General features: G+C 39.7%; 3 protein-coding genes across 3 annotated transcripts in view; 1 reads left to right on the top strand and 2 right to left on the bottom strand.

The window, feature by feature from the left end:
- Positions 1–3,841: 3,841 nt before the first annotated feature.
- Positions 3,842–82,832, bottom strand: GRAP2 (GRB2 related adaptor protein 2). The gene is made up of 8 exons (XM_070754807.1): positions 82,652–82,832; positions 33,238–33,323; positions 28,985–29,076; positions 27,986–28,105; positions 22,175–22,361; positions 11,328–11,450; positions 7,988–8,095; positions 3,842–5,383 (listed from the first exon to the last, which is right to left on the bottom strand). The coding sequence occupies exons 2-8, from the start codon at positions 33,313–33,315 to the stop codon at positions 5,207–5,209; spliced, it is 885 nt and encodes a 294-aa protein (XP_070610908.1). The 5' UTR covers positions 33,316–33,323; positions 82,652–82,832; the 3' UTR covers positions 3,842–5,206.
- A 12,411-nt stretch (positions 82,833–95,243) lies between these two features.
- Positions 95,244–153,348, top strand: ENTHD1 (ENTH domain containing 1). Its single transcript, XM_070754964.1, is given in 9 exon segments — positions 95,244–95,435; positions 95,558–95,680; positions 95,683–95,725; positions 100,739–100,941; positions 106,681–106,789; positions 132,415–132,428; positions 147,433–147,491; positions 147,493–147,554; positions 153,308–153,348. Coding segments are annotated over 9 exon segments (846 nt in total).
- A 61,408-nt stretch (positions 153,349–214,756) lies between these two features.
- CACNA1I (calcium voltage-gated channel subunit alpha1 I) overlaps positions 214,757–288,358 on the bottom strand; it is a 495,583-nt gene continuing 421,981 nt past the window's right edge. Inside the window, exons 18-37 of the mRNA XM_070754808.1 lie at positions 285,876–285,976; positions 283,983–284,106; positions 282,343–282,411; positions 281,301–281,485; positions 275,814–275,940; positions 273,340–273,465; positions 270,714–270,803; positions 261,984–262,176; positions 259,950–260,101; positions 249,539–249,648; positions 247,836–247,969; positions 244,968–245,038; positions 239,954–240,032; positions 234,751–234,872; positions 230,795–231,115; positions 230,074–230,220; positions 223,322–223,432; positions 220,310–220,466; positions 216,912–217,060; positions 214,757–215,464 (exon numbers count right to left, since the gene is read on the bottom strand). Of these exons, the coding sequence (XP_070610909.1) occupies positions 214,757–215,464; positions 216,912–217,060; positions 220,310–220,466; positions 223,322–223,432; positions 230,074–230,220; positions 230,795–231,115; positions 234,751–234,872; positions 239,954–240,032; positions 244,968–245,038; positions 247,836–247,969; positions 249,539–249,648; positions 259,950–260,101; positions 261,984–262,176; positions 270,714–270,803; positions 273,340–273,465; positions 275,814–275,940; positions 281,301–281,485; positions 282,343–282,411; positions 283,983–284,106; positions 285,876–285,976 (3,276 nt within the window). The remainder of the gene's footprint in view (positions 215,465–216,911; positions 217,061–220,309; positions 220,467–223,321; positions 223,433–230,073; positions 230,221–230,794; positions 231,116–234,750; positions 234,873–239,953; positions 240,033–244,967; positions 245,039–247,835; positions 247,970–249,538; positions 249,649–259,949; positions 260,102–261,983; positions 262,177–270,713; positions 270,804–273,339; positions 273,466–275,813; positions 275,941–281,300; positions 281,486–282,342; positions 282,412–283,982; positions 284,107–285,875; positions 285,977–288,358) is intronic.

A 288,358-nucleotide genomic window follows, 5' to 3' on the forward strand; every position in this document is an offset into this window, starting at 1 on the left:
TGCCCGCATGAGATTTGGCTTCTGCGCATGCGCAGGAAGCAAAATCTCATACAAGGATGCTTACACGTGAGAGATTTCATCCGTTTTCGACATTTTTTTGCTTCTGTGCATGTGCAGAAGCAAGGAAATCACCGAAAATCAGTAAAATCTCACACATGTGAGCTTCCCCACATGAGTGTTCACTTCCTGAGCATGCACAGAAATAAAAACTTGCATGGGTGTGTGCCGGTCACATGCAGTCACGTGCGCAGCTCCATTTTCGCTAGCACACTACAGAGTGGCCCGTACTGGTAGGAACCCATTACTGATCGTATTCCCTTTGAAATACTCAACAAAATATTTCTGGTTTTAAATTTATATCTTGTTTTACCGTTGCTTCTAACCATTATAGCACTAACTCTTGAATAGCTACTTGGACTGACCTAAGTACCGAATCTAATTCATATATTCCTGTTTTTTTAACTGAATAATTAATTTCAGTAAAGGAAATCTATATTGGTCTGTGAATATACCTATGACATTCATTTTTCTTGATCTAACTTCTTCGATGAAAAACTATGAAGAAGAGTAGTAAGTGCACAAAATAATTTCCCTTTTAAAAATATCTTCTTTTTTGTAAGTCATTCATTGGGGCAAAGAATTCAGTGACATTGACTTGGCCACTCCCACCCAGTCACATGACTATCAAGCCACACCCACCCAGTAAGCTACTCATACCCGGTCACATGACCAGCAAGCCACTCCTACAAAATAGGCCACACCCACAGAGTGGTAGTAAAACATTTTGGAACCCACACCTGGACCATACGTATTTGTAAACTGCAATAGGATATACAGTAGTACCTCATGATACGAACCGTGTTTTCGGCTGGGGGGGAGCAGGAGGACCTTTCTAACTCCCTCCCCCCAACACTTTGCCCAGGACAACAGGCAGGGCAAAGCAGCGTGGAGCAAAGGGAGGCTCAAACCGCCGGCGGCTTCAGCTTCCCATTGCTCCACGCCGCTTCTCCCTGCCTGTCATCCTGGCTCAAGCGGGCGGCGGCAGACCACCTTTGTGTTTTTGGCTGGGGGGAGCAGGAGGACCTTCCTAACTCCCTCCCCCCAGCACTTCGCCCAGGACAACAGGCAGGACGAAGCAACGTGGGGCAAAGGGAGGCTCAAACCGGCGGCGGCTTCAGCTTCCCATTGCTCCGCGGGCGGTGGCAGACCGCCTTTGTGTTTTTGGCTGGGGGGGGAGCAGGAGGACCTTCCTAACTCCCTTCCCCCAATGCTTTGCCCAGGACAACAGGCAGGGTGAAGTGGCGTGGAGCAAAGGGAGGCTCAAGCCACTGGCAGCCGCAGACCTCCGTTGTGTTTTCAGCTGGGGGGATGGAGCAGGAGGACCTTCCTGACTCCCTCCCCCCAGTGCTTCACCCAGGATGACATGCATGGCAAAGGGGCGGGGAGGATCGGGAGACTCAAGCCTCCTTAGGTGGTGGCGGCCGGCTTCCGGGTTTCTGAGTTTTGGGCTTGCACACATTAATCGCTTTTCCATTGATTCCTATGGGAAACAATGTTTTGTCTTACAAACTTTTCACCTTACGAACCTCCTCCCGGCACCAATTAAGTTCGTAAGATGAGGTATTACTGTATAATACATTTTTGTATGAGGATTTACACTCACTTGCAGAACAGGCTATTGATATTCAGTAATAGTTTGGGGATGACGGGACATATTGTAGATAGAATGCATTAGACATATTTATTCAGTCAAAAAACAATGAGGAAGCTGAACTGGAGCTAACGTTCCTTATCATATAGTGGGACATTTAGGTAAGGTATTCTACATTTCTTTAATTGGCTATTTATAAAGATTTAATGAGTGGAAAGTTGCCTTTTGCCTTTTGCAGTAACTTACACATTATCCTTTGTAACATTTTGGAGCATTATTTCTTCTTAATGCATGCAATATTTTGACTCTATATTTTGCATTTAAATTCATTGTGAGTATTATACATTGTGTGTAAAGTAGCTGGTATCTACATTTACAGTTCTTTCCAGTTGCTGCTTCTATTAATGTAAATGGAATCTTTTATGTTTCATGCAAATGAGGCCACTTCAAAAAGCTTTTACTTACATTAAAGTCTCCTATGACACTGAAAGGAATAGACAGTGGTTTGTCAGCACTGATAAATATTGTTTACCTCGATGATATTATATTTATATTTTTTAAGTGATTTTTTTTGTTATCAGGATATTTTGGCCAACAAAAGTCATTCAGAATGTCCAGTTATCATTCACAAAGATTACTAGTTATCTATTTCTGCAGAATTATTTTTAAATTCAGTTAAATCAGTCATCAGAATTACAGTTACAGAATTACATATACATAATGCTTTTGTAAAGTTGAGTTACAAGGTTTACTCTTAAGTTCTTTTTGAGGAAGTGGAAGGTTTTAACAATACCAGAAAATGTTCCCCCCAGATTTTCTATAGTAGTGGTAAATATATTTCTTTGCATACAAATAAACCGCTTATAATGAGCTGTAAATCACTATAAAGCTGTATATAAGTCTAAGTGCGATTGCTGTCATATCCAAACAAGACTAATGTGAACAAGGGTGGTATATTTTGGGAATCTAGATTGCTAAAAATATTATTTATTTTTATTGTATACTGTTTTTATACAAAGCACTCCATTCTTCATACACTTTCCACTGGAGCATCTTTTAGCAGCCTAGGAAAACCTGTTCAGGTACTACAACAAATATTAATAAGTATACAATGGTAAAAAAATCGACATTAACAGTTTATGTAAATATTACTAATAAATATTTTTCTTGTCATATGCGCTTGATTTCACTTGGGAGGAGACAGGACAAACCTCGAATTAATAGTTTACGAACCAACAGCATATTTATCGTAATCGAACTTCCAATAATCTTTGAAGGAAGTTATTACTATTAGGTATAAAGCTGAGACTTGTTTTCTGTGTGGATTTGCTTTGTGAATCAGCTATGGAGCTATGTGATATTAAGTAGGAGGCATTATTAGCATTGTGGCCACAATTCAAATTCCTCAACTGGTTGCTTGTTCTATTCATGTAGAAATTTACTCTAAAATGAAACATTTGCTCCACTTGCAGAGCAAAATGTTATATTCTCAGGCATTTATTCAGTGAAATAAGCATATACAGTGGTACCTCGGTACTCAAATGCTTTGGTTCTCGTACATTTCGGATAACGAACAAAATTTTCGGCAAAAATTTGCTTCGGTATCTGAACAAAAATTCAGATACCGAACAGCCACAGAAAATTTTGTTCATTATCCAAAATGTTACCGCCGGGGGCTGCTGCAATCCTGGCAGCTTCGGGGGGCTCCTTTCCTCATTGCTTCCTCTTATTACCTGTAAGCAGCTGCAAAAACTTTCTCCTTCCCGGCGGCGGCTTCCCTTCAAGTAGCAACATTGCTGGGAATGTCACGTGAGGACGGGAAGCTGCCGGAGCCATCTCAGCAGTTGCCGCCGCTCCAGCAGCTTCCCTTCATTACGTGACGTTCCCGGTGCTGTTGCTCCTCGAAGGGAAGCCGCCGCCGTTGCTGCCGCTGGGAAGGAGAAAGTTTTTGCAGCTGCTTACAGGTAATAATACGAAGCATTGAGGAAAGGAGCCCCCCAAAGCTGCCGGGATTGCAGCCGCCCCCACCCTTCCTGCAGCTTGGAGTGCCGAATTTATTTATCCCATAGGAAATAAAGAAAATAGATTTAATTGGTTCCCAGCGAGTTGGGAGTTGAAAGAACAATCAGAGGAATTTTGCAAGCTTTCTTACTAGAAATTTATATCCACTAAAACAGTAGTACCTTTAGAAAATAACCTTGCCTTTTCTACTTCATTTACAAACAATAGGGAATCAGAGTACAGAATGTCAGCTCAAACCAAGATAGAAAGGGCACTGTATCTTTCTCAACTGGACTGGATCAAATTTCTCCAGAAAACTGAATGCAAATGATAAGTTGTACAGATCAACAAATTGAATACTATTTAAATAATTTTCTTGGATTTTGTTTTCCTTTTTAAAAAAGTTAAAAGTTCTGCATGTACACTTGTACAATTAAACATAGATGTCTCTTGACTTACAACAGTTCATTTGGTGACTGTTTGAAGTTACAATGGCATTGAAAAAAGGGATATGATTGTTTTTCACATTTATGACCATTACTAGCATCCCCACAGTCACATGATCAAAATCCAGGTGCTTGGGAATCGGTTCATATTTATTTATTTATTGGATTTGTATGCCGCCCCTCTCCGTAGACTTGGGGCGGCTAACAACAGTAACAAAAAACAGCATGTAAATCCAATACTAAAACAACTAAAAACCCTTATTGTAAAACCAAACATACATACATACAAACATACCATACATGAATTGTAAAGGCCTAGGGGGAAAGAATATCTCAGTTCCCCCATGCCTGAGAGTGGGGGCAATTCTAATCTCTGGGAGGAGTTGGTTCCAGAGGGCCGGGGCCGCCACAAAGAAGGCTTTGGCCCCGCCAAATGACATTGTTTTGTTGACGGGACCCGGAGGAGGCCCACTCTGTGGGAACTAACCGGGCGCTGGGATTCGTGTGGCAGAAGGCGGTCTCGTAGATACCCTGGTCCGGTGCCATGAAGGGCTTTATAGGTGATGACCAACACTTTGAATTGTGACCGGAAACTGATCGACAACCAATGGTTATGATGGTTGCCAGGATTATATGATCAGCTTTGGGACCTTCTGGCAACCAAAGTCAATGGAGAAACCAGATTTACTTAACCACCATTTTACTAATTTAACAACCGCACTGATTGACAATGACTGTTTAAAATGGAGCAAAACCCACTTAACTGTGTTGTTAGCAATAGAAATTTTTGGGATCAGTTATGGTTGTAAATTGAGGACTACCTACATATTTTAATCTACTTTCTACATTTTAAAAGTACTAAATGAATTTAAGAATTGAAACAGTGCTGCAAAAAGGACTTTTCTGCTATAGTGTTTCAAACCAATCACAGCTGTCCATAGCTCAGTGCTTCCTAAACAGGTGAGCTGCGAAGGAGGTGGTGTGTTTGAACAATAATTGATAGTAGTTAAGACTGTGGCGCTAGGAACTTTAACCAGACATTTTAAGAGTATCGCCTAGTTGCATGGCACATTCTTATTAAACCCCCATAAGAAACAATGACAATTTACTAGTTAATTTGCTGCACATAGTTGGCCGGAAAGAGACCAAGTGTTCCACGTAAACAGCCTTTCCACCAATGTTCATCAGAGCTGTCGAGGACTTCTATCATGTCTCCAGCACAGAATCCTAGCTCATCACCCTCTGCTGCCTCGAAATCATACAAGGCCTGGACCCATTTTGACCTCTAGCAAAAAAGAGAAAGAAATGCATTAGCCACAAATACAAATCTGAGAGATTATAGTGAAATTTGCTATCACCAAACCATAATGACCTTACTTCTTGCAATGTACAGATGTTGTACTTTATCAACCTCATAAATTGTTCGTTTTGCCACTCCTTCAATGCTTTCATGGCATTGGACCAGAATACCTCAGGAACCGCCTTCTACCACACGAAATCCCAGCGGCCGATAAGGTTCCAAAGAGTTGGCCTTCTCCGGGTCCCATCAACCAAACAATGTCGTTTGGCGGGCCCCAAGGGAAGAGCCTTCTCTGTGGTGGCCCCAGCCCTCTGGAATCAACTCCCCCCGGAGATTAGAACGGCCCCCACCCTCCTTGTCTTTCGCAAGTTACTCAAGACCCACCTATATCACCAGGCATGGGGGAATTAAGACATCTCCCCCAGGCTTTCTTATGTTTTATGTTTGGTATGTATGTGTTGTATGGTTTTTAATTGTTAGGGTTTTTATATAATTTTTATTATTAGATTTGTTCCACTGTTATACTGTTTTTTATTGCTGTTGTGAGCCGCCCTGAGTCTTCGGAGAGGGACGGCATACAAATCTAATAAATTGAATTGAATTGAATTAAATTTCCCTTTAAAAAAACAAACCTGTGGATCTCAGATTATTTTCATACCTAGCTGCCTGCTTTGTGTTCCATATTTCTAATTTCTTTAATTTCTGATGATTCTGCCAAGATGCCCTTGTAATTTTGAGAACACAGCAGTTACAGGGGTAAAAAAAAGTCTGAACCTTTTAGAATTACCTCTATGCTAGCATGTAGTTTTTGAAGGAAAAAGTATAGAAAAATACAGAGCAAATAAATTGAGGTGGAATGAGACAGTATAGTTCTGATGCTGGGAAAGTGTGGGTTACGGAGAAAAAAAGTAGATTGTGATAAAGCAAGAGTCAGGCTAGGCAATAAAAAAATCTTGGGCTATGCTATAGTAAAACAAGTTTGGAGAGAAAGAAAAAAATAGCAGTTCAGAAAAGACAGCATAAGAAGTTTCAATAATTTATATCTATTTGTATAGCTTTAATGCATGTATATAGATGCTTGGTTACTATGTACATAAACATTTAGTCACTAGAATAGTTGTAATTATATTTTACACTAGGTTGTCATAATAATAAATAGTACTGCATTTTATTTCTTAGCTTTCTGTGTGTCTGGCTTTATACCTATCCATACTCACACTCTGATACTTCTAAAGATTATAAGACATTGACATTTTGCTTTATAGTATGTCAATTGCAAAGCTTCTCCTAGCAAGAGTGTTGGTTATGACCTATAAAGCCCTTCATGGCATCAGACCAGAATATCTCTGGGACCGCTTTCTGCCGCACGAATCCCAGCAACCGATTAGGTCCCACAGAGTTGGCCTTCTCCGGGTCCCATCGACTAAACAATGTTGTCTGGCGGGTCCCAGGGGAAGAGCCTTCTCTGTGGCAGCCCCGACCCTCTGGAACCAGCTCCCCCCGGAGATTAGAACTGCCCCCACCCTCCTTGCCTTCCGTAAACTCCTTAAAACTCACCTCTGCCGTCAGGCATGGGGGAATTGAGGCATTCCCCCTCCCTCCCCCGGGCCTATATAATTTATGTATCGTGTGACTGTGTGTATGACTGGTTTAATAATGGGTTTTTTAAATGTTTTTTAAATTTATTAGATTTGTTGTGAATTATCTTATTGTATGCTGTGAGCCGCCCCGAGTCTATGGAGAGGGGTGGCATACAAATCTAATGAATGAATGAATGAATAAATAAATAAATAAATAAATAAAGGTGGACAAGCACTTAAAGATACAAAATCTACTGATATGTAGATTTGTTGTAAAAATAAAAACTAAGAAGACTTTCCCAAAGAATTCCAGCAGAGGGATCCACAGATTGTGGTAAAAGAAATCACAGGACACTTAAAAAATAGGTAGAGCTTCAATCACACCGTTATGTCTGCCAGAATGATGTTTTCCATCCTTTTTGGACAAGGAAGGAGAGTAACTGATAACATTTATTATCAGACTGCTTATGACTATAGGTCAGTGTTTCCCAACCTTGGCAACGTGAAGATATTTGGACTTCAACTCCCAGAATTCCCCAGCCAGCAAAATTCTTTTCTCTATCACACAATACTAGGACAAGGGGGCACTTCCTAAAGCTCATAGGTAAGAAGGTGAGGACAAATCAAGGGAAATATTTCTTCACCCAGAGGGTCGTTGGTTTATGGAATTCACTTCCAGAAGAGGTCGTGACAGCTGTCAGCCTTGACAGCTTCAAGGCAGGATTAGACAGATTCATGGATGCCAAGCATATAGATGGTTATTGAAATGGATGTCCAAGGGCTGCCTCTATGTTGGCAGAGGCAGGTAGGATTCCCTTGAGAACCACTTGTTGGGGGTCAAGGGAAAGGGAGGGTCTTGCCTTCTCTTTCTGCTCAAGATCCCCATGGACAATTGGTGCGCCACTGTGTGACACAGAATGCTGGATTCGATGGGCTTTGGCCTGATTCAGCCTGGCTCTTCTTATGTTCTTATATTCTCTCTCTGAAAAAAAGGATGAGTGTACAATACCTGTACTTGTTGCGCTGGATCAGTGTGTCTCCGGGATATAGATATTGCACTTGTTTCCCTACAATCCTTAGGCCGATCTTGAATCTCCAAGCTTCTGCCAAGTCTATTCTACGAAGTAAAAAAATATAACATTAGCACTATGAATATGATCCAACATGGACTTCAAATTTTCATGAATAGTACTGTATTAGGTACTGCAGTAAACATATAGTGATTTTTATATATTGTAGTTACATTCTATTTATTGTTATAATTATTAATAACAATATTGAGTGACAGGTATTCAAGGATAGGAGAACAATGTAACTTCAATTATACCAATTTTATTTTTTAAACCAAATTGTTTAAAATGTCATATGGGTTAATATTAGGCTCAAAGAACCTAGTCCATATGCAGAGGGTTCAAAATTACTGATTTATTGCTCAAGCATATGCACACAATTTTTTTATCAAACTAACATTTGCACCTGGGTTAAACTAGAGAAAGTTCAACAGCATTCAAGGAGAATTGGACTTTACTATCTTGTAAGTGCGTGGAAACTAAATTGATTTCTTTCTTGACTCCTCCCCCTGGTTCTGTGCATCTTCTCTTATAGCGGGGGAGGGCAAAGGGGAAAATGAAAGTAAAAGCTGTATCTCTTCAAGAGGCTGCTTCAAGGTCATCCAGCATACCAGCTGCATACCAACTTGTGCTTGGACTGTTTATTATGAAAACATGCTGCTGGAACATGATTGGTTGCACGGGGCTGGGTAAAGGGATGTGGTCAAGGGAGGAAAATGTTGAACTTTTGAATTTTGACCCATGTTTATCAGATCTGGCTTAATGTCAGACCTGCCACAGTTTAAACTCCTAAATCGAAACAAACCTTTGCTCCATTTGTTGAGAAAGGTATAGTTTTATTAGAAGTCAAGTGTAATGCAGTAATAAGAAAAAAAAAAAAAAGAGCCGGGGTGGCACAGCAGGAAGAGTGCTGAACTGCAGGCCACTGAAGCTGACTGTAAATCTGTAGGTCAGCGGTTCAAATCTCATCACCCGCTCAAGGTTGACTCAGCCTTCCATCCTTCTGAGGTGGGTAAAATGAGGACCTGGATTGTGGGGGCAATATGCTGGCTCTGTTTTTTAAAAAAGTGCTATTGCTAACATGTTGTAAGCCCTGAGTCTAAGGAGAAGGGCAGCATAAAAATCAATCAATCAATATATATATGTCACATGTTTTTTTGCCCAATTTGAAAATTAAGGGAGACTATAGATAGATAGATAGATAGATAGATAGATAGATAGATAGATAGATAGATTATAGATAGATAGGTAGGTAGGTAGGTAGGTAGATAGATAGATAGATAGATAGAATAATAATAATAATAATAATAATAATAATAATAATAATAATAATTTATTGGATTTGTATGCCGCCCCTCTCCGCAGACTCGGGGCGGCTAACAACAATAATAAACATAACATGTACAATCCAATAATAAAAACGACTAAAAACCCCTATTATAAAACCAAACATACACACAAACATACCATGCATAACTTGTAATGGCCTAGATAGATAGATAGGTAGGTAGGTAGGTAGGTAGGTAGGTAGGGAGGGAGGGAGGTAGATAGATAGATAGATAGATAGATAGATAGATAGATAGATGATAGATAGGTAGATAGATAGATAGATAGATGATAGATAGGTAGGTAGATGATAGATAGATGATAGATAGGTAGATAGATAGATAGATAGATAGATAGATGATAGATAGGTAGATCGATAGATAGATATAGATAGATGATAGATAGATAGATAGATAGACTGATTGATTGATTGATTGATTGGTAGGTAGGTAGGTAGATAGATAGATAGATGATAGGTAGATAGATAGATAGATGATAGGTAGGTAGGTAGGTAGGTAGATAGATGATAGGTAGGTAGATAGATAGATAGATAGATGATAGGTAGATAGGTAGGTAGGTAGATAGGTAGGTAGGTAGGTAGGTAGGTAGATAGATAGATAGATAGATAGATAGATAGATAGATAGATAGATAGATAGCCAGAACTGAGGCCTCTCAATGTGTGGAACACCTAGGAAAAGAAGGAGCTCCTGAAGGTGAATAAGGAAGGGTCCAGCTCAAAGGATGCCCAGGGGGATGTTTCTGTTATGATAGAAGGGTCACTGAGCAGCCAACTACTTGAACACCTAACCGAGGCCATGACATGTTCCACCTAAGGGAGGAGAAGCTACGACCAAACTCAAGACTGTGGCAAATGAAGGAGATTAAATGAAGGTTCTTTTTATGCTTCAGCAAGGATGAAAATGCCCCAATGAAAATCCAAAGAAGGAGTATGGCAGTAGGATAACAAGCCAGGACACTCAGAATTTTATTTATATCAGGGGTGTTACACTCGCACTGTCACATCATGTGACATATTGCAACTTTAAGATTTTAAGTAGGCATATATATTAAGGTCACCTCACATCATAGGAACCTATAGATTATCCTTTTTTTGCTAGCTAATACTGACTGGAGCTAACCATGAAAGAAGGATGAGAATAATCGTAAAATGGTGTTCCTGCAGATGGTTCATATGGATACTGTGGTCAGTGGTGTCAAAACTGCTGAGAGATTTTTTTTTTAAACCCACCTCTATCCTGTCTCTGCAGCAGCTCATCAGTAAAGGTAACCAAGGCTATCTCGGTGCCAAATCCCAATTGAAAACTGATTTGAAATGTATCTAAATAAGTTTGTGATGGGTAATCATTTTTATTCTTATTACTGTTAAAATTCTGAACTGGGTCTCTTTTCTACCTACTACGGATTTATTTTATTATTTATTATTTGGATTTGTATGCCGCCCCTCTCCGAAAACTCGGGGCGGCTCACAACAAGTGAAAAGACAATCCAATACATTAATCCAATTAATTAAAATATTATAAATTTAAGAAAAACCCCTATACTAACATACACACACACACAAGCATACCATATATAAATTCAACGTGCCCAGGGGAAGATGTTTAGTTTCCCCATGCCTGACGGCAAAGGTGGGTTTTGAGGAGTTTACGGAAGGCAGGAAGAGTAGGGGCAGTCCTGATCTCCGGGGGGAGTTGGTTCCAGAGAGCCGGTGCCGCCACAGAGAAGGCTCTCCCCCTGGGGCCCGCCAACCGGCATTGTTTAGTTGACGGGACCCGGAGGAGGCCCACTCTGTGGGACCTAATCGGTCGCTGGGATTCGTGCGGCAGAAGGCGGTCTCGGAGATATTCTGGTCCAGTGCCATGAAGGGCTTTAAAGGTCATAACCAACACTTTGAATTGTGACCGGAAACTGATCGGCAGCCATTGTATTACCTGCTTATGATGCCAAGATGCAAAAGGATCCTCATATTTATTGTGCTCTGATGGTCCTGCATCTTTTATTGATGGATGGAGTGCTTCCTGCTCCTTTTTATATTGGTTCTTATTGCATGCTTCCTGGAAAGAAACAAGTTTTCCCTGTTACACTGCATATTTATTCATAAGTAATCCTTCCCATAAATGATGTCCTTTGTTTTTCAAATTAGATTTGTTGTACATTTTTCCAGAGTCACCAACCCATAAATCGACAAAGAGTAAGGCCATGTTTAGAAACTGGTTTGCTACATCATATATTTTTGTGGACTAGAAAAGCTTTTAAGAAAGCTGTATTCATGTGACTAGTCCCATTTATCAGTAATGCAACCTGTTGAGAAGTCATGCTATTTCTAGCATTTCAAGAGGTTTTCTGCGTTTTCCCTTGCAAACAAAAATCTGAGCTACAGTTCTTCATTACTTTTTTTTACTTTCTAAGACATTTTGGGGACTTTGGAGTCCATTCTTGGAAATAAAATATTATATTTGAGAGCAGAATTCTCCTCTTTGTAGCATGTTACTTTCCCAAAGGAAAAATTCAGGGCTGCAAAAATATATACACTCTTACATATCGTTTACGTGGAATGTCAGAACTATGAATCAAGGCAACTTGATGGTGTCCAAGTAAAAATGTCAAGATTGAACATTGACTTTCCGAGAATCAGTCAATTTAAATGGACTGGAATGGGTCACTTCTCATCAGAGGAACAATACATCCACTGCAAGCGAGAAAAATGAGAGTGGCACTGAAGTAGCTGTCATTATTATTGATATTTGTTTAGGTTACAATAAAAAATGATAGCAAAATCTCAGTGTGAGTCAAAGGCAAGAAAATCAAAATGACAGTGATCCACGTATAGGGAAGGGGAGGGCCCCGGCATCTGGACTTGGCCCACCCACCCTAAGGAAGGGGAGGGTTAGGGAAAGGGAGGGTTAGGGTTCATAGGGAAGGGGAGGGTTAGGGTTAGGGTTATTAGGGAAGGGGAGGGTTAGGGAAGGGGATGGTTAGGGTTAGGGTTATTAGAGAAGGGGAGGGTTAGGGAAGGGGATGGTTAGGGTTAGGGTTATTAGGGAAGGGGAGGGTTAGGGAAGGGGATGGTTAGGGTTAGGGTTATTAGGGAAGGGGAGGGTTAGGGAAGGGGATGGTTAGGGTTAGGGTTATTAGGGAAGGGGAGGGTTAGGGAAGGGGATGGTTAGGGAAGGGGAGGGTTAGGGAAGGGGAGGGTTAGGGAAGGGGAGGGTTAGGGTTCATAGGGAAGGGGAGGGGCCCGGCATCTGGACTTGGCCCACCCACCCTAAGGAAGGGGAGGGTTAGGGAAGGGAAGTGTTAGGGTTCATAGGGAAGGGGAGGGTTAGGGTAAGGGTTATTAGGGAAGGGGAGGGTTAGGGAAAGGGAGGGTTAGGGTTCATAGGGAACCAAGCCAAGGGAATAGAAATTAATTCTGGGATGACATGCAAACCTTGCCCACAAGCATTTAAATAAAGAGTCACACTAACTCCTGGCAACTAGAATGCTAAGGGTGGAAATAAAATCGCATCTGGAAATGATGGGAACATTTGGCTTCAGAGTACAGTGGTACCTCTACTTAAGAACTTAATTCGTTCTGTGATCAGGTTCTTAAGTAGAAAAGTTTGTAAGTAGAAGCAATTTTTCCCCATAGGAATCAATGTAAAAGCAAATAATGCATGCAAACCCATTAGGAAAGAAATAAAAGCTTGGAATTTGGGTGGGAGGAGGATGAGGAGGAAGAAGAAGAGGAGATGAGGGGAATCAAAAAAATCCCAAACTTTAAGGCTTTTTTTTAAAAAAGAGGGACTCTCAGGCGGCAAGGAGGAGCATGTGCCTCCCTTACACCCGGTGCGAGGCTGTCTCCCATACACTGCGCCAGAGAGAGAAACCCAGGGGGAATGACAGGAAACTGTCCGGGCCTTCGTGCCACTCTCAAATTTCCTGGGAAATTTTTCTGGGCTCAGGTTCTTAAGTAGAAAATAGTTCTTAAGAAGAGGCAAAAAAAATCTTGAACACCCGGTTCTTATCTAGAAATGTTCTTAACTAGAGGTGTTCTTAAGTAGAGGTACCACTGTACTAAGGAAAGCTGAAGATGAATAAGATTCTGAAGAAAATGCAATATTTACAGCAAATATTGGATGGCAGTACTTGCACTTGAATTTATCCCAGTCTTGGAGGACAGCATTTGATCTTTCCCCCTCTTTAATGTTATTCTTCTACTCCATTTCCTGTCTTACATTATTACTTGCTGAATTGTTCTTTAACTGTTGGTAGCTTTCTTGGTTCATTTAAGAACTTTGTTGTTTATACTTTGCTAAAAAAAAATAAACCTCCCTGGATTCTTCTTTGTGCTCAAATGACTAACTTCTGCCCTTTTTAATAAATACAATAAATATATGTATATAATACTTATATATAATATTTTCATTTGCAAGGATTACACACAGACACAGAGGGATCATTTTTTAAAAAACCTCTGCTTCACATAAGGATGAAAAGTTACTTAAATACTAATTGACCAGAATCTTTATTCATATTACATATAACAATAATAGAGAATATACTCAAGTCATTTGAAGCCTACCATACAAATATTTTGGAAATCTGGTTTAGGAAATCACCAGACTGAGCCATGGAAGAAGGAAGGGTGAAATGTATCGTCGGTCTTTAGTCCCGTCGCATCGCACCCACAAGAGATCTATGTCCAACCAACCTTGAATTCTGTTGACTTTTTATCTACCCCCAATTTGCTTTGACTGTTAGTAGTTCAGATTCTTGTAGAGAGTTTAAGGTTGCAATAAAACTATACATTTGAATTGCCTGGACTCCTGATTTCCGATACTTGTGAAATACTGTGAATTAATTTGTTAAAACTTCATTATCTAGGCTGCAAGAATTGAAATGGTTTTGCCATTAATTTTGGCAGCAGAAAGGTTGTTTATCTTTGTTTCCATCTAGAGGTCATCTGGAGTTTTGCAACTCAAATAGGGTAACCCTACATTACTACCATCTGAAATTGATAGCAAGCAGTGAGGCTTACCAAAGTAGCAATAACAATTTTCAGTTCCAACTGAACTGCATATATTACAAAAAAAATATATCTGCTTATAGAGTTGCATAACTATTTTATCTTTAAATCAAATATTTGTTTTTAGGGTACTCACAGCACTTATATTTATGAATTGCTTTTTTAATTAAAAAGGAACTACTAATTATTTCAAGTAGCAACTTGCTGCAATGTCCATATGAAAGGGAAACATATGTCTCAAAATACATTGAGTAATGGTTGCGTTATTTTTCTTTTAAATCATGTTCTTTCCAGAAAAATCCCAGAAGCTGTTTTCCCCTCCTAAGCTCATGCACTTTATGTTTAATCTTACAAACTCAACTTTTTGAGAGTGTGGCTTTACAAATTCCTACATTTTATGCCATTCGCCAATGGAATTGAAGATCCCAACTTTTTGTTGATTGGATTCATTTAGCTTTACATGATTTTCAGTCATGTTTTATGCCTGATTTCACTTTGGTGGGTAGATCTGTTGGCACCCATTTATACGAACATAAGTTCATTGCTAATTAGTAAAAAAAAAGGACTTTTATAATGCTTGTAAATAATTCAAAACCATAGAGATTTTATGCCTAAAACATTGAAAAATTTCTTTTCTTTGTAATAAAAAGGTACTTAGAAAGAGAACAAAACACTAAAGTAGAATTGCATTTCTAATTTATACTGGACTGTCTCCTAGGATTTTCCTTTTAAAAAATACACAAATTGTGTTCTGAATAAACTTATTTGCTTCATTGAATGACTGGAACCAGTCTTTCTAGCATGAGTTGAAATAATAGTCTGGAATCTCTCCAAAATAACATATTTTCTTTTTTGAATTATGCTTTAATTATATTACTATACTGAAAAATATGCCTTTGTTGCAAACCTCATATCCTTCTTTGTATATTTAGGTGGATTGCTTTGTGAATGGCGTGAATGACAAATGACATGTTCCATAATTATTTCCCCCCAGGTGGAAGTATACTTTGTATGTTAAGTTAAAGAGCAGAAATCCTTTCTCTAGAGGTCAATTGCAGCATTCTACAATTTTTAAAATGTATTTATGAATCACTGAGTTCCTTTACTCTCTTCTGTCATATAGTATAAGTGACTTCCTCCCCTTTCATTTTGTTCCCATGTTGTATAATCCTGCTACATCATATTGATTTCCCTGGGTTTTTTAAAATCTTTCATACTCAACACAAATAAGGGTTTTTTAGTGACTTTTAATTATTAGATTTGTTATATATTGTACTATTACTATAGTGAGCCGCCCTGAGTCTATGGAGAGGGGCGGCATACAAATCTAATTAATAATAATAATAATAATAATAATAATAATAATAATAATAATAATAATAATAATAAATAATTGCAATCATTCTTTCATTTTATTTCAGTTTTGTTCTACCTTTCCTTTGAAGCAGGTTAATTAAAGGAACTAACAGTAACCTAGAATTTTTTTTAGTTCAGTTTTGTTCCGTACAGAGAATCAAATTTGTGTGTTGTCATTCCGTATAGACCCTGAATTTTTTTTCTGAGAATGACTTGATATCTTTAACTACTTACTAGTGAAATAGCATGCTGCTATTTTATTAGCAGCTCTAATTACTGGAGCCCCACCCAACCACAGGTGGCCTCTCTTATCTCCTGTAATATGTCTTAAGTTGTTCTCTCCTGTGCATAGCTCTACGCATGCGTAGGTCTATCATAAGTTCCTCATCGGAACCCAACGAAGATAATGAAGATTGATTGATGAGCTGGGGTGGCGCAGCAGGTAGAGTGCTGTACTGCAGGCCACTGAAGCTGACTTGTAGATCTGAAGGTCAGCGGTTCAAATCTCATCACTGGCTCAAGGTTGACTCAGCCTTCCATCCTTCCAAGGTGGGTAAAATGAGGACCCGGATTGTGGGGGCAATATGCTGGGTCTGTTAAAAAGTGCTATTGCTAACATGTTGTAAGCCACCCTGAGTCTAAAAAGAAGGGCGGCATAAAAATCGAATAAATAAATAAATAAATAAATAAATCTCCTCCTGGGCTGTCAGCCAAGCCCCCCTCTTCCATCTCACCCACACTTCCTTCGTCATCGGATAATTCACTAGCTGACTCTGTCGGGAGCAAAACAGGCCTGTGACTTTGTGGATGTTTCCCCCACATCCATCTCCACATTCCTTGGGGCAGGAGCTGGGCCAGAGCTAACCACAACACCATGTAGGGTTTTATAGATCATCAAATACAAATATCTATTGGATCATTCTCGTTGGAATTATCCACCCCCCCCCAAAAAAGTTTGAGAGGTTCAGGAAAAGACGCAGAAAATGTTGCTTTGGGATCCACGCTGTCGCCTAAGAAATTAGTAAATTATTTATTTATTTATTTATTTATTTAATTAATTAATTTTATTTTATTTATTCGATTTGTATGCCGCCCCTCTCTGGAGACTCGGGGCGGCTAGCAGCAACAATAAAACAGTGTACAATAGTAATCTAATACTAAAAACGATTAAAAACCCATTAATATAAAAACCAAACATACATACAGACATACCATGCATAGAATTGTAAGGGCCTAGGGGGAAAGAGGATCTCAATTCCCCCATGCCTGATGGCAGAGGTGGGTTTTAAGAAGCTTATGAAAGGCAAGGAGGGTGGGGGCAATTCTAATCTCTGGGGGGAGTTGGTTCCAGAGGGCTGGGGCCGCCACAGAGAAGGCTCTTCCCCTGGGTCCCGCCAAGCGACATTGTTTAGTTGATGGGACCCGGAGAAGACCCACTCTGTGGGACCTAACTGGTCGCTGGGATTCGTGCAGCAGAAGGCGGTCCCTGAGATAATCTGGTCCGGTGCCATGAAGGGCTTTATAGGTCATAACCAACCAATTTTACGCTGAATGTACTTTGAATTTTAAATTGTTAGCAGTATGTGCAAAAGTCCATTATTCTTACATCTCCATCTAATAATCATGTGCTTTACAACAGCCTGGAAGCCTGGGTTGTAATTGTCCTCACTGCCCGTTAGCTTCCTCCCTCAGTGTGTGGCTGTGCCTCGTGAGTGCATGCACACTTTGCACATCCATGTGCAGAACCAAAAATTTCCCCCAAAAACAAGATGTGGTGCATGCGCATTGCCAGAAATTCAGCTTCTGCACATGTGCAGAAGAAGAGCCCCACCCCCAAAAAAATCATTCCCCCCCCCCCGAAAAAAGAGATGGTGGCGTCCAGATTGGCACTGAGAGAACCAGTCAGTCAAGAAGACTGCACAAACTAATTATAAACAGCTACATAACATAGTTGACAGAATGTTTCGCTGGAATATCTGTAAAAAATTATCATGCGCCAGTAATGAAGAAAGAGTGAAGAAAGTAATTGACAATGAGTCAATTGTGGGGTGTCTTCCCCCCCCCCCCATAACACCAGATTTAACACTGGTGGAAAGATGAAAATACTGTATAGATAATTGCTGTAGCAATTCTAAAAGATAGTAGAATGGAAGATAAATAATAGAATAGTATAGAATAGATTTTTGTATTGGCCAAGTGTGATTGGACACACAAGGAATTTGTCTTGGTGCATATGCTCTCAGCGTACATAAAATAAAATATACATTTGTCAAGAATCATGTGGTACGACACTTAATGATTGTCATAGGGGTCAAATAAGCAATGAAGAAGCAATATTAATAAAAATCTTAGGATATACGCAACAAGTTACAGTCATACAGTCAACATGGGAGGAAATGGGTGATAGGAATGATGAGAAAAACTAGTAGAATAGAAGTGCAGATTTAGTAGAAAGTCTGACAGTGTTGAGGGAATTATTTGTTTAGTAGAGTGATGGTGTTCGGAAAAAAACTGTTCTTGTGTCCAGTTGTCTTGGTGTGCAGTGCTCTGTAGCGACGTTTTGAGGGTAGGAGTTGAAACAATTTGTGTCCAGTATGTGAGGGGTCAGTAAATATTTTCCCCGCCCTCTTTTTTGACTCGTGCAGTATATAGGTCCTCAATGGAAGGCAGGTTGGAGAAGATTACAATTTTTTTTTCAAGATAGGAAAATTCAAGCTGAAAGATTATGGTATAAATTGGCCACGGCAATTCCAGCAGTTACTGGCATATTTGCACACCAAAAGCTCTTGGATGACACTTATAAAATCTCTGTATTTTCAAAACTTTCACCTGTCAATTGCAGAACGTTACACTGCTTGGATCTGCCCATATACAACAGTGATACATTTATTATGACAGTCTAAATTTTTGGAACTGACTCAATGCAGATGACGGCCAATACCAACTAAAGAATTGGCAGCTGTGACTTCACATTGTTGTGAACATTATTGTGAACAAATAATAAAGGCAAAGTATTACAGGGGGAATACACAGATAAAATTTACATGCAAAGCAGATAGCAACAAGTTCTGGCAATGGCTAAGAGCAGGAAAGTTGAAGAAAGACATGTGTGTGTGTGTGTGTGTGTGATTCTGATTGCACAAGACCAAGCTTTAAGAACAAAGCCAGAACTGAGTAGAGCAAAAGACAGCAAATATTGCATCTTCAAAGAAGCTGAAGAAGCTTAGTCTATTGTTGCAAGATCACACAGAGTGACTACAAACAATGGCATAACAAAATAGCAACAATTGTGTATTGGAATATCTGCAAGAAATATTATTTATTATTTATAGAGCCATAGTGGCACAGTGCAGGATACTTCTGCTGACTGCCAGCTGCTAGCAGTTTGGCAGTTCGATTCTCAGTGGCTCAAGGTTGATTTCTGAGATCAGTAAAATGCTGACCCAGATCAGGGGTAGGCAAAGTTGGCTCTTCTATGACATGTGGACTTCAACTCCCAGAATTCCTGAGCTAGCATGATTGGCTCAGGATTCTGGGAGTTGAAGTGCACATGTCATTGAAGAGCCAACTTTGCCTACCCCTGACCCAGATTGTTGGGGGCAATATGCTGACTCTGTAAACCACTTAGAGAGGGCTTTAAGCACGGTTTAAGTGCTATATAAGTCTAAGTGATATTGCTAATCCTAAGTGCTATTATTAAATTTATTTGCCACCCATCTTGTATCAAGTAACATTTGTTTGAAAGCAAGAACTAGGAAAAATAGACAAAGAAATATAAAATGAAGATACTAAGAAGCCCTGAGACTTTAGATTTCAAACTGAAAATAACACCATAGTTTTAACAATTGTTGATAAGAAAGACAAAAAGTCTAGATAGTGGACACAACAATACCTGGAGACAGCAGAATAGAAGAAAAAGAAGTGGAGAAAATCACAAAATACAAAGACCTTATCTACGGTTGACCTATCCAGATTCCTAAGAGGTCAGCAAGGGGCGAGTACAAGTGCACTAGAGTGCCTTCCGTCCCCTGTCCTATTGCTCTCATATATCTCCTATACCTTTCTTCTATTCCTATATCTCTTCTATTCTTTCATTGATATGTTCTATTACTATACCTTCTTTTCTATTATTTCTTAGATATATTTTACAATGAGTATCTCCTCTATAACCTTCATCATGTATTTTACTATGTGTATATATGTATACCCACTAAAACCCTCATTGTGTATTGGACAAAATAAATAAATAAACAAACAAACAAACAAACAAACAAACAAATAAATAAATAAATAAATAAAAATAGATGTAAAACAACTGGCAAAATAAAGCAAAATTAATGCCAATAGTAAAATCCTAAAACATCTAGACATCACTTGAACACTGTTGGCATTGACAAAACCATCATCAGTCAATAGCAAAACTCAACACAAATAAATAACTGCAATCATTCTTAAGCAATAAAAACCTCCAATGACGGAGCACCTGCAACCTGTGGAGGAAAGCTGTTCCACTAAATAATTGTTCTCACTCTCAGGAAATTTCTCTTTAATTCTAGAAACATAGAAACATAGAAGTCTGACGGCAGAAAAAGACTTCATGTTCCATCTAGTCTGTCCTTATACTATTTTTTGTATTTTATCTTAGGATAGATCTATGTTTATCCCAGGCATGTTTAAATTCAGTTTACTGTGGATTTACCAACCATGTCTGCTGGAAGTTTGTTCCAAGGATCTACTACTCCTTCAGTAAAATAATATTTTCTCATGTTGCTTTTGATTTCCCCCCCACTAACTTCAGATTGTGTCCCCTTGTTCTTGTGTTCACTTTCCTATTAAAAACACTTCCCTCCTGAACCTTATTTAACCCTTTAACATATTTAAATGTTTCGATCATGTCCCCCCTTTCCCTTCTGTCCTCCAGACTATACAGAATGAGTTCATTAAGTCTTTCCTGATACGTTTTATGCTTAAGACCTTCCACCATTCTTGTAGCCCGTCTTTGGACCTGTTTAATTTTGTCAATATCTTTTTGTAGGTGAGGTCTCTAGAACTGAACACAGTATTCCAAATGTGGTCTCACCAGCGCTCTATATAAGGGGATCACAATCTCCCTATTCCTGCTTGTTTTACCTCTAGCTATGCAGCCAAGCATCCTACTTGCTGTTCCTACCGCCCGACCACACTGTTCACCCATTTTGAGACTGTCAGAAATCACTACCCCTAAATCCTTCTCTTCTGAAGTTTTTGCTAACACAGAACTGCCAATACAATACTCAGATTGAGGATTCCTTTTCCCCAAGTGCATTATTTTACATTTGGAAACATTAAACTGCAGTTTCCATTGCTTTGATTGGATTTCTAGGTTAAGCTTCCACATGTTAGTTCTTGTCCTATGCTCAGATGCTTTGGAGAATAGGTTAACTCCATCTTCTCTGCCACAGTTCCTCAAGTACTGGAAGATTGCTATCATATCTGACCTAGTTTTTCTCTTTGTTAGACTAGATATAACTGCTCATCATATCTTTTAGCATCCAGTCCCCTAAGTATCTTTGTTGCTCTTGTCTGAATTCTTTCTAGAACAGTGATGGTGAACCTATGGCATGGGTGCCACAAATGGCGTGTGGAGCCATATCTGCTGGCACGCGAGTCGTTGCCCTAGCTCAGCTCCAACGTGCATGTGTGTGCCGGTCAGCTGATTTTTGGCTTGCACAGAGGCTCTGGGAGGGCGTTTTTGGCTTCCAGAGAGCCTCTGGGGGATGGGGGAGGGCGTTTTTACCTTTCCCCAGCTCCAGGAAAGCCTGGGGAGGGTGAAACACGAGCCTACTGGCCCCACCAGAAGTTGGGAAACAGTCCGTTTCCGGGCTCCAGAGGGCCCCCGGGGGGTGGGGGATGCTGGTTTTGCCCTCCCTAGGCATTGAATTATGGGTATGGGCACTCACGTATGCACCCACGCTCTTTCCGCATCCAAGGAAAAAAGGTACGCCATCACATGCCTGCCTTCTGCCGCACGAATCCCAGCGACCGATTGGGTCCCACAGAGTTGGCCTTCTCTGGGTCCCATCGACTAAACAAAGTTGTCTGGCGGGTCCCAGGGGAAGAGCCTTCTCTGTGGCGGCCCCGACTCTCTGGAACCAGATAAATAAATAAATCACTGTTCTAGAGTCTCATGGTCTTTTTGAAACCGTGTCCAAAACTGAATCCCAATACTCCAAGTGTCATTTAATGCCACTGGGGAGCCCTGTGTTAAGGCTTCTATAAAAAAAAATCGATAAAAGGAGGAAGAACCAGCTAGAAACAACTAAAGAAAACATTGATTGGCTGGCTAATTTAATGGCAAAAAGTCACCTTACTGGCTTACAGGTTTTACACACTTTACTGGATTACATTTCTTCTTCTTCTATCATAAAAACTGACCTCTCTGAGGTTTGCTTGTGATCCTTTCTTGGTTTCTTCTTTCAGAAAAATCTGTTTGTGTTTGGAGATGGAAACATTCTTGTAATACTCCACAAGTTTGTTTAGTGATTGAAACTTTTCACTCCATAGAAAATAATTGCTGTTTGTGTCCTTCATCACTTTAAAATGCTGAACATCATCTTCATGCCTGGATACCAAGGGAGAATACAAAACAATTGGCAATCCAACCTAATTTTAAAGTTGCATTATTCTATTTGTACTCAGTATTAACTTTTAGAAATTGGCGTGCTTTAGATTAAAAAACATTATTTGAATTATTTGTGAATTCATTATTGTTCTATATCATTCTTCCTAAAAGGTTCCAGATGGTTTATGTTTTAAAGTTTTAAATGTGCTAAATGTATTAAAGTTAATGCCTTTCACATTAAAACATATTAAATAGTTTACATTTTAAATGATTAAATTATTGAAAGCCTAGGAGGAAAGAAAGGTCTGTAGAAGCCTAATATCTGCACACAAAATATTCCAGAATCTGGGGATGATGACTGGGAAGGTCCAACCTCACGTCACTTCTAGAGAAGCTGGCATTTTTTATTCTGGAGATGGATTATAGTGATGTGGTTATATGCAAAAGATACATTTTCCCAGATAACTGAGGCCTAAGCTATTTAAGATTTTAAAGTTGATAATCAACCCCTCAGTTGATGTGGGGTAGAGAGAACAGATCTGCTTGGAAGACTCTACTGTGTTCAGTACCTCATGGCCCTCTACTCTATCCATTCCTCTTTGCCATCTATAAGAAACTACTTGGGGAAATAATCAATTAGAGCCATGACTATGTAGTGGTTAGAATGCAGTACTGTAGGCTACTTCTGCTGACAGCCAGCTACCAGCAATTCAGCAGTTTGAATCTCACCAAGCTCAAGGTTGACTCAGTCTTCCATCCTTCCAAGGTGGGTAAAATGAAGACCCAGATTATTATTATTATTATTATTAATAATAATAATTATTATTATTAATTAGATTTGTATGCCGCCCCTCTCCGTAGGCTCAGGGCGGCTCACAACAATAACAAAGACAATGTAAGAACAAATCTAATAATTTAAAAAACACTAAAAACCCCATTATTAAAAGCAAGCATACACACAAACATACCATGTATAAACTGTATAGGCCCGGGGGACATGTCTCAGTTCCCCCATGCCTGACGGCAGAGATGGGTCTTAAGAACTTTACGAAAGGCAAGGAGGGTTGGGGCAGTTCTGATCTCTGGGGGGAGCTGGTTCCAGAGGGTCGGGGCTGCCAAAGAGAAGGCTCTTCTCCTGGGTTCCGCCAAATGACATTGTTTAGTCGACGGGACCCGGAGAAGGCCAACTCTGTGGGACCTAACCGGTCGCTGGGATTCGTGCGGCAGAAGGCGGTCCCAGAGATATTCTGGTCCGATGCCATGAAGGGCTTTATAGGTCATAACCAACACTTTGAATTGTGACTGGAAATTGATCGGCAACCAATGCAGACTGCGGAGTGTTGGTGTAACATGGGCATACCTTGAGAAGCCCATGATTGTTCTCGCAGCTGCATTCTGCATGATCTGAAGTTTCCGAACATTTTTCAAAGGTGTTGGGGCAATAAGCTGACTCTGTAAACCGCTTAGAGAAGGCCATAAATCACTGTGAAGTGGTATATGAGCCTAAATGCTATCGCTATTAGCATGAGGTCTGGGATCAGAAAACTTCCTTGGGGAGGGGAGTTTTTCCAACACTCTATAAAGAAGCGCTCGTGCACCCCCTCCTCAAGAAGCCTTCCCTGGACCCAGCCATACTTAATAACTATCGTCCAGTCTCCAACCTTCCCTTTATGGGGAAGGTTGTTGAGAAGGTGGTGGCACTCCAGCTCCAACGGTCCTTGGAAGAAGCCGATTATCTAGGTCCCCAGCAGTCGGGTTTTAGGCCCGGTTACAGCACGGAAACTGCTTTGGTCGCGTTGATGGATGATCTCTGGCGGGCCCGGGACAGGGGTTTATCCTCTGTCCTGGTGCTCCTTGACCTCTCAGCGGCTTTCGATACCATCGACCATGGTATCCTTCTGCACCGGCTGGAGGGATTGGGGGTGGGAGGCACTGTTCTTCAGTGGTTCTCCTTCTACCTCTCTGGCCGGTCGCAGTCGGTGTTAGTGGGGGGTCAGAGGTCGGCTCCAAGGTCTCTCCCTTGTGGGGTGCCTCAGGGGTCGGTCCTCTCCCCCCTGCTATTTAATATCTACATGAAACCGCTAGGTGAGATCATCCAAGGACATGGGGTGAGGTATCATCAGTACGCTGATGATACCCAGCTTTACATTTCCACCCCATGCCCAGTCAACGAAGCAGTGGAAGTGATGTGCCGGTGCCTGGAGGCTGTTGGGGCCTGGATGGGTGTCAACAGACTCAAACTCAACCCGGATAAGACGGAGTGGCTGTGGGTTTTGCCTCCCAAGGACAATTCCATCTGTCCGTCCATTACCCTGGGGGGGGGAATTATTGACCCCCTCGGAGAGGGTCCGCAACTTGGGTGTCCTCCTCGATCCACAGCTCACATTAGAGAACCATCTTTCAGCTGTGGCGAGGGGGGCGTTTGCCCAGGTTCGCCTGGTGCACCAGTTGTGGCCCTATCTGGACCGGGACTCATTGCTCACAGTCACTCATGCCCTCATCACCTCGAGGTTCGACTACTGTAATGCTCTCTACATGGGTCTACCTTTGAAAAGTGTTCGGAAACTTCAGATTGTGCAGAATGCAGCTGCGAGAGCAGTCATGGGCTTACCTAGGTATGCCCATGTTTCACCATCACTCCGCAGTCTGCATTGGCTGCCGATCAATTTCTGGTCACAATTCAAAGTGTTGGTTATGACCTTTAAAGCCCTTCATGGCACTGGACCAGAATATCTCCGAGACCGCCTCCTGCTGCACGAATCCCAGCGACCGATTAGATCCCACAGAGTGGGCCTTCTCCGGGTCCCGTCAACTAAACAATGTCGGTTGGCGGGCCCCAGGGGAAGAGCCTTCTCTGTGGTGGCACCGACTCTCTGGAACCAACTCCGCCCAGAGATAAGAACTGCCCCTACTCTCCCTGCCTTCCGTAAACTCCTTAAAACCCACCTCTGTCATCAGGCATGGGGGAATTGAAACACCTCCTCCGGGCATGTTTAATTTATGCATGGTATGTTTGTGTGTGCGTCTGTTAGTATATGGGGTTCTTTTAAATTTTGTATAAATTTTAAAGTTTTCTGATTATTTATGATTTGTTCTATCTTGTTGTGAGCCGCCCCGAGTCTTCGGAGAGGGGCGGCATACAAATCTAAATAATAAATCAGAGTGATACATCTATACATCTGTTCAGCTGTACATCTTGCCCAGATGCCAGGTGCATTGGATTGCTCTCATGGCTTGGATAGGGTGGAACAGAGTTTTACTGAATCCTTCCGAGAAGGAGTAACTTTGGGTTTATTGACCTAACATTCCCAGTGTTTGACTTTGAATGAAGTTGTGTTCTCCACTCAGGTGATTTTTATTTATTTATATTCCACACTTCTTAACTACCCTCAGACTGATCCACTGATACTTATCCAAATGTTATCTGTTAAGGCCCTGAAAATAGTCTTTCTAGAATGCTGCCCTCATTCTTTGGAATTGTTTCCCTTGAAGATCCAGTCTGCTCCTGTCTTCTTAAACTTTAGGATAGCAGTGAACTGTTTAGTCCAGTTCACTATGAAAGTACAGTGATACCTTGTCTTACAAACTTAATTGGTTCCGGGACAAGGTTCTTAAGATGAAAAGTTTGTAAGACGAAATAATGTTTCCCATAGGAATCAATGGAAAAGCGATTAATGCGTGCAAGCCCAAAATTCACCCCTTTTGCCAGCCAAAGCGCCCATTTTTGCGCTGCTGGGATTCCCCTGAGGGTCCCCTCGATGGGAAACCCCACCCGTGGACTTCCGTTGCCAGCAAAGCGCCCGTTTTTGTGCTGCTGGGATTCCCCTGCTGGGATTCCCCTGCAGCATCACAAAAGCATGGAAGTCTGGAGGTGGGGTTTCCCATGGAGGGGAGCCTCAGGGGAATCCCAGCAGCACAAAAACGGGTGCTTTGCTGGCAACGGAAGTCCAGAGGTGGGGCATCCCAGTGGCAACGGTGGGTTTGTAAGGTGAAAATAGTTTGTAAGAAGAGGCAAAAAAATCTTAAACCCCGGGTTTGTATCTCGAAAAGTTTGTATGACGAGGCGTTTGTAAGATGAGGTATCACTGTATGTTGTGAATGAAAGTTGGAGTCCAGCAGATGCACCTCTGCAGTTTTTCTTAATTTTTGTTTAGATTTGAGGGAAATACTCATTATTTTTGTGGGAGCTTATTCTTCATTTTGCTGTAGTAACACTCTGCACTAGGACTAGGGCGATCTGAATTCTAGTGTGTCTTAGGTACAAAGGCAGCTGAACGGCCTCGGGTCACACACTCAGCCCTCAATAAATCGCTTCCAAAAATATTGCTTAAAGAACCAGTAGTGAATATATTATTTGACCATTCATTATATTTTAATTAAATGTTATACAAATTTATAGCAAGTTATTTGGTAAGATTTGGACAACAGAAATCTAGATGACCACTAGATGGCAGAAGAGAATTAGGCTCTGAAAAAATGATAATTTCTCTGTTGCCATTTTGTGGTCATCTTGATTTTTGCAGCTGGGTTACAGTTGCCCTCTGAGAATTTAATTATTTGACTTTGTAATAATGCTAAGAATTCCTAAGATGCTTTTGTTTTCTTAACTGTGGTTTTTAAAAAGTTATAGTAGTTTGAGCTTCGTACAGGTCTAAGGTTGGCTGGGTAGGTTCAAAACATCATATTAAGTAGAAATAAATTAGATTGTAGAATGCACACAATCTTTTTATGCTTGGAAGCATGCCCTTGTTTCGGTGTATTTTATCTTTATGCAAGAAAAAATCCTTTATGGAAGGAAAAAGAATTGCTTCACAGTATTATTGATTGTATTTGGGAACATTTGAAAGACTTTAAAACATTCATGAAAAAAATATTCTGTCTGAAATCCATCTCATAAGTTTATGAAACCAGCTGATAATTAGTGTTGGGCAAACCGAACCCGCACAATTCGGGTCCGTACCGAATTTTGTGGTGTTTGGCATGCCGGACCCGAACCCGAATTTTTTTAAAAATTCGTGCTTCGGTTCGGCGTTTGTGCCGAACACCGCGAAAGCCACTGCCCGGCTGTCCTCTGCTGAAAAGAGGAGGAGGAGCCGGGCGCCGGTGGCGGCGGCGGAAGGCGAACACTGGGGAACTGTTGGCTGGTCGGGAGGCATGAAAGGAGCTGGGGAATCGCACGAAGAGATTCCGGGGGCGGAGCTTTATTTATTATTTATTTATTATTTAGATTTGTATGCCGCCCCTCTCCGCAGACTCCGCAGCTTTGACATCATGTATACCGGCAGGTGGCTAAGGACGCCAAGGTGATCACTTCCTGGATTCAATATTAAATATAATATTAAATATTTACTACTCAATTAAAATGTATTGGATCTTATTAGTAAGTTTTGGAAATAGCCTTTTCCAAACTGGAATATTAATATATTTTAAAAGCTAGATTGAAAAATATAATTGTTATGGGCCCTCCAGAGTTCATTATGATGATACTGAACATCCCTTGAAATTAAAAAATGGCTGTTGCACACACGGAACAAAACACTTGTTTTAAGATATCTGTCAAATAAAATCCTTTGCTTCCCAATGTCCATTTTTCCCATATAGAAGAAAGGGAGATGGACGCTTACCTGACAGAGATGGAGAAATCTCCTGGGGAGTTCTGACTAGCTCGGACTAGGAAAGCACCAACTCCTTTATCCCTGAGCATCGTTTCCGCCATGTGGCGAGATACTTTCTCTTGGAACCAGCTATCAAAAGCAACACATCATAAGTAACTATAATGGAAAATCAATCTGACACATTGATTTTAAGACAGATTTTAAAAATATACAAGTGTAAGAATGCCTCAAAATTCATTCTTAAGCAACACAAACATCATAATCATTATCATCATTATCATCCCTTTCTAATTTTTATTAAAATAGTAGAAGCTCCTGTCAAAATTCAATGCTTTTGTCATTCAGAATGCAGAAAAGGATGCAAATTATATAGCAATTTTTGCTATAATTTCTTGCAACAGATTATCCACTTCCTTTTTATCAGAGTTTATATGTCTCGAAATTTTTCCATTTATTTCCCCAAAATTAGTTAACATTCTTCTGAAATTCATGCACTTGTTTATTTTTTGCTATCTATGAACTTATAGCAAAATGCTACAGTTATTTTGAATGAATCAGAAATTAATTCAGAAATTATAAGTATTTTAAAAGGAATTCTGAATTTTATATGTTATATGTGCAATTTTTTTGGCTACTCTTAAAACATTCCAAGTGGATATTGAAGTATCTGCTTGGAATGGTTTATATTTTTGGACTTACTTTGCCAAATAGGATTGTGTAATTTGGTACAGCAGGATAATATTAATCTCTGCTAGCTTTCTGAATATTTGTGTATATGTATGTTTTTGTATGTGTGTGAAAGCTGCTGAAAAGTCACTAGGAAAATATTCAGAGTTCTGAATATTCCTGGACTGAACAGGAAAGGGAAGGTAGTTAAAAATGGGAAAATATTTTTTTCCAGAATTTGACAGTTTTTTTCCAATTCGTTAAATTATTTCTTAAATGGGTACACAGAAGTCAATATTATAAAACATGGACATAAATGTAGAAATTGTATACAGTACTTACCTGGGAACTTGAAAATCAATGTAATTCTTTGGGACATATCCCTCATAATTCTTCAACTCAGCTCTATACCAATTTTCCTGAGAGCTTAAGATCTGTAAACCAGAAGAAAAACTGTAATTACTTGAAGGTATATGTGTGCCTTCTCCTCGCCTACATCTTGAAGATTTTATGCCTCCTTGACTCCTTTGCTATGCTTCCTGCTACAACTCTTATCAGTTTTCCTTCAGAGATCTGAAATAAGCTGCAGCCATTTTTTTCTTGAAAATAACTGTGTTCTCTTACCTCAGTAGAAATGAACTAGCATAGCAGGTATGCCAAGCCAACTGTTAAGAGAAATTGATAGCTCGTGATTTTCATTTATTAGGTATGGGCATATGTAGGAAGAAGACCTATATGCAAACACTTTCCTTTAAACCCAATTGCACAGAATTTCAATTCCAGAGTGTGCTTCAGCACATCAAAAAGTCAAAAGAAAACAACTATGTAAGCATAACAACAAAAACAACAAAAACAACAACAACAACAACAGGAATTAGATGAAAAATTAGAAGTTGTGTTGTGAGTTTGTATTTCTTTCTTTGGTGCTTTGGTTAATTACTTTATAAAGAATATGTCTTATCATATATTCCCTTAGACTATCTACTGTTGACTTCACCCAATTCCTAAGAGATCGGTAAGGGGTATATGTAAGTGAACCAGTGTGCCTATCATCCCTGTCCTAATGTTTCTCTATTGTTAATACCAATATCATATATGTAAACATTGTTATATCTTTGTATAACACCAATATGCACTTGACTGACTGACTAACTAACCAACTAACCAACTAGCCAACTAGCTAGCTAGCTAGCTAACTAACTAACTAACTAACTAACTAACTAAATAAATAAATAAATAAACAAACAAATAAATAAATAAATAAAAGTATATGTCTGTCTGTCTATCTATCTCTCTGTCTATCTATCTATCTCTCTGTCTATCTATCTCTCTATCTCTCTCTCTCTCTCTCTCTCTCTCTCTCTCTATCTATCTATCTATCTTATCTATCTATCATCTATCCATCCATCCATCCATCCATCCATCCATCCATCCATCCATCCATCCATCTATCTATCTATCTATCTATCTATCTATCTATCTATTTGAGACCCACTTGGTGTAGTGCATGGGTAGGCAAAGTTGGCTCTTCTATGACTTGTGGACTTCAACTCCCAGAATTCCTGAGCCAATCATGCTAACTCAGGAATTCTGGGAGCTGACTCCTCACATCCTGGACATAAACTGTTTCAACTCCTATCCTCAAAACCTCGCTACAGAGTACTGCACACCAAGACAACTGGACACAAGAACATTTTTTCCCAAAACACCATCACTCTCCTAAACAAATAATTCCCTCAACACTGTCTTCATTACTATTACTAGTTCTTTCTCCTCATTTCTATCACCCATCTCCTCTCACTTATGACTGCATGACTGTAATTTGTTGCTTGTATCCTTAAGATTTTTATTAACATTGATTGTTTCCTCGTTGCTTATTTGACCCCTATGACAATCATTAAGTGTTGTACCTCATGATTCTTGACAAATGTATACAGTATTTCTTTTATGTACACTGAAAGCACATGCACCAAATAAAATTCCTTGTGTGTCCAAACACACTTGGCCAATAAAGAATTCTATTCAAGAATGATAAGGTATAATACTTAATGATAGTCATGGGGTATAAATAAGCAAATAAATCATACTAGGGAACAATCAATATAAATCGTAGGGATATAAACAACAAAGTTATGCAGTCATAAGTCATAAGTGGGAAGAGTTGGGTGATAGAAATGATGAGATTAATAGTAATAGCAATGCAGACTTTGTGAATAGTTTATCAGTGTTGTGGGAATTATTTGTTTAGCAGAGTGTTGGCATTTTGGAAAAAAATCTTCTTGTGTCTATTTGTTTTGCTGTACAGTGCTTTATAGCATTGTTTTGAGGGTAGGAGTTGAAACAATTCATGTCCATGATGCAAAGGGTCAATAAATATTTCCACAGCCCTCTTTTTGACTCGTGCAATGTACAGTTCCTCAATGAAAGGCAGGTTGCTAGTATTTTTTTCTGCAGTTCTAATTATCTTCTGAAGTCTGTGTCTGTCTTGTTGGGTTGTAGAACCAAACCAGACAATTATAGAGGTGCAGATGACAGACTCAATAATTCATATAATTTAATATTGTATCATATCATATATATAATTCATATAAGACTGAATAATTGCATGAGGGACAATTCTAAATTCATGAAGTGAGTCCACAAACCGTTTCATTGGTCATGGATTTCGACAGCACATATTCTTAAACAAACCAACATCTGTGCTGAATTGTAGTAACTTTGTGTAGCATTATTTCTTCATGCTCACTGAATGTTATGCCCTTTCCTAATTAGTTACCATTTTAAGTGTCATACACAGGTTAAGTGTGGGAAGTCTGTTAAGTTAGCAAAATAATGATGACTTCTACTTCAGAGAAATCTGAAGAGAATGCTACTCTTACTCATTTCTGCAACCATAAATTAATATTTCTGTAAGTATTAATAGTTTTATCTGAAGTCAGATTCCCAAAAAGTAGTGTTATCCCAGCAACATTGCATAACAAGCTGTTGATCTCAAAATTTCTTTACATCTAATTGATTACAATATTTCTTCTCCTTCCAGTAGACAAATTGTGAAATCTAAGCAATTCTAAAACTTCTTTGAGTATTTGTATAATTTGAATTACACTTCCAGAGAAATAAATAAACAAATGCTCTGAGGTAAAAAGGATAGTCTTCAGATAATATCTTTTTGAGAAGAGTTTCATATAAGTTTCTTCCTTTCAGTGGGTCTCATGCTTTGTTAATTTCTATATTTTGCCTTTTGAAAACAATTCTGCACTCTGTAAAATAGTATTTTTTTAATTTAGTATTTTTCAGGCAATGTTAGTTTTTTTTTAAAAAAACAACCATTCAAACTCCTGAAAATTTGCGGTGAATAAACTTTTGGATTTTAAACTTCAGTTTGTCAAAGAACCCCACCAACGTGTGAAAAAAACCCTGCCCTAAACTGTGTTTAAAAAAGATGTTTCACATTTATGATCATACTAGTTTCTTATGAATTCTTATAAAATGTTAGGGAACTGTTGAATCCTTTCTGGAATGAAAGACTGCACTCTTGAGGTAAGTAACGGTTCTTTATTAATGAGGAGTAACGGTTACAGAACTAAACAAAGACAAACATGGCCGTGCCTGGCAGCTATATATATCCTGGGCTGCCAGGCTGAGCCAACCAATCACCTTGTAGTATTTTCCCGCCCAAGGAATATGGGGCGGGTACAAGGCCTAACTGTCCTCTGGACACAACAGGAACCTCCTTTTCCATGTATCAATGTTTGCCCCAAATATAAAAGATTGCTTTGCATTTCTTTCAAAATTTGCAATTGAGTAATGTTTGCTGCTAATCCATTTATTTTATTCTTTAACTCTTCTTTTCAATACAAACTAAAAACTTCTACTACAGAAGGAAAAAGTTTATGAGAAAACTTATCCATCAATCTTTTGGCTAGAGATACTGTTTTTAGAATCAGTTCTAGTTTACGGCTTGCGTCACTGATTATTAACAGTAGAAATATATTATCTCTTCAGAGGAGACACTTCCATAGGTAGCTTTTACAATGCTCCCCAAATCAGTTTTGCATCTATGTGAACTAGGGCATTTTTTGTTTGGCAGCTGAGCCCATTTATTTCAGGTCCACTTGCAATGTACAGTATTCAGAAACTCCTTTCCCACTGGAAATGCTGAAGCTGTTTAGTATTTTCGGCATACGGCTTCTCTGCTGGCAGAAACCTCCTGCTTGACTTTTCATTTCAAACCAACTTCTTCCTCTCCCCCACAGAATTCAGTATCAAGCTGTTGATTTTTTTTTTAAAGGTAGCCAAGGGATATTCACTTAATGGAATTGCAGCTTCCCTTGTTTCCTGTGCTCACTGTTTTGGAGAAATTACCACACAATTAATACTTAATTATTAACACGGGTGAGGGACAGCTGAATGCCATTCTTTGTGCTATCTTAGTAGTCATCTGGAGTGCACAATAAGAGTGTTTCAGCACTCTGAGTTCACTGGCAGTGAGGATAATTATTAGTTAGTTTCAAACTGCTTTTGAGGATTTGGGGAATAAAAAAAAGGTGATGCTCTGGAAACGTCTTTGAAGAAGCGTTGATTGATACACATACCTTCAGAACATCTCGTGCTTGGAAACTTAGCTCATCCTCTCCCGATGCATCAAAGTCAAATTTTGCAATGGCTTCCATGGTATCTCCTGTTACAGTGAAGTAGAAGATACATGATGTTATTTTATTTATTTATTTATTTATTGGATTTGTATGCCGCCCCTCTCCGGAGACTCGAAGCGACTAACAGCATCAATAAAACAGTGTACAATAGTAATCTAATACTAAAAACGATTAAAAAACCCCATTAATATAAAAGTCAGACATACATACATACATATCATGCATAGAATTGTAAAGGCCTAGGGGGAAAGAGGATCTCAGTTCCCCCATGCCTGACGGCAGAGGTGGGTTTTAAGAAGCTTACGAAAGGCAAGGAGGGTGGGGGCAATTCTAATCTCTGAGGAGAGTTGGTTCAAGAGGGCCGGGGCTGCCATAGAGAAGGCTCTTCCCCTGGGTCCCGCCAAGCAACATTGTTTAGTTGACGGGACCCGGAGAAGATCCACTCTGTGGGACCTAACTGGTCGCTGGGATTTGTGCAGCAGAAGGCGGTCCCAGAGATAATCTGGTCCGGTGCCATGAAGGGCTTTATAGGTCATAACCAACACTTTGAATTGTGATCGGCAACTGATCGGCAACCAATGCATATTTATAATTTCTCAGTAGTCTGATCAATGGTGATTTTTGTTATGAATCTACTGATCAGGAATCTTTGGTTGAACTTGTAAGGCAATTATGTTTCCCAACCTCTCCCACTTTGCAGACCAGTGGGAGAGGAGAGAGAAAATGGTTCCATGTGAGTGATGGGCAAATGCGCGCACAGCTCCATCCATTTGCATGAGTGGAGGGCACATGCGCCTGTTGCTTGCGCAAATGGAGCATGTGAACAGGTGTTTGCCTACTGCAATGTGCCTGCTTAACCACCACTTCTGTGGCCGGTTCCAAAAAGCTCAGGACCTGAAAGTGGGCTCCATGCCAGAGGTTGGGGACCCTGGATTTATTATATCAACCATAGATACATTCCAGTCATCTGGTTTCACTGAAGTGGTGGCTTTGCTGCAATCAGCATCAGTTAGCGTAGCACATTCGTAAGTGTAATTAACAGCAGATTCAATAGTATACTGCTCAAAAAATAAAGAGAACATTCAAATAACACATTTTAGATCTGAATGAATGAAATATCCTCATTGAATACTTTGTTCTGTACAAAGTTGACTGTACTGACAGCATGTGAAATTGATTGCCAATCAGTGTTGTAAGTGGACATTTTGATTTCACAGAAGTTTGATTTACTTGGACTTATATTGTGTTGTTTAAGTGCTCCCTTTATTTTTTTGAGCAGTGCATAATAATCATAGAAACAAAACACTAAGAGTACTTTCCCAGATTCCCTGAAAAGTATTATTACCAATCTAATCGGTGTCTTGGCTGCAGATCAACCCAAGGTAAAGGCTAAACTGTTCCATTCTGTCATCCATCCTAATATTATTTCCTTCCATGCACAATGCACAATGTACAACTATCATCCATCAGTGTGCTGGATGACGAGCTGGGGTGGCACAGCAGGTAGAGTGCTGTACTGCGGGCCACTGAAGCTGACTGTAGATCTGTAGGTCAAAGGTTCAAATCTCATCACCAGCTCAAGGTTGACTCATCCTTTCATCCTTCCGAAGTGGGTAAAATGAGGACCCGGATTGTGGGGGCAATATGCTGGCTCTGTTAAGAAGCGCTATTGCTAATATGTTGTAAGCCGCCCTGAGTCTAAGGAGAAGGGTGGCATAAAAATCGAATAAATAAATAAATAGATAAATAAATAGATAAATAAATAGATAGATAAATAAATAAATAAATAGATAAATAGATAGATAGATAAATAAATAAATAAATAAATAAATAAATAAATAAATAAATAGTGACTTATGTTCCTGGAACTGTCATGGGCACTGCACCGCAGTACAGGTAGTCATTGACTTACAACATTTCATTTAGTGATTGTTCAAAGTTACAAAAACATTGAAAGAAGTGACACGATCATTTTTTACACTTATGACCCTAGCAGTGTCCCTATGGTCACACAATGAAAATTCAGACACTTGGCAACCGGCTGATATTTATGATGGTCCTGGGATTATGTGACCACCTTTTGCGATCTTCCGACAAGCAAAGTCGACGAGGGAGTCTGATTCTCTTCACAAAAACGTTACTAACTGAACCACTGCAATGATACGTTTAACAAATGTGGCAAGGAAGGTCATAAAATTCACTTAACAAACGTCTCTTTTAACAACGGGGTCTAATAGTGGACATAATTCGAGGATTATCTGTAATGCTGAACCTTTAAATCCATTTCAATACAGCATTCAGCACAATTCCCACGGTGAAGAATACTATTAGATAGTTAGAAAAAAGGCAGCTCTGACCAAATTATGAAAAGAAGAAATAACATTTCTACCAAAATTGTTTTTAAGAAAGATAATTAGGTATAAAAGCTATCAATTTGTATGCATATGAAAGCTGGAACTTATATTGACATTGGCTTCATCAATTTTATTTATGATGGACCCTGACATTTTGCACTACATTGTCACAATAAAATGAGTTATATGCACAGGTATCTACTGAGAAAGAGGCAGAAATATTAATATATCTGTGCCTTATTACCAATTGCCCCTTTAACCTGTAATAACGGATCAAACATACAGACAATCAACATATATCATACCGTGGTACTGGCTGAGCGAATCTTGTTCTATTACTGAAATAGATATAAGCCACTCTTACCATTTCCTGCTAGCATGACTGTGATAAGATCTGAAAGGATGATCAGAGCCAACTTCAAGTACAGTTATCTGCTGCACCCTCCCTACTGAGGCTCCCAAATACAACACAGGAAGTGGCTCAGTTTAAAGAATGAAAAGCAAAACTATAGTCTGAGCAGATAAGACATATGTACATAAACCAGTTCACGAAAATCAATAGGGGAAGCCTTTATTTATTAATGCATTTTATTCATTATCAAAATATTGTTATCCTTTTTACTAATTGATTGCTCTATCATTAGGCTACTTTTACAGCTTGCTCTTATTCTTAAAAAAAAAAAATTAATAATAATCATGCTATCCAAATAATAAACTATATTGTTTCCTGCAGTAATCATGCAGGAATACTTAGTTTACAGTACAGGTTTTCAGTAGGCTCCAACTGGGAAATATACGACTTCAGTTTTGGGAGGAATGTAGCAACTTAGATGCTTAAAACATTGATAAAACGTTGGTTGATTACATCAATTTGTCCGATTTATATCCAATGATGTATCTGATTAATATATGGGTGTCAATCCCATGAGGTAGACCAGATCAGGAAACTGGTTTCATAGGGTGATTAGGGCTATATCTTAAAAATGTGATCGGCTAAGATAACAGAAGTTTGAAAGACTGATTGTGCTAATATGATCATCTTTTATGACCTTCTATTAAGCAAAGTCAATGGGAAGCCAGTTTTACTTAACAACTATATGATTAACTTAACTTAAGAGCAGGGGTGGTGCAGTGGTTAGAGTGCAGCACTGCAGGCTACTTCAGCTAACTGCTAGCTGTAATTCAGCAGTTCAAATCTCCCCACCTCCTCAAGGTTGACTCCGCCTTCCATCCTTCCGAGGTGCGTAAAATGAGCGCCCAGATTGTTGGGGGCAATATGCTGATTCTGTAAACCGCTTAGAGAGGGCTGTAAAAGCACTGTGAAGCGGTATATGTCTAAATGCTATTGCAATTGCTATTGCAAACAATTGCAGTGATTCACTTAACGGCTGTGGCAATAATGGCCATGAAATGGGACAAAATTCACTTAATTGTCTTGCTTAACAACGGAAAGTTTGGGTTCAACTGTGATCATAATCAAGGACTACCTGTAGTGGGTCTTAGCTTAAGTCTATTTTCTAACTTCTATCCAGAAAGTCTGAATGTAACTCTGGTGACTTCTGATGCAAATTATGCAACTTTATTTATATATTTGTTAGATTTTTTAAAAGTCTGCCCTTATTACTTTATGAGTAACTAAAGTTGGAAAACAGACGTAGATATCCTTCCTCCATTTTCCTCATAACATTCCTGTGAGGTGGGTCAATTTGAAAATGAGTCTGCAGAGAGGGGCGGCATACAAATCTATTTATTTTTATTTTTATTTTTATTATTATTATTAGTATATTATTATTATTATTATTATTATTATTATTATTATTATTATTATTATTATCACTTTAATAGGAAAGTGAACACAAGAACAAGGGGACACAATCTGAAGTTAGTTGGGGGAAAGATCAAAAGCAACATGAGAAAATATTATTTTACTGAAAGAGTAGTAGATCCTTGGAACAAACTTCCAGCAGACGTGGTAGATAAATCCACAGTAACTGAATTTAAACATGCCTGGGATAAACATATATCCATCCTAAGATAAAATACAGAAAATAGTATAAGGGCAGACTAGATGGACCATGAGGTCTTTTTCTGCTGTCAGACTTCTATGTTTCTATTATTATTATTATTGCTGGGCCAAAATTAATGAACTGGTTTTCATGCTTAGTGTAGAACTAGGATTCACAGTCTCCTGGTTTCTTGGACAGAACCTCAAACCTCTACACTAAGCTGGATCTTACTCTTCTTTATTCTTATGCTCATCTTACTTTTCATCTTTGAAATATTTGTAAGCATTCTGTAGAAAATCATTGCAGTCCATATACAATTATTTTTTTGAAGTAGAGATAAGGAAAAATAGTCAACCTTCAGTCAGGCGGTAGTGAAAGCAAGTAGGATGCTTGGCTGCATAGCTAGAGGTATAACAAGCAGGAAGAGGGAGATTATGATCCCGCTATATCGAGTGCTGGTGAGACCACATTTGGAATACTGTGTTTAGTTCTGGAGACCTCACCTACAAAAAGATATTGACAAAATTGAACGGGTCCAAAGACGGGCTACAAGAATGGTGGAAGGTCTTAAGCATAAAACATATCAGGAAAGACTTAATGAACTCAATCTGTATAGTCTGGAGGACAGAAGGAAAAGGGGGGGGGGGACATGATCGAAACATTTAAATATGTTAAAGGGTTAAATAAGGTCCAGGAGGGAAGTGTTTTTAATAGGAAAATGAGCACGAGAACAAGGGGACACAATCTGAAGTTAGTTGGGGGAAAGATCAAAAGCAACGTGAGAAAATATTATTTTACCGAAAGATTAGTTGATCCTTGGAACAAACTTCCAGCAGACGTGGTTGGTAAATCCACAGTAACTGAATTTAAACATGCCTGGGATAAACATAGATCCATCCTAAGATAAAATACAGAAAATAGTATAAGGGCAGACTAGATGGACCATGAGGTCTTTTTCTGCCGTCAGTCTTCTATGTTTCTATGTTTCTAGTGTTTTATTTTATATTTTCAAATGGATGATTAGCCACATTTTTCATTGGTTAATCTAATGCAATTTCTACATTATTTTAATCATAACCTGCAGGTATGTTTAAAATAGAATAAAGATTATATCATAGAATTGCAGATTAAAAACACACATATCAAAGAGCAGGTTAGTTGCAATCCTGGTGACAAAATATTCTGGGCAGCTGGTCTTCCACAATAGTAATCAGTATCTTTTAGCCAACCATTTCTTTTTCAGAAGCTAAATTTCAGATCCAGTTAATTGCTTTCCACATTGTGACTAAAATGCACAAGTGTTGATCTAATGAAGCCGTTCAGTTCTAAGACAATAATTGGTGTCAGTAATGTATTGGAAGAAGGAAAACAAATTGATGCTTAATATAGATAACACAAAAGCACTTTTAGTAGGAAAAGGAGCTTAATCAATGCATAATTAATTTTGCATCATTCCAAGTGCCTACATATTCTCTTAACTCCACGTTTACTGGCCAAGAAACAAAGGTAATCCTGCTATACAAATTCCTCAATATCTAACTGTGTATTGTGGTAAAGCTACTGCCAGCCTATTTAGTTATCAAATCTAAAAAGAAAAGGAAACCTGACACTAATAAATGTTTCCTTTTTCTTTATTTTATATTTTAAAATTTCTATTTTAAAAAATTGGTGGATTAAGTCTCTGTGGCGGCCCCGGCCCTCTGGAACCAACTCCCCCCAGAGATTAGAATTGCCTCCACCCTCCTTGCCTTTCATAAGCTGCTTAAAACCCACCTCTGCTGCCAGGCATGGGGGAACTGAGATACTCTTTCTCCTAGGCCTCTACAATTTTATGCATGGTATATCTGTATGTATGTTTGGTTTTTATAATACAGTAATGGGTTTTTAACTGTTTTTAGTATTGGATTATTATTATATGCTGTTTTATTACTGTTGTTAGCCGGCCCGAGTCTGCAGAGAGGGGCGGTATATAAATCCAATCAATCCATCAATCAATCAATCAATCAATCAATCAATAGGAAACTTGTGTTCTGAACTACGCAAAAGTGCAGATGGGCTCCATTCTGCTACAATTTAAAATAACCGTGAACCTTAGCAAAGAATTACGAGGCCCCACACTTCACAGCACTTGCCATATTTTCTTTCTTTTATTGTTTTTTTTGCCCATTAAAAAAAAAATTGTAATTTCTTTCATTGTTGTGAGCGACCCAGACTTATTAAGTTTAATTACCTAGTGTAGTTTAGCTATATTCTCCATGGGATGTTATAAAATCCCATTTGATATGGAAGTGCCATATGAAATCCTGTTCCTGTCAATAGTGGTGTCCCTCAAGGCAGATTTCCAAGACTACCACTCTTCATACTCTACATAAATGATCTTTTTGATCATATTATAAGCAAATGTGTTCTCTTTGCTACTGATGTTATTATTATTATTATTATTATTATTATTATTATTATTATTATTTATTAGTTTTGTATGCCGCCCCTCTGTGCAGACTCGGGGTGGCTCACAGCAGTAATAAAACAATATACAGAAACAAATCTAATATGAAAAGTCTCAAATAACAAATCTAATATTAAAAGTCTAAAAACCCATTATTTAAAAAGCATACGCACAAACATACCATACATCAAACTACATAGGCAAGGGGAGATATCTCAGTTCCCCCGTGCCTGACGGCAGAAGTGGGTTTTAAAGAGTTTACGAAAGGCAAGGAGGGTGGGGGCAATCCTAATCTCTGGGGGGAGCTGGTTCCAGAGGGTCGGGGCCGCCACAGAGAAGGCTCTTCCCCTGGGTCCCGGCAGCCAACATTGTTTAGTCGACGGGACCCAGAGAAGGCCAACTCTGTGGGACCTAACAGGGCGCTGGGATTCATGCGATAGAAGACGGTCTCGAAGATTTAAACTATTTAATACCACTGACCCTTCAAAAAGACCTTGATCATGTAGCAGAATGGTCAAACCAACTGGCAACTCAAATCTCAACCAACAAATGCTCTGTTTTACACATTGGCAAAAAGAATCAGAAAACAAAATACAAATTTGGAGGAAACGAACTTGTAGATGATCCTCACTCTGTCAAAGACCTTGGAATACTCATATCCAATGACCTAAGTGCTAGAGCCCACTGTAACAACACTGCCAAAAAGACACTAAGAGTTGTTAATCTAATTTTATGAAGCTTCTTCTCTGGCAATATTACACTGCTAACCAGAGTTTACAAAACACTTGCTAGACTAATTCTGGAATACATCACCTGTCTTGAACTCGAATTGCATATCAGACATTAATACAACTGAAAGAGTCCAGAAATATTTCATGAGAAGAGTCCTTCACTCCTTCACTCGCAACAAAATACCTTATTCCACCAGACTTGAAATACTGGGATTAGACAATTTAGAACTATGTCGCCTCCAATCTAATCTAAATGTAGTTCATAAAATCATATACCAAAATGTCCTTCCTGTTAATGACTCCTTTACCTTCAACTGCAACAATACACGAGCATGTAATAGATTCAAACTAAGTGTAAACCACTCCAAACTCGACTGCAGAAAATACGACTTCAGCAATAGACTGATCAATGCCTGGAATGCAGCACCGGATTCTGTAGTTTCTTCCCCAAACCCCAAAAACTGTAACATTAGACTGCGTACAGTCGACCTCTCCCCATTTCTGAGAGGTCTGTAAGGGGCGTGCATAAGCGCACCACTGTGTCTGCCATCCCTGTCCTACTATCCTATTGTCTTCTTTTATCCTTTTTACTTATGTTATGTTTACACAATCTATTACTATCCTATACTTATTTGACAAATAAGTAAGTAAGTAAGTAAGTAAGTAAGTAAGTAAGTAAGTAAGTAAATAAATAAATAAATAAATAAATAAATAAATAAATAAAGTTGATGTTGAACTGCCCTGTTTTTCAAGTGTTTGGAGGCTTATTAATTCTCCTATCAGATTATATAATGTGTGAGATGAGGAAGAAGAGGCGATTCAGGCAGTATCAGTGTTTTACGCACAGGTCAGAATAGACTGATACTTTCAAAACTGGGGTTGGAAGATAGGTGAAGAGTGGAGGATGGAAGTCTGGAGTAGCAAAAGCTACAAGATAATTTTGTGTTCATATAAATGTTAAAACATAAGGGGATAATATACCTGTGTGCTTAACTCCTTAATGAGTGGGGATAGGCTCTGTCAGGTCATTAAACTTCATGCCTTTAACCTGTGTAGGTAATCTATGCAGTTTACTGTATAAACCTGGGGTGTCAAACTTTATTTTATTGAGGGTCATATCAGGGTTGTCTTGGACCTTAGGGGGCCGGGGTGGGCATGGCCAGGGTAGGCATGCTATTTGTGTAAGGGGCGCCTGTGATGGCCCAAGCACTCTACCCAGTGGTGGGGTGTAAATGACTTTGCTACCGGTTTGCATGCATGTATGTGTGACATTTCTGTGTATGCGCAGAAGCTTCTATGCATGTGCAGAAGTGTCCTAGGAAGGTGGGTGGAGCCTCCCACCACTGGATCTACCAGTTCTAAAAACTGGTCCAAACTGGGAGCAACCATTGCTGACTTTGACCAGTAAAAGCTGGCTCCTGAGCTCCATTTTTGCTGTGATGGCCTCCTGCAACATTCTGCCAGTGAAAAAAGCTCAGGAGGGCTGCATACAGCCTCCCACCACTGGATCTACCAGTTCTAAAAACCGGTCCAAACTGGGAGCAACCACCGTTGACTTTGACCAGCAAAAGCTGGCTCCTGAGCTCCATTTTTGCTGTGATGGCCTCCTGCAACATTCTGCCAGTGAAAACAGCTCAGGAGGGCTACATGCTCCATTTTGCTGGAAGAGGCACTGCGGGCCGGTCCTTTGTTTTTATTTCCAGGTCAGCCCCGCAGGCCAGATCTAAGCACCCTGCAGGCTGGATATGGCCAGTGGTCCCTGAGTTTCTCTGGGGTAAACCTGATATTGCAGTGTAACTGAATAATCAAATTTAAAAGATGAGGATTAATTGATTTGCTAGTTTCCTCCAAGGAACAGAATTAAAAGCTGCCTTAGAGTTAATAAGGGTAGGAAAATGAGCTATGCTTGATAATTTATAGTACTTTTCTGCCAAATGATGCAATATTAAGCACTGATTTATGGTATGATTGAATGTCCATCTCCAAATCGTTCTTGTTCTGGCACCATAATGTTATCAGAAAACAGCCAATCTTATAATGGCGTGGAAATTTATCATAAAGTTTACTAATTACAGAGAAATCACTAATTGGGTGACAGTTGGCTGGGAAAAAAAGAGCTGTCTCTTTTCTAATATATTGGGAGAGTGCTGAAGGTAAGCCAGGTTTGGGGAACTACCCAAAAAAATTGTATAGCAGTAGAAAATGGGGTAAATACCGAAAGCTATCATGATGGATTTAATTTTAAGAAACCTGGAGGAATTAATTGTAAACCAGGAGCTTTAATACTTTTTAGATTTCCATATGGGTTACTGACGACCACACTGTAGAAATAGAGTTCTCTACATTCAAAATGTTGAGATACAAATACAATCCTGTGTAAGTAAAAATATACTTTGAAAATGTCTATACCAGTAGTGGTTTCTAAACCCTTTATTATCGGTTTGTGCTCGCGCTCCTGCGTGATAGTTTTGCACATGTGCAGAAGCATTCTGGGTGGGTGGGCGGAGCCTTCCACCACCAGTGTTACTGTTTCTTAGAACCAGGCCAAACTGGAAACAACCCACCGCTGGTTTCTATCCAGATCTTGATTAATTCTATCCAGATCTTGAATTAAATCATTTTCTGGTTTTGTGTTAACTTTGGTTTTGATTTTGGAAGCCCAAACGATTTTTGTTTGTGACATTCTGCTAAATTTCTGTTCAGTATTCCTGAGCATTTTGTTCTTTATTTCCCCCTTTATTTTATTAGTTTCTTATATTTTCTTTTATTCTTATAAAAGATGTCACGGAAATAGGAATTATTAAGCTAAACATGTCATTTTATATGTCTACATTCCTGGCTTTTAACCTAAGCATATTCTGTAACAAATCCAGTGATTGATGCATAGACTAGACTATGATGCTGTAGGTTGGAACTTGGATATAATTTTGGGTGACTGTAGCAAGACTGTAAAAGATAGGTGATGTTTCTTTATAGTTACCTGAAGTCACTAGAAACTCTCTTAAAAAGTCTGTTTGTGGGAAATTAAAGAACTGGAATGCAGCAGATTGCTTGTGCATTTTGACCTGATATAAAAACAGATAAGGGCTTAGGAGGATCCTGTTGTCTATTCTGCTTGATATCAGCCAGGGTAATTGTTCTGTCGAGGTCTCTGGTAGAATCCTCCCAAAAATTCACAGGTACAAATTTCAGACACACACACACACGTTTGAAAATTCAAAACAATGTTCTTTATAATGAAAATGCACTTAAACCAAGCCTTCTTTTGGTATAGCAAAGAGCACTCGTCTCCAAACAAACTGGTAATTTGTACAAGTCCCTTATCAGTTCTGTGATACTTAGCCTGCAGCTGTGAGGCAATTCACAGTCCTTCTTCTTTCACAAAGTGAAACACACTTTGCTCTGCTTTAGTTTCAAAGCGGAGAAAAAGCAACACACCAAGGTCGAAGTCAGCAAGGCAGGCACGAAACACAAAGATCAGATAATGCTCCACAATGGCCAAACCCACACACTGCTCTTTATAGCAGCCTCACTAATTACCACAGCCCCACCCAACCACAGGTGGCCTCATTTTCTTTGATAATAATCTCTCAGTTGTTGTTGCCTATGCATCACTCTCCGCATGCGTGGCTGTATCATTAACTCTTGTTCTGAATCCAAGGAGGAGCTAGATAATTGATCTCCTTCTGAGCTGTCTGCCACACTCTCCTCCTCCCTGTCACTCATGTCTTCTTGGTCAGAGGAGCCTTCATCAGCAGATTCCACCAGGGGCAAAACAGGCCTGCAGCATGTGGATGTCTCCCCCACATTCACAGTCCTTGGGGCAGGAGCTGGGCCAGAGCTAACTACAACAGTAATGAGGCCCAAAATTAGGAGGTGGTCACTCCAAATATCACTCTGAAATCCTTGCACAACAATAGGTTGCTTTTCCATACTAACATATGATTCAGTCTAGATACTCACTGAGATCCCCAGAAGGCATATAACCTTTTAATGGCTTTACATCAGATTTTACTTTCAGTAAACACAGAGTCCACCCTCCTCATATTAATGCTAGTATCTTTTGGCTTCTGTGAAGGCTCTCCATAAAGGGAAGAATATGAGACATTAAACTTTTGTTGTATCATTTCTTCCAATTTTGCTATTAAAATCACCAACCAATTGGTAAGCAAAATCAGGATGTTACACAATTAGCTCACTAAGCCAGATTTCGAAAAAGCCCCAAGAATAATTAATTGGGCTATTAGTTTTGTGGTAGAATATAAACATTTACCAGAAGAAATTTAATGGAATTAATTAGGCTAGAGATTGCTATTACTACCGTAGTTGGCCACATCTGAAGATAGAAGGGGCGTGCATAACTGCACCAGCGTGCCTTCTGTCCCCTGTCCTAATGTTTCTTACTAGTATCATGTATATAAACATTGTTATATCTTTGTATACTACTAATATGTACTTGAAATAAATAAATAAATAAATAAAAATAAATAGAAATTATTTGGGTGCACAAAGAATCAGGTAATAGGACACAGAAACACCCTAAAGACATAGTCTACAGAGAGGGGTGGCATACAAATCTAATAAATAAATAAATAAATAAATAAATAAATAAATAAATAAATAAATAAATAGATAGATAGATAGATAGATAGACAAACAAACAAACAAACAAACAAACAAACAAATAAACAAACAAACAAACAAATAAACAAACAAATAAATATCAGCCTCCTTGAAGATATGGATGGGTCAGTAATGAATGAGACAAGACACTCTAAGTCAGTGATGGCAAACCTTTTTTTCCTCGGGTGTCAAAAGAGCATGCACATGCGCTATCGTGCATGTGTGAGTGCCCACACTCATAATTCAATGCCTGGAGAGGGCAAAAACAGCTTCCCCCACCCCTCAGAGGCCCTCTGGAGGCCAGAAACAGCCTGTTTCCTAATTTCTTGTGGGCCCAATAGGCTCGTGTTTTGCCCTCTCCAAGCTCCAAAGGTTTCCCTGGAGCCGGGAGAGGATCAAATACCCTCCTCCATCCCCCCGGAGGCTCTCTGGAAGTCAAAAACACCCTCCCAGAGTCTCTGTGCAGGCCAAAAATCAGCTGGCCAGCACACACATGCATATTGTAGCTGAGCTAGGGCAACAGAGTAATCAACGCCTGGAATGCACTACCTGATTCTGTGGTTTCTGCTCCTAATCCCAAAACCTTTAACCTTAGATTATCTACAATTGACCTCTCCCCTTTTCTAAGAGGTCTGTAAGGGGTGTGCATAAGTGCACCATTGTGCCTACCGCCCCTGTCCTATTGTCTTCTTTTGTTTTTGTATCATTACTTATCTAATGTTTTATTTGTACAAATTACCACCCTATAATTGTTTGACAAAATAAATAAATAAAGTAAATAAAATAAATAAAACAGCTCACGTGCTAGCAGATATGGCTCCTAGTACCACCTGTGGCCCCTGTGCCACAGGTTTGCCATCGCTGCTCTAAGTTGTAAGGATTCAATACCCCATGTCTCTTGCAAATTCTACAATATGGTATGTAAAAAAACATTTTAAATACTCTGCACCTGTAGTATTCTTAACTGCATTTTTTATTTCTTACATGGTTCTATCTTCATAAAACTCTGGGTGTCTCATTGCTTAATTAATTAATTGCTTTTTAATTAATAACACTTAGTCCAGCATAATTCATTTAAAAATTCAATCAAATATGTCAATTATTAATCTAACAGGTTTTGTAGAATGTATACATCAATTTTAAATAACATTCCTACAAGAGAAATGGGATATTGAATCCTTACAACTTAGAGGTGTGAGCTACTCCAGCTCTACAAAACAGTGTTCGGAGTTAATTACTGTGAGTTCAGATGAATCCATCCGCATCATGACAAATACGACATCTCTGGCCTTTGAGATCTTCAGTAGATGCCCTTCTCTTTTATTTAGGCAGACATTTTGCAGTAAAGGTAATTTTATATGAAGGTGGGTATGTTCGCTCTCTTGTGTAGGGCTGCTTATAAGTTAATGTCATATTTGCCATAATTCAGATGAATTCATCTGAACTCACAGTAATTAACTCAGAACACTGTTTTGTAAAGCTAAGGTATCTCACATTTTCTCTGTTAATGTTCTACTTTTGCAATAGAATTATCCTTGGCTGGATAACTTTGAAATGTTTAAAAATGTGTTATATTTTAAAAGTGAGAATTGAGTGATAAATATCACAAAGGCCTTTTGCTCCAACAATTTGTTTTTCAGCAGATAAAATGGTCTCCCCTAAAATAAACCAAGTGAAAGAAAACAACAATTTTAACAATTTTTCTTTCCTTTTCTCTTTTATTCTTTCTTTATTTTTTTTCTTTCCTTCCTGGGCTTTTAAAGAGACGTAAATTTGGATATTTTCTATTGTTAAGGGCAGTTATGATAAAATGAGGGGTTTTTAAAAAAATGAAAGTAGGAATGTGTTTTCTAAGAATGCTAGAAAGGGACTGAAGCGCGATGGCATAGTTAGGAAAAACAGCAAATAGCCAAGAGAAATTTAGATAGCTATAGCACTTTAAATATAAATGAAAGCGAAGAACATTATCTAAAATCCGGATGATAGCATTTGGAAAGGAGGTAGCACAGGATGAATGATATATACCAGAAATAATTGGATAAATAATTAGAAAAAATTGATTAATTTGACTAAGAAATTGGCATTTGATATTGTATTGTATTATATTTTAATTTGAGGTATGTAAATTGGAATCTCTGTAAGGTGTGAAAAACAATAAAAAATTTATACCCCCAAAAAACAATTTTAAAGAGACTATTTCTCCTTTAAGGAAACCATCAACCAGCAATGTGTCTGGACACCATCAAAACTGATATCAACCACAGTAAAGCTCAAATGGAAAAATCAAGCTTTTCAGATAATGGTTCATTCTTCTTTAAATGTATGGGAGTGATCCCTGATGTTTTAGAGACGGATTACCTTCCTACATTTATGCTATAGTTTAAATACTATAAAGTTAGAATTACATATAGCAACTGTTGGCGAAAAGACTTTACACCATATTAAATACAAACAAATTTAGTATACGACATTTTTCCAATTAGGATATTAATCAATCTAAAAAGAGCAACCCAGAACAATAATATATCCCATTTATCCATTATCAAATAAACTGGTTTTGTAGTCCTTTTTTCTATACATTATTGTTTTCCCGAACAGAACAATCTTTCTCTTTCATATTTAAGTGGTTACTGATTCTTGCTACAGTTTCTGTAGCACTTTAAACAGCCGCTTTTGTGAACCTAACAGAAAGAAATTATTTCAATTGTTCTCTGCTGTTTTTATTTTTATTTCCTTCTTAAATTTTAAAACCTCAGTCAGTTTTTTCTTTATATCTGGCAGCAAATTCTTATATAGAGTTTTGTTCATATTTTGCTGCATATTTTGTTTGTAACATTTTTGGAATCAGACTATTCTCAAAAAGACACAACATAGTTGGCATTATTGAATAAAATTTTTTGAGACAGATCTTGTTACAGTTTATCAAAAATATATTTGAATGCCATTTTAAGTTATTTGTCTTTCTATGTCTGTAATTTTTAAAACAATTCTTCCATATAAACATACATTTACTCTTTAAAAATAGTATCAAAATCTTAATATTCAGAATCCAAAACTGCAAAGTTTTTTGGTTCGTTAAAATTTTTGGTAGACAAAACCTTCTCTTGCTTTTTGCTGTTTATTTTGAATTCTTAAGAGTTATAAAAGTAAATCTTGATATTCTTATACTGAGTATTGAAGACACTTACCCGTTACTTCCAGCCCTGCCACTTTGCAGGTGTCTAACTTCTTTGAAGCTGTTTATAGGCAATTTCCTGAAGTAGTTAGTAGTGAACTTAGTGACCTTTAAAAGTGCTCCATCTGCATTTGGAGCAAACATGACAAATTCTCCCTGACTCTCCTTGTCTCACCAGAAATCACTTTGTATGTTCGTTTCACGAGGAAAACGAACCACAAGGACCAACAGCTTGAGCCATCTCATGTCTCTCTCTTTTCACAAGAGAGGAACATAGAAAACTATCTACTCATCATCTACCTTGTTAATGCTGCAAACGTTTATTCTGCTTTTCCACGAAACTGTCTTCAGCCTGCCATCTTCTATACGCTATGACGTCTGAGTAGTTATATGAGCAGTGGCTTGAGGAACTTTTATTTATTTTATTTATTTGTCCAATACACAATGAGGGTTTTAGTGGGTATATGTCTATATACTCATAGTAAAATACATGATGAAGGTTATAGAGGAGATACTCATAGTAAAATATATCTAAGAAATAATAGAAAAGAAGATATAGTAATAGAACATATCAATGAAAGAATAGAAGAGATATAGGAATAGAAGAAAGGTATAGGAGATATAGGAGAGCAATAGGACAGGGGACGGAAGGCACTCTAGTGCACTTGTACTCGCCCCTTACTGACCTCTTAGGAATCTGGATAGGTCAACCGTAGATAATCTAAGGGTAAAGTGTTGGGGGTTTGGGGATGACACTATGGAATCCGGTAATGAGTTCCACGCTTCGACAACTCGGCTACTGAAGTCATATTTTTTACAGTGAAGTTTGGAGCAGTTAATATTAAGTTTAAATCTGTTGTGTGCTCTTGTGTTGTTGTGGTTGAAGCTGAAGTAGTCGCCGACAGGCAGGACGTTGCAGCATATGATCTTGTGGGCAATACTTAGATCTTGTTTAAGGCGTCTTAGTTCTAAACTTTCTAGGCCCAGGATTGAAAGTCTAGTCTCATAGGGTATTCTATTTCGAGTGGAGGAGTGAAGGGCTCTTCTGGTGAAGTATCTTTGGACATTTTCAAGGGTGTTAATATTAACATAATTGGAGGGGACTAAGCATTCCAAAAAGAGAATAAAGACTCTCCCTACAGTACGTACAGCAACTGGTCATCTATACCCTGGATCTTAAACATTTTGTATGTTATCATTTTTATTTACAGATGGTTTCAAGCTTAATCCTTGGCATTGCCAGACTACCTAGGATACACAGTCTGAAATGCAAGCAAGCACCATCTGTCAATGTCAACAATATTGAGGTAGATGGTTGACTGAATAGAAGGCCGCATCTTGTGTGCAAACATCTCTCTAGCAATGACATTTTTAAAATGTTAAAAGCTCCAAGTTGAAAAACATGAAACTTGAAATTAGATTTGTTAAAAGGAATAGCTCTGGTAAACATTAAATGGTGAGTTTTGCTTAGAAAAGATTGAATTCAATATTTACAACCTCAGTTGCAGTGAAAAAAACTATCTTCAACAATCTGATGGAATCAGACGACGGATTAACTTCCCCCCCCCTGCTGACAAGGATTGATTGTATAAGTAATAGAAACATCCCGGGTCAAATTTTAAAATCTCATTCATTTCTCTCCTTATGTCTTTCAATTGAATTGATTAATTGACATTGTTTGATTGACACATCGTTATTAATTTTTTTCTTTATGAACATGGTTGAATATTTTTGGTTAGGAAATTTACTTCTGAGATACACCCTATATTTTCATCATATAAAGTATAAGCAATTTGTAAGTATTTTCTTATGCAGTGTTCCCTCGATTTTCGCGGGTTCAAACTTCGCGGAAAGTCTATACCCCGGTTATTCAAAAACATTAATTAAAAATACTTTGTGGGGTTTTTCCCCCCTATACCACGGTTTTTCCCACCCGATGACATCATATGTCATCGCCAAACTTTCGTCTGCCTTTAATAAATATTTTTTTAAATAAACTTTAATAAATAAACATGGTGAGTAATAATCTGAATGGTTTCTAAGGGAATGGAAAATTGCAGTTTAGGGGTTTAAAGTGTTAAGGGAAGGCTTGTGATACTGTTCATAGCCAAAAATAGTGTATTTACTTCCGCATCTCTACTTCGCGGAAATTTGACTTTCGTGGGCGGTCTCAGAACGCATCCCCCATGAAAAGCGAGGGAACACTGTATTTCCCAGTCATCACTGGGCTCACCATGAAAGCTTTTCTGATAATGGTTCATTATTCTTTATATGTGTGGCAGTGTTCCCTGATGTTTTGGAGACTGATTGCCCCCTTACATTTATCTTACATTTTCCAGAAGCTTTTTATCTTTCTGGATATTATGGCCTCTTTCAAACTGTGAATGAAATTATGCCTTTTGTTGGCTGATATAATTCTATCAGCTTTGAAGGGCTGCAAAAATATAACTGATTGATTGTATACTATGTTTAGCTTTTTACAAAAACTGCTATTATTTTTCACAACTAGCATAATTTACTTAAAGGGCATACAAATATCAAAAATAAAGATTTTAATATTAGATTATAAGCAGATATTTGTGATGTGTAGGTACTAATGGATATACTTAAGAAATTCTTTTTGATACGCCTATAGCTACATTGTACCACACTACACCCATCATTTCTCCTCATAACCTGCCGTAATTGCCTTTCCAGAGAGATTTTCTCATGGCACCGGTATGGGCCCTCTCCCAGAAATATGTACTCTCATAAACATTCCAACCAGAAAACATAATAATTCTTATTTGGCACTTACCAAATCACTTTGTTTGCATACTGGTATGTTCTGTCGAGCTCTCTGGTAGAATCCTCCCGAAAATGCACAGATACAATTTCAGACACACACACATTTGAAAATTCAAAACAATATTCTTTATAACGAAAATCCACTTAAACCAAGCCCTCTTTTTGTATAGCAAAGGGGCACTCGTCTCCAAACAAACTGGTAATTTGTACAAGTCCCTTATCAGTTCTGAGATGCTTAGATTGCAGCTGTGAGGCAATTCACAGTCCTTCTTCTTTCACAAAGTGAAACACCCTTTGCTCTGCTTTACTTTCAAAGCGGGGAAAAAGCAACACACCAAGGTCGAAGTTAGCAAGGCAGGCACGAAACACAACGATCAGATAATCCTCCACAATGGCCAAACCCACACGCTGCTCTTTATAGCAGCCTCACTAATTACCACAGCCCCACCCAACCACAGGTGGCCTCATTTTCTTTGATAATACTCTCTCAGTTGTTGCTGCCTATGCATCGCTCTCCACATGTGTGGCTGTATCATTAACTCTTGTTCCGAATCCAAGGAGGAGAGAGATAATTGATCTCCTCCTGAGCTGTCTGCCACACTCTCCTCCTCCCTGTCACTCATGTCTTCTTGGTCAGAGGAGCCTTCATCATCAGATTCCACCGGGAGCAAAATAGGTCTGCGGTATGTGGATGTCTCCCCCACATCCACAGTCCTTGGGGCAGGAGCTGGGCCAGAGCTAACCACAACACCGGTAGTAGTCCCTTCTCCTCTGGATTTATCCATGTCAAATCATTAGTCTTCCACCTATGCAGAAAAAATCTATTTTGCTCAATCAGTTGTGATTCAAGTATGGTAATGTCTTTTCTTCATTGTCCAACAAGAAGCAAGAATCATGTATTGCAGACAAATATGGTTTCTGAATTTTCTGTTCTTATTCACAACATTTTTGCCATGCCCGTATGAGAATCTAACAGATGTTTTTACAATTCACCAGCTGCATAAGTTAAAAGACAAAAAGTCTCTTTCAAATTGAGCTTGCCTCATGGTGATTTCCAAGTACAGTGTTCCCTCGATTTTCGCGGGTTTGAACTTCGCGAAAAGTTTATACCATAGTTTTTCAAAAATATTAATTAAAAAATACTTCACGGTTTCCCCCCCTATACCATGGTTTTTCCCACCCAATGACATCATATGCTATCGCCAAACTTTCATCCGCCTTTAATAAATATTTTTTAAAATATACTTTAATAAATAAACATGGTGAGTAATAATCTAAATGGTTGCTAAGGGGATGGGAAATTGTAATTTAAGGGTTTAAACTGTTAAGGGAAGGCTTGTGATACTGTTCATAGCCAAAAATAGTGTATTTACTTCCGCATCTCTACTTCGCGGCAATTCGACTTTCGCAGGCGGTCTTGGAACGCATCCCACACAAAAGTCGAGGGAACACTGTAGTTCTTGATAATAATATGCATTACCAATTTTTTTCTTTCTGGATGTTTGCCCCCTCCAATATTTCCAATTTGACCTGATGCTCTGAGATTTTCTGATAAAGTCTCTCTTAAGATACAGTAATGTACATATATAAATTATCTCAAGGTTGAGGAGAAGACTGATAACCAGTCAGTTTTCTTTCTGTTGAGAAGAAGACTTAGTAAGGACTAAGTAAAGACTTAGTAATGACTCAGTTGGCGGGACCTCAGGGAAGAGCCTTCTCTGTGGTGGCTCCAACCCTATGCATTCAACTCCCCCTGAAGATCTGTATTGCCCCCACCCTCCTTGCCTTCCGCAAGAGTCTCAAGACTCACTTATGCCACCAGGCCTGGGGCCATTAAATTCTTGCCCTCTGGCCGATAAATGGACTGAGAGAAACTGATTGAATGGGAATGACTGGCTTTTTAGGGTTTTTAGTTTTAGATTATATATTTAATTAATTGGACCCCAAATGTTATGTATTGTTTTATTATATGTTATGTGCCACCCTGAGTCCTCAGAGAGGGGCGGCATAAAAGTCCAATAAATAAACAAACAAATAAATAATAAACACCCCAAGATTCCTCCTCTCTGTGGCTTCCCCCCCGAAGAAAAGATATTTATTTATTTATTTATTATTATTATTTATTTATTTATTTATTGGATTTGTATGCCGCCCCTCTCCATAGACTCGGGGTGGCTAACAACAGTAAAAGAAAGCATCATGTAAATCCAATACTAAAAACAACTAAAAAACCCTTATTATAAAACTAAACATCCATATAAACAAATATACCATGCATAAATTGTAAAGGCCTAGGGGGAAAGAATGTCTCAATTCCCCCATGCCTGATGGCAGAGGTGGGTTTTAAGGAGTTTACAAAAGGCAAGGAGGGTGGGAGCAATTCTAATCTCTGGGGGGAGTTGATTCCAGAGGGCCGGGGCCACCACAGAGAAGGCTTTTCCCCTGGGCCCTGCCAAGCGACATTGTTTTGTTGACAGGATCCGGAGAAGGCCCACTCTGTGGGACCTAATCAGTCGCTGGGATTCGTGCGGCAGAAGGCGGTCTCGTAGATACCCTGGTCCGGTGCCATGAAGGGCTTTATAGATGATGACCAACACTTTGAATTGTGACCAGATCTGATCGGCAACCAATGCAGACTGCGGAGTGTTGGTGTTACATGGGCATTTTTGGGAAAGCCCATGATAGCTCTTGCAGCTGCATTCTGCACGATCTGAAGTTTCCGAACACTTTTCAAAGGTAGCCCCATGTAGAGAGCAGATTTTGAATTGCAGAAGCTAAAGAGAGCAATAAAGTACTGCCTGTCATTTTGATTCCAAATTTACAAAATTTAGAGAACTACATTTTTAGTTTGTAAATAGTCTAAGACAGGGATAGAAACTTAGAAGCAGGATATGAGCTTGGAATGATATCTGATTCTGGAAGAGAGACCCAGAAAAAGTTGGAAAAGATGATGAGTGTAATTTAGATGAGGGAAGAGAGAGATGGAGAATGGATGGTCTTTGTCTACTATGGAAATTGCTCATGACAGCAAAAAAAAATGAGCCATAAACAACTCTCACACTTTCTTTCCCTCTTAATGAAAGAATTAGAAATGTTGCATATACAAAAAGATGCCCTACTGATCCCAGTTTTATTTTGGTTTTTTATCCTGACTTTGATTGTACTTACAGAAAAGTTTAAATTCTGAATAAAATACAGTAATTTCACGACTTCCCAGTTTCTAACCTAAAGAAACATAGAAACCCAGTAAAACATTACATAATTCAAATGAGCCGGGGTGACGCAGCAGGTAGAGTGCTGTACTGCAGGCCACTGAAGCTGACTGTAGATCTGCAGGTCAGCGGTTCAAATCTCATCACCGGCTCAAGGTTTACTCAGCCTTCCATCCTTCCGAGGTGGGTAAAATGAGGACCCAGATTGTGGGGGCAATAGGCTGGCTCTGTTAAACAGTGCTATTGCTAACATGTTGTGAGCCGCCCTGAGTCTGAGGAGAAGGGTGGCATAAAAATTGAATAAATAAATAAATAAATAAGTAAATAAGTAAGTAAATAAATAAAAAATTTAAAACACCCAAGACTGTATTCTAAGAGGAATTGTAAGGCTAATACATTTGAAAGCTAATAAAAAATACGCTATATACTTCTGATAGGGTAACAAAAATGTAAACCTAAGTTTCAGAATACTATCTGTAATCACTTTTTTCAAAATTAAAACAATGTCCATGGCACGGCTAATTAGGTACATTTTTGCTACTTTTCCCCCCTAAACCAACTCTCCTGAATCAATTTTTTTCCCTACAGGACGATTTTGTTCAGGAACTGGGGCAAACCCCCCCCGAGGAATGTAATAATTCGGTATCAGTTCCCATTTTGATTAAGGTTCTGCTGTTATCCTATTTGGTTAATCCCTGAACTACTGTTGTAATAATAAATACACTTTAATATGATTAAAAAGTGCCAGTCTCTAAGTGAATGTACAGTTTTACAATTAATAATAACTTGTTGCAGTTTAATTTATTCGGGAGGGAGAGTTAGTATGGAAAAAATAATTATGAAAGTCGCCTTATGGGATGCTGATCAGTTTAGTGAAACTTGTTTCAACAATTTTTAATAGACTAGATGCAAACCTTTTACTTTTTATCATATAATAGATTTTTCAAGCACTTTCATTTTTATGACTGTATTACATATTACAAATTTGTGTCCCCATCAAAATTATAATAGAGCCAATGGCAATACAAATTATGCAGCGATACATTTATACATCCTCTGAAATTACAATTCTTTTATATTGGGTTAGTCAGCCTCTCATATTCTTACATCTAGCAGCTGTGTTGGGATTGCAACTCCAGAATTCCCTTTGGCTCTGCTAGTAGGGAATTCTATGAGAGGGCTGTTCTAAGCCAGTGTTTCCCAACCTTGGCAACTGGAAGATACAGTATCTGGACTTCAACTCCCAGAATTCCTCAGCCAGCATTCGGAATTGCTGCGGAATTCTGGGAGTTGAAGTCCAAATATCTTCAAGTTGCCAAGGTTGGGAAACACTGTTCTAAGCCAATTTGAAAACAATGGCATTACTGCCTAGAGTTTCTTTTGACAAATGTTAATCTATAGCTATAAAACTGGGCTGAGAATATCTTTATGCCACCAGTTCTTTGACAGCAGTTGCCAGGAACTTGATTTCTTGGTAAACTGTGAACATCTGGAGAGAAGCACTTTGCATGTGTTGCTTTCCACACCTTCAATTTTCTGTCATGAAGTATAAAATAATCATCAAAATGTAGGTGGATTTGAAGTGTCACAAGATTGGAACTTTTGTTTGGCTCCAATTTAGTTAGCGTTTGAGGTTAATTGGGGTTTGGATCTGGGTTGTTTTTTCACACTAAAACTGGTTCAACCTTTTCCTAATTAGTTTGGCTCAAGAAAGCAGTGCTGTCACAAACTGAAGAGACGGTGCACAAAAAGGTGTAACCTTGGCACGGAGGAGAGTTTCAGTTGTCATGTTTTGTACTGAACATCAATTAATCAACCAGTGGATGAGACTATAACTTCACAAGAAGGAGAGAGTTATGAATGGGAGCTGTCCAGTTTTCTTAATCTTCCATCTATTTCTGTCTCTGATGTGTTACACATAGAGCAATTCATCCTTTTCCTTGGGTCTGACAAAAGACAGGTAGTTTAAGATGTATGTAATGGCAAGTCATTAATAGGGTGTTATTTCTTCAGAGAAGCATCAACATAGGGCCGATGTACCTTCGGTTTTTTTACAGAATCTTACCAATATATCTCTGTCAAGACTTGCTGATCTCCTCTGATCAGGTTATTTCCTTAAATCTATATATTGTTCAGATTCATATAATGAATTTATTTGTGCCAATCATTGTACTACAGAAGTATAAGTATACTTAGCTACAACATTAGATATAATGCTATAGCAATGTAACCCTCATACTTAAGTCCTCCTCTTTCATTTTTAATAATAATAAACTCAGATCCATAGATTTTAGGGAGGAGAAAGGGAGATTTTTTTATATCTTTCAAACCACATGCAAACACCTATTTCTGTCTCTGAATAATGGCTATTATAAGTAAGAAAATATCCAACAATTCTGGTTATCTATGGCAACATAGAGGTGGTGCAGTGAGTAGATTGTAGTACTGCAGGCCACTAAAGCTGACTGATAGATCTCAAACTCAACCCGGACAAGACGGAGTGGCTGTGGGTTTTGCCTCCTAAGGACAATTCCATCTGTCCGTCCATTACCCTGGGGGGGATTACTCTCCCCCTCGGAGAGGGTCTGCAACTTGGGCATCCTCCTTGATCCACAGCTGACATTGGAACATCATCTTTCGGCTGTGGCAAGGAGGGCATTTGCACAGGTTCACCTGGTGCACCAGTTGCGGCCCTATTTGGACAGGGAGTCATTGCTCACAGTCGCTTACGCCCTCATCACCTCGAGGTTCAATTACTGCAATGCTCTCTACATGGGGCTACCTCTGAAAAGTGTTCGGAAACTTCAGATCCTGCAAAATGTGGCCATGAGAGCCATTGTCAGGTTACCTAGGTTCACCCACATTTCTTCAACACTCCGTGGCTTGCACATGGTTGCTGATCAGTTTCCGGTCACAATTCAAAGTGTTGGTAATGACCTCTAAAGTCCTACATGGCATCGGACCAGAATATCTCCGGGATTGTCTTCTGCCGCACGAATCCCAGCGCCTGATAAGGTCCCACACAGTTGGCCTTCTCCGGGTCCCATCGACTAAACAATGTTGTCTGGCGGGCTCCAGGGGAAGAGCCTTTTCTGTGATGGCCCCGGCCCTCTGGAACCAACTCCCCCCAGAGATTAGAACTGCCCCGCTCAAGACCCACCTATATCGCCAGGCATGGGGGCATTGAGACATCTTCTCCGGGCTTATATAGTTTATGTATGGTATGCTTGTGTTGTATGATTTTTAAATGAGGGGTTTTAGATAATTTTTAATAGATTTGTTACATTGTATACTGTTATTATTATTGTTGTGAGCCGCCCCTAGTCTTCGGAGAGGGGCGGCATTCAAATCTAATAAATTATTATTATTATTAATTAGATCTGCAGGTCAGCGGTTCAAATCTCATCACCGGCTCAAGGTTGACTCAGCCTTCCATCCTTCCGAGGTGGGCAAAATGAGGACCTGAATTGTGGGGACAATATGCTGGCTCTGTTAAAAAGTGCTATTGCTAATATGTTGTAAGCCACCCTGTGTCTAAGGAGAAGGGCGGCATTAAAAAATTCAAATAAATAAATAAATAAATAAATAAATAAACAGTGACAAAGTCTGGGCTAAAAAATGTGAAGAAGATGAATGACCAGGGATTCACATATGTACAGTGATACCTTGTCTTACAAACTTAATTGGTTCTGGGACAAGGTTCTTAAGGTGAAAAGTTTGTAAGACGAAACAATGTTTCCCATAGGAATCAATGGAAAAGCGATTAATGCGTGCAAGGCCAAAATTCACCCCTTTTGCCAGCCTAAGCGCCCGTTTTTGCACTGCTGGGATTCCCTTGAGGCTCCCCTCTATAGGAAACCCCACCTCCGGACAGGAGAATCCCAGCAGGGGAATCCCAGCATTGCAAAAACAAGTGCTTCGCTGGCAACGGAAGTCCAGGGGTGGGGTTTCCCATGGAGGGGAGCCTCAGGGAAATCCCAGCAGCGCAAGAACGGGTGCTTCGCTGGCAACGGAAGTCTGGAGGCTGGGCATCCCAGGGGCGGCGGTGGGTTTGTAAGGTGAAAATAGTTTGTAAGAAGAGGCAAAACCCCCCTTAAACCCCGGGTTTGTATCTCGAAAAGTTTGTATGACGAGGCGTTTGTAAGACGAGGTATCACTGTATTGCTTCAGGTTTGATGTTTAAGACAAAAACAAAATGCATTGCTTTGCAATTTTATTTTAAATACATCCAAGAGCAGGCACGAGAACCTTCTTGCATTCTTTATTAAGGGTTGCAAAACATTGTTTTAATATGAAATGTTTTGAACTTGAAGCAGAGTTTTCTGACCATTGCATTGAAATGCTTTGACTTTTAAAGAGCTTTGGTTTGAATTCCAAACAAGTTTTGCTAACTTGAAAAATAATTGTTTTAAATTGAAAAAATTTCAAGAATAAATTGTAGAATAATTTGTTTAAAGCTCTGGGTAGCAGTATATTTTTAGATGCTGACCAAGTTCTCTGCGGTCTTGTTAGGCCCCCAGGACAAATCTTGCAAGTCTGGAACCCTGTGGTCTTGTGGTTCACCAAGCCAGTTACTATGCAGACTCTTTTAAAATAAAATCAGAAGAGACTGGCTATGTAGTCTGCATTTAAACTTCAGTCACCATCATGTCACATAATTATTTCCCCAGATATCCTCTGGTAAATGAGGCATCTTGGTGAAAGGAAGATGTTGGATGTGATTACAGCTGTGATCATGCTTAAAATTCCTCTGGAAGCATTGTTTTTAAATGTACAACTATGGTGGGAGAAGTAGAAGCACTGAGTGAGACAGAAAAAGTGGTGGAAAAGGAAAATTTACAGATGGGGATTGGGGAAAAGAAAAAAAATTGAATGACAGCAAGCATTGGAATAAGGGATTAGAATAGACAAGGCAGGAGTCCCAGAAATATTTATTTATTTATTTATTTATTTATTTATTTATTTATTCATTCATTCATTCATTCATTCATTAGATTTGTATGCTGCCCCTCTCCATAGACTCGGGGCAGCTCACAGCAACAATAAAACAATGTACAACAAATCTAATAATTTAAAAAACACTAAAAAACCCAATATTAAAAGCAAACATACACACATAGAAGTCTGACGGCAGAAAAAGACCTCATGGTCCATCTAGTCTGCCCTTATACTATTTTCTGTATTCTATCTTAGGATGGATATATGTTTATCCCAGGCATGTTTAAATTCAGTTACTGTGGATTTATCTACCACGTCTGCTGGAAGTTTGTTGCAAGGATCTACTACTCTTTCAGTAAAATAATATTTTCTCATGTTGCTTTTGATCTTTCCCCCAACTAACCTCAGATTGTGTCCCCTTGTTCTTGTGTTCACTTTCCTATTAAAAACACTTCCCTCCTGGACCTTATTTAACCCTTTAATATATTTAAATGTTTCGATCATGTCCCCCCTTTTCCTTCTGTCCTCCAGACTATACAGATTGAGTTCATTAAGTCTTTCCTGATACGTTTTATACTTAAGACCTTCCACCATTCTTGTAGCCCGTCTTTGGACCCGTTCAATTTTGTCAATATCTTTTTGTAGGTGAGGTCTCCAGAACTGAACACAGTATTCCAAATGTGGTCTCACCAGCATTCTATATAGCGGGATCATAATCTCCCTCTTCCTGCTTGTTATACCTCTAGCTATGCAGCCAAGCATCCTACTTGCTTTCCCTACTGCCTGACTGCACTGTTCACCCATTTTGAGACTGTCAGAAATCACTACGCCTAAATCCTTTTCTTTTGAAGTATTTGCTAACACAGAACTGCCAATACAATAGTCAGATTGAGGATTCCTTTTCCCCAAGTGCATTATTTTACATTTGGAAACATTAAACTGCAGTTTCCATTGCTTTGACCATTTATCTAGTAAAGCTAAATCATTTACCATATTGCCGACGCCTCCAGGAATATCAACCCTATTGCACACTTTAGAGTCATCGGCAAATAGGCAAACCTTCCCTACCAGACCTTCCCCTATGTCACTCACAAACATATTAAAAAGAATAGGACCCAGAACAGACCCTTGTGGCACACCGCTTGTAACCTGACTCTGCTCAGAATACTCGCCATTCACAACAACCCTCTGGTGTCTATGCTTCAGCCAGCTGCAAATCCATTGAACTATCCAGGGATTAAGTCCAATCTTCACTAATTTATCTATCAGCTCTTTATGTGGAACCGTATCAAAGGCTTTGCTGAAGTCCAGGTAGGCAATATCCACGGCACCACCTTCATCCAACACCTTTGTGACATAGTCAAAGAAATCAATGAGATTAGTCTGACATGATTTGCCTTCAGTAAAGCCATGCTGATTTGGGTCCAATAAGTTATTGTTTTTTAGGTGCTGATTTATCCTCTTTTTCAGTAGAGTCTCCATCATTTTAACGACAACTGATGTCAAGCTAACTGGCCTGTAGTTACCAGCTTCTTCTCTACTGCCCTTCTTGTGGATAGGCACAACACTTGCCATTCTCCAATCCTCAGGAACATCTCCTGTTAACAAGGATTGGTTAAACAAATCAGTCAGGGGGGTAGCAATGACAGATCTGAGTTCTTTAAGAACTCTGGGGTGGATGCCATCTGGACCCATTGCCTTATTTATCTTTAATCGTTCAAGTTCTTCACACAACCATACCATGAATAAACTGTACAGGCCCAGGGGAAGAGATGGGTTTTAAAGAGTTTGAAAAGGGAAGGAGGGTGGGGGGCAGTTCTAATCTCTGGGGAGAGCTGGTTCCAGAGGGTTGGGGCCACCACAGAGAAGGCTCTTCCCCTGGGTCCCGCCAAATGACATTGTTTAGTCGACGGGACTCGGAGAAGGCCAACTCTGTGGGACCTAACCGGTTGCTGGGATTCGTGCGGCAGAAGGTGGTCCCGGAGATATTCTGGTCCAATGCCATGAAGGGCTTTATAGGTCATAACCATCACTTTGAATTGTGACCGGAAACTGATCGGCAACCAATGCAGACTGTGGAGTGTTGGCATACTTAGGAAAGCCTATGATAGCTCTCTCAGCTGCATTCTGCACGATCTGAAGTTTCCGAACACTTTTCAAAGGTAGCCCCATGTAGAGAGCGTTACAGTAGTCGAACCTCGAGGTGATGAGGGCATGAGTAGTAGGAATAGTTCTGCTTTAACCTTCAACCAGAGGTATTTTCAAAGAGGCAAAGATGTTTGGAACGAGGAAAGCAAAATGATATCATAATGTAAGCTCCTGCTGCATTTCTATGTCCGTCATAATACCACCCACAAATCCAAAAGGATGCAGTTTGTGGCATGATATTGCAATGCTGCTTTTGTCATGAGAGCCTGCAAGTGTATCTCCCTCAGCCCCACCATGAACTCTTTATTTTTATTTATTTATTATTAGTATTCGATTTTTATGCCGCTGTTAACCTTAGACGCAGGGTGGCTTACAACATGTTAGCAATAGCACTTTTTAACAGAGCCAGCATATTGTCCCCACAATCCGGGTCCTCATTTTACCCACCTCGGAAGGATGGAAGGCTGAGTTAACCTTGAGCCGGTGATGAGATTTGAACCGCTGACCTTCAGATCTACAGTCAGCTTCAGTGACCTGCAGTACAGCACTCTACCTGCTGCGCCACCCTGTCTCTCTTACAAGAATTGCATAATTGCTTTAATAATCATTATCAATAAAATTATATTACAGAAAAGCCCCGGCTTTATTGGTTAGGTTTCCCTATGCTAGTGATTGAGAGTTAGTTGCTTATAGCAGTGTTTCCCAACCTTGGCAACTTGAAGATATTTGGACTTCAACTGCCAGAATTCCCCAGCCAGCGAATTCTGGCTGGGGAATTCTGGGAGTTGAAGTCCAAATATCTTTAAGTTGCCAAGGTTGGGAAACACTGGTTTATAGAATTACCGTATTTTTCGCTCTATAAGACGCACCTGCTGATAAGACGCATCTAGATTTTAGAGGAGGAAAATAGAAAAAAAATATTTTGAGCCAAAAAGTAGGCTAAAATATTTATTACAATAACACTGCCCTAGGGGAATTGGGAAAATATACAAACAAGCAACAACAAATAAATAGCTCTAAATATTTTAGAATCCAAAGAAAGGAGAAGGCTGCATTCTCCTCGGAGAGCGTTAGCTTTACGGGCTAATCTCCCAAATACGTCATGGGAGGGGGAAGAGGAGGCATAATAGGTGGGGGGCTGGGCTGCTGGTGACCGAAGCCTGGATATTCTCTCGTTCAGGCTCTGCTTGGCTGCGGTGGCCAAGCTTGGGAAGCGGGAAAGCCAAGAGCGCCCAGCCATGAGGAGTGCGGGAAGGGAAAGTTAATAAGGTTACCCAAAACAACTGAAGTGAGAACGGCAGCAGCTGTTGTTGCTTCCCCTTGGCTGCCGCATCTCTCCGCCGACCGGCTGCGAGTGACTGGCTGGGTTTTGGGTCTTCGAGACCTCCCCGCTGCCTGGGAAAGCGTTTTTCAAATGCGCTGCTTTCCCAGGCAGCCGGCTTGCTGGCCAGGGAAGCAAGCGGTCCGGGACTGTGTGGCTTTGCGCCATGAGGACAACAACGGCGCCCCACCACCCGTTCCTGCAGACGCGGCGACGTATGCGCCGCTGCCTTGCGCCTCGTTTCCTCTTCCCGCCGCCGCATCGGAGCCCGAGAGGGGGAAAGAGAAGAATGGTGAGAGAGCTGCACGCCGGAGGCGGACGCCGCTGCCGCCTCAACAGCAGCCACGGGAGGGGAGTTGCTGGAGCTGCCCCCGGACTTTCCACCAAGCCCAATGCCGCCAGCCCACATGCCCGCCTCTCCCCGCGGCGGTGGCGGTAGTGCTGCCCAGTGCTCCGGCGTTGTCCGGGCTTCTCCCGCCACGCGCAGCCCAGCAGCTCGCTCCGGCTGGCGGCGGCGGAGGAAGGCGAATGCGGCTTGGAAGCTGGGTGGGGGGGGCGGAACGTCTTTGGCCACTTAGCTCTTCCTCCGAAAGGAAAGCGTGGAGGCTGCTTCTCTCCTCCCATATTCCGCCCCCCTCCCAGCTTCCAAGCCGCATTCGCCTTCCCCCGCCACCACCAGCATCCAGCTCTTCCTCCGTTTCTCGCTTCTCTACAAAATGACAGCCGGGCAGAGCTGGCGGCGGCGGAGAAAGGCAAATGCGGCTTGGAAGCTGGGTGGGGGGCGGAACGTCTTTGGCCACTTAGCTCTTCCTCCAAAAGGAAAGCGTGGAGGCTGCTTCTCTCCTCCCATATTCCGCCCCCCTCCCAGCTTCCAAGCCGCATTTGCCTTCCCCCGCCACCACCAGCATCCAGCTCTTCCTCCGTTTCTCTCTTCTCTACAAAATGACAGCCGGGCGGAACCTGGCGGCGGCAGAGAAAGGCAAATGCGGCTTGGATATCGCCGCCCCCCCTCTGCTCCAGCGCCTCCCCCCTCCCTGCCTGCATCTTCGCTCCATAAGACGGGGCTGATTTTTCATCCTACTTTGGGAGGAAAAAAACTGCATCTTATGGAGTGAAAAATACGGTAAATACAGTTTTCCACCACACAGAAAATTTAAAAAAAAGTTCACTCAGCGTATTAGTTCATGGCTCATTTTAACTGGTTTGTGGAATAAACTATTATATTTGAATTTATACAATATGTGAAGTCAAAATGAGTCATCACCTTATGGCTAAGTATGATGTGTGAATCAAACCAATATTTTCTCAGTGTTTGAAGTTCCTTTTTTTTTTTACAGGAGACAGACAGTAAAGGAGAGGAATCATTAGCAAAAGCGAGTAATCTTGTACTACCATTTTTGCAGGACAAATAAAGGAAGAAATTTACATAAATAAGAGTAGTGCACGTTAATTAAAAAAAGAATATATCCATTACCAACGTGAAAGTCTATGTATTTCAATAGTGACTGTGATAGTTTATATGATTTTCTCTGATTAGCTTCTATTAACCTAAGCAAGTGAGAAAATGGCCAGTAGCACACCATTAAAATGTGCTACATGGGTGGTTGATTTCTTTAGTAAGAGAGAGAGAGGGAGAAATACTCAATTGATCTAAAATTCTAATGAGACTCATTCGACCATACATTAATTTTGAGGATGCATGCTCCCCTTTTGATAGCATTCCAGTATGAGAAAAAGATTTTTCCTAAAGCCTATTTCTCTTTCTGTTGGTTTTAATGATAATGACAATGATAATCTATTTGAGTCACTTCACTTCATGGCCGCGAGAGCCATCGTGGGGCTTCCTAGATTCGCCCACATATCTACGACACTCCATGGCCTGCATTGGCTGCTGATCAATTTCCGGTCACAATTCAAAGTGTTGGTTATGACTTTTAAAGCCCTACATGGCATTGGACCAGAGTACCTCCAGAACCACCTGCTACCGCACGAATCCCAGCGACCGATAATGTTCCACAGAGTTGGCCTTCTCTGGGTCCCGTCGACTAAACAATGTCATCTGGCGGGCCCCAGGGGAAGAGCCTTCTCTGTGGTGGCCCCGGCCCTCTGGAACCAACTCCCCCCGGAGATTAGAACTGCTCCCACCCTCCTTGTTTTCTGTAAACTACTCAAGACCCACCTATACCACCAGGTATGAGGGATTTGAGACATCTTTCCCCCAGGCTCCTTATAATTTATGTTTGGTATGTATGTGTTGTCTGGTTTTAATATGATAGGGTTTTAGTTATTTCTTTTAATATTAGATTTGTGCCACTATAATATTGTTTTTACCATTGTTGTGAGCTGCCCCGAGTCTTCGGAGAGGGGCGGCATACAAATCTAATAAATTGAATTGAATTGAATTGAATGTGAATGTTTATGAAGCACCTTAAACTGCTTAATCTACCATGAGCTTGATTCTAACATCATAAATGCATAACTTGCTATCTATTACATGAATGCTAATTTAATAGGCATGCAACTTTAATTAATGTTATTATGGCATAGTTTCCTTCTCTCCTTCCCCCTCTCCTTGGAATTTGATAACAGACAAACATAATGGGTGCTTGGGAACTGTGTAGATCTGAAGAACTTAAGAAAAAGCTCCACTATCTGGGGATCTCCTGAACTTGCTGCCCTTTCTATAGCCACAGATAGAGGCTGTGGTCAGAGGGCCTTTATCAGTTCTGGTTAATGTATCAGTCGTGGATCTTGGAGCTGGGGCACCATGACAAAAATGACTCATGTTCTTATCATTTTATACGTAGATTCTTGTAATGCACCATACTTGGGGTTGTCTTAGAAGATGATTTGGAAGCTCCATGTGGTCCAAAATGTAGTCTGCTAAAACAGCAGATTCAACAGTGTTACATATTTGTTGACAATTGTTGCATGGAGTACCAGTTCAAGACACTGGGTGCTATCCTTAAAGCCCTTCAGGCACATATGGGGTCATCTTTCCTGACTAGATTCATTCCATCCATCCTATGTGATATTTAAAACATGTTGCCTCAGTCTTTGGAATTTGTTATGCCCCCATGATATGGAATTCCCCCCCTCCTTCTTCAACTTCTAGCCTTCAAAAAAGTCCCCTTACTCTGCAGACCCTGTGGGCACTGTTGGGTTCCTTTATATGCAAAAATATTCAAATAATGTTGAACAATGACACTAAAGTTTTGACTGAGGACAGATAATGTTTTAAGTTAATATTGTTTGATCTGTATGCAGATGGATATACAAAGGGGAATGGAAACGTTTTGTTGTCTCTTTACTACTAATATACATATATTTTGAAGAACAGAAGCTGATTGCAGTTTCTCTCCATATTTTGTCATTGTTTCAAGTTTCTTGTTTGGCTGGTTCTTGGTTCTGTTTTTCAAGTGCCTGGTTTATTTATTCCATTATAATATGCTTAGATTTTAAAATGAGGTTTAGTTTCAATGTACATCTCTGCACAGATTTAGTCATATTAACTTAAAGCTCTAACATAGTTTAAAATCTACTGCACAGAACTAGAAAAAGCCAAGATCTGGGGGCAATATATTTTTTGTTAGCATTTATGGAATGGTTTGCAATTGCCTGGCAATATATGAAGACAAGGGTGGCCTGGTTGTCATCTACCAGCTCAGCTACTTGTAGCTTTATTGTGTAACTCAAGCACATGCTACAGAAATAACCACTACTCGACCACTTTTGTGAGAATTTTATCTGCTGAGGATCTACAGCAGGGAGCCACAAAATCTTCTGACCTATTTGTTAGAGTGCATCTAACAATACTTGGAGCTTTGTGCAAAGTGTATGAATGAGTCATTTGACAGTTTCAGGTTGACTGAAATAATTCTGCTACATTTATTTCTAAACCCAACGTACTATTCACATATTTAACACTATAGGAAGAAACTCTATTGTATATTATTACTATTCAGTGGGTGTAAACTAGTTCCAAATGATAGATTTGGAATTTTGAGAAACTGTTTCACAAAATAAAAAGTTGGAAAAAAGGGTTGTTGAAAGATGGAGTTGAAGCTTGAGCTCTAAATTTTCTTTTTGATTCTGCAATTTATCATTCCCAATATTCATTTTGCAGAGAAATTAATAAGGCTTGGAGATTAATAACCCGGCCAAGAAACTTAGTTCAAGGGAAAATGTCCATGAAGGAGTCAATCTTGGACACCTCCCATTTTAAATATCAACTGAATCCAACCCTTCTTAACTTTCTAAGTCCAGACAAAGATTACCTTTTTTTTAACCAATTAGAAACAAATAAATGTTATAAAGATAAAGAGGGATGCTTTGTATACAATGCATAAAAGAACAATCCAAACATTTGTGTGATAATAATGGTATAAAGTTTAATGTTTATACAATAATGTATAAGACATCCTGAATTATCAAATTAATAATGTTGAGACAAAAATCACAGATGAAATGTCCAGCCATGCCCACCCTCCTTCACCCAAGAAATATCTTGCTCAATGCAAGTAAAACTGAACTATCTGCAATGAGGATTAAGATCTCTTTGTCAATGTTAAGAAAAAGCTTGGAATTCAGCAAATGTATGCCTGGTTCGTTTTTCTAATGTAAATTGCTTTGCAAATTCAATTTCAACATCTTATTTCTCAGTTTGAAAATTTTTCAAGACTGTCTTCTAATTATTGTTTTAATTTTGAATTTATTCTCTCCCATTGCCCCCTCCCTCACTATACTAAACGTATATTTGATAGTTAGATAACTGGTTATATAAAACCTATCATGAGAATTGTCCTTAAACTTAATCAGTAACTCCAGGCAAACATTTACTGTTTTCAAATACAATATATTGTAATTTTGTAAGGGACAAAAAAAAGTCATGGGCGCCCCTGCGTGTCTGCGCGCGATTTCACTACCTGCCCAGGTGCAGTAGCATAATTGCGCTGGACTCCGTTAGCAGAGCCAAGGAGATGAGCACACGTCACTTTCCACCTTAGCAGCCCACCTCTGTATATAAGATCTGCTGAGCCACAGTTCCTAATCACTTTCACAAATTTCTATTTAATAATTTAATAATCCTTCAATAATTAGCAAAATAAGTTTTAAATATGATTTTAAGGACTTCAAAAAATCTTGGTTTGGAATAAACAGCAAAGGGCATTAAACATTGATTTTGGAAAGTTACAGATTAGTGTTCCGGATGGATTCAAAATAAGATTTTAAAATTAATCATGAAAATGCTTTCTATGGGAAAATGCTGCTGTTCTGAATTCTTAAAAAAAGTGACAGAATGGGATTTTGAAGGTTGGACATTAGAGGAAACCAGAACAAAATAAAACTACAAATAAACCAGAAGAACACTTAAACTTGACTTACTCATACAAAACGGAACAGGTTGTTTTAAAATTGGATGTACTAAGGGATATTTGTGAACTCTGGACTAGAGGTGGTAGAACTGGTAGCCTGGGTCACTAAACTGGCAGTGACCTAGGCCTGTCATGCCCCCAAACTGGTTCTCCTGATGGCATCATAAGCGGCACAATCTTGTTTTTTTTAAAAGTACTTTTAAAAAGTGCTGCACATACATGCATTCAAAGCTAGCACATTGGTGTACAACGCATACGTGCACACACATCCCATCCCTGAGTGAATCGGCAGCAGGAGAATCCAGAACCCGACCTGCCCTGGATCCAGAAATTAACTTTAATTCTGACTCTATAGATAGACTGCATTTAAAAGATGTTACAGAAGAAGAATAACACTGAGATTGATTTGAAAGTGGCTTTAAAATGACATATCACAAGAATGATATAGAATAAGATTCTATACTGAGTATACAAATGAAATTGGCTGATGTATTAGTTGTTATGTCGGGCTTCATGTTACGAGCCCCAATTAAGTCCGAAGTGTAAATTCAAACACACACACTGTTGTAAAGTAAACAAAGAGTCGGTTTATCAAAATAAAAATATTGTACACATGCACTTTAATCAGCCAAAGTGCTCTCCCACAAACCACAAGTCTGGAATGCTGTGAAAAGCAAAAACAAAAGCAGGGCAGATAAAGGCATCTGTGAAGACGTCACAGCCACCCCCCTTCAAGAGTCCTCAAGCTGTACTTAACTGTGAAATATTCAAAAAGTCCTGGTAAATCCTGAAGCAGTCCAAAATCAAACAGCACTCATCTCTCACCAAATGGATAATCTCCCGCGCATGCTCTCAGCGACCCTGGCAATTTATCAGCAGCCCCATTAGCCTAATTGCCCAAGCTACAGGTGTTCTCCCTTATTTTCTATAATGCTTGCACAATTGTTCCCTTCTCATCATAAACCTGCACCTGCGAGCATCTATGAATCCCTCTTCTTCTGAATCTAATGATGATTCACTAGTGGGGTCATTAGCTAATGGGCTGCCTGTAACTACCTCATCATCTGATCCTGCTTCACTCCCAGAATCTGCCCTTGACACAGAATCCTCACTGTCCAAAGCTGTTGGCAGCAAAACCGGTCTCTGATAACGTGAGGATTCTCCCAAACTAACACCCACAGTCCTTGAAGCAGGAGCTGGCTCAGAGCCAACCACAACACCAGTAATTAAAAGGGATATACAAATATCAAACCAAAAGAATGACTTAGATAACTTTTCTACATTGGATTTACAAAAAGAAAGTTATTAAAGTTTTGAAAGATTTTGTGAGAAGGGAGAAGAAAAGAAATGAAATCAAGTCCTACGATGTATTTTGAGGATATTAAATATCAAGATTGTTAAAAGTAAGACTAAGACATATGAAATTGGTTTATTTAATTGTAGTGTTTTTCCTTTTCTCCTGACATAATTCTCACCATGGAAATCAGTTAGTTGGCTTCATCAACCTAGCTGATATAGTCAGCGATTTGGACCCACCAAAGTTGGTCCCTCCCTCCCTCCCTCTTCCCTTCTCTCTCTTCTGTAGGAAGCACTCTGTCCAAATAAAATATTACTCATAAGAAAAGGCTCACAGAAAAACAAGGAAAAAGTCAAGCTGCTAACAAAGAACCTGCCTGAAGCTCATTCCACACTCCTGCCCGAAAGAGATAATGAGATAATGACAGTATAGAAAATGAAAGCTTGACATTGGCTCCATTCATATAAGTAGGCAAACAGATCCCTAGAAAACCCATTCAAGATGGATATTTGGAAATTTCCCCATGACAAGATTTGGCAGCTAACAAAACACAGTAGGAAAATCAGAATAAACAGCCCCACACTCAATACAGGATGAAAGTCATTTAGCTGCAATGGGAATCACCCAAACCTTTTCAGAAACACAAAGCCCGTATTGCACAAACCCCAAAACTTCAAAAACATAGAACCATATAAGAATCCTTCCTTTCATCCAGTTTGTTGGTCAGCTAACCCAGACTGTAACTTCACTTCTGAACTTAAAAACTTCCTTTGGAACAGCTTCCAAAGGCTTTTCAATTGAAAGCAGGAGTCTCCAAAGTTTGCAACATTAAGACTTGTGGACTTCAACTCTCAGAATTCCTCAGCCAGCCATGCGGCTAAGTTTGGAGACTCCTGATTTAAAGCGGCAGCATTTGTTTTCTTCTTTGCCAAGTGATCTCCCAGCTGGAAAGTGAGTCCTGATTTTTCCTTCCAACACCTTCCTCCCCTTAGGAATGAGGTGAGGTCTGAGAAAAGAAAAAGAAATGTCCAAGGTTGAAAATCGTAAGTTCAAAAACTTGAAGAAAACAGAAAGCGGCGCCTTTTTAAGCTTCCTAACAAAGTTGGAAAATAAGCCAAACAATATTATCTGACAGAATATAAATTTGCCAAGGTTTTAAAACATCTAAAATTTGTAAATAAACAGGGATAGTTGGGAGACTCACTTTACTTTTTAATTTAATTGGTAAATGTTTTAGAAAAACCTTTTTCAAAAAATCTATTTTTGACTGTATAATGCCACATGTGTAAGAGTATGCACACATCATTGTAAGTGTAATAAATGCAAAGAATCTGCTCTGGAGGAATAATTGGCTGACTGAAGAAGACAGGTTTGTGAAAAGTGGAGCCGACAACCATAGCAGACTAAAGAGCCAGTAAGTAGAAACAAGGGGAGGATTTGAGATTGCCCAATAATGCTCCAGGCAGCTGCTCCCTTTGAAACCAAGATAGCATTTAAAGCTCAGGGAGATAAGGGAATAGTCATCTTGCTCAAACTGTGGTCAGAGCTTTTGAAAGGACACTGAGTTTGCACGCTTCCCTTTCAACTCACTTTCAGAAATTGCTGATTAACCGATTTTCAGCTATTGGGAACCTTGGGATTGACAAATTTGGATTGGATTCAAGCCTTAATAAGAGAAAATTGTAATTACAATTTTAAGAACCTGGTTTTTTTTAAAAAAACTTTACAATAAAGAAAAAAAAATTGATTACAACTTTGATTTTAGAAAGTTACCAACTAAGGTTCCAGATGAAGGTATTGAAGTAATATTTTGGAACGAATGGTGTAAAGATGGAGGCCATGTGTAGGCTATGTGCAGCAAACTGCCCACCTCAAACGGGGCTCTCATGCTTATGTGATCTCACCCAGTTCACATCGCCAGGATGATTTAGGACAGGGGTAGGCAAAGTTGGCTCTTCTATGATGTGAGCTTCAACTCCCAGAATTCCTTAGCTAGCATGATTATCTCAGGAATCTCAGGATACTTCACCAGAAGAGCCCTTCACTCCTCCACTCGAAATAGAATACCCTACGAGACTAGACTTTCAATCCTGGGCCTAGAAAGTTTAGAACTAAGACGCCTTAAACAAGATCTAAGTATTGCCCACAAGATCATATGCTGCAACGTCCTGCCTGTCGGCAACTACTTCAGCTTCAACCACAACAACACAAGAGCACACAACAGATTTAAACTTAACATTAACCCCTCCAAACTTGACTGTAAAAAATATGACTTCAGTAACCGAGTTGTCGAAGCGTGGAACTCATTACCGGACTCCATAGTGTCATCCCCTAACCCCCAACACTTTACCCTTAGATTATCTATGGTTGACCTATCCAGATTCCTAAGAGGTCAGTAAGGGGCGAGTACAAGGGCACTAGAGTGCCTTCCGTCCCCTGTCCTATTGCTCTCCTATATCTCCTATACCTTTCTTCTATTCCTATATCTCTTCTTCTATACTTTCATTGATATGTTCTATTACTATATCTTCTTTTCTATTATTTCTTAGATATATTTTTTTCTATGAGTATCTCCTCTATAACCTTTATCATGTATTTTACTATGTGTGTATGTATGTATGTATGTATGTATGTATGTGTGTGTGTGTATACATATACATATACATATACATATACATACACACACACACACACACACACACACACACATACCCACTAAATCCCTCATTGTGTATTGGACAAAACAAACAAACAAACAAATAAATTCTGGGAGTTGGAGTCCACAAGTCATAAAAGAGCCAACTTTGCCTATCCCAGATTTAGGGCATTATCCCCGGCTGGTACATGATCTCAACTAGGTTGCATCAACAGGATGTTCTTAAGGATTTGCAGGGAGAATTCACCAATGAAAATGCTGTTGTTCTTTTCTACCTTTTGCTGCTGGGAAAACTGTATAAAAAGCCATAAACACTATGAAGGCAGTCAGACACCTTAGCATCCTGCAATGACTTTTCTCTAATTCCATCAGAATGGTAAAGAAAGTTTTCCATGGGAAAGTCTGTCTGTTTTTTTAAAAGAATAAGACTTTTAAGGATATTCAAGATGAACTGAGGTGGCGCAGTGGGTAGAGTGCAGTACTGCAGGCCACTAAAGCTGACTGCTAGAGCTGCAGGTCAGCGGTTCAAATCTCATCACCGGCTCAAGGTTGACTCAGCCTTCCATCCTTCCGAGGTGGGTAAAATGAGGACCTGGTTTGTGGGGGCAATAGGCTGGCTCTGTTCAAAAGTGCTATTGCTAATATGTTGTAAGCCGCCCTGAGTCTAAGAAGAAGCATGGCATAAAAAAGAATCGAATAAACAAACAAACAAACAAACAAACAAACAAATAATACATTTATTGTCATTGTCAAAACAACTAATTGTCATTGGCACCGAAAGTCGTATGACACCCAGAGACCAGTCCCACCATACATAAAATCAGAATAGGTAAATTTAAAAATAGAATAAAGAATAGAATAAAGAATAGAATAAAATGTCCCACCCACTACAAATTCCCCACCCTGAACCACTCAACATGACAAACCGAGTAATATTATCCAACAGTTCATTAATGGTGACTCTTTAGTTCATTGTTAAGTATGAGTATAGCTCTGGGATAAAAACTATTCAGGAAACGTGTGGTCCAAGCTCTAGTTGTTCTGCATCTTCTGCCAGAAGGCAACAGTTCAAAAAGATTGTAAGCAGGATGAGAAGAGTCTTTGAGAATGGTACGCACCTTCCTAGAACAGCGAGATGTGAAGATGTCATCCAGGGCGGGTAGCTGGAGCCCAATGATGTTCTGGGCAGTTTTAATAATTCTCTGTAGAGCTTTTTTGTTCGCTACAGAGCTGCTCCCATACCAAGCTAGAATGCCGTATGTCAGGACACTCTCAATGGTGCTGCGATAGAAGGACAACAGTAGATGCTGAGATAAATTTATCTTCCCGAGCATTCTCAGGAAGTACAGCCTCTTTTGTGCCTTCTTCACAAACATGTTAACATTCATAGTCCATGAGAGGTCCTCTGAGATATAAGTGCCCAGAAATTTGAAACTACCAACCCTCTCCACCTCCTCGCCATTTATGTGTAATGGTGAGTATACTTCCTCCTAAAGTCAATTATCAGTTCTTTAGTTTTTTTGGTGTGAAGTGTAAGATTGTTTTCTTTACACCATAATGCCATTACAATAAGTGAGAAGAACCTGTAAACTCAACATAAATCAACCAACTTCTAGAAAAGCAGAGATATGGGCACGTAGTGCCAGCAAGCTTTCAGTTTTGTCTCATCCCATTAACAAACTGAAACATTGGGAAATTGGAAAAAGTATAAAAGTCTTTTTGTTTATTTCATCAGCAACCTTATCTCACAAATATGGCTGAGCAGTTTAAATAATCTTCAATTTAATTAGTCAGTTGCAGAGTGTAGAACTGGTTACCATCGTTTTAGTATTAAAAATATAAATTGACACGGGGATTTGCTCCACAGATCAGTTAAGGTGCTCTCCATCTATTTATTGTGAGCAGAAAATTAAACAGTTATAGATCTTGTTCTTCTCACTGCTGGTCTGAATTGCCAATGTGCTGGAAGACAGAATCCTCATTCCCTATTCAGAGTGTGCTGAGAAAAGAGATTTGTGGATCATTTTTGTTTGATTGCTTCCTCCAGTCTCAACATCACCAGCTAACCAAAAAAAAAAAAATCACATCTGCTATGAATGCCAATGGTTTTGACAAAGGATTTGATCCAGGAGATTAACAATCTGTCAGAAATTGACCCTGCTCCATGGACAAGGTTGTCTCCATTGACCTTCTGTATGCACAGCCCAAGAAAAATGAATTATGCCAGCAGCTTGTAAGATTTTGGCAGACTGAGAAAGGAGAAACCCCTTCACTCTAGTGTCATGTTTTTTTGTGCTTGTCAACTCTTTTGGAGAAACTTCCCATCCAAGAGATCACAAAACGCACTGTAATCTTGGAGCTGTTCCTAAATCTCTCAAGGATATGGAAAGTTCCTAATTCTCTTCCTAAAGTATTAGAGAGTAGAAACTAGCTAAATAATTTCAGTCTGGCTTCCTCTGCATTTTAAAAACAACTATTGTGTTCCTGCGAAAATAAAACTGGGTCTTGTTGTGGTTAGCTCTGGCCCAGCTCCTGCTCCAAGGAATGTGCAGGTGGATGTGGGGGAAACACCCACCTGCCACAGGCCTGTTTTGCTCTGCCGACGAAGCCTCCTCTGACCAAGGAAGCATGAGTGACAGAGAAGAGGGGAGTTTGGCAGACAGCCCAGGAGGAGATCAATCATCTGTATCATCCTTAGATTCTGAACAAGAATTAATGACACATCCACGCATGCGTCGAGTGATGCATAGGAGACAACAACTGAAGGATTATTACAAGAGAAAATGAGGCCACCTGTGGTTGTGTGGGGCTGCTGTAATTAGTGCTACAGATAAAAAGAACAGCATGCTGATTTAGCCTTGTGGCAGTTTATCTGATTCATTGTTTTGTCAAGATTGTGGTTTTTGTGCTGTTCAAGATTGTGTGGGGACTCTCTGGACTTTAGAATTGGACTCAGTTTCCCAGTTATTGGGTGAGCAATTGGGTTGCATTTAACCTGTGCCTTGCGTGTACCAGAAAATCCCTTTGACATTTAAAAAGGGAGCTGTTTCTGTTTTTCTGTTTATAAAAACTTTTGGTTTTTCCTTTTATCGTGTGGTGTGTGTCTTCCTGGACTAATTACCCTGTAATTATGGGCGGTTGAAACACACTGGCAGAACAGGTCTTATATCATTTTTTTGCTCCAAAAGATGCACTAGGGCTTATTTTCTGGTTGGGTCTTATTTTTGGGGAAATACGATACTAATTGCATCCATCTGGCTGATGATCTTAACTGGGGCTCATTTTTGGGTAGGGCCTATATTACAAGCATCCTGGAAAATCATGCTAGGGCTTATTTTACGGTTGGGTCTTATTTTCAGGAAAACAGGGTAGTAAAAGACAAACTCTGAGTTGTAATCACATCTGATGTGGCCTACCGCTGTTATTTTTCAAGTAAGTAATATAAGCAATTATTAGGAAATGATTTGCAATAAATATTGTGTTATTCCTATTGTGCTCTGCATTTAAAATATTCCCTGAGGATTGTGGGAGATTATTTAGATTGTATATGACAAGAATAGTTCCTTATTACGCAAATAATTTGTACAGGTTTAAAGATATGACACACATTTATTTTATGGGAAGCTGACATTCAAAATAATTTTTATTAGTAGTCAAGAAAGAAACATGGGGAGGAAAACAGCTGGCACTGCAAGAAAAGATACCCATTCTAATTTTATCCTGCACTGTGTAGAAAAGACAGCATTTTATAAAATGTTAAAGGCTATTTGCAAACAACATGTGTTTGAGATCCAGAGACTGTTATATTTTCTCAGCAATGGGACTTGGGCTGTCTCCTAATCTATTCTCTTAGTTTTACAACAGCTGCTCTGTGATTTTTGTTCCAGAGGAAGGCACTTTTCTCAACAATCCTGCAAGATTAACCATTTCTATTGCGTTCTTTAAATAGTTCTCGGGAACATCTGTCTAATCTGATTACAATTACACTTTCAAAAATGACTGGATTGCTACCACAATCATCAATCACTTTTACAAATATTTAAAGGTACTACAGGGCTACAATTTTTTCAAAGATTCTGTTTTGTTACTGATGATTTTCTACAAAAGAAATTGAATTACAGTTGTTTTAATTATTGGATGTTATTTCCCATGATAAACACAAGATAGAAACTATCCTAGAAGATTTCCAAGCATCATTTTGGAGTTTCCCAATATAAAGTTGTAACAGGAACCCACTCCTACATATATAACTGACCACATTGGTAATGAATCATAATGATCATGTTCTCGTTCTCTCTCTCTCTTTACATATATGTACAGTATATAACATATCATATGCATGTGTATATATTAATTCTAAAATTATATTCTCTAAATCTATGAAATTAAGCTACTACAAATTCCTGCCATGTCCTCAAACATAAAAGCAACTTGGGTTTTTTTGGTGTGCTACTAAAAGTGAGGCTTTTCCACTGTTTTGTTTTCCTTTTTAATTCTAATTTAAACAAGTCGGAGCATCTTCTGTCATGGTTCCAGGTAGCCATTAATTTATCACCAACTTCTGCCCTGGCTTGACATCTTCAATATTTTATTAGCAAATTAAGCTTTGTTTATCTACTTTTCTCATTCCAGAATCATAGGATAAAGCCCTACATGGCATTAGACCAGAGTACCTCCGGGACCGCCTTCTGCTGCACGAATCCCAGCGACCGATTAGGTCCCACAGAGTTAGCCTTCTCTGGGCCCCGTCGACTAAACAATGCCGTCAGGCGGGACCCAAGGGAAGAGCCTTCTCTGTGGTGGCCCCAGCCCTCTGGAACCAACTCCCCTAGGGGATCAGGACTGCCCCCATCCTCCTTGACTTTCGTAAACTCTTGAAAACTCACCTAAGTCACCAGGCATGGGGAAATTAATATGCCCCTTAACTATTATAATGTATAATGTCCTCGGAGAGGGGCGGCATACAAATCTAATAAATTATTATTAATTATTAATTATTACAGGATCACATTTATGCCATCAAGCCTAACATTCTACTCAGTGCAAAAAGTCAGATTAAAATATCTGAGCCAGATGGTTGCCTGAGCTGTTCTTGAATGCATCCAGTTGGAAGACAGCCTACAAAGGGCGTCTATGATGATCCAATCAAAAGCCTATGTATGTGCAATGCATTTAAAAAGGGAGCAGGCCTTCAACTGTTAGATTACAAGTGCTATATCGACTTTCTGTACCTTCCTGAAAATGCCCCCGGATCCCCCCCACTTGGATAATTGACAACACTGCAGAACTACTTAAACTGTGAAAGACTTCAATAATGTTAACACTTATTTTTGTTCCTAGGTTCCATTCAAAATATACATTTGGTAGATTTTATAACTGTTCTTGTTCTCTTTTAGAAGTTTTTGGAGAAAGCTAATGGTCTGAAACTCCTTTTCTTATTAGTACATTGATGTAAACAATCTTAAGGACTAACGAAGCACTACAAATTATTAGCTCCTGTTTTAGTTTCTGGTTAGTTTCCATCCATTGTTTCTTGTTCTGAAACAATGTTCTTGTATTCCAGTGCTTTGGAAAATAGGTTGACCCTTCCTTTTTTGTGGCAGCCCCTCAAATACTGTAATTAATAATAATAATAATAATAATAATAATAATAATAATAATAATAATGGTGATGAAATACGAAATCCAGCATAGTGATCTCATTTGCTGTGTTGTACTGACATAATAATAATAATAATAATAATAATAATAATAATAATAATAATAATTTATTAGACTTGTATGCTGCCCCTCTCCTCTACTGCTATCATGTCACCCCTAATCCTTCCTTTCTCTAAACTACCCAAACCCAAACCATGCAACTGTTCTTCATATGTTTTAGTTTCTAGGTCTTTAAAATTAGTTGCCCTTCTCTGCACTTTTCCCAAAGTCTCAACATCTTTTTTGTAATGTGGTGACCAAAATTGCATGCAGTATTCCAGGTGTGGTCTCACTAAAATTTTATAAAGCTCTATTAATACTTCATTTGATTTTGATTATATGCCTCTTTCTATACAACCAAGGATTGTATTAGCTTTTTTTTTGGCTCCCTCTCACAGTTACTGTTATTGACCCAGGTTGAGCCAAGCACTATGATCATCTCCTTGGACTGCATTGGCTGCCAGTTGGTTTCTAGACGCAATTCAGAGTGTTGGTTATGATCTATAAAGCCCTACATGGTATTGGGCCACAATACCTATGGGACCGCCTTCTGAAGCATGAATCCCAGCGACCGGTCAGGTCCCACACAGTTGGCCTTCTCCAGGTCCTGTCAACTAGACAATGTCGGTTGGCGGGGCCTAGGGGAAGAGCCTTCTCTGTGGGGGACCCCGCCCTCTGGAATCAGCTCCCCCCGGAGATTCGTACTGTCCCCCCCTTCTTGCCTTCCGCAAGAATCTTAAGATTCATGACGCCAGGCTTGGGGCCATTAGATTCTTGCCCCCTGGCTGATGAATATGCTGAGAGAAAGTTGATTGAATGGGAATGGCTATTTTTTAAAAATTATTATTATTATTATTATTATTATTATTATTATTATTATTATTATTATTAATTGGATTTGTATGCCGCCCCTCTCCATAGACTTGGGGCGGCTAACAACAATGATAAAAACAGCATGTAACAATCCAATACTAAAACAACTAAAAAACCCTTATTATAAAACCTAACATACACGCAAACATACCATGCATAAATTGTAAGGTCTAGGGGGAAGGAATATCTCAGTTCCCCCATGCCTGACGGCAGAGGTGGGTTTTAAGGAGCTTACGAAAGGCGAGGAGGGTGGGGGCAATTCTAATCTCTGGGGGGAGCTGGTTCCAGCGGGCCGGGGCCGCCACAGAGAAGGCTCTTCCCCTGGGTCCCGCCAAACGGCTTTTAATGGCTTTGGGGTTTTTTAAATTTTATATTCAATTAATTGGTTCTGAAATGTTATACATTGTTTTATTATATGTTGTAAGCTGCCCCAAGTCCTTGGAGAGGGGTGGCATAAAAGTCAAATGAATAAGTAAGTAAGTAAGTAAGTAAGTAAGTAAGTAAGTAAGTAAGTAAGTAAGTAAGTAAGTAAGTAAGTAAGTAAGTAAATAAATAAATAAATCTTGCTTGCTGCATTTTGCATAAATTTAAGCTTGCTTCAAAGCAGGATGAAAATAGATTTCAATTGTCAACCATAATAAAGCAATAAAAAAAATCAAATTAAAGTACATTTTAGTATTGTATGAAGATGTTGACAAGGTGTGTTGTCCCAAACTCAAGGCATCCCCACAGGATTGGACTGACAATTTCATGGCCAATGATAGCTCTCCCTAAGAAAATTTCCAGTTAAAATATACAGTATTATAGACTGGATTAGTAAAAAACATTCAGTTCCCAACTAAAGAAAGGGGGTGTGGGTAGAGGAAGAAGTAATACAGCTTACCTGGATGCAACAAATATTTTTAATTAAACACTAAAATGTATGTACAGTAAACTTGTTAAAGATTTAGTATGGGCAGTCATAATTCCCCATATATTCCACCGTATATTCTAAACAAATTATATGACTCCACTTAGTGAATATGTTTCCGTAATGAATTTGAAGTACCAACTACTCAACCTCATTTTCCCCTTCATGAACATGATGTTACAGATCAAACTGGGCAACCTAGATCTCTGAGTCCCAGCAGGAAACTTAGTTCCATCTGCTTATTCCTGATCTGAGTGAGCTTCCTTCATCACTCTAACTTATCTTGTGAACGATGTTTCATCTTTCTTGAAGTCTTGCCATTTATAAAGCTTCCAAGGTCATTTGCAACTGCCCCTAATTTTGTTCACCTGGGGAATCCTTGCAAAAGCCACAACTATTGTTTTAGAAAGAGATATTTGGTTCAAATTTACGTGTGCTACAAATCACCGCTTTCAGTGACTTTGCACAGAACTTAAAATTTTGAATTAGAAACATAGAAACATAGAAGACTGACGGCAGAAAAAGACCTCATGGTCCATCTAGTCTGCCCTTATACTATTTCCTGTATTTTATCTTACAATGGATATATGTTTATCCCAGGCATGTTTAAATTCAGTTACTGTGGATTTACCAACCACGTCTGCTGGAAGTTTGTTCCAAGGATCTACTACTCTTTCAGTTAAATAATATTTTCTCACGTTGCTTTTGATCTTTCCCCCAACTAACTTCAGATTGTGTCCCCTTGTTCTTGTGTTCACTTTCCTATTAAAAACACTTCCCTCCTGAACCTTATTTAACCCTTTAACATATTTAAATGTTTCGATCATGTCTCCCCTTTTCCTTCTGTCCTCCAGACTATACAGATAGAGTTCATTAAGTCTTTCCCTATATGTTTTATGCTTAAGACCTTCCACCATTCTTGTAGCCCATCTTTGGACCCGTTAAATTTTGTCAATATCTTTTTGTAGGTGAGGTCTCCAGAACTGAACACAGTATTCCAAATGTGGTCTCACCAGCGATCTATATAAGGGGATCACAATCTCCCTATTCCTGCTTGTTTTACCTCTAGCTATGCAGCCAAGCATCGTACTTGCTTTTCCTACTGCCCGACCACACTGCTCACCCATTTTGAGACTGTCAGAAATCACTACCCCTAAATCCTTCTCTTCTGACGTTTTTGCTAACACAGAACTGCGAATACAATACTCAGATTGAGGATTCCTTTTCCCCAAGTGCATTATTTTACATTTGGAAACATTAAACTGCAGTTTCCATTGCTTTGACCATTTATCTAGTAAAGCTAAATCATTTACCATATTACAGACCCCTCCAGGAATATCAACCCTATTGCACACTTTAGAGTCATTGGCAAATAGGCAAACCTTCCCTACCAAACCTTCCCCTATGTCACTCACAAACATATTAAAAAGAATAGGACCCAGAACAGACCCTTGTGGCACACCGCTTGTAACCTGTCTCTGCTCAGAATACTCGCCATTAACAATAACTCTCTGATGTCTATGCTTCAGCCAGCTTGAAATCCACTGAACTATCCAGGGATTAAGTCTGAATAAGTTTCTATTTTCATGCTTCTAAGATGTCAGCTATTCTATGACTTTGTTCCATTGAATATAAACCATTTATTCTATTCATTTTATTTTAGATTATCGCAAAGATTCTTTATTTTAGGTTATATAAAAATGCATAATATTGTCACATATCATATAAATGGAGGCGGAACCAGCAGATATTTTGCTAAGGGAGGATCTAGATCCTTCCATGGCAGAAATAATGGGAAAGTTCAGCCATTAAACTAGTAGCAGAAAGAAAATATGTCTTGATTTTTCAAATGAACCATAGAAGAGGAAGAAAACCTATGCAATAATTTGTCTGGTTTATCTCTTAGCTTGTAAAATGCAAATATGGAATGCACAATTGATTTTAAAGCATACCCGAACATACAGTAAAAGTATAAAATACAAAATGCTGTCTAGCAGTTTGAATTTAGAGCAATCATTTATTTCTTCTGTGAATGTGTTATATTACTTATCTTCAAATATATATCAGAAAGAAACAGTATTAATTGTTCTCCCTGCTAATGTGTAGCATAAAGCAGAGGAGAATGAAAGTATGATATATTCATCATTTCATTAAGATTAATGAATCATGATAATGAGACTATGCCAACACAGAAATCGGAATGGTTCCTTCTTTGACTTTCTAGAATTAGAAAAAAAATTCAGCAAGAATTTCTAGGTTTTGTACTAACAGTATTCTTTTTAACAAGGCTGTAAATCTCATGGAGTGCGTTGGCATAAAGTTCTGAACATCAAATAAACCTCATGAATAGCTTCAGAGAGTGGTACAAGAGTTAGCAATGTTAAGAATAGATTGAGAGAGCTGTACAAGAGTTAGCAATGTTAAGAGTTAGCTCATTAGTCAACATCTAGATCGGGAGTGTCCAATCTTGGCAATTTTAAGACTTGTGGACTTCAATTCCCAGAAGTCCTCTGACTGCTGCATATAATCAAAATTGCTCCTTTTCTTTAAATTCTATAAAGCTAGTAAAAAGAAGAAGAAAAATAGCAGTGGCAATTAATTGTGATCCACGCGTAACAGAATCACCAAAAAATTGAACTGGAGTTCTATCCTAAAATAACATTTCTAGAACTTTATTTTGAAAGAAAGAACGGGTGTCTGGTTAAACAACAAGCAGAGACCTCTCCATACCGCAGTATTCTATATCATTTAAGTCAGATTAGTTCTATTTTTAAAGACATTACAGAAATATTGATCACATACCTTTAGGAGAATTTTGGCAAGTAAAATCTCTGATCTGTTTCTGTTTATTAAATCCCACACGCACAGGATTCAAGATGTCAAATTATGGTGGAGTTGTGTTCCATAACACATGAGAAAATTTCTTGCCCTTGACTAATAACTTTGAGAATCATTTATGAGGCTTTTATCACTGATAATCCCCTCCAACTTAAACTTCCGCCTGTCATACAATTAAGATGCAAAATGCAAGACATGGAAGAAGTCAAGTGTTCGGTACAGGCTTAGTTAAAACTTGTGGTTTCTTTCTTTCTTTTTTCAAATAATATGTTATTTTGCAATCTTGTGTGATTGAGAAATCTCTTTTTTGCCCAGAATTGCATTATGTTCTGTGGTTTCCTATACATAATTTCCTCTTACGCAACGATGCAGAATATAATTAAGACCTTAAGGAGCAGGGTAGTTCACATGGCTAGGATGCTGGCTTGGAGGTTAGCAGGTCTGTGTTTGAGACTCCACTACTGCTGTGGGGTGGGGTGAGCTCTCATCCTTCGCTCCAGGTTTTATTTTATTTTATTTATTTATTTTGTCCAATACACAATGAGGGTTTTAGTGGGTATATATCTATATACACATAGTAAAATTCATGATGAAGGTTATAGAGGAGATACTCATAGTAAAATATATCTAAGAAAGAATAGAAAAGAAGGTATAGTAATAGAACATACCAATGAAAGAATAGAAGAAGAGATATAGGAATAGAAGAAAGGTGTAGGAGATATAGGAGAGCAATAGGACAGGGGACGGAAGGCACTCTAGTGCACTTGTACTCGCCCCTTACTGACCTCTTAGGAATCTGGATAGGTCAACCGTAGATAATCTAAGGGTAAAGTGTTGGGGGTTTGAGGATGACACTATGGAGTCCGGTAATGAGTTCCACGCTTCGACAACTCGGTTACTGAAGTCATATTTTTTACAGTCTAGTTTGCCAAGGACATGAAAGGAGCCCCCAACCGAGCATCCCCTGGGCAATGGTGGTATCATTGGCTAATCCTTTCAATCTGGAAGCATGTCGGTGGTTCTAACAGGAGATTGATTAAGATCTTTAGATAGAACAGATTTCAAAATAATCTCAGTAATCCTATTTATATAATAGGACCGTTCCTTATTCTCAAGATAAAGGAAACAGTATATTACCAGTTAGAAGTCAAGACAATTGGATCCTGCCTCTGATTCTACAAAAGTAATTTGAGCCTGAAGTGTAAAGTGTTCTCTTCAGAGAGTTTTAAGTGGTATCTGCTTTATTTGTTTGTTTGTTTGTTTGTGTTGGAAGGGGCCTTGCAGGTCATCTAGTCCAACGCCCACCCCCCCGCTGATGCAGGAGACCCTGCATTACATTAGTCCAGTCTTTCCTTGAAAGTCTCTAGTGTTGGAGCATTCACCACCTCTGCAGGCAAGCCGTTCCACTGTTTGATCGCTCTCACCGTCAGAAAGTTCCTCCTTATTTCCAGGTTGAATCTCTCCTTGGACAGCTTCCAGCTGTTGCACATTGTCTGCTTCTCTGGTGCTTTGAAAATAATGTGACCCCTTCCTCCCTGTGGCAGCTTCTCAAGTATTTGAAGCTTTGTAGCAAGTTTTTTTCCCCAGTTTCCTGAAACTTTTTAGATGTAGTTTTTATCTTGCTGTTGTGATTGTTTTTATGATTTTGACACTTCTAGTTTAGTATTTGTATTTTCATTATTGTTTTATTCCAAAGTTGACAAGGAATATGATAGAGGAAAATGGAAAAAACACTGAAGGGGAAAACAAAGGGAAAAAACCAAGCACCAATAAATAAAAAAACAACCAGAAAACAATACTTATATTTAAAATATATACGAAATATTAATATATAAGGAAACTTATATATATGTTCTGTCAAGGTCTCTGGTAGAATCCTCCCAAAAATTCACAGATACAAATTTCAGACACACACATGTTTGAAAATTCAAAACAATGTTCTTTATAATGAAAATGCACTTAAACCAAGCCCTCTTTTGCTATAGCAAAGAGCACTCGTCTCCAAACAAACTGGTAATTTGTACAAGTCCCTTATCAGTTCTGTGATACTTAGCTTGCAGCTGTGAGGCAATTCACAGTCCTTCTTCTTTCACAAAGTGAAACACACTTTGCTCTGCTTTAGTTTCAAAGCGGAGAAAAAGCAACACACCAAGGTCGAAGTCAGCAAGGCAGGCACGAAACACAAAGATCAGATAATCCTCCACAATAGCCAAACCCACACACTGCTCTTTATAGCAGCCTCACTAATTACCACAGCCCCACCCAACCACAGGTCGCCTCATTTTCTTTGATAATAATCTCTCAGTTGTTGCTGCCTATGCATCGCTCTCCGCATGTGAGGCTGTATCATTAACTCTTGTTCTGAATCCAAGGAGGAGCTAGATAATTGATCTCCTTCTGAGCTGTCTGCCACAATCTCCTCCTCCCTGTCACTCATGTCTTCTTGGTCAGAGGAGCCTTCATCAGCAGATTCCACCGGGAGCACAACAGGCCTGCGGCATGTGGATATCTCCCCCACATCCACAGTCCTTGGGGCAGGAGTTGGGCCAGAGCTAACCACAACATATATAAAATATATAAAATTATATTTTTATAGAGGTACTTAGAATTGCCAATAGGAAAGGCATTTCCACAAAGATAATGATTTGATATTTGAAAGTTACTAGTACAGATAGTCCTTGGTTAATAATTCATTAAGCTAATGAATTTACAATGGTGCAGAATGAGTAAACTAACTGTTGATCTTTGAAGTGTGTCCATTGCAGTGTACCCATCAACCATCGGACAGCAATTTGGTTAGCTGGTAACCAACAGACAATTACATTCAAAACTTCCCGCAGTCATGTAGCTTCTGACCAGCAAAATGCACAGCTCACACATTCCTATACCCAACCAATGTGATAATTCTTATACATCCCTATACATTCCAGGCATTATTTCCAATTTCTCCTCTGTTTAATCAGTATTTTTCCCAGGGTTGTAGGAATATACTGTCTATTTTATTCACCAGTAGATGGTGCCTTCAGCTTAACTTCAACATTGCACAAATTCTAACAGGTCCCATTTGTATTTATTCAAATTGATAATCAAAATTCTGACAGGTAATTCCAACATTTTGTAATTGATGTAAAATGCCTTATTGCCAGTAAAAATTAGAGATCAATTCTTTCTGTTTTTTAAAGGTTTTGCACTCTCTTCTTAAAACCTTTTCTTTTGGGTCTGCATTGTGGTTAGCTCTGGCCCAGCTCCTGCCCCAACGAATGTGGAGGTGGCTGTGGGGGAGACATCCACATGCCGCAGGCCTGTTTTGCTCCCAGTAGAATCTGCCGATGAAGTCTCCTCTGACCAAGGATGCGTGAGTGACAGGGAAGAGGGGAGTTTGGCAGACAGCCCAGGAGGAGATCAGTCATCTGTATCATCCCTGGATTCTGAACAAGAATTAAAGACACATCCACGCATGCGTCGAGTGATGCCTAGGAGACAACAACTGAAGGATTATTACAAGAGAAAATGAGGCCATCTGTGGTTGGGTGAGGCTGCTGTAATTAGTGCTACAGATAAAAATGCAGCCTGGTGTTTTAGCCTCAGGGAAGTTTATCTGATTCATTGTTTCATCAAGATCATGTTTTTTGCTCTTCAGGATTGTGTGTGTGGACTCTCTGGACTTTAGAATTGGACTCAATTTCCCAGTTATTGGGTGAGCAATTAGACTGCATTTAACCTGTGCCTTGTGTGTACCAGAAAATCCCTTTGACATTTAAAAAGGGAGCTGTTTCTGTTTTTCTGTTTATAAAAACTTTTGGGTTTTCCTTTTATCGTGTGGTGTGTGTCTTCCTGGACTAATTACCCTGTAATTACGGGCAGTTGAGACACACCGGCAGAACAGGTCTGTAATTTTTCTATCTGTAATTGTTTGCTGCTTAAACACACTTTTCGAAGAGTCTCATTTTTGGCGGGTAGGTTTTAGGTTTTAAAAAAAGTCACCTCACCCAGTTCCAGCCACTGTTAATCCACACTGCTCCAGCACATTCTTTGTTTCTTTGGCTGCTCCAGCTTCATGGCAGCCATAATGGCTGCCACTGCTCTTCGTTGTCGGTGCAGAGCACCGCTCTTCATGTGGGATAGCACTGTGATGTTAACCGGAAGTCCCTAAGTTCTGATCTTTTGACTGTCTATTACACAACCCAATTTTGGCAAAATAAGTGAAAAATTTGGTTATCCATGCTTCATTATTATGGCCAATTAGGGCATTTAAATCACACAGAATCACAACAAATTGTGGGAAATTTAACACCACACAAACACACACACACATCCAATTCTATTAAAATTTGGAATCTTGTTTTAATTGTTGGGAGATAAATATAATTATTCAATTAAAACACGTTTTAGCAATTGGTATTCAGCTATTAACTCTTTGCAATAAAGTTCCTTTCACTCTTTTTGCAAATAATTTTTCTTTGTTCCAGTATGGCCCTACAGTTTGTTCTTGGGAAAACAGTGTTAAAGAATAGAAACATAGAAACATAGAAGTCTGATGGCAGAAAAAGACCTCATGGTCTATCTAGTCTGCCCTTATACTATTTTTTATATTTTATCTTAGGATGGATATATGTTTATCCCAGGCATGTTTAAATTCAGTTACTGTGGATTTATCTACCACGTCTGCTGGAAGTTTGTTGCAAGGATCTACTACTCTTTCAGTAAAATAATATTTTCTCATGTTGCTTTTGATCTTTCCTCAAACTAATTTCAGATTGTGTCCCCTTGTCCTTGTGTTCACTTTCCTATTAAAAACACTTCCCTCCTGGACCTTATTTAACCCTTTAATATATTTAAAAGTTTCGATCATGTCCCCCCTTTTCCTTCTGTCCTCCAGAGTCCAGACTATACAGACTGAGTTCATTAAGTCTTTCCTGATACGTTTTATGCTTAAGACCTTCCACCATTCTTGCAGCCCGTCTTTGGACCCGTTCAATTTTGTCAATATCTTTTTGTAGGTGAGGTCTCCAGAACTGGACACAGTATTCCAAATGTGGTCTCACCAGCATTCTATATAGCGGGATCATAATCTCCCTCTTCCTGCTTGTTATACCTCTAGCTATGCATCCAAGCATCCTACTTGCTTTCCCTACCGCCTGACTGCACTGTTCACCCATTTTGAGACTGTCAGAAATCACTACCCCTAAATCCTTTTATTCTGAAGTATTTGCTAACACAGAACTGCCGATGCAATACTCAGATTGAGGATTCCTTTTCCCCAAGTGCATTATTTTACATTTGGAAACATTAAACTGTAAATTTGTAAGTAATACCAGCTGAAAGAGAAAATGTTAAGCAAATGCCTGTTCTGCTCTCCAGTCTGCCTTCTCTCAGAGAAGTAAGGTTGTCTTAGTGATTTTAAAAGGAAAAAACTGGTCATAAAAGAGACCAGGTCTTTATGTAACCTTGAGCAGTGTTATATTTCTAGAAAGTGCATAAGCAGGACTTGAAGGCAACTAACCTAGACTATTATTTGTTCTTTATCTTTATATATCAAGAACACTCTTGATAATCTGGAAAATATAAGAGGCAAGGAAGAAAAGTTCCAAGTGACATGTTTGTTGTTGTTTTTAAATTATGTTTATGAAATAATATACAAGCTTTATCAATGCTTATTTATGCTGAGGTTGTATTGCTTCTTTAATGCTATTGTATGCATTTGTATTTTTCAATTATTGATTGACAATGGGTCTTCGTGGAACTAATAACACCTATGTGAATGGAGACAGCAAATGGAGAAGAAATTAATCCTTTCTGAAATCCTAATCCTTCTCTCCACTCTTCTCAAAACTGCTATTTACCTAATTAAAATTAGAGATATTAATTGCATTCATGTATGTAGCCACTTTTGTACAAGGACTCTGTGACAGTTCAAAAGCTGCTCTGGGATCTCAGAATTTCCCTCCATTTTTATCTGACAATTCATAAACCATTTCAGCATCTTCAGCTTGGGCTCAAAGCTCTGAGAATAGGCAACCGATCTCTCTAGCTAAGCAATAAGAAGTAAAAAAAAAAATGGATTTAATGTCCTACCCCTCCAAACTGTGACGGTAATGCCATCTGCCTAAGTAACAGAAATTATAAAACGAATCCATTGTTATTACCCTTTCCCTAGTATGCTGTATGCTTTGATATGCATTGTATGTCGTTTGCAAAACAATATGCAGGCCAAGTTATAGCAGGAAAAAAGTCAACCTCCTATAACAGACCCTTCCTCCCGTTTCTATTTAAAACTCCCTGTTAGTTGGAAGAATAGCTCTAGCCCAGCTTGAAGTGTGGAGCTTTATGCAAATGGAGCAGAGAATGAGAGAGAAGAAAAGCACATTTCAGCTGAGAGGTAGAATGAGGCAACAATTCCATGTACAGTATACTGCTTTATGCCCTAACCCTTGATAAAGGCATTCCCCTGCTAGGGAAGTAGCAGTATATAATGTATAATATAATGGTGCCGGGTTCTATGCAGCAGCACTTAAAATACATCAGATAAAGAACTGTGCATAAACTAGTCTTAATGAATACCTATCTATCTATCTATCTATCTATCTATCTATCTATCTATCTATCTATCTATCTATCTATCTATCTATCTATCTATCTATTTATTGTTAGAGTTGAAAGGGACCATAAAGGCCATCGAGTTCAACCCCCTGCCTAAGCAGGAACCCTATAGTACACCAGTCACGTGGCAGTTCAATCTTCTCTTTAAAATGTCCAGAGTGTTGGAGTTCACAACGTCCACTGGTAGGTTGTTCCATTGGTTGATCGCTCTGACTGTCAGGAAGTTCCCCCTTATCTCCATGTTGAATCTCCCCTTGGTCAGCTTCCAGCCGTTGTTCCTCGTCCAGCCCTCTGGTGCCCTGAACAATAAAGTGATCCCCTCCTCTCTGTGACATCCCCTCATATACTTGTAGACAGCTATCATGTCCGCTCTGGCCCTCCTTTTCTCTAGGCTATCCATGCCCAGTTCCCTCAGTCTCTCTTCTACTTCATCATTCTAGATACTTTGTACTATGGTAGATTTCAGCTGCCATATACTAACCTTTATGCTCTCCTACAGCCCTCTAGTGCTCCTAACTCCTATATCTGTGGCTCCCAACCTTTTTTTGGCCATGCCCCACCTAAGCATCTCTCAAATTCTGATACCCCCCCACCCCCATCCCCGTGACATATAGTTCTTACTATTCAAAAAGTGAACTACTCACATGGACGAAGCCTAAAAGACCATTAATTTGGTTTAAACAAGGTTCCATTTGCTCCCATTAAAAATCAAATTGCTCACCTGGATTTTCCCAAAGGTGTTTTTTTTCCAAGAAGCAATTGGACTTTTACATGAGCTCAAAACCAGCAAACCAATGTGCTGAAGTTGACCAGACTAAGGATTAGCTAGATGAATACTTTGTAGGCAGATTATTTTTTCCCTATTTTCCTCTCCAAAAATAAGATACATTTTATACTCCGGTGTGTCTTATTTATTTATTAATTAATTGGATTTCTATGCCGCCCCTCTCCGAAGACTTGGGGCAGCTTATACTCCGAAAAATACAGTACTTTTAAAACCCTACATAATGCATGGCTTGGGCATCTCAGAGACGTGCTGCTAAAGTGGAATCTGACCATTTGATGAAAACAGCAAGCAAAAGTATACAAAGCTTCCTTGATAGTGATGGATGGAATCCTCTTAGAGTAAGGGCTGCTTCTTCTCTGTTAAGTTTTTGAAAACTATGAGATTGTCTTTTCCAGATGATGCTTGAAATGTTTAATTATTCCCAAAGTGTTGATGCCTTTGCTGCTTTGGAGGAAAAAAAATGTTGCTAATGGTTTGAATGGTTTTCATTTTAATGTTTATGTGAGCACACTGTAAGTCGCTCAAAGTTTCTCTGATTTTTTGGCATAGAAACTTGAATGGACAAATAAACAAAATGATGAATTCCATACAGTAGAAGATCTCAAGACCACACAAATACATGATTAATTAAAACATTATTTATCGATTTAAATCAATATCTTAGTTTTACCTGTGGCATACTGTGCTGCAAAGTAGAAAACAGATGTCCTCAGCCAACACATGAATATTTATACTTTATAGAAAGGAAATTGTATCCAGTACAAGATTGGTTGCTTATCACTGTTATGATAGATAAGCAGAACAGGTTTAACTTTCAAAATTATTAAATCCAAATCTTTATTTACTACTTTATGTTCTTTGCCAAATCTAAAAGCCAAGGTGGCACAGCAGGTAGAGTGCAGTACTGCAGGTCACTAAAGCTGTCTGTAGATCTGCAGGTCAACAGTTCAAATCTCAACACTGGCTCAAGGTTGACTCAACCTTCCATCCTTCCAAGGTGGGTAAAATGAGGACCAGGATTGTGGGGGTGATATGTTGGCGCTGTTTAAAAAAGTGCTATTGCTAACATGTTGCAAGCTACTCTGAGTCTAAGGAGAAGGGTGGCATAAAAAACATTGAATAAATAAACAAACACCAGAGTAAAACTTCTGTTAGTTAGAGTTATATATTCAAATATGTTTTATTGATTCTTCTACAAAATGAGCCACAAATTTCAGTTAGATTTGCATTCCAGAAATCATAAATCTACGAGTCTTCGGAGAGGGGCGGCATACAAATCCAATAAATAAACCAACCAACCAACCAACCAACCAACCAACCAACCAACCAACCAACCAACCAACTAACTAACTAAATAAACTTCAGTATATGAAATGAAGATAAACCATGGTTAGCAAATTATACAATCTAGATCACAGATACAAGCGGCCTCTTTTTTTGCATAAGAAAAAATAAACAGTTCTCTCTGGAAACATTTTTTTTTAAAAATCTACAGTTGGCAACCAGTAGAAATGGCTTAGATAAATGACAGGCCTAAGAACAATAACTGTCCAGATGGAAACCTCTTTGAAACAAGAAAAAGGAAGTATATAGTAGGAACATTCTGATTGGTGAACTAGGTGGGTTCTGCAAATGATGGACGGCAGTTTAAAAAAACAGATGTAAATGGCTAAACTCACAGTTGAATTGTTTCATCAGATACAATAGGATAAGATTAATAGAATAGAAAATTTTATATACGATTGTGATTAGTAATTTAGAGACAAGATGTAATCTCCGCCTGTGGATCTTTATTTGAAATTATTTTGGGTATGTAGCCTATATTTTCCTTTGGTGATGTAAGAAATACAGTGGTACCTCATCATACAAACTTAATTGGTTCCAGGAGGAGATTCGTAAGGTGAAAAGTTCGCAAGATGAAACAATGTTTCCCATAGGAATCAATGTAAAAGCAAATAATGCGTGCAAATCCTTCAGGAAAATCCCAAACTTTAGAAGGGAGGCGAACAGAGGGCAGGGAGGAGCAGCTAAAGGGGGGGGGGTGGAAGAAGCAAGGCTAGGCTAAAGGGTGAGTGGGAAGGAAGAAAGGCAAGGGGGGGGCGCCCCTCCCTTTTCTTTCTTAAAAAGACACCCTTTCAGTTCCTTTGCAAGCACGTTGTTCTCTTCAAAATGTTTCCTCCCCCAAGCTGCCCCTCCCTCCTTCCTTTTCTTTCTTAAAAAGACCCCCTTTCAGTTCCTTTGCAAGCATGTTGTTCTCTGCAAAATGTTTCCTACTCCAAGCTGCCCCTCCCTTTTCTTTCTTCAAAAAAGGGGGAAAAAAGAAACCCCTTCATCCCAGCAGCAGCTGCTTGGGTTCGTAAGGTGAAAATAGTTCAGAAGAAGAGGCAAAAAAATCTTAAACACCGGGTTCGTATCTTGAAAAGTTCATTAGAAGAGGCGTTCGTAAGATGAGGTACCACTTTATTCATCTTAGGAAGACTTCTATAATAAGAGGAGCAATGGTAGCTCCTATATATGTTAAATGTTGTTATTTTTGTTTGTCTTACATTTTAAAAAAATTCAATAAAAATTATTATTAAAAAAAGAAATATTCATCTTATGTCATGGATATAAAATAACAGCACTATACAGTAGTTTTGTATTAGTAAACCTATTACTTAATACATTTAGTGTATATAGATTTGGAAGGGGGGCTGGGATAAAAGATGCTATCTTTATTTTTTATTTTAAGACATTTTGATATCTTGAGTAGAGTGCCTCTGAGAGTACTTAAAATTTATATAATTTCTAATTTAACTCCAAGACTGGGTACATCTTTTCACTTTTGTTTTTTCAGGTGGACCATTTAAAGTTCTGGCGAGTATGTTTTAACGGGATGCTACAGCTGTTAGAGATTGTAATTATCATATATGCTGCTGTTTTATTTTTAATTGATTTTATTGCATTGAATTTTGAATTGGTTGAAATCCAGTTCTACAGTATTATGCTACGTAATGATTGGTGTAGCAGATTTGGCATCAATTCCATAAAAGGAAATCAAAGCAATCTGTTGAAAATCAAAACAAGTTGGGATTGACCAAAAACAAACACACATACAAAAAGCGAAAGGGTCAAGTTTCTATTTATATATAATGATATCCTAATAGTTATATGCAATTTGTGGAAAGATCCCTGATCAGTATTTGCTGCTGTGTAACATAACCAGTGCCAAAGTGAGTCTCTCTCGGCAGTGAAAAATTGATACAAAAGTTTTGATGGAAGTTTTCATAGATTCGTTGAAATGCATTATCAAATAATTTTTCTCTAGGTGAGTAATACAAAACAAAACAGACAGTAGGTGAAGTACAGATAAATAGAAGAATTGGCAAATGATAAAATAGTTGGTGCTAATCAATAGACTCTCCTACTTCATGGAGCTGGGGATTTATTTTGGCAATGTTAATTTTACATATTTTTGAACTGTTTTATACATTCTTTGGTTTAAAAGGATCAAAATATAAAAAAAGGAACATTTTGATTTCTCACTTCAAATTCCTCTAGATTTTGATCATAAACCATTCTTTAACTGTCAGGGAAACAATATTATGATTTAATTGCCAGGGCAGTTTTAATTGTCAGGGCAACAATATTATGATATGTGAGGTAGAAAACTAACACTTTTATTATTATTTGTAATATTTGACATTTGTGGGTGTAAAATCTGATTATAAATTTTGTCTCTGACCAAGGCTAGTGCTTGTCAGAGCTTGAAATCAATTTGATAGATGATTATAGCAATATTCTATAGAGATTTAAGAACTCCTTAGAGACTTACACACCTTGATGCTCATTAATGAAGAGAAAGAAGGAAGTAGTGAAATTTTCATAAAGATGTGACCAGATAATTCACAATGATTTAAGCTATTTAGAGGCTGCAGTGTCCTTGAAGGCATTATTGTACAGTAGTACAAAAATGCTCTTCGGGTTGCTGGCACTAGCTGTGATTCCAATTATTAAATTAATCAGGGTAGATTAAATATTTTCATAGTCCTGCAGAGTCCATCAGGCAAATGGGATCTATTTTTTCTTCTTTCTTTTTCCTCTTTATTTTAGAGCTCCTCAAAATATTTAATCTTTTTGCAGAGAGACAAAAAATTTCCGGATTTCTCAATTGCTCAGCTTGACAATTATAACTCCTCAATTCATACTCCAATACTTTTTTCCTAACTGAATTTTTCAAACTGTAATTATTTACAGGGGCATTAAATACTGTTTTTAACCAGTAAATGGGACTATGAATAAGTCGCCCAGCAGGCAGTAGAATTTTAGATACTCTTTTTTGTCTGTGCCTGTGTATATACATACAGAGACATAATTTCTGATCTACTAAACCATTGAGAAAATGCCTTGGGTTTATTCCTTCTACAATTACTAGTAGTTAATGCTAAATTGCTAATCCATATTTTACCTGATTTGGGCATAAAAAGGAGTTGTGAATAAAAGAGGAAGAAGTATCTCGCGCCATTTCAGCACATTCCCATAACCGTTTACTTGTAGGATTATGAAATGAACCAAATGTATAGTGTTGATTCATATCAGGAATTTAAAATTAAATATAATTTTACACTCTATTTTTTAGCTCATATGTAACCTAGGGGCTAAATAATTAAAACACAGTTAGAATAAAAATCAGTATCATGCACTCGTTCAATTTTTATTTTCCATCAGATGAACAAGCTTAAATTATAGTTTATGTTCTGGGCTTCTGATTAATAGTTGGAAAAAAGGGTAAGTATTTCATATTAAATCTCTTTGAAAATTTTGTATGGTAGCAGTCCCCAACTTTTCTGGCTCCAGGTACCAGAACCAGCAGAGGTGGTGGTGCGGGGGAGGGAAAGGTTTTGTGTGCAAACTGTGTAACCTAGTTCCCATGTACTTTACATCCTTACCCGCTGCTTGTGCGGTCCAATTTCCAATAGGCTGCAGACTGATGCCTGTCTACGGCTTGAGGTTGGGGACTCCTATTGTATGGTCTGATTCTGATTGATGACATCAATTTTCTGCTATTTTACCTACAGAATTCTAGTGATTACTGCAGTAGAGAATGGAAAGAGAGAAAGCAATCACAGAAAAAAAATCCTTTAATGTTTCCCGTCTGTCTAATAACATAAGCAACAATTGTCTACATTCATGGCACTCAGAAGACATGTAAAAAACCTTGTGAAAAATTATTCTGAAGCTGAGATAAAAGTCAGAGAAGCAACTTCTAGTGACCCTTGGGGCCTTTCTAGTTCTCTAATGTTAGAGGTCAGTGACCTGATATACAACACAATTTCCCTTTCTGAGATTATGAATATGATCTGGCATAAGATGAATGACCCTGTCCTAATGTTTCTTTTAATTTTTTTTTACTAGTATCATGTATATGAATATTATTATATCTTTACATACCTTCAATATGTATTTGATAAAACAAACAAACAAACAAACATAAAAAAAAAAAGAACTGGATGCAGGTGTACAAATCTCTTACACTCTTGGACTATCTCATCGAGAATGGATCAAAGAAAGTCATACGACATTATCAAGAGGGTTTCTTTAACATTCAGATATTAAAAGATTTTCAGATTTTAAAAGATTAAAAGATATAGATGAAGCGGGAAAAGATCAAGGTAAGATTAAAAGTATTTGGATATATCCATGAAAATTAAATGGATGAGTTTGTCATTACTATTGGATAAGGATATCAGATGGGAACTGCAAACCCCTAGAGAACCACTAGATGGCAGTAAAAAGATAGTGTTTTCTCCAGGGGTGGGCTACCGCCCGGACGGGACAGGGGCAGGTGGGGGAGATACATGCAGTGGGGTAGCGAAAATGGAGCTCCACCCCAGAGCACCAAATTTGCACTGAAAGATGTTGAAAGAAAATGCAGGGCATCCTGCATAAGCCACGCCCACAGTGTGGTAGTAAAAAATTTGGTAGCCCTTCACTGGTTTTCTCTATCTTTTTGTTACCATCTATTGGTATTCCTTGAAGGTAAAAGATGGGAGGGCAAAAGTAAGTCTGATGCCTAATAATAAGAACGAAAACCTAAGATTAGATCAACTGCTACTGTCAGCTAAATACCAGGAAGGAATTACACATTTTATATTTCTGGACTTAAAACTTAATTTCTGGACTTAAAACAATATGAAACAAAGATTTCTACTTGGAGATAAAAATCTAGGCAAGATATTAAAACTCTAGATATGGTGCTAACAAGAGGATGTACTGTTAAAACACTGCTCTTGCCCAGACAGTCAGAAAGGTTAAATGAGGAAAAATGTATGGCTTTGAATTATAGTGTGGGGAAAATGGTTGAGAATGTACAACAGGAGAGCAGGAAGGTCAAATCATTTGGTATTAGTTAGTAAGACGACAGTTCACTGAAAGGATTAATAATGAAATTAAGGCTGAAATATTTTTCATGCAAAAGCAAAAGTTCTTTGAAGAAGTGAAATCAATCATGACTAGGCTTTTCAAATTCAAATTTGTGCAAAAGTATAATTGGGGCATGCATAAGCGCACCATTGTGCCTATTGTGCACAAGTGCACAATTGTGCCTACTGCCCCTGTCCTACTGTTCTATTGTCTTCTATCATTACTTTTTATCATGACTTTTCTAATGTTTTATTTTATACAAATTACCATCCTATAATTGTTTGACAAATATATAGTATATACAGTATATATATACAGTGATACCTTGTCTTATGAACTTAATTGGTTCCAGGACGAGGTTTGTAAGGTGAAAAGTTCGTAAGATGAAACAATGTTTCCCATAGGAATCAATGGAAAAGCAATTAATGCATGCAAGCCCAAAATTCACCCCTTTTGCCAGCCGAAGCGCCTGTTTTTGCACTGCTGGGATTCCCCTGAGCCTCCCCTCCATGGGAAATCCCACCTCCAGACTTCTGCGTTTTTGTGATCCTGCAGGGAAATCCCAGCAGGGGAATCCCAGCATTGCAAAAACGGGCGCTTTGCTGGCAACGGAAGTCCGGAGGTGGGGTTTCCCAGTGAGGGAAGCCTCAGCGAAATCGCAGCATCACAATTTTTTTAATTTTAATATATATATATCTAACATGTTTTTGCTGATTTATATATATATATATATAAATGAATGATGTATGAGTAGTGAGGAGGAAGATATGATATTGCACACAAAGACAGATCAGTTGAAAGAGAAAAAAAGAAGGATTATAGCAGGACAATTACTTATTTATATATATATGCTATAATCCTTCTATTTTCTCTTTCAACTGATCTGTCTTTGTGTGCAATATCATATCTTCCTCCTCACTGCTGGCATCCCCAAATCTCATACATCATTCAAGAGATTATAGATAGTGAAGGCTGGTTTATTTTTTTGCTGGTGTCATCATCATCTCACAAACTGCATATATGACATTGATTGCATTTGTAAGGTTGTTTTTGGCAGGCAACAAGCCAAACAGACTAAGCAGCATAATAAAATTAAAAGAAATTCTTAATTAACAGGAAAATCAGTCAGATCTCTTTATCATATAGCAAACATAGTATTCTTAAGTTTAGATTTTACGAATTTAATTTTAATGATTTGTGTATGCCAGTTATTTTTATTTATATGGTTTACAAGAGGGGGAAAATACATATTGTAAAACAAAATAACAACTTTGTTTATTTGTGCCATGCGCTGTATTATTATTTTATTTCCTGTAGACATAAATGATACAGTGCCTTTTAAATAAATTATTGCATTGTCTTACAAGATGCAGTGGCTCTTTAATTTCTGATTGTTAGAACTGATCTATAAATAATTATGTCACTATATTTAATAACTATTTCAATAAAAAAGCTTCATTTCTTATCCCCAAATTTTAATTATGTTAGTCTATGATATTCTGTTTTAGGTTGGGTTACAAACTATAGTAGAAGAACATCCACTAATTGATGCATGTGAATTTTACAGTGTTTATGATACCATAATACAGTACTATAATAATAATAATAATAATAATAATAATAATAATAATAATAATAATAATAATAATTTATTGGATTTGTATGCCGCCCCTCTCCGTAGACCCGGGGCAGCTAACAACAATAGTAAAAACAGCATGTGACAATCCAATAATAAAACAACTAAAAACCCTTATTATAAAACCAAACATACAGACAAACATACCATGCATAACTTGTAATGTCCTAGGGAGAAGGAATATCTCAACTCCCCCATGCCTGGCAGTATAAATGAGTCTTGAGTAGTTTATGAAAGACAGGGAGGGTGGGGGCAATTCTAATCTCCGGGGGGAGTTGGTTCCAGAGGGCTGGGGCCGCCACAGAGAAAGCTCTTCCCCTGGGACCCGCCAAACAACATTGTTTAGTCGACGGGACCCGGAGAAGGCCAACTCTTTGGGACCTTATGATATGATACTTCATGCTCTGGTGAATCCAGAGTATAAAACTATGGTCTTTCGAAACTGAAGGATGCCAATGCAATGATACCATGTAATATCATGTTCTCTTAGCATATCAAAGAATTATGTATAATATTCCTAAAACAAAATTATACAGAGTAAATGTGGTGGTAGTAGATAGCCTGCCAATAACCCAGACCAATCCAATTTAAGTATAAATATTATTTACATACATCCACTACAATAGTCAGTAACGATCCAACTGAATCATTACTCTTAAAGAAACATTATCAAACATACATTGTTGGTTAATTACATATTGTAGCACCCAACTAGTTATGCTCATAGTGTTAATATATACAATGTTTAAGATACCATGTAATAGACAGGAGGGATAAGACACCACCTATCTCCTGTCTACAACACAATCCTTTTGGCAGTTCCAAGAAGATTCCACACCTATTTTCACTCTTATTGAGGTGACCGTGTGGGTACAGATAAACCGCCAAGTGACCTCAGTTGCTCTCAAGGAGAATGTTGTTGACCAGTTGATTGCAAAGAAATATGTTCCTTCTACCTCCCAATCCTGTCGGAATGAATCCTTCCATTCCCCCAACCCTACATCATCTTGCCAGATGCAATGAAGCTTCTTCAAACGTCTGCAAGGAGAAATAAAATTAACAGGGTCTAGTCGCCTTTTGAAAAAGCACCTTTGAGACACTAGAATATTTCTTACAATATCAGAGAATAGTATTTCAAGATTTATTTGCATGACATGTCCTACTTCAGAAAATGGCAGTTTCTCCTAACATTACTTTAGCTAAGGAATTATATTTCCGAGACTGCCTTCTGCTGCACGAATCCCAGCGACCAATTAGGTCCCACAGAGTGGGCCTTCTCCGGGTCCCGTCAACTAAACAATGTCGGTTGGCGGGCCCCAGGGGGAGAGCCTTCTCTGTGGCAGCCCCGGCTCTCTGGAACCAGCTCCCCCCAGAGATTAGAACTGCCCCTACCCTCCTTGCCTTTCGTAAACTCCTCAAAACCCACCTTTGTCGTCAGGCATGGGGGAATTGAGATATTTCCCCCGGGCCTATACAATTTATGTATGGTATGTTTGTATGTATGTCTGCTTAATAATGGGGTTTTTAAAATATTTTAAATTGTAAATTATTAGATTTGTTATGAACTGTTTTATTGTGTTGTGAGCCGCCCCGAGTCTACAGAGAGGGGTGGCATACAAATCTAACAAATACAAATACAAATATAATATTTGGGTTACTTCAGTATTGGGTTGCTACTGGTACGGAGGAGGATGGTGCACCAGATGCAAAAGTTGCAATGTGCACGCAGCTTCGCTTCTCCTACGTATGTGCACATGCGTCCCTGCGTGTTTTTGTTTCTGCGCATGTCCAGGAAGTAAAATCTCATGAGGGGACGCACGTGTGTGCGAGATTTCAGCAATTTTTGGTTGCTGCGCATGCGCGGGAGCAAAAAAATTGTCAAAATCTCTCTCTCGTGCACATCTTCTCACAGGATTTTACTTCCTGTGCATGCGCAGAACCAAAAACATGCTGGGACGCATGTGCGCACATGCAGGGGAAGCAAAGCTGCACATGCAGTGCATCGGTAGCAGCAGGAATGGGAATCTGCCCCTGGGCAATTTTAACAAATGCTTGTTAGGAAAAAAACACACCCCAGTTTTTATTGGAGGCAGGTATATGATGTGATTAGAAACATAGAAGACTGATGGCAGAAAAAGACCTCATGATCCATCTAGTCTGCCCTTATACTATTTTTTGTATTTTATCTTAGGATGGATATATGTTTATCCTGGGCATGTTTACATTCAGTTACTGTGGATTTATCAACCATGTCAGCTGGAAGTTTGTTCCAAGGATCTACTACTCTTTCAGTGAAATAATATTTTCTCATGTTGCTTTTGATCTTTCCCCCAACTAACTTCAGATTGTGTCTCCTTGTTCTTGTGTTCACTTTCCTATTAAAAACACTTCCTTCCTGAACCTTATTTAACCCTTTGACACATTGAAATGTTTCGATCATGTCCCCCCTTTTCCTTCTGTCCTCCAGAGGTTATGATTTGAAAAACAAGATAATTGCCCTAGGCGTAAAGATCTTTACATTACTGGCATTTCAGCATTTTCCAAATCCATAAAGTCCTAACAAATACAGTAATCACAGAAGGCATTAGTAAGCTTTATAAATTTATCAATAATTCCTTTTCAACAGGTTTCTATGTAAGGGAGAAGGCTAAGCAAGTTCTTGCTATTTTAAAAGATGAACAACTGATCCATAATGAACATGAAATTGCACACCCAACTAGATGCCACATTTCACATGCAATGCTTCTTTCCCAGAAGCCTTCTAACAAAGCTTATATACCAACTATGCTTGGCTCAGATCCCATTCCAGAACTCCTTCCATCAGAAAATGTCCAAAATAAGCAGTAAATATTTACCTTGCTATCCATGTTTTCGTATTTGAAAGTTTCAACAACTGCAGGTTTATCATAGCTAGGTGTCTCTTAGTTAAATCATCTACACAATTATATAAAAGTATTCTAGGTTTTCACATTATTATTATTATTATTATTATTATTATTATTATTATTATTATTAGATTTGTCATAAACTGTTTTTATTGTGTTGTGAGCCGCCCCGAGTCTGCGGAGAGGGGAGGCATACAAATCTAATAAATAATAATAATAATAATAATAATAATAATAATAATAATAATAATAATTTATTAGATTTGTATGCCGCCCCTTTCCATAGACACGGGGCGGCTCACAATACAATAAAAACAGTTCATGACAAATCTAATACTTTACAATTTAAGATATTTAAAAAACCCCATTATTAAGCAGACATACATACAAGCATACCATACATAAATTGTATAGGCCCAGGGGAGATATTTCAGTTCCCCCATGCCTGATGACAAAGGTGGGTTTTAAGGAGTTTACGAAAGGCAAGGAGGGTAGGGGCAGTTCTAATCTCTGGGGGGAGCTGGTTCCAGAGAGTCGGGGCCACCACAGAGAAGGCTCTTCCCCTGGGGCCCGCCAACCGACATTGTTTAGTTGATGGGACCCGGAGAAGGCCCACTCTGTGGGACCTAATCGGTCGCTGGGATTCGTGCGGCAGAAGGCGGTCCCGGAGATATTCTGGTCCAATGCCATGAAGGGCTTTAAAGGTCATAACCAACACTTTGAATTGTGACCGGAAATTGATCGGCAACCAATGCAGACTGCGGAGTGTTGGAGTAACATGGGCATACCTGGGGAAGCCCATGACTGCTCTCGCAGCTGCATTCTGCACGATCTGAAGTTTCCGAACACTTTTCAAAGGTAGCCCCATGTAGAGAGCATTACAGTAGTCGAACCTCGAGGTGATGAGGGCATGAGTGACTGTGAGCAGTGAGTCCCGGTCCAAATAGGGCCGCAACTGGTGCACCAGGGGAACCTGTGCAAACGCCCCCCTCACCACAGCTGAAAGATGGTTCTCTAATGTGAGCTGTGGATCGAGGAGGACGCCCAAGTTGCGGACCCTCTCAGAGGGGGTCAATAATTCCCCCCCAGGGTGATGGACGGACAGGTGGGATTGTCCTTGGGAGGCAAAACCCACAACCACTCCGTCTTATCAGGGTTGAGTTTGAGTCTGTTGACACCCATCCAGGCCCCAACAGCCTCCAGACACCAGCACATCACTTCCACTGCTTCGTTGATTGGACATTAAATGAAAAGTCATCTATGTGGCTTAAAAAGCAGAATGTTGTGATGGACCTTTGGTCTCATCCAGAAACACTCTCTTTACATTTGTATTCTCTTTTGTGAAGAATAAAATGGCTAAAATGATTTAATGGTATCTAATGGAAAAATACTTTCAAGTGTATCTGCTCTTCCTTAGACATAATAAAGCTTTGGCATCTATCTTTTCAATGTTTTCTCTTATATTGATTTTGCGTAAAAAGGGGTATGGTTTCAGGGAAATTATAACCAATGTAGAGTCTGGAAAATCACTAAGGCGAATGAAACCTGAACAAATGAAGGAACTAGCCAGGTGTAGGAGAGGAACACTTACATCTGAATTCTAGATATTTTTAATCAGTTGGCCTGAGTATATATGATACTGATTCTTCTAATAAGAAATACATAGGTGTTATGTTCTAGCACCAAGCTTCGCAGGAATTAAATGCAGACCACCAAATGTAGATAATGAAGGGTTTACTTTGTACAGAGAATATCTATTTACAGGAAAGTCTTTCGAATAAAGTAAAAAGTCTCTAAATGTCTTTTGCTAAATGAGCAGGGAGAGTATTATCAGCTGGCAAGAGTCCCAGAAAATGAGATAAGCACAAATATAATTACCCAGCTGTAAATAGTCAGAAGTAGAGATGTACAGGAAGTAACCTTGAAGCTTGGAGTTTTTCTGAAAGCCAAGAATGATCATGAAACTACAAGCCAAAATGAAATGCATTGTTCTCTGCAACTTTGCGGAGCTCTCTTCACTCTTAAATACCCTGAGGATGTGACCCAATAGCCCACAGCACTACTTCTAAGTGACTCTCCTCTTAGCCAACCATTTATGTTTCCTAAATGCTCTGCATATTCGGGCATCCAGTAAAGGCTCATTCATTCATTCATTCATTCTTTCATTCATTCATTCATTCATTCATTCATTCATTCATTCATTCACTCACTCACTCACTCACTCACTTATTTATTTATTTATTTATTTATTTTGTCCAATACACAATGAGAGTTTTAGTGGATATATATATATGTGTGTGTGTGTGTGTGTGTGTGTGTGTGTGTGTATATATATATATGTAGATTGTTCTGAGTTCGGGTTTTGCCCCATGTAATATTTAGACACTCAAAATATTACACGGGGCAAAACCCGAAGAACAATCTACATACATATACCCGTGAAAATCTACGAAAACAAATATATATATATATATATATGTTTTCGTAGATTTTCACGGGTACAGGTATGACGGTCTTGGTATATTCGGGTTTCTTCCCGTGTAGGATTTGGAAATTTCTGGCGACGTTTCGACGAGGTCTCACTCATCATCTTCAGGCTGGTGTTTCTGTCCTTGTTCTCCTGAGAACAAGGACAGAAACACCAGCCTGAAGATGACGAGTGAGACCTCGTCGAAACGTTGCCAGAAATTTCCAAATCCTACACGGGAAGAAACCCGAATATATATATATATATATATATATATATATATATATATATATATATATATATATACACGCACACACACACACATAGTAAAATACATGATGAAGGTTATAGAGGAGATACTCATAGTAAAATATATCTATGAAAGAATAGAAAAGAAGATATAGTACTAGAACATATCAATGAAAGAATAGAAGAAGAGATATAGGAATAGAAGAAAGGTATAGGAGATATAGGAGGACGGAAGGCACTCTAGTGCACTTGTACTCGCCCCTTACTGACCTCTTAGGAATCTGGATAGGTCAACCGTAGAAAATCTAAGGGTAAAGTGTTGGGGGTTTGGCGATGACACTATGGAGTCCGGTAATGAGTTCCATGCTTCGACAACTCGGTTACTGAAGTCATATTTTTTACAGTCAAGTTTGGAGCGGTTAATATTAAGTTTAAATCTGTTGTGTGCTCTTGTGTTGTTGTGGTTGAAGCTGAAGTAGTCGCCGACAGGCAGGACATTGCAGCATATGATCTTGTGGGTTATACTTAGATCATGTTTAAGGCGTCTTAGTTCTAGGCTTTCTAGGCCCAGGATTGAAAGTCTAGTCTCGTAGGGTATTCTGTTTCAAGTGGAGGAGTGAAGGGCTCTTCTGGTAAAGTATCTTTGGACATTTTCAAGGGTGTTAATGTCTGAGATGCGATATGGGTTCCAAATAGATGAGCTGTATTCGAGGATGGGTCTTTCTCTTCCTTCTCTTCCTCTGAGTCACTCAGTACAGGAAATGCAAAGTCATTTCTAACAGGAAGTGCTGATTCATTCATCCCAGGAAGTGCAGTAGGCCCTTGTTGTTCTGACTCTGACACCTCATCTTCTTCTTTGTCCATCTCAGGTGCCAGGAACATAGGATACCTGTGTCGCACCTCCACAGTCTCTGCATCCTCAGAGTCCATGATTATTTGTGCAGGACGCGAGGGAATCACAACACTATCCCTCATTGAAGGCCCTTCCCCTGAGTCTGACGATCAGGATGAGGTTTAAAATATCCAAACTAAATCTGGAGTATCAAAAGAATCCGCATTCGCCATCACTGACCTAGACTCTATGTAAGAGCCGGGGTGGCACAGCAGGTAGAGTGCTGTACTGCAGGCCACTGAAACTGACTGTAGATCTGTAGGTCAGCGGTTCAAATTTCATCACCGGCTTAAGGTTGACTCAGCCTTCCATCCTTCCAAGGTGGGTAAAATGAGGACTTGGATTGTTAAAAATTGCTATTGATAACATGTTGTAGACTGCCCTGAGTCTAAGGAGAAGGGCGGCATAAAAATCAAATATTAAGTAGGGAAGTAAGGAAGTAAGGAAGTAAGTAAGGAACGAAGGAACGAAGGAATGAAGGAACGAAGGAACGAAGGAACGAAGGAACGAAGGAAGTATGGAACGAAGGAAAGAAGTAAGTAAGAAAGTAAGGAAGTAAGGAAGGAAGGAAGGAAGGAACGAAGGAAGGAATGAAGGAACGAAGTAAGTAAGTAAGTAAGTAAGGAAGGAAGGAAGGAAGGAAGGATGTATGTACTGTATGTAAACACAACAAAGGTAGATTTGACCCTCTCTGAATGCCTTAGACCCTTATCTACTGGTAATACAGTAATTCTCATGGGAAAGCATGTCTGGGCAGATTGAGTCTTACACATTGGGGTCTGGTTGTTTGACAAATTGCAGCTTCGTGTTATTTTTTAATAAGATATACATATTTATAATGAATGAGAAAGCAGTTCACGAAGGACAAGAACTGTACTTGTCCCTGACAGAAATATAAATTGAGCTGTAATTGTTTTGGACCTTGAAATTTTAGATCCAGGAAATATATTATTTTTTAATGATCGTTTATTAACATAAGAAAAAAACACATATAGGAAAGGTAGTTTCGAGAATTTGAAAATAGCAGCTAGTATTGAAAGGAGATGGTAGCTTTAGTCTGTTGCTACATATTTCCATCCATTCCTGATTACAAAAATGTATGCCTCGGGGTTGCAGCATTGCAGGATATTATCTTTCAAAAGTTCTCTGAAGTCCTTTTCAGTAACTTTGATGTAAAATATTGAAGTGCCATGCTGCAGTAATCTTATTCTATAGTGTTTGGGAAATTTAGTGACAGATCATTGTAATTTACATTATGTTCTAATCTTTAGGAGAATGTTTAGAAAATAATGTACTGTTGGTATATAAACACCGGAAAAATTAGTCAGAATTTCAGAATTCGCAAGCTCCTTAAAACCCACCTCTGTCATCAGGCATGGGGGAATTGAAATTTTCCCTTCCCCCTAGGCTTATAGAATTTATACATGGTATGCTTGTATGTATGATTGGTTCTTTAAATTGGTTTTTTTTAGATTATTTTAATATTAGATTTGTTTACATTGTATTTCTTATTGTTGTTAGCTGCCCCGAGTCTTCGGAGAGGGGCGGCATACAAATCTAATAAATATTAATAATAATAATAAAAAATTATGTTGGAAATGTAAACAAGAAGTAGGGTCATTTTATCATGCTTGGTGAATGTGTAAAGTGCTAGAAAATGTTGTACTCAAATATATAAAGTGATTTAGAAGATTTTAAAGGTTAACTTTCAATTGAAACCAGAATTTTATCCTACTGGAAAAATAGATGAAGAATTAGAAAAGAACCATCTAAAAACCCTTTTATATAGAATAATTACAGCAAGATAATTTGTATGCACGAAGATGGAAATAGCTGATAATATACAATGAAGGAATGGTCGGGGAAGATGATAGAATTTGCTGAAATGGCTAAATTGACCTGTTTGGTTAAAGAAAAGACATTATTTATATTAAGTCCTCATGGAGGGGTCTCCTGGGGAGGGTGGGCAGGGAGAAACTGGTTTAGTCTTCCCCATGCATGGAATTATGAGCATGGGCCCTTGTGCATGTGTGATAGCGCACACTCACACTCTTTTGGCACCCGAGGAAAAAAAGGTTCACCATCACTGGCCTAAGGCATTACCTGCAGCAGAGCAAAACCAGCAGACAGGCAAAGCAGAAATAACCTAAGAAGCAACAGTACTTTGCAATAACCCAGTGACCGGTTAGGTCCCACAGAGTTGGCCTTCTCCGGGTCCCATCGACTAAGCAATGCCATCTGCTGGGACCAAGGGGAAGAGCCTTCTCTCTGGTGGCCCCGGCCCTCTGGAATCAATAGCCCCCAGAGATTAGAACTGCGCCCACCCTCCTTGCCTTTCACAAACTCCTAAAAACCCACCTATGTCGCCAGGCTTGGGGAAGTTGATATTTTCCTTAGCTACTATGATTTATGTATGGTTTGCTTGGGTTGTGTGATTAATTTTTATGATAAGGGTTTTAATCTGTTTTTAATATTGGATTTTTACATTGTGTATTGTGTTGTGAGCTGCCCTGAGTCTTCGGAGAGGGGTGGCATACAAATCTAATATATTATTATTATTATTATTATTATTATTATTATTATTATTATTACCATTGCAAAGAAGTCATCAGAGGTAGTAATCTTCAATGTATATTTTATTTTATGTACGTTGAGAGCATATGCACCAAGACAAATTCCTTGTGTGTCCAATCACACTTGGCCAATAAAAAATTCTATTCTATTCTATTCTATTCTATATGATAAAGAACTTTGCAATTTTTTGTAATTTTTGTGTGCTTGGGAATTTCTACGGATATCTGCTTGAAGTAACTACTCTTTAAACCAGATATCTTTAAAAAAAAAAAAAAGTAACTGTGGACATTCTGGCAACATGTTTCTTTTCTTCACATTCTCCATTGCCCATGACAAAGATAGACTGTCCTTACCTCTATTAATACTAAAATAACATTTTCCTCTTTATTCTGATATTATCCAAGGGAAGATAATGGCTGGGAAGTGGAGAAAGGAGCAGCAATGGAAGCAGCAGATTTCATGCCAATATAATATTCTGCTAACTCAAGAATGAGTGAATAAAATTTCATGAAAGCTAATTCGCTAGCAGCAGTTACATGAGCAGTGGGTGGTCTCTCAGTCTCCAAGTAGCGGGTCTTAGGGGAAAAAATGTATTCTGTGATTACTTTTATGCCTTGTTAATAGCTCTTTAGAGATATCTTGTAGTCATTGTTCAAAATCAAATGTTGGACCTTTCTCTAATTGCTCAAACAATTGTTCTGAACAAATCAGCCAACAATAACTTACTGTCTCCTGTAGAATGAATTGTTGTTTAATGATAGGTATTGTACAGGGCATGCATCACAGATTAAGTCATATTTTTAAAAAAGTTTTTATTATGTCAGACTAATTAAAATAAAGAACGATTGCCTACATAAATTTAATTAATAAAATAATATGGCACAACATTTGTCAAAAAAAACAACAACAACAAGCAAACAAAACAAAGAGGTTTATCAATCCAAACAAATTGACCAAATTGCTTAAATGTTGTTTGGCCCTTTTGTTGAAAAAAGTCCTCTATTGAAATATCAATTGAATCAGCAATCCACAGCAGCAAATGGGAGTCAGACAAGGATATATACCAGCTCTCATTTTGTTTAATTAATGATATGCAAAAGTCCTTGATAGATAAATAGATAGATAGATAGATAGATAGATAGATGGATGGATGGATGGATGGATGGATGGATGGATGGATGGACGGATGGATAGATGATAGAGATAGATAGATGATAGAGATAGAGAGAGATAGAGAGAGATATAGATAAAAGACAGATAGAGATAGATGAATAGAGAGAGAGATGGAGATGATAGAGATAGATGATAGATAGAGATAGATAGATAGATAGATTGATAGATAGATAGATGGATGATAGAGATAGATGATACATAGAGATAGACAGATAGAGATAGATAGATAGATAGATGCATGATAGAGATAGATGATAGATAGAGATAGAGATAGATAGATGATAGATATAGATAGACAGATAGATAGATAGATAGATAGGTAAATAGATAGATAGATAGATAGATAGATAGAGATGGATGGATGGATGGATGGATATAGACAGACAGACAGATGATAGAGATAGATAGATAGATAGATAGATAGATAGATGGGTGGGTGGGTGGGTGGGTGGGTGGGTGGATAGATGAGATATCATCTTTCATCTCTCTCTCTCTCTCTCTCTCTCTTTATCTCCATCATATCTGAGAGAGAGAGAGATGAAAGATGATAGATAGATAAGTATAGATGGAGGGAGGGAGAGAGGGAGGAAGGGACGGACAGACAGTCAGACAGAAAAATGAACATGTAAACATTATGCTGAATGCTGCAATGCAATTCTGCAGAATCATACCCCCAGGTAGGGATGAGAAGACGGCTGTGCGGATTTAGTTTATACTGTGCACTTAACTATCTGGTTGAGGTCAAGGGCAAGGGCAAGGTAGTTGTTTTGGGAAGAGGTGGACTAGTTATATCACACCCTGGACAAGGAACCTATTGATGATGTTAAAATCTGTCTATACCTAGAAATTGTTTCTGCTGAAACAGATTCCTGGCTCCTTTATTTTAAGAGAGGCTACAGCCTATGTCAACACCATAACACAGGCTACAGCCAGGGGTGGGCTACTGCCCGGATGGGGAGGGGGAACGCAGTGGGGGTAGTGAAAATGAAGCTCCACCCCAGAGAACCCAATTTGCACTGAAAGTTGTTGAAAGAAAATGCAGGGCATCCTGCATAAGTCATGCCCAGTGTGGTAGTAAAAATTTTGGTAGCCCATCACTGGCTACAGCCTATGTCAACACCATAAGACAACTGCCCAACCATAGCTACCCAGGTTCTCTAATTCCAATTAAAGGGTAAATAACAGCGAAATAGCGATTACCGTATATATATTGTGCAGAATTGTAGAGATTTACAAATGCCTTTTTATTGGAACAGATATTCCACTTTGTTGAAATGCATCTTGGGGATGCGTGAATAAGACTATACCAGCACCAGCAGTAAGGGCAAAGTTGATTATATTCCATGTACTAAGCCATCAAGTTATTAAAAAAATTAATTGGCTGAAGATCCTATTTATGGATCTTGATAGATTACCCCAGTGTTTCTCAACGTTGGCAAGTTGAAGATTTTTGGACTTCAACTCCCAGAGTTCCCCAGCCAGCGAATGCTGGCTGGGGAATTCTGGGAGTTGAAGTCCAAATATCTTCAAGTTGCCAACGTTGGGAAACACTGGATTACTCAGGCTTTGTTCCATAGAGCACTTGCATAACATGTCCCTTGTCCTTGGGCTGCCCAATTTTCAAATGTCATCACATAATATGGATTTTTCCATCCAATTCAGCCAGACATGAAGAACACAGATGTTTCAAACAACCAAGGATCATTAATGATTAATGATATGTCTGCTTAAGAGGAAATGGCTGGTTGAACATCAAGAGTCTTCCTAGTTTAAAAAAGTATTTAACAACTTACATGGCTCAACTCTTTAGAAGACCTTTTTCAAGAGCTTGTTTTTTGTTTTTTTTCAAAGAATTTTTATTTTTTCTCTCCATTCACAATACAATCAAGGAAATACCAATAACATCAAGTTGCTTTACAATAGGTCAAATTTTACAACTTATGGTATACAAAAACCAATGCTACCACCCTAACCTTTGACATCTGGATAAAAAATAGCTGCTCAGTTTCTTACATATTACAAAAAAAAATGCTATTAGCTGAAACCTCCTTTTGGCTGTTCTACATTTCAATATCTAAAAAGGATTAGGCTGTAAAAATTTTAAATTTCTCCATATTTCTTCTATGTCAATTTTCATGTATATTTAAAAACCATTTAAAATGATAACCGTCCATTAATAGAAAACCTCTAAAATAAACACCAGGAAACTTCCAGTAACAGACTCAAGGGGGAAGAAAGAAAAGAAACAAACAAATAACATCTCGTAATAGCTCCCAATTAGTCAAATTACAAAATTACCAAACTTAATTAATCATTAATAATTAATAATTCCTTCATTAAAAAAATTTAAACAAGTAAAAATGACTAACCAAAAAGGAAACTATATTTAAAAGTAAGAAAGTAAAGTAGTAAAAAGAAAAGGTTTATAAAAAGAAGAAAATACAGAATAGGGAAGAAAGAAAAGAAGAATAAAGAGAAAAAGGAAGGGTACAAACCAAAAAAGGAAAAAGAAACAAAAGAAGAGGAAGAAATAAGAAGTAACTTGCTTTCAACAGCTAGATTCTATGGTGAGATATAGGAGATTTCATGGAGTTCCGTTTGAAGAAAGATTGTGTAATTGTGGTACACTAGCTGTTGAATACATTGCACATAGCCTCCTTGATTGCAGATTGTATTTTGCAAAATGGTCTGTTTACCTTTCTTATTTAAAACCTAAAAAAATTGGGACACCCGGGAGAAATTATCATTCCCCTTGTGTCGGGAATGAACCTGCATACAGTATCACTAATAAGGCTGCTCTCTTTATATCAAAGGGCAATTTGAACAGGGCAAACTATATAGATAAAATTGGGGTTAACTGTAAGAGTGATAACTTATTATAAATAAATATTGTTTTCTCTATGTATACAGTGGTACCTCTACTTACGAACTTAATTCGTTCCGGGACCAGGTTCTTAAGTTGAAAAGTTTGTAAGAAGAAGCAATTTTTCCCATAGGAATCAATGTAAAAGCAAATAATGTGTGCGACTGGGGAAACCACAGGGAGGGTGGAGGCCCTGTTTCCTAGAGAGGCCCCACAGAGGCTTCTCCTTGCCTTTTCTGGCCCTGTTTCCTCCCAGAAGATTCCTAGAGAGGCACCACGGAAGCTTCTCCTCGCCTTCTCCAGCCCTGTTTCCTCCCAGGAGATTCCTAGAGAGGCCCCACAGAGGCTTCTCCTTGCCGGTTGTTATCTAGAAAAGTTCATAGAGGCGTTCTTAGATAGAGGTACCACTGTACTTGTATCAGTGTTATACTTTTGAAATGATCAGACGATTAAATCAATAAAGTTTATATTCTATTTTTTTTATTCTGCAGCCATTCAAGTGTTAATATGTTCTTCCCATGTTGTATAATAATTATTTTGGTCATCCCCAATGAATGGAAAATCCGCAGTTCCTGATGTCTTGACATATCCCAAATATTGGAGAGATAATTAAGCATATTGTATACATCTTCAATTAACCACGATCTTATGTAGAAAATGGTTCTTAAGAAGAGGCAAAAAAAAACCTTGAACCCCCAGTTCTTATCTAGAAAAGTTCTTAAGTAGAGGCGTTCTTAGGTAGAGGTACCACTGTGCTATGTATTTACTATAGTACTTGTAGGACAAGTACAGACAATATGAATTAACATTCCAATTTCTAAGAGGCTTCTCTGGCATGAAGAGTCCAGTGATAAAACAGAAAATATGGTATAATGTTAACTTTTCCCAGTAATTTAAACAGTGCAAATCTTGAGGGATATCTCTATTAGAAGTCCTGCAAATAAAAAAGGTTAAAAAATTCGTTTTCATCATTAAATGCTCAAAAGAACTAGTGGAGCAGCTGTCGACATTCATTTGTGTAAAAATATTGAGCTTTATCCTTTGAGCAGCTTCCTAGGAATTCTTAGATCGAATTAAACAAAAGAATCAGAATATTGCCTGAAATCTGATCCCCTGTACTTATAAAAATCCCTACTTTAAACCCAGTGGATTTTCTCCAATTCATAGAGTAATCAGATGGAGCACTAAGCCTATGAATTAGTGAAATGAAATAAGGAGTGCAATTTTCTGACTAATTTATTAATTGGAATAGATCATTGGCACATAGTGGAAATTTATATCCTGCATCTATCATGATCTCTTCATACCACATACCACCACTGTGATGGCCTATATTTGGCCTTTGTTTTCTATACCCTCACAGGTCCCAGTACTTCTACAGCTTCTCATGTTTCTTCTTCCTGATGTTGCTGCCACTATCGCTATCATGATGCCTGGCCTTCTGTGTGGATTTGCAAATCCCATGGGAACTTAGCCCTGTTCCTCACAATCTTCTGTGGAATCTCCCATCTATAGCAACGTTTACACGGTGCAGGTGTTGCTGTATACATGATGCCAGCTACTTGTTGTATGCTCTTCCTTCCTGCATCTCACACCCTGCCAGTGTTGGACTGTTTCACTCTGCATAGTGTTGTGATTCAGCCTGAGGCTCCTCAGGGACCGGCTGGAGCTCTGCCAGACCCATGCCCAGAGGAGGAGGACAGTGACCAGGAGGGGGAGGACCAGGCAGACGGGGGAGAGGAACGTCAGGAAGAGGAGGAGGGAGAGCAGCCTGAGACCCCCGGGGGGGGGGGCTCTCCCCAGCTAGTAGCCTGGATTCATTGGATGAAGACGCACAGGCTATAATAGACATGAGGCAGAGACGTGCAGCTCAAAGAAGGGGCCAATTAGAAAGGTATTTCCATCCCTGAATTGGCAACAGCTGGGTTTGGGTGTGGTTCTCCTCAGCAGGGTTGAAAAGGCAGGCCCGCCCTTACAGTCTTGTGGAGAGTTATCAACTGGGAGTCCTGTGACCTTGCTTCGATTCTTGGCGTCTCTGATCTTGGCTTGTGGCCTAGAAGGCTGAAAGACTTGGGGGAGGCGTGGGTTTTATTATCTCCAGTGTTGTTTTTGCCAGCAAGAATCCTGTTTTATTGCCTGGCCTTCGTGAAACCTCTGTGAAGCTTCATCGTGTTCCTGTCTGTAAGAACAGTTTTTGTTACCTGTGTTTGCTTTCCAGTATATAAACTGCCTTTGCTTTTTACCAGTGTGTCTGGATACTCTTTTTGGTTGGTGTCTAGGGGGACCCAGACAGAACACATAGTACCTTGGGTCCTATCTAATTTGTTTCTACAGATCTGATTCTTAGTGCCTGTTGTTGTGCTACTATGATCAATGCCTCAGGGATGGCTTTTAGTCCATCCTTTTCCACCCAATGGTAGAATTTTCCAATGTCTGCCTACCTCAGCTATCTGTCAATGTTATATCATATGCAACATCTTATTCAGGACTGCTCTGAGTCCTCGGAGAGGGGCGGCCTACAAGTCTAATAAATAATAATAATAATAATAATAATAATAATAATAATAATAATAATAATAATCTTGCCACGTCGCTTCCTCCCATGTCTGCTATCACCTCAGATATTCTGTCAGCAGTTCATATTTGGGTGCCATTCATCTTCGGGTGCCATAAAAGAGGGTGGGGAAAATATTTATTTATTTTGTTTTATTTTGTTTTATTTTGTTTTATTTTATTTTGTTTTATTTTATTTTATTTTATTTTATTTTATTTTATTTTATTTTATTTTATTTTATTTTATTTTATTTTATTTTATTTTATTTTATTTTATTTTATTTTATTTTATTTTATTTTATTTTATTTTATTTTATTTTATTTTATTTTATTTTATTTTATTTTATTTTATTTTATTTTATTTTATTTTATTTTATTTTATTTTATTTTATTTTATTTTATTTTATTTTATTTTATTTTATTTTATTTTATTTTATTTTATTTTATTTTATTTTATTTTATTTTATTTTATTTTATTTTATTTTATTTTATTTTATTTTATTTTATTTTATTTTATTTTATTTTATTTTATTTTATTTTATTATTTGTTTATTTATTTAGTTAGTTAGCCTGTTAGTTAGTTGGTCCAATACACAATGAGGATTTTAGTGTGTATATATCTATATACACATAGTAAAATACATGAAGGTTATAGAGGAGATACTCATAGTAAAATACGTCTAAGAAAGAATAGAAAAGAAGGTATAGTAATAGAACATATCAATGAAAGAATAGAAGAAGAGATATAGGAATAGAAGAAAGGTATAGGAGATGTAGGAGAGCAATAGGACAGGGGACGGAAGGCACTCTAGTGCACTTTACTGACCCCTTGCATCCTGGACACAAACTGTTTCAACTCCAATCCTCAAAACGACGCTAAAGAGCATTGCACACCAAGAGAACTAGACACAAGAACAGTTTTTTCCCCCGAACGCCATCACTCTACTAAACAAATAACTCCCTCAACACTGTAAGACTTTTTACTAAATCTGCACTTCTATTTCTACTAGTTTTTCTCACCATTCCTATCATCCTTTTCCTCCCTCTTAGGATTGTATGACTGTAACTTGTTGCTTGTATCCTAAGATTTTTTATTAATATTGATTGTTTCTTCATTGCTTATTTGACCCCTATGACAGTCATTAAGTGTTGTACCACATGATTCTTGACAAATGTATCTTTTTCTTTTATGTATGTTGAGAGCATATGCACCAAGACCAATTCCTTGTGCGTCCAATCACACTTGGCCAATTAAAAAAAAATCTATTCTATTCTATATTACTCATATACTGTTGAATGCTCTGGGTTTTGTCCAATACAGTGACTTTGACAGTCATCTAATCCCACCCTCCCTCTTTTCAGCTGGTGTATAATATATATGTGTTGGACTAGGGATGGTAACCTCCATGTATTATGAGGAGTTTTTGCTTCTTCACATTGGTATCTTCCAATAGGGGTGTTTCATGTCTTGGCCGGGTGCTGTCCAGCTCTTCATATTCTTGACCCTCTGTTGGATGTCTGCTACTGCAATTGTGACTGACTCCCATTCTGGTAGATTGATGTGGTCTGCTCTCAGGTCCTGCAGCCACTTTACACTGGTGTTATATGACTTCTCTTTCTCCCATATATTTTCCAGCACTGCTCCATTTTTGTCTTAACCCTGGTAGCTAGCACTTTATCAATCTCTAGAGCTTCCAATTGAGTCAGGCCTTTGAATGTTTTCACTAGCCAAGTCTTATTCTTATTTTATTCTTATTCTTAATCTTCACATCTTTATGTAAACCAGAGGTCTTCAAACGTGGCAACTTTAAGGCTTGTGGACTTCAACTCCCAGAATTCTCCAGCCAGCTGTGCTGGCTGGAGAATTCTGGGAATTGAAGTCCACAAGCCTTAAAGTTGCCACGTTTGAAGACCTTTGATGTAAACCATTCTTTTTTACCAAGCTTAATCCCTGGTGTTGCCATGAGTTGATGCCTTTGAACTGTGATGCTGGTGTAAATTACTGTATATACCATGGTCAGCCAGAATAATTAACTGAGGGGTGTTAAATTGTATAAAACCAGACACATCACTGGAAGCTAAAATCATAACATTATATCTGATTCACTTTGCCATGTTATGCATTCAAAACAAAATCATTGGAGAAGTCAATGATGTTAGAAATGGTTAGTGGACAAAGAAGAGGCAAGCAAAGAAAAAGCTGAATTGATAACATGAAATCTGATGCAAAGTTGAACATATAATAATTGAAAGAAGCTGTGTTTGATAGGGTAGCATGGATAGCACTTGCCTATAAAATCGCCAAGAGTCGGACATGACTAAATGGTTTAAAACAAAATTAAAAAAAACCTGCCATGGGGAGGAAACAAACATTCTATCTGAAACCACGAGAAGCTGCTATAAACAAACATTTTATTATTACATATCAGTATTGATGCTGAGTTAGACAGATGAGTGGTCTGTTTCAGTTCTACTTCTCAACAATTTCTTGTTGAATGGTGTTGCTGCTTTGAGAAGAGGCTTAAAAATGGAAAGGTATTCTACAGTACCACTATACGTGTTCTGGTACAAGATCAACTTTTCCCAGTCAGATAACTCAGCACAACGAGGTATCACAGATTATTTTTTTACAGGCATTCTCACAATAACTCACAGTCATGATGCTACTCTTTTGCAGTATAATCTTTCCCATTGTGCAGGTAAAAAGAGATTGAATTGACCCTGGCTGTAGTGAGTGTAGTGTCTACATGCTGGCTGGCTTAGTGAGTGAAGACCAAAGACCCGCTGGAATGCTCTCTCTAATTACCCCTCATCTCGAGACAGAGCCAATAGAAATACACAAATGTGGTCACATGTAAACTACATTACCCAGAATGCAATTTCACTACATATTCACTACATTTCCCCTAATGCAATATCTTAAAGAAACATGTCTAAACACAGTCCAACTATCTCTATCTCTGGGGACAGCACAATACTCTTGTGAAATGTCTCTTTGCATCAAGATTAGTGGTATTTGCCCCAGTCCAACTACAAAGGTTACTCTGTATGAGAATACATGGAGATTTCATACAAGTTGTGTTGTTGTGTAAATTTTGAACAATAACAACAACAACAGCAAAAAACACATCAGTTAACAACTGGAATACATCTTTATACAGTGGTACCTCTACTTATGAACTTAATTCGTTCCGTGACCAGATCCTTAAGTAGAAACGTTTGTAAGAAGAAGCAATTTTTCCCATAGGAATCAATGTAAAATCAAATAATGCATGCGATTGTGGAAACCACAGGTAAGGTGGAGGCCCTGTTTCCTCCCAGGAGATTCCTAGAGAGGCCCCACAGAGGCTTCTCCCCACCTTTTCTGGCCCTGTTTCCTCCCAGCAGATTCCTAGAGAGGTCCCATGGAGGCTTCTCCCTGCCTTTTCCGGTTACAGTTTCGGAGGCTCGGGTTTGTAAGTGGAAAATAGTTCTTGAGAAGAGGCAAAAAAAAATCTTGAACACCTGGTTCTTATCTAGAAAAGTTTGTAAGTAGAGGCGTTTGTAGGTAGAGGTACCACTGTAGTTGCAGAAATTAGCATTAGCAAAATTTGCCAATAGTACCATTGTTGAGACAAGCTATTTAAATTAATTGCATTTTAATTAATACAATATTGATTTCAACCCTCTGCGATATTTCCTCATTTCCTCCTCCTTCACTTTTCATAGTTAATCATATTCATCACTTCTGTGAGTGCCTCATGGTTTCTAGTCACTGTTGTTGACTAAGCAAGCATCATTTTAATTGTCATTAATGTCAACATTTACTCAGATAATGTACTGTGTCATAGCACTTGAGATGGTGGATTCATTTTTTATTCTATAAATAAAGATTTAACACAATAGCTGCCAGCGTGGGACCTAGTTATATCTTTCTTGGTGATCCAGTATATAAGCTTACTCATTGCAGATGAATATTCTATGTAAAATTTTAATAGCATTTTCATTGCATCATCACTGAAGTAAATTGATCATTTTGGTGTAATCATTTGGAGTGATTCCAGAAAATTCCATAATTACTTATGCAATTGTAATTTGCGGGACGGAAATTGTGGCAGTTTGAGACAAGTTGCAGAAGGTTCCTCTAGAGCAGGGGTCTCAAACTCACAGCCCGCAGGCCAACTGCGGCCCCCACCTTGCGGCCCCCACCTTAGTATCAAAGTTTAATGTTAGTGCGGCCCAAGTTTGATACGAATGGCACTTTTCAGTGTTGTGTGAAGAGCTGAATGAATCTACCAATCATGGTGGGGTATATTGCTCTCAGAGGCGGGACATCAGCCGGGCATGTTGCGAACTTGCGCCATTACCCCAGGCTCAGAAGTGGAAGCAGAAATTGCTACTCAGCAGGACAGAAAAAAAGCAGAAAAGACGCATTGGCTAAAGTTTAGCTGCTAAACACTGAACCAGTGACACCAAGTGGAATTATATATTACACAGCCCCAAACATGACTTTTTCAAAGCCTGCATTGAAGAGAAAGGTTGGTGATGAGCACAGACAATTTCAGGAAAAGTGGAAAGTGCAATATTTCTTTGTTGAGCACAGGGGCATCCCGACATGTCTCATTTGCACAGAGAAAGTTGTGGTGCACAAAGAATACAATTTGAAACGTCATTACACAACTAGACATGCTGAGGAGTATGCAAAATACCAGGGAGATGAGAGAGCAAATCAGGTTGCTAACCTTAAAACATATCTACTGAGGCAACAAGATTTCTTTAAGAAAGCAGCCAAAGAAAATGATGCAGCAGTCTAAACTAGCTACGTGGTCAGTAAGATGATTGCTAAAGCAGGAAAGCCATTCAAAGAAGGTGAATTTGTAAAAAAGTGCATATTACAGGCTGCAAGTATTGTCTGTCCAGAAGAGAAAGGTCAGTTTAGCAACATCAGCCTTTCTGCCAACACCGTAGCAGAGCGCATTTCTGACCTGTCAAGTGACATTTATGATCAACTGTGAGAAAGCAAAATGTTTCAGTGTATGCTCAGTCGCTCTTGATGAGACCATAGACATCAGTGACACTGCCTAGCTCACAATCTATGTCTGTTAAATGTTAAAGAACTGTTAATAAAGACATTATTATTACAGAATCTGAATAATAATAATTATTTTTCTCTAGTTAGCAACTATATGTGATTTCTTCAGCCTTCTATATCTGCTGTATTATTATTATTATTATTATTCATTATTATTTTCATTTTCATTATTACTGATTTATTTATTTATTTTCTTATGAATTTTTCTTATGAATTATTTTTTAACACAAAATAAGATGAAAAAATAAAGACATTTGATAACATTGGAATGTTTTTGCCATTCATGGGGGATTTGAGACACCTTTCCCCCAGGCTTATTATAATTTATGTTTGGTATGTATGTGCTGTTTGGTTTTTAATTATGATAGGGATTTTAGTTTTTTTAATATTAGATTTGTGCCAGTATAATATTGTTTTTATAGTTGTTGTGAGCCGCCCCGAGTCTTCGGAGAGGGGCGGCATACAAATCTAATATATTATTATTATTTTTATTTATTTATTTATTTATTATTATTATTATTATTATTATTATTATTATTATTATTATTATTATTATTATTATTTTGTAAGAGCTTTTCTTGTGGAAAACCTGATGCTGCCCAGCCTCACCCAGACTCTACCTCCAGCGGCCCCCAGGTAAATTGAGTTTGAGACCATAATTCCATGAGGTTTCTGATTTTGTTATATGACGAAGTCCTGCAATTTGGTGAGGGGAAAACTCTTGACTGTGTAATAGTTGTGATGGGGCCAGAGTCAATAGTGAGTGATGAATCCAAAAAAGGGGAATTGGTAAGATTCCATCTGATTTCTTTCAGGTTTCTTTTCTCTTGTTTTAACCCCTCTTTTTGATTCTAAATTAATAATCAAGGATTATTTTGCACGACACATTTAGTCTACTATGCAGGTTGCAAAAGAATGAACAATTACAACCAGCACTGCAGTAAACAAAATGAATGTCATTAATCTCGGAGTTATCATTATTATTTTAATATGGATGTAAGATCCTTGCAGGAATGAAGGAACTGAAGACTTTAGAAGGTTAACGGCTTTTTATTGCAACAGAGCAAAAGGTAACGGTTAGAGGAATATAACAAGACAACAACATGGCCGTGCCTGGCAGCTATTTATACACGTCGCCGCCAGGCTCAGCCAACCAATCAACTTACAGTATTTTCCCGCCCAAAGAATATGGGGCGGGTACAAGGCCTAACTGTCCTCTGGACACAACACACTTAGCACCCCAGGTTGAAAAGGATGAATGTTCCAAGCGTAAGTGGGTGTAAGCAGATCAGCAGACCAATTTCATTAGTATCAGCATCTTAATGAAATTGGCTCAGATCTCTATGTCCATATAATTCCAGTCATGTCCTTGCTAAATATCTCCTTATTACGCTATGGCAACCAAAATATTTGTTCCAATGATAAGATTTTTTCTTTTTGATAAATGTGTCCTCAAGTATAGTCACAATGCAATTATCTTTTTGTCTTTTATTTAATATTTTTCTATGCTTTTACTGATCCTTTCTTTTTCTGGGAAAAATTCAAAGCACAATAGAAATTGCAATGATAAAATTAGAGAATGATTATAATGAGAGTTTAGGCAAGATATTCTTTATCCTTCTAAAGGTCTATTCAATTACTTATCTATATGCAAACTATTTCATTAAGAAATTATTACTTTTAGTCTGGCTTTGTTTTACTATCATGTTACACAAACAATGAGATGGAAATTGTTTTTCTAATTTATTTTCATGTGCTTTGGAATATCAAATATATTTCCCTGGGTCTAAATTCAGGTACAGTGGTATCTCATCATATGAACTTAATTGGTTCCAGGAGGAGGTTCGTAAGGTGAAAAGTTCGTAAGATGAAACAATGTTTCCCATAGGAATCAATGTAAAAGCAAATAATGTGTGCAAATCCTTCAGGAAAATCCCAAACTTTAGAAGGGAGGCGAACAGAGGGCAGGGAGGAGCAGCTAAATGGGGTGAGTGGAAGAAGCAAGGCTAAGCTAAAGGGTGAGTGGGAAGGAAGAAAGGCAAGGGGGGGCGCCCCTCCCTTTTCTTTCTTCAAAAGACACCCTTTCAGTGCCTCTGCAAGCATGCAAAATCTTTACTCCTCCAAGCTGCCCCTCCCTTTTCTTTCTTCAAAAGACACCGTTTCAGTTCCTTTGCAAGCACGTTGTTCTCTGCAAAAATTTTCCTCCCCCAAGATGCCCCTCCCTCCTCCCTTTTCTTTCTTAAAAAGACACCCTTTCAGTTCCTTTGCAAGCACGTTGTTCTCTGCAAAATGTTTCCTACTCCAAGCAGCCCCTCCCTTTTCTTTCTTCAAAAAAGGGGAAAAAAAGAAACTCCTTCATCCCAGCAGCAGCTGCTTGGGTTCGTAAGGTGAAAATAGTTCAGAAGAAGAGGCAAAAAAATCTTAAACACCGGGTTCGTATCTTGAAAAGTTCGTTAGAAGAGGCATTCGTAAGATGAGGTACCACTGTATATGCTTTAAAAAAAAAAATCTAAAGACATTTCCATATCACCACATCTTTTACTATGTAAAACTCTTGCAAGATAAGGCAGAAGTACAGTGAAGAACTACCCACTTCAGAGTCACAGTGGGAATGTAACAAATCTGTTTTTGGTACATTTTCTATAGATATATAGCTTCAATATCTGAAATTAAATTCAGTGTTCAAAAGACTATTGGAAATCCCACATTATAATTCAAAATATATCCCAAGATTGAATAATTGCCAGCCTTGTGCAAATACAGTAGGCATTCCTTGACCCTACAAATCACAAGTTTTAGTCATACCCCTTTGTGTATTTTTATGATTAATTATGGAACACACGTCCTGTTGATGAAAAAGATTGAGCCAAAATAATAGATAAACCCTTCCAACTTTCATGATCTTTTAACATTTTGTCATCTTCACTGAGCAGCTAATAATTAATTTCTGTTCCATTTACTTTGAACATATAATATTCTTAGCATTCATCACAAACCTGTTATCACTGTGAGCATCAGCATTTCTGCTACCATCTCTGCATTTCTTGGCTATCTCTGTACTTCTATCCATCCATTTAGATTTTAATTATTAGATTTGTTACCATATATTGTTTTTATCACTGTTGTGAGCCGCCCCGAGTCTACGGAGAGGGGCGGCATACAAATCTAATAAATAATAATAATAATAATAATAATAATAATAATAATAATAATAATCATCATCATCATCATCATCATCATCATCATCATCCTCGGTCACAGAATCAGAGAATGCAAAAGGGTTGGAAAGGACTTTGGAAGCTCTTCAAGCACCTGCCCAGGGCAATAAGCCACTACTATAGCATTCCTAAGGAATGTCTATCTACCCTCCATTTTAAAACTTCAAGCAAAGGAACGTCTATCACCAGCAACACAGAGACCAGTGGTGGGCAGCAGGCAGGATGGGCTGGAACAGAGTTCCACCAGCAGAAATGAAGATTTGTGTGCAGCTCCAGCTGATTGGCGGCTGTCACTTCCTGGATTACTGATCTTGGCTCGGCTCTCCTTTTTTCCTCTGCTGCTGCTGCTGTGTCTGCGCTCCTTGATTTTTTTCTCTTTCCTCCTTCCTGGCCTTGGACGAGCTTCCCTCTCTCCTGCCTGGCTCCCCTGCAGCCACCTCCTGCCTTAGGGCAAGCAGAAGGCGTGGGTGGAAGTGGCGCTGGCAGCATTTATGCTTCTGGCAGCACTCGTTTGCCTAGCTACCCAGCCTGAGTCGGGGGGGTGACCCAGGAAGGAGAGCGTGGGGAACGCGAAACAAATTGTCACCCCAATGAGTGACACTGGTAAGTTTGTTAGTCGAGGACTTAACAGTTCACTTGAACGATGATGATCATTCAAGCCACTCCCACCTGATCACATGGCCAGCAAGCCACTCCCACCCAGTCACATGACCATTAAGCCACATCCACAAAATAAAGCACACCCACAGTGTGGCAGTAAAAATTTTGGCTGCCCATTACTGACCTAGACTATTACTGTGCCTATCCACAAGAAGGGCAGTAGAGAAGAAGCTGGTAACTACAGGCCAGTTAGCTTGACATCAGTTATAGTTAAAATGATGGAGACTCTACTCAAAAAGAGGATAAATCAGCACCTAAAAAACAATAACTTATTGGACCCAAATCAGCATGGCTTTACTGAAGGCAAATCATGTCAGACTAATCTCATTGATTTCTTTGACTATGTCACAAAGGTGTTGGATCAAGGTGGTGCCGTGGATATTGCCTATCTGGACTTCAGCAAAGCCTTTGATACAGTTCCACATAAAGAGCTGATAGATAAATTAGTGAAGATTGGACTTAATCCCTGGATAGTTCAGTGGATTTCAAGCTGGCTGAAGTGTAGACATCAGAGAGTTATTGTTAATGGCGAGTATTCTGAGCAGAGACAGGTTACAAGCGGTGTGCCACAAGGGTCTGTTCTGGGTCCTATTCTTTTTAATATGTTTGTGAGTGACATAGGGGAAGGTTTGGTAGGGAAGGTTTTCCTATTTGCCGATGACTCTAAAGTGTGCAATAGGGTTGATATTCCTGGACAGGGCCGCCGATAGACGGGTACTACAGGGAGCGCGCTACTGGGCCCCGGGCAAATTGGGGCCCGCAGTCAGCGGCTCCTTGCACTGAGCTCCCGCTCGCAGCTGTCCCCTGGCTCCTGCTCGATGCCACGGTTTTCGGCGCTGTCCTGCTGGGCCCCAAAGATGGAAGGCAGGAAGAAGGAGAGCTCCATTCTTCTCGCCTTTTTCCCGCCTTCCGTCTTTGGGGCACAGCAGGACAGCGCCGAAAACCGCGGCATCGAGCAGAAGCCGGGGGACAGCTGTGAGCGGGAGCCCCAGGAGGGAAGTACCGGCAGCGCCCCGCCCAGCTGAAGCTTCACTGGCGTCGGCGGCAAATGTCCTTTGTGGCCCGGTGGGAGGGGGGGGCCTGCAGCGGCCGCAGACAGTCGCAGGGAGATGGCGGCGGCGAGAGGGAGCTCCAGCTGGGCTGGGGGTTCGGGGGGGGGGCCATGAACGCCGCCCGGAGCCAATGGCTTCTTTTGGGCTTACTTGAATTCCTGCTGCTGGTAAGCACGCGCAGGTGGCCGGGTGGGAAGGGCGAGGCGCGAGGGGGAGGCAAGTGGAGAAGCGGAGAGAGAGAGAAGTGGACCAAAAGAAAGAAAAGGGAAAGAGAGGGAGGGAAAGAGAAATGGAGAGGAAGGAAGGAGGGAGGGAGGGGAGGGAGGGAGAGAAGGAAGGAAGAGAAAGGAGGGTAGAAAGAGAGGGAGAGAGAGAGGAGAGAGAAAGGAAGAGGAGAGATAGAAAGGAAGAGAGAGAAAGAAAGAGGGATAGAAAGAGAGAGAGAGTGAGAGATGCTCAGTGAGCCTTTCTTTGAAGTTGCCTTTCTTTCTTTCTTTCTTTCTCTCTCTCTCTTGCTCTCTTGCTCTTTCATTCTTTTTTCTTTCTCTTGCTTTCTTTCTTTCTCTTTCTTTCTCTCCTTCCTTCCCTCCTTCCATTTCTTTCATTCCCCCTCTCTATTTTTATTTCTCTTTCATTCTTTCTTTCTCTCTTTCTTGCTTTCTTTCTTGCTCTTTTTCTTTCTCTCTTTTACCTTCCCTTCCTCTATTTCTTCTTTTCTTTCTCCTTCCTACCTTCTTCCCTCCCTCCCTTCCTTCAGTCCTTCCTCTCTTACTCTCCCCTTTCATAAGTTTCCTTGCTTCCTTCCTCTGTTCCTGTCCCTTCCCCCTTTCTTTCTTTCTTTCTTTCTTTCTTTCCTTCCTTCCTTCCCTCCCTCCATTTCTTGCTTTCCTTCTCCTTCCTCCCTTGTTTCCTCCCTCATTCCCTTCTTTCACTCCTTCTTCTCTTACTCTCCCCTTTCACACCTTTCCCTGCTTTCTTTGCACCCTTCCTCTGTTCCTGTCCCTTCCCTCTTTCCTTCCTTCCTTCCCACCCTCCGTCCATTCATTCACCCATTCCTCTCTTGATCGCCCCTTTTACCATTCCTTCCTTCCTTCCGATGTGGGCCTGGGCCAGCAGAGTAGTTTGCTTTTGCACCCCGTCTCGAGCTCCCTTGGTGCCAACCCGGCCCTCCCCACTTCAGAGAGAAGGGGGAGAAAGAGAGAGAGAGAAAGAGAAAGAGAGAGATAAAAAGAGAAAGATAGAGGGAGGGAGAGAAAGAGATAGAAAGAGACAAAGAGAGGGGGAGAGAAAGAGAGAGAGAAAGAGAGAAAGGGAGATAAAAGAGAAAAAAGAGAGAAAGAGAGATAAAAAGAGGAAGAGAAAGAGAGAGGGGGAGGGAGAGAAAGAGAAAGAGAAAGAAAGAGAGAACGGGAGAGAGGGAGAGAAAGAGGTAGAGAAAGTGAAAGAGAGAGGGAGGGAGAGAAAGAGATAGAAAGAGAAAGAGAGAGGTTGGGAGAGAGAAAAAAGAGAGAAAGATATAAAGAGAAAGAGAGAGAAAGGGAGAGAAAAAGAGAAAAAGAGAGAGAAAGGGAGAGAAAAAGAGAAAAAGAAAGAAAAGTAGAGAGAGAAAGAGAGACAAAAAGAGAGGGAGAGAAAGAGAGAAAGAGAGAGAGAGAGATAGAAAAGCAGGTGGGGGGGCACACCTATTTTGCCAGCCCTCGGATGGGCCATAGGGATCCAGTGTATGTGGAGGGAGAGGTTCTGTTCTGCAGAGGGGAAGCCAAAGCCCCCTCTGGGTTATGCAGAGTGCCAGTGTTTGGGGCAAGGTGGGGGGTGGGGCCTTCCTTAACCCCCATTTCTTTGGTGGGGCTAAGAGGCCTGCCCAGCAGGGCTGATGTGTTGCGGAAGGTCTTGTTGAGGGAGACCAGTGGAGCCCCCCCCCGCTCCCATCCCCAGGGAAGGGGGTTCTGGCATCACTGCCACTGGCTTTGGAAAGAAGCCCCCGGCCTCTTCAGGGGGTGGAGGGAGGGGTCCATAGCACAGGGCTGGACAATGGTTGAAGACAGTTGACTGCAGCTTTCAGAATTCCTCAGCCAGGAATATGAAGAAGACAGTTTGAAAATTTAAAAGGGAAGGAAGGAAGGAAGGAAGGAAGGAAGGAAGGAGGGAGGGAGGGAGGAGGGAGGGAAAAGAAAAAGAAGAGAAAAAAGGAAAGAAATAAAAAGAAGAAAGAAAGAAAGAGGAAGGAAGGAAGGAAGGAAGGGGAAAAAAACCAAAAGAGAAAAAAGAAAGAAAAAGGGAAGGAAGGAAGGAAGGAAGAAGGGAGGGGGGCCCCAGACACTTAGGCTGTATGGGGCCCCAAAATTCCTGATGGCGGCCCTGTTTCTGGAGGGGTCTGTAATATGGTAAATGATTTAGCTTTACTAGATAAATGGTCAAAGCAATGGAAACTGCAGTTTAATGTTTCCAAATGTAAAATAATGCACTTGGGGAAAAGGAATCCTCAATCTGAATATTGCATTGGCAGTTCTGTTAGCAAAAACTTCAGAAGAGAAGGATTTAGGGGTAGTGATTTCTGACAGTCTCAAAATGGGTGAGCAGTGTGGTTGGGCAGTAGGAAAAGCAAGTAGGATGCTTGGCTGCATAGCTAGAGGTATAACAAGCAGGAAGAGGGAGATTGTGATCCCCTTATATAGATCGCTGGTGAGACCACATTTGGAATACTGTGTTCAGTTCTGGAGACCTCACCTACAAAAAGATATTGACAAAATTGAACGGGTCCAAAGACGGGCTACAAGAATGGTGGAAGGTCTTAAGCATAAAACGTATCAGGAAAGACTTCATGAACTCAATCTGTATAGTCTGGAGGACAGAAGGAAAAGGGGGGACATGATCGAAACATTTAAATATGTTAAAGGGTTAAATAAGGTTCAGGAGGGAAGTGTTTTTAATAGGAAAATGAACACAAGAACAAGGGGACACCATCTGAAGTTAGTTGGGGGAAAGATCAAAAGCAACGTGAGGAAATATTATTTCACTGAAAGAGTAGTAGATCCTTGGAACAAACTTCCAGCAGATGTGGTTGGTAAATCCACAGTAACTGAATTTAAACATGCCTGGGATAAACATATATCCATCCTAAGATAAAATACAGGAAATAATATAAGGGCAGACTAGATGGACCATGAGATCTTTTTCTGCCGTCAGTCTTCTATGTTTCTACTGAGGGGGAGCAAATCATTAGATGGTATTTTGAACTGAAAACCTTTCTGAAATATTTTGAACGGAGAAGCAATAAAAGTTTAAAAGAAGAAATATATTCTGTTCTATCTGAGGAGAGTAGGCAGGAAGATTTGCATATATCTTTCTTAAGTCATGATAATTTCCACTGCAACTCATAAAATAGCTACTTGGCCTCTGGTGGTAAAACAAGATACGAATCTCCCAATGTTGCAAATATGTTGCAAATTTCATGAATAATAATAATTTTAGGGCAATACTACTCAATCCAATTTTTCATTTGGAGAATAGCACATTGGAGGCTTACTGTGCTTTTACAAGAGAAAATTTATATACAGTATTTGAAAACAAAGCTTAAAGCAACAGGCATATACATTTCAATGAAATGGCAATTCTCAGGTGTTCTACCCAAAGAGAAGTACTTTTTCTCCAAGCAGATTGTTTATTTGGATAGGCTGTTATTACCCACAGCTGTGCTATCAGCTCTCAGATAGTCAGTTCATCCTAACTTTTAACACCAATCTTTCCCAAATGTTAGTATTTTTATTGGTCCATGTGTTTTTATCAGATAGCATTGTTAAACTGTAACTTGAAAATAGAACATTGACATTTCTAGTTCTATTTCCAAGTCTTAAATCAGTGTGTCCTTTCCTATATTCAAAAAATTTTTTTCAGACGTGTTCGCTTATGCTCCTGTCATCCTCACTGAGGTTTGCCTTCATGCTTTTAGTGTCTCCTTTAAGACATCCCCATTTGTCTTGGGCTTTTTTTCCTATTAGCTTCTTCTGCCCTGGCACCTCAATTATCACTGCTATGGGTTCATTAAAATGCAGTTTCTGGAATCTAATTGCATATTTACTTACACTCAGTTTTACTTTTCAAAAACCAAGTGCCTGAGCATTACATGGTTCTTCCACTGTTGTTCTTATTGCTTACATTTACATATTGTAAGTAGTATCAAGTCCAAGAATAGATGATTTTCTGGTGCCTGCCTCTTTTTTCTGGAGTCAGTGTCACCAAGCAAGCTGGAAATGTCCTAGTAAGACCATACTTACCTGTTGTGGTTAGCTCTGGCCCAGCTCCTGCCCCAAGGACTGTGGATGTGGGGGAGACATCCACATGCTGCAGGCCTGTTTTGCCCCCGGTGGAATCTGCTGATGAAGGCTCCTCTGACCAAGAAGACATGAGTGACAGGGAGGAGGAGAGTGTGGCAGACAGCTCAGAAGGAGATCAATTATCTAGCTCCTCCTTGGATTCAGAACAAGAGTAAATGATACAGCCACGCATGCGGAGAGCGATGCATAGGCAACAACAACTGAGAGATTATCAAAGAAAATGAGGCCACTTGTGGTTGGGTGGGGCTGTGGTAATTAGTGAGGCTGCTATAAATAGCAGCCTGTGGGTTTGGCCATTGTGGAGGATTATCTGATCCTTGTGTTTCGTGGCTGCTTTACTGACTTTGACCTTTTGTGTGCTGATTTTTCCCCGCTTTGAAACTAAACCAGGGCAAAGTGTGTTTCACTTTGTGAAAGAAGAAGGACTGTGAATTGCCTCACAGCTGTGAGCTAAGTATCACAGAACTGATAAGGGACTTGTACAAATTACCAGTTTGTTTGGAGACAAGTGCTCTTTGCTATATCAAAAGAGGGCTTGGTTTAAGTGAATTTTCATTATAAAGAACATTGTTTTGAATTTTCAAACGTGTGTGTGTCTGAAATTTGTATCTGTGAATTTTTGGGAGGAGTCTACCAGAGAGCCAAACAGAACACTTATCAGAGTATCTTCCAACAGATAATCAGACTCATTAAAAACCCCTATTACAGTTATTTAATCTCTTTTTAAAGGAACTGCAGTTTGCTTTTGTTTCTTCTTGATTGAGTTGACTATAGTAGCGATGGTGAACCTATGGCACAAGTGCCACAGGTAGTACGTGGAGCCGTATCTACTGGCATGCGAGCCATTACCCTAGCTCACCTTCAATGTGTATGCGGGTGCTGGCCAGTTGATTTTCAGCTCGCCTGGAGGCTCTGGAAGGGCATTTTCAGTTTCTGGAGATCTTCAGGGGAATGGGGGAGGGTATATTTTCCTCTGGAGTCTGGGGAGGGCGAAAAAAATGGGCCTACCAGGCCCACCAGAGTTTGGGAAATGGGCTGTTCCAGGCCTGCAGAGGGCCTCCGGAGGTGGGGAAGGCTATTTTTACCATCCCCAGGCATTGAATTATGGTTGTGGGCACTTGCACATGTGCGATAGCACACACACACACATTATTATTATTATTATTATTTATTATTATTTATTAGATTTGTATGCCGCCCCTCTCCGTAGACTCTGGGCGGCTTACAGCAATGATAAAAATAATATATAATAACAAATCTAATAGTTAGAATCTAAAATAACAATAATACATTTAAAAAGTCTAAAAAACAAGAAACCCCAATATATAAAAACATACATACAGTCATATCATACACAAATATTGCTTCCTCTGTTGCCCCGCTTGAAAGGATGGGGAGATTTGGAGGTTGGAGGAGAGCACCCCACAATGGAATTCTGATACCCTGTTGCTTCGGAATGCCTTTTGGGTGGTTTTTACTGGGGAAGCATTGCCGAGAAGACTGAGCACCAGGACTGAATAGGCTGGACCTTCAGAGCTGGATCTGTTCCCGGGACGCTGTGGTGCCGAATGGTGGGGGCGCCCGTCGTCGAGGGGACCATTGGAATGGAGGCCACAGTGCAGTTCTGGAGTCGGAGAGACCATCGTGAGGGGAGAGACTATTGTGAGGGGAGATGCCATCCAGGAAGAACAGCGGTCATTGGAGGGCGACTGAAACAAACGATAGGAGTAAAGAAGAACATAGGGTTGGGGAAGTTGGGGGAGATAATAACTGAGCCTTATAGACTTGGACTGGGGACGTTGGCCAGGGGTCATGGCCAACGCTTGGTGATCCTTTTCCCCAGAAGCCATTTACCCAGACTGTGACACCATCTCTCTGTTGACTATTTAAGAACTGCTGACTGTCTTATTTTTCTATGTTTTTGATATATTCCATATTTTTAATATATTTTATTTTTAGCTATTTTTATATTTTTATATTTTATCTGTTTTTTAATATTTAACTAATTAATTAATTAACTGGGAATTGTTTTTATATATTTATTAGTGTTTTAAACTGTTATCAATTTAATCTATTTTTAGTATTGGGGGTTCCTAAATTTAAATGGATGATTGGGATAGAGTTACTTGTGTGCATGAGTTGAATGGCTGGTATGATTGGGATGGCTGGGGTGGGTGGGGTCACGGTATGGATGAGATGAATGGTAATAGTATGAATGGTAGATTTGGCCCACCTGACGCTCGAGAGGCGGGAGGGGATGGGGCACCGATCTCTGGGGTGGCAGAGGGTCGGAATATTCCAGTGTTGCTGGGGAGAGGCAGATATGGCGGGGGCCACGGAGTTAGCCGTTCCAGGGGAACGAGGGATCGTTGCTTAATAACGGTCCCTTGTTCTGGCTCCATGAGCCCAATCTTGGGTACTGGTGATGAGTGTAACTCTGGCCCTGGGCTCAGGTTGCTGCTGCTCAATGCCAGGTCGGTGGTAAATAAAGCTCTCCTCATCCGGGATCTGATCCTGGATGAGGAGGCTGACCTGGCATGTATTATTGAAACCTGGCTGGGCCCAGAGGGAGGTGTTCCTCTCTCTGAAATTTGCCCAGCCGGGTTTCAGATATGGCATCAACCTCGACCCCAGGGAAGGGGGGGAGGAGTGGCTATTATAGCCAGGGAGAGCCTTTGCCTACGTAGACTCATTGCTCCGGAAATTGCAGGTTGCGAGTCACTCTTGATGAAGTTGGACTTAGGGGTCCAGGTGGGCTTATTTCTCATGTACCTGCCTCTCAGCTGCGTGTCAAAAGCCCTGCCTGTGCTACTCGAGGAGGTAGCCGGGTTGGCGGTGGAGTTCCCCGGACTTATTGTCCTGGGGGAGTTCAACCTGCCGTCACTCGGCGAAACCTCTGGGCTGGCACAGGAGTTCATGGCCACCATGACAGCCATGGACCTGACTCAAGTAGTTCGGGGTCCGACTCACGAGGGAGGGCACGCACCTGACATGGTATTCCTGTCCAAGCAATTGAGTAATGGTCTGAGACTAAGGGGCTTAGAAGCATTGCCTTTGTCATGGTCAGACCATTTTCTACTATGGCTTGACTTCCTGGCTCCAATCCTTCCCCGCAGGGAGGCGGAACCAATTAAGATGTTCCGTCCCAGACGCCTGATGGACCCAGAGGGCTTTCAGACGGCGCTTGGGGTTATACCAGAGGCACTTGTCCACAGTTCGGCAGAGTCTCTTGCGGAAGCCTGGAACAAGGCTGCAGCGGAGGCTCTTGACCGGATTGCGCCTTTGCGACCTCTCCGTGGCGCTAGACCCCGTAGAGCTCCATGGTTCAACGATTAGCTCCGGGAGTTGAAACGCCAGAAGAGACGTCTAGAGAAGCGATGGAGGAGGAGTAAGTCTGAGTCTGATCGAACACTTGTAAGAGCTTTTATTAAGACTTACAAAGTGGCGCTCAAGGCGGCAAGATGCGCGTATCATGCCGCCTTGATTGCATCAGCGGAATCCCGCCCGGCCGCTCTGTTTAGGGTGACCCGCTCCCTTCTTAATCAGGGGGGAGTTGGGGAGCCCTTGCAGAGCAGTGCCGAGGATTTTAACACGTTTTTCACTGATAAAATCGCTCAGATCCGGGCCGATCTCGACTCCAATTGGGAAACAGAGTCGACTGACAACGAGTCAGTCAAGGTGACTGGGGCACGTACTTGTCCACCTGTCTGGGAAGAGTTTGATCTGGTGACACCTGATGAAGTGGACAAGGCCATTGGATCTGTGAGTTCCGCCACCTGCTTACTGGATCCGTGTCCCTCCTGGTTGGTCTCGGCCAGCAGGGAGGTGACACGGAGCTGGGTCCAGGAGATTACCAACGCTTCCTTGGGGAGGGGAGTTTTTCCAACCCTTTATAAAGAGGCGCTTGTGCGCCCCCTCCCCAAGAAGCCTTCCCTGGACCCAGCCGTACTTAATAACTATCGCCCAGTCTCCAACCTTCCCTTTATGGGGAAGGTTGTTGAGAAGGTGGTGGCACTCCAGCTCCAACAGTCCTTGGAAGAAGCCGATTATCTAGGTCCCTGGCAGTCGGGTTTCAGACCCGGTTACAGCACGGAAACTGCTTTGGTCGCGTTGATGGATGTTCTCTGGCGGGCCCGGGACAGGGGTTTATCCTCTGTCCTGGTGCTCCTTGACCTCTCAGCGGCTTTCGATACCATCGACCATGGTATCCTTCTGCACCGGCTGGAGGGGTTGGGAGTGGGGGGCACTGTTCTTCAGTGGTTCTCTTCCTACCTCTCCGGCCGGTCGCAGTCGGTGCTAGTGGGGGGTCAGAGGTCGACTCCGAGGTCTCTCCCTTGTGGGGTGCCTCAGGGGTCGGTCCTCTCCCCCCTGCTATTTAATATCTACATGAAACCGCTGGGTGAGATCATCCGAGGGCATGGGGTGAGGTATCATCAGTACGCTGATGATACCCAGCTTTACATCTCCACCCCATGTCCAGTCAACGAAGCAGCGGAAGTGATGTGCCGGTGTCTGGAGGCTGTTGGGGTCTGGATGGGTGTCAACAGACTCAAGCTCAACCCTGATAAGACGGAGTGGCTGTGGGTCCTGCCTCCCAAGGACAATTCCATCTGTCCGTCCATTACCCTGGGGGGGGGAATTATTGACCCCCTCGGAGAGGGTCCGCAACTTGGGCATCCTCCTCGATCCACAGCTTACATTAGAACCATCTTTCAGCTGTGGCGAGGGGGGCGTTTGCCCAGGTTCGCCTGGTGCACCAGTTACGGCCCTATCTGGACCGGGACTCATTGCTCACAGTCACTCATGCCCTCATCACCTCGAGGTTCGACTACTGTAACGCTCTCTACATGGGGCTACCTTTGAAAAGTGTTCGGAAACTTCAGATCGTGCAAAATGCAGCTGCGAGAGCAGTCATGGGCTTACCTAGGTATGCCCATGTTTCACCATCACTCTGCAGTCTGCATCTTACCCAAATTCCTCTACCTTTTCCAAACTGCCCCTATTAATATCGAACAAAAATTTTTTAAAGAGATTAATAAAACTTTTTCAAAATTTATTTGGCAAAACAAAAAACCCAGAATTCAATTCAGATACCTCCAAGACACCAAAAACAGAGGAGGATTAGGACTCCCCGATCTGAAACAGTATTACACTGCAGCGTGCCTAACATGGCTAAAGGAGTGGATTAATCTTACTAATAAAAGAATACTGGTACTTGAGGGCCATGATCTACAGTTGGGGTGGCATGCCTATTTATGGAAAGACGATAAACAAAAACAAACTGTCTTTAACAAACACATGATAAGAAAATCTCTCCTTAAAACCTGGTATGAGACTAAAAGAAAATTTTACAACAAAATTCCTAGATGGCTATCTACCATGGAAGCCATAGTATATCCGAATTTAATAGACCCTACCAAGACCATAAAATATAAAGATATTTTACATCCAAATGGAGAAATTAAAACTAAACAAGAATTGGAAATACAAAATTATAGGATGGACGAGTGGACATATATGCAAATAAAATCAAGATATAATAAGGATAAACAAATACCAGGTATAGCAAATTCCACCCAAACTCTAGACAAGATCTTAACAGGAAACGCTGAAAAACAGATAACTAAACTATACCAGATTTTATTAGAACACGAGAAAGAAAAAGAGATGATTAAAAATCCAATGGTAGCCTGGGAGAAAAACCTACAAAGAAAAATCCATATAGCAGAATGGGAGAAAACATGGAATACAATAACCAAAATCACCCTATCATCAGCCTATAAAGAAAACTATTACAAACTATTTTACAGGTGGTATCTACCACCGGCAAGACTTGCCAAAATTTACCCAGCACTACAAAATGTATGTTGGAAATGCAATAAAGAAAAAGGAACTTTCTTCCATATGTGGTGGTCCTGCCCTAAAATCCAAAAAATTTGGGAAACAATTTACAAATGGTTAAAGGAAATCACGAAGGAGGAAATAGAGTACTCACCGGAGGGGATGCTACTCGGAATTTGGAAAAAATCTTACTCGAAACAAACCCTTTTTTTAGTGACTCACATAAATACAGCTACAAGAATTGCAATTGCGCAAACATGGAAGAACAAACAGACCCCCAATATAAATTTAATAATAGAAAAAATATATACATGTGCAGAAATGGATAAATTGACAAACCTACTTAAGGGAAACAGAATCAACGAATCTGAAAGCATGTGGAACAATTGGCACGAGTGGATTCAAAGGAAAAGATTTGTATAACCTTATACAAAATAGCAGTACAAACCTTAAAAAAAAAAATGAAAATACCATTTGAATGTTTTTACCCTGTTTTGCATTGCATAGTATTAAGTTATTATTATCCATATAACAACTGTAACCGGTAAAAAAGTTGGATAAGACCTGTAAACTGTATAAACAAATTGTGATATATGTATCTATAAAACAATAAAAAGATTTGCAAAAAAAAAAAAAAAAAAAAGAGTTTGATCTGGTGACACCTGATGAAGTGGACAAGGCCATTGGATCTGTGAGTTCCGCCACCTGCTTACTGGATCCGTGTCCCTCCTGGTTGGTCTCGGCCAGCAGGGAGGTGACACGGAGCTGGGTCCAGGAGATTACCAACGCTTCCTTGGGGAGGGGAGTTTTTCCAACCCTTTATAAAGAGGCGCTTGTGCGCCCCCTCCTCAAGAAGCCTTCCCTGGACCCAGCCGTACTTAATAACTATCGCCCAGTCTCCAACCTTCCCTTTATGGGGAAGGTTGTTGAGAAGGTGGTGGCACTCCAGCTCCAACAGTCCTTGGAAGAAGCCGATTATCTAGGTCCCTGGCAGTCGGGTTTCAGACCCGGTTACAGCACGGAAACTGCTTTGGTCGCGTTGATGGATGTTCTCTGGCGGGCCCGGGACAGGGGTTTATCCTCTGTCCTGGTGCTCCTTGACCTCTCAGCGGCTTTCGATACCATCGACCATGGTATCCTTCTGCACCGGCTGGAGGGGTTGGGAGTGGGGGGCACTGTTCTTCAGTGGTTCTCTTCCTACCTCTCCGGCCGGTCGCAGTCGGTGCTAGTGGGGGGTCAGAGGTCGACTCCGAGGTCTCTCCCTTGTGGGGTGCCTCAGGGGTCGGTCCTCTCCCCCCTGCTATTTAATATCTACATGAAACCGCTGGGTGAGATCATCCGAGGGCATGGGGTGAGGTATCATCAGTACGCTGATGATACCCAGCTTTACATCTCCACCCCATGTCCAGTCAACGAAGCAGCGGAAGTGATGTGCCGGTGTCTGGAGGCTGTTGGGGTCTGGATGGGTGTCAACAGACTCAAGCTCAACCCTGATAAGACGGAGTGGCTGTGGGTCCTGCCTCCCAAGGACAATTCCATCTGTCCGTCCATTACCCTGGGGGGGGGAATTATTGACCCCCTCGGAGAGGGTCCGCAACTTGGGCATCCTCCTCGATCCACAGCTTACATTAGAACCATCTTTCAGCTGTGGCGAGGGGGGCGTTTGCCCAGGTTCACCTGGTGCACCAGTTACGGCCCTATCTGGACCGGGACTCATTGCTCACAGTCACTCATGCCCTCATCACCTCGAGGTTCGACTACTGTAACGCTCTCTACATGGGGCTACCTTTGAAAAGTGTTCGGAAACTTCAGATCGTGCAAAATGCAGCTGCGAGAGCAGTCATGGGCTTACCTAGGTATGCCCATGTTTCACCATCACTCTGCAGTCTGCATTGGTTGCTGATCAATTTCTGGTCACAATTCAAAGTGTTGGTTATGACCTTTAAAGCCCTTCATGGCATTGGACCAGAATACCTCCGAGACTGCCTTCTGCTGCACGAATCCCAGCGACCAATTAGGTCACACAGAGTGGGCCTTCTCCGGGTCCCGTCAACTAAACAATGTCGGTTGGAGGGCCCCAGGGGAAGAGCCTTCTCTGTGGCGGCCCCGACTCTCTGGAACCAACTCCCCCCGGAGATTAGAACTGCCCCTACTCTCCCTGCCTTCCGTAAAGTTCTTAAAACCCACCTTTGCCGTCAGGCATGGGGGAATTGAAACATCTCCCCCGGGCATATATAATTTATGCATGGTATGCTTGTGTATGTGTTTGTTAATATATTGGGGTTCTCTTTTAAACTTTTTTAAATATTTAAATTATTTGGATTTGTTCGATTTGTTTATGCCTTGTTGTGAGCCGCCCCGAGTCCACGGAGAGGGGCGGCATACAAATCTAAATAATAAATAAATAAATAAATAAATAACTACATAGGCAGGGGGAGATGTTTCAGTTCCCCCACGCTTGACGGCAGAGGTGGATTTTAAGGAGTTTACGAAAGGCAAGGAGGGTGGGGGCAGTTCTAATCTCTGGAGGGAGCTGATTCCAGAGGGTCAGAGCCGCCACAGAGAAGGCTCTTCCCCTGGGTCCTGCCAAATGAGATTGTTTAGTTGACGGGACCCGGAGGAGACCAACTCTGTGGGACCTAACCGGTCACTGGGATTCGTGCAGCAGAAGGCGGTCTCGCAGATACCCTGGTCCTGTGCCATGAAGGGCTTTATAGGTGATGACCAACACTTTGAATTGTGACCGGAAACTGATCGGCAACCAATGCAGACTGCGAAGTGTTGGAGTAACATGGGCATATTTGGGGAAGCCCATGACTGCTCTCGCAGCTGCATTCTACATGATCTGAAGTTTCTGAACACTCTTCAAAGGTAGCCTCATGTAGAGAGCTTTTGGCACCTGAGGAAAAAAAGATTCACCATCACTGGACTATAGTATTCGTTTGATGTATTCCTTCAGATCCTCTCTACTGTATCACCAAGTTTACTTTTGGATTTCAGAGCTGGTGTCAATGCATTTAACGGTAAAAATCCTTCTTCCTATTGCTTTTGTCAGTTTTGAAAACTTGCATCCTTTACTAGATTTGATGTATCCCAAATTTACAAATTGTAGTTAAATAGAAATGCTTTCTCATTCTCAGGTAGATGTAATAGGACAGTCCTGTTACTCTGAGGCAAAAAATCAATCTTGTACATGTTTTATGAAAAAGCATACATTTTTTTGTGAATTGCAGGCCCTTCCATCAGATGCACAAAGTCATTAGGCTGATGTAGGATTTAAATTGGGATAAAACTAAAGGGCAAATGGAGGGGAAGACAGGTTAGTAATGCATATTTAAATTACATGTGAGACATATTATACGAACCAATTGACAGTTGGATTGAAAACCTGTTGCATTTGTTGTGACCTGTAGTTTTAACACATTACATTGGTTAATAATATGACACTATCACTTTAGCTTTATACCAGCATCCATATGTCAAGCTGCAATTATAGTATGAAAACTAATACAGTGGTACCTCAAGATACGAACCCCTCATCTTACGAACAACTCGTGATACGAACCCGGGGTTCAGAAAAATTTTGCCTCTTTTTACGAACTTTTTTTGAGTTACGAACCGGCGTTCGGAGACTGCTGGGAAGCCGCGCGGCTGTTTTAAAAGGTGACAGCCGGGTGGCGGGGCTTCCCAGAAGCCTGCCGAACGCCGGTTCGTAACTCGAAAAAAGTTCGTAAGAAGAGGCAAAAATTTTCTGAACCCCGGGTTCGGTTCGGGAGGTTGCTGGGAAGCCCCCCAGCCCGGCTGTGACCTTTTAAAACAGCCACGCGGCTTCCCAGCTGTCTCCGAACGCCGAACATGGAAGTTCAGGTTTGACGTTCGGCTTCGGGAGACAGCTGGGAAGCCGCGCGGCTGTTTTAAAAGGTCACAGCCGGGCTGGGGGGCTTCCCAGCACCCCCCGAACCCCGAACCCGGAAGTTCGGCAAAAGTTTGGGGTTCGGGGGGGTGATGGGAAGCCCCCCAGGCCGGCTGTGACCTTTTAAAACAGCCGTGCGGCTTCCCAGCTGACGCCGAATGCCGAACGCGGAAGTTCGGGTTTGGCGTTCGGCTTCTGGAAGCTGCTGGGAAGCTGCGCGGCTGTTTTAAAAGGTCACAGCCGGCCTGGGGGGCTTCCCATCACCCCCCCGAACCCCGAACTTTTGCCGAACTTCCGGGTTCGAGGTTCTGGAGGTTGCTGGGAAGCCCCCCAGGCCGGCTGTCACGTTTTAAAACAGCCGCGCGGCTTCCCAGCAGTCGCCGAACGCCGTTTTTTGCGGGGGGTTTTTTGGTTGCACGGATTAATTGACTTTACATTGTTTCCTATGGGAAACAATGTTTCGTCTTACAAACCTTTCGTCTTACGAACCTCCTCCTTGCACCAATTAAGTTCGTATCATGAGGTATTACTGTATTGTGTTCATCTAGTTTAGTTTTAAAGCAAAAAGGGTTAATTCTTCCTCTACTTCAGTTTGATAATTCCACTTTATAAATTGAGATATTTTATTGAGTTTAAATTCCCTAACGACAAACTGTTGAATTTGTCATGGGTGAACTGGATTAATATATGCTAAAGGCAAACCAAAATTATTTTGCATTGCTCTACAGGTGATACATCTCGTTGGGTTCCAAGGCAAATCACTCAGCACCTCTTTCTCCCCTAAGGCTATGGCTTTTATGGTAGGAGAAAGAGGGAAAAGGAGAATTATTTGTCCACTTCTTTCATGTTGCAGGAGCAGAAGACTAGGCCATCAAGGTGTCCTTTCACTGCCTCAATCTCAGTCTCTCCCTCTTCCTCCTATCTAATAGTTCTGGGGAGGGAAAAGCTTCCTCACACTGTCCCATTCAAAGTGCAGTGATACCTTGTCTTATGAACTTAATTCGTTCCGTGACCAGGTTTGTAAGTAGAAAAGTTCGTAAGACGAAGCAATTTTCCCCATAGGAATCAATGTAAAAGTAAATAATGTGTGTAACCCCACGCCAAAAGTCACCCCTTTTGCATTGTGCCACTGGGAATCCCCGCCTCCATCCAGCCAAAATGCCTGTTCTTGCATTGCTGGGATTTCCCTGAGCTCCCCTTGCTGGGAATCCCCACCTTTGGACTTCCCTTGCCAGCTGAAGCGCTGGGATTTCCCTGAGCTTCCCCTTTCTGGGAAACCCCACCCCCGGACTTCCGTTGCCAGGTAAAGTGCCCATTCTTGCATTGCTGGGATTTCTCTGAGATTCCCCTCACTGGGATTCAAACAAACGCCAGCAAAAATGAAGGGAATCCCAGCGAGGGGAGGCTCAGGGGAATCCCAGCAATGCAAGAACGGGCGCTTCGGCTGGCAACGGAAGTCCGGAGGTGGGGATTCCCAGTGAGGGGAGGCTCAGGGAAATCCCAGTGCTTCACCTGGCAGTAGAAGTCCAGAGGTGGGGCATCCCAGCGGCGGTGGCTCAGGTTCGTAAGGTGAAAATAGTTTGGAAGAAGATGCAAAAAAAATCTTAAACACCGGGTTCGTATCACGAAAAGTTTGTATGAAGAGGGGTTCGTAAGACGAGGTATCACTGTACAACTATCTGTGCATACAACACTCACAGTTTTCTCTTTTCAGAAAGATCTCCCCAAAAGAATGCACTAAAATATGGGTTATTACTAGATGGTCGCAATGAGTTAAAGAGTTTTTCTGGGCTCTGCTATTGCTGCTGAGGAAATGACTGGTTTGGGAGCAAAATAGGGGATCATATAGAACAGCAGTGGCTGCAACATCTCCCCACTTCTCTTCCTCCTGCTTCTTTCCATATTAATCTTCCTACAAATTCCTATTGGGGATCTACTCTTAGACTACCATGCCCGAGTTGCAAAAACCTGCATGATGGCTGCAATATATATAAAGATTCTCCTTGCTATTACAGAGTAATCATCTAGGTTTTTATTGCCCAGATCTCTGTTCCTACCTGTGCAATCCGATTTGTTGAATGTGTAGGGCAGATGGCAAGAGAACTGCTTTGTAGCAGGCCTCCTATGTTGCAGGTCCCAAGGTGGCTGTTTCTCCCCCTCCTCTTTATTTATGCCTCTAGGATTGCTTCAAAAGCTGTGGTTTACAAAGAGCTGAATTCAGTTTCCCCATAGCTATATGTGTGGTTAAAGTGTTTTCTGTACCAGACTGAGTGCTGCTTTTAACACCTGTTGTTTTTCTACTTCAGAAAACTGTTTCAAGCACTGTTTGAAACAGTTATTAAACAGTTTGCGCTATGGTCTTCATACCAACTTCTGATTTTTCTTACAAAGTGTATAAAGCCCTTTAAACATCTCAGTTGTGCAACATTTGAGGATGCGAGTTTTTTTCATGAAACATAGGTAATATTAATGCTTATAAAAGATCGACAATAATTATTATACAATAAATACTGCCGCACAAATCCCAGCAGCTGATAAGCTCCCACAGAGTTGGCTTTCTCCAGGTGCCGTTAACTAGACAATGTCATCTGGCAGGGCCTAGGGGAAGAGCCTTCTCTGTAGTGGCCCCAGCCCTCTGGAATCAGCTACCTCTTGAAATTCACACTGCCCCCACCCTCCTTGCCTTTCACAAGAGCCTTAAGACCCATCTATGTCGCCAGCCATGGGGCAGCTAGATCATGCCCCCTTCTTCTCTGACCATTAAATGTTATGTGTGGATGTGACTGAGAAGATTGACTGTTTTTTTAACATAATAAGATTTTAGCTTACAGTTTTAATTATTAGATTTGTATACATATTGTTTTGTGTAGCTGCCATGGCATGTTGGGATAGGATTGCACTATATCTGGACTTCTAGCGTGGATGCCTTGTACACTCCGATTCCATTAGCCAGGACAGGACTGCACGTAGGTCACATAGTGAGTCTGCATTTCTGGTGAAATCTGCTTAAGGAAGTGACTGGCCGTAAAACAGTTCGAGCAGCTCTCCTCGGGTGGCAGGAATGTGCCAGCAGGAGGGGAACTGTATGATCAAAGGATGCAATTTACATTGCCTGGGGTAAACAGGACAAAGGCTGTGATAAAGGACCTTGCTTTGTGGTAAACAGGAGATAGCTGTGTTAAACAACAAAAGGTCCCAGGAAATTGGCCATGAGAGACATTTGTTCAGTAAAAAACTGGTTGCGTGCCATATGGAGATAGGAAGGACTCGGAGGTTGTGTCATATCTTAGAGTTACGTTATTGGATGTTTGTATATCACTTGACATGTATGTGTAATCATTCCCATTTGCATATTCCCCCAATAAAAGGAGGTGCACAGCTCAATACTGTGTCATTTCAGCCAGAGAGAGATGTGTCCAAGTCTTCTTTCTAGGATTCGCGTTCGTGAGTGACCCCCCCATGGCTGGGTTGCTCTAAGTCCCTCTGAAGACATCGCTCCCCTCAGGGACTTTGCAGCACCCTCAGTTTTGTACTGTATTTTGTGAGCCACCCTGGGTCTTCGGAGAGGGGCGGCATACAAGTCTAATAAATAATAATAAATAATAATATTTTGACAATACAAGCAAATCAATTTAAGGGATTTTTCATGTATGTGTTAAAATACATTCATAAATACATATACATGTGTGTGTGTTTGTGTGTGTGTGTATGTATGTATGTATGTATGTATGCATGCATTTTTATAACAGATTTCCAAATGGCTAAACAGTATATTTTGAGGGTGTATAACGGTATAATCAATCAAACAGCCCATGTACATTAATTTTGTGATAGATTTCTTGCACATCTAATCTTATTTTACTTATATGTAAAATATTTCTTAAGAAAAAATGAACATAACAGATTTCATGAAAATCCCTAGTTCAGCTGGTCTGGTTAAAATTAGGTTACAATAGAGAGGACCTCCTTAAAAATGCAGGAAAAGGAAGCATTTCCATTTTTTTTTCTTGAGAACTGTGAAATGCGTTGTGTGCTTTTCAGTTATTAGTAATGTGAAATAATAGCTCCTGATTTGATTTGATTTTATTATGTGTCATATAGTCATTTTTGACTCTCAGTAATCATACAGATTTTCCTCTGACATTCTATTCCTAACCTAAATTTTCAAGTCTCCCACTCATTGGCACATATTTTAAGCTGTCTTCTTTTTTTAATTTCCTTCCATCTTTCCCAGCATTAGAGCCTTTTCCAGAGAGTTGGGTCTTCAGATAATATGTGAATAGTAGGATAATATGAGCCTGGTCATTTGTGCCTTTTAGTATTTTCAATACCATTGTCAAGGTGTCAAGGTGTGCCACAAGGGTCTGTTCTGGGTCCTATTCTTTTTAATATGTTTGCGAGGGACATAGGGGAAGGTTTGGTAGGGAAGGTTTGCCTATTTGCCGATGACTCTAAAGTGTGCAATAGGCACCTGTAATATGGTAAATGATTTAGCTTTACTAGATAAATGGTCAAAGCAATGGAAACTGCAGTTTAATGTTTCCAAATGTAAAATAATGCACTTGGGGAAAAGGAATCCTCAATCTGAGTATTGCATTGGCAGTTCTGTGTTAGCAAAAACTTCAGAAGAGAAGGATTTAGGGATAGTGATTTCTGACAGTCTCAAAATGGGTGAGCAGTGTGGTCGGGCAGTAGGAAAAGCAAGTAGGATGCTTGGCTGCATAGCTAGAGGTAGAACAAGCAGGAAGAGGGAGATTGTGATCCCCTTATATAGAGCGCTGGTGAGACCACATTTGGAATACTGTGTTCAGTTCTGGAGACCTCACCTACAAAAAGATATTGACAAAATTGAACGGGTCCAAAGACGGGCTACAAGAATGGTGGAAGGTCTTAAGCATAAAACGTATCAGGAAAGACTTCATGAACTCAATCTGTATAGTCTGGAGGACAGAAGGGAAAGGGGGGACATGATCGAAACATTTAAATATGTTAAAGAGTTAAATAAGGTTCAGGAGGGAAGTGTTTTTAATAGGAAAGTGAACACAAGAGCAAGGGGACACAATCTGAAGTTAGTTGGGGGAAAGATCAAAAGCAATGTGAGAAAATATTATTTCACTGAAAGAGTAGTAGATCCTTGGAACAAACTTCCAGCAGACGTGGTTGGTAAATCCACAGTAACTGAATTTAAACATGCCTGGGATAAACATATCCATTGTAAGATAAAATACAGGAAATAATATAAGGGCAGACTAGATGGACCATGAGATCTTTTTCTGCCGTCAGTCTTCTATGTTTCTATGTTTCTAAGGGATGTTGTTTTATCTGTTGGCATTAGTTTGGTCTTTCTTATTCCTTATATTTAATTTTAGTCCTATTTTTGCACTTTGCTCCTTAACTATTTTTACTAGAATTTGCAGATACTTCTCATTTTAAGCTACCAGAGTAGTGTAATTAGCATAGGACAGGTTATTATTACTTTCTTCTCAGAATATAAAACCATGCTTATCTTCTTCCAGTCCAGGTTTCCTGAATATATATTCAGCATATAAGTATATCTCCAGGACCGCCTTCTACCGCATGAATCCCAGCGACCGATTAGGTCCCACAGAGTTGGCCTTCTCCGGGTCCTGTCGACGAAACAATGCCGTCTGGTGGGACTCAGGGGAAGAGCCTTCTCTGTGGTGGCCCCGGCCCTCTGGAATCAGCTCCCCCCGGAGATTAGGACTGCCCCCACTCTCCTTGCCTTTTGCAAACTTTTGAAAACTCATCTATGTCGCCAGGCATGGAGGAATTGATATATCCATAGCTGCCTTGACTTTATGTATGGTATGTTTGGGTTGTATGACTGTTTTTCAATAGGGGTCTTTTAAAACTGTTTTTAACATTGGATTTGTATATGATGTTTTATTTGTTGTGAGCCGCTCCGAGTCCTTGGAGAGGGGCGGCATGCAAATCTAATTAATAATAATAATAATAATAATAATAATAATAATAATAAATAATAAATAATAAATAATAAATAATAAATAATAATAAATAAATAAATAAATAAATAAATAAATAAATAAATAATAAATAAATAATAAATAAATAAATAAATAAATAAATAAATAAATAAATAAATAAATAAATAAATAAATAAATAAATAAATAAATAAATAAATAATATGCCACCTGATCTCCTTTGCCAACCGGAAGTCAGTCTGTTTCATTATGCTCTATCTGTCCCAGTGGTGGAATTCAATTTTTTTTACAACTGGTTCTTTGGACATAGCTTATTTGGGGTGTGTGACTTGGTGGTCATCTGACTGGGTGGGTGTGACTAGCTTGTCATGTGACCAGGTGGGCATGGCTACCTTGTCATGTGGCTGACTGTGTATGGCTACATGCATAGGGACTTCTCAGAGGGGTGAAAAAAAGTGAATTAGAACTGGTCATCGTACTTACAACCACCCCTTGCATTTATGAGCATTCTCACATTTATGTCTGTTGCAGCATTCTTAACAACTGTTAACACATTTCACAACTGCGGTGCTTCTCTTTACATGGTGACAAGATAGGGCACAAAATGAAAAATGTGAGGACAGTCTTAAGTGCGAGAACTGATCAAAAATCACTTTTTCAGCCCTATGAGTAGTCCCTATGGGCATCCGGCTTGCCCAGGTGGTCATGTGCCACCGCCCAGCTGTCACCTTCTGGAACAGCCGGGGCGTTTCCCGAACTTTTGCCGAACTTTTGCAAAAATTCGGGTTCGGGTTCGGTATACCGAACCGTGCAAAGTTCAGTACGAACCCGAACTTTGCAGGTTCAGTTCACCCAATGCTAATCAGCAGCCAACTCTTGCTCATAAAGTGAAACCTTTTAGCAGAGAGGTCATTTAAGCTCTACAGAGAAAGCACATCCAGGAGAAGCAATCCTTAGATCCAATTGGCCAACTTGACATCACTCACATTGAGGGGTGCTTCTCCTCTCCTGGCCTCTAGTGACTGTGGGGATGTTGCAATGGTCATAAGTGTGAAAAACAGTCATAAGTCATTTTTTTCAGTGCTGTTAACTTTGAATGGTCACTAAATGAACTGTTATAAGTCAAAGATTGCCTGTACAAAAATACAAAAAGCTTCTTTGCTTGCAAAAAGCTGCCCTAAATAATCTAATCATTAGATTAGAAATACCTGCAAGCTGGAGTTACAAATCAGGCAGGGTGCCAGAACACCTTGAGGAATTAAAAAAGTTAAATTCAATGGTAACTATCAGCAGTAGTGTTGGGTGAACCCAACGAAGTGCGGGTTCGGGTTCGGGACCCGAATTTTTAAAAAAGTTCAGGTTCAGAACCCGAACTTATGACGAACTTCTGAATTTGGCACTTGGGAAAGCACTGGGAAGCGCTGCCGCCCAGCTGTCACCTTCCGGAACAGCCAGGGCCCTTCACAGCGCACTCCCAAACCCAAACCTGAACCCGAACTTTTGCTGAACCTCTGGGTTTGGCATTTGGGAGACCGCCGCCCAGCTGTCACCTTCCGGAACAGCCACGGGGCTTCCCGGTGCTCACCCGAACCCAAACTCAAACTTTTGCCGAACTTCCAAGTTTGGCACTCGGGAAAGCGCCAGGAAGTGCCGCTGCCCAGCTGTCACCTTCCAGAACAGCCGGGGCTCTTCCCGGTGCTCTCCTGAACCCAAACTTTCGCCAAACTTTTGAGTTCAGCACTCGGGAAAGCCCCGGGAAGCGTCACTGCCCAGCTGTCACCTTCCGGAACAGCCGGGGTGCTTCCTGAACTTTTGCCGAACTTTTGCTGAACTTTTGCAAAAATTCGGGTTCGGTATACTGAACCGTGCAAATGTTCGGTACGAACCCGAACTTTGCAGGTTCCGTTCGCCCAACACTAATCAGCAGCCAACTCTTACTCACAAAGTGAAACCTTTTAGCAGAGAGGTCATTTAAGCTCTCCAGAGAGAGCACATCCAGGAGAAGCAATCCTTAGATCCATTTGCATCACTGAAGGATACCAGCTGGTTTCAGCCATCTCATAAGATATCCCCCCTCCCAGAGGTAGTAAAAAAAGTCAGTGCCAAGCTTGCAACCTGCCTCTTGGATGTATACCTTAAGAGGACAGTGCCAAGAACCACTAAAACAGTAAAATAAGACCCCTCGACCCCAGATAGAAAAAGCTCTTGAGCTCAGCCTAAGTAGAATGAAGCAAAGGAGCAAACACAGTAGTTGCTCCTTGTTAAACCAATTACCAGAACAAATAAACACAGGAGCTCCATTTTCACTACCCCACTGCGTCCCCCCACCTCCAGGCAGTAGCACACTCCTGTCTATAGTAGATCATATAAGGATTACTTGAGAGCAGTCTGAGTGTTTGAAGCTGTGAGATTGACTACCTTTAGTTCCTGCTCATAGGAATGAAATTAGTTTGATTTAATTCTAATTGACTATCGCCTGAATGCTTCAAGTACTAACAATTGCTTCAGGAAACTAATATAAGATTTATTCTGTCAGCTTTACTCTTGAGAGAAGGAGCAGCAAGGACATAAAAATCAAACTTTATATACGGTAGATGATAAAATGATTACTTGTCAACAGTCTATGAAATGCTTGGGGAAACTAAAATGATCTAGCAACCGGCTGTGATATCTAGATAAGAAATCATTAGAAATATTTTTTTCTCTACAGTTCAGTTCAGTATTTAAACAGGAATTTAAAAAATGAAATTAGGGTAAGAATATTCTAAAAAGAATATTCTAAAAAGATTTTAAGTATACACCTATCAATAGATAAGAAACTAAGATTTGTGAATAACCAATGTAATTAAATTTGATTTTGGCAAAATCAAACATTTTATTTAGAAAGGGAGACAATCTAAGAGAAGCATTCTCAAGCACGAAATTTGTAGTTTTGTTACTCTAAAATATATTTATTCAGAAAATGCATATGGCTATTCAATGTATGTCAATAATTATGGGTTCCCACTGGGTCGGGGCATCCTAATTTTAGAGGAGAGGCTGTTGCATTTCTCAAATAACCAAATGTAAGAAAAAACCTAGAAACCTGCTATTTGTTTCAAATTATTTTTCATTTGGAAGCCACTTTCCCTCTGAAGGTTTAGGGTTAGAATTACAATTAGGTTTCTTGAAGGGTACGTATCAATAAATAAAATGTGTTCCAAACATATAGTTCACATCTTTGGACCTATTTTTTTCAATAAACAATATCTTATGTCCAATCACACGTGGCCAATAAATTATTCTACTCTACTCTACTCTACTCTACTCTACTCTACTCTGCTCTGCTCTGCTCTGCTCTGCTTTGCTCTGCTTTGCTCTGCTCTGCTCTATTCTATTCTATTCTATTCTTTCATGGATAGGAATATTCATGTCTGAAATAAGGCAACATGTAGGAAAGCTAAAATAGATCTCTGTATGAAACCCTAATATTGATTCATCTATACAGTAGTACAGTTTTTAATTTCCTGTCTATTCGGTTAAATGCCGCAAAATATTTTTTTCCTTCGTACATTCTTCCAAACTGCTTTCTAACTCTTGCTAAACTAACTACCGGTTTTCTTTTGTATAAGGACTTGATCACCTTTAGCGAGGATGAACCCTGTCTTGCAGCTGCAGAGTCAACCTTTACATGTCTGTAAAGAGGAATTGGCAAAAGGTAGAAAGGCATCTGCTAATACTTCCTGGTATACAGGTATGTAGAAAAGAAACTAAGTTTGTACTGAATCACATATTCAGTAGTAAACAAGACAATTGGGAGTAAATGATTCATTATTGCATTACACGTATCTCCTATTTTTCCCCTGAGAAGCTTTCATGAAGTCACTCCTCAGGTTATTCTCTCAGCTGCAACCAAGTGAGATAAGTTTTCCTGAGAGAAACAGCAAGTGAATTCCATGGTCCCATGGAAACTTGAATCTGTTTTTCCCTGATCCCAGCTTCACACATAACTACACAGAAAGATATGGTAGGTTCAAACTCTGTGTTAGATAAAAAATGCTTTTACTGTTATATATTTGGCTTTGAGGTTCTACACTCACTCACGGATAGAAATATTTATATTTGAATCTGAGGATTCTTGTTGTACTCCTCCGAAGGCTAGCAATAGACTGTTTATTTACAGCATACGCAAATGACTAATGGAATTTAATGCATGAAAATTTTCTGATGAACATTAGCTTTGCTTGGCACATTCTGTGCTTTCAGAAATGGTTGCCATAGAAACAACAACAAAAACCACGGTACTTCAGCTGTGTGAAGTTATTAATAGGAAAATAAACTGTTGAGAGGGTGAATTCAAAAGAGAGAATATTATTTTCATATCAGATCTTATGTCCTAGGAGATAAAGGACATTTGACCATAGATCTGAACGACTCACAAAAATATGGACGTGATGGAAATAGATATACAGAACTTAAGGTGAAGTAGAGCATAAATTCATCATTCCGAACATGAACTGAGAACCAAATGTTCATCTCTTCACTGCCATGAATACAATAGCAAACATTCAAGCAACATACAATTGAAAAGTAATGGGTTTTACGGCATATTTTTCAGTAGTTATCTTGTCAAAATAATAATCACATACAAATTTGTAGTCTGAATTAATATTGAGTTATTTTAGGGCCAGATCTACTCAAAATTAAGCCAATTTATATTGAAAATTGATTTTTTTTAGGTGAGCTTTGCTTATTGCCACATTTGCAAAGGTATCTTTGCATGTTTTGCCTAGTATAAGAGTTTTCTAGTGCAGAACTGAGTACACATCTTAGAGAGAAATTATGTAATATCAGCACAGCAGTAGATGGAAAATGTTAAAATAAATGAGAAAAGTAATGATAAAAAATTGTAAACTTAGTGAATGATGTATCTACAGACCTACAGTCCCTCTAATGATTAAAAATATCCAGAATGCTATATTCTTTTCCATATACAAAGGTAGTTCTGAATGTAAACCTGCATCTAACAGTAGCACCTAAATATTAAATTTCACTGCTAATCATGTAACCCCTACTTTTTTTCACTAGACTAGACATACCAAATTCTTCATATGTTTTAGTCTTCAGCCCCACCAATCACCCTTGCTGTTCTTTTCTGCAATCTTTCCAGAGTCTTAACATCTTTTTTATTTTGTGCATAATTGGGTGTAATATTCCAAGTGCAGTCTTACCAAGCAGTAATGGGCAGGCAAAGTTTTTACTGCCACACTGTGGGTATGGCTTATTTTGTGGGTGTGGCTTAATGGTCTTATGACTGGGTAGGAGTGGCTTGTCGGCCATGTGATCAGGTGGGAGTGGCTTGAACGATCATCATCGTTCAAGTGAACTGTTAAATCCTCGACTTACAACCTTACCAGTGTCGCTCTCTGGGGTGACAATTTGCTTTGTGTTTCCCGTACTCTCCTTCCTGGGTCACACATCCCCACCTCAAGCTGGTAGCTAGGTGAAAGGGTACTGCCAGAAGCATAAATGCTGCCAGCGCCGCTTCCTCCCACACCTTCTGCTTGCACCTCAGGTGGGAGGTGGCCGCGTGAGGCTGGAGGGTAGCGAGGCAGGAGAGAGGAAAGCTCATCTGAGGCCAGGAAGGAGGAAAGAGGAAAAAAGCAAGGAGCGCAGATGCAGCAGCAGCAGGGGAAAAAATGAGAGCCGAGACGAGACCGGTAATCCAGGAAGTGAAAGCCACCAATCAACTGAAGCTGCACACGCATCTTCATTTTCACAGGTGGAACTGCATTCCATCCCATCTTGCCTGCTGCCCACCCCTGTTACCAAGGTATTATAAAGCAGTAGTATCACTTTTCATGATCTTGCTTGTATTCTCCTGCTAATACATCGTAGCGTTGTGTTGGCTTTTTTGACTGCTGCAGCACATTGCTGGCTCACATTTAAGTGATTATCCATTAGGACATCATAAGATCCCTCTCACAATTAATGCTGTTGAGCCAAGTTTAACCTAGTCTGTACTGCTATTGGGCCAAGTCCCACCTTTTCTTGCCTAAGTGTAAAAGCTTACTTTTTTCTACATTTGAATTTCTTTTTTTTTTAGATAGAGCCCACTGTTCAGGTCTTTCAAGATCTGTCTGGATTTTGACTCTATCTTCTGGGGCATTGGCTATTCCTGCTAGTTTGGAATTCTTCTGCAAATATGATGTGTTTTCCTTCTATTCTCTCATCTAAATTGTTTATGAAGACATTAAAGTATATACTGGGCCTAAAACAGAATCTTATGGCATTCCACTACTTCCTTCCTTCCATGCAGATGTAGTTAGACAAATTGAGTGTGATTTGTCAACCAGTTACGAATCCCTCTGGTGGTGATGCTGTCTATCTTGCATTTTCCTACTGTTTTTGTTTTTTGTTTAAATCACGTACAGTTTAAGCCAGACATAGAGTGTGAATTTCATATAGAGAAAGGTTAATGACATACAGTAGCTTTAATTAAGTTGTGTTACAATTGTTTTCTGGAAAAAGAAAGCTCACAAAAAATGCAGGGCTGCTGTGAGGATTATTCCAGATATTTGTTGGATTATCTGTGAAATAATTTCAATTCAAGTGAATCTGAACGGCTTTATAAAGTACTACACTATATGGTATAGGAGGCTATCTTTCTCCAGTTGTTTCTGCTCATCCCACACATCTAGCAGAAGGGACATGCTTTAGATTCCTTTTATTAATCAATTGAAATGAATACTTAATTTGTCTCCAATACAAAAATCACTCAGTGTACATGTAAAACAACACAATAATCATAATAACGTCACCTTATTGGACCTAGGAAATATGCGTTCTTAGAGGCAGTACCTGCCTTGTGGAACAGCATCACTCTGAATATCCAGACTCTTAGCCTTGTTTTCCAAGACATCTGGATCAGGAACTTAGGCAAACTCTGTTGTTGATGAGATTTATTATTCACCCTGGGCATCATAGGTTTGCAGCTCTTGAGTTTTTAATTTGTGTACATCACAGATTCACTCCTGCAAGATGAGAGGCCATATCGGTATGTGTGTGTGTGTGTGTATATACAAACATACATACATACATACATACATACATACATACATAAATATATGTTTTCATAGATTTTCACAGGTACAGGTATGAAGGTCTTGGCATATTCGGGTATCTTTCCGTGTAAGTTTCAGAGATTTCTGGCGATATTTCAACGAGATCCCACTTGTAATCTTCAGGCTGGTGCTTTTGTCCTTGTGCCTCCCCTCGCTGGGAATCCCCGCCTCCAGACCTCTATTGCCATCTAAAGCACCTGTTCTTGCACTGCTGGGATTCCCCTGAGACTCCCCTCTCTGGGATTCAAAGCGGCGCCAGCAAAAACGAAGGTAATCCCAGGGAGGGGAGCCTCAGGGGAATCCCAGCAGTGCAGGAACAGGCAGGAACAGGCAACGGAACAGTGCAGGAACAGGCAACGGAAGTCTGGAGGTGGGGATTCCCAGCGAGGAGAGGCTCAGGGGAATCCCAGCAGCAAAAGAACGCACACCTCAGGTGGCAAGGGAAGTCTGGAAGCGGGGATTCCGAGCAAGGGGAGGCTCAGGGGAATCTCAGCAGCAAAAGAATGGGTGCTTCGCGTGGCAACAGGGGAGGCTCAGGGGAATCCCAGCAGCACAAGAACGCATGCTTCAGGTGGCAATGGAAGTCCGGAGGCGAGGCATCCCAGTGGCGGCAGCCCAGGTTCGTAAGGTAAAAATGGTTTGGAAGTAGAGGCAAAAAAATCTTAAACACCAGGTTGTATCTCATAAGTAGAGGTACCACTGTATTAAAAAATTGGCACCAAAGTTAAAATTCCATCTCATTCTCTCATTTACTTCATTGTTTGGAATAAAAGCCAGATCTTAATGCTTTTCAGAAGGCTAGGAGAGCAGAGGTCTGCTAAATGTCTAGGGCAGTGATGATGAACCTTTTTTCTCCTTGGGTGCCAAAATAGTGCATGTGCGCATACTATCGCTCATGCACGCATGCCTACCCCCATAATCTATAGCTGCCCACTCTCCCCATCCCCTTGTGCATATGTGGGTGACCCCCGCTCTCCATTTCCCAACTTCCAGTGGGCCCGATAGGCCCATTTTTCACCATTCCCAGACTCCAGAGGCTTTCTTGGAGCCCTGCCACCTTGGGGGGGCCTATGGAGGCCAAAATTGCCCTCTCAGAACCTCTGCATGAGCAAAAATAAAATCACCTGGTGGGCACATACATGCGCACTGGAGCTGAGCTAGGGCAATGACTCATGTGCTGGCAGATATAGCTCCGCATGCCACTTGTCGCATGCGTACCATAAGTTCACCCCATCACGGGTCTAGGCAGGATCCAACACAGAAAAGCACACAGGATGGTAATGTTGAAAGGTAGGTACTAGGAGCTTGCCCACTCTATTTATCTGATGGGACAATTAGCCTCTCTTAAGAGAGAGGTGACTCTAGGTATAACCTGATCCTGTGCCATATTTTAAGTCCTGGAACCCTGGGGGAAAATTGTAACTTGACAATCAACTCAGTCTTCCACAGTCAATTCAATATGTTTCAAATGGTTGAAGTGCTCAGACCAGATTTGACAGCATATGATAAATGATCCTCAAAATGCCAGTCTTCCATTTGAGTCTTTTCTACAGTATGTGACTGCTCAAATATAGAAGTTGTGTTTGTTTTGTGTAGCCTTTTAAAGAGGCATCATTGTACATGCACTGCCAATTAAAGTTAATACACTGCTCCTTTGTTTGATCAATTCCAATCATGATAAGAAGATTGAGGTGTTCTTATTTAATAACCAAGTCACATGTGTTTCAAAAGCAGTAGTTTCTTTTTAGCACTTCCCAAGATGTGCCCATGTTACACCAACACTCCGCAGTCTGCATTGGTTGCCAATCAATTTCCGGTCACAATTCAAAGTGTTGGTTTTGACCTATAAAGCCCTTCATGGCATCGGACCAGAATATCTCCAGGACCGCCTTCTACTGCACAAATCCCAGCGACCGATTAGGTCCCACAGAGTTGGCCTTCTCCGGGTCCCATCGACTAAACAATGTTGTCTGGCGGGTCCCAGGGGAAGAGCCTTCTCTGTGGCGGCCCCGACTCTCTGGAACCAGCTGCCTCTGGAGATTAGAACTGCCCCCACCCTCCTTGCCTTTCGTAAACTCCTTAAAACCCACCTCTGCCGTCAGGCATGGGGGAATTGAGGAACCCCCGCCGGGCCTATACAATTTATGTATGGTATGTTTCTGTATATGTCTGTTTTAATAATGGGTTTTTAAAAAAGTTTTTTAAATTTATTAGATTTGTTATGAATTGTTTCATTGTATGCTGTGAGCCGCCCCGAGTGTACGGAGAGGGGCAGCATACAAATCTAATAAATAAATAAATAATACATTTATTTATAGTTTTCGCTTATTGAAACTATTTCACCCCTTTTATGCAATGTTAACTTATACCTTTTTTTCCCCAGGTGCCAAAAGAGTGTTCACGCGTACTATCGCGCTTGTGTGAGTGCCCACCACCCATAATTCATTTCCTGGGGAGAGTGAAAACAGCTTCCCCCACCCCTGGAGGCCCTCTGGAGGCTGGAAACGGCCTGTTTCCCAACTTCTGGTGGGCCCAGGTGGCTCGTGTTTCACCCTCCCCAGGCTCCAAACTCTTCCCTGGAACTGGGGGAGAGTAAAAACGCCCTTCCACCATCCCCCTGGAGGTTCTCTAGAAGCCAAAAACGCCCTCCCAGAGCCTCTGTGCAAGTAAAAAATCAGCTGGCCAGCACACACATGCACATTGGAGCTGAGCTAGGACCACAGCTCACGATCCAGCAGATATGGCTCCGTGTGCCACCTGTGCCACCTGTGCCATAGATTCGCCATCACTGTTATAGGGTTTCTCCCTTTTAAATATATGTGACTAGGTGTGTGCATATACTTGTATCTATATTAATAGTGTGTGGTATTTTTTAATTCTGTGATTTCATCTTATTCTGTAAATAAAATCTTCTCGTGTCATATTTCCTAATGTAATGGTACATGGGAATGACCTTGAGAGAGAGAGAAAGATGCTGCCTAGTGGTTAAAATTTTGTGTGTGTGTGTGTGTGTCAGCAGTTGCATAACAGGCAGAGAAATAAATTGTCATTTCTAAATGATCATGCTGCAAAAAAAAAAAATTGTGGGAGATTTGTACTTTCAGACTTGGAAGATTCTATTAATGTAGCCTTAACAATAAAGTACAATTAGCTCATCTGATCTATTTCCTCTCTGGCCTACCTCACTTATCACTTCTGAGAATTCTTTTTCTATCTGAAATTTGCACCCTGTAACAGGTTTTTGAATAAAACTGATATACTAATTTCTGGGAAGAAAACCTCTGCTAGATGATTAACATTTAAATAGGATAGATATTCTTTAAAGCTATATTATATTCACTAAATCACTGTACAGTTTAAGCAAGAAAGATTTGAATATAGTATTATTACAGTTCATAATGACTGATATAAAGTTATAGTGATTGGTTATAAGGCATCACTTCTACCTAGCCTTAAAATAACAAGGTTATCTCCAGGTCAAATTAATTTTGAAATAGCAAAATTTTACAGCAAATCAACGGTAATGATTAGAGGACATAATTTATTGTAATAGAAAATTATCTGTTTAAATGATGTCAATAAATAAATATATTTATTTATGTACTGTATATGGAAAGAGAGATAAATGATAAAATTAATGAACTGAATTTTTCCAAGAGAGTGAGAGAGAGAGAGAGAGAGAGAGAGAGAGAGAGAGAGAGAGAGAGAGAGAGAGAGATATCCCAACTCATATGTTAAATCTGATGAATTGTAAGATTTAAAAAATGAAATTCCAATATTACATTTTCTATATTCCTGAAACAGTAACGTGATTCAATTCCATGGTCCACATTGCAAATTTTTCTTTGGCCCTGAATATCCTGATCTCCTCTTTTATACTTTTTAAAAAATGTTATAGACAAAGTGAAAAAGAATTCCATTAAATTGCCAGAGGTATTTTTTAGCTTTGGAAATCTTAAAAAAAAGCTATTCTGTCAACATTTTGATTTCTTAAATAATGGACCAGTGTGTCAAGATTTTTTTAATAGATAAAATCTGTAGTCTTTTAGTTCCTGGGCCAATATCCCACAAACCATAAGAAGAAAGATATGCTTATTCTCCTGGAGTTTAGAAAAAAAACACCTTACATTTTGAATGAAAAAATCTGACAGTATAATAGTTCCTACCCTTGATATTTTTTCTGTGGTAGAATAATGCATGCATCTGTGAACAAGTCAAATATTTTGAATCCACAAAGGATTCAACATTCTATTCCTTAAATGAAGATTTTATACAAGTTGCCTGCCTTTTGTTTATATTGGGGTTTGCCAATTATATAACAGGATTGGCACTCTTTATGATTGCAATAAAGTAATAATAGATAGCTAACAAGTGTGATAAAGTCATACAGATCATATAGATAACTTAATGATTGTTATATGCTCTTTCATCTCTGAAAGGGGCATACATAAGTGCACTAGCCTGCCTTTCGTCCCCTGTCCAATTGTCTCTCCTTATCTCATATCTCATATATCTTTTCTTCCTTTCATATATCTTCTCCTCTACTTTTATATCTTTTCTTTATATATAATATTTCATGTCTATCCTCTTCAATATGTATTGTGTATTGGACAAAATAAATAAATAAATGAATGAATGAATGAATGAGTAAGTAAGTAAGTAAGTAAGTAAGTAAGTAAGTAAGTAAGTAAGTAAGTAAGTAAGTAAGTAAATAAATAAATAATTTATTACAGACTTTAAAACTTGAACATGAAATAACTGGTTTCTATCTTTCTTTAAATATGCCTTCAAATTTGCAAAAAAATGCACAAATCCAAATTAATTTGACTGCAGTTTTGTAAAAAAAAAAGGGTTATACTAGTATAATTTCCCTATGTTTATTGTGCTTATATAGTATGTGTGAAGAAATTGTTGCAATCTGACTATTTCATCTAATAGTTTTATAAATTTAGTCAGTCATCATTATAAAGATTTGTAGATAATTAAACACCTTTCATTGCACAAAGAAACATAGGCATTTTACAACTTTAATACAATATTCAAACCCATTTCAGCCCTCCCTCCATTCATTGATTCCAATCTCTAAAGTGACATAGTTGCATCTTTGCATATGGGAGGCAGAAGGATTCAAAGAAGGGATTAGATGTGGTTGCAGAGCCTGATCACTTCCAGGCATTTTATAGCCAATTTATTGCTATTTCAAAAGAAGGCAGTTTGTTCAATTTACCTGTTCAACAATACAAATAGATATGCCATTTGCATCTCAAGATGATTCATTGAGGATAAAAAAAATATAAAAATGTGGATATCTTAAATCTCATTTATATTGTTTTAACTATACCTTTCCTCTATTCCTATATCTCTTCTTCTATTCTTTCATTGATATGTTCTATTACTATATCTTCTTTTCTATTATTTCATAGATATATTTTACTATGAGTATCTCCGCTATAACCTTCATCATGTATTTTACTATGTGTATATAGATATATACCCACTAAAACCCTCATTGTGTATTGGACAAAATAAATAAATAAAATAAATAAATAAACTTAATTGTGGGGTACTTGGTGCTCTCTGAGCTTGATTGTTTTCCTGCAAATGTGTCATTATCCAAACTAGGAAGTTCAGAAAGCATATGCTAGCATTTTAAGCCTACTACCTCATAATTCAAAAATGATAGCTTTAGTAGCAGGACTTGTCATGCTGCTGGTGAAAGCTGGGCAAACAATTTAGCGGACTGGATCTAATCCTGAACCTCCAGCCACAAATCTTCCCCCTGACCCAGATCTGTTTCCTTTGAGTGCCGAGGAAAAAATATGACCATTTTGGAAGAAATAAAAAAATAAAAAATAGAGGACTTCTGCAGTGTGGCACAGGAGTTAGGTACTATAGGAAGTGAATTAGCAAATATGGTAGTTTCTGTTCATAATATGAACCAATTTTTTGCAGCTCCCTAAACTGCCAAAAATGACCAATGAAAATATAGAACTCAAACTGGCTCACAATGAGGTGGTATAAGATAAGTTATATATTCTGTTTTACTAAAGTTTACTTGCACAAAAACAATGTCTTTGTGTGTGTGTGTGTGTGTGTGTGTGTGTGTACACACTAATATTATAACTATTATATTTTTGCTGTGGAAAATAAATTGTGATTCACATCTTATTTTTTTGCAGTGGTTTTCATTTTTAAAATTGTTATATTTTTAAAATTCAGTTGTATTTGTCGCCCAGAGTCATCATATGAAGTGAATGACAATATAAATGGATATATAATTAATGGATTACAAATGAATTAATAATCAACTAATACATCTTGTTTGGACCCAAATGGAGAAATCCGTGGAACATGCTGTCCCATCCTCTAGTTTACTTTCTTTGCTATTTCAGCAAGGTGAAAATGTATGTTTTCACAGTTAGCCAGTTGCCTTGAAAATCCTTTGAAAAGGTCTCAAAGAAGTATGTGTCTATAAGCAAATTATTTCTCAGCATTCTTGTAATATTGATCTATCTGCTGCTAGTCCAATAGATACCATGCATAATTAGAGTAACTGAGTGGAATGTGAAGTGGGAAAGACAGCGTCTTTGGAAATTACATCTAATTTTTGAAAGAAGAGGGATTAGGAGAAGTAGCAATAGCTCTAAAGACTTATATATGGTTTCACAGTGCTTTACAGTTGTCTCTAAGCAATTTACAGAATCAGCAAATTGTCCTAAATAATCTGGGTCCCCATTTTATTGACCTTGGAAGAATGGAAGGTTGAGTCAATCTTAATCAGTAAGACTGATTAAGAGCTCTCCCATAAAAATGGAACTTTACTAGTATATTGTGATTTAAATCCACGAAGGATAAAATTGGAACAATAACCCTGCAAAACTGTAAAGGAAATTGAAAGTTCAAAGTGGAGTGATCTTATATGTACCCATCTCGCTGGGACATTCCCTTAAGAATATGAAAAAGTATTTTTTATTGTTCCGACAGGCTTTTAGCTCCAACAATAATAATAAAGGAGGAGGAGGAATCACTAGTGCAAAAATACTTCTATGTATGGTCATATAAAGGTCCATGCATGACCTGTTTGTGATGAGAGAATGATTTCAATTTTTCTATCCCCCACCAAACATTTAACAATTAATTTAAGGGCAATCATATTACCAATATTATTAATGAGAACAGTATGTGAACATGCTGATTTTCTATCTTGATTGAGATTTTAGCATCAACTTCTGAGTCTTGGTTTATATTCATATATATACAGTATATCTATCTATCTATCTATCTATCTATCTATCTATCTATCTATCTATCTATCTATCTATCTATCTATAGAACACAAATATATATATATATATATACACACATACATACATACACATACATACATATATATATATGTTTTCGTAGATTTTCATGGGTACAGGTATGACGGTCTTGGCATATCTGGGTTTCTTCCCGTGTAGGATTCAGAGATTTCTGGTGACGTTTTGACGAGGTCCCACTCGTCATCTTCAGGCTGGTGCTTCTGTCCTTGTTTGCCCTAGAACAAGGACAGAAGCACCAGCCTGAAGATGAGAGGACAGAAATGACTTTTGTAAAATGGAATATATCTTTTGCATTCTTAACTTGAAATACAATTTGAACATGAGAGCATTTTGCAGAGTTCAAAGTAAGCTGTCTGCTTGGTTGGTTGAGATTGCAATCATGTTTTAGGAATTATTAGAAATTTACAAATGAGTAACAATCAGACAAATATCTATATTTGGATGTGAACAGTTTATATTATAATTTTATATTTGGTTAAAAATATTTTAACCATGGATTAAAGGCAACTTATTTTCTGATTTAATTCTGCCAGCTATGTGCATAATGTGTAGTCTCATTAACTTCTCAGAGGAAATGTAAAGTATATGATGAATGTTTATCATTAATTGACTGTTGCTTGTCAGTTGCTTGCATGAATGTTTATTTACTTCTAAATGGAAGCATCATCAGGGGAAGTTGTTGACTGCCTCATGCTTAATGTGTTTCTGTGCAGTTATCTATTTTCAACTAAGCAGAACAAAATGCTTACAAAATTGAGCTTTTCCTGCTGCCACGAGAATAAACACTATTAAATACATATATGGTATATATTTTCAAGCATGCATGCCAAACAATTATCTTGTATGACTTGAAAGAAGGATAAAAAATAACTGAACTTTGAAGCAGGTTCTCTAATGATATTTTCTGGGATCCTGGGATCTTGGAAATGGAAGAATCCACAGAAAACAGTATTTTTACCGAAAATTGTTTGCTTTTGTACTTTTATAGATGGGGACAGTCCAAACTTTCATATTTGACATTTGAATATTGTGTCTGAAGCAAAGCAGACTGGACATTAATTTCCCTCTAAGAAAATGAAAATATTTAAGGATGCAATTTAAAAGTCATTTGGGGAATTCCCAGAGTTTGATATACAGTAAAATGGGGTATGGAATGGCTATACAGTTTTCCCTCGATTTTCGCGGGTTCAAACTTCGCGAAAAGTCTATACCACGGTTTTTCAAAAACATTAATTAAAAAATATTTCATGGGTTTTTTCCCTATACCATGGTTTCTCCTGCGTGATGACATCATATGTCATTGCCAAACTTTTGTTTGCCTTTAATAAATATTTTTTAAAATAAACTTTAATAAATAAACAGGGTGAGTAATAATCTAAATGGCTGCTAAGGGAATGGGAAATTGCAATTTAGGGGTTTAAAGTGCTAATGGAAGGCTTGCAATACTGTTCATAGCCAAAAATACTGTATTTACTTCCGCATCTCTACTTCGCGGAAATTCAACTTTCGTGGGCGGTCTCGGAACGTATCCTCCGCGAAAATCGAGGAAACACTGTATACATATTTTAAATAAATCTATTCTTTTTCTTTTGGAGAGAAATATATATGAATTCATCCCATCATTCACAGGTTTCAAAAGGCTCAGTGCTGCTTGTTTCTATCAGAATAGATATTAATTAGGGGCTTCTATACTGCTATGCTGTCCATTCTCCAGATGTTCAGATCTAGTTTTGCAACAGCTTGCTATTGTTTTCCCCCCAAAAAATAAATCCCTCAGCAACTGAACACATTGTTGAAAATTAACTACTCTCCATTTGGCAAAAGACAGGTTGCCTTCTGTGGATGTCATGTCCACTTGTTTTTGCCTTGTTGCCGTTCTTTTAGTAAGAAGCTTAGTAGGGAAAAGGATAAATTCTGATCCTACAATGATAAATGCAGAAAATTTGTTGTCATGGTTGACCTGTCTTAAAACCAAGGTACAATAACAATCAGAAGCATCCATGACTAAGGGTAAAAATTAACTTGTAATTTTACAGTTGACCTGGTGTTTGATGTAACATATCAATGTGTGTAACATGTTTTGCATAAATAATATTAGTTACTACAATTTATTGAAAATTAATGATTTTTCTGAGTGAAAACAGATAATTAGCAATAACTCAATATTTATAATTCAGAATGACTGAGTTTATATGTAAATCAAGCCAAAACCAAACCTAAAACAAAGTATCACACCCAATGGATCATCTTGCTAATATATAGATTTGTCATATCTAATGACAATGGTAGAGCTCTATTGTCATTAGATACAGTATATGGAATCTATAAAAATGCAAAAGAATTACTACATTTAAAGTTATATATTGTTCAAACTTTCACTTGTCACATGGTTTCACAGCATTCATGTATTTTCTAAATGTTTATTTATTGAATATAAAATTCCCAATATCAGAAGAGATTTGGAACAATTGGTGGGTGAGAGAAGTCAGAAAAACAAAGATTAATTTGAAAATGATCTGGAGCCAGGCAGGGACTATGGAGAAAAAAAAATTCTAGGAAAAGAAAATCTCTTTGGGAGATGCAATCATTCAATGACTTCATATATCTTGACTTTAAGCCCACTCCCAATTATTCTTGGTCACGTGACCAGAGCGTATGCATTTGGCTCTGAGATTCCCATTGCATATATAAATACAAAACATGTAAGATGTACAGAAAAAAAAAAAGAAATATTTGCTTCTGCAATTTATAGGCCATCTGACTTACAGTTAAAATTTTAAAAAGAGTACAAAACACACACAAAAAGATGACCAGAGCAATATAAATCCAAGAACAGCCTGTCAAACAGAAGCTCGGGTTTTGCTATGTTTCAGAACCTATAAGATTAATTAGTTTCCTGAATTTCATTGAGTTGGGAGACATTTGGACCTCTGGGATAGTGATATTCTGGAGAGTAGGCAGCTCAACAGAGAATGCATTCTTCCTGGCCCCATATGCCCACATCACCTGATTGGCAGACAAAAACAATTGGAGATAAATAATCCTTTAAATAGCCAGGTCTTCTGCCACATAGAGCTTTAAAGATGGTATCCAGCACCTTGATTTGTCCCTGGAAATAAATTGATAACTAGGGCAATTTACTAGGGAGATCACAAGGGCATGATGAGGCAAGTCCACTGCTGCCTGAAACACCAGATTCTGTACCAGCTGAAGCTTCTGAACAATCTTCATGGACAGTCCCAGCGTGAGTTGCGGAGTAGAGTGAGTTGCAAGGATTCAGTGTGAAGTGAGCAGTGCATGAGTGATAGTAGTTCCCAGTGCATACTGCCACATCAAGTGTGATTGTGCGAAGTTCCACTTGGCCAGAACTTCCACCTGCTCTTTGAGCACAAGCCATGTGTCCACAATGACCTCCAAGTTGCAAACCACAGTTAACGGTAAGCTGCTTCCAAAACTAAGGATGGAAGATCTCCACAACCAGGGGTGGAGAGACTGAATTCTGGTCTTCTTGGTATTGAAATCTAAGCTTGTTTCTCCCCAACCAAATTCACACAGCATTCAATCCAGAAGAGGGTTCCTCCCAGTTTGGACCGGTTCACCTGAATTGGTAGCAAACCACTAGTGATGTCACAATGACATCATGGAACCAGTTTGGTTCATGAGCAGTGTCATCTTTTTTTAAAAAAATCAGATTTTTCCCCTGAACTTTTCTCCCTGAATTTTTTTCTATTTTTTTTTTTGCGCATGCACAGAAGTAGCATTTCTGGCACTATGCCTGTATCACCATCTTGGTTTTTGCTTTTGGGGGGGGATATTTTTTTTGCCACTATACACATGCACACATGCAAAGCAGGGCAGCGAGGTAAGTTAGAACCCACCCCTACTACAGACCTGGGGCAGGTTTTAATCAGCATCATTTAGTTGTACAATTTGATATGATTAAGTTACTGATGATGATATCTGATCTATGACCAATGGATAATCTGATTTATGCTATAATTGGTAAATATGTAGGGAAAAAACACTAAAATCCCAGAAGTTATATTTGACGTGTCTTCCCTTTCTGATCATTCTTTCCAACCCAGTGGGATCTTGAAAGTAAGTAAAGGGACTTAGGAGTCTATTTTTATTTATTTATTTTGTCCAATACACAATACATATTGAAGAGAATAGACATGAAGTATTATATATAAAGAGAAGATATAAAAATAGAGGAGAAGATATATGAGGGAAGAAAAGATATATGATATATGAGATAAGGAGAGACAATTGGACAGGGGACAAAAAGGTAGGCTAGTGCACTTATGTACGCCCCTTACTGACCTCTTAGGAACCTGGAGAGGTCAATCGTGGATAGTCTAAGGGAGAAATGTTGGGGATTAGGGGTTGACACTACTGAGTCCGGTAATAAGTTCCACGCTTCGACAACTCGATTGCTATAGTCATATTTTTTACAGTCAAGCTTGGAGCGATTAATATTAAGTTTGAATTTGTTGCGTGCTCTTGTGTTGTTGCGGTTGAAGCTGAAGTAGTCATTGACAGGCCAATTGTCTTTCAGGTCAATCATTCTCTGCAAAGTGAAGATAATGGGACCAAATTTGGAATAGGGAGAGAAGTTACAATAGAAATATTATTTTATGGTCACTTGCCCTAAAGCAGCATTATGCAAGTCTTCTTGTGCTTCTTGGTGCATATTTGCTCAGGAACACTGTCGTTATTTTAAGGGGTAATACACATCACATCTACTCACAATACAGACATATAGATAAACACACATACAGTGCAATGGCTTCAGGAAGAAGGAATGGGAAGAATTCCAGGAGTCAGAAGCTCTTATGCTTAGCTTGTTTATTATACCTTCTTTAAAAATATAATAACTAATTAAAATCATCTTCTTTGTGTTTATTTTTTCCATCTCAATTTTGAAAGGTTAAGTATACTAGATGTATTACTTTATAAATGGGAAAAAAGCTATTCGTTTTAAAATTGTAGACATGTGCTATTTAATTTCCCCAGTAATGCATCAGCAGTAAAGTGTGTTGTGGAAAGCCAATATTTTGTTTAATGTTTGTTCTGTTACAATTTTTTAACCTTTAACTTCATATGTTTCTTTGCCACCGGCATCTGAGAAGTGTAACATTCCAAAATGGAGAAATGAAATATAGCATGCAATTAAAATGAAAAAGCCGGCCCCTTGAATCTTAATTAAATATGCTTGATTCGAATAAATATTGATATTAACATTAAAGGGCTGAGTTGTTTTTAAAGTGCATATTATGAATTCAGTTTGGGAAAATTGTAATATTTATATTAATGACACAAGAAACTCCTTGGTTTTCCACAAAAAATATAAATAAATAAAAATTGATACGTAGGTGATTCACATGTTTACTATAGGTAAATGACAATAAACGTGGTTTAAAGTTATAGTTTCATCCTAAATTCACAACCTGGGCTGTTGGGTTTTTACATATTATTCAGCTTGATGTAAAAAGGATTTCTATAAGAGCAGGCACATCTCTAAGAAACCATATATCTTAGTTATGATCTGGCTCTCAGCTCATTATCTTGTTACTCCCTTCAAAAGTATTATTTCACTTGGAGAAACAATCCCAGAAATAGAGGACAAAAGATAAGTTTAAATTTCTTTTAAAATATACTAATTAAAATCATCTTTGGTTTATTTTTTGTATTCATTTTAAAATTGTAGACAGGTGCTATTTAATTTCCCCAATGAAACATCTGCAGTAAAGTATTACTGGCCAAGGTGTATTGAGTGAAGACCTTGCATCTTACAAAATACAAAATTATTTTTCAGTTTGGAACTGAACTAGCACTACCATATCTAGGATTCAAAAATCCAGAAAACTATTAAATTAATCAGGCTCAGAATTAAGGAGGTGATTATAACTCCTTGAGTGAAAACCATGTTACAAGAGTCAGATAGAAAACTTCACTTAAAAAACAAAACAAAAACCTTTCACCTGGAATATTTTTCTGTAGTAGACCCATATCTCAAATGTTCCATTCTTGAATGTTAATTGAAAACATGGTGGCATTACAGTTCAGACAGAATCCTGAACCCATTTCAACCAGAGTCTTGTCTGGATTATTGTACTGAAATTGTTTTGTTGTCCTACTGGATAGATTGTGCCAGTTGTAGGCAGTGCCACTTTACAAGGGGTTCTCATTTTACAATCACAATTGGGACTTCTGTCACTCAGTGATGTGGTCATTAAAACAGTAATCGTGTGACTAATAGACTCAGTTCTACTATTTTTTACCTTCCAAAGGAACAATGCCTTGAGCTCTTCCAACGGAGCAATGCCTTAATAATGAACTAAATGATTGAAAACAAGTTGAAACAAAATCCAGACATGACTACTACATGGTAGTATGGTTTTAATGTCCCCATATTCACCAGAAGAGCCCTTCACTCCTCCACTCGAAATAGAATACCCTACGAGACTAGACTTTCAATCCTGGGCCTAGAAAGTTTAGAACTAAGACGCCTTAAACAAGATCTAAGTATTGCCCACAAGATCATATGCTGCAAAGTCCTGCCTGTCGGCGACTACTTCAGCTTCAACCACAACAACACAAGAGCACAAAACAGATTTAAACTTAATATTAACCGCTCCAAACTTGACTGTAAAAAATATGACTTCAGTAACAGAGTTGTCGAAGCGTGGAACTCATTACCGGACTCCATAGTGTCATCCCCAAACCCCCAACAGTTTACCCTTAGATTATCTATGGTTGACCTATCCAGATTCCTAAGAGGTCAGTAAGGGGTGAGTACAAGTGCACTAGAGTGCTTTCCGTCCCCTGTCCTATTGCTCTCCTATATATCCTATACCTTTGTTCTATTCCTATATCTCTTCTTCTATTCTTTCATTGATATGTTCTATTACTATATCTTCTTTTCTATTATTTCTTAGATATATTTTACTATGAGTATCTCCTCTATAACCTTCATTGTGTATTTTACTATGTGCATATAGATATATACCTACTAAAACCCTCATTGTGTATTGGACAAAATAAATAAATAAATAAATAAAAAACATTAAAACCATTTTAGATGTGATGTTTTTAATATTAGATTTGTTATATTGTATTATTTGTTGTGAGCCGCTCCGAGTCCATGGAGAGGGGTGGCATACAAAACTAATAAATTATTATTATTATTATTATTATTATTATTATTATTATTATTATTATTATTATGACGGAGGTGCTGCTGGTAAGGAAATAGCTGGATTCTGAGACTGGGATGAAGTGTATACAGTGATGTCCTTCTATACGAAATAAAGGTTCACAGTGCTGAAAGAATTGCATCGGCTTCTAATTAGCTAGAGCACAATTCAAGATACTGATAGTGAATTTTGAAGTCCACACAGTTTAGGGTCTAGTAGTAGTGGGTTGTAAATCCCGTCATTACCGGTTCACTTATGTGTGCTCGCTCGCAGGCTCATGCACACAATGCTTCTACACATGCACAGAGGAGTCCCAGGCAGGTGGGAAGAGCCTGTTACCATTGCTATCAGTTCACAGAACTGGGCCAAACTAGGAGCAATCCACAACTAGGCCTAGTACTTTGTGGGGGAACTATCTGTTCAAATCACAATGAGCAACAGAGGCTGAATTTAATATTTTTCTGTAGGTTACTACTAATATTATGTCTAATTTCTGGGAGCTCTGTGAAAAAGCATAGCAAGGAATTGAAGGTATATATGCAGCCTGTTACCTGGTCTTTGCTCTCTTTAACCTATATGATTGCACGATCACTATTTTGCGGAGTGGCCTAGGAGGAATTACAGTGATCTCTCGATTAGCGCGGGGGTTACGTTCCAAGACCTCCCGCGCTAATCGATTTCCGCGTTATAGTGGTGCGGAAGTAAAAAACACCATCTACGCATGCGCGCCATTTTTTTCATGGCCGCACATGCGCAGATGGTGGAGTTTGCGTGTGGGCGGCGGGGAAGACCAAGGGAAGATTCCTTCAGCCGCCCAACAGCTGATCTGCTCCGCAGCGCGGAAGCAGCGAGGAGCCGAAGATGGGGTAAAGGCAAAGGGGAAACCCCATCTTCGGCTCCTCGCTGCTGCCGCGCTGCGGAGCGGATCAGGTGTTGGGCGGCTGAAGGAACCTTCCCTTGGTCTTCCCACCGCCCAGGCAAAGGGGAAACCCCAAGATCGCTTGCCGCTTGCCGTATTGCAGCTTGGAGCCTTGCTTCGCCTCCTTCGCTGCAATACGGCAAGCGGCAAGCGATCTTGGGGTTTCCCCTTTGCCTGGGCGGCGCTGAGGCCATGCGGAGCCGCTCATCTAGGGGGGCGTGGACCGGCAAGGTGCCCTCCGCTCTCTCTCTTTCTCCCCCTGTTACCGGTGTGATATAAGAGAGAGAAAGAAAGAGAAAGGAGGGCGACTTGCCAGTCCACGCCCCCCTGGATGAGCGGCCCCGCATGGCCCCAGCGCCGGACTCTGCCGTTGCCTCCGCCCTTGTTCGGCTCTGCAGCTGAGAGGCCACGTCCACCCCCTCCTCGGTGTCCCCGGCACCCAGCGTCCCCACGCCGCCTCCACCTCCCGGTAATGCGCCCGACCTCTGCCTCTCTCTTTCTCTGCCTCTCTCTTTCTCTCTCATATACCACGCCGGCAACAGGGAGAGAAAGAGAGAGAGAACTTATTTTTTAATTAATATTTTTTGAAAAACCGCGTTGCAGCGTTTCGCGCTAATCGAGACCGTGCTAATCGAGGGATCACTGTATTATGGTTATCAATCGGTTACTATTCAATGCACAGTCATTCATATAACATTTCTTAACAGTAATATCATCTACCAATTATTCTAATTTTGGGTTTGTTGTGGTTGGCTCTGGCCCAGCTCTTGCCCCAGGGAATGTGGAGGTGGATGCAGGGGAAACTTCAACATGTCACAGGCCTGTGTTATTGCTGACAGAGTCAGTTCAGAGTTTAGTTTCCTCGAACGAAGAAGAAGGTGGGAGGTGTGCTTGGCACACAGAGGGGGGCTTGGCACACAGCCCAGGCAGTCAATCTCCCTTATCTTCCATTGATTCGGATGAAGACGTTTTGGATCCACGCAAGCGCAGAATTATGCGTAGAAGAGACCAAGTAAGGACATATTACAGGAGATAAGAGCAGCCACCTGTGTTTGGGTGGAGTTCCAGTAATTAGGGCTGCTGATATAAATAGCAGCATGTGGGTTTGGCCATTGTGGAAGAATATCTGATCGCAGTTCTTTAGGAATCCTGTGTTGCTAGTTTCTGGACTTTGTTTGTTGATTTTTCACGCCTTTGAAAACAAAGCAGAGCAACGTGTATGTGTGTGTGTGTGTGTGTGTTTGTCTCACTTTGTTGGAAGAAGAAGGGGTGTGAAGTTTCTTCACAGCTGCTAGCTAAGTACTTAATGACTGCTTAAGGAAAATTGTACAGACTACCCGGTTGTTTTGGGACGAGTGCTCTTTGCAATACAAAAAGAGTGCTTAGTTTATTTTGAATTTTGTGATAAAGAACATTGTTTTGAATTTTCAAACGTGTGTGTGTCTGAAATTTGTACCCTTGAATTTTCAGGAGGCTCCTACCAGAGAGCCCGGCAGAACAGGGTTATTGCAATTTTTTTTAATAATATCAATTTTTCACATCTGATGTAATTTAAGCCATGGCAGATGGAGCTGGCATGAATTAATTTTTTAAAAATAAATAAGGAAAGTTAAAAGAGAGTAAAATCAAAGTCACCTGGAACCAAAAGCTAGCAATCCTCAGTCATCACTTCAGAGAGGTGATCGAGAGATACCGTAATGCAATCCTGTCAATTAAAGAAAATAAAAATATATTAAAGAAGTAATAAGTATTCTTAGTGAAAAGTCCAGAGACAAAGGCTTAAGTAAAGACGGTTCCTTTATTCAGCTCTTAAAGGGAAGTGACAATCAGCGGGAACACATCTGGCTTAACCTGGAGAGTAGCCGCTCTTTTATACATTTGCGGCTCCCGCCAAAAGAGAGCAGCCAGCATCTGAACCAATCAGGCGCGACTTCCTGTTTCAGCACAGACAGCGTTTTTTCATGGAACCAACTATTTACATAGGATTCAACACTTAGGACATTGTATAAGATACAATTGTCATGCTGTGTCCACTCTCCAAATCCTCACATATCAGCCTGAAGCTGATTTTTACTGTCTTCATTTCTGTCAGATTTAAAATGCAGCAAACAAAACAAAGTAAGTTCTCTTTCTAGCTGGCCACTAGGACTGTTTTAAGAATAGGTCTGATGCTGTGCCTTCTGTGAACTATTTTTATTCTTGGGTCAGCAGATATCACTTTGTCTCTCCTTCTATCAAAAAAAATAAATAAATATTGCCACTCCCATTTTCAACACATGTTACATGTGTGTGTCTAGCTCTTTGAAAAAGCAATGACACCTGGTTATTATGCAGAGAGGGGATGGTACCCTATTTAAAAGTACACTCCTTGTATTTCTGATGAAAAGCCCTTGCTTGTTATGACTATAGCTCTACTCCTTGTAAAGATGAAGCGAATAACCTCTATGTGTGGTGATGAGGAAAACAGCAATAACATGGGTGAGATCATCCGAGGGCATGGGGTGAGGTATCATCAGTACGCTGATGATACCCAGCTTTACATCTCCACCCCATGTCCAGTCAACGAAGCAGCAGAAGTGATGTGCCGGTGTCTGGAGGCTGTTGGGGCCTGGATGGGTGTCAACAGACTCAAACTCAACCCGGATAAGACGGAGTGGCTGTGGGTCCTGCCTCCCAAGGACAATTCCATCTGTCCGTCCATTACCCTGGGGGGGGAATTATTGACCCCCTCGGAGAGGGTCCGCAACTTGGGCGTCCTCCTCGATCCACAGCTTACATTAGAGAACCATCTTTCAGCTATGGCGAGGGGGGCGTTTGCCCAGGTTCGCCTGGTGCACCAGTTACGGCCCTATCTGGACCGGGACTCATTGCTCACAGTCACTCATGCCCTCATCACCTCGAGGTTCGACTACTGTAACGCTCTCTACATGGGGCTACCTTTGAAAAGTGTTTGGAAACTTCAGATCGTGCAGAATGCAGCTGCGAGAGCAGTCATCGACTTACCTAGGTATGCCCATGTTTCGCCATCACTCCGCAGTCTGCATTGGTTGCCGATCAATTTCCGGTCACAATTCAAAGTGTTGGTTATGACCTTTAAAGCCCTTCATGGCATTGGACCAGAATACCTCTGGCCTTCTCCGGGTCCCGTCAACTAAACAATGTCGGTTGGCGGGCCACAGGGGAAGAGCCTTCTCTGTGGCGGCCCCGACTCTCTGGAACCAACTCCCCCTGGAGATTAGAACTGCCCCTACTCTCCCTGCCTTCCGTAAAATTCTTAAAACCCACCTCTGTCGTCAGGCATGGGGGAACTGAAACATCTCCCCCGGGCATGTACAATTTATGTATGGTATATTTGTGTGTGTGCTTGTTAGTATATTGGGGTTCTTTTTAAACTTTTTTAAATATTTAAATTTATTTGGATTTGTTACGATTTGTTTATGCCTTGTTGTGAGCCGCCCCGAGTCCGCGGAGAGGGGCGGCATACAAATCTAAATAATAAATAAATAAATAAATAAATGCTTGAACTTGGAATGGTATAAGCCAATGCCAATTTTTACATTATATGTATGGAAAACGTGTTCTTACAATAAGGTGACCAAACGTCCCGCTTTCCTTGGGACAGTCACACTTTTTCATAATCTGTCCCCCGTCCCGTGCCTTTTCGTAAATGTCCCAATTTTCTTCCTCCCTCCCTCCCTCTCTCTCTCTCTCCTCTATGGTGACGGCGGAAGGAAATACACCTGGAGTACTGTATTCAGTTCTGGTCACCACACTTCAAAAGAGACATTGAAACTCTGGAGAAGGTGCAAAAAAGAGCAACCAAGATGATTAAGGGATTGGAAACCAAGACTTACGAAGAGAGACCGAGGGAACTGGGCATGGATAGCCTAGAGAAAAGGAGGGCCAGAGCGGACATGATAGCAGTCTACAAGTATACGAGGGGATGTCACAGAGAGGAGAGGATCACTTTATTCTTCAGGGCACCAGAGGGCCGGACGAGGAACAACGGCTGGAAGCTGACCAAGGAGAGATTCAACATGGAGATAAGGAGCAACTTCCTGATGGTCAGAGCAATCAACCAATGGAACAACCTACCAGCAGACGTTGTGAACTCCAACATTCTGGACATTTTTAAGAGAAGATTGAACTGCCACTTGACTGGTGTACTATAGGGTTCCTGCTTGGGCAGGGGGTTGAACTCAATGGCCTCCATGATCCCTTTCAACTCTAACAATAAACAAACAAACAAACAAACAAACAAACAAACAAACAAATAAATAAATAAATGGCGAAGTGTCTTGGGGTCATCTTGGGTGGGTTTTACTTCCTGTGTCTCCCAGGTTGTACTTCCTGTGTCTTCCAGTACTTCCTGTGTCTCTCTCAGGGTAAGCCTCGCACTGAGGCCATGCTCGCAGGACACGGCCTGGGCACTGGCTGCCTGTAGATAATAGAGGATGAGAGAGAGAGAAAAAAAAAACAGATTTTTTTTGCCTCCCCATCCCCTGCCCAGTCAATGGTGTCCCGCTTCAGCAATTTAAAAATCTGGTCACTTTATCTTACAAGGAAGGTAGAACTGATTAGATGGCTGAGGTTTTATGAAGTTTCAAAAAGTCAAGAATCCACGGCTGTATTTTGGAGATCTTCCCAATGATATAAAATGTGCAGGCAGTTTTTGCAATTTGGATAAGAAACTGGGTATACATCAATATAACTGTTCACTTCCAATTCTAGGTCAAACGTTGAGTAAGTATTTTCACAATTTTGACCTGGCATTTTTCAAAAACCAATCCTTAATCCATTTGCATTTGAAGTAATCTAACAGGTCTTTTATGGCAACGTTTAAAAAGAAATGAAAGGTTTCTAGAAGCAAGTGCAGGGCCTGCTTAATAGTATCTTTAAATTTGCTCTGATTACAAGCAGTCATCCATGCTTAGCTTTATATTACCCCAATTTTTAGCTCATGAAGTACATTACTATTTTCTACTGACAGAAATTAATGTTATACCTGCGGGTGTCTTTTAACAATTTTGGCAGTATCTAGTTAACTGGCTGGTCTTGAACAGCTAAGTAGGGTCAGAGCTAATTAATACTTGAATGGAAAATCACAGGGTTGTAGACGATACTTGGAAATCAGAAAAACATCCTGGAGAAAGCAATGGCAAATCACTTCCATATTGTGAAGAAAACTACATGAATGCAACTGCAAAGAGTGTTTTATTATGCAAAACTGTTCAGCCTTTTGAATATCAACATCTTGAACTATTGAGTAATTTCAGTGAAGATGGAAAAATACTATACTTCCTTAGTTCATCTTTTTGTTGGTGGGCCTGTACTAAAAAAGCTTCCAGCATTTTTAAATAGCTTGCAGGCCCAATAAAATGCCTAATTTCCTGCATTTTGTATTGTGATCCATATATTTTATATATACAAGAGGAATTCTCAGTTTCATTTAAGTCATTAATATATTGCTCAATAATTTGACCATTTTGCACTTCTATGTGATCCTCTGAATTTCTAGCAAAGAGATTACCAATATCTTGAATTGCTGCATTTAATATTTTCAAAAAGTCCCAAAGGATCAACAACAATCTGTCCAAGAAGTAGCCACTCATCTATCCATGACCTTTATCCTCAAATCTTCCATTTCCCCCTATACTTCACATGGGGGAGCAAACAAATGAACATACAGAAATTCCCTATTTGAACACAACAGACCCTGTTTATCTTGACAGCAAATTCTCAGTCTCCAGAAGCAATTTATTCTTCTGGAACAGGAATGTCATAATCTGTGTCATGGATCAATCAATCATCTATTTCATTTAATGTTCTAGTGGCTGGAGCTGGCAACATTAGGTAGAAAAAAGAGGAAAAGCAGGAGAAAAAAAAAGATAAACAGAAGGGTTTAGTTTGCTGGAAATAACCTGAGATGGTAGATCATCTGGTCCCCAGTTAAATACTTCCTGATATTTCGTTCTTGCCTAAAACCGTTTATTGCTTGAATCAATATATAGGATGATGTCCCTGTTTCATACAGCATAAACTTCCTTGAACCACCCAGTGAATCTTATTTCAGTCCTCATAATGAGGAAACATCGTGCAGTGAACCTAAAGTGGCGCTGGCAGCCTCTTTGGGAGAATGGATCAGTGTACTTGGTGCAAACAATTTTATCTTTTAAAGGAGGGGAACGGATTGGAAGTTTAGGAAGTTTAATGAAGAGACTGCCAGTACTCTTCCCTCCTGCTGGAACTGCCATTCTGCCTGATAGTGTGGCCAGTCCTGATGTAATCCTACAAGCTCTGAATCATAAATAGTGTTGGGCGAACTGAACCCGCACAATTTGGGTCCATACCGAATTATGTGGTGTTCGGCATGCCGGACCCGGACCCGAATTTTTTTAAAAATTCATGATTTAGTTCACCGTTCGTGCTGAACACTGCGAAAGCCACTGCCCGGCTGTCATCTGCTGAGAAGAGGAGGAGGAGCCGGGTGCTGGTGGCGGTGGAGGAAGGCCAACACTGGGGAGCAGTCGGCCGTTCGGGAGGATGGGAGGGAGGCACAAAAGGAGCTGGGGAATCCCTCCCATGAAGAGAATCCAGGAAGTGATCACCGGGGAATCCAGGAAGTGATCACTTTGGCGTCCTTAGCAACCTGCCGGTATATGTGATGTCAAAGCTCGTGGGAGGGATTCCCCAGCTCCTTTTGTGCCTCCCTCCCATCCTCTCGACTGGCTGACTGCTCCCGGTGCTCGCCTTCCTCCGCCACCACCGGCGCCCAGCTCCTCCTCCTCTTCTCAGCAGATGACAGCAGGGTGGTGGCTTTCGCGGTGTTCAGCATGAACACTGAACTAAATCATGAATTTTTTTAAAAATTCAGGTTCAGGTCCGGCATGCCGAACACCACAAAATTCGGTACGGACCCGAATTGTGCGGGTTCGGTTCGTCCAACACTATTTATGATTCAGAGCTTGTAGGAAGTGATCACCTTGGCATCCTTAGCAACCTGCCGGTATACTTGACATCAAAACTCCATCCCCGGAATCTCTTGGTGGGATTCCCTGTTCGGGTTCGGGTTCAGTTTGGGTTTAGCCGAATTTTGTGTTAAGTTCGTCCGAACTTGCCGAACCCAAACACCGTTGGGTTTGCCCATCACTAATCATAAATGGAGAATCTAGACAACAATAATGTGCATTTCAACTTGTGGGCATCTGTGTTTGTCCATCTATAGGAAAGAGAAAGCAGTGGAGGATTATCTGTTACCCATACTCACACCAGCTGCCACACTTCTCTAGTTAGGAGTTAAGGGTTGTAACTGGTCGAAGGTGTTCAGAAGGTGATCCAACATTGAAACCAGGAATTTCCTGATACTCAGAACAACTAACCAATGGAATTGCTTGCCTCCCCCCAAAAAACATTTCAAAAGTTTTCTCCACCATTCCTGGGTGGCCAAGATCTAGTGATTTTGCAATGTGTGATCCTAGGTTACAAATCCAACTCTGGCATAATCAGGAAAATAAGGATATTTATTTTAATAAGACAAAAAAAAAGGATTTGACAGAAAAGTTTAAATGCAACAAATTACTTGATGCTAAAATCTGTATTCCAAAGCTAGCAGTCAGTAATCTGTAAACAGTGTGAACAAACAAAGAGATAGATGAACAGGGAATAGGAGCAGACAAACTATCCACAACTGAGCAAACTGCACTTAAAATAAATAAACGATTCCTCGCACAACTAATTAAATGTTCTCTGCCAAGTTTATTTAAGAGTTGGTTGTCAAACTGCTAAAGATTCAAGGGATGTTATGTAAACAACCAGCTTCAGGCTTCCTCATTATCAGTGAAGAGAGCCTTACTCTTCAATGCACTGTAATACCATGAGAAACATTAACTAAAACCAAAGAAAATTCAAATACCTTCGCTGAATTCTGTCTCTTATTGTATTCAAAAAAGATAGTGTAAGGCAGGGGCCTCCAACTTTGACGACTTTAAGACTTGTGGACTTCAATTCCCAGAGTTCCTCAGCCTCTACAAATCTTAAAGTTGCTAAAGTTGGAGACCCCTGGCCTAAGAATCTGAGCTGGTTAACCTGGGCTGCGGCAGCAGCTGATGTGCTCACAGAGAGCGCTCTGTGTGTGGCACGTGTGCCATAAGTTCGGCATCATAGAGATAGGCCAATATTCTGGTATGTTTGGAAACTGTTCTGTCGGGCTCTCTGGTAGAATCCTCCCAAAAATTCACAGGTACAAATTTCAGACACACACACGTTTGAAAATTCAAAACAATGTTCTTTATAATGAAAATTCTTAAACCAAGCCCTCTTTTGGTATAGCAAAGAGCACTCGTCTCCAAACAAACTGGTAATTTGTACAAGTCCCTTATCAGTTCTGTGATACTTAGCTTGCAGTGTGAGGCAATTCACAGTCCTTCTTTCACAAAGTGAAACACACTTTGCTCTGGTTTAATTTCAAAGCGGGGAAAAATCAGCACACAAAAAGTCAAAGACAGTAAAGCAGTCACGAAACACAATGATCACATAATCCTCCACAATGGCCAAACCCATAGGCTGCTATTTATAGAAGCCTCACTAATTACCACAGCCCCACCCAACCACAGGTGGCCTCATTTTCTTTGATAATAATCTCTCAGTTGTTGTTGCCTATGCATCACTCTCCGCATGCGTGGCTGTATCATTAACTTTTGTTCTGAATCCAAGGAGGAGCTAGATAATTGATCTCCTTCTGAGCTGTCTGCCCCACTCTCCTCCTCCCTGTCACTCATGTCTTCTTGGTCAGAGGAGCCTACATCAGCAGATTCCACCGGGGGCAAAACAGGCCTGCAGCATGTGGATGTCTCCCCCACATCCACAGTCCTTGGGGCAGGAGCAGGGCCAGAGCTAACCACAACAGAAACATAGTCAATAACTTGGATGAAATGAAGGTGTTTATGCACTTGATCTAAGGAAACTTTAGCCATAGCTTTTAAAATCTTTTTTTGCCCACTGACACCATTCCACTAATATCAGAACCTTTTTTCCCATTAACATTGTCATTATTTTGATGATGTTTTCTGTTTTTGCCCACTTCTAAAAAACAGTGCAATCTACTCGTTATGTTGAACTGTAATCAAAATACTAAATGTGTACAACTGAGTACATTAGTATAAATGATTTGCTTTCAAGCTTATGGTGATACACTGCAGACTGTGCTCACACACATCAAGTCTCAAATCTGATTGATAGCAGAGGTATCTTCTCTCTTGCCTTATATTTATAAATTATCCTTGTAGGGATCGCTAGAATCTAAACACCAAACAACTAGACAAGACAATCCCCCACAACCCACCCCTTTTCTGTCTTAACTGCAATCAAGGTGATCCAGTGATGGGCTACAAAAGTTTTTACTACCACACTGTGGGTGTGGCTTATGCATTTTGTTTCAACATCTTTCAGTGCAAATTGGGTGCTCTGGGGTGGAGCTCCAAATTTTGCTACCGGAACTGCGTTTCTGACCGTTCCCGTAAGAGCTCATCACTGAGGTGATCTTATATAAAGATGAAGTCACCTTAAAATGTTTAAACATGTTTGCACATGTTATCCTTAATCCTGACTTGGCTTTCAAATTTGGATGGATATGTGTGTTCCCACACTCACTTGCAGTAGCATTTACTTATCATATACTGTATTTATAAAAGAAAGAGGAAGTAATGGCACAGCGAAGCAGTGGAAGTGATGTGCCGGTGCCTGGAGGCTGTTAGGGTCTGGATGGGTGTCAACAGACTCAAACTCAACCCTAATAAGACGGAGTGGCTGTGGGTTTTGCCTCCCAAACACAATTCCATCTGTCCGTCCATTAGCCTGGGGGTGGAATTACTGACCCCCTCAGAGAGGGTCCGCAACTTGGGTGTCCTCCTCGAACCACAGCTCACATTAGAGAAACATCTAATGCTCCGGAAATAGCGGGTTGCGAGTCTCTCTTGATGAAGTTGGACTTAGGCGTTCAGGTGGGCTTATTTCTCACGTACCTGCCTCCCAGCTGCGTGTCAAAAGCCCTGCCTGTGCTACTCGAGGAGGTAGCCGGGTTGGCGGTAGAGTTCCCCAGACTTATTGTCTTGGGGGACTTCAATCTGCCGTCACTCGGCGAAACCTCTGGGTTGGCACAGGAGTTCATGGCCACCATGACAGCCGTGGACCTGACTCAAGTAGTTCAGGGTCCGACTCACGAGGGAGGGCACGCACCTGACATGGTATTCCTTTCCGAGCAATTGAGTAATGGTCTGAGACTAAGGGGCTTAGAAGTGTTGCCTTTGTCATGGTCAGACCATTTTCTACTACGGCTTGACTTCCTGGCTCCAATCCTCCCCCGCAGGGAGGCGGAACCAATGAAGATGTTCCGCCCCAGGCGCCTGATGGACCCAGAGGGCTTTCAGACGGCGCTTGGGGTTATTCCAGAGGCACTCGTCCACAGTTCGGCGGAGTCTCTCGCGGAGGCCTGGAACACGGCTGCAGCGGGGGCTCTTGACCGGATTGCGCCTTTGCGACCTCTCCGAGGCGTTAGACCCCGTAGAGCCCCATGGTTCAACGAGGAGCTCCGGGAGTTGAAACGCCAAAAGAGACGTCTAGAGAAGCGATGGAGGAAGAGTAGGTCTGAATCCGATCGAACACTTGTAAGAGCTTTTATTAAGACTTACAAAGTGGCGCTCAAGGCGGCAAGATGCGCGTACCATGCCGCCTTGATTGCATCAGCGGAATCCCGCCCGGCCGCTCTGTTTAGGGTGACCCGCTCCCTTCTCAACCAGGGGGGAGTTGGGGAGCCCTTACAGAGTAGTGCCGAGGATTTTAACACGTTTTTCGCTGATAAAGTCGCTCGGATCCGGGCCGATCTCGACTCCAATTGTATAACAGAGTCGACTGACAATGAGTCAGTCGAGGTGACTGGCGCACGTACTTGTCCACCTGTCTGGGAAGAGTTTGATCTGGTGACACCTGATGAAGTGGACAAGGCCATCGGAGCTGTGAGTTCCGCCACCTGTTTACTGGATCCGTGTCCCTCCTGGTTGGTTTCGGCCAGCAGGGAGGTGACACGGAGCTGGGCCCAGGAGATTACCAACGCTTCCTTGGGGAGGGGAGTTTTTCCATCACTCTATAAAGAAGCGCTTGTGCGCCCCCTCCTCAAGAAGCCCTCCCTGGACCCAGCCGTACTTAACAACTATCGTCCAGTCTCCAACCTTCCCTTTATGGGGAAGGTTGTCGAGAAGGTGGTGGCACTCCAGCTCCAGCGGTCCTTGGAAGAAGCCGATTATCTAGGTCCCCAGCAGTCGGGTTTCAGGGCCGGTTACAGCACGGAAACCGCTTTGGTCGCGTTGATGGATGATCTCTGGCGGGCCCGGGACAGGGGTTTATCCTCTGTCCTGGTGCTCCTTGACCTCTCAGCGGCTTTCGATACCATCGACCATGGTATCCTTCTGCACCGGCTGGAGGGGTTGGGAGTGGGAGGCACTGTCCTTCAGTGGTTCTCCTCCTACCTCTCTGGCCGGTCGCAGTCGGTGTTAGTGGGGGGTCAGAGGTCGACTCCTAGGTTTCTCCCTTGTGGGGTGCCTCAGGGGTCGGTCCTCTCCCCCCTACTATTCAACATCTACATGAAACCGCTGGGCGAGATCATCCAAGGACATGGGGTGAGGTATCATCAATATGCGGATGATACCCAGCTTTACATCTCCACCCCATGCCCAGTCAACGAAGCGGTGGAAGTGATGTGCCGGTGCCTGGAGGCTGTTGGGGCCTGGATGGGTGTCAACAGACTCAAGCTCAACCCGGATAAGACGGAGTGGCTGTGGGTTCTGCCTCCCAAGGACAATCCCATCTGTCCGTCCATCACCCTGGGGGGGGAATTATTGACCCCCTCAGAGAGGGTCCGCAACTTGGGCGTCCTCCTCGATCCACAGCTCACATTAGAACAACATCTCTCAGCTGTGGCGAGGGGGGCGTTTGCCCAGGTTTGCCTGGTGCACCAGTTGCGGCCCTATCTGGACCGGGACTCATTGCTCACAGTCACTCATGCCCTCATCACCTCGAGGTTCGACTACTGTAATGCTCTCTACATGGGGCTACCTTTGAAAAGTGTTCGGAAACTTCAGATCGTGCAAAATGCAGCTGCGAGAGCAGTCATGGGCCTACCTAGGTATGCCCATGTTTCACCATCACTCCGCAGTCTGCATTGGTTGCCGATCAATTTCCGGTCACAATTCAAAGTGTTGGTTATGACCTTTAAAGCCCTTCATGGCATCGGACCAGAATATCTCCGAGACCGCCTTCTGCCGCACGAATCCCAGCGACCGATTAGGTCCCACAGAGTGGGCCTTCTCCGGGTCCCGTCAACTAAACAATGTCGGTTGGCGGGCCCCAGGGGAAGAGCCTTCTCTGTGGCGGCACCGACTCTCTGGAACCAACTCCCCCCGGAGATTAGAACTGCCCCTACTCTTCCTGCCTTCCGCAAACTCCTTAAAACCCACCTTTGCCGTCAGGCATGGGGGAACTGAAACATCTCCCCCTGGGCACGTTTAATTTATGCATGGTATGTCTGTGTGTGTGACTGTTAGCATATGGGGTTTTTTAAATATTTAAATATTTTAAATTTGTTTAATTGCTTATGATTTGTTTTTTACATGTTGTGAGCCGCCCCGAGTCTTCGGAGAGGGGCGGCATACAAATCTAAGTAATAAATAAATAAATAAATCTTTCAGCTGTGGCGAGGGGGGCGTTTGCCCAGGTTCTCCTGGTGCACCAGTTGCGGCCCTATTTGGACCGGGACTCACTGCTCACAGTCACTCATGCCCTCATCACCTCGAGGCTTGACTACTGTAACGCTCTCTACATGGGGCTGCCTCTGAAAAGTGTTCGGAAACTTCAGATCGTGCAGAATGCAGCTGCGAGAGCAATCATGGGCTTTCCCAAGTATGCCCATGTTTCACCAACACTCCGCAGTCTGCATTGGTTGCCGATCAGTTTCCGGTCACAATTCATAGTGTTGGTTATGACCTATAAAGCCCTTCATGGCATCAGACCAGAATATCTCCGGGACCGCCTTCTGCCGCATGAATCCCAGCGATCGGTTAGGTCCCACAGAGCTGGCCTTCTCCGGGTCCCGTCGACTAAACAATGTCATTCGGTGGGACCCAGGGGAAAAGCCTTCTCTGTGGCGGCCCTGGCCCTCTGGAACTAACTCCCCCCAGAGATCAGATTGGCCCCCATCCTCCTTGCCTTTCGTAAACTTCTCAAAACCCACCTCTGCCCTCAGGCATGGGGGAATTGAAATATCTTCCCCAGGCCTATATAATTTATGTATGGTGTGTTGTGTGCATGTTTTTTAAATTATGGGTTTTTAACTTCGTATTATTAGATTTGTATTGTACATTGTTTCTATCACTGCTGTGAACCACCCCGAGTCTACGGAGAGGGGCGGTATACAAATTTAATAAATAAATAAAATAAATAAATAAATAATTGGATACAGATTTAATCAGAGAAACTGTACAATGCAGGTGTTTTTGAAAAAACTAATTAATGTGAACTCATTGGGCATTCTGGACACAGCATATCCAACCATGCAAAGACACAAATATCAACTCCTTCACATAGAGGTGAAAGTAATATCTTAGGTGGGCAGTGTTCAATTAATAAGCCTGAATACACCCACATGTTGCAAGTTCTAAATGCCAGAAAATGGAATTTATCTTACTATAAAGCTTGTGGAAACAAGCATACTGGAGGATAATCTGCAGATTGAATATAACAGACAGTTTGCTAACTCCTGATTGCAGTGATTCCAACCTTCATCCAAAGCCCTAACATCCAAGATATATGCCAAACTAGCTGCCAATATACAGTTTACAATGCAACCCTATTATAGTTGCAATGTTTCATATGCCACATCCAGATTATTCAAAATTGGACTGCCTTGAAAATTTATTTGTTCTTCTGACCAATGTGCCATGCTGATGGATATGTACAGTAACCTGTGCCTTGTTCATTGGTTGTTAACTTGAATCAAAGTCCTAAATTTAAAATATTTGGTTGCAGAGCTAATAGGTGACTTTAAGATAATAATTCTCTTTTAGCCCAAATTATCTCAGTTTTGTTGATGAAATGAGAAAGAGAGGAGATCCTGTACCTTGAGTTCCAGAGAAAAGGAAATAACTGCAGTCAATTAGCAATCAGTCACTCAATCAGTAAGCGAACAAGCAAGTTGTAAACTATGTCCAGGAAACAGCACCTAACTACATAGTGAAAAAGATGGTACCTAAAGACATTCATCTAAATAGATTAGATTAGATTACTAGAGTTGGAAGGGACCTTGTAGGTCATCTAGTCCAACCTCTTGCTCAAGTATTATTATTATTATTATTATTATTATTATTATTATTATTATTATTATTTATTAGATTTGTATGCTGCCCCTCTCCGAAGACCCAGGGTGGCTCACAACAATAATAAAAACAATATAGTAGTGGAACAAATCTAATATTAAAAAACATATAAAACCCTATCATTATTAAAAACAAACAAACAGCACATTCATACCAAACATAAAACAAAGTATAAAAAAGTATGGGGGAAAGGTGTCTCAACTCCCCCATGCCTGGCGGTATAAGTGAGTCTTGAGTAGTTTACGAAAGACAAGGAGGGTGGGGCAGTTCTAATCTCCGGGGGGGGAGTTGGTTCCAGAGGGCCGGGGCCGCCACAGAGAAGGCTCTTCCCCTGGGGCCCGCCAAACGACATTGTTTAGTTGATGGGACCTGGAGAAGGCCAACTCTGTGGGACCTTATTGGTCGCTGGGATTCATGCAGTAGCAGGCGGTTCCGGAGGTACTCTGGTCCAATACCATGTAGGGCTTTAAAGGTCATGACCAACACTTTGAATTGTGACCGGAAACCGATCAGCAGCCAATGCAAGCCACGGAGTGTTGAAGAAGCATGGGCAAATCTTGGAAGGCCCACGATGGCTCTCGCGGCTGCTTTCTGCACGATCTGAAGTTTCTGAACACTTTTCAAAGGTAGCGCCATGTAGAGAGTGTTGCAGTAATTGAACCTCGAGGTGATGAGGGCATGAGTGACTGTGAGCAATGACTCCCTGTTCAGACTGGTGCACCAGGCGAACCTGGGCAAACGCCCTCCTCACCACAGCCGAAAGATGATGTTCATGTCAGCTGTGGATCAAGGAGGACGCCCAAGTTGCGAACCCTCTCTGAGGGAGTCAGTAGTCCCCCCCCCCAGGGTAATGGACGGACAGATGGAATTGTCCTTGGGAGGCAAGACCCACAGCCACTCCGTCTTATCAGGGTTGAGTTTGAGTCTGTTGACACCCATCCAGGCCCCAACAGCCTCCAGGCACCGGCACATCACTTCCACTGCTTCATTCCCTATCTCATTTAAGACAAATGGCAGTCCAATTTCCTCTTGAAAGTCTCAATTGTTGGACCTCTCGCAACCTCCGCAAGCAAGTCCCATGCAGCGTGCCTTCCATCCCCTGTCCCAATGTTTCTTTTCTTTTTTTTACTAGTATAATGTATATAAATATTATTATATCTTTGCATACCACCTATATGCATTTGACAAAAAAAATTAAATAAATAAATAAAATAGTTATTCCACTGGTTGATCGCTCTCACTGTCAGAAAGTTACTCCTTATTTCCAGGTTGATTCTCTAATGTACTGTAGATTTATGTATGTGCTTGAATGTACTAGGTTTGTACAAAAAGAGCAGTAGAATGTATTAGAAATCCAAACTGGCTGAATATATTATATGTATTTATTTTATCTTATAGAAGAATAGGGGAGACTGTGAGAAATAAATAATTCATTCACCCAATCAGTGAACAATTTATCACTGATACAAATTGTTTGGCAAAAGAAATTGGTCTTGATTTGAGCATTATGGGCAAGCATCATCCCGTATGGTACTGCAAATACTAGATACTGTATACAGTATATCTAACTATTGAACATGATTAAAGATTGTATTGTGCTCTGAATGCTGCTGGATGAATGCTAATAGTCCTTTTCGTACGGCCAATACAGAAACTGAGAGTTATAGTCCAATAACATCCAAAGAGCCATAGTTTTTTAAATTTCTGGATGACTAATTAGGGTCTTATTTATGAACCAATTTTTTAGAGACTTGGGCTTGATCAAGTCCAAAAAAAGGCTGTTTGGCTTGTCAAATGCCATTTGGAGGATTTATGTATTAATCTAGCAGGTCTTCTAACATTTTAGAAGTGTAAGTGGTAAGTAATGTATTAATTTATTAGATAGTAATTTAAAATTCTGTGGGAATGAAAAACAAACAATATTATTTAATTAAGATTATGTATGTATTTTCTAAAGGTGATAGGAAAATGTACCAATTTTAATTAAGTCCACATAAAGTAAATAGATACTTTGATTTATTTTTAATGCTACAAAATTTAATTAGGAACTGAGTATGTGGGATGTACATAGACACTTTGGTTCTTTCTCATCTGAGGAACATCTTTCTCATTTCACTTTTAAAGGTATTTCATTTTGTCATATGGCAAATATCCACATTTTATTTTATTTACTTATTCACATACGTTTGTAGTTTGATGTGCTTAAGGGAAGCAATTCAGTTTTAAAAAGAAGTTACTCATATTCTGTATAGAACTGTTGTTCAGCCAGTGAATGAAATTATTTAGATACATTTTTGAGAGCTATTTGCAGATGACACCTGAAGCAGGAATTGTAAGGGGCGTGCATAAGTGCACCTTTGTGCCTACTGTTCCTGTCGTATTGTGTTTTTATCTTTTATTTATTTATTTATTTATTTGTTTGTTTGTTTGTTTGTTTATTTATTTATTTGATTTTATTTGATTTTATTTGATTTTATTTGATTTTATTTGATTTTATTTGATTTTATTTGATTTTATTTGATTTTATTTGATTTTATTTGATTTTATTTGATTTTATTTGATTTTATTTGATTTTATTTGATTTTATTTGATTTTATTTGTATGCCGCCCCTCTCTGTAGACTCAGGGCGGCTGACAACAGTGATAAAAAACAGCATGTAACAATCCAATACTAAAACAACTAAAAAACCCTTATTATAAAACCAAACATACATACAAACATACCATGCGTAAATTGTAAGGCCTAGGGGGAAAGAATATCTTAGTTCCCCCATGCCTGATGGCAAAGGTGGGTTTTAAGAAGCTTACAAAAGGCGAGGAGGGTGGGGGCAATTCTAATCTCTGGGGGGAGTTGGCTGCCACAGAGAAGGCTCTTCCCCTGGGTCCCGTCAAATGACATTGTTTAGTTGACAGGACCCAGAGAAGGCCCACTCTGTGGGACTTAACTGGTCGCTGGGACTCGTGCAGCAGAAGGCGGTCCCAGAGATAATCTGGTCCGGTGCCATGAAGGGCTTTATAGGTCATAACCAACACTTTGAATTGTGACTGGAAACTGATTGGCAACCAATGCAGACTGCAGAGTCCTGGTGTAACATGGGCATATTTGGGGAAGCCCATGATTGCTATCGCAGCTGCGTTCTTCATGACCTGAAGTTTCCGAACACTTTTCAAAGGTAGCCCCATGTAGAGAGCATTACAGTAGTCGAGCCTCGAGGTGATGAGGGCATGAGTGACTGTGAGCAGTGACTCCTGGTCCAAATAGGGCCACAACTGGTGCACCAGGTGAACCTGGGCAAATGCCCCCCTCGCCACAGCTGAAAGATGTTTCTCTAATGTGAGCTGTGGATCAAGGAGGACGCCCAAGTTGCGAACCCTCTCTGAGGGGGATCAATGACTCCCCCCCCAGGGTGATGGATGGACAGATAGAATTGTCCTTGGGAGGCAAAACCTACAGTCACTCCATCTTATCAGGTTGAATTTGAGTCTGTTGGCACCCATCGAGACCCCAACAGCCTCCAGGCACCGGCACATCACTTCCACTGCTTTGCTGACTGGACAAGGGGTGGAGATGAAGAGCTGGGTATCATCTGCATACTGATGATACCTCACCCCAAGCCCTTGGATGATCTCACCCAGCGGTTTCATGTAGATATTAAATAGTAGGGGGGAGAGGACCGACCCCTGAGGTACCCCACAAGGGAGCAACCTAGAAGTCGACCTCTGACCCCCCACTAACACCAACTGCGACCGACTGGAGTGGTAGGAGGAGAACCACTGAAGAACAGTGCCTCCCACTCCCAACCCCTCCAGCCGGCGCAGAAGGATACCATGGTCGATGGTATCGAAAGCCACTGAGAGGTCAAGAAGCACCAGGACAGAGGAAAACCCCTGTCCTGGGCCCACTTTTCTATCTCTTCTTTATACTTATATTATGTTAAACATACTACAATACAATACTATATTTGTATGACAAACAAACAAACAAACAAACAAATAAATAAATAAATAAGGAATGGCCCATGCTGGTTAGGATTAACATTAGTATAGGCCTAAAATAAATCTTTTGAAAGTTTCTTGAAGACCTTTGGGATTCATGTTAACATAAGAATGTCACACATGATTCCCAGGCATGAGGGAAAATATGTATCAAACATAAATAAAAACGACAGACTTGAATTCCTAACTTTTATTTCAGCCAGCCTTTTGCTTACAGAATAACAATGAACATTTTGAGATTATATATTCTCATAGAATACTTCTTGCTAATTCTGGATCTGGAGATTTCCCATGTCAGCTGATTTTCTTTCCTGGTTAGGAGGAACAATAGCTTCAGTTTCCAAATAAATTGTGTTAAGTCAATGACTAGGAGACTGTTGAAGTTCAAGTATTTTTTAATATCAGGATAACTGAAACAGCAAACTCACTACAGCCAAGCAAAATCCCAACAGAGGCAATGACTTACCCGCTGCCTTATTTATACTTTTCCAAAAGTGCGGCAAAACCCCAGACAGCCGTTGAGTTTTGGCGGCTTCTGTCTGCTTGCCACGCGGGAGCCAGTCAAATTCAAGCTCTCATTTTGAATTAGCAGACATAACAAATTGCCTTTTCTTATACATTTCCTGACAACCACCAAGGTATAGAGCCGGGGTGGCGCAGCAGGTAGAGTGCTGTACTGCAGGCCACTGAAGCTGACTGTAGATCTGAAGGTCAGCGGTTCAAATCTCATCACCGGCTCAAGGTTGACTCAGCCTTCCATCCTTCTGAGGTGGGTAAAATGAGGACCCTGATTGTGGAGGCAATAGCCTAGCTCTGTTAAAAAATGCTATTGCTAACATGTTGTAAGCCGCCCTGAGTCTAAGGAGAAGGGCGGCATAAAAATTGAATGAATGAATGAATGAATGAATGAATGAATGAATGAATGAATAAATAAATAAGGTTCAGGCAGGTTGAGAGCACAGTTCTCTTGGAAAGCCTGATGCCTCTATCTTGTAATAAAGAAGGAGCATTGCCAAAGGCATGTTCACAGTCTAGCAAGTCTACCGTGAGACGATGTTGTTTAAGACAATACTATTTTGATTTTTTTCTCTGTGAAGAGTCAGGTCCAAATTAACAAAACTGGAACAGTCGGATTTAGTGTTCATGGTGCTGTATAAGATCATGGATACAGTTTCATTTTCAAAACAATAAAAATGGAAAAATCCTTACTCTTTTTGCCATTTCTGCAGTGGCTGGAAACATTTTTTCTCTCTCAGTTCCAGCTTCAGTGCCAACATTCCAGTGCCAATGTTTTTTGTATGGGAAAAAATATGTCAGTATATGATGTAATATACTGACAGATGTTTGGGGGAAGGGCATTTATCTCCTATTATATGCATTTTGGTTCAACTCTCTTTGCCAAGTACATGAGTCTATGCACACAGATGCACCCATACATACACAGATCCAGCTATATTACTATAATTTGTTGAATTTTGGGAAAAGGGAGATCCATATTCAAATTACCATTCAGTCTTAGAAACAGAAACATAGAAGATTGCAGAAAAGGACCTCATGGTCCATCTAGTCTGCCCTTATACAATTTTCTGTATTTTATTTTAAGATACAGTAATACCTTGTCTTATGAACCCCTCGTCATATGAACTTTTCGAGATACGAACCCAGGGTTTAAGATTTTTTTGCCTCTTCTTCCTATTTTCACCTTATGAACCCAAGCCGCCACAACTGGGATGCCCCGCCTCCGGACTTCCGTTGCCAGCCGAAGGCTCCTCTCGCTGGGAAACCCCACCTCTGGACCTCCGTTGCTGCTGGGATTCCCCTGAGGCTCCCCTCCATGGGAAACCCCACTTCCAGACTTCCGTGTTTTTGCGCTGCTGCAATTTCACTGAGGCTCCCCTCGCTGGGAAACCTCCGGACTTCTGTTGCCAGTGAAGTGCCTGTTTTTGCGCTGCTGGGATCCCCCTGCTGGGATTCCCCTGAAGCATTGCAAAAACATGGAAGTCCAGAGGTGGGGTTTCCCATGGAGGGGGATCCCAGCAGTGCAAAAACGGGTGCTTCGGCTGGCCAAAGGGGTGAGTTTTGGGCTTGCACACATTAATTGCTTTTCCATTGATTCCTATGGGAAACATTGTTTCGTCTTACAAACTTTTCACCTTATGAACCTCATCCCAGAACCAATTAAGTTTGTAAGACAAGGTATAACTGTATGTTTATCCCTTAGACTGTCAGATGTCCCTCCGTTCAAAACTCAAGAAAAAAATACCTCAACTCCATGTTTATAGAGAAAGGTACTTTTACTGAAGTGAACTGACAGCAACAAGATGAAAGCAAGATCTGAGGCTAAAGGCGCGAAAATTATATATTGAAAGCATTCCCAAAGCCCTCTCCCCAGGGAGGATTTGGGGCACAACTTCAGGTGGACCCATCACATCTGGCATGCTGAGACGGTTGACCTTGAGCTGGCTGTAAACAAGTCCATTCAGCAGTGCAGTAGATGATGAGAACTTCCCTCCCTTCTCCTCCATAATCGGACATATATGGAGACATCCCCGCCCAGCACTTTTCATCCCATCCCAAATATCTAACCCTCCTCTTCCCCTGTTTCTATGGCAGCTGATAGCAAGCAAGAAAACAGCATGGAGGTTGACACAGACTGCAATTTGGAGACTGGCAGGGTTACTCTCAGTCTACCTACCTCATGATGTTAGTGTCAATGTATGGTTAAAATGAAAGGAGATCGCTCCAAATATGTGAGCTCAAGAAAAAAAAAGAGAGGATTATAAATGCCTTTCAAAAAAGTAAAGAGAAATAAAACAGGCAATGTTGAGTATTATTTTAATAAAAACTGGTGGATGTGATTCCCTCCATTGTTATTACCTTTGTAAATGTTTCACCAGAGCTGTATATTTATTTTATTTTATTTATATATATTTGCCAAACAATTATAGGATGGTAATTTGTATAAACATATCATTAGAAAAGTAAAGATAAAAAGTACTGATAAAAGATAATAGGACAGTAGGACAGGGACAGTAGGCACAATGGTGCGCTTATGCACGCCCCTTACAGGTTGTAGGTTGTAATAGTATTGATTATCCAAAGCAATGCAATTTCTTTTGTTTTCTTTGTTATTTACCTGAGTGACACTACTTACAAAAATGCAGAGATGAATAGTTCTTGATTTTCAACCCAGCTGGCTTTAGAAAATTAACAATTATAACTATGAGAAGATAATAAGGTCAAATATATGTACCTGCTCATCAGAGAAAGAGACATTTGAAAGAGAAAAAGAGAAAATAATATTTATATGGTTTATATGAGATGTATGATTGCTTTTTATATTAAGGGTTTTAAAATTGTTTTAATCAATTGGATTTGTACTGTTTTATTGTTGGGAGCCGCTCCGAGTCTTCGGAGAGGAGCGGCATACAAATCTAATAAATTAAATAAAATAAAATAAATTTAATAATAATAATAATAATAATAATAATAATAATAATAATAATAATAATAATAATAATAATAATAATATAATGCAATGCAATGCAATGCAATACAATATTTATTTATTTATTTATTTATTTATTTATTAGATTTGTATGCCACCCCTCTCTGCAGACTTATATTATATTATATTATATTATATTATATTATATTATATTATATTATATTATATTATATTATATTATATTATATTATATTATATTATATTATATTATATTATATTATATTATATTATATTATATTATATTATATTATATTATATTATATTATATTATATTATATTATATTATATTATATTATATTATATTATATTATATTACATTAATGATAATATAACGTAACGTAACGTAACGTAACATAACATAACATTACATTACATTACATTACATTACATTACATTACATTACATTACATTACATTACATTATATTATATTCTCCACAGACTCAGGGCAGCTCACAACAAAAATAAATACAATAATACAATATGTAAGAAATCTAAGCTTAAAATCAGATCTAAAATCCCAGTTTATTAAAAACAATAATCCATATTCATCCCATATACATTCTAATCATTGGCTGGAGCTAGGTGTAACACTCAACAGCCCTAAGTCTGCTGGCAAAGGTGAGTTTTTAAAACCTTGCAGAAGGCCAGGAGGATGGGGGCAGTACGAATCCCTGAAGGGAGTTGATTCCAAAGGGCCGGAACCGCCACAGAGAAGGCTCTTCCCCTAGGCCCTACAAGGTAGCATTGCCTAGGTGATGGGACCTGGAGAAGACCAACTCTGTGGTATCTAACCGGCCACTGGGATACATGAGGCAGAAGGCGGTCCCGTAAGTAATCTGTTCCTAATGCATGTTATTGTTCTACTGTGGGAAAATGGGAGGGAGGATTATATGGAGTATGAGAGATATATAGCAAAGCAACTTTCCTTTCTCAGATATTCAAGGACATCTTGCCCTGATTCCTGGAGTCAGAGGATTGGGAGGCATCTCCATTTGGGATGGTGTTTGATTGGGCCATATGGTGGACATGTGGGAGCTGGGCAGGGTTTGGAGCTTTGGTTTAGGTGGGATAGCCTGGAATTATTCAGATTTGGGTTTTCCCAGATGTGCCAGGATGACATCTCTAATAAGATGGAACTTTGACAAAGTTTGAGCCTTGGAGTCTTTTTTCATTTGGGGTGATACTTTAAACCCTGACAGTGAGGACTCCTGATCATTTATTTATTTATTTATTTATTTATTTGTTTGTTTGTTTGTTTGTTTATTTATTTATTTATTTATTTATTTATTTTATTTATTTATTTATTTATTTAGTCCAATACACAATGGTTTTAGTGGGTATATATCTATATACACATAGTAAAAAATGATGAGGAGATACTCATAGTAAAATATATCTAAGAAATAATAGAAAAGAAGGTATAGTAATAGAACATATCAATGAAAGAATAGAAGAGATATAGGAATAGAAGAAAGGTATAAGAGATATAGGAGAGCAATAGGACAGGGGACGGAGGGCACTCTAGTGCACTTGTACTCGCCCCTTACTGACCTCTTAGGAATCTGGATAGGTCAACCGTAGATAATCTAAGGGTAAAGTGTTGGGGGTTTGGGGATGACACTATGGAGTCCGGTAATGAGTTGCACGCTTCGACAACTCGGTTACTGAAGTCATATTTTTTACAGTCAAGTTTGGAGCGGTTAATATTAAGTTTAAATCTGTTGTGTGTTCTTGTGTTGTTGTGGTTGAAGATGAAGTAGTTGCCGACAGGCAGGACGTTGCAGCATATGATCTTGTGGGCAATACTTAGATCTTGTTTAAGAAAGTTCTAAACTTTCTAGGCCCAGGATTGAATGTCTAGTCTCGTAGGGTATTCTATTTCGAGTGGAGGAGTGAATGGCTCTTCTGGTGAAGTATCTTTGGACATTTTCAAGGGTGTTAATGTCTGAGATGCGATATGGGTTCCAAACAGATGAGCTGTATTCGAGGATAGCTGCTCCTCATGAGGAGACCACAAGATATTGGTCTCTGGTGGGTCTAAAGTTCAGACAGACAGCCATCTTGCTGAAATGGCAATAACCTTTGAAAGGCATCCAAAGGTGCTTTCCAAAAGGTGACTAGAGGTGTGGGTTTTTTCCCCCTTGAAAATGTTCCATTACAGAAGCTTCTTCAGTTCAGAACTGGCAAAAGACAGAAGAAAAAGTGCAGAAGAAGGTGACCAGCAATAAGACAGATGGACTTAATTACAGTAATGATGAATGCATCATTGGCAAACCTGAAAAGTCACCTTCATCGAGCAGAAAATCTATGTAATTTCTAAGACATTGACTTGATGACATATAATCAAAGAATCGCAGGTTGCTTAAGGAAGAACACAACAACTGAACACATGTTTAAAAATATCTTTTCCCTACTTATTCTACCATCCTGGGAAAAGTCACAGGTAATAGGAGTGGTGGAGCAGGAAACCCTATTTCACCCCATGAATTCCATTGTACTGTTAATGTCCGGTTAGAAATAATACTTGTTCTTCAGGTTAAATGGTAGTTTCCCAGTAAAGAAGGAGAGGAGGGATTCCTTGATTTACTTTATCCACTCCACAGACCAGTTTGAACTACTGGGAAAAAAACTTTCTTCAAGGGTTTGATCCAAGATGGACAGAACGTCTTCCAAAGATTGGCTATCTGAGCATCAAGTTTTAAAACTGTGGATCTAGTTTTCTATCAAACATTGTCTCCTCTTTTACGGAGAGAAGCCACCATGGTGGGTTTTTTTTCCTTGCCAGCAGTTGACATTGGAGAAACCTGCCATTCAATTTCCTTATCAGTTATTAAATCTTTGATGAAAACCTCAATGGTTGGTCTCAATGGCCAATTTCCTTATCAGTTATTAAATCTTTGATGAAAACATCAATGGTTGGTCTCAATGGCCAATTTCCTTATCAGTTATTAAATCTTTGATGAAAACCTCAATGGTTGGTCTCAATGGCCAATTTCCTTATCAGTTATTAAATCTTTGATGAAAACCTCAATGGTTGGTCTCAATGGCCAATTTCCTTATCAGTTATTAAATCTTTGATGAAAACATCAATGGTTGGTCTCAATGGCCAATTTCCTTATCAGTTATTAAATCTTTGATGAAAACCTCAATGGTTGGTCTCAATGGCCAATTTCCTTATCAGTTATTAAATCTTTGATGAAAACCTCAATGGTTGGTCTCAATGGCCAATTTCCTTATCAGTTATTAAATCTTTGATGAAAACATCAATGGTTGGTCTCAATGGCCAATTTCCTTATCAGTTATTAAATCTTTGATGAAAACCTCAATGGTTGGTCTCAATGGCCAATTTCCTTATCAGTTATTAAATCTTTGATGAAAACCTCAATGGTTGGTCTCAATGGCCAATTTCCTTATCAGTTATTAAATCTTTGATGAAAACATCAATGGTTGGTCTCAATGGCCAATTTCCTTATCAGTTATTAAATCTTTGATGAAAACCTCAATGGTTGGTCTCAATGTCCAATTTCCTTATCAGTTATTAAATCTTTGAGGAAAACATCAATGGCCCTCAGCAATGAGGGCAGACCAAAGCAAACATGCTGCCATATTTTTGTATTGTTTCCAGACTGGAGGCAACTACATCAACAATCAATCCTAGGTCTAGAAAGCTTAGAACTACGACGCCTAAAACACGATCTAAGTATTGCCCACAAAATCATAGGCTGCAGCGTCCTGCCTGTCAATGACTACTTCAGCTTCAACTGCAACAACACAAGAGCACGCAACAAATTCAAACTTAATATTAATCGCTCCAAGCTTGACTGTAAATAATATGACTTTAGCAATCGAGTTGTCGAAGCGTGGAACTCATTACCGGACTCAGTAGTGTCAACCCCTAACCCCCAACATTTCTCCCTTAGACTATCCACGATTGACCTCTCCAGGTTCCTAAGAGGTCAGTAAGGGGCGTACATAAGTGTACTAGCCTGCCTTTCGTCCCCTGTCCAATTGTCTCTCCTTATCTCATATCTCATATATCTTTTCTTCCTTTCATATATCTTCTCCTCTACTTTTATATCTTCTCTTTATATATAATACTTCATGTCTATCGTCTTCAATATGTATTGTGTATTAGACAAAATAAATAAATAAAATAAATAAAAATGACATAAACCATGAGAAGTCCACAATCAAACAAATAAATGGAATAATACTCTGTAATGGAAAAACATGGAGATGACCTACATGATTAACAAAGGGTTATAACTAAAAAATTTTCAGAAATATAAGCTGTTTAACTTGTTGCAGTAGGAATGCCAAAAATATTTGTAAGATGGAACCATTCTGAAAACAGAAGACCACTGGAAATGAGCCACTGATGGCCTGCTACTGTAACGGTAAGGTGCTACCAGTGATGGGCTACCAAATGTTTTACTACCACACTGTGAGCGTGGCTTATGCATTTTGTTTTAACATCTTTCAGTTGCAAATTGGGTGTTCTGGGGTGGAGCTCCATTTTCGCTATGTTCGCCCATGTCCGGGAAGCAGTCCACCCCTAATTATCTATTATATAAAGTGTATGTACACACACGGACGTACAGCTCTTCTAAAATACACATTCAACCTCATTTACTGCAATAGGAAAAACATACCCAGAGCCCAGAAGGGAAAAAAAGAAAAAAACACACAAAATTTTGCTACCGGTACTGTGTACCCGGAGCCCATCACTGGGTGCTACGTTCTGGTAGCGATTTTCAGGATGCATGCGCAGCTGATGCACGCATGTGTGCCCCCACTTCAGATTTCACTTCTGTGTATGCGCAGCAATCAAAATATCATGTGAAGACATTCGTGCGCGAGAGATTTCAGCAATTTTCCCAGATTTTTTGCTTCTGCGTATACGCGGAAGAAATAATATTGGCAAGAATCACCAAAATATCACTCGTGTAAGATTTCACTTGCTGCGTATGCACAGAAGCGAAATCTCACACTGTTGGCTGCAGAGGGCACACCAGTCGTGCCAAAGACGGCAAGCTTTCGCTGCTGTCAGCTATATATAGCACCCTTCTATTTATTTATTTATTTATTTATTTATTCATTCATTCATTCATTCATTCATTCATTCATTCATTCATTCATTTATTTGCCGCCCTTTTCCTTAGACTCAGGATGGCTTACAACATGTTAGGAATAGCACTTTTTAACTGAGCCAGCATATTGCCCCACAATCCAGGTCCTCATTTTACCCACCTCGGAAGAATGGAAGGCTGAGTCAACCTTGAGCCGGTGATGAGATTTGAACTGTTGACCTACAGATCTACAGTCAGCTTTTTGTCTTTTGCTTTTTGTCAACAGAAAAGGTTGGTCTTCAATATTGAGGGCAGAAATAGAGGGAAAGTTTACTACGTTAACTCTCTTCTGTTACACTGAATTTCCAGATGTTCCTCTCCCATGCTGGTTGTGGCCCTCTGACAGTGATAGATACCAGCATTTGTTAGTAGACCTGCATCAACCTTTATAAAATTGTGAACACTGAAATGCTTGTGCAGGAAGTAGCACTTTCCTATAAGTGCCCATCTTTGCCTTTTGACACAATGAAAGGTATGTATATGACAAAGGTATGTATATGTCAGTTTGGATTAGTTTGCCTGTTGGTGATGTTATGATGAGCTGCTCCAAGTCCTCGGAAAGGGGTAGTATAGAAATCTAATAAATTATTATTATTATTATTATTATTATTATTATTATTATTATTACTATTACTATTACTATTACTATTACTATTACTATTACTATTACTATTACTATTACTATTACTATTATTATGTCAATACAACACAGCAAACGAGATCACTATGCTGGATTTCGTATTTCATCACCAGTCGGGCGCTTCCCAAGCACCAAAGACCGGCACTGTACAAGGGTTGCCATCTTGTTTTTGGCTTTTTAAAAAAATCAGATTTTTTTGCACTGTGCATGCATGCATGTGCGCGCAGTCACACAGCGTGGCGACGTGGCATGGGAGGAAGCGAACCAGCAGCAAGGTACAGTAAGTTAGAGCCCACCCCTGGTATATGATTGGGCTTTTGAGAGTGGAAACAGCTATGCATGCCCCACCAGCATTGTTTCAATAGGAAAAGATGGTGATGAGGGCAGATTGTTTCAGTCATGGCAAAAGAAGTCGCATATTTTGAGCTAATCATCAGGAAACATGACAGCCAACCAACACTCTCCTGTTCTCTGAAATATACATACATGGGCACACTTACCTTTTAGATATTCCCTCCTTAACAGACTTATTGCTATAGCAACAGGAATCTTAGGTCATGAGTCTTTTTTAAAAATGTCACCCCCGATTATAGAAGTGGCAACGGAATCTAATTTTCATCAGCAACATTATGGTTGGTTTTTTTGCATAATTGTATATTAATACTCAACATGACAATATTTGGTTAAAATTCATGAGCTCTGTTCTCAAATAAGTAATGATGGCCAAGGGCTTATTCCTTTTCTTTAAAAAAACATTGTAAGTCTCGAATTCATATTTCAGCAGGCTCCATTTATTAATCTAACTATTAATGAGGAAGGGATGCACAAAGCAAAATAAAAATGAATTTGTTAAACTCACAGAACAAAGGGCAAGTTAAATGTAAATGCTTTGCTTGAGTAATGTAGAAATGTCAAATCACAAGATGATGCACACACTATATGAAATCTAATTTTGCACAGATTATGGAAACCCTGGACCCATTTCTGCAAATGTCAACTAATTGCTCCAGAGCATTCAACCTCCCATCTCATTTTGGCAAGTTCAAGAATTTTCCAGGATTCTACAATTACTTTTGGTCAGAAAATATATTTTCTTTTGTTTCTTCTTTGGCTTTTTAAAATAAGTATTAAACCTCAAATTAAATACAATTAGGTGTGGTTTTTTTGTATTTTAAACTTCTTTACTCTTTTGTCTTTATATGCATAATGTTTATTAAGAATTTTGATTTTAATAATAAAATCTAATTCAAGCTAAACTTAAATAAAAGACAATTGAAACATGTAAAACATGCAAAGAAAAAAGAGAATAAAAGGAAAATAAGAATATAATAAGAGAAATACTGTATATGTAAAGAACTGATTTGTAGCCTGTATCACAAATATAAGCAAATTTTGTAACTCTTCATCCTCTCTAAAATTACAAACAGATATTTCATCATCCCATATCCCATCTCTTATCTATAATCCATAAAACATCATCTTTTTCAGTCCTGATGTCAGCAGAAGGGATAGCCAGAAATAAGAAAACTCTCGTTTTAACTTTTATCAGATCAACCACCTTTATATTCTATCCTTTTACTTCTAGCAGTCTTAATCTTTAGTTCATTCAAATATTGTTGTAGGATTTGATTTCTTTCTTACTTCTTCTTCCTCCTATTGCACAAAGTTCTCCAAAGCTTTAACAAGCTCCTTTTGTAAATCCAAAAAGAAGAAAAAATACTGAATCCAGGTCACTTTCTTAATTTATCAATTGTATTTTTCTTTTAAACTTTAAAACCTCTGCCAGTTTCTTTTGTAGATCCAGTGAAACATTCTTTTTTAAAATTTAGTCTCTTGGCCTCTCAGCTATAATTCTACTTTCAATAACATCTGTATTTTGTCAGATAAAATTTGTTCTACAGTTGGTATTTGTTTAATAACCGCTTTCCGACATTATCTATAAAAGCAGACATCATTACTGACATCATTGATCTAATGATTACTATTTTCTGATTCCATTCTTCAAAACTTTCTTTTTGTCTCTTATGTACGGATGTATGTATGTATGCATGTATTTTATTTATTTTTTTCATTTTCATTTTTATTTATTTATTATATTTATTTAATTTAATTAATTAATTATATACATATATATATATATATATATATACACACACACACACATTAAATAAATAAATTAAATAAATACATAAAATTAAAATAAATAAAATAATATATATATTATATTATATATAATATATAACATATCATAATAATCACCATGTCAATCCTTCAAGTAATTGTGATTCCACCAACCAATCAAATCACTAAAACATAGTCACCCAATCTATTTGCTACATTCAAACCAAATCTCCACCCCCAACACTATATATAAGGAACAAATGGCAGTTGCAAACATTCCATATTTACAGCAGCACGAAGCTTAAAACTTCAGCCTGATGATGGTGAATGTGATTTCACCGAAACGTTGCATAGACACTCAAAATATTACACGGGGCAAAACCCGAACTCAGAACAATCTACATATATATATTTCTATGCCGCCCTTCTCAACCAACTCAGGGCGGTTTACAACATAATAAACACAATCCAAAATGTGTAAAAATCTAATATTACAATCTAAAAAATTTCTAAATCCCCATTAACTTAAAAAACACAATCATCCATGTTCATCCAACTAATTTTACCATTCGTGGCTGGAGTTAGCTCTTAAAACTCACGGCCCCCATGCCTGCCAGCAAAGATGGGTCTTCAGGGCCTTACAAAAGGCCAGGAGGGTGTGTGCAGTGCACATCTCCACGGGGAGTTGGTTCCAAAGGGCCAGAGCCACCACAGAGAAGGCTCTTCCCCTAGGTCCTGCCCACGGAGAAGGCCGACCCTTTGGGATCTAACTGGTCATTGGGATACATGAGCCAGAAGGCGGTTCCATAGGTAATCTGGTCCTGAGCCATGTTACTGTCATAACACGTTGCATCATCTTATAGGCTTGTATATCTTTCTGTCTTCTCTCTTCGTCTTTTGATCTTAGCTCTGTTACATCACCTATCATCTCCATATATATTTAAAATCTTTTTCTTATCCAGATTTTGCTCCAAATCTTGAATTGTTCTTATTATAGCCTCTTTATAATTCCAACAAATATTCATATTTCATATTTTCAATTTAAGTAGCTCCACAAATTTCCAGGGTATTCTACAATACAGTATAATTTTGTTCATTCTGTTTACAGTATACAGTGATACCTTGTCTTACGAACTTAATTGGTTCCAGGACAAGGTTCGTAAGGTGAAAAGTTCGTAAGATGAAACAATGTTTCCCATAGGAATCAATGGAAAAGCGATTAATGCATGCAAGCCCAAAATTCACCCCTTTTGCCAGCCGAAGTGCCCGTTTTTGTGCTGCTGGGATTCCCCTGAGGCTCCCCTCCATGTGAAACCCCACCTCTGGACTTCCGCGTTTTTGCGATGCTACAGGGGATTCCCCTGCTCGGATTCCCCTGCAGCATTGCAAAAATGCAGAAGTCTGGAGGTAAGGTTTCCCATGGAGGGGAGCCTCAAGGGAATCCCAGCAGTGCAAAAATGGGCACTTTGCTGGCAACGGAAGGTCCAGAGGTGGGGTTTCCCAACCAGGGGAGCTTTCACCTGGCAATGGAAGTCCGGAGGCAAGGCATCCCAGCAGCAGCGGATGGTTTGTAAGGTGAAAATAATTCAGAAGAAGAGGCAAAAAAAAATCTTAAAAGTTTGTATGACGAGGGGTTCGTAAGACGAGGTATCACTGTATATCATTTTCCTTATGTCTATTCTCCATTCATTCTCTTGAAGATTATTCTAGCTTTTAATACTTCTTTCATTTCTTTTCTTTCCTTTTTGTTTTCTTAATATCCCCCCATCTTAATAATTTGCCCCTCGTGTTGTGTCTCTCCTCTCCTTTGTATTCTTTTCTAATCAGCCATGATTCTGACTCAACTCTTAGGTCCCTTTCTTGGGTTGTCTCAGAAAGTTTGGTCCCCATCAGTTGGTAGGTATAATTGGGGTTCTTTGCCCCAATGTGCATAACTTTGCACTTGTTTAGGTTAAAATGCATTTGCCACTTTGCTGCCCACTCACTCAATTTCGAGAGATCCTTCTGGAGTTCCCGACAATCAGTGTCACTTTTCACTACCCGGAACGCAAATGCAAAGAAGATTGGCTTTATATAAATTGCTCAGAGTCACTCAATAGTAAAATGGGCAGCATGTCAATCAATCAATCAATCAATCAGCAGAGGTGGTGGGTACTGAATTTGTTCTGAGCCTCATCTTCTGCCTCCATTCTGTAACTACAGGCTGACGGAGCTCCTGAGGACTAAGAGATCGTGCAGCTTACGAGTCCATATGAATCATTTTTATATTTTTAGTTATGCACTCTTACTTTTGAGCTCTGTCTGCAATTTGTTCAATTCTTGTTGTATGAATATTTATGGCCATTTTTATAACTCTGATAATCAAAACACATGAACCGTAACTTTCCACCTCATGGAGAGACAATTTTTGCCAAATAACTGTTAATCCCTTTCATTGCATCTGAAATGTTCTGGGTGCAAACTTCAAATAAGATCAACTAAGTGTCACCATGCAGTTAAAAATAGCCAAATAACTGCATATCCAGAAAGTTTAATAAAGAAATCCAGTATAACTTCAGGATAATATTTCCTAATATTTTTGAGAAGCCACTAAGAACACATGCTTATTCAGGAAATATATGATTTTCAAATGTGAAATCCATCAATAATCCATTTTTTTTTAACCAATGGTACTTAAATGCATAATAATCTGCATCTTTCAGATATTTTGTCTCAAATTCTCACAGTTTCTTGCTACACCATTGGAAGTCTAAAATTGCATGCCGGGCATCTGGTTGCTATAAAGATTTAAATCAAAATACCACCAGCATCATAAGTGGTGCTGGGGTTATTTCCATAGGTCACATTGTCTATATAAATTATTTTCAATTCTCTAATAAGCACTGTGGGCATTAAACAGCACTTCTTCTTGTTCTTTCTTCAGCAGCCTCCTTTCCATATCAAACTCTCCTCCGCAATGACAATGCAATAAAAGCACTTTGCCTTTTATGATGTCTTGGCAACACATTTCAATCACAAGTCAATCACTGCATGGGTTTTTGATCACAGCGTGAGACATCCCAACTCTGCACCATTCTGGCAAACTTAGCATTACCTTTCAAATGTTAGTATATTTCTGGCTACCATCTGTACAAAACATAACTCTTGTGGTTGGCTCTGGGCCAGTTCCTGCCCCAAGGACTGTGGGGGTGGATGTGGGTGAATCCTCCCAGTGTCAGAGGCCAGTTTTACTGCCGACTGCTTCTGACAGCGAAGCATCTGAAGCAGATAGTGAAAGTGAAATGGGATCCTCAGAGGGGGTAATGGCAGTCAGCCCATTAGGTAGTCGCCCCGTGAGTGATTCATCATCGTTATCATCACTGGATTCAGAAGGAGAGACATTCATTGATGTGCGCAGATGCAGGGCAATGTCTAGGAAAGAGCAACTGCATAAATACTACAGGAAATAAGGTAGATCCCCCGTGGCTGGGTGTAATTAGACTAGTTGGGGCTGCTGTTAAATTGTCAGCGTTCTGGCCTCTGGGTGTGGAAGTTTATCCGTTCGGTGAAGGAGGACATGTCTTTTGTATCAGGATTCTACAAGGACTCTCTTTGAACTGTTTCCAGGACTTTTGAACTAAATCATAGTCAAGTTTGAGACTTGAGAACGCTTGAAGGAGAGTGGCTGTGACGTCTTCACAGCTGCTTGTTATCTGCTTTGTGTTTGTTTATTGTTCTTCACAGCCTTCAAGGCTGTTGCTTTGAAGGTGAACCCTTTGACTGCCTAAAAGGGTGTTTGGCTCCTATTTTACTTTCGATAAAAACAGTGTTATTGACTTTACAACTGTGTGTGTCTGAATTCCTACCTTTGAACTTAATTGAGGGCTCGTGCCGAGAAGCCCAGCAGAACAGATAACATATTTATATTCCTCGTTCTGTTCAAGAGCTTAAGGTAATATGTATGTTATCCCTGATTCCATTATCCCCATAACAAATTTGTGGGAGGTTTGGGTTGAGAGTAGCCCCAACGTCTACAAGCAAACTTGAATTTGAACCTGGGTTTTTCCAGTGCCAATCCAACAGCTGCTGAAATAGGGATCTTTAGTCCACCACAGTGTCAGTGTGAGGATACTTACAAACTGCAATAAAACTCTTCAGTCACATCGCTGAGCCATCCTAAATTCCTGTCAACACTTGGTTTCCCTGTATTCTGAAAACGAATAAATACTTCTAATATCAATGTATGAGTGCTGTTTGCTTAAGATGTGATTCAGCCTTTTCCATTTGCCATGAAAAGGAATTAAATGAGGGAACAAAGGCAGAACAGCTGAAAGCTGGAAAAGAGCTGATAATAGGCCGACTCAAATCTGGGTTCTTTAATTTCATACAGTTTCTTGCTTCTCTGCAAGTATCATGAAAATTCTAATCACTGACATTGACACATTAGCCACTTCAATATGATTACAGTTTGTAACTGGCAGGCCATTTTAAAGTAGAGATGTGGACATAGGCTATGTATCAAGGCAGAATCCAAGAGACTATACATGAATTATGCCACATAACCAAAGTATTTTATTAGTGCTGTAATTATTAACTCAGTGTCACAAACATAAAGGGTTTGCACTTTCAATTGCAAAAATGCTATTTGTCCTTGAAGTGGCAGGAAACGAAACTGCCATGAAATGTACAGCTCTTATTGCTAGTCTCTCCTACTTTTCCCACTCCCTGCTAACAGTGCTGTCTCGTGGTAGGGAGATGGACTGGTGAGTCCTCTGGCTTGGCTGCCCTCCCATTTCAGCACATTCTCCTCTGGCAGATGTTGTGGTTAGCTCTGGCCCAGCTCCTGCCCCAACGACTGTGGATGTGGGGGAGACATCCACATGCCGCAGGCCTGTTTTGCTCTGGGTGGAATCTGCTGATGAAGGCTCCTCTGACCAAGAAGACATGAGTGACAGGGAGGAGGAGAGTGTGGAAGACAGCTCAGAAGGAGATCAATTATGTAGCTCCTCCTTGGATTCGGAACAAGAGTTAATGATACAGCCATGCATGTGGAGAGCGACCGGTTAGGTCCCAGTGACCGGTTAGGTCCCACAGAGTTGGCCTTTTCCGGGTCCCGTCGACTAAGCAGTGTTGTTTGGCGGGACCCAGGAGAAGAGCCTTCTCTGTGGTGGCCCCAACCCTCTGGAACCAGCTCCCCCCAGATATCAGAGTTGCCCCCACCCTCCTTGCCTTTCGCAAGCTCCTTAAAACCCACCTCTGTCGTCAGGCATCGGGGAATTGAAATTTCCCTTCCCCCTAGGCTTATAGAATTTATATATGGTATGCTTGTATGTATGAGTGGTTCTTTAAATTTTAGATTGCTTTTAATATTAGATTTGTTTACATTGTCTTTTTATATTGTTGTTAGCTGCCCCAAGTCTTCGGAGACGGGCGGCATACAAATCTAATAAATAAATAAATAAAACAACTGAGAGATTATTATCAAAGAAAATGAGGCCACCTGTGGTTGGGTGGGGCTGTGGTAATTAGTGAGGCAGGCATGAAACACAACAATCAGATAATCCTCCACAATGGCCAAACCCATTGTGGAGGATAATCTGATCAGGATTATCTGATCGTTGTGTTTCGTGCCTGCCATGCTGACTTCGACCTTTGTGTGCTGATTTTTCCCCGCTTTGAAACTAAACCAGAGCCAAGTGTGTTTCACTTTGTGAAAGAGGGACTGTGAATTGCCTCACAGCTGCAAGCTAAGTATCACAGAACTGATAAGGGACTTGTACAAATTACCAGTTTGTTTGGAGACGAGTGCTCTTTGCTATACAAAAAGAGTGCTTAGTTTATTTGAATGTTCGGTATAAAGAACATTGTTTTGAATTTTCAAACATGTGTGTGTCTGAAATTTGTATCTGTGAATTTTCGGGAGGATTCTACTAGAGAGCTCGACAGAACAGCAGAGAAACTCTGTGACAACAATTCAGTGAGAGTGTGGCAGAGAAGATTCTGGGCATCATCTCTAGATTAAGTTCTTCACGTGTCCTTTTACTACATTCTACTCTGTCATAACCTGAGTTGGATAAAGTTAAAAAAGAGAAAAAAAAATGAATGGCATCACAGACGGAAATGTCTTGTCCTCACTTTTTGTAGGATTTCCAAACTTCTCTGTGTTCTATTCTGAAGAAAAGCGTTTGCTCGGCTTGTTTTAACTCTTTAACTCTGTATTATATAATACAGACCAATAAAATCATCTGGAAATATTGGCTCCCATTATTTTAATATTATATTATTCTGTTGTGTTATTTAACTCTTGCATTGCATTGGCATCTTTCAGTCTCAAAAGACCATGGTATCATGCTCTGGATTCCTCTATTTAATTCACTATATTGCTATTTTAGTCAATACAGCTGCCTGATCTGTCTTGCAGTACTGCACAGTTCTGAATGGTTCTCAACTTTTCTAATGCCGCGACCCCTTAATACAGTTCCTCATGTTGTGATGACCCCCAACCATAAGTCTAGCGCCATTTCTCCCAACAGAGCTTTAAGCTGATTGGCAGGAAGGTCAGAGGGACACCCCCACTGTATCTGATTTATTTATTTTATTTATTTATTCATTTGTCCAATACACAAATACATAGGAAGAAAAATAGACACGTGATAATATAAAAGAGGGTGAAAGTGAACTTAGAGGAGAGGATATATGAAAGGAAGAGAATATATAAGATAGGTGAAAGAAAGGAAAGACAATTGGATAGGGGATGAAAGGCAAACCAGTGCACTTATGTACGCCCCTTACTGGCCTCTTAGGAACCTGGAGAGGTCAATCGTGGAAAGTCTAAGGGAGAAGTGTTGGGGGTTAGGGGTTGACACAATTGAGTCCGGTAATGAGTTCCACGCTTCGATAACTCGATTGTTGAAATCATATTTTTTACAGTCTAGTTTGGTGCAGTTCGTATTAAGTTTGAATCTGTTGCGTGCTCTTGTGTTATTGCGGTTGAAGCTGAAGTAGTCATTGACTGGTAGGACATTGCAGCATATGATCTTGTGGGCAATACTCAAATCGTGTTTTAGGCGCCGTAGTTCTAGGCTTTCTAGGCCCAGGATTGTTAGTCTATTTTCGTAGGATATTCTGTTTCGAGTGGAGGAGTGAAGGGCTCTTCTGGTGAAATATCTTTGGACATTTTCAAGGGTGTTGATGTCTGAGATGTGGTATGGGTTCCAGACAGATGAGCAGTAGTCTAGGATGGGTCTGGCAAAAGTTTTGTAGGCTCTTATGAGTAGAGTGAGATTGGCTGAGTAGAAGCTACGTAGGATCAGGTTAACAACTCTAGAGGCCTTTTTGGTAATATTGTTGCAGTGGGCTTTAGCACTTAGGTCATTCGATATTAGAATTCCAAGGTCTTTTACAGAATGTAGGTTAGCAGTGAGAGATTGTTTATTCAGTTCATATGTGGGGTTAGGATTCTTTTTGCCAATGTGGAGGGTAGAGCATTTGTTGGTTGATATTTGAAGTTGCCAGGTGTTAGACCAGTCTGAGACAGAGGTCAGGTCTTTTTGGAGGGTGAGTGTGTTATCAGTGGTGTTGAAAAGTTTCACATCGTTGGCATTGTAAAATTGTAAAAATATGTTCCAAGGTCAGATTGTAAAAATATGTTCCAAGGCACCAGAATAGAAGGTTTAGTTCCTAACACCATGGAAAATTTGTCTTTTCCCATGGCCTTAGGCGACCCCTTTGAAACAGTTGTTCAACCCCAAAAGGGATCCCAAAAGATAGGCCATTGGTACAGCACTATTGTAACAATTGCATACAGAAGCAAGAGCATTCAACTCAGAACATGAGCACCAGATGGGGAAAGGCTTACCTGTCTGCAACAGTCAATACTGGTCCATTTTCCAAGCATCATTTGACATAACATGTACCAGAGCAGAACAGATTTTATAAACTTCGTATTTTTTACATGCTATTGGTTTAAGGGGAAAACACTGTTTCAACACCATAACCAAGGCCTGGTTGGCTCATGGACTGGAGATGAGATCATGGAAACATCCCAGAATATGGTAGGGGAAAAATATTTCTTGGGTATGTTTGTTTTGTTGTCAGTTGCAAGTAGCATCTGAGAGATTTTTTTTAAAAAAAGTTTTCCAGTAGAAAGAAGTAGGTTTAGTTTGATCATTTTCATGGAAGAAAAAAGAAAAGCAAGTAATAGTAAAGCCGTAGGTCCTTGCAAAAGAAATCTGAATATCCTTTCTCCAAATAAATGGGGAGTAATTAATGTGGTTGCACTTTCAGTTAACATGTAGCCGCCTGCCCTAAATAATTCTGTTCTTTAAATTTATGATGCAATTCTTCAGTTAAAAAAGTTACAGCGGGTATATTGGGGTGAATATATAAAGAAATAATTACTAGCATAAATAATATTCAGAAGTACATAACATTCAGAAATGCTTCCATATAGTGTAAATAAAATCTGTGCATCCATATGGATATTTTTCACTGTAAACACGTAAAAAGTTTTAACCATTCAGAAAACATTTCAGATTGGAAAAAACAAAAAAATTAAGAAATGCAATGGATTGATTCTTCCATTGCTGCTTCCATCTTTAACCATGACAATTCATAACAAAGATCTATGTTACTACTTAAGGACATGGTTAGTCAAAGTAAAATTGGAGAAAGATAAATGAATCATAAGAAATTAATGCCTTCCATTCCTTAATAATGGGCAAGTCCATTCTTTTTTCTGGAATAAATAATTGACTATTCTCTGATTAAAACAAGGATGAAATGCACATTTTTTTTATTTTGATGGACTTGATTCTGGAAATACTGCTCCTTCTTAATTCAGCAGGCCTTAAGAAATTCATAATCAAACTCCATGCTGGAATTTCCTCATCAGTAATCATCTACACCAGTGTTTCCCAACCTTGGCAACTTGAAGATATTTGGACTTCAACTCCCAGAATTCCCTAACCAGCCAATGCTGGCTGGGGAATTCTGGGAGTTGAAGTCTAAATATCTTCAAGTTGCCAAGGTTGGGAATCACTCATCTACACAATGTACATCCATTCAAATCATCAGGTTCAATGTTTTAGGAAGAACAAAGGCTTTAAGCTTTATGTGTGATTTAAAGCAGCTTATAAATCTAATTACCGCAATTGGTTAAGTCTAAACTACCTGTGATTGAGAATAGATGTTGACGGGGCACTACGTCTTTCGATACTTGTTAACCAGGGAAACAGTTTGCTGTTCCCCATGTTTTATCTGTTTTATAAAACATTTTTATAGATTGAAAGCAAAAATAATGATAAATGTTTCTTACCTTAATGCAGAAAACATTCACTAGCTGCTGAACTAAATAGGAGCTAAAGTACCATTCCACTAAAAACATTAGGGTGAATATCCTTTTTATTTTTTTTGCAATCACTAAGGGGCGCCTTCCCTACTTCTTATGTTTATTCCACATACATACGGATTTTGCTCAATTTATGAGCTTGAGTTTTGCGTGCTTGCATCTGCTTTATTCAAGTTAAAACTATCCATGGCAACTGCTTGATAGCTTTCTATGTAATTTATAGATCTTCTAAATGGTCAGGGAAAAAAAGGTAGATGATCTTTTAAAATGTTGCTTCTGATTCAGCTGATCAATCCCCATCAAAAACTGGTGGACTCTGATATCTTTCTCTAACCCCGAAGATGCCACCGTCAGACAACATTTAAATTGCTAATATGCTGGAAAAATCCATCCCTTCCCTTCTGCAGTTTGAGCAGGTGAGCCATTAATCCCCAGATTCCTATTAAGTGCCCCACTCCAGTGCAGCTGAAGCAAATCGCCATCCATTGAAGAGCATGAAAAAAACGACACCAAATTACAATAACTTTTGTCAAAAGGCAATACTTTAATCTTCAAAACTTTCTACACAAAGTGCAATTGTTCTCTTGTGATTTTTTTTTTTAAATTTCAACGACTGAGGAAGAATTGCAATGAGACCTTCCTCCTTATGAGGTTTCTGTGATTGAAGAGATTCCAAAATGAACACAGAAACCAAGAAGGGGTTGCAGAGTCTTTCTGGGACTCCCCATTCTAGGGACTGGACTAAAGGGCCACTGAAGAAAATAAAGCCAACCAGTTATAAACAGATTTTTCACCCCCATACCCAAATCTCCAATATGGCATGGAAGCCTTGTTCTAAGCTAATATGCACCAGGAGCCAATTTTGTTGCATTTTAATAACTTCTCTCTGGGAAGAATAGATATTTCCTCTTTTTTTCTTCAAAACCATTAGTAAATAATTAAAAGCAAAAGACAAAATATTCTCTAAAGATAACTTCGTCTTCAGTTGCCATAGTAACCAGCCTTTCCTAGGCTAAACCAGATTTTTTTTTTGCTTTGCTTGTGTAGTGAAATAAAACATAAGCAAAAAGAACCCAGTTTTTGAAGAAAGAATAGGTTGTAGTTGATGACATGACACTCTTCTGTGATGTGTTCAAATTATATACAATATAATGCAAACTACTTGGGACTTCTATTGTCATGAGTAAGCAGTAGCACCTTTCAAAAATAAAAATAAATAAATATCACCTGCAACAAAGGCCAGCATACATTCTACAGTTCACAACCAAAATTATTAATTTTTCCAATTAGTTCTATTCATTTCCTGCATTGTAATTCAAGACATCTGCCGCATAGGCACACACTAAACTAAGAAGGCAATCTTGTTTATATTTGTGAGTAAGAACATTTTCGCTTTAAATCTAGACATTTGGCGAAGTATCTTTGGATCACAAACAGAATCATCTTGTAACTTCCTGATGGAAACCACTCCCTTCTTCTAAAAGTTTAAAATAAGTGATTAAAATGTCTGAAAACACAGGCACACATGCAAACTTAAAGATGAGTCCAGAATCATAGAATTTGCTCAATTTGATTCAAGCCTACTAACATAAGAAAAATGCTTCTTGAAATTTGTTAGTATGAAACTGGCCAGAATGTTGAAGAATGTATATGTGATATAAACGAAGAAGTCTTTGTTGTTGTTGTTGTGGTGGTGGTGGTATTGGAATATCCTCTCCAGAAATCACAGAGAAAATATGGCCCAGAATACTAGATGGTCATCAGGAGGGATCAGTTTAGATGCTTGGTCACATATAGAGTTTAACGCCTAAAGTGTGGCAAGAATTCTCTCCCTTCTCCAAGTTACGCTGAAGATCTGGTCCTCATATTAGAGAATTGTTTACAATGAGAAACACTACTGTACATGCCAATTCCCTATCAATTGGAAGCCAGGATTCAATGTGTTGTTAGCACTTTCATGCTAATGAATATTCAGGAGGGCACCTCCCTCTTTTAAGGTTTTTCATATGCTTTAAGCTGTGAACTCTACATGCATTCTCTGAAGAAATTTGGCATGGTTAAAGTATGAATTGGTATCCAGAATTACATCTCTGAAGATAAATTGGCCCCTGAAATCAGCAAAGTGATTGTCTAATTTCTTATGAGATATGATTGTTGTGGCCTGGCGGCTGCTAGCAGAACTGCAGCAGACTCCAACAATGAGGAAGTTGAGAACTTAGGCCAGTCCTGGAGTCTGGGAAAGGCTCTGATGGATGCTCTGCATTGGAAGCAGAGATACAGCCAGGGCTGTCTGACATTTTTCAGCTGCCTTCGGAGTTGTAGATAAGTGGGGAAGAACAACAGCTGGGCCTGTTCTAGATGCGCACATAGAGGGAAAAAGCCAACTTGGGAAGAAAGGTGGATGCTGAATGGCCCCTCCCTGGCTGGGGAATAAATAGAAGCAAAAGTGGAGTGGTGGTTGCAGGAGACCAGTGTTTGTATTAAGATTTAATAAGATTTGCTTATTGTGTTCATGCCTCAGAAACTGCTTCCCAGGAATTAATTTACAGCTTTGCAGCTGGAAGCTCTTGGCCTGCCCCAATAAGGTCTGTTACTACAATTAACCCTTGGAAGGATTATTGCCTGGACTTTTCTGTGTTTGAATGCCATGAATTCATAGTAGCTAAATAAAGAGGGGTTTTTTTGGGGGGGGGGGCAAAGAGTTTGTTTTTTGTTTCTGCTAAAACTGGGTCAGAACAATGATTGATGCTAAGATAGTTGTTGGGTGATCAGATCTCGGCATGCCACTGCGTAATTTTACACACAATTTTATTCAGCTAATAATATCCTAATAGAATATTACTTCATACTGTGAATTGCATCAGATTACAATGTATCTGTGGCCAGATTTAGTCTTATCCCCATTTTCTCCTTGTTAGGAATATAACTTTACATTAACATCATCAGATGCTACTATTCAGGGTTGTTCTTTTTAAAATGTGATTCAACCTAGATCTTTTGCAGAAAGTAATTTAATTTGGTGTTCTTAAATATAACCTGCCCAAAACTGTATGACAATGTTTTCTCAATGTTGGAGACTTATCACCCTGCCTCCAACACTGATGGAGAATGAAACTTAAATTTGATAAAACATACATAGGTTTGGATTCTATAGTGAACACATTTCTCAGCTGTCATACTGTCTGTAGGTCACTTTTATAAATAACATTTTACATAAAATTGTATGCTGTTCAGTCAAAATGAAAATTGCAGGATTCAGGTATACCTGTAAACCTGATGCAGGGACAAAATAGTGGTCAGGAGGAGTTGCGGTCCCTCTTGTGAAAATCTTCAGAGTTTTGGTCACTTCCAATCCTTCACAAGCTCCCAACTCCTTTTCATAACTATCTTCCCATTCTTTTAAGGCTACATTTGTCCAAATCACAGACTGTGCAAATACTTTCTATGCATGTAAGTTTTCTTTTTGGTCTCTCGACTCTTCAAGTACAATTAAGCACAAATTCAATGTCAGACATTCACCTCACAGCATAACAATCTGGAACAATGCTGGCAACACACACAAATGAGAAAGTTATACCAGTTATATAACTTACATTCCCACACATTTGAGCACACAGGATCCAACCAATACATGGAATTCCTATCTATCTACAGTGGTACCTCTACTTGAGAACTTAATTCATACCGTGATCAGGGTCTTAAGTAGAAACATTCTTAAGTAGAAGCAATATTTCCCATAGGAATTGATGTAAAAGCAAATAATGCATGCAAAACCATTAGGAAAGAAATAAAAGCTCGGAATTTGGGTGGGAAGGGGAGGAGGAAGAAGAGGAGGAGGACAGTCACTGCCGAAGGAAGGTGAGGTGAGGGGAATCCAAAAAATCCAAAACTTTAAGGCTTAAAAAAAAAAGAGGGACTCTGAGGCAGCACCCAGAGAAAGGAAAACACTCCATTTGCTCTGGGCGGCCCAAAGAGAAGGGAGCATTTCTTTTCTCTGGGTGCTGGCAGAGGTTTATTCCCTCTCCAAGTGCCCAGAGAAAGGAAAATGCTCTGTTTGCTCTGGGCTGCCAAATCCTCCTTAAGCGCCACCGAAAGGCTCCTCTGGCAGCTCAGAAAACCCTGAGATGGCCAGGATTAAAGGGGGAATGGCAGGAATAATAATAATAATAATAATAATAATAATAATAATAATAATAGCAGCAACAACAACAATAATGATGATGATGATGATGATGATAATAATAATAATAATAATAATAATAATAATAATAATAATAATTTAGATTTGTATGCCGCCCCTCTCCGAAGACTTGGGGCGGAAACTGGCCGGGCCGTCATGCCACTCTCAAATTTCCTGGGAAATGTTTCCGGGCTCGGGTTCTTAAGTAGCAAATGATTCTTAAGTAGAGGCAAAAAAACCTTGAACACCCGGTTCTTATCTAGAAAAATGTCCTTAAGTAGAGGTACCACTGTATTTGGAAAAGATTTACACAGCTCTTTTGGCTGGCAGACTGAAGCTGCAGTGCTTAGGCTGGTTTCTGCATTGCAGCTAAAGTTATCATTTGACTGCTTAGCCATAACTGCAAATAGTCACAGAGTTCTGACAAACAACAACAACAAAAAAACTGGGCCTGCAGATGGAATAGTGCCAGAGCTCATTTTAGGTTTTTTTTGCTATGCGTTGATATGGATGGCTTCCTTGTACTTTCAAAAAACATTTAGAACATCTGCTTTTTTTAAAAAAACCCATCATTTCTGCTTCATAAAGAAAGCATGCTACAAGCTAATGTGCATGTGTGCACGCGCACAGACACACACACACACACAACATTTAAAATTAGGACTATTATTGCTTTATTAATGAAGACCTTGATCCTTCTCTGAAGCAATCAGGAACTCCTTCCTTCTTTTATGCATTAGTCACTCTTCATTTCAGTTTTGCTCTCTCTAAAAACACACACATTACTTCTCAAGAGATGCATTCATCAGGATTTCACCCTCCTGCCCATTGTAACATGTTTGGGTTTCGTTGACTCATTACACTAAAAGCCAAGCAGCCATCTGATGTACAAATCAGCATTGCCATGTCTTCCAAAATTCTCTGCTAAAGTCCTTAATGTTGAAAGGCTCTTGATGCTGAGCCCAAATGTGTAAAGGTGGGTTATTAAATCAACTGCGACTGACTCAACTTTTCAGAGAAAAGATATACAGTGGTACTTCTACTTAAGAAGTTAATTAGTTCTGTGACCAGGTTCTTAAGTAGAAAGGTTTGTAAGTAGAAGCAATTTTTCCCATAGGAATCAATGTAAAAGCAAATAATGTGTGCAAACCCATTAGGAAATAAATAAAAGCTTGGAATTTGGGTGGGAGGAGGAGGAGAAGGAAGAATCCCAGCGACCAGTTAGGTCCCACAGAGTGGGCCTTCTCCGGGTCCCGTCAACTAAACAATGTCATTTGGCGGGGCCCAGGGGAAGAGCCTTCTCTGTGGCGGCCCCAACCCTCTGGAACCAACTCTCCCTGGAGATTAGAATTGACCCCACCCTCCTCGCCTTTCGTAAACTCCTTAAAACCCACCTCTGCCGTCAGGCATGGGGGAACTGAGATACTCTTTCCCCCTAGGCATTTACAATTTATGCATGGTATGTTTGCTTGTAGGTATGATTGGTTTTAAAATAAGGGTTTTTTAGCTGTTGTAGTATTGGATTTACATGCTGTTTTTATTATTGTTGTTAGCCACCCCGAGTCTACGGAGAGGGGCGGCATACAAATCCAATAAATAAATAAATAAATAAATAAATAAATAAATAGATAGATAGATAGATAGATAGATAGATAGATAGATAGATAGATAGATAGATAGATAGATAGATAGATAGATAGATAGATAGAGTAGAAGGACAGTCACTGCCCAGAGCGAAGGGAGTGTTTCTTTTCTCTGGGTGCTGGCAGAGGTTTATTCTCTCTCCAAGCGCCCAGAGAAAGGAAAATGCTTTGTTCGCTCTGGACTGCCAAAGCCTCCTTAAGCGTCACCGAAAGGCTCCTCTGGCAGCCCAGAAAAGCCCAAGACGGCTGGGATTAAAGGGGGAATGGCAGGAAACTGGCTGGGCCTTCATGCCACTCTCACATTTCCTGGGAAATTTTTCCGGGTTCGGGTTCTTAAGTAGAAAATGGTTCTTAAGAAGAGGCAAAAAAATCGGTTCTTATCTAGAAAAGTTCTTAATTGGAGGCGTTCTTAAGTAAGATACCACTGTATTTCTGTTCCACAGAGAAGAGTCTCTCTCCCCTCCACCCATCTTTCAAATCTTGGGTTATGGCAGTGTTTCTCAATTATTTTCTGTTACCTCTCCCCCCCCCCGGAAGAAGTAAACATGCCCCCCCAAACTCCGCTGGGAAATTGTTTGCAATATTCAACACTTTTTCTCTGAAAAAACTCAAGATGCTTATCAGCGTGATTAAGTTATAATATGATTAAGGGACGCCTTAATTTATTTGGCTTCCTGTTATCCGCTGCCAACATTTTTAGACACAGTAAATATACCGATCTTTCCTCGTCTCCCACTGTAGTCACAGTGAAGCCAAGCGCTACATACGCTTCGTCATATTTCCTCATCTTAGCTTTCAGGTGACTTACGTATGTCTCATTATCTCCGTCTCTCTCCTCCTTTCTTTTCATCCCTATTAAATATTTCTCCACGGTGTCTCTTAAGGGTTTGTTATCTGCACTTCATATCTCCTGCGCTGTGCTGTGTGCTATTGTTTGGTGAAAAAAACTCCTACTCCCTGTGGCAAAACCCCCCACATTCCCTAGGGTCACGCACCCCCTGGCATAGCTTCGCATCCCCCAGGGGGCCTACCCCATTCTTTGAGAAATACTGGGTTACGGACTGAGCCTCTCGTGGAAGATTTGCAAGTTTCAAGGAAAGGAGATTGATCTCCTGTTAACATTTTCCCCTAGAGCACTTCAAATGAGTTGCCAACTTTCAGTCAGTCCTTGCCTGGATCTGTCTTTAAGAGTGCTTCAATCTACATCAATAAACTACCGAAATAGAATATTTTCATGGAATGAAAAAACTTTAACTACCTGTTTCTATATATCATAGACCAGCTCAAGTCATTGAAGTTGCCAGATATATATATTTTTTTGGGTGTGTGTGTGTTTCATAACAAAACAATTTGGTAATTGTACCTCTGATTGTTCCACTCTTGCATTGGCATAGAAAATGATAGTACTTTCAGAAAGCAGGCTTTCTGCTTGATGGCTTGACTAATAAAGGAAACATTATGATAAAAGGTATCTTAAAAGGGACCAAGTTGCTGAAAAGGTGGTTTATAACAGGGAATGAAGTTTATTGTGAGAATGATCCCAGATGCCATATAACTGAGCAAGTTTCAGGTATCCAGTCTTCTGCCTCTAGCACTCCATCCTCCATATACAGCCATGCATACACATGCTCGCTTAAGGCCAAATAGCACATGACATTAAATAAATAGTTTGCTGTTATTCGAAAAGAAAAATAGCAGCTAGATCATAACTGGGAGAACAGTATCTGCTCTAGTGCCTATTAACGAAACTATTGCTGGGCTTAAAAGAGAAGCTCTCACGGATGCTAATTTTCTTTACATTTCAAATAACAGCTCCCACAAGTGTGAAATTGAATTTTTGCCTGGAATGTAGTGCAAAAGTCACTGCCCCTCAATCTAGTAATGGGTTTGATAGATATTTCTGGATTCTCTCCCCCCCCCTTTTTTTATGTTATGGTTCCAATCTTGCTTCTCCCATTCTAGCAATTATCTATAATTTCAAAAAGTTACATGCAGTGTCAAATCATGACATGCAGCTTGGCCTGATTATCAGTAAAAAATATATATATGCTAATCAATTGCTTTGCATTCTTAGAATGGCTGGAGACATCTCATCTGACACTATTTAAGGATCTTTAACTCAGCTAACAAAGCCATGAAAGGCATGATTGGGTTCTTTCCTTATGGAAACATAGACATGGTTCTGCAAGAATCAAAATACAGTAACAGGACTGTGTTGGATACAAATAGCTCGTTACACTTCTTCCTGATTCTCTAGCTTTTTTTTTTCCCTTTCAATATATTTGTAAAAAATAGCATACCTTTCTTTAGAGATGGCATTTGCACCTCTGGGCTTCTAAAATAGATTTCCCCCGCACAAATATTAAATAGTAAACAAAATAAACTACAAATTGCTCTCCCTAAGCAGTACAAAGTGGTTTTCCCCACATAGCTTTCGTTCTAAATCCTCCCCCAAACAAATAAACAAAGCACAATCAATGAAAATCAGAGCACCGAGTAATTGGCCATGTGGCTTCTGCTTCTGCCTCCTGGTTCTTCCTGTTACCCTCCAGCAACTAAAACTTCCTGGGGGTGTCCGACTGCGGAAGGCCGCCTGGAGCTTTCCGTTCTACACAGCCCACGTTGACCTTTCTGTTGGATGTGTTTACATTTAAGGAGTCTGAGAATTTCACCGATGCTACCTGAGGAGTTTAACAAAGCTGGGCTTCAGGTGCTGTTGCACCCTCTCGAAGTATCTCCAAAGAGTATCTTCATACAACTAGCTCCCCACCCTCCCACCAAGGAGTGGATCATAGTTTTCACTACCACCACCATCGCCACTCCACAAAACACAACGTGAATTATGCAATTTCGCAATTGAAAGAGATACCCGAGCCCTAAAAATCTGGCTGGATTCCCAATTTCATTGTAAAGTTATATTTTTTTCTCCCCCCCCAAGACCCTGCCCTTTTCATACTTAGCACTTTCTGGAAGTCCTAAGCTCTCTGTAAAAAAAATAAATAAATCATTCTATATATCTGTACATATATATTTGTATATGCAGAGGGCTAAACAGCTGCATCCAGCCAGCTAGTTATTTGGTTGGAGTGTCTTCTTCACCCTCTTAACTTTGTCCCACGGTCATCTTTGCAAAGGTGGTGGCACCCTGCAAACGTGGGATGTTCTCATATTGCTATCACTCTCTCTCAAGTCTCTGAGGTATGGTACAAAAGTCTTGTTTTCCACACATACACACAAGCGGACACACACACACACACACACACACACGTGCACACATACCGACGTACATATTTATATTTTGTGTGTGGTTGCTTTTTTTTGCCCCCTTTCCACAGTTCCTCCCATTGGGAACTGTTGTTAGGAAGTGGCAGCCATAGCAGGCCTCTTTCACCTTTCAACTCTTCCTCCCTGCCGCAGGGAGACTCATCTATGTCTCTTGCTGACCCTGGCCCCCAGCTGCAACTCAGAAGGAGCCGGGGGGCTGTGGTCTGGGGTCCCAATTTTGTCCAAGCCCTCCGGTACGTCCCCCTCTCTCGGAGAAGAGCTGTTCTTGCAGAAGTCTGTCACCCAAGAAGGCATGGATAAAAAACCCCTCGGGTCAACTGAGTAGAACTGCTTGGCTTCGTTTGCTGCAGAACTCCGCGAAGAAGAGCTGGCATGGAGACTGCTGGTGCTGTTGCACTTCTTCACGAGCGCCAGGGCTTGAGATGGAGGAGGGGGCGAAAAGAGAGAAGTCAGAGAGAAGCTGCTGAGGGTCTCGGACTGCTCACTGCTGTTGCCCCCTCCCCTTAGGCTGCTCCCTATCCCTTCTTCGTCAGAAGGGTCCATGGAATCATGATAAGTACAACCGGGGCTAGTGCTTCCTCCGCTACTGTGGCTCCGCTGGTGCCTCCTGATGTTCTGGAGGGTGAAGATGCCACGGCCCCTTATGCTTTGCCTTCGAGAGGCAGGGGAAAGTGGGACCACCAAAGCTTTTTGGGTGGCTGCTGGCACTGGGCACAATACTACTGGGAGATCTAGGGTGCACTGGGGTGAGTCGCTGAGGTTTAAACTGTCTTCCAGTGTGGTCTGTAGGCTGCCTTCCGAGCTATTGCTCCGGCCATCATCAAGGGAAGTGTCACTCTCTGTGGTCTGCAAGGCCAAGAAATAACAATCAGTCTTTGTATTGAGACAAGGAACCGGGCATCAAATGCAACGTTACATGTCAACTAACAAAAGCAGATGGTTCTTCCTTGCCTCCACTTTCATCCAGCAGCACTAACTAGTTAGTACGATGACCCAGTTCTGATTCTTAGCTGCCTTAGCTGTCAGCCAGCAATATCAGTTGAGAACAACAGTGTGTTAACATTTATTTGTTGGATTTATTTATTTATTGGATTTGTATGCCGCCCCTCTCCGGAGACTCGGGGCTGCTAACAGCAACAATAAAGCAGTGTACAATAGTAGTCTGATGTTAGAAACAATTAACAATTAACAATTGCAAGGAATATGATTGACTAAAATATTTGTTTCAGTAGTGGGTTCTAAAACTCTTTAATACCCTGTTTCCCCGAAAATAAGACATACCCCGAAAGTAAGGCATGTCAGAGGTTTTGCAGAATTTGCTAATATAAGGCACCCCCCGAAAATAAGGCATAGTCAAGTTTACATACGGTACGGTGGAAAAACATACGGTACCATTCAAAGCTGTTCATAGCGGTACCGTAATAATGTGGTGTCCCCTGCTGGCCCCTTCCATCGCTTTGTACCGTCCAGTACAGCAGACACAGTCTGCTGCTGTCTCACAGCCATTACAATCTCCACTACAGTGCGTAGACTATAGTTCCTCTAGTGGCTGGAAGCTGCAATAGCGGGAGTATACTATTGTACCATATAAGTGCCGTCGTTTGTGTGTGTGGGTGCCATACTGACAGGTACTGTACTGTAATCAGTGTACCGTACGGTACACTTTCTTTGGGGGTGTCAGCTTTTCTGCCTGTGAATTTGTCTTATTTGAGAAATATAAGGCACCCCCCCCCCCAAAATAAGACGTAGCACAACTTTTGGAGCAAAAATTAATCTAAGACAGTGTCTTATTTTCAGGGAAACACAGTATCGGCTCGCGTGCTCTCTTGTGATGCTTATGTGCATATGCAGAAGTGTCCTGGGTGGGTGGGTGGAGCCTACTGCTGCGGGCACTACGGGTTTTTAGAACCAGGCCAAATTGGGAGCAAGCCAGTGCTGGTTGTTTGGTGTCTCTTCTCACACCCAATATTAGCCACAAATAGACTGATCTTCCATCAACCTGTCTTAAAATTTTCAGATATTGTCAGATATAAGGTCCACTCACACTCTGATTGTAGGCTTATCTAATAGCCAAGCCTCTTGGTTATTAGAATACATAAGTTTAATTAGAAGGCTCCCAATGTTATATAGAACTACTCTGTTTTTAAAAACCCAGATTGCATAATTTGATAAGCGTCTGAAATTTCTTTTAAATGGAGAACACAAAGTCTGTCTATTTTTTTACTCCTCATGTCTATGTAGAGTCCAACCTTGGTGGACATATGGGAGACAAAGTCATTAGGGGAACACTTACCTGGTGAATAAGTGAGGAGTTTACATTTGGAGATTGCAGTGAGGCCCAGGAAGCTTGCAGAGAGATTTTAGGAAGATTCTCTGGACAAGATACTTTCTCCTGACTTGACAGTTTAGCAGAAACAGCTGGGAGAAAAAACTCTGTTTCAACTGGCAATAGAGAATGAGGTCCAGAAAACAAGGAGGATTTGGTAAAATCAGGAGAAAGACATAAAAAAATTAAGAAATTAAGTTTACACTTTACAATTTTCTTATTGGGCAGAAATCTAAAAAGTCAAGTTAAGTTATGTTTAATGGGGAAACTACTTGCAATTATGCATCTTTTTAAAAAATATATATTTTTATTATTTTATATCGACAAACATACAAACAACATTAAACATTTATACTTATCTGTTCTACATAATAATTAATATTTAACAATTCTGGGGTTTTTTACATTATATTTCCTCAATACTAATTCCTTTTCTTTCTTTTTTTTCCTCTTATCCAATTATACAGTTTCTCCCACACTCTATAGTAGTTCTTATTTTGTTCATCCTGTAATTCATACGTTAATTTACTTAATTTAGCGCAGTCTAACATTTTGTTGATCGCCATCTCTTCGTTTGGTATCTTTTCTTGTTTCCAATTTTGTGCGAATGCCAATCTTGCTGATGTTAGTATATGTGTTATTAAATAATAGTCTTCTTTATTGTGTTGACCTCTGATTATTCCCAATAAATACATTTCTGGTTTTGTTTCTAATTTATATTCCATATTCCTTCCAACCAGCTCTGAATTCTAATCCAAATTTTTTTTTGCTTCCGGGCATAATCACCAGATGTGATAATATGTGCCTATGGCTGTTTTACACTTCCAGCATTTATTACTTGGGTGTATTTTAGCTAAACGTGCTGGTGCATAATGCCATCGGTAAAACATTTTATATAAATTTTCTTTATAAGGTATAGATAAAGTAATCTTATAATTTACTTTCCATAATTTTTCCCAGTCATCTATTTGAATTGAGTAACCAAAATTTGTCATCCATGCTATCAGGTTCTGTTTAACTATTTCTTCTATATTTTCATAATTTAATAAATACAGTGATACCTCATCTTACAAACGCCTCGTCATACAAACTTTTCGAGATACAAACCCGGGGTTTAAGATTTTTTTGCCTCTTCTTACAAACTATTTTCACCTTACAAACCCACCGCTGCTGCTGGGATGCCCCACCTCTGGACTTCCGTTGCCAGCGAAGCACCCATTTTTGCGCTGCTGGGATTCCCCTGAGGCTCCCCTCCATGGGAAACCCCACCTCCGGACTTCCGTGTTTTTGTGATGCTGCAAGGGAATCCCAGCAGGGGAATCCCAGCAGTGCAAAAACAGGCACTTTGCTGGCAACGGAAGTCCAGAGGTGGGGTTTCCCAGCGAGGGGAGCCTCAGTGAAATCGCAGCATTGCAAAAACATAGAGGTCCAGAGGTGGGGTTTCCCATGGAGGGGAGCCTCAGGGGAATCCCAGCAGTGCAAAAACGGGTGCTTCGGCTGGCAAAAGGGGTGAATTTTGGGCTTGCACGCATTAATCGCTTTTCCATTGATTCCTATGGGAAACATTGTTTCGTCTTACAAACTTTTCACTTTAAGAACCTCGTCCCGGAACCAATTAAGTTTGTAAGACAAGGTATCACTGTAATTGTACATTTTAGTAATAAATTTTTTATCTGGACCTGTAGTTTTGTTTTTGCATATTCCATATTCTACTTGCAATTATGCATCTTGCTCTTCTTAAAACTCCAGCCTTTTTCTTTGATAGCTGTTTAGGAAGCACTAATTCATTTTGCCCTCAGTTGGCACAGCTAGCAAGAAACAACTAGCATCATCCATCTCTATTGGCTGTTCTCTGGATAATTTTCCCTAAGAGAACATAGTCAACAATTTGAAAATGTGCTTTAGTATTAGACAAATTAGCACTTGCCAGCCGAGTAACACGAGGGGTTTTGGCAATATTTCAGGCTTTTCTTCACATATATCAGGGTTGCACTTTGAAATCTCTTTGGTTTTAAAATGTAAAGTAATTCTAGTTACCTTTTCACGAGGCTGAAAAGTTGTTCTAGTCATGTCTCACAAAAACAATTCATAGGGTTGTTATAAGAGACAGGAGCTATCTAAGCTGTCCTTGTGATTTTTGAAAAACAATGGGAAAATAAGTAAATTAACAGTATAATGATCAGAAGGGTGAGTTTAGACACTGAGTTAAGAGGAACACAGATGAACATATGGGAAAGAAAACATTACGATGCTTCAAAATTTACACAATTACAAAGTAAATACTTGCCTTTTACAATACAGTTTCCTTGACTACAGATAACATCTGAAACATATTGCAGATTTTCCAACTCAGTGTCTTTCAGATACCTTTCCTAGCTAATGTCCCTGATGAAAATATTGGAAATATTTGGAATATACTCAATTTAAAATGGCTATTTAAAAGGTATTTTGTTAAATGATGTACTGTATATCTGTAAACAGTACCATTTTCTATTCGTAGATCAGTGAGTGAAAAAAAGCCTTTGGAAAACATAAATTTCTGCATAACTATGTTATTTATAACTGATACATTTTTCCACGCCGGTACTGAATATATTCCATTAACGTGAAGGATATCTTTAAAAGAAAGTACCTATCTCTGTTGGGAACTGTTGTGATTCAGCCTGAGGCTCCTCAGGGACCGGCTGTAGCTCTGCCGGATCCATGCCCAGAGGAGGAGGACAGTGACCAGGAGGGGGAGGACCAGGCAGACGGGGGAGAGGAACGTCAGGAGGAGGAGGAGGGAGAGCAGCCTGAGACCCCTGGGGGGGGGGCTCTCCCCAGCTAGTAGCCTGGATTAATTGGATGACGATGCACAGGCTATAATAGACATGAGGCAGAGACGGGCAGCTCAAAGAAGGGGCCAATTAGAAAAGTATTTCCATCCCTGAATTGGCAACAGCTGGGTTTGGGTGTGGTTCTCCTCAGCAGGGTTGAAAAGGCAGGCCCGCCCTTACAGTCTTGTGGAGAGTTATCAACTGGGAGTCCTGTGACCTTGCTTCGATTCTTGGCGTCTCTGATCTTGGCTTGTGGCCTAGAAGCCTGGAAGACTTGGGGGAGGCGTGGGTTTTATTATCTCCAGAGTTGTTTTTGCCAGCAAGAATCCTGTTTTATTGCCTGGCCTTCGTGAAACCTCTGTGAAGCTTCATAGTGTTCCTGTCTGTAAGAACAGTTTTTGTTACCTGTGTTTGCTTTCAAGTATATAAACTGCCTTTGCTTTTTACCAGTGTGTCTGCCTACTCTTTTGGGTTGGTGTTGGCGTCTGGGGGGACCCAGACAGAACAGGAACCATATTAATTTAGAGTCAACTATGCAGCATTGCTTACCTTCATTGGTCTCATTATTTAGCCAAGATTGAGCTCGACTGAAAGGGACTTTCTCCATTTCATACTGGTAGTTTTCTGGAGGAAGAGAAGATCCTGTATTTGTTAAAGGGAAGAGACATTCTTCCAAGCCTGTAGAATTAGGGCTGTCTTCACCATCCTAGTCAGAATAAAAAGATATTTGTCTCATTAGTAAAAAGGAAAACAAAATTATTTAAATAAGAGGAAAACTTCCAAGGTTAAAAAAATGTATTCAGGTATCTATTTGATGCATTGTTAGAAGGCATTAAATTCCCATGGGCATTTAACCATGATATGAATGTGCCCTGTTAAGTTCTTTATTCTGATCCTTCTTTATGATATTTTTTTTGGTGTTCCCATGCTCTTTTCTGCCTTCTGGCACTCTTCAAAAAGACCTCGACTTTGTCTCAGATTGGTCTAACACCTGACAACTTCAAATATCAACCAACAAATGCTCTACCCTCCACATCGGCAAAAAGAATCCAAACCTCATATATAAACTGAATAAACAAAATCTCACAGCCATCTCCCACTCAGTAAAAGACCTTGGAATACTAGTATCAAATGACCTAAGTGCTAAAGCCCACTGCAACAATATTGCCAAAAAGGCTTGTAGAGTTGTTAACCTGATCCTACGCAACTTCTGCTCCGTCAATCTCACACTACTCACCAGAGCCTACAAAACTTTTGCCAGACCAATCCTTGAATACAGTTCATCTGTCTGGAACCCATACCATATCTTGGAAATCAACACGCTAGAAAATGTCCAAAGATACTTCACCAGAAGAGCCCTTCACTCCTCCACTCGAAACAGAATGCCCTACGAAAGCAGACTATCAATCCTAGGTCTAGAAAGCTTAGAACTACGACGCCTAAAACACGATCTAAGTATTGCCCACAAAATCATATGCTGCAACGTGAATGACTACTTCAGCTTCAACTGCAACAACACAAGAGCACGCAACAAATTCAAACTTAATATTAATTGCTCCAAGCTTGACTGTAAAAAATATGACTTTAGCAATCGAGTTGTCGAAGCGTGGAACTCATTACTGGACTCAGTAGTGTCAACCCGTAACCCCCAACGTTTCTCCCTTAGACTATCCACGATTGACCTCTCCAGGTTCCTAAGAGGTCAGTAAGGGGCGTACATAAGTGCACTAGCCTGCCTTTCATCCACTGTCCAATTGTCTCTCCTTATCTCATATATCATATATCTTTTCTTCCTTTCATATATCTTCTCCTCTACTTTTATATCTTTTCTTTATATATAATACTTCATGTCTATCCTCTTCAATATGTATTGTGTATTGGACAAAATAAATAAATAAATAAATAATAAAATAAATAAAATGTGCCCGCCGGAATAGCTGACCAATGTGTATGAATGTGACTCTCTTTCGGGCTCCAGTGCTCAGGCGCATGCTCCAGTTTCAGCACTTGGTGCCGAAAAGGTTAACCATCACTGACTTAGAGCTCCCTAAACTCTTCAATCTTGCACAAGTATGTTACTTTTGGTACTCTGTCACACACACACACCCCTTTCAGGAGGAAGAAGCAGGCAGACAAGGCAGCTCTTTAGGTAGCTTCTTATGGCCTGCAAAACAACTGATTGTTTGGCTCTAAGAACAGCGTAATAAAGCCATAAAGATTGTCCCATTTTACTGAGCTTCCATGTCACTCCACAGATCAGTTATCTGATGTGCTGCAGGAACTGCCAGAACTGTGATTGGCAGATGGATTTCCAAGAGAATTGTAAAACAGAAATGCCAACAGAGAATGTGATCAAGTGCTTTTTTAAGATGCCAAAACAGAATCTATAAAGGAGGAGAGTAATCAGAAGTCACAACCTAAACTTTTATGTCAGGGGTCTCCAACCTTGGCAACTTTAAGACGTGTGGACTTCAACTCCCAGAATTGAGAGTTAAAGTCCACAAGTTTTAAAGTTGCCAAGGTAGGAGACCCCTATTTTATGTTATGTAAGTTTAATTTTCAGGTAACTCGCTGAGGATTGATAAAACATTTAACTGAGATGTGGGGAAAGATGCTAGATGAGTAACATGAGCCGGGGTGGCGCAGCAGGTAGAGTGCTGTACTGCAGGTCACTGAAGCTGACTGTAGATCTGAAGGTCAGCGGTTCAAATCTCATCACCGGCTCAAGGTTGACTCAGCCTTCCATCCTCCCGAGGTAGGTAAAATGAGGACCCAGATTGTGGGGGCAATAGCCTAGCTCTGTTAAAAAGTGCTATTGCTAACATGTTGTAAGCCACCCTGAGTCTAAGGAGAAGGGCGGCATAAAAACCAAATAAATAAATAAATAAATAAATGAATGAATGAATGAATGAATGAATGAATAAAGAAAGAAAGAAAGAAAGAAAGAAAGAAAGAAAGGAAGCTTTATTGGAACTCTTGATTGAGGTAGTTTGCTTTATACATTCCAGTAATTGACTTCCCTTATTGAAAAGTTCTGGTGGAAAATGAATAATAATAAAAAAAAAAAATTAAAAAAAAAAAGGAAAATGAAAATGAAAATGTTCCATATGCATATATAGACTTCATGTTTCATGAAGGAATCTGTATCAAGAATAATACAATTAAAGTAGGATGAAACATGCACCCTTGTTATGGCCCTATGTGAGCTAAGGCAATGCAGTTTCCTTCAATAGTATAGTCTTAAATATTAAATTTTAATACTCTCTCGAAAGTTCTAAAACTTTATAGTTTTAAGATTCCAATTTTTGCACACTTATGTAAAATGGACCTATTTTATGCAGCCATCGATGTCATTCCAATAAAACAAGATAAACAAAAAATGTGGCTCCAGTGATCAAAAGTTTCTTACACTTGATATACAATATGGTAAATTAATTCAGAACATTTAAGAAAAAGTCCCATAGAATTTTGTCATCCTACCACCCACCACTCTTTTGACCCTGAAAAAAATGGATTCATTCAAAGGAAGGTAGCCCCTATATATATATATAAATAATTTACCTTTTCCTTAGGGCTTGGCTGGTCAAGGTTGGAACTATCTCCATCATCTCCTAGCAGGATAGAAGACTTATCAGAATTGAGCGACAAGGCCTCCATTTCAGCCAGCCGGATCTATAGTAAGGATGGGTGGGTGGATTTCAGGAAAGAAGCAGTCAAATAACACTCTTAACAGTCACATTGCTTTAGAAAAGAGATTGAAGACAAGGAAGAAGGTCATACTTGACATACTTTACAGAATCTTAACTCAATTTTACGTATCATGAAAGATTTTTAGGGTGAGATGAGGATAAACAAAAATAAAATACACTTTTCTAAGATGGACCATGTCATCTGAAGAATTCTCCATTTCATCTTCCTTGGAAGGAAAATAGGAAGCCTTTCAATCTCACCAGGTGTGGCTCCATAATATATAATGTAAATTCAGTATAACTGAGTTTACAATTAAGAGACTGAGAAATCTCTGAGAAGAATTCTTAGAAGAGAGTCTGGGGACATTGAGAAAAGGATCTTGGAATGCAGTGTTTATTTCCATCAACAGGCAGTTTATGGCTATGGTGAAGCCTTCATTTCAACAGTGATAATCATGCAATTCATTTGAAAATCATGTCGCTGTATGTCTTTTCTTTATTATTTTTCACTTTCTTTTCACTTCTTGTAATTAATTCCAATTTACTATTTTACTAGTTAGTGCTACCTATAAATTACTTATTTCCAACTTACTGACAAAAAATACATCATTCCTTGTTAATATTATTTTCATTTTCTTTTTTAAACAAAATTCTACATTATATTATAATATTCCTTCTCTTCACATCTCTCCCTCAAATTGCTGTGCTTTAATTTGCTTTCTATAACAAATAATCCCCTAAAACCACCTTCCCATCTTCTTTAAATATCATCCCTTGATGAAGGGATGAAGATATTCCTTCCCCCACTTTTCATTTTATTGGGTTGTCTTCACTTATTTTTTTTTGTATTTTTTTCCCCACTAAATAGCAGTCGCTAAAGAACTTTTCAACCTATTTTGGTATTGGTTCTTTCTTGGTTATTATTTTATCCCTACTATTATGACCTAATTTGAAGATCCTTCAATAAAGTTCTGCTTTCCTGTATTTGTGCAGAATATTTTGCTGGTATAAACAGTAGCAAAAAGTGACATGGAGAGCTGATGGCTTTGGACAGGATCTGTAACAGAATTAGTGGCAGTGTCAGCAATTAGGACTCCTTCAGACGACAGTTCATTTGGAATTAATGGAAGATATGGCTGAAGTAGATTTCCAAAATGGTAATCCACTATCATGATGTAATCTGTCACAAGGATATAAGGATGGTAATCTTCACAGCATTAAAACCACAGTATTTCCATGGAGACAATCTGCTGAACAACTACTGTTTAGAGCATTGTGGACACAATCCAGTGCCTTGTCATGTCTTGAAATGCCATCAAGATTAACAGGATTTGTGCATGCTTCTTAGTGTGCTGAATTGTGTCCAAGGATGCATAATATGAATTTTTTTTACCAAACACAGCCACCACTAATCATCTACACATTTAAAAAAGAAAAGAAAGCCAGCATCACATCACATCAAAACACAACACAACTAACAGCCACGATATCTGTACATATTATACAATTACAAACTTTGTATGAATGACACCTCTAACTAACTTAGTAAATTAGCATATGCCTAACTGAACTTCACATGAAAACATGCTTAATTGTTCCAGGAGTAATTTAGATACAACAAAAAAGCTGTAAGATTATTATGAATTGCCACCTCCAATTACAAATGGTAGATCATTTGATTAATGTTGCATTGTTACTTTGTAAGACATGAACTTCTTTTCTATTGAATACCAGGACAATAAAGCATAAAAGAAAATATCAAGCTCAAATCTACAAGCCTCTATTATATACTAATAGATCACGTGAAGACAATTAGCCATTTTGTATACCTCCAGTATGAAGTCTAAATAAATTATGTAAAAAGTTTTCTGACACCAATATTAAAATTAGAATAATACCAAGAAGAATAAAAGATTACATCAGTGAGAATATATATATTTGAACACTATAGACTGCCTAGACTACAGGATACTTAAATCTGTTAAAATATATTAAAAACCTAATTTCTGCAGATTCATAGTTTCTTCTGTGATCAAGCTGTTTTACAACTGTAAACTATTTCTCAACTTATGTTTAAATGTGTGTGAATAAATTGAGCATTTTGGAAATCAAGATCTGTGTACCACCTGTGAGCAACTAATATAAAGAAGTGAGTTTTTGAAGCAAAATGTAGTTAGAAACATTGCAACTTGTTTCTAAATATGTTCTTAAAATCAAGATTAAATTTTGTTTTGGTTTTCTCCTTGAATTATTAACACAAGTATATTGCAAGACAGGAAAATGAGTTGTATAATATGCTAACACTGGTAGATTTTGCTCTAAAATTCAGAGTGACTATTTATTTTTTTCTATAATTTTATATAATTGCACAGATTCAGATTTGCTATCATTACAAATATTTTGGGATATATAACTATTGAGTCCTTCTCACAAGTCAGCAATGCAGCTACAAATATTGACTGATTGAAAACATATTACTGGACCAAAACATGAAAAATATTAAATAACGTAAAGAGGTATTTTTTTAAAAGGGTAATTTATTAATTAAACCTGAAACATGCTCATGTTTCAGCAAATTAAAAAAATTGAAATACTCACTGTTTGGACATAAATTACTTAAGAATCCCATTGTAATGCTATAATCTGAGTTATTTCAAAAGGGGTACAAGGATGAACACCAGCTAAATATATCCTTGAACACTATCTTATGTAAATGGTTTACAGCCATTATATAATCCTACTTGTTGTTTGACAATGCCTATGGAAAAGTGATTGAAAACAATTATACTGCTGGAAATGAATTATTTTGCTTGTAGGCTTTACGGATGTGAAGGAGTCTAACCTAGCTAAAAGAAGATTCTTCAAAATGAATATGGGAAAATGTAACAGTAAAACTATATTGTTGCCAAAAAAACTTTATGAATATAGCCAAAATATTTTGATAGGCTTGAGTGACAGATGATAAAACTCGCATATAAAAAGGCACTCTTCCAGTTACTGAGGACGAATGTCAAACTTTCACTGTGTATGATGAACATGGACAGACCAGATCCAAAAGTTATTGAAGATGGATTTCTTATTTAGAAGGACTCATTATTAGAACCTGGAATGTGAGATGTATGCATACAACAAAGTGAAATTATTGAAGTGGAAATAAAGTATACTAAACAGGATACTGTATTTTAGATATGCAGTGTTCAAACTTTGCGGAAAGTCTACACCACGGTTTTTCAAAATATTAAATACTTTGCGGGTTTTTTCCCTATACCATGGTTTTTCCCACCCGATGACATCATATGTCATCGCCAAACTTTTGTCTGCCTTTAATAAATATTTTTTAAAATAAACTTTAATAAATAAACATGGTGAGTAATAATCTGAATGGTTGCTAAGGGAATGGAAAATTGCAATTTAGGGGTTTAAAGTGTTAAGGGAAGGCTTGTGATACTGTTCATAGCCAAAAATAGTGTATTTACTTCCGCATCTCTACTTTGCGGAAATTCAACTTTTGCGGGCGGTCTCGGAACACATCCCCCGCGAAAAGCGAGGGAACGCTGTAGTTGAATATGTATACTAACAATGAGCAGCAAAAAAGGATATCAAAGTTTTTGCTTTGCTACACTTTGTGTTGGGATAATATATATTAGAACTAGTGGATATGCAGTGAACATCAATGTTATACAAATGTGTGCACCTGCTACACATGCAATGGTAAAACATATTGAAGGATACTGTAATAAATTGTAAGCATCACTACATTCAACATTAAAATGTGACTCAGTATTACTAATTGATGCTTGTACTTCTTATATATTTATTTTTTGTACTTCTTACATATTCATTCATTATATATGCTTTGTCTGTAATCATATAAACGCTTTATGAAAAATAAAATAAGTAAAATAAATAAAATAAACATGGAAAGGAAATAGCAAGAAAATGATAATTAGGAGTTTAAGAAGGCCAAAAAAAAAATGACATGAAAATCCTTTCCTTTAGGTAGGACTACTCAAGATTAATCTTGGAATGAATGAAGTCAAATAAGATTAAAGGAAGATTGACATTGATACATTTCCTAAAAGGACATTATGAGACAAAATTTGCAAAGAAACTGAAATTGACTGCTGGAAAGTAAGTTACAAAAGATGAAGAGAAACAAATATACAATAAGCTTGTGAGGCATAGATCTCTGTATATATGAATTTGAAAGAAGAATGATATAAGAGGGTCTGTCAATTACTTAATGCACTAATTACTTGTGTAAGCAATATCTCTTTATGTTCTTATGAACATAATTAAACATGGAGAGCAAATGTGAAATGGATAGGCAGGTTTCAGGCAAGGCAGAATCATAAAAGACCTTGATATAAGACAGATAATGGGTTGAACAAAAGGAAGTCTTGCCCTTAATTTATTGACTATAGCAAAACCTTATGTAGATTATTCCTGGATATGTATTTATTAAAAGTAAAGATGTGGAGTGTGCTAAAGAATTAAGGAGTTTAGTTCAAGGGAAGAATACGGTGATACATTTAGACAAGTTCATGAAAGCTAAGTACAATAATGTGATCAGAATATATTGTAAGAGCAGAATAATTAAATCAATTATATTTCCAGCGGCATTGTATAGTTTGAAATTGGGTTATCCAAAACAGATGCTTTTGGATGGTGGATCTGGAGATAGTAACCGAGAGTTTCAATCCATCCTGGATCTAATCAAGACTGACAGTTCCCTTGAGATGATGTTCAGTTCATCATTTGCATGTGATAGGAGTGTGCATGTGATGATCTACAAATAACTGTTTATCAAATAGACAAGGGAATTCAATGGAAAAAAATGTAGAAGAACAGGCTCAACGACTTTAGAAAAATATGCCTGAAAGAACTACAAGGTAGATAAGCCTAAAACAGCCAGGAATCCAGCCCCATATAGAAGCACCTGTCACATTTAGAAATTATAAATGCATTATACATGAGTCATTTATATTGCATTTGGCATGTTTAAGAAATATTTTTTACACTTGTCTTACATGATAAGATGCAAATTGTTACAGAAAGGACATTGATGGAATGTGAGTCTCACATTCCATCAAAGCCAGCAGCCCAGGTTTGACACAAGAGTGCCAGGCAATGAGATGAGCTTTTGTCCTAGCTACAGCTCCCTTCAACCTAGCAGTTTGAATGCATCCAAAGGAGAGTGGATAAAAAGTAGGTACCTCTTGAGCGCTGACTCAACGACCTTGAAATGGAGATGAGCACCGCCCCCTATTGTCAGCAACGACTAGCAGGTAAGCTATATGAAAGGGGAGATGCAATGCTTTGGACAGATATGTTGGTGGCATGAAGAGTTTCTTGGATTAGATTATTTTTATCTTGGCAAGGTTTATTTTTGACAGTATAATATTTTAAATACCGTTTGGGCTATATCAGTTCATGAAAGAGTTTAAGCAAAGTGATACTTTAGGAAAGACTGAGATGCTGAATTATTCTGGAAGACTTGGATGGTAGTTGTGAAGGTCTTTCCAGCTGTACTTGTGCATGCATAACCACCTTGCTGGTGATTCCAATGGAAGTGTTGCCAGTGTAGGCAAACCATTGAGACAGACATGGAAGTCTTTAAAAGATAGTGACTTTCTTAATGAATTGACTGCAGTGCTTTGCTCACTTAATGTGCATTATGAAGCTATAAGGGAAAGAATTGTAGTGGGAGATGGGGAAAAATACTTGTATGCTTGCAATTGAATAAACATGATATTGCTGGCCTCCAGGATTCTTAGACATAAAATGATATAAAATTCCCTACTTTTGCTATCAGCCAAGTCATCTACTAATGAGACTCTTGACTTGTGAACATTCAACTGGACTTTTCTGCCCTCTGAAATCTATGCAACTAAAACATTCACATTAGTTGCAAAGTATTGACAATGAATGATTCTATTAGCTAAGATATGAAAATATGTTTGAGTCAGACTACCTAAGCTATGGTTCCTTACAACCATCACAGACTACCTAAGCTATGGTTCCTGTACGATCAAGAGATAGGAAATCTCTTTACTTCCATTTCCTGCACCTTCCACTAGCACAATTTAATTAAAAAGAGGAGCCAAAGGTTCAAAACTAAGACAAAATAAAATGGTAGCCAGCATTTTAAAAACTTGGAAGTGATTTTACCATGAACTATACTATTTTAAAGTACTTCCTAGATACCAGAAAACAGAGTGCCACTTAAAACTAAGCATAACATTTAAAAATACTCTCCAAACCTTAAAAACCATGGAACAATGCACTGTGTTCCTTTTACAAATCACTCTACAAAATGCAAAACAGAATGCTGTATTCTCTACAGAGCTAGCACTGTATCTCATCTTTCATCATGATGAAAGGTGGGTTTTTTCCCCAGATAACCTTGTCAATCTAGCTGTCTTTCCATTCAGCCTTCGGCTAACACAAATATGCCTTTTCTCTTTTGAACTAGATGCCTTCATGAAAGCATGTTAATGGCAAAATGTATATCAAAATTATCTATCACCAGGAGACAATCCAAGAAGACCTTGTGCTTAGTGTGTGTAGGTGTGTTCTGAAAAGCATGGGGTGCCCCCTCCCGTATCCTCGCACGCAGGTTACCTCTTGCTTGTCATGGTTACACTTCTCGCACATGGCCGGCGAGGAGTAATGATGGTAGACGGAGCCCGATAGGTTATCGATGATCATTAACTCCCCGTCGAAGGAGTCCTTAATTATTAAAGACACACTGTCCAGCCATAAGTTCTCCTAGGGGACAAGAAAGGGGGAGGATGGGAGACATTATTTTAAGAACTCCACGTTTTTGCTTGTTTTAGTGTTCTTTTGCATAATGTGGTTATCTTCTGCCGCTTTCACTCGTGCTGGTTAATGCTGTTAATACAGTCCTAAAGAACACGAGTAAACGAGGCAGAATATAGCCCTGCACAATGATGTAAAATGAAGGGGTCAGATGGATATTGGGCGGAAACCTGTTATAGAACCTCATAGGTGTTCCTCAAGTTACTTTGCTAAGTAATTTTGTGTTTTGCTATTGCATTCCACTACTGTACCTTAGGCCTGCCTCGTGGTATCTTTTTAAATTTTATTTTTCAACTTTTTACAAAATCCAGATTTCATTCTATTCAGCACTAATTGGTGTTTTAAGTTCTGACTTCGTGAGAATTTTTCAGTATACCAGAACTCCTAGCCTAGAACTGAATCTTTGCTTAAATATCAATGTTTTCCATCATAACTCTTAGTCTACACTCTTCTAAGCTATCTTTGTTCTCCCAAATAAATGTGCCAAAAACTTGCTAGCAGCAAGGAAAAATGCTCCGCCTACCTGTGCTGGAGAGTAACATGTCATGCATAGATGTCCTTCAGAATCCTTTCTCCCACCTCCTCCATCTTGTCCAGGATTCAGTGAGCTTGTGCTATGAGGGCACAATCCATGTGCCATCTCAAGCTCAATTTCCGCATCCATTTCCGCGTCCTCCTGTGCTTCCTTGTTGCTGTCATCTAGGTGCTTCATAAGGACAGCTACTACAACATTGATGAGGACAAATTGGGCTGTGAGCACGAAGCTAACAAAGTAGAGTGGAGAGATGAACTGAAGGTTGCTCAGGCAGCTCCGATCATCGTGAGTGCAGTCACGTAGCGTATCCTTGAGGAATTAAGTTAGGCCAAAAAAAGTGAAAAACAAAAAGAAAGGAAACCAAACAACTCCCCATACAACACAAATACATAAGCACAAAACACAGAGAAAAGGGGAAAAGTTATTTTTAAAAAATGAAGACAGAAATTAGCTGCTTTCTGAATCAAAATGTTTAAGCAAGGCTCAAGATGTATGATATATCTGGAGGTGGGCTGCTACGGTGGAATGGTGACGCGTTCTTGCCTCCGTGGCTCTGAGTGCTAGCTCGAGTCCAGCGCAATCCTGCTACTGCACCTGTTGTGGTTAGCTCTGGCCCAGCTCCTGCCTCAAGGACTGTGGATGTGGGGGAGACATCCACCTGCTGCAGGCCTGTTTTGCCCCTGGTGGAATCTGCCGATAAAGGCTCCTCTGACCAAGAAGACATGAGTGACAGGGAGGAGGAGAGTGGGGCAGACAGCTCAGAAGGAGATCAATTATCTAGCTCCTCCTTGGATTCAGAACAAGAGTTAATGATACTGCCACGCATGCGGAGAGCGATGCATAGGCAACAACAACTGAGAGATTATTATCAAAGAAAATGAGGCCACCTGTGGTTGGGTGGGGCTGTGGTAATTAGTGAGGCTGCTATAAATAGCAGCCTGTGGGTTTGGCCATTGTGGAGGATTATCTGATCGTTGTGTTTCGTGCCTGCTTTACTGACTTCGACTTTTTGTGTGCTGGATTTCCCCCCGCTTTGAAACTAAACCAGAGCAAAGTGTGTTTCACTTTGGGAAAGAAGAAGGACTGTGAATTGCCTCACAGCTGCAAACTAAGTATCACAGAACTGATAAGGGACTTGTACAAATTACCAGTTTGGTTGTACAAATTACCAGAGTGCTCTTTGCTATACCAAAAGAGGGCTTAGTTTAAGTGACTTTTCATTATAAAGAACATTGTTTTGAATTTTCAAACTTGTGTGTGTCTGCAATTTGTACCTGTGAATTTTTGGGAGGAGTCTACCAGAGAGCCCAGCAGAACAGCACCTGGGCAGGGAATGAAATTGCTCACGGACATGCCCATGGTGCCCCTGCATGTCTGTGTGTGATTTCGCTCCCTGCTCAGGTGCAGTAGCAGGATTCCACTGGACTCCGCTAGCACTCAGAACCACGGGTGTGAACATGCGTCACCGTTCCACCTTAGCACCCCACCTCTGGATATATCTGATGTATTATATTTCTGGAAACAGAATTTTCTCACTCCAACCTCTATTACATTAATTCTATCCCTGTCTGGATCCACAAGAAATCTGTCACATAGGTAAGTCCCAATTAACTACGAAATGATATCCCTTTTTATCTTAGAGCATATGAATAGAAAGTAATGCAGCAATGACATATTTAGCCCTGTCCCTTGTCCCAATGTTCTATTGAGACAGAGCATTTTGTACTTTGAGATATATATTTCATAGCACTGAGCATTTAATATGAAATGTGAATATTTTACTGACTGGAGTCTGTGCCAAAGTGTCACTTTAACGAACGCAGTTATGTGAATTTGATACTTTCCTGCACTGGGTCCAAATTATGACAGATATGGGATAGTGATCCTACTGAGCAAGATAATATGAGTGAGTATCAGTATGAAACAGAGAATTTATGAGGGCTGTCTTAGCCAAATCATAACATTTCGTCCAACGAGTTGGTCTAATTTCGTAATACTACAGTACTCAAAATCCATTTGCTACCAAAATGTTATGTTTTAGACCTCGTTTTACGAGATGGTTGACTGTAGCTATCCCAGTGGAAGTGCCTTTCGAGAAAGCACATGCATGCCCAGAGGTTCTCTAGGGGCTCCGAGCAACTGCTCCAAATCTAAAAGCAGCTGGGGCTTTTTTTTATGGCCTTGAGGAACAGATTCACAGAGGCACTTTGTGTGTTATGCATCTCCTCAAATGATTTCCCAGGCTCGATATTCTTCAGCTTTAATGGAACCATAAAAAGAATTGTATTGCCATAGGTCTTATACGATGCTCCAAGTATGAGAGTTTGCTTATGTGGTGTCTTAATATGGTGCTATCCCTTCCCTTCCCTCTTGCCTATTCAGGAATTCCCACTCCACACAAGCTCTAAAAATATTGCAAAAAATTCATCCCATTCCCAAATGATGGGATACAGTAGTGGGTTCCTACCAGTACGGATCATTGCATGCAGCTCCATGTCTCTGGTGTACCTGTGCACGTCTGACTGAGAATTTGATTCTGTGCATGGGCAGAAAACAAAATCTCACGAGGGGATACATGTGTGTGTGAGATTTCGGCAATTTTTTTTTTGCTTCTGCGCATGCACACGCAGGTGCATGCTCACACACGCACACATTCTCTCGTGAGATTTTGCTTCCTGCACATGTACTGAAGTAAAGTCTCAATTGGACATGTGCATGGGCATGCCAGAGACACAGAACTGTGTGCAATTATCCATACCGATATGATCCCACTACTGATGGGATAGATGTATCATGCCAGGTTCTGTCTCTCGTTATCAATAACATTCTACCACTTTTTGTAATGCCAGGCATTTGCAGTCCAATGATTGGATATTTGCAATGTAGAAATCCATATATATTTCTATATTTTTATATATATATATATATATATATATATATATATATATATATATATAAACACACACACACACACATACATATACATATATATATATATATACATATATATGTCAAATGTTTTTTTTAGCTGGAATTTTAAAATTAAGGGAGACTAGGATAGTCCCATTTCGGCATTGTTCTGGCCTCATCAGCTAGCCACACCGTTCCTTACTGGGATTTGATCCTGTGGACTCTGCCTTGTAAGGCAGAGACTTAGCAGAGGTGCTATCAGATCATATCCCTTCCAGCTGTGTACCAGGGAGGGGCTATATGTTTTTTTTATGTCGGATCACCCTGGTATATTTCAAGGAACGTCATTAGTTTTCGTAGATTTTCATGGGTATATGTATGTAGATTGTTCTGAGTTTATTTACTATATTTACAGCAGCACGAAGCTTACAACTTCAGCCTGATGATGGTGAATGTGATTTCACCGAAACGTCGCATAGACATGCAAAATATTACACGGGGCAAAACCCGAACACAGAACAATCTACACACACATATATATATATATGTCACATGTTTTTTTGCTGAATTTGAAAATTAAGGGAGACTAGGATAGATAGATATATATTCATTCATTCATTCATTCATTCATTCATTCATTCATTCATTCATTCATTCATTCATTCAATTTTTATGCCGCCCTTCTCCTTAGACTCAGGGCAGCTTACAACATGTTAGCAATAGCACTTTTTAAGAAAGCCAGCATATTGCCCCCACAATCCGGGTCCTCATTTTACCCTCCTCAGAAGGATTGAAGGCTGAGTCAACCTTGAGCTGGTGATGAGATTTGAACTGCTGACCACAGGTCTACAGTCAACTTCAGTGGCCTGCAGTGCAACACTCTACCTGCTGCGCCACCCTGGTTCATTTACATATACATATACATAGTATGCTTTAAGCTCACCATAAGACCCTGGCAACTTTCCTTTCGTTTCCATTTCAGGACACTATTCATGACAGCACGAAAACATTTCTCCAGAAATGGCCCCAATTACCTTCATAATGCCATTCCAGTTATCACCAGTGGAGACCTGGAAAAGTGTGAGGAAGGCCATTCCAAAATTCTCAAAGGTGGCATGGCGGCTCATTCCTTCACATGGGTTCTCATCGTTGCATACTGGAAAAAAGGGATTCAGGGATAGAAAAGGCAGTTTATAAATTTCAATCTTGTCTTTATAGTACAGTGGTACCTCATCATACGAACTTAATTGGTTCCAGGAGGAGGTTCGTAAGGTGAAAAGTTTGTAAGATGAAACAATGTTTCCCATAGGAATCAATGTAAAAGCAAATAATGCGTGCAAATCCTTCAGGAAAATTCCAAACTTTAGAAGGGAGGCGAACAGAGGGCAGGGAGGAGCAGCTAAAGGGGGCGGGTGGAAGAAGCAAGGCTAGGCTAAAGGGTGAGTGGGAAGGAAGAAAGGCAAGGGGGGCGCCCCTCCCTTTTCTTTCTTCAAAAGACACTGTTTGAGTGCTTTTGCAAGCATGCAAAATCTTTACTCCTCCAAGCTGCCCCTCCCTTTTCTTTCTTAAAAAGACACAGTTTCAGTGCCTTTGCAAGCATGCAAAATCTTTACTCCTCCAAGCTGCCCCTCCCTTTTCTTTCTTAAAAAGACACAGTTTCAGTGCCTTTGCAAGCATGCAAAATCTTTACTCCTCCAAGCTGCCCCTCCCCTTTCTTTCTTAAAAAGACACAGTTTCAGTGCCTTTGCAAGCATGCAAAATCTTTACTCCTCCAAGCTGCCCCTCCCTTTTCTTTCTTAAAAAGACACAGTTTCAGTGCCTTTGCAAGCATGCAAAATCTTTACTCCTCCAAGCTGCCCCTCCCTTTTCTTTCTTCAAAAAAAGGGGGAAAAAGAAACCCCTTCATCCCAGCAGCAGCTGCTTGGGTTCGTAAGGTGAAAATAGTTCGGAAGAAGAGGCAAAAAAATCTTAAACACCGGGTTCGTATCTTGAAAAGTTCGTTAGAAGAGCCGTTCGTAAGATGAGGTACCACTGTATATGCAAACCTAGAAAGAAGATTGATCGAATGCAGGGCTCTCCAACCTTTGCAACTTTAAGACTTGTGAACTTCAACTCTCAGAATTCCTCAGCCAGAGAGTTGAAGTCCACAAGTCTTAAAATTGCCAAGGTTGGAGAGCCCTGATCTAATCAACATACCTATAAAAGAACCAGGATGAGAAGATACCCTTCTATTTTTTCCAAAATGCAAATATGTTCTATGAGTGTATACAGTAGAATTTCTGGTCACGAATGCTTCTGACCCCAACCAAAATGGGTTCTGACCAAAATTTCCCCTTCCATGCCATTTTTGTTTGGTAAGTGCCAAATTTCTAAAATTAGGTTCTGGTCATGACCAAATCGGTTTGTGATCAAAGTTATGGAACCAATTATGATTGTGACCAGAGGTTCTACTGTACAAAGCTAGTTTCAAATAATAATAATAATTAATAATAATAATAATAATAATAATAATAACAACGTGTCTTATTTTCCACACATCTGCTTTATAATCTCCTTCTCTTTCTCCAAGACTTATTTCTCTGTTGCTTTTAGATTACACTTATTAAAAAAATGTTTCCTTAAAAAGAATAAGCATGCATGTGCAATCAACAAATACGTTATTAAATGTAGGAAGAGTGACCAAAATAAGTGACTGAACTTCCATTCAAATTCTAATGTATTTCAAGATTTATAAAGCTGTCAAATAATGTGATTTGGGCAGTGTCCAGCATTAAAAATAAATTAAAAAGCCATATAACAATAACCCAATATAACATATAAATAAAACTTACACATAAGAGAATAACCAAAATGGGAGGACACTCAATTGGCTCCTAATGTCTAACAGAAGACACAGGTTTAGTGGCTTCCCTAAAGTTTAGCAAAATAGCATCTGTTGCATCTCAGAGAGGGGGGAGGAGAGAGATATAGTTTCAAGAACAGGAGCAACCACAGAAAAGCCACGCTCTCTAGATTCCATAAGACGACAAACTCTAAAAGATGGAACCTGAGGCAGATTCTCCCTATGGAGAACATGGCTGGACAGATTTATTTATTGGATTTGTATGCCGCCCCTCTTCGTGGACTCGGTAGATGTTCTTGGTAGAAGGCGGTCCCTCAAGGAACCTGGTCCTATACTATGTAGGGTTTTAAAGTGATAATCAGCACCTTGAAGCATACCAGAAGTCTATTGGAAATCAGTTAGGTTTGTAGAATATGGTCTACATTGCCATAATAAGATGTGTCCATAACTCTCTGTACTGTTACGTTCTGGACCCACTGAAGATTCCAGAGGATTTGGATTCCAGAGCAGTCTCATGTGGAAGGTATAGCTATAGGCCAACTGGGCGGTGACCAAGGTGTGATTGACCATGAGTAGGGCCACCTGGTTCAGGAATGAGTGCAACTGGCAGATAAGGTGCACTTATGTAAATTGAGCCTTGGGCACAGCTGCCACCTGCTCATCAAGCAGGAGCCCCCAGATAGCACATCAAGTCTGAATGGGGTAATGTCACCCCATCCAGAATCAAATATGGACATTTTGTAACTCCTGGATCTGGAGGACTCAAAGAGATTAGTAAATGACTATTTCTGTTGCTTTCTCAGTGCACAAGCCAAAATGTGATTGAGAACAAGACAGAAGCAGTTCAATAGAAAGATGGAAATAATGAGACAATCTATCTAGTTCAATGTGGTACTTAAGTTTATTTCATACATGTTTACTGCAATTACTGTAAAATCTGGCTATTATCACCAAAGGCAAATGGCTTATAAAGCTATTATAACTATATAGGTTTAGCCCTGGATTTCTGAAAAGCAGGTTATAAAATAGGATTTGATGGGGTAAAATCCATTGACTCCTTGTTCCTTGGTTATTATTACCATTTAACTGTTTTAAAATAAACTACGCTTAAAGGAAAAAGAGATGAATTTTTCTTAAAATAATTCTCTTTAATAATCTCCCATGTAAAGATAAAACAAAGACACAAGGAAATTAGATGTTAGAAATAAAAAATATTTTTTACCCTTCCCCGGCTCCAGAGAAGCCTTTTGAGCCTGGGGAGGGTGAAACTTCTGGGACCACCAGAAGTTGGGAAACAGGCCATTTCCAGCCTCCAGAGGGCCTCTGGGGGGCTAAGGAATCTGTTTTTGCCCTCCCCAGGCATTGAATTATGGGTGTGGGAACTCATGCATGAAATGAGTACTCCAAGATCTTTGACTGAGTGAGGGTCTTCTGCGAGTTCAGTTTGTCCAAGTGTGTATTTAGTATTAGGATTCTTTTTACCAATGTTTAGGACAGAGCATTTGTTGAATGAGATTTGCAGTTGCCAATTGTTAGACCATTCAGCTACATGGTCAAGGTCCTTCTGAAGGGTAGAAGTATTATCGGAGGTATTAAATAGCTTAACATCATCAGCAAAGAGAACACAATTGCTTGTAATATTGTCACAGAGATCATTTATGTAGAGTATAAAGAGAGTAGGTCCTAGGACACTGCCTTGGGGAACATCACTGTTAACTGGAGCAGGATTAGATATGGCATTAACTATTTTGACCACCTGTTTTCTGTTTTACAGGAACACTGATATCCAATTGTGCAGTGGTCTTGAAATGCCATAAGATTTTAGTTTCATAAGAAGTTTGTCGTGAACTACAGTACTGAATCAAAGGCTTTGCAAAAGTCTATGTAGATTGCATCGATTGATTCTCAGGTTTCTCAACCTTTCTAATGCCGCAACCCCTTAATACAGTTCCTCGTGTTGTGATGACCCCCCAATAATAAGTCTAGCACTAATTCTCCCAACAGAGATTTAAGCTGATTGGCAGGAAGGTCAGAGGGAAACCCCCACTGTAAATGCCTGATTGGTTGAATTGTAAAAATATATTCCAAGGCGCCAGAATAGAAGCTTTAGTTTCTAACACCATGGGAAATTTGTCTTTTCCCATGGTCTTAGGCGACCCCTGTGAAATGGTTGTTACACCCCAAAAGGATCCCAACCCCCAGGTTGAGAACGACTGGCTTAGACTAATTGTGGGCAATATGCAAGAGGAATCCCTGACATACTAAATTTTTTAATAAGATGAAAACAATCAGAAATATATTCAGACCCTTCAACTAAAATGAAACATTATTGGTGTTGTATCCTGAAATGGCTACCTTGTATTTCCTGTAAATAGTTTGTTCCGTCTTCCAGCGCTGTCTGAGCCGAAGCAGGAAGTCGCTCCTGATTGGCTCAGACGCGGCTGGCTCTTGCTTTGGCGGGAGCCGCAAATGTATAAAAGAAGCGGCTTTTCCAAGCAGAGTCAGTCGGTACTCGCTGAATTGTCACTTTGCCTTGCTGAGCTGTCACTTGTTCTCTGAGCTGAATAAAAGTACCGATTTGCTTGAACCCTGTCTCTGGGTCTACTTCACTGGCGACGAACGGACGGAAGAAACATCGCGTGCAACATGAACAAAGTCCAGATCGGCCAGGCTCCGGAACTCTTCGACCCCGAAAAAACGTCCTGGGACGAATACATGGCCACCTTCGAGATCTTCCTCGAGGCGGCAGGGATACAGGACGCCGAAGCCGATCGCAGACGGGCTATCTTTCTGAATTACTGCGGCCCAGAAATCCGTGGCCTTGCCCAGACTCTCACCGACCCGCAGCCAGCAAGAACCGTAGCTTGGGACGTCCTACAGGAAAAGCTAGCGAGCCATTTCAAACCGACCAAACCAGCCATGGTTTTTCGGCATCAGTTTTCCATGATGGCTCAGAAGGAAACTGAATCAATCAACCAGTTTACAACGCGACTTCGGACGGTACTTGCTCAATGCAAGTTTAAAGACCCGGAAGCTCGCCTCACCGATGCCCTGGTTTTCGGCATGAGAAGCAGCCATGAATTGCAAATTACAAACAGTAGTCCTTTATTTGAAGATATGAATGACTGTAATTTGTTTGATATGAATGATTGTCCATTCGGAATCCAGTATAAAAATATACAAAAAAGGAGACAGTAGAACAAACAGACTTGCATGTATGGTATTGAATTACTATCCTCAAAATGCATTATATTTCTATTTAAATCATAGGAATTATTTCTAAATTAGCATATTATTTTTGTAATTCCTCCCTCTTTGTGCGGGTGTGGGTGATGTACTTGGTGTTGGTAATTCCGCTTTTCCTCTATGACAAACCTTCATGCTGGAAAACTTACCAAGTTTGCCAAAAAGCTCCACTCCTAGAGCAGCATAGATGAAAAAAAGGAGCATGAAGAGGAGTCCAAGATTACCAACCTGTAAGTAAATCAAATTAATGTCAAATAATTCATATGATCCTTAGGAAAAAACAACCACGACCCTATTTTGAAAAAAAGAAAAAGACAAACGCATGAATTTACACAATTTGCAGTTCAAGTGTTCACCAGGGTCTGACAATATAATTGGGCAATTCAAAGCACACATGGAACATGCACTTCTGGATGTGCACAAAGCGCAAAAGGTTTGGGTGAAAGTCCATCAGAAGTTGTTACCAAATTATACAATTTAGTGTGATAAGGAAAAAATAAGTAAATAAAAATTCTTATGAAATTAAGTCAAATTTAATTTTTGATCTGTCCCGAACGATGTTGGAGAGAGATTGGATGAACTAGAAGTAGGAGTCAAACAGGGAATTAGTCTTTTATCTCTATGTGGATACAAGAGGAGGAAATCTGATTTCTCCCCACCCCAATGCCATTGAACCTTATTTACATTTATCCAGGTGCAAACTGTCAGTCTAAGAAAATCTCTGTGTATAGTCTTCAGCAATAAATAACTAACTGAACTCTTCATGTGTGAATACAGTGTTCCCTCGCTTTTCGCTGGGGATGCGTTCCGAGACCGCCCACGAAAGTTGGATTTCCACGAAGTAGAGATGCGGAAGTAAATACACTATTTTGGGCTATGAACAGTATCACAAGCCTTCCCTTAACACTTTAAACCCCTAAATTGCAATTTTCCATTCCCTTAGCAACCATTCAGATTATTACTCACCATGTTTATTTATTAAAGTTTATTAAAAAAATATTTATTAAAGGCGGACGAAAGTTTGGCGATGACATATGACGTCATCGGGTGGGAAAAACTGTGGTATAGGGAAAAAACCCGCAAAGTATTTTTTAATTAATATTTTTGAAAAACCGTGGTATAGACTTTCCGCGAAGTTCGAACCCGCGAAAATCGAGGGAACACTGTATATTATTATTATTTTCCTTGGTAGCTTCTTATAAAACAGTCCCCCAAAATGAATAACATGCAATTTTCAAAAACTGATCACATGTACCTGTCTGCTAGGTATTATGGTTGTCAGGTACTTACATATATTCACATGGAAACATGTGCAAAACAGACATAAAACCAAGGTGCTTAGAGGATAGATGGGAAGAGAGATTTAAGTTTAAAATACTTTGTTCTAAATTGCAGGGAAGCATAATTTTATGGATAATTTGGTTGTTCCCTGCAGAGTCAAAGTACAAAACCACAAAACTCAGCGTAATCACTTAAATGTAGAACATTTTTGCTGCTTTGAGCAAAACTCACAGCACAGACTTAACTATGGCTTCATCTTTGCAGCTTCCATAATATAATTTTATTAAATGCTTTAAAAAGAAGTGAGAAGGCACTGTGCTTTTTACAGTTCTTAGAGCAATTGCTGATTCATGCATTAGAAAACACATTTTCTCATGCTGATAATTTAAGAAGAATTTTTATCCAATTGCATAAAAAAGTAACCTTGAGATTTCCCTGGAGCCCAGGAATGGGAGGTCAAGGATTATAAATGCTATATTTAATCCCAGGAGGTGGATTCAGAACATTTTATGATCTCTGAGATTCCATCCTTCTAATAATTGGTCTGATGCTCTGACCGTTTGATATTGGTCGCATTGTAATAGTTTAGTATTTTGATTAAGTTAATTTTTAGCAACATTTAATATTTAGCAACATTTAAGTTACATTTACTGTATACATATTAACAATAGAATAATGCAATATTGTCTAGGATTTCTGGAAATTCAGTTGGCATTTTATATAGTGTTAGTAATGTTATGCATATTATAGGTATGCTGTTGAAAATAAATCTATAGCAGAGCTTAGATTGTTAAATTATGATATAATTTTAGTATGTGTGTTATTTTCTATTTTTTTAGCCACAACCACTTGTTTTATACTTTCCAGAAATCCTAGACAATATTGCATTATTCTATTGTTAATATTCTATGTATACAGTAAATGTAACTTAAATGTTGCTAAATATTAAATGTTGCTAAAAATTAACTTAATCAAAATACTAAACTATTACAATGCGACCAATATCAAACGGTCAGAGCATCAGACCAATTATTAGAAGGATGGAATCTCAGAGATCATAAAATGTTCTGAATCCACCTCCTGGGATTAAATATAGCATTTACAGTCCTTGACCTCCCATTCCTGGGCTCCAGGGAAATCTCAAGGTTACTTTTTTTATGCAATTGGATAAAAAGTCTTCTTAAATTATCAGCATGAGAAAATGTGTTTTCTAATGCATGAATCAGCAATTGCTCTAAGAACTATAAAAAGCACAGTGCTTTCTTACTTCTTTTTAAAGCATTTAATAAAATTATATTATGGAAGCTGCAAAGATGAAGCCATAGTTAAGGCTGTGCTGTGAGTTTGCCTCATCTGGTAGAGCAGTGTTTCCCAACCTTGGCAACTTAAAGATATCTGGACTTCAACTCCCAGAATTCCCCAGCCAGCATTCGCTGGCTGGGGAATTCTGGGAGTTGAAATCCAAATATCTTCAAGTTGCCAAGGTTGGGAAACACTGTGGTAGAGGAATTAAACTATCTTCATTATCTGAGTAGATTGAAATGCATATTGTGGATGCAAGCATTGGCAAAGTTTCTGGGGAGAAAATGATGTTCTCAGCAGCTTTCCTCTGTTCCCTGCCTCTGCTCATCAAAATAAATCAAATTCTATGAGACAAAGCTAAAGGCTATTATTTATTTATTTTTGTTAGGAAAACAAATCGAGAAAAAAATAATCAATGGACTCTTAGTGAAAAGCATCCACAATCCAAGAGAGAAGAAGAGAATAAGGAAAATAGCGGCAGAATTACTTAACGCTGTAAAAACACTGTTCAATGAGGCCTAAATGGATCAAAGAATCTAGGGAATAAGTGCTAATTACTTAAATAGAGTTTCTTATCCTGAACTGCAGAATGAAAGAGACTGAAACTAATGCATATTTGCTTAGTTGAATCACCATACAGGAAGTCCTTGTTTAGCGATAACGGGGGACTGGCAATTTGAATATTCAGTTAAGTGGTTGCTAAGTGAAACTGCAACAACGCTTAAGATTCTATTTATTTATTTTATTTATTTATTTTGTCCAATACACAATGAGGGTTTTAGTGGGTATATATCTATATACACATAGTAAAATACATGACGTAGGTTATAGAGGAGATACTCATAGTAAAATACATCGAAGAAAGAATAGAAAAGAAGATATAGTAATAGAACATATCAATGAAAGAATAGAAGAAGAGATATAGGAATAGAAGAAAGGTATAGGAGATATAGGAGAGCAATAGGACAGGGGACGCAAGGCACTTTAGTGCACTTGTACTCGCCCCTTACTGAACTCTTAGGAATCTGGATAGGTCAACCATAGATAATCTAAGGGTAAAGTGTTGGGGGTTTGGGGATGACACTATGGAGTCCGGTAATGAGTTCCACGCTTCGACAACTCAGTTACTGAAGTCATATTTTTTACAGTCAAGTTTGGAGCGGTTAATATTAAGTTTAAATCTGCTGTGTGCTCTTGTGTTGTTGTGTTTGAAGCTGAAGTAGTCGCCGACAGGCAGGACGTTGCAGCATATGATTTTGTGGGCAATACTTAGATCTTGTTTAAGGCGTCTTAGTTCTAATCTTTCTAGGCCCAGGATTGAAAGTCTAGTCTTGTAGGGTATTCTATTTCGAGTGGAGGAGTAAAGGGCTTTTCTGGTGAAGTATCTTTGGACAATTTCAAGGGTGTTAATGTCTGAGATGAGATATGGCTTCCAAATGGATGAGCTGTATTCAAGGATGGGTCTGGCAAAAGTTTTGTAAGCTCTGGTAAGTAGTGTGAGATTGCCAGAGCAGAAGCTACTTTTTTTCTTTTCATTTACAAACCTGTGTAGGTAGAAAATGTGAGGATGGATAGTAGTTACTTTTTATTACCATGATAACTGAACCATTGTTAAATGAAGCCGTTTCTAAGCGAGGACTTCCTGTACTGATTTTGTAAGTGGTGGGCAGGCTGGATCAGCTGCATTTCTATGTATATAAGATTTTAAGGTATCTGTTTCTAGTTCAAAGGTCTCTGCTTCAAGGGGCTTGGCACTAGAGTAAGGAAGAGCTTTGTAAGCTATGAAAGGTAGCTGTTAGATCTGCATGTAAATGAAGAGGTGAGTCACAGGAACAGTTCAGCACCTTTATTTTCTTTTAGCTAAAACTAATATAGCCATTGAGAGGAGTTTTTTTCTCCCGCCGCTAGATTAGCCAATTAGTGGCGGCTATGCAAATAATTATGCAAATAACTACGAGACACCAGTTTTGACCTATGACAGAAACTGGGCCTGGAATTTCTGTCACTTATTGATGAGATCATAAAGTGTGATTGGATTGCTTAACAGTTAGTAGCAAGCTGGAAGGAAGTTGCAAGTCCCAGGGGCAGGCAGATAAGTGGCGGCTGCTGGGTGGGAGAAGGAATGAGATGGTGCACAACAGACACAATAGAAGTTGACAAGGGTGCAAATGGGTACGTGATACGTACTCACGTGCACTTTCCTCAGCTTCTATTGCGTCTGTTGTGCACCATGGAGGTGGAAATCAGGGAGGGTGTGTGAGGGAGTGAGGGAATGGCTAAGAGATGTGATGCCAGTTATAGAGGTGCAGGGGTTTGCACAACGGATGAAAGCACAGTTTGGATGTGCGACAGATGTAGTATAAATTGGGAGGGTGTGAGGATGCAGCACAGGCTATTTTAATTCATTTGTTAGTCCAATAGCTGCAAATTAACTCAGTTCATTTAGTAATATATAGTACACAAAATTCTTTTTCACTTCTGTTCTCAAACAGGATAGCCTTAGAAATTTCTGATCTAAATATTTTATATTATTAACATTACAACTTAAGCACCGTTATACTTAAAAACATGTTTTCTTACCTGCGGCAGTGCTTGCACTACTGTGTCCAATAAAGCTCTCATCCCAGTTGCCATCTTCAAAAGCTTCAGAACTATCACGAGAAAGCAAGGCAAGTGGTAACTTATGGCTGGGGAAACTAATACTGTTTTGTTTTTCTTTCTGGTGCGGCAGATCATAGATTAATTTTGTAGCGGGGATATCTTCTACTAAATGTAGACATGAACATGTATAAATATCTGTGGTCAATGTGAAATGTACACCATTATGTTAGAGCTAATAAGAATTTGAATCTAAAATTACCTTTTTGCTTCAGATTGTAACTAGCTGATAATCAGAAATTGTTCTCACTCTGTATAGGGAGTCATGGATTAGAAACTAAATGGGTGCAGAATGTGTCAAGGGCCCCATTGGCTGTATTGATAACTAGATAAGTACATCATCTGCTATGTATAATTATTATTTATTGTTTACAATGTTGTAGTGTTTTTATTGTAATATATTTTTTGAATTCTAAAACACCTAGGACCACTGATTAATATGGAAATTGAACAAACAAACAAACAATGCTTTGTTTAGCTGCTTTTATCTTCATATAAACTATTGCTCAATAGATAAAAACAGTGATACCTCGTCTTACAAACGCCTCATCATACAAACTTTTTGAGATACAAACCCAGGGTTTAAGATTTTTTTGCCTCTTCTTACAAACTATTTTCACCTTACAAACCCACTGCCGCCACTGGGATGCCCTGCCTCTGGACTTCCGTTGCCAGCGAAATGCCCGTTTTTGCGCTGCTGGGATTCCCCTGAGGCTCCCCTCCATGGACTCCCCACTTCTGGACTTCCATGTTTTTGTAATGCTGCAGGGGAATCCAAGCAGGGGAATCCCAGCAGCACAAAAACGAGCGCTTCGCTGGCAATGGAAGTCCGGAGATGGGGTTTCCCAGCGAGGGGAGCCTCAGTGAAATTGCAAAAACACAGAGGTCCAGAGGTGGGGTTTTGAGGACTTCGGTGTTTTTGCCATGCTGCGATTTCACTGATGCTCCCTTCGCTGGGAAACCCCACCTTCGGACTTCCGTTGCCAGTGAAGCACTCGTTTTTGCGATGCTGGGATTCCCCTGCAGCATCGCAAAAACACGGAAGTCCAGAGGTGGGGTTTCCCATGGAGGGGAGCCTCAGGGGAATCACAGCAGCGCAAAAACGGGCGCTTCGGCTGGCAAAAGGGGTGAATTTTGGGCTTGCATGCATTAATCGCTTTTCCATTGATTCCTATGGGAAACATTGTTTCGTCTTACAAACTTTTCACCTTAAGAACCTCATCCTGGAACCAATTAAGTTTGTAAGACAAGGTATCACTGTACATACATAATATAAAAATGAGATTGATTAGAACTAAATTTATTCAATTTAGATGTCGCCCAGCTCCAAATACCTCTGACTGACTTACAATGTAACAAAGAAAGTAAAATCAGATAGAACACAAGATAGAAAATCGAGTCAACAACAGGACTTACAAGGGAATCCAGCCATCTTAGTCCAAGGCTTGGGAAAAGAGAGAGGCCTCCAGGATTCTAGGCAATGCTATTAGGGTGGGAGCCAGCCAAATTGTGGGAGGATTTCAAACCAGAGTGCAAAAGCCATGACAGAGAAGGCATCCTTCTGGCTCCCAAAAGATTATACTTTTAATGTGACCTGAAGCACATGTGACCTAAAGCACATGGGACCTGAAGCACAAACCTTATCTGTTCATATTGTCTGGGCAGATCCAACAGGAGATGCATAGTTCCTCAAACAGCTAGTCCTAGGCCACATAAGCCTTTATAGGACCTAGCCAGCAACATAAATTGAAGCAGACTGGTAGCCAGCATAGCTTGCAGAGCATAATTGTCACACAAGCATATCAAGGTATGTCCATCACTGCCTGTACTGCTGCATTCTGGAAGAGTAGAAACTTCTAAGTGGTCTTCAATCCCAATAGAAAGCATTGCAAGTGGGGTGACTAAGACAGAGCTTCAGTGGCACAGTGGTTAGAGTGCAGTATTGGAAGCTACTTCTGCTGATCACCAGCTGCCAGCAGTTTGGCAGATCAAATCTCATAGGCTCAAGGTTGACTCAGCCTTCTATCCTTCCAAGGTCAGTAAAATGAGGACCCAGATTGTTGGGGGCAATATGCTGACTCTTTGTAAACCGCTTAGAAAGGGCTGTAAAGCACTGTGAAGCAGTATATAAATCTAAATGCTATTGCTGACCGAAGGGCCTCTTGATCTTCTTATTGTAACCTAGACATTTTCTCATTGTATTGTTGAACAGTGTCATTGTGTGTGAAGGCCTAACGTGAATTATTTATTCAGCAGTTCAACTCCATTTACCAGGCTAAGAAGTATGAATTATATATAAACAAGCTGGATGATTGTCTGCACAATTTTTCTTTCTATACTGGAAATAGCAGCCAACAAATCTGGGCGCTTTAGAAAAGTAAGAAACAAAACAAAACAAAACAAAACAAAACAAAAGAGATAGATTACAGACAAAAACAAAACAAAAACCGAAACTCAGATAGGAGCAGGGAAAGAAGGAAAATGGGTGTCAGTGATCTTCATCAAAGGCCTGGGTAAAGAGCCATGTCCTCAGGGCCCTTTGAAATACTAGAGGGGCGGAATTCAGTGAAATGTCATTTCAGAGGATGGGCACTATTACAGATAAGGCAAACTTCCGGGTCTTGAAAGATGCTATTGTTTAATTAATGGAACTTATGTACACCAACCCTGCCAGATCAAACCAGCCAGGCAGATGCTAACTAATGACATAAAGGGTCCCACTACAATCTTTCTATTGATGGATTGTTCCCCCAAATAAGTCAGGTTATTCTTCCTGGCTCGTCCTCTTACCTCGGGCAATACGAAGCACTCTCATGATGCGGATGATAGTGGGATTGATTGGAAGGGCAGCATTGATTTCAATCTCCTCCAGAGTAATTCCCATGACTGAGAGCAGAACAATAGCTAGATCCAGCTGGTTCCACCTTTAAGAAATTGAGGAAAGTAAGATACCTTTTCTGGCTCAATGAAAGATTGAATCCAGCTATTAATTCCCCCCCCCCAAAAAAAACTAGACTAGATTATTTAAAATATTGCATTAATCAAGTAAACCCATTTTAAAAAATGAAATAAATATACAGTGTTCCCTCGATTTTCGCGGGTTCAAACTTCGCGAAACGTCTATACCACGGTTTTTCAAAAATATTAATTTAAAAATACTTTGCGGTTTCCCCCCCTATACCACGGTTTTTCTGGCCCGATGACATCATACGTCATCGCCAAACTTTCATCCGCCTTTAATAAATATTGTTTTTAATAAACTTTAATAAATAAACATGGTGAGTAATAATCTAAATGGTTGCTAAGGGAATGGGAAATGGTAATTTAGGGGTTTAAAGTGTTAAGGGAAGGCTTGTGATACTGTTCATAGCCAAAAATAGTGTATTTACTTCCGCATCTCTACTTTGCGGAAATTCGACTTTCGCGGGCGGCCTCGGAACGCATCCCCCGCGAAAATCGAGGGAACACTGTACATATTTTGTTTATTGATTTAATTTAATATCCTTAAATAGTTTAATTGATATCATTTGTTTTGGTGCTCAATATATTTTGAAAAAGGTTAATCTTTATGGATGTGTTTTTAAATGATAGATGGGATATTTCATACTGAACTAGATTATTAGTCTACTGTAAAACTGAATATTTTGACAAACATTGTAAACAAAGTTTACAAATACAAATAAAGGGAAACAATAGTGAATGAAGTAGTATTTATCCTTCTTTATCCTTCCTTTAATTTGAAATTATTGCTTTGTAAAAACATTTTAGTTACAGGTTTGAGGATTTCTTTCCTGGTGATCATATGGATTACAACGTTTTCCTTTCCTTTTAATGTACAATGATTTTTCTTCTACCACTTATAAGATATAATACTGATTTTAATTACAGAATCCCAAACATGAAAAAAGAAGAAGAAAAGGAACATTTTGTGGAAATCTCTTCAGTTATCTCATCTCCAGGAAATACTGAATAATGTCTGCTGATTTCTACTTCGTAGTGTTAGTAGGATTTTTGTACATCATTAGTCCCTACAAGAAGACACTGGGAATGTGTCCCTTAGTTTTAACTTTAATACAGTAGTCCCTCGCTATACTGCGCTTCACCTACTGCGGCTTCACTTCATCGTGGGTTTCTGAGGAAGTCGATCGGCAAATTTAAACAGCCCGCTAAACTCGATCGGCAGGTTTTTTTTTAAAAAAAAAATATCTAAAATTGTAAATACTGTATTTAAATACTGTATCTAAAATAAATACTGTGTGGGAAGGGCTTATAAACACTTAAAACAATGAAAACTTACCAAACAATTACAATATAAATACTTAAATAAGTACTATCAGTCGATAAATTCCCCATCGCAGATTTCACCTATCGCGGCCAGGTCTGGAATGTAACACCAGCGATAGGTGAGGGACTAATGTAATGTATAGTTGCAATAATCAAAGTACAACATGTATCATTTCTGATTGTTTGATGATCCCCCCAGAACAGCTCACCTGTCTTTAAAAAAGCGTCTTAGTCCGAAGGCCACAAGCTTCAAAACTGCTTCCAAAACAAAGACTGTAGTAAACATGTAGTTGCAATACTTAAGAGCAGTTTCCAGGGACTAGGAATAAGAGGAAAAGGTAATATTACTAACATAAAGCTCTTGGACTGTTATATTCTGTAGCTGGCAAAGAAGCTACGGAAGTGTATTCTTTTTTCTTTTTTTTTAATTCTTGTTACATTGCAATTAATTTTCTCAGTTTGTAGCAGATCTCACACTTGGGCATCCTCCTTGATCCACAGCTCACATTAGAGAAACATCTTTCACCTGTGGCGAGGGGGGCGTTTGCCCAGGTCTGCCTGGTGCACCAGTTGTGGCCCTATTTGGACCGGGACTCACTGCTCACAGTCACTCATGCCCTCATCACCTCGAGGCTCAACTACTGTAACGCTCTCTACATGGGGCTACCTTTGAAAAGTGTTCGGAAACTTCAGATCGTGCAGAATACAGCTGCGAGAGCTATCATGGGCCTTCCTAAATATGCCCATGCCACACCAACACTCCGCAGTCTGCATTGGTTGCTGATCAGTTTCCAGTCACAATTCAAAGTGTTGGTTATGACCTATAAAGCCCTTCATGGCATCGGACCAGATTATTTCTGGGACCGTCTTCTGCCGCACGAATCCCAGCGACCAGTTAGGTCCCACAGAGTTGGCCTTCTCCAGGTCCTGTCGACTAAACAATGTCGTTTGGCGGGACCCAGGGGAAGAGCCTTCTCTGTGGCGACCCCGATCCTCTGGAACCAACTCCCCCCAGATATCAGAGTTGCCCCCACCCTCCTTGCCTTTCGTAAGCTCCTTAAAACCCACCTCTGTCATCAGGCATGGGGGAACTGAGATATTCCCTTCCCCCTAGGCTTATAAAATTTATGCATGGTATGTCTGTATGTATGATAGGTTTCTTAAATTGGGGTTTTTTACATTACTTTTAATATTAGATTTGTTCATATTGTCTTTTTACTGTTGTTAGCCGCCCCGAGTCTATGGAGAGGGGCGGCATACAAATCTAATAAGTAAGTAAGTAAGTAAGTAAGTAAGTAAGTAAGTAAGTAAGTACGTACGTAAGTAAGTAAGTAAGTAAGTAAGTAAGTAAGTAAGTAAGTAAGCAAGCAAGCAAGCAAGTACGTAAGTAAGTAAGTACGTAAGTAAGTAAGCAAGTAAGTACGTAAGTAAGTAAGTAAGTAAGTAAGTACGTAAGTAAGTAAGTACGTACGTACGTACGTACGTACGTACGTACGTAAGTAAGTAAGTAAGTAAGTAAGTAAGTAAGTAAGTAAGTAAGTAAGTAAGTAAATAAATAAATAAATAATTCTCCTTGGTAGTTTCTAGGGCAAATATCAACGTTATCTTTGCTCCAATGGAACCGAGTTTAGTGCAACATTGCCTGGTTGGTCTTCATGCAAATGACACCTTTCTCCCAACTCAGAGCAGGAAAATACTTTATCCTATTTTTAAAAACTTCAAAATACTAAATAGGTTGGGTGAAAATAATGTGCAAGTGGCACGAGAGTAACAACACAGGTAGTTGTACGATTTATAAGAGTTCATTTAGTGACTGTTCAAAGTTACAACAGCACTGAAAAAAGTGACATGACCATTTTTCACGGTTGCAACCTTTGAAGTATTCCCATAATCGTGTGATCACAATTCATATGCTTGGCAACTGTTGCTGTGTCCCAAGGTCATGCAATAACCTTTTACAATCTCCTGACAAGCAAAATCATTGGGGAAGCCACATTTACTTAACAACTGACTTGCTAACTTACCAGGCGTAGTGATTCACTTAACAACTGTGCAAGCAAGGTTGCAAAATGGGGCAAAACTCACTTAACAAATATTTCACTTAACAACAGAAATTTTGGGCTTGGTTGTGGTTGTAAGTCGAAGATTACCTGTATAGCGTCTCACTTTATATTTGAAAAGAGGATAAGGAAAAGACAATTAACATAGGACAATGATGGCGAACCTTTTTTTCTCGAGTGTCGAAAAGGTGTGCGCGCACCCTGTTGCACATGCACAAGTGCCCATACCCATAATTCAATGCCAGCTTCCTCCTCCCCCTGGAGGCCCTCTGGGGGCTGGAAATTTATTTATTTATTTGTTTGTTTGTTTGTTTGTTTGTTTGTTCGTTCATTCATTCATTCATTTATTTATTAGATTTGTATGCTGCCCCTCTCCATAGACTCGGGGCGGCTCACAACAATAACAAAGACAATGTAACAAATCTAATAATTTAAAATACACTAAAACCCCCATTATTAAAAGCAAGCATACACACAAACATACCATGTATAAACTATATAGGCCCGGGGGAGATGTCTCAGTTCCCCCATGCCTGACGGCAGAGACGGGTCTTAAGAGCTTTACGAAAGGCAAGGAGGGTGGGGGCAGTTCTGATCTCCGGGGGGAGCTGGTTCCAGAGGGTCGGGGCCGCCACAGAGAAGGCTCTTCTCCTGGGTCATGCCAAATGACATTGTTTAGTCGATGGGACCCAGAGAAGGCCAACTCTGTGGGACCTAATCGGTCACTGGGATTTGTGCGGCAGAAGGCGGTCCTGGAGACATTCTGGTCCGATACCATGAAGGGCTTTATAGGTCATAACCAACACTTTGAATTGTGACCGGAAATTGATCGGCAACCAATGCAGACTGCGGAGTGTTGGTATAACATGGGCATGGACATACCTTGGGAAGCCCATGATTGCTCTCGCAGCTGCATTCTGCACGATCTGAAGTTTCCGGACACTTTTCAAATGGCCTGTTTCTCTACTGGTGGGCCCAGTAGGCTCATGTTTTGCCCTCCCCAGGCTCCAAAAACTTCCCTGGAGCTGGGAAAGGGTAAAAACGCCCTCCCCCATCCCCCCAGAGGCTCTCTGGAAGCCAAAAACACCCTCCCAGAATCTCTGTGTGAGCCAAAAATCAGCTAGCCAGCACACACATGAATGTTGGAGCTGAGCTAGGGCAACAGCTCGCATGCCAGCAGATATGGCTCCGCATGCCTCCTGTGGCACCCGTGCCATAGGTTCACCATCACTGCTATAGGATGAATAACCAGAGCTGCTTTCAGATCTTGGGAGGTCCTAGATAGATTTCCTGCCCTTGAGGGTAGGGATAAAATACTCCCTGTTCACTCGATCCTGTGAGTCATTGGAGACCTGGTCACGAAGGGAGCACGAGGCTCTGCCTACCCACCCGGATGCCGCTATTGGGTTCTTTTACCCTTTGCGCATGCACAGAATGCTTTGTGCATGTACACAGGGTAAAAGAACCAAAATGGCAGTGTCCGGGCGAGTGGGTGGAACATCACGCTGCCTTTGTGACTGGTTCTCCGATGACTCACAGGCATAAGCGAACCGGGAGCATTCCACCTCTACTTGTGGCTGTGGGGCCACTGATTTATTTTCAGGTGGTTGAGCTGCCCAGATATAAAGATGCCACGACAATGACAGTAATAATGCTGCACAGCTGTGAACAATGCACCTGAACTCATCAGTGCTGTCATCCTAATTATGCCATTCCTAACGTGCATACACTGCTATCGGAAATTGCATAATTAAGATGACAGCATGAAAGACTTCAGGCTCACAACTGTTCCTCCAGTTGTTACTGCAGGAGGGAAAGACTGCTGCCATGGAATCATGTTAATGCTAATCTTTACATGTACATAATTAAATGGTGGTGAGTTGGGAAAGACAGTTTGGAATCCCACTTTTCATCTTTCCCAGCATGGATGGAGAACAATCCGCAACAGGTACAGCAGCAGCCTGGCAGTCTCCCAGTGCTGCCAAAATCTTTGAACACTGAGCTATTCATAGCAAGAATTGTCTTACACGGATTATCTTTATTGTTTTAATTATTATTTTTATTTTTATTTATTAGACTTGTATGCCGCACCTCTACTTTCTTCATTGTTCCTTTTTGGCAAATTTCCATGAAAGATTGCTGGTCTTTATTCTTTTTACAAAAACCCCCAGTAGTATATCCCCCATACCATATTTGGACAGAGTTGGAATTAAAATTGCTGTGTATTGTGCATGGCTTTTAGGTTGGCTGTATTGTTAAAATCTATTTAAGTGAAAGAATAAACCTTGAAGAGGATTCAAGGATTTTCAAAGTATTAAGTCTCAATTTATCACAGCTTCTTTGCTTTTCTATGCTGGCATTTTAATGTTTTACAAACAATTTGGTGACCATTTATCCAACATTAACATCAGTGTGTTGGTCATTACCTATAAAGCCCTACATGGCTTAGGGCCAGACTATCTTGGAGACTGCCTTCTACCACATAGCTCCCAGTGACCGGTAAGGGCCCACAGAGTTGGTTTTCTCCGGGTCCCATCAGCTAAACAGTGTCCGCTGGCGGGTCTGTGGGGGAGGGCCTTCTTTGTGGCTGCCCTGGCTCTCTGGAAGCAGTTACCTTCTGAGATCCAGACTACCCCCACCCAATTGGCCTTCCAGAAAGCAGTGAAGACCTGGCTTTTCCAACAGGCCTGGGGCCATTGATCTTATGGTGGTAACCAGTGAGATTCGGCCATGAATAGTATGCAGGGTTTTAACCGTTTATATTGTAAATTGTTTTTAAACTATTTTTAGAAGTTTTTGTATTATTATTGACATTTTATATTTTTTCTGTGAGCTGCCTAGAGTCCCTAGGGCAGTGATGGCGAACCTTTTTTTCCTTATTATTAGATTTGTATGCCGCCCCTCTCCGTAGACTCGGGGTGGCTTACAGCAATGATAAAAACAATATATAATGACAAATCTAATAGTTAGACTCTAAAATAACAATAATACATTTAAAAAGTCTAAAAAACAAGAAACCCCAATATATAAAAACATACATACACTCATATCATACACAGAAAACTTCATAGGCATGGGGAGATGTTTCAGTTCCCCCACGCTTGACGACAGAGGTGGGTTTTAAGGAGTTTACGAAAGGCAAGGAGGGTGGGGGCAGTTCTAATCTCTGGAGGGAGCTGATTCCAGAGGGTCAGAGCCACCACAGAGAAGGCTCTTCCCTGGGTCCCACCAGACGACATTGTTTAGTTGACGGGACCCGGAGGAGACCAACTCTATGGGATCTAACCTGTCGCTGGGATTTGTGCGGCAGAAGGCGGTCTCGTAGATACCCTGGTCCGGTGCCATGAAGGGCTTTATAGGTGATGACCAACACTTTGAATTGTGACCAGAAACTGATCAGCAACCAATGCAGACTGTGGAGTGTTGGAGTAACATGGGCATATTTAGGAAAGTCCATAATTGCTCTCGCAGCTGCATTCTGCACGATCTGAAGTTTCCAAACACTCTTCAAAGGTAGCCCCATGTAGAGAGCGTTACAGTAGTCGAACCTTGAGGTGATGAGGGCGTGAGTGACTGTGAGCAGTGAGTCCCGGTCCAAATAGGGCCGCAACTGGTGCACCAGGTGGACCTGGGCAAACGCCCCCCTCGCCACAGCTGAAAGATGGTTCTCTAATGTGAGCTGTGGATCGAGGAGGACGCCCAAGTTGCGGACCCCCTCTGAGGGGGTCAATGATTCCCCCCCCAGGGTTATGGACGCACAGATGGAATTGTCCTTGGGAGGCAAAACCCACAGCCACTTCGTCTTATCAGGGTTCCTTGGGTGTCAAAAGAGTGTGGGTGCACACTATTGCACATGTGCGAGTGCCAATACCCATAATTCAATACCTGGGGAGGCTGAAAACAATTTCTCCCACCTCCCGGAAATGCACTGGAAGCTGGAAATGGCTGGTTTCCCAACTTCTGATGGGCTCGTGTTTGCCCTCCCAGGGTCCAAAGGTTTCCTTGGAGCCGGGGGATGGAAAAAATGCCCTCTCTTATCCCCTGGAAGGCTCTCTGGAAGCCAAAAACACCCTCCTAGAGCCTCTGTGTCAGCCAAAAATCACCTCGCTGGAACACACATGCATGTTGAAGCTGAGCTAGGGCAACAGCTCGCGTGCCAACAGATATGTCTCTGTGTGACACTTGTGGTACCCATGCCATAGGTTTGCCATCACTGCCCTAGGGAGTTAGGTGGCATAGAAATTGAAGAAACAAATAAATAAATAAATTATTCCATTAAATTCAGTAGATCTTACTCCCAGAGATTTTGTCATAGGACTGTAATATTAATTAATTTCTAGCTATAATAGAAGAGGGATGATGGAGATTAAAGAGGAAGATATAAAATATTTTTACAAATGTTATCTATTAATTTTTAGGGAGGTCTCAATTTCATTTTTTAAAATCTTTTCATAATTATGAAAGAACTGGAAAGAAAAACATAAAATAGAACGCACACCAGATTTAACCTAGTAATTAATATCGTTTTCCAAATCATTATGCGTTCTAAAAGGAAAGAAGGTTAGGAATTCTAATGTTTCAGTGAAAACACATCTGGAAAGCTTATGGTTAGCGCATTAGATATAGTCCTGTGCAAATTGCATCTCTTATTATGCAAATTACAAAAAAATTGATGAATGAGAATTCATCATATTCAGCTGGAAATGAGTCATATTGCATCCCCAAAGGGAAAATGTATTTGAAAAAGCTGAGAACTTCATTCTCTATTGCATTTAGAGGATTTTTTTTCAAAGTTAGTCAACTTGTATAAAGCTATTGAAGCTCACCCCAGAGGATTGGATAATTAAAGCTTTTTATAAGCATTCCACTAAAGAAATGCTGTGACAGGAAGGTAAAACATTTGTCTTCCATTGTTTTGATGGATTTGATGGATTTAATAATTTGATGGATTTAATAAGGAGATAATAAACTTTGCAGCATAAATTAAAGAATGCTAGGCCCAGGAATAGATGTTTGCTCTTGCAATTACATACAAGGTCAACAGAATATTTAGAAAGATGCTATATAAAAGGTCTCTTAGATAATTTCCCACTAGATGATACGGTAGCAATTAAGAAATATATCTTATCCAATATGCTGTAATGCAAACCTTTCAAAGCTTACACATAAAGGTACTTGACATAAAGGTACATTGGCAACTTATTTTTATAATGGTATAAAGCTTGCAATATTTGTATAAATATTCATATATTTATTTAGGTTGTTTTAAACTTATTCATATAAGCATTAAATAAACACACTCACATACACACACACACACATTTTTGTTTATTTCCCCCTAATGCAGACATTTAGAAGTTGTGATGGGGAGCTATTGATAAAGAAATTGCATCCAAAATATTAAATAAGTGCAATTATCCATTTTTTCATTCATGAGAGGAAGGAAACCATTTAAATGTATTTATTTATATTTGATATTTTTTAACCACTCATCTCCCACAGAAAGGAACTCTGGGCAGTATATAGTATCAATAAAATTAAACATTAAAATCAGAATAATTTAAGATTAAACGTTTGAAATAATAAAAATAACATTTAAAAAACGGAGAAGGTAAAGATGGGGGATTGGCAGGTAGCCAATGTGGTGGTGGGAGGAGGAAATCCCATGGGGCAAGTTAGCCCCAAATTCGTATGGAACTCTGTATTCTCTACATAAGACTGAAAATGCAAAATAGTATATAATTTCTTCCGCATTGCTAGGCCAGATCAGGTGCAAATGGTAATCAAGATGATTTACTGAATTGGATAAAGTAGAACAAACAAACAAACAAACACATAGTGAATTGTCCTAAAAATGTGAGTTCCAGATATAATTATAGAAGAAGAAACGACAGACATCACAATCTCTGGAACTTTTAAAAATTTATTATCCTAAGCTTTCGTCAGCCCCTGCTGACATCACCAGAGTGTAAAATCCCATTGAAAAAACACTGCTTTTATGTATTGCTGATCAATTTAGCTTTTTGAGCGCGTAATGGGCCCACACCCTTGTCTCCCCCCTGTAATCAGCTTTGCTTTTTTTGCCTTAGTCATGCTGACCTATGGTGACATGATTTCTGCTGTCTCCTTCCTGTTGTGTATTTTAGGCATAGATATTGGCCCAGTGAAGACATAACAAACTTGGACCAAGTGCAGAAAAGTCCGGCCGATCATTATCAGAATGGGATTGATGGATATAAGTGTTGAATATGCAATAGCTGAATGTAAATAGTTTGAATTTGAATGTTTGAAAGTGATTGGTTGCTCTGCTTGAGCGGGAGATTTGTTTAACTGTCAGTTGCACTTTGGGCGGGAAAAATGAGTATAAAAACAGTAACCCAAGCGCCGCTGTTTGTTCGCGCCTGATTACTTAGTAGTGGCTGGAGAGACAATGTTATTTCTGAACCTTGGTAAATAAAACGTTAACCTTCCGAGCGCCTGAGGCTCATTTATTTCAATAAGAACATAAGAAGAGCCATGCTGAATCCGGCCAAAGCCCGCTGAGTCCAGCTGTCAGGCCGAAGCCATTATGTGGGGTTAGAGATTTTGGCCAGCCACAGTAATACAGCATAAGGGGGGTAGGGAGGGAGAGTGAGTAGTCAGAGGGGAAAATTACTAGACACAGCCAAAGATTCCTTTCTCCGAGCCAAGGCCACCGTTTGTTCTGCCTCAACTGAAGAGAAGAGGAAGTTGATAAACCCCTGCACATGGACTGGCTCTCATGATGAACTTGTGGGTGTGGGGGATGTAAGATGAACCTTAACCTGTGAGAAGTATTCAGAATCGGAATGGCCACAGCGTAACCAACATGGTCCTGTTAATAAATCGAGCTCTGATCGAGAGAATTGGACTGGAACTTGATTTATTTCTCAGGTGCTCTTTGTACCACTGACACTAGCATTCTGTGTCACACAGTGGCCCACCAATTGTACTTGGGGATCTTGGGCAGAAAGAGTGGGCAAAACCCTCCTTTTCCGTTGACCCCCAACAATGGTATGGGGCATTGGGGGGGCAGGAACAAGGCAGATCATGGGCTAAACAAATGAATTTGGGGGTGGGAATGCAATGAGAGTGCCTGAGAGGGACAGGGGTAGCGATATGGGGAAGGGAGCCAGGATAAGGTTAGGGTCTGGATGGGTGTCAACAGACTCAAACTCAACTCTAATAAGACGGAGTGGCTGTGGGTTTTGCCTCCCAGGGACAATTCCACCTGTCCGTCCATTACCCTGGTGGGGAATTATTGACCCCCTCATAGAGGGTCCGCAACTTGGGCATCCTCCTCGATCCACAGTTTACATTAGAGAACCATCTTTTAGCTGTGGCGAGGGGGGCATTTGCCCAGGTTCGCCTGGTGCACCAGTTGCGACCCTATCTGGACCGGGACTCACTGCTCACAGTCATTCATGCCCTCATCACCTTGAGGCTTGACTACTGTAATGCTCTCTACATGGGGCTACCTTTGAAGAGTGTTCGGAAACTTCAGATCGTGCAGAATGCAGCTGCGAGAGCAATCATGGACTTCCCTAGGTATGCCCATGTTACACCAACACTCCGCAGTCTGCATTGGTTGCTGATCAGTTTCCGGTCATAATTCAAAGTGTTGGTTATGACCTATAAAGCCCTTCATGGCATTGGACTAGAATATCTCTGGGACCGCCTTCTGCCGCATGAATCCCAGCAACTGGTTAGGTCCCACAGAGTTAGTTTTCTCCAGGTCCCGTCGACTAAACAATGTCGTTTGGCAGGACCCAGGGGAAGAGCCTTCTCTGTGGCAGCCCCGACCCTCTGGAACCAGCTCCCCCCCGAGAGTAGAATTGCCCCCACCCTCCTTGCCTTTCATAAACTCCTTAAAACCCACCTCTGCCGTCAAGCATGGGGGAATTGAGACATCTCCCCAGGGCCTATACAGTTTATGCATGGTATGTTTCTGTGCATGTTTTTGCTTTTTAATAAGGGGTTTTTAGTGACTTTTCAATTATTAGATTTGTTGTATATTGTTTTATTGTTGTTGTGAGCTGCCCCGAGTCTACGGAGTGGGGCGGCATACAAATCTAAATAATAATAATAATAATAATAATAATAATAATAATAATAATAAATGCCTTCAAAGTAATACCTGGTAGCCTGGCATCACCCACCCCTGGGGGAGCCCAAGCCCACAAAAGGGAAGGTGGGAACAGAAGCCGCACTCCATTGGTCAGCTTGACTCAGGCATAAACATCAAAGCTAATTACAATGGGAGTGGCAAGGCATACATACATACATACATACATACATACATACATACATACATACATACATATTAAGCAGGTTTGCTTGCTCTCTACACCGTACTTCTCTGCAACACATCTGAGACAGGAAATTTTTTCCTGGATAACTTTCTAAACACTACCAAATTTTCCTAGTAACTGTCAATATCTCTGATTTTCTGCTTTACAAGCAGTAATTCTTTTAATGCAGACTAAACAAAAAGAAAAGAGGGGCATAGAGGCAAAAGAAAAAAAAAGTTTCTTGAACTCACCACTGGTTGGTTGTAGTGCTCCAAAGACATTGTTACAACATTGAGGCAAATTATAAAGGTGATAAAGATGTCCAGGTAGTGGCTGGTGCAGACCGAATGGATGAGGAGGCGGACAGGGCAGTAGGTGGCATAGTACGGCAAGCGCTGGGCTTCTTCAGTGGAGGTAAGGGAGCAAATCCGAAAAAGGGTAGAAAAAAAAGGGAGTTCAGATTAGGTCAGGTTTGTGTGTGTGTGTGTGTGTGTGTGTGTGTGTCTGTGAGAGAGAGAGAGAGAGAGAGAGAGAGAATGAATGAGAATGTGTGTGTTTTCGTTTATGTGTGATAGAATGGCACATGCAGAAAGAGTATTGAGAGAAAATTTGAAAAAAGAGAAAGAATTGAAAGAAAAACAGGAACAATAATTAAGGAAAGGAAATAGGAAGCAATATCACAAAAATATAGTAAAAGGAAGGGAAGAAAACAAACAGGAAGGTAAATAGCAGAAAGGAAGAAAAAAAAGAGGAGAGCTATGAAACGTTTAGTCCTAAGAGTAAATCTAAGGCAAGGGGGAATTAAAGGGAGCCACATTGTTACAGGGATGAGGTGCATTCAAACAAATATTTAAGATGAACCGGAAGGGAAGAGTTTTTGTTATTTTATTTATTGATTTTATCCAATACACAATGAGGGTTTTAGTGGGTATACACATACCGTGTTTCCCTGAAAGTAAGACAGTGTCTTACTTTCTTTTTATCCCCAAAAGCCCCACTATGTCTTACTTTCGGGGTATGTCTTATATTGTTAAAGGGGCACTGACAGCTAAAAAAACTGTGTAAAATGTGTTTTTTTAGTGTATATGCATTTTACCTTCTGTGACGGGCGGGGGGGGGGAGGTTTCTTTGGAGTAGGGACGTGCCCGAGTAAATTTGCAGAGGCGGCAGTGACAAGTGCAGGAGACGGCGCGGCGACGTATGGAGAGGGGGACGGTGCGGACATGGGCAGGAGGCGGCGCACAGCTAGATGAGAGGGAGGCGGCAATACCCCCCGTGTTTCCCCGAAAGTAAGACATATGTCTTACTTTCGGGGTACGGCTTATATTAGCCGACCCCCCTGAAACCCCCGATACGTCTTACAATCGGGGGTGTCTTACTATCGGGGAAACAGGGTAGTAAAATACATGATGAAGGTTATAGAGGATATTCTCATAGTAAAATATATCTAAGAAAGAATAGAAAAGAAGATATAGTAATAGAACATATCAATGAAAGAATAGAAGAAGAGATATAGGAATAGAAGAAAGGTATAGGAGATATAGGAGAGCAATAGAACAGGGGACAGAAGGCATTCTAGTACACTTGTACTCGCCCCTTACTGACCTCTTAGGAATCTGGATAGAGTTAGTGAGGTAGGAAGAGATAATTAAATCAAGGAGCTTCATTTACTTAAGAACTGCTGAGTTAGGCCAGTTTCCTACTAGTTTATTTATTTATTAGATTTGTATCCCGCCCCTCTCCGTAGACTCGGGGCGGCTGTGCTTTTACAGGCCGGTTAAACTGATGGCCTACAGGCTGAATAAGCCCACCAAGGCTCGCAAAGGCAAAAAACATCCTGATACATATAATATGTCACATAATGCGATCGAGTTTGCCATTGGTGTTTAGATTGTCTTCACAGACATTGCACAGTGTAGTATCACCCAGCTATTGTTGAACAGAATCTGTCCTCATTGCTCCTATCTTGACACAACAAAAATTGGATGAATATGCAAAGTTATGCAATAGTTTACTAATGTGGAAATGCACTAAGACAAAGTCTGTTAAAGTTATAAAAAGGTCAGCAGCTTTCAGAGCTCAACAGAAAATAAATCCTTTCCTGAGATGCAGAAAGCCAAAAGCTCAATAACATGTTTGGCTGCACCTCAGCAAACTCCCATCATATGGTTCTAACATATGCACATGTACATCAGGGTTATAATGAAATAAAACTCGTCTCAAAAAACCTTGGCCTACCCACAAACAACCAAACAAATAAAAAAACCACTTGGGTTGTTCCTTACTCCTACGCTTCTTCTCCAGGCGCCTCAAACGCTTTTCCTCCCGCCTCCGGGCCTCTTCGGCTTCTTGGTGTTGCCGACACTTGTGGAAATTCTCCACCACCACCCCTACAAACATGTTGAGCACGAAGAAGCTGACGATGAGTAAGAAAGAAATGAAGTAAAGTAGCATCCAAGGGTTGTTGTTGGTCACTGGCTGGAATGTAAATAAAAAGTAAAACAAGCAGCTGAGTTTAATAAGATTGACATTACGAAAAGCGTTATAACAAGTTGGTGGCATTGTTGTTTGCCAGCAAGTATTCTGCAAAATAAAAGAAATTATGTTTCTGTGGAATTCTTTGATATCTCCCCAAAATTGCAGTTAACCATTAGATATATTTTATGTAAACTTCCATCAATGGGGTATTCTGCAGATATTGGATCAGTGGTGGGTTGATCCTGATTTGGCCTGATTCTTAGAACCGATAGCAGCGGTGGCAAGAGGCACTGCCAACCCTCCTGGGATGCTTCTGCGCATGTGTTGTCACGTGCACATGGGCTCAAGCACACATGAGAACCAGTAGTAAAGGGTTTTAGATATTTAGTAATAGCTAATGGTCATAATGACTGGGAATAAAATCTAACCAAGAGAAAGGCAAACCATTTCTTCAATTGTCGCTAAAAATTGTTCAAATATAGATGAAATATTTACATAAATTTAAAATGCTCTCTAAGTATGATGGAGAACTTTCATGTATATGATATGGAGATGATTATGTGACCAATGAAAATTGCAAGCATATCTGGCCATAGATGATACCAATACTGACAAAATAGTTTACTGTTTTATGAAGGCATTTATTATTTATTTATTGGATTTGTATGCTGCCCCTCTCCGCAGACTCGGGGCGGCTAACAACAGTGATAAAAACAGCATGTAACAATCCAATACTAAACAACTAAAAAAAACCTTATTATAAAACCAAACATACATACAGACATACCATGCGTAAATTGTAAGGCTTAGGGGGAAAGAATATCTCAGTTCTCCCATGCCTTACGGCAGAGGTGGGTTTTAAGAAGGTTACGAAAGGCAAGGAGGGTGGGGGAAATCTAATCTCTGGGGTGAGTTGGTTCCAAAGGGCCGGGGCCGCCACAGAGAAGGCTCTTCCCCTGGGTCCCGCCAAACGACATTGTTTAGTTGATGGGACCCGGAGAAGGCCCACTCTGTGGGACCTAACTGGTCGCTGGGATTTGTGCAGCAGAAGGCGGTCCCTGAGATAATCTGGTCCGGTGCCATGAAGGGCTTTATAGGTCATACAAGTAGTTCTCATTTTTTTAAAATTTATTTTATTTTTATTTATTTTTATTTATTCTTTGTCCAATATACAATACATATGAAAGGGAATAGACATTAAGTGGTATATAAAAGATAGGAAGTGAAGAGGAAGAGAAGTAGGTGGGAAGGGGAGAATATATATGATAAAATGGAAAGGAAAGACAATTGGACAGGGGACGAAAGGCACATCAGTGCACTTATGTACGCCCCTTACTGGCCTCTTAGGAACCTGGAGAGGTCGATCGAGGAGAGTCTGAGGGAGAAATGTTGGGGGTTGGGGGTTGACACTATTGAGTCAGGTAATGAGTTCCACGCTTCGACGACTCGATTGTTAAAGTCATATTTTTTACAGTCAAGTTTGGAGCGATTAACATTGAGTTTGAAGCTGTTGCATGCTCTTGTGTTGTTGCGGTTGAAGCTGAAGTAGTCGTTGACCGGAAGGACATTACAGCGAATGATTTTGTGGGCAGTACTTAAATCTAACTTAAATTTAAATTTAAATCTTAAATTTAACACCCACTTGTTCAGCGATTATTCAGAATTATGACAGCACTGAATGAGGCCCTACTTATGACAGTTCCTTATACTTGTGGCCATTGCAGTGGCCCTGTGGTCATGTCATCACAACTTGGTGATTGGAGATTGGCTGTCACTTATAATGTTGCAGTGTCCCATAGTCACATGATCTGTTTTGCACCCATCACTGCTGGACTCTGACAAGTAAAGACAATAGGCTGCTGGTAGGAGGTTGTAAAGGACAATCAGTTCACTGTTGGATTCTGCAACTACTCAGGATTCACCTAACGATGGCAACGGGGCTGCTAGAATTACCATAATAAGTCCCATGATGTTGCACCTTATGACCATGTCATTTAGCAACAGAGTTTTCAATTCTAATTATCACTGGTAAGAGAGAACTGCCTGAACTTAGTTAGAACAGGGAACACGAGATGCATAGATTAAGGACAATGTGAAACCATCAGAATATGGATAGTATACCAAGCATGATATTTTAGGAATAAAATACAGGATAATATGGACCATGAGGTCTTTTTCTGCCGTCAATCTTCTATGTTTCTATGGTTCTAATAAATGAACATAGGCAGTTTGAATAGACCACTGTATGTCATATGATTACAGAATACAGTGGTACCTCGAGATACGAGTTTAATTCGTTCCGGACCTGGGCTCTTAAGTCGAGCAGCTCTTATCTCGAACGACTTTTCCCCATAGGAATTAATGTAAATAATTTTAATTGGTTCCAGCCCTCAAAAAACTCACAAAGTTAGTCTAAATTATGCAGAAAGACATGTTTTTAATGAAGAAATGTACATGTACATATAAATGAATAATGAAGTTTCTTTCACTTAACTTGTAAACTTTCTTAAACTTTTAAATTTACATATGTCCAACTTCACTGCCACCCAATCCTGTAGGACAGAGGTCCCCAACCCTTTTTGCACCAGGGACCGGCTTTAAGCGATCAAGAGAGGAATGGGTGAATGAATGGACGGAGGGTGGGAAGGAAGGAAGGAAGGAAAGAGGGAAGGGACAGGAACAGAGGAAGGAAGCAAGGAAACTTATGAAAGGGGAGAGTAAGAGAGGAATGAGTGAAGGGAGGGAGGGAGGGAAGAAGGTGGGAAGGAGAAAGAAAAGAAGAAATAGAGGAAGGGAAGGTAAAAGAGAGAAAGAAAAAGAGCAAGAAAGAAAGCAAGAAAGAAAGAAAGGGGGAAGGGACAGGAACAGAGGAAGGAAGCAAGGAAACTTATGAAAGGGGAGAGTAAGAGAGGAATGAGTGAAGGGAGGGAGGGAGGGAAGAAGGTGGGAAGGAGAAAGAAAAGAAGAAATAGAGGAAGGGAAGGTAAAAGAGAGAAAGAAAAAGAGCAAGAAAGAAAGCTGCAAGCACCCCCCCGAGCCCCCCAGGCCGGCTGCAACCTTTTAAAACACGCGCGCCGCTTCGCAGCTGTCTCCTGAAGCCGAACGCGGAAGTTAGCGTTTGGCTTCAGGAGACAGCTCCTTGGCGCTTGTATCTCGAATTTGGGCTTGTAAGTAGAACAAAAATATCTCTCCCCTCCCAGCTCTTATCTCGAGTTGCTCGTAAGTAGAGCAGCTCTTATGTCGGGGTTCCACTGTATATTACTGGGAAAGGAAGACATCCCATGTATGTGCTTGGTTATAGCCACATGACACTTAAGAAGTCTATAGCCAAATTTATTTATTTGTAGGCATTTGCTGCCTACCTCACTGTGGGGCTATTCTAGGTAGCATATAACAATTAAACCGGGAAAATGAAATGAAGCATGAACAGAACAGTAGCACAATAATGGAATAATAGAATAAACAATGGCAAAGAAAACAATGAGAATACAGAGATATGAGAATAAAAGATGGGCGAGTAGGGAAACGTAGAGTGGGAGTGAGTGAATGCAGCACAAGGAAAACTAGGCTATTATTAATAGGTCCTTGGAATGCAAAGTTATAGAAACAAAAAACAATTTGGAACTACAGAAAAAAATTGGACTTGGCAAATGCAATTTTAAGTAGAGAGGTACATTGAATTTTGTGAAGATTCTTTGTTTACTGTGCTAACACATGCTTCAAGCAACACAACACAGACTTTATGCATGGACATTACCAGATGGACAATACTGGAGTCAAGTCAACTGAAATCAATAAGAAATGTAAGGTGGAGAAGCACAATCCAATCAATAGGACTTTTCCAGATGCAGATCGCGAATTTACAGTATAAAATACATAGATTGAAGTTAGAAAGGGATTGGACCGCCAGCAAAATTGATCAGAAGGACATACTCTCAGAACATAGGATCAATATAAAGATCAGATTCAATATGCTAAATAATTTGAAAGTGAATCTAAGATCAAATTATTATCTTTCTGAAAAAGAGATAAGAAATATCTTGAAAACTGTACTGGAAATAATTCCTGAATTTTTCCAATTTTCAAAGGGAAAAAGAATAAGCTATTGGAATATTGAGTCAGTCCACTGGAGACCCAAACAGCACCAGGCTATTTGAAGAAACAGAAGAAATTGGAAGACACCATTTTAGACTAGTCATAGGCACAAAGCCAGGTGGATAACCTTAGGCTAGTCATATTCCGTCAGCCCTAGAAAGTAGACAATGGCAAAATACTTTTCAAATCTTGCCAAGAAAATTGCAGGATTTGTCAAGCAGTCACCTGTAGTCAGTGCTAATTTCAAGGCACAAAATCAATATTGGAATAGTCAAAAATAAAATATGGAAGCAACAAAAATATTGTAAAAAACTGAACATAATTTTCATTTAAATAAATGAAAAATTTCAACAAAAGAGGGAAATTATTTTAAGAAAACCAGAGGAAAATGTACTAAAATAAGAATACTCAAGGTAATCCTAGAAGAGAACATTGGAGATAGTAAAAAAAAAACCGAACAGACTATACCAGTGATAGCGAACCTATGGCACAGGTGCCACAGGTGGCACGCAGAGCCATATCTGCTGGCATGTGAGCCGTTGCCCTGGCTTAGCTCCAACTTGCATGTGTATGCTGGCTAGCTGATTTTTGGCTCTCACAGAGGCTCCTGGAGGGCATTTTTGGCTTCCAGAGAGCCTTCATGGAGATGGGGGAGGGTGTTTTTACCCTCCCCTTGGAAGCCTTTGGAGCCTGGGGAGTGTTCTGGACCTGGACTGGGATTTGGCTGGCTGCTCCAATAATATGAGCTTTACAGGCTTGTAATTTTCAAAACAACATTTCTTTTATTTTTCCTTCGACATTGGATTTCGTCATTACAGCTCCAGCATGCAGAAATGCATTCCAATCTCACAGACTAAACTACGAAGTTATATTTCTTCCTAAAATAACAGGCTGTCTACTTCAAAACATCTTCTTATCTCTGGTTCAGGTTCACACTATTAAAAAAAGAAATTATCATGAAATATAAACACTCACTTATCCGGAGAAACGGCATACACCTCCATATTGTTTCTAATACTTTGAAGAAAGTATTTATCTCTTCTGGTCAATTCCGGGTGTGATGTAATTAATTAATTGACACACTCTGAATAGCATATTAAAACCTTTTCACCCCCAGTTCATCTTTTCCTTTCTCTAATGTTCAGAATTTTGCCCTTAACAACGGACTATTCTCAACACCCCCACCATCTGAATAGTTATTACTATTACTTTTTTCAGATGGATGTTTTATCAATTCCTTGCCACCACTAGCCTCCTCCTCCACATGTCTTAAATGAAGGTAATTTACAGCTTCTACATCATCTTCGTCTTCTGAATCTGACAGTTCTGAAGGCTGACAGGGAACACACACAACAGGGAGGGTGAAACACGAGCCTACTGGACCCACCAGAAGTTGGGGAACAGGCCATTTCCAGCCTCCAGAGGCATTGAATTCAATCCCTCCCCAGGCATTGAATTGAGTGTGGGCACTCACACACGATAGTGTCCACGCATGCTGTTTTGGCACCCAAGGAAAAAAAGGTTCGCCATCACTAGACTATACAGAAATTCTTTACAATTAGATTACAGTATAGGAAACCAAACACCTACGATGGAAGAATATTTCAGAAATCCACTATGCCAAAAAGTCAGATACAAGAGATGACAAAACCACCCCAATCTGAAGAGCTCCAGACAGAGAAAAAATATCCCCTGAATAATTCTCCCTGAAGAAGAGTTAATTAAAATGTTTACAACTCTACAGCAAGACTGCTGCATGGCCTACAGACTAGAAAAACTACATGGTTTGCAGATTGAAAAATACATACGGACCAAGAGAAATATAAAAGACTGAACAGAAGAAGACAGCCAAGCGTAGATAAAAAATGTCAAATAGAGATAAGTTTCAGAAAAGGCAAAAGGGCATAACAGAACCTAACATAAATAATAGTGAATATAGTGTTTGTCTTCATCTTATTAATTTAGCAAGGCTTTTAATTTTGTAGATAATGAGAATACGGAATCTTAATTTAACTTAATCTGTAACTTGTTACTTGTATCCTTAAGATTTTTATTAATATTGATTGTGTCTTCATTGCTTATTTGACCCCTATGACAATCATTAAGTGTTGTATCTCATGATTATTGACAAATGTATCTTTTTCTTTTATGTACACTGAGAGCATATGCATGAAAGACAAATTCCTTGTGTGTCCAATCACACTTGGCCAATAAAGAATTCCATTCCATTCCATTCCATCCCATTAACAATAATGCCGGACAGGCTGCTGGAGAAATACAAAGGATTTCACTCTCGGAAGGAAGGCCATGACAAATTATTACGAGTTCAAGGATATTTCTGGACATGGAGAAAAAGCAAGAGAAAAAAAGACAGATGCATACAAATAAGGGATCTGGAGACGTTACTAAGAACGCCACAGACGACAGTAAGAACCAATCAATCCTGGATCTAATAAAAACTGATTGTTCCCTTGATGCAATTGCCAGCAAATAGAAATGATATACAAGGCCAAGTGATGCAAGCAGATAATGGAAAGGAATAAATAATAATGGTTGGGGAGAATGTGGAAATGGGAGAGTGGAGAAGTGGGAGGAAAATACAAAGGATTAAGTAGATGAGAGGGATAATGGAAATTATAGGGCTACACTTGAAAGAATCACAAGAGAGCAATTGCAATACAATCAACTATATTTACTTTTCTCATTCTATAACCCCTCCCATCTTAAATATTTTTTAAAATCATACCCACTTCCTGTGGCCTTTGATTATTTCTATCCAAATTAAGGACCTAGTATATGACTACTATATTTTCTAAACTCTCAGCCAGATCATACAGAACAGAATTGGTCCCAATGTTTCATCCTATGTTGATCAAGAGCTGAAAATATAACAACTGGTTATGATTGTTCAACCAGTTCTGTACCCATCTAATAGTAACATGTCTAAACATCTTCCCTCTAACATTTATCACATATCATTAAACAAATGAATGTGAAACAAATTAATCCTCAAACTGGAATGTCTTGAAATGTACAGAAAAACTTTTATTTCATCAAACTTGCAGTATTTCCAAATTCATTATGTGTCTTCATATTTGTATATTCCCCTATGTAAACAAGCATTTGTTTATTTATAAATGTAAATAAACATCCTTATAACTATTTGGAGGCTGGACTAGTAAATAGCTCTTTCAAAAGGCCTGTCAGAAATAAAACCATGTTGCTTTGTGAAGAGAACAAACAGAGATCACAGTGTGGGTGTAATGTATCATCAAGACTGTCTGGTCCTATGCAGCCACCATCTGTTTTAGAAACTGATCTTTTGTTATTAAACTGAACAGGAAAAGCATTAGATTGTAGCTGTCAGCCATGAGAACTTTCTTAGCATGGAAACCGTGCTAGAGAGTAGAAATCAGAAGATGATATCACGAGCTCCGAAACATATGCCTCAACTGTAAGACCACTAGGAGATAAAGAAGACAATAGTTGCCTCATATTGTTATCAAACAAATAAGGAAAAAAGCATTAGACATTTTAACCTTGTTAGTTACCTGAAAGATAATCTGCTTCTGGTATAACAGTGATATTCACAATAAATTAGAAAAAATATGTCCAAATGGGAGAAGGAGAAGGACCAACATAATGGCATCAGACCAGAATATCTCTGGGACCTCCTTCTGCCGCACGAATCCCAGCGACTGGTTAGGTCCCACAGAGTTGGCCTTTTCCGGGTCCCGTCGACTAAACAAGAGCCTTCTCTGTGGTGGCCCCGACACTCTGGAACCAGCTCCCCCCAGAGATCAGAACTGCCCCCACCCTCCTTGCTTTTCATAAAGTTCTTAAGACCCATCTTTGCCGTCAGGCATGGGGAAACTGAGACATCTCCCACGGGCATATACAGTTTATACATGGTATGTTTGTGTGTATGCTTGTTTTTAATAATGGGGTTTTTAGTGTTTTTTTGAATTATTAGATTTGTTCTTACATTGTCTTTGTTATTATTGTGAGCCGCCCCGAGTCTACGGAGAGGGGCGGCATACAAATCTAAATAATAATAATAATAATAATAATAATAATAATAATAATAATAATAATAATAATATGAATACAGTACATATATGTGTGTGTTCTCTCCTTCTGAATCATTATGGCATGGTATACTTTAGTGGATTCTAAAACCCTTTATTACTAGTTTGTGTGCGCACTTGCACATACATGTGACACTACTGCACATGCTCAGAAGTGTCCTGGGAAGGTGGGCAGAGCCTCCTGCCACTGGCACTACCAATTCTAGGAAACTTGCTGAACCGGGAGCAACCCACCGCTGATGCTATGGTATGGTGTGGTATGGTATGGAATGGTATGCCATACCATGTCATGCCATCCAATCTGCCTAGCAATCCAGTTCAAAACAAGATGAAGGTGTGCGGTAACATCTATACCTGTTGATCCACAGCCACAGCATCCAGTCCGTTGTACATAATATTAACCCAGCCATCTTTGGAAGCCAGAACAAAGAGTGACATCAAAGCCTGAAATATATGAGATTGACACATAGCTTTATGCATTTATTTGCATTTTAAAAGATAAAAATTACAGCACTCTGTATAGTTTCTTCACCAACTCCACCACACAGCATATCCATTAAGAAAACATCAAAGGTGCTAATGAATTCTGAATTAATTTATTGTGTATATAAACAGGGGAATAAAGGAATCAGAAATATAAAGCATTCCATATTAAAAGAGTTTATCCTTTTAAAGGTCCCTATATCCTAAAACTCAGCATTTTTCCTGAGCAACCCTGTTCATTCTTCAGCAATTTTTTTCCCGAAAAAGGTTTTTCTTAATATCTTGTCTAAACATCCAATTCTCAATGTCCTTTCCTGCTACTCCTATATTCCCCAGACCTATGGTTTTTTTTTACATTTGAGAACTGCTAGCAGGTTTCCAAATGTAGTGTAGTACAAATAATTAGACAGAATATATAAGATAAACTTCATATATGTGATAGAGTAAAATAAGGAGGTGGATTCCTAAGAGGGAGGAGGTACATTATAGAGGAGTAAAAAGCAAGTTAGTCCAGATACTACAGGGTGCATTCCAACAGTAATGCAATTTTTTAAAAAAGTAATTTATTGAACAGATTTGCACAAACACTTAAAATTCTTCAAAGTACTGTCCTTGGGCCTCTACACATTTTTTCCAGTGACTCTGCCATGACCGGTACGTGCCATGGAAGACATCTTTAGGGACCTCTCTCAATGTCTTCGTCACGGCTGATTGCATCTCTTCTATGGATGAAAAATGGGTTCCTTTCAGGGCTGCCTTAATCTGAGGGAACAAAAAGAAGTCTGCTGGGGCGATGTCAGGACTATTGGGCGGGAGCAGCGTTGGCACCTGGTGTTTGGCCAGGAACTTGCAGACTTGTAGCGCGTTGTCGTGATGGAGTTGCCAGGTAGCGGAGATGTCTTTTCTTATCCTGATGACCCTTTTTTGGAGTCTTTCCAGCACATCCATGTAGTAGGCAGCATTAACTGTCTGTCCTTGAGGAACAAACTCATTGTCAAAAAAGACAATGAGCATTGTTTTCACTTTTGATTTGCTCATTCTTGCCTTTTTGGGCTTGGGGGACTGGTCAGTGTGCCACTCAGAGCTTTGGTGTTTTGTTTCTAGGTCATATTCAAAAACTCAGGTTTCATCACCAGTGATGATGTTGTCCAAATAATCAGGTTCAATTTCTATATGTTACAAAAGTTAATTTGAAACTTCCATTCCATTTTTTTTGTGACACGGTCAGCGCGCAGAGGTTTACAATAACCTATGTCCTGCTGCTTCCACAGCTTGGAGAGCACTGAGACTGGTTTCGGGGCAAAGCTTAGTGTCCCCCCTAGCTACTCCAAGTGCTTCGGTCCCACTCCGACCAATAGGAGCAACATAGAAAATTCAACTGCATTACTTTTGGAACGCACCCTGTATGGGTGAGAGAATATGGCGGTTTATTGCAATAATCAAGACGCAAGGTGATTTTGTACAGTTTTTCATTGGATCAACTACAGAATCATTATTTATTTGTTTGTTTGTTTGTATGGTCAGATTTCTATGCCGTCCTTTTCCACAGACTCATATCATCAAATATAACCAAAGCCTTCCCTTTTACACCACTGCTTTAGCTACACATTAAACTTCACTATACACTGGCCTTTCCTTTTTGTGCCTTAAAACCTCTGAAAATATAAGCTTACAACATATACTACTAAGTTCATATTCCAAGCTCTGGAAATCATTCTACATAGAAAGTACATCTTTTTGGGACTGATCATTTGTGCCAAGATGTATAAAAGCATAAGCATCACAGTTCTTATTGGCCTTCCTGAATAATGATAATAATAATGATAATAATAATAATAATAATAATAATAATAATAATAATAATAATAATAATAATAATAATAATAATAGAAACAGAGAAGACTGACGGCAGAAAAAGACCTCATGGTCCATCTAGTCTGCCCTTATACTATTTCCTGTATTTTATCTTACAATGGATATATGTTTATCCCAGGCATGTTTAAATTCAGTTACTGTGGATTTACCAACCACGTCTGTTGGAAGTTTGTTCCAAGGATCTACTATTCTTTCAGTAAAATAATATTTTCTCACATTGCTTTTGATCTTTCCCCCAACTAACTTCAGATTGTGTCCTCTTGTTCTTGTGTTCACTTTCCTATTAAAAACACTTCCCTCCTGAACCTTATTTAACCCTTTAACATATTTAAATATTTCGATCATGTCCCCCCTGTTCCTTCTGTCCTCCAGACTATACAGATTGAGTTCATTAAGTCTTTCCTGATACGTTTTATGCTTAAGACCTTCCACCATTCTTGTAGCCCGTCTTTGGACCCGTTCAATTTTGTCAATATCTTTTTGTAGGTGAGGTCTCCAGAACTGAACACAGTATTCCAAATGTGGTCTCACCAGCACTCTATATAGCGGGATCATAATCTCCCTCTTCCTGCTTGTTATACCTCTAGCTATAATAATATATTTTGGAGGATTCTATATTTACCTGGCCCAGATTGTCAAAGTTGTATTTTTGATGCACCCATTTGTAATTGGCAGCCATGCAATCAGACCTATTTGTGATATTTCGGATATCAACACCCAGGCAATGGTAGAATTTTCCTTTGAAAAGCTATAAGAAAAAGGGACTTTGTCAGACATTGAAAAAATAAAAGGATAAGAGATTGCTATATGAGTGGCCTGGTGACCTAATGGTGAAGATGCTCGCCTCCCACTCAGCAGGTTAAGAGTTCAATTCTAAGTAGTGGCAGATGTTTTTCTCCTGGAGTGCAAAGAAAAAATATCTGCTGTGAACTCTGCATTGTGTCAGGAAGGGCATCCAGCCAGTAAATGCTCAGCTCTATCCAATCACCCCAACTCTACAGAGATTACAGTGTTGTAAAAAAAAAGGAGGGGGAGCAGATTGGTGTTATATGATTGACATGATTTCAGGTCATTTTTCCTACATTTGTTTGGACTGCTCAGCTGAGAATGGAAAAAGAAGGCCTCTAAAAGGGAAATTAGTTCTATTCCCCACTCTTAGTTCCAAAAAGGACCCTAAAATCCACCACAGAAATTTGGTAATGACGTTGGGAGATTAAAACATTGAGAATGAGAACAGTTTGCCTCATAGAGTGCTCCCTTTCCTATTTTTTTCCAGCAAACATCAGTAACAATATTTTAAATAAATAAAAGATTAAAACATTTCCCTGCCATGAAAATCCATAAAAATATGTTGTAAGTAGTGATGGGCGAACCGAACCTGCACAATTCAGGTCCGTCCCAAATTTTGCGGTGTTTGGTATGCCGAAAACGAACCCGAAATTTTTTTAATCCAAGAAGTGATCACCTTGGCATCCTTAGCAACCTGCTGGTATACGTGACATCAAAGCTCCGCCCCCGGAATCTCTTGGTGGGATTCCCCGTTCGGGTTCGGTTCGGGTTCAGCTGAATTTTGCGTAAAGTTCATCCGAACTTGCCGAACCCGAACACCGTTGGGTTCGCCCATCACTAGTTGTAAGGAGAACAACTATTTGCTGCACTTATACTTTTTGAAGTTATTCCTTATTGAAATTGGCAATACAGACCCTAGTGTATTTTTATATATAGATAGAACCATTACCCACTTTTCCAGAAGTAGATCAAACTAAAGAGAATATCATTTCTTTCCATCTCTAAACAGCTGTTGGAAAATGCTTGAAATTGGGTGGGGGGAGTAAGAGAAATAAGAAAAGGGGTTTTTTTTAATTATTAAAAAAATGATTGTCTCAAGGCATCTCATATCTGACCAGACATCATTTCAACATTGAATCCAACAATCCAACTACATCTTATTGTGATTTAAAATCCAGACCCCGATATCTTGTTACTTTGAAACCTGTTCCTTCTTTACAGCAGATGGGAAATACAGTAGATCAAGAAGTAAAGCCATTAAAATGATGGACCCGGTTCATTTCCAAGAGTTTTTCCCTGTCGTCCTTTTTTTAGGCCACATTATTTTCTAGCTACTATTAGAGATCCACCTTTGTATAAAGGCAGAAAGAAAATAGTCTATAAAAATGGTACTGCAAAGATAGAGAAAAAGTTTGCAGCATCTCTTTTGATGTATATGTACTGTGCTGACTTTGAACTATTATTACATGTGGGAAATTGGAGATGTTGATTACTAATAAATGTTAGGTTGGGGAAACAAGGGCAGCCCAGAAATGGAACTTTATTTCATACATTCTATCCCTAAGGATAGAGGAGTGGCAGGACTTGTGGGTGAAGTTAAAAGAGGGATCAGCTTAGAATCCCTATGTAGCCACAAGCGAATTGAATTTTGTGGATATTTTTTTTAACTCCAAGAAGGTGCTAACCACTGCTTGACAAGATTCCTATGGATAGGTATGATTAGCAATAAATCTTGCCTTGCTCTTACATGCCTGACAAAGAAATAACAAAGCAAAGAACAGGGAGAGTTGGAATCCCAACACATATAATGGGCACCGGGTTAGGGAAATCCATTTCAAACCATACTTTTCAAAAGCATTTGAAACTGTGCAACAAACAACAAACACATTAATAACAACTAGTGATGGGCGAACCGAACCCGCACAATTCGGGTACGTACTGAATTTTGCGGTGTTCGGTATGCCGAACACGAACTTTTTTCAAACTTCGAGCAAAGTTCAGGGTCGTGTTCAGCGTTTGGAGCTTTGACATCACCGGCAGGTTGCTAAGGACGCCAAGGTGATCACTTCCTGGATTCCATGGAATCCAGGAAGTGATCACCTTGGCATCCTTAGCAACCTGCCGGTGACGTCAAAGCTCTGCCCCCGGAATCTCTTCATGGGAGGAATTCCCCGTTCGGGTTCTGCCGAATTTTGCGTAAAGTTCGTCCGAACTTGCCGAACCCAAACACCGTTGGGTTGGCCCATCACTAATAACAACTACTACTGTATATGCCTACAATACCTTTGTATATAGTGGATACCATACCTGCACTCCAAGAATTCCAAAGATTATAAAGAAAGCACAGCAGATGAGGACAATATTTCCAATAGGCTTGAGTGAGGAAATGAGAGTTTCAACCACCAACTTCAAACCTGGAGCACGGCTGATGACCCTGAGAAAGGAGCACTGTGAGAGCTATACGAGAGAACCCAATACTTCACTTTCCATTAGAAGTATCACATCAAGAGAGTTTGCTTTGCAATTGCAAAATGGTTAGCCTGGGATATCTTGCAAATCAGACCAAAAATTAAACTTCAAACAACTTACCAGGTAGTAAACCTCTCTCTAAAGGTAAAAAAAAGTAACTAAGGGATTTAATGTCTATCAAGGAAATTACTTTTAAAAACTATTTTCTCTCCAAGGGCTAATCTGAACAGTCAGGTTGACTAGGGTCCATATTGACCAGCAACCTTTTTTCAGGAGTAAAAATGGTTGATATTGTCTTGCATGCCCACAGGAAATATGATCTCTGGCTAAATTTTCTGGTCCATGTAGTTCTTGAGTGATGACAATTCATGCTACAGACTTAAGTAATGCGGAAATAAAATGGGCACTTGAAGTTTCAGCTTCTCTCAGTCATATGATCATGATATTTCATATTTCTTGATGGCTTCCCATAAGCAAAATCAATGAAGAAGCCTGCAAGAAGTCAGATGCTACCATCATGTGAGGTCTTTGTTTAACCATAGCAATTTGGACTACAGGAATGCCTGTTCCTAAACAATACAATCATGTGACATCATGCCTAGAAACAGCGAAAGACTGCCCCATGGTGCCTCTGCCAGTGAAAAGGGAGGTCAGGAGGACTGTGCACAGCCGTCTCGAGCTCCTTTTTTAGCTGTGACAGCCTCGTGTAGCACTCTGCCAGAAAAAATGGAGCTCCGGAGGGCCTCCATGCTGCAGGAGGCTGGCACAGCCAAAAGTGGAGCCTGGGAGGGGTACTCCTGACACGAGTGATGTTGAGTTGGCCATGCCTACCCTGGCCACACCTGCCCAGTCCCTGAGGTCAAACACAACCCTGATGCAGCCCTCGATGAAATCAATTTTGACACCCCTGCCTTAGACCATGCCACTCAGTGACTGAATTGTTGGTCACAATTGCTGTTGTAACTTGAGTACTAGTTATAGTGTTTCGGTGGCTCAAAGCATTGCTATATGGTTTGCCTGCTGCATTGCTTTTAGTGGGCCAACACTTTGGTTACTTTGGTAGAGGTAGGGATACCTGCTTCCCATGCATTTTTTGCTTTTCCTAAATAATAATTGGTGCTGAGTACATTACAAAAGGTCTGATTACTCACTTAATGAGTGTAATGCTTTGCCTTAGATACTAAATACTTCTGGCTTGAAACTTGGCAGGAATACTGTTTTTTAATTGCTATTCTTTTCCCCATAGCTACCTTTTTTGTGTGCTTGGCTGTATTTCTTTATTAATTACTCCACTGATGAACCATTTCATCTTTTTGCCACTTATTTGAATCACTCCCTGGTTGAAAAGTTATAAATAGATCAATAAAACAATCAACTTTGATTACTTTGAAGGCAAAAATACTTTACATACTTGTGTATTAAATGATTAATTCTCTAAGCTTGGTTTTTTTTTGGGGGGGGGGTTTGCAGTCGTTTTGTTATCAGGCTGTGTAACATCATAAATGAAACCTAGGTTATCAAGGGAAGTATACGATACAGAAAATTTCACTCTCACATCTACTGATGATTTTACCTAGTCTGGTAATGAAATATCTGTAGGAAAACAATCAGGTCAGAGACCAGTATAACTCAATGAGAATAATGACTGGTGATTAGCAGAGGTGAAAACAAATAGGATGGCAGCATTGCAATTCAAACTGAACTCCTTCTATATTTGTATGTGTGATACTTGGATTGTGATACCACATCTGGTAACTTGCCTGTATTGACCCCTGTTGTGGATGCTGATGTGTCAAAAGATAGTGGAAAACATAATTATTTAAAAAGCTGTTTCTCTACAGCAACTTAAAATAACATGCCACGATAGGATAGAAATATTTATTTGAAATATCACACTAACACTTCTATAACAGGAACAGAACTGAGATTCAGAGTGGAAATATAAAGAAATAAAAAATAAGTAAATGTAGGCAAGAGTCCTGGAGAAAAAATGCTCTACCATTGAATTTTAAAGAATCAGGGAAAATCCCTCCTGCCCCATATGTTTTGTCTTAAAGGGAAGAAAATTGTTTAATATATTGAAAAATTTGAGAATAATTGCACTTAGGCACATTTATTTATTTTTATTTGTTTTGTCAAGTATGTATTTGTTAGTACATGGTACATGGTTGTTAGGGTTTGCCATTGTAAACTACCTATTGTAGTCTTGTGTATGTTCCCTTTAAATATTTTGGGCTGGTTCGCCATAAGAGGGCGCCAGTACTCCTTCCCTCAATGATGCTTTAACGCTCATTCACTTTTGCTTTGCCTTGAGGGGGGAGTGTATTTGCCTAGTGCTTATTATATTGTATGGCTTAGTGCTTGTTATGGATTGTTTCTATTTTGTGTATATGTGAATAGTACTTATTAAGCATAACTAAGTCTGTGTTTCTTTTTTCTATGGCTTTGCCACACTTCCACACTCTGTTTAAATTCTCTGCTCAGTGTATGTCAAAGGTCTCATAGCCTAGCTATACCGAGACATACCAACAGTATTGGTGGTATGCAAAGATATAACAATATTTATATACATGATACTAGTAAAAGAGAAACATTAGGGCAGGGGATGGAAGGCACTCTGGGGTACTTATGCAGGCCCCTTACTGACCTCTTAGGAATCAGGAGAGGTCAACAGTGGATAGTCTAAGGGTAAAGTTTTTTGGGGTTAGGTGGTGATATTACAGAGCCTGGTAGTGAGTTCCATGCATCAACTACTCAGTTACTAAAGTCGTATTTCCTGCAGTCAAGTTTAGAGCGGTTTACTTTAAGCTTGTATCTGTTGTGTGCTTGTGTGTTGTTGTGGTTGAAGCTGAAGTAGTCATTGACAGGAAGGACATTGTAGCAGAAGATTTTATGGGCCATGCTTAGGTCGTGTTTAAGGCGACATAGTTCTAAGCTTTTTAAACCTAGGATTGTAAGGATTGGAGGATTCACCATGGCAGTGGTGAAATCCAAGTTATTGGATACTACCGGTTCTGTGGGCATGGCTTGGTAGGTGAGACATGGGAAGATACTGCAAAATCCCCATTCCCTGTCCACTCCAGGGGAAGGACACTGCAAAATCTCTGAAGCCAGCCAGAGGTGGTATTTGCCCGTTCTCCAAACTACTCAAAATTTCCACTAACAGTTCTATACTCAAACTACTCAAAATTTCTGCTACTGGCTCTCCAGAACCTATTAGAAACTGCTGGATTTTTACCCCTGCAACATGGGTTTAAGAGACGTAATCTGAAGCATGTCTGGATGCAAAAACTCTCTTGGTGCTTAAGAAGAATCAAAGCCATTACAACTGCATTCTATCAGATGCAAAGGCACTATGCCAACTTTTATAAAGGAAGGATTCAAGATAATTTATTTTTTTTACCCCACCCCCAAATGCTTGTCATTGTTTGCACTGGATTTTTTTAAAAAAATATTTGATTGCTGTTGCTTACACCAGCTGTTAAGTTTACCATTCTTAATTAAATAGAGGCTGAAGCAACAACTACAATTTATACAAGTAATGTTAAGTCAGAAAAGATTGATTTAGTTAAGGGCATAAGGCAGGGTGGCCTTTCTTCCCTTCACTATCTGATATTCTAATTATATTACATGAACCTGGAAAGTCTAAAGTTAATATTTGGGGCCAGCAATAAAAATGACAATACTTTCTAAGTTATTATCTTTATTTTAAATGTTGCTGGGCAAACATGCAAACACAACATGTAATAAAGTGGTAAAAGTTAATCAATGAGCTTATTCATAATAATAATACATCCAGGTGTTTTAAAAAATCTACCTACAGAAAACTAGAAACCTCCTAATTCAAAGTTATATTGCACAGTATTCCAAATACTGTATTTTAAAATAAATAACTTTAAAGAGAATCCACAAGTTTCATGGAATTTCCTTGGAGAATTGATTTTTACCAATCTCTGCCCCCACCATCAAACTGAACAATAATTAAATATATTCACAATCACTGAAATGGGATGTTCTTCAAATGACAATATTTATGAATATAGGAGAACTAATATATATATTTATATATTAAGAGATTTTGCTTAAATTAAATCCTGATGGGATTAGCCCATGGTGGCAGAATGGTCATATTGTAGAGGCCATCAGACAAAGAATTTCAGTTAGTGGGCTCCAGAAGTAGAGCCTTTCTTCTGTGACTCCCACCCTCTATACCCTTTCTTTTCACTTTCTGAAATACCTTGAAGACATGGATGTGCCACCTAGCCTGGGGCACCAATGAGATATGGCATTTTGGAGGTGGCATTTTGGAGTAAATAACACCCCACTTCCTCCCTGTATGCACTTTGCTCCCTCTCCATCCAGGTTGTTTTATTTCAATTGAAATTTAAATGTATGATCCTTCTTCTTCTTTCTTTCTTTCTTTCTTTCTTTCTTTCTTTCTTTCTTTCTTTCTTTCTTTCTTTCATGTTTTTGTGCATTTTAATTGAATGTCTGGAGTCACCGCTGGTGAGATGGGTGGCACACACATTTAACTAATTAATAATTATTTAATTAAGTATTTAATTATTTGTAATTTGATTATTTAAATTAATTATTTACTTTAATTAAATAACACCCCAATTCCTCCTTGTATGCACTTTGCTCCCTCTCCATCCAGGTCGTTTTATTTCAATTGAAATTTAAATGTATGATCCTTCTTCCTTCCTTCCTTCCTTCCTTCCTTCCTTCCTTCCTTCCTTCCTTCCTTCCTTCCTTCCTTCCTTTTTTTCATGTTTTTGTGCATTTTAATTGAATGTCTGGAGTCACCTCTGGTGAGATGGGTGGCACACACATTTAACTAATTAATAACTATTTAATTAATTATTTAATTATTTAATTTAATTAAATAATTAATTAAATAATGTATTTATTTATTTATTTAATAAATAATTAATTAATTCAAAGACTGGGTTTTTTTTCATGGTCCTGAATTTGACTTTTTTTTTTTTTATATAGTCCTTACACCTAGCCAACCTTGGCTGCTCTAAAAATCTGAAGCAGAGTCAAATTTGCCTAATTTGGAGATGGGGATTACCAGAAAATCCAGAGACTAGATTAGGATTTGGAGTAAAAACCTCTGAAGAAGACAATGGTAACTCATTTCCCTATTGTTGGCAATAAAATTCTGTCTACCATAAAAACACTAGGAGCTGAATTTGATTTGATAGAGGCTTTATCTTACTAAATTCTTTTATTTGGACAAACACATGAGACACAACAAAATGTACTTTGAAATTTTTCATGCAGGGTTATTATATAGATGAGGTCTATTTCCTTGGAACTTACCTCAGGGGGCGTAAAGTGCGCAGAAGTCGGAGGACTCTTAGCACTCCTAGGATTTTGGCTCCTCCGGCAGAGGCTACTGAAACTACGATATCAATAATGGATACAAACACCAAAAAGCCATCCAATATATTCCAACTACTGCGTAGGTAGGCCTGTTCTCCAAAATATAGACCAAGAGAGACTACCTAGAGAAGATCAAGGACTGTATGAACATGTGAAATGAAACCATGCATCAGTAAAGCTAAATCACATCTCAAGACACTTCCGATTTCTCAAAAATGGATTCATTTGGTCATAGAAACCATTGTAATAATGAGAGGTAAATTATTAGTGTAAACACAATAATCAACTCATCTCTTTCAGCAGTATACATTATGAGAAAGAGAAGAATTAGATTTGGAAGCTTTGAGTAGTTCCTCCAAGAAATATCTTCTATAAAGTTATTAACAAACTTCAGAATGCTGGTGACTTTATTCCTTCTTACTGTACACAACTTTTCAGCCTCATTAAGATGAAAAATACATTTTAGATAAGTAAGAGTAGATGTGAAATGTTGACAGATTTAGTCTGTAGAAGGAAATTGAAAAAAGAAGCTCCAAGAACATGCTAAATATTTATTCATTTTTATTTTTGGATTGAAATGAATTTTCTCTTTTATCCAAAGAGGAATAAATAATTGGGAAGCAGCATCATTGAAATGTGCAAGTTTTTAATTTCTTTCCGTCCAAATATTTGGTCCCCCCCCCCCCCTGCTAAGGGCTTCTTTCTAAATTAATTCTAGCTAACTGGGAATCGTAATGAACTTGATAATAGTAGTTAAACAACTACTAAATCTATTTCTCTATGTGTTGAAATGAGTGCAAACAAAGCCAATTCATAATGAAGGTAATCCTTTCTCAACAAAATGTTTTTCCCTTTTCACAGCACTGAAAAATTCTGTGACACCATCGGTTGAAAATAATTGTGAAAATGGCACTCCTTTTCCACTTAAGGTATTAGTTGAGCCAGCACAGCAAGAATGACTTGACAGTGGGTAACTTACCTTCAGTGTCATCTCAGCAACAAAGATTGCTGTGAAGATGTAATTGGACACCGTGAGGAAGATTCTCTCCTAGAACAATCAAAGGCAGTCTCAAAATAGATATAATAAGTATCTTTCAATTTAAATTATTGCAACAGGCCTGAGGAAATGGTGCTTACGTTAAGGTTAAGAATTGCTATGATTGAAAATACACTGTATTTGGTATGTTGCCTTAAAAGCATCTCCCAACCCAGTATTTTAAATAATTTGCTTTGTTCTCTGCCTGTGTAATCATACAATTAAATTCCTTTTAGGCAGAAATGTACTTGTATCAACCAGCAACTAAATTTTTTTTTTCTTATTTGGGACACAAATACCTTGTATTACAAACGCCTCGTCATACAAACTTTTCGAGATACAAACCGGGGGTTTAAGATTTTTTTGCCTCTTCTTACAAACTATTTTCACCTTACAAACCCACCGCCGCCGCTGGGATGCTCTGCCTCCGGACTTCTGTTGCCAGCGAAGAACCCGTTTTTGCGCTGCTGCAATTTTACCGAGGCTCCCCTCGCTGGGAAACCCCACCTCTGGACTTCCTGTTTTTGTGATGCTGCAGGGGAATCCCAGCAGCGCAAAAACAGGCGCTTCGCTGGCAACGGAAGTCCGTAGCTGGGGTTTCCCAGCGAGGGGAGCCTCAGTAAAATCGCAGCATTGCAAAAACACAGAGGTCCAGAGGTAGGGTTTCGAGGACTTCGGTGTTTTTGTGATGCTGTGATTTCACTGATGCTCCATTCGCTGGGAAACCCTACCTCCGGACTTCCGTTGCCAGCGAAGCGCTCGTTTTTGCAATGCTGGATTCTGCAGGGATTCCCCTGCAGAATCGCAAAAACGCAGAAATCTGGATGTGGAGTTTCCCATGAAGGGGAGCCTCAGGGGAATCCAAGCAGCGCAAAAACGGGCACTTTGGCTGGCAAAAGGGGTGAATTATGGGCTTGCACGTATTAATCGCTTTTCCATTGATTCCTATGTGAAACATTGTTTTGTCTTACAAACTTTTCACCTTAAGAACCTCGTCCCAGAACCAATTAAGTTTGTAAGACAAGGTATCACTGTATCTTTAAAAATATAAATAAAAATACAAATATATTATCTGCATTATTATACTCTCTTAGTCACACTATGCAGGTATGCACAAGGGAATGGATTTTCCTCATCTTTCAGATCTGTCTTTATGATAGTCCAGTCACTACAGTGGTCCTCAACCTTTCTAATGCTGCAATACAGTTTCTCATGTTGTGGTGACCCTCAACCATAAGTCTAGCCCCAGTTCCTCTGACAGAGCTTTAGGCTAATTGGCAGGAAGGTCAGAGGGACATCCCCATTGTAAATGCCTGATTGGTTGAATTGTAAAAATATGTTCCAAGGTGCCAGAATAGATGCTTTAGTTCCTAACACCATGGGAAATTTGTCTTTTCCTATAGTCTTAAGCGACCCCTGTGAAACAGTCATTCGATCCCCAAAGGGGTCCAGACCCCCTGGTTGAATTCTTAGAATTAAATCCAATTATTGTATACAATACTATTTAGAGGCCGAACAAAGCATTTATGAGTTTCTAACTCCTAAAATTACAAGTCTACTTATTATTATACAAAGCTACTCACTGTGCTCCTTTGTTCAATCTCAGGTCTCTCTAAGGCAATAGTAACGCAGTTCAAGAAAATGAAGGCCAGGACGATATAATCGAATAGTTTATGAGCGATGATAGTTTGGCAGAGAATGCGAAATCTGGAAGACAGTTGGTTCTAAACTATGAAAGTTTATCTATGAATATAGCTACAATGGACATATCATGGTCATACCAGGCTTCCCCATGCATCCCAGTTCACATTAACATAATTTGGTGGAAAACCCACCAGTTTTTAAACACATCCTCTTCAGACATTTGTTTCATTCCCAAAAGATTTAATACACCTATTTTATACTGAACAAACTTCTCCTGATGATATCAAAGTGATATTAAACATCACTTCATCTTTGATGGCCTAAAAAATTGTGCATAAATGGTTGACAGAGACACCTGGAAGATTTAAAGGAAGTAAGACAAACGGGATGGAAAAATGTACGGCATTAAACATTATATGTTAACCAAAAATTAAAAAAAGTTAGGGGCAGTCCTCCACTTCCTCAATGCAGTCCTCAATTCACCAGTGTTGAGTCCAAAATTTTTGTGGCTAAATGTCACTTAACATTTGTGACGTTTTGCCCCAATTTGTGATATTTCTTGCCACAGTTGTTGAGTGAATCACTGCAGTTGTTCAGTTATCAACATGGTTGTTAAGTCAATGGCTTCCCCATTGACTTTGCTTATCAGCAGGTCGAAAAAGATGACCATGCAACTCTAGGAGACCGCAACCATGATAAATACGAACCAGCTGGCAAACACCTGAATATTGAACATGTGACCATGGGATGCTGCAATGGTTGTTAGGGTGAAAAACAGTCTCATAAGTCATTTTTCAGCGCTGTGGGAATTTCAAACGGTCACTAAATGAACTGTTGTAAGTTGAGGACTACCTTTAGTTATTTTCTCCCATTTACTTGATAGTACATAACTGATCAATCAACTTGCATTTTAAAAGCAAGAATAGATTCCTTAGTTTCTGTAAGACTTCCCATTGAAATGCAATATTATTTGCTCAGGGCATGTTGTAGGAGCCTGAATATTCTCAAATGAAATTATTGTATGGTCACCACATGTTTATGAATGCGGTTTTTATAATGTGATATATCAATGCATACTTTTGTAATTTGGGAGATGTAGGAACATTTTGAAAGGTTAAGGATTTTGTATTTATTCCATAAACACATGCCACAAAGTCACAACATACTGTTGAGATTATCCATGAAGAGGGCAGTCATGGTGTTGTTGTGAAGTATGGCAAGTATATCTGCTTAATAAGGACAGAAATGCAGGTTTAAAAATAGATAGTGCGTGATTATGCAGAAAAAAACAAATTTCTTGCCTGCATACCTGTTATGCCGACAGAGATCAAAGGAGAAATTGGGAGAAAATGTTGCAAAGTAGATTCTACAGCTCTAAATAATCTTCACTGGTTTTCAAAGTGGATAAACCTAAATGCATATGATTTGAGAATATGCTGAAACTATAATCGTTGGGGAAATAGAGCCAGAGTAATATGGGAAAAGTACAAAACACTAAGTTAAAAAAATATATCAGGAGACTGGGATGATGATGTATATTTTACAACACTTGGTCTTAAGATAAAATGCCAGTCACCTGAAAAATATGGAAAGCAAAATTCAAAAGCAAGACCAAAGGAGGAAGAGGGCAAAGAAGGAAGGGAAAGAAAAAAGGAATAATGTTTCATTAATGTTCCTGATTTTATAGTCTGAAAACCTGACTGTGCAATTGAAAAGTAAGTATTCTTGTATGACTGCAAGTAGTTAAATCATTTCTATGCTAAAATTGAAGACAGGGTGAAAACTCCATATTTGAATCTCCATTCCCTAAAACACAAGTAAATGCAACATACTTGTTTTCCGGTGAGAATAAATAGATGGACCAATCTTCCCGCAATTCACACCAATCTGGCTTGTAGGCCTCTATCATCTTCTTTATACGGAAACACAGGCTCTGTAGAGGCAACAGCAGAAAATCAGAACCTGTTGAGTAGTACTTGTTTCCCTTTCTTCTGAAACTATCACCCCCAATTGAAAATCATCCATGTACTGATACAGTGGTACCTCGAGATACGAGTTTAATTCGTTCCGGACCTGGGCTCTTAAGTCGAGCAGCTCTTATCTCGAACGACTTTTCCCCATAGGAATTAATGTAAATAATTTTAATTGGTTCCCAGCCCTCAAAAAACTCACAAAGTTAGTCTAAATTATGCAGAAAGACATGTTTTTAATGAAGAAATGTACATGTACATATAAATGAATAATGAAGTTTCTTTCACTTAACTTGTAAACTTTCTTAAACTTTTAAATTTACATATGTTCAACTTCTCTGCCACCCAATCCTGTAGGACAGAGGTCCCCAACCCTTTTTGCACCAGGGACCGGCTTTAAGCGATCAAGAGAGGAATGGGTGAATGAATGGACGGAGGGTGGGAAGGAAGCAAGGAAACTTATGAAAGGGGAGAGTAAGAGAGGAATGAGTGAAGGGAGGGAGGGAGGGAAGAAGGTGGGAAGGAGAAAGAAAAGAAGAAATAGAGGAAGGGAAGGTAAAAGAGAGAAAGTAAAAGAGCAAGAAAGAAAGCTGCAAGCACCCCCCCGAGCCCCCCAGGCCGGCTGCAACCTTTTAAAACACGCGCGCCGCTTCGCAGCTGTCTCCTGAAGCCGAACGCGGAAGTTAGCGTTTGGCTTCAGGAGACAGCTCCTTGGCGCTTGTATCTCGAATTTGGGCTTGTAAGTAGAACAAAAATATCTCTCCCCTCCCAGCTCTTATCTCGAGTTGCTCTTAAGTAGAGCAGCTCTTATGTCGGGGTTCCACTGTAGTTGTTCACTATCTAACTTTATAGATATTAATTATAATCACTGTAATCATTTCTGCATGTTATAAAAATATAACAAAGATCATACCCACAAGACAATGATTCATAGTCAGAGAATTCATAAGTATTGCTCTGATCTGTCGTGAAATTATTTATCACATAGGAATGGAGTGGAAGAACAATGAATAACAGCTAGAATACTGCAGTGATATAATTTGCTTGGAGACCCTTGAGTCGCTTGGATTCTCTCTCAATCTACTTTTCCTCCTTAATGGGATGCTACTGTCAGAACTGTCAGGGATCACTGTAGAAGGAATCACCCTAAAACTTAGTTGTGATTTTTATTTTGCACTGTACAGTAATAGAAACATAGAAGACTGATGGCAGAAAAAGACCTCATGGTCCATCTAGTCTGCCCTTATACTATTTCCTGTATTTTATCTTAGGATGGATATATGTTTATCCCAGGCATGTTTAAATTCAGTTACTGTGGATTTACCAACCACGTCTGCTGGAAGTTTGTTCCAAGGATCTACTACTCTTTCAGTAAAATAATATTTTCTCATGTTGCTTTTGATCTTTCCCCCAACTAACTTCAGATTGTGTCCCCTTGTTCTTGTGTTCACTTTCCTATTAAAAACACTTCCCTCCTGAACCTTATTTAACACTTCGACATATTTAAATGTTTCGATCATGTCCCCCCTTTCCCTTCTCTCCTCTAGACTATACAGATTGAGTTCATTAAGTCTTTCCTGATATGTTTTATGGTTAAGACCTTCCACCATTCTTGTAGATAGAGTTTGTCTGTTTATTTACGAGTACTATATTTTTTTTCCTCATTTTTCAATTTTGTTTAGTGACAATAGAAAATATACTGCAGAACCGTCTCATCCCAATTGGATTGGACTACCCCACCCAGGCCAGCAGAAGAGGCATACTGCTGTGGGCCCCATCAGCCAAGGTTTTCCAGATGGCAGGTCCAGGAGAAGAGCCTTCTCAGCCAGAGCACCTGCCCTTTGGATCTTCTTGCTCCCCAGAATGAGATTGGTTTCAACCTTCTTGACCTTTCCCAAGAAAACCTGGCTCTGCCAATTGACCTGGGGCTCTTATGAGGGGGCTTCAAGTTGGAGGTTGTTGACAGACGTGTTCATCCTACTACCTCCCTCCCCACCTTTTAGTTAAAGTTGAGCATTTATATTTTTTATTGTTTATAGGTTTTGTAAGGTTTTCTCTTTTTAATATTGTCAATAGTGATGGGCGAACTGAACCCGCACAACTCGGGTCCATACCGAATTTTGTGATGTTCGGTATGCCGAACACGAACACGAAATTTTTTCAAACTTTGGGCAAAGTTCGGAGTCGTGTTCGGTGTTCGGAGCTTTGACGTCACCGGCAGGTTGCTAAGGACGCCAAGGTGATCACTTCCTGGATTCTTAGCAACCTGCCGGTGACGTCAAAGCTCCGCCCCTGGAATCTCTTCGTGGGAGGGATTCCAGGTTTGAGTTCGGTTTGGGTTCGGC

Source organism: Erythrolamprus reginae, chromosome 6 (assembly GCF_031021105.1).
Source record: "Erythrolamprus reginae isolate rEryReg1 chromosome 6, rEryReg1.hap1, whole genome shotgun sequence".
Taxonomy (NCBI): Eukaryota; Metazoa; Chordata; class Lepidosauria; order Squamata; family Dipsadidae; genus Erythrolamprus; species Erythrolamprus reginae.

What these genes read in the sequence shown, in the direction of transcription:
- GRAP2 (XM_070754807.1), bottom strand. Translation starts at nt 33,315, where the DNA reads ATGGAAGCCATTGCAAAATTTGACTTTGATGCATCGGGAGAGGATGAG. An exon ending in AAGCACGAGATGTTCTGAAG is followed by an intron (nt 29,077 to 33,237) that starts GTATGTGTATCA and finishes TCTGGTTTACAG; the next exon opens with ATCTTAAGCTCTCAGGAAAA. An exon ending in GATTTCTCCATCTCTGTCAG is followed by an intron (nt 22,362 to 27,985) that starts GTAAGCGTCCAT and finishes CTTGGTATCCAG; the next exon opens with GCATGAAGATGATGTTCAGC.